Source organism: Mugil cephalus, chromosome 13, assembly GCF_022458985.1.
Source record: "Mugil cephalus isolate CIBA_MC_2020 chromosome 13, CIBA_Mcephalus_1.1, whole genome shotgun sequence".
NCBI lineage: Eukaryota > Metazoa > Chordata > Actinopteri > Mugiliformes > Mugilidae > Mugil > Mugil cephalus.
In genome coordinates this window covers 8,212,928-8,417,006 of record NC_061782.1, presented here as the reverse complement: position 1 = coordinate 8,417,006, position 204,079 = coordinate 8,212,928, and the positions used below count along the sequence as shown (strand labels likewise).

The 204,079-nt window shown below is 44.3% G+C and overlaps 6 protein-coding genes and 1 long non-coding RNA gene across 16 annotated transcripts; 4 read left to right on the top strand and 3 right to left on the bottom strand.

Moving 5' to 3' along the window:
• Window positions 1–430: 430 nt before the first annotated feature.
• On the bottom strand, window positions 431–79,713 carry LOC125018713 (signal-induced proliferation-associated 1-like protein 2). Of its 5 annotated transcripts, none has more exons than XM_047602898.1 (22): window positions 79,411–79,713; window positions 49,301–51,086; window positions 46,042–46,175; window positions 44,769–44,957; window positions 39,947–40,121; window positions 39,598–39,701; window positions 37,626–37,783; window positions 36,478–37,054; window positions 29,045–29,319; window positions 23,179–23,433; window positions 20,083–20,229; window positions 18,476–18,579; window positions 18,265–18,353; window positions 16,696–17,069; window positions 14,183–14,458; window positions 13,007–13,060; window positions 11,445–11,583; window positions 7,748–7,967; window positions 6,173–6,304; window positions 3,804–3,921; window positions 2,756–2,834; window positions 431–2,319 (listed from the first exon to the last, which is right to left on the bottom strand). In XM_047602898.1, the coding sequence occupies exons 2-22, from the start codon at window positions 50,814–50,816 to the stop codon at window positions 2,173–2,175; spliced, it is 5,262 nt and encodes a 1,753-aa protein (XP_047458854.1). In that variant the 5' UTR covers window positions 50,817–51,086; window positions 79,411–79,713; the 3' UTR covers window positions 431–2,172. The 5 variants fall into 5 exon arrangements, with proteins under 5 accessions (XP_047458854.1, XP_047458855.1, XP_047458857.1 ...); XM_047602899.1 differs by lacking the exon at window positions 79,411–79,713 and adding an exon at window positions 62,837–63,118; XM_047602901.1 differs by lacking the exon at window positions 6,173–6,304.
• A 1,188-nt stretch (window positions 79,714–80,901) lies between these two features.
• On the top strand, window positions 80,902–83,629 carry map10 (microtubule associated protein 10). Its single transcript, XM_047603416.1, has one exon. The coding sequence runs from the start codon at window positions 80,997–80,999 to the stop codon at window positions 83,475–83,477; it is 2,481 nt and encodes an 826-aa protein (XP_047459372.1). The 5' UTR covers window positions 80,902–80,996; the 3' UTR covers window positions 83,478–83,629.
• Window positions 83,630–84,430: 801 nt separating this feature from the next.
• ntpcr (nucleoside-triphosphatase, cancer-related) lies at window positions 84,431–89,295 on the top strand. The gene is made up of 5 exons (XM_047603240.1): window positions 84,431–84,517; window positions 84,914–85,076; window positions 85,169–85,271; window positions 86,043–86,252; window positions 88,543–89,295. The coding sequence occupies exons 1-5, from the start codon at window positions 84,484–84,486 to the stop codon at window positions 88,618–88,620; spliced, it is 588 nt and encodes a 195-aa protein (XP_047459196.1). The 5' UTR covers window positions 84,431–84,483; the 3' UTR covers window positions 88,621–89,295.
• A 7,572-nt stretch (window positions 89,296–96,867) lies between these two features.
• On the bottom strand, window positions 96,868–126,243 carry LOC125018769. Of its 4 annotated transcripts, none has more exons than XM_047603043.1 (34): window positions 125,580–126,243; window positions 125,149–125,238; window positions 123,753–123,896; window positions 120,629–120,775; window positions 118,717–118,908; window positions 117,880–117,966; window positions 117,534–117,652; window positions 117,314–117,428; window positions 117,165–117,242; window positions 116,949–117,064; window positions 115,601–115,763; window positions 111,939–112,084; window positions 111,741–111,837; window positions 110,477–110,626; window positions 110,065–110,214; window positions 108,987–109,243; window positions 107,829–107,964; window positions 107,528–107,722; window positions 106,358–106,510; window positions 105,172–105,389; window positions 104,663–104,846; window positions 104,429–104,584; window positions 103,975–104,334; window positions 103,627–103,746; window positions 100,085–101,995; window positions 99,532–99,666; window positions 99,346–99,420; window positions 99,178–99,264; window positions 98,986–99,077; window positions 98,813–98,898; window positions 98,675–98,732; window positions 98,342–98,562; window positions 97,758–97,898; window positions 96,868–97,650 (listed from the first exon to the last, which is right to left on the bottom strand). In XM_047603043.1, exons 1-34 carry the CDS (start codon window positions 126,081–126,083, stop codon window positions 97,397–97,399), a joined length of 7,137 nt encoding a protein of 2,378 aa, XP_047458999.1. In that variant the 5' UTR covers window positions 126,084–126,243; the 3' UTR covers window positions 96,868–97,396. The 4 variants fall into 4 exon arrangements, with proteins under 4 accessions (XP_047458999.1, XP_047459002.1, XP_047459001.1 ...); XM_047603046.1 differs by having other exon boundaries at window positions 111,741–111,834; XM_047603045.1 differs by having other exon boundaries at window positions 117,880–117,963.
• Window positions 126,244–139,329: 13,086 nt separating this feature from the next.
• klhdc3 (kelch domain containing 3) lies at window positions 139,330–166,789 on the top strand. Its single transcript, XM_047603193.1, has 11 exons — window positions 139,330–139,444; window positions 141,243–141,484; window positions 143,004–143,180; window positions 143,382–143,497; window positions 143,581–143,652; window positions 145,142–145,355; window positions 145,479–145,565; window positions 147,741–147,849; window positions 159,552–159,625; window positions 160,768–160,846; window positions 164,015–166,789. Exons 2-11 carry the CDS (start codon window positions 141,331–141,333, stop codon window positions 164,079–164,081), a joined length of 1,149 nt encoding a protein of 382 aa, XP_047459149.1. The 5' UTR covers window positions 139,330–139,444; window positions 141,243–141,330; the 3' UTR covers window positions 164,082–166,789.
• On the top strand, window positions 165,033–177,294 carry npas4l (neuronal PAS domain protein 4 like). 3 transcript variants are annotated; one of them, XM_047603192.1, is made up of 10 exons: window positions 165,033–165,124; window positions 172,196–172,297; window positions 173,133–173,296; window positions 173,471–173,616; window positions 173,700–173,799; window positions 173,998–174,259; window positions 174,359–174,468; window positions 174,657–174,792; window positions 174,898–176,177; window positions 176,296–177,294. In XM_047603192.1, the coding sequence occupies exons 2-10, from the start codon at window positions 172,221–172,223 to the stop codon at window positions 176,322–176,324; spliced, it is 2,304 nt and encodes a 767-aa protein (XP_047459148.1). In that variant the 5' UTR covers window positions 165,033–165,124; window positions 172,196–172,220; the 3' UTR covers window positions 176,325–177,294. The 3 variants fall into 3 exon arrangements, with proteins under 3 accessions (XP_047459148.1, XP_047459146.1, XP_047459147.1); XM_047603190.1 differs by lacking the exon at window positions 165,033–165,124 and adding an exon at window positions 171,696–172,081; XM_047603191.1 differs by lacking the exons at window positions 165,033–165,124; window positions 172,196–172,297 and having other exon boundaries at window positions 172,317–173,296.
• A 2,921-nt stretch (window positions 177,295–180,215) lies between these two features.
• On the bottom strand, window positions 180,216–181,271 carry LOC125019130. The gene is made up of 2 exons (XR_007114026.1): window positions 180,933–181,271; window positions 180,216–180,702 (listed from the first exon to the last, which is right to left on the bottom strand). It is a non-coding gene; the product is annotated as an uncharacterized LOC125019130 (long non-coding RNA).
• Between the last annotated feature and the right edge of the window lie 22,808 nt (window positions 181,272–204,079).

The window sequence follows — 204,079 nt, the reverse complement described above, 5'->3', positions numbered from 1 at the left end:
TCCTCCTGACCGTGCTGACGGTGAATTCATATAACCCAGGTTACATTTGTAACCATTACTCCTGCTCCATAGGCTCAATCATACTGTGGATGCTTCGCTCTTCAGCTCTGGGAAACATTTTCATTGGCAATATAAATCATATATCGTCAAATACAGAGAGATTCACCTGGTGCCGATTAACGTAATCAGCATTGTGTAAACTTGTCTGCCCGTCCGCCTTGCACGTAACGGACATTCATTTATATGCTCCTCGTGCTATAGCTTTGCCAGATGTGAAAGTGGAAATGTATCGTGTCATGTAGCTCCGTGAGTAAGTGATTGTTATATATTTATAGTAATCCTCTGAGGGAAAACTTAAAGCTCAACCCCCCTAAAGTTTTAAATCACCTATGCTGGGGGAAAGAAAGGGATAAAAAAAAGAGAAATAGCATTTAATTTTACAACTACATTTATTTAAAAAAACAAACAAAACAAAACAAAAAAAGCGACCAATGTCCCACCGGGGATGAGACAAGTTTATGGAGAGAGACATTTTTTAAAAGCATACAAACCAGCAAAATGTTAATCTAGCAGCATCCAAATGTTGGAATCTCCAAAATCCTCATTTATATATTTAAATATATAGGTTTTTTTATTTTGTATTTTTTTTGCCCTGGCAAGCTACACACTTTACAACATACACAGAGCTTTATCTGTCCTTAGTGCAGAAAAAAAAACAAATGCCCTTAATAAAATAAACAACTTTAGGTTAAATAAGCTTAAATAATAGTGTTAAATACAAGACACTTCTGTGGCAGATATGTACAGAAATAAACACATTTGGCATTGTAAGTGTGGTTCACTGGCGCCTGCTCTACTGCTCTAGAAACCACTGCATAAGAACACATTTTTTTTGATGTGATAAACTACACGCACGCACACATTCACACACATGATTTCATATCAGTGAGCCACAGACAAGGCATGTGTTTATAAAAGAGACCTAAAAGCAAAGAGAAACAATCCATTTACAACCAAAGAGTTTTAGGCACAGTCTCTTCCTGTTTTTATAAATACGTGTCAAATAACAACTGCTTCTCCACAGGAACTCTTCACGTTTTGTGCTAACGTCTATTTTTTATTTCCTTTTTTTTTATTTATTTTTTTTGAAGTTTTATTTTCACTTTTAACACAGTTTTGTAACTACCACTTTGTTATTGCTAGGACATTGTGACAGTGAATGGAAACTACTGACAAACGTGTGTAGGGAAAAGCACCTTTAAACATCAAAATTACTGCCATGTGACCCTACGTTACAGCACGGAGGAAAAGGAAAAGAAGGTGGAATTGATTCAAAGAAAAAGCTCCAAACATCAAAACCTCAAAATGACTTGCGACTTTGGGAACCAGAAAATCCAGAGAAACAAAAAAAAAACAAAACAAAAAAAGAGGGTCTCAGTTGAGCTACATTCATCCTCCCCCCCTCCGTTCGTTTCAAGACTTCCACATGTGGATTCCTCTTGGTGCAAGCAGACAGTAAGTACCACTTCATTTTGTCCAGTACATTCCTCCTCCTCCTCCTCCTCCTCCTCCTCCTCCTCCTCCATCCTTCTCGCCTCGCCCTCTCTACTTTCCTGTGTCCGTGACGGTCGGCACAGAAACAGCTGTGACAGTGTGTGCAGTATGATACAGTACAGCTGAGCATACAGTACAGTAGACTGACGCGACATAGGTAGGTAGGTAGATTATATGTTGACTACAGTAAATGAGCTTTACATTCCACTACTGTAAGAAGATCCCGGGGACTCGGGCGGGGGGGCCCCCGGGGTTGCCTTTCTTAATTCCTCTCCAGCGCCGGAGATGAGGAGGTTTCCCAAGAGTCTCGTTTGCCATGATGGAGAAAGCATTAATGTCAGGAACAGCCCTGCACTTCAAACTGAGGAGGATCCCAAAGCTAAGGTCCACATCAGGGTTTCAGGTCTCACACACACACGCACACACACACACACACACACACACACACACACACACAGGGCTGCATGACGGTCTCCTAAGCATGGGGCTTTGATTACTCTTGGGGGCCAGTAATGGTTTGTTTTATACTTTGTTTGCCTGTGGATCATTTCGGGAGTCTTAAGTAGGAGTTGAGTGTGTGCCCAGGAGGAGTGAAGGCCGTCCAGCTTTTCCTCACTCTCAGGGCTTCTTGTCGATGGTGTGAAAGAACCACTCTGTGAACTTCCTGAGCTGAGCTGCCGCCGTCTGGCTCTCCTCCTGCAGCCGCATGTTGTCCTGCCTCAGGTGCTGCACCTCCTCCTGCAGCATCGCCTTATCCTCTTTCTCCTGGACGCACAAGAACACACGCACACAGACACAATCAACAAACGGAGGCAAAAAATAAGATGGACACAAAAGAGGCTGATAAAAGCCCTGCTATTACAAGAACATCCGTCACTCGTCAGCGCGGTGTAAATGGGAGGCATTAACATGGCAAAGCAGCCTTTCCTCCCGCCGTTCCGATAAAAGTGCATTTCCTCTCTCCATTTTAAGCACATTAGCGGAGGTGGGGAAACGTTGGGCTGGGACACAATGAGGAAAGGAAGCAGGATATTGAATTAAGTGGATGAGTTTGTATTACACAGACCTCGGGGCAGCCATTACTCAATGTCTGTTCTTCAGAGCTGCGTGACACAGACATGCACCGTTTGCTAATGTGAAAAATGAAAGCGCACAGGTGACAAAAACGTAATTGAGACATCAGAGATGGATGTAAACTTACCTTTCTGAGGTCGTGCTGCAGCTGCCTGAGGATCACCTCCAACTGGTTGACTTTGCCGGTTAGCGTGGAGGGAGAGCTGCTGTGGGGCGACATTAGAGAGGACGCGTGTTTAGGATTCAAGAAAGACAGAGAAATAGAACTAAATGATGATTTAGACTTAAAATGTGGTCAGACCTGCACACTTTAGTTTCTGTTGCTTCAGACTTTATAATGTTACACGGTAAAACGACAGCAGAGGAGATTCCACTTAACATTTCAGTGTCTCCTACCGAGCTAGTTAGCTGCTCCTTTAGATGCTCACTATAGCGTCAACTTTTCTAAACTACATCAGCTTCCAGTTTTATCCTACACCAAGCTGCCACCTCTGGGGCCTGAGCCAACACCACCTGCCAGTTCCTCAAACCAGGGCCACTTGAGGCCCGTTTCAAGGGTGAACGCAAATCACACAGAGCTCCGCGTTAAAATGCTCAACTTTACACAAATAAACGTATTTACAGCCTTTTACTGAAATGTTTTCATCTGAGGCTACTTACTGTATGGTTGCCAGTTATTATCGTATTCAGGCTTAGTCAAACTGTGCGTAGTTAAAGAAAGAAATGCTGCTTAGAGCTCAGAGTTAGTAGGGTCTGGGTGGGTGTGTCTAAACTGTAATGGGTCACGGAGGATGCATATTTATATACAGCCATATGTTCTATACTCAATATTTAGCCTCTAATACAGAAGATGCTCCAGTCTGCTCAGGTTTAGCCTTTCATTAGCACCATCTCTGCATATTATTCAGAAAAAGACAAAGAAATTAAACTGCAGCTTGATTTAAACCTCATAAACACACAGTTTAGACCATTTCTTACACCCTTGCTGATGTTTTCGAGTTTCTTAAAGGCTCTGGAGTTACAGAGCACTGATCCTTTTAGAGTTGCATGCGCATTTCTTCATCAGGTGGAGAAAAGCACCGCCTGACAGGCCGAGCAACGGCAGCTGAGATGTGACTGGACAATCCTATATTTTCTGCTCGAGTGTTGGTGTTGTGTTCGTGTTTGTTGCCTACTCTGCTTCCAGCGCCGCTCCCTCCGCCTCCACCACCCGTCTGGTTAGCTCCCTGGAGATCTGCAGAGCCTCGGCCCGCTGCATGTCCGTCATGGTGCAGAAAGACGCCACGCGCTGGTCTGGAGACAGAACAGATGACGTAACGGGTCATAATCTGCCTCTGACATCAGAGCGGGGAACGAGTTCAGCGGCGCATTTCTTCTGTTAGCATGCCACTAAAGTAGAGCAGGACAAACGGCGCACTCTCATGCATGCATTCCTGACAGGATGGGGTGATTCATTCATGGTTTGTGTGAATGGACGGTTCCGGTTCAAGCCGCGCGAAGCAGTCCTCCCACGCTGAAAGATCTATAGCCAGACAATAAGGAACAAGGTGGAAAACAGGGGCATTTCTACAACATCACAGATAAGTCAGTCCCCTGGTTGTTGCTCCGGTGCCCTCACCCCACTGCGTTTCCTTTGACAGCTGTTTGGCTCATAATGGGCTGGATCCCAGGGAGCTGTAAGACACCAGTCATGCTTGTTTTTCCATATCAGGCCCTTAAGCTTTGTCAAAAGCCCCGTGGAAAACCCAAACTTGGCATGTTACGCTTGGGGACTGCTCAGTTTTAAGGCGTAATGCTCTTTTCTTTAGAAACCACTCTTTCTCAAGCCCTTGGTCTGAGACTAAAGATAGGAGGATCTGCATATTCATAGGAAAGATTAAGAAACCCCTTCCATTAATTTAGTCCCCCAAATGAAAGCTAATCCACTCGGAGACAAAAGCTGATCGAGCCGGGAGTTGGTTGTTGAGACGAGGCGGGGAAAGGGAGCCCAGGCCTTCATTTACATATGAATGAATATTTCTCCTCATATTTGGTGGCTGCATCAGAAAGATTAAAGACTTCTAGCAAAGCAGAGATGGGCTCAGAAAAGCTGATTGTCATTTTTTTTTTTTCCTTAACGTGACCTGATGTCCAGATTTACTGGACAATTCAAAGAAGAACAGATTACAGTGCAGCAATCTGTGTAAGTGAACATATTTTGTTTATCTCCGAGGGAATATTAAAACACAACCAATGTCGGGCGAAAGGAGCACTCAGCGACTCCACCAAAAGCCGTCGGTTGCTGCAATTTACCAAAGCCCTGTTTTCAAAAGTCAAGAGAGCGCTGCGCTTTTCTTTTTTTTTTTTGTGTGAGTGTGTGTGCGGATGCTGCAAGCCAATCCAAACTGTCTTTTCACATCATGAAAATGAGCAGTCTCTCAAGATCCACATGACCAAGGTTATGAATGCTATAAATGCTTTCCACGGCAGCCAACCTCTTTGTCCCCCGGCTCTAAACAGAGCTGGTTAAACATACACGGCACAATGGCAGCCCGGAGCCACTTTCTGCTCGGGAACGAGGATCCCGTTCACACGGCGCTTTTCCGGGCCGGTCGGGCTGCCGTGACGACTGCCTTTTTGCTGCCAGTCAGACTCTGCATCATCTCCACTTATTCCACTCTTGCTCAATGATAGGCTGCAGGCTATGAAGCCGGAAACGTATCAAAGAGGAAACAGAAAACTCATTAATTGTGACAAATGAATGGTCACATGCTATGTTGCCTACTCGCTGGTCCTGGGTCAGATGGAGTTCAAGTGAAAACACCTCACGGCGTGTTAGCGTTTCTGTGACAGATGGAGAATACACTGGCACGATAAATTATCATAATTAAAAAAAAAACACAAACAAATGATGATGCTAACATGGAGTGCCTGAGATGTGTAAATGTGAATTAAGTGAAAACACAGCGCGACTGAGATTTGACTCGTCCTATTTGTAGAATACAACACGCCTGAAGTCTGCACAAAAGTACACGGATAAACACCGAAACCCATGAATATTCTCTGCATCTCTAAGTGGACCGTACTCAAGAGTTAATGAACGAGACAAAAGTCCAAGAGAGGAGCCTAAATTACCCCGAGGTTACAATCCGAGAACTTAATGATAAATGGCGTCGCTATAAGAATCCTCCCTGGGTGGTGACTCTCCGGGTTTTATGGTGTGAAAATTGGCCTCACGTCTGCGCCGAGAAATGATCGCTCATTTTTTTTTTTTTTCCAGATAACAGCGCTTGATGGGAATCTCAATGGGGCTCAGAGCAGAGGTGCAAAAAGCAGAACGATTCCCAAAAGCGACCCCCTGCAGCACTTAAAAGGCACTAAGAGAAACAGAAACACACAACTCACGCAAACCTACACATGCAAGCGAGCGAGCACTTGCAGATTGCAGACAGACAAACACACGCGCGCGCACGCACACACACAAACAAACGCGCACGCTAAGCAGCCAGGAGGGAGAGTAAGGGGTGTCACACGAGGTGCCAGCAGCTTCAGCATCGCTGGTTACCTTCGAAGGCTCGTGCTGCATCGACCAGGTGAGACCAGTCCAGGCCTGAGGCAGTGTCTGGGAGGGGCATGAGGCCCGGGTCGCTGAACTTGGACCTGTCCGCCAAGGAGCCGTCAGAGAACCAAAACTCATCTGCAGAGACAGGCAGGCACTCCGATCAGTGTCTGGGCCTGGCCTGAGACTTGAGTCACCCATCAGTTTGTATCAGACAAGGAGGGGGGTTGGTGGAGGAATGGGGGGGGGGGGGGGGGGGGGGGGGGGGCTCAGAAGGAGACGACAGGGAGGAAGTTCATTTAAACTAATCATTGCAGCTGGAAAGAATAACATTTATCTAACCTACATACAGCCGTGCACGTCAACACACCAAGCTTTATTGGTCTATGCGCAGTAAACACTTATCTGGACGCCCTCAAACTAACAAATCCTCCCGCCGCTTGCAAACTGTTACACGTAAAAAAGAAAAGTTTTGCATCTACGTGACAGCAGGATAAGCGCCATATAGCACCTTCTCTGCGCAAAAACAAGCAAGGCACAGACTGAGGAGCAATAAATGACTTGTCTAAGTGAATATCTTCATGTTTCAATCAATATCTCCTTTACCTCTCCTCTCCCGTCCCTCCCACACTTCCCCCCCACCCCCTCGCTCAGCCCTGGAAGACAGGGGAATGCAATAAACAAGCCCCCATTCTGCAGAGAGGCATTTAGAAAAGCATGAGTGGAGAAGCAGAGAAGAGACAGAGAGAGCTTGAGGTGACGCTGACACTCTCCTTTCAATTTACCCGGGCGTCTTGGAGCTTGAGTGATTCACTGTTTACCAAATTGGGCTGTTTCAGTAAGGGAAAGAGAGAGCCTGCGTTCTCAACTACCCTTCAAAACAATCAGGGATCCGTCAGGTTGACAGCCAGAAGAGGCTAAAGAGAGAAACATATTTTCCAAAAGCCATTTTCTATCCAGCGGCGGCGGCGGGAGACAGGTGAGGCGCGGTATGGAAATGAGACAGAGGGGGGACAGAGAGGGGAGGCAGGCAAGGACTGATGAGTGAATGAAACATTATGTATGACAGACACTGTGACACTCCTGATGGACAAATAGGCATGTTCATGTCAGAGATCTTGAAGACCTGCAGCAGTGCAAGCAGGACACATCGCACCTCTCATCACTAATACATATTCAGCGGATGCAGGGGAGAACAGTAGAGGAGGGAATACTAGCCGGCTGTGACAGGTGTCTGCTTAATGCAGACGGAGTAGCAGGTTCCTTGCAAGTAGCACGCAGCCTCACCCATTTTCAATTAGTTGGCTATATCGAGGAGTGTTGCTGAAGTGTGTACCAGTCGTGCTAATGATATCGGTAGGACACAAGTGCCTCTTCAAACAAGTATCTATATCCTGGCTCTTATCTGGTGCCAGCGAGGAGGAATGATAATCCGGGATCAACATGCAGAGAAAGTGTATATTAGCCTTCCTGTCTCTAGGAGCTCTGTTTGTTTTCAGTAGAGCAGCTTCCCTGCAGCCGAGTCAGCTATTCGTTATTTCTTTCCCCCTGAAACGTGACAGCTTCATCGCATATACTTACTCCGTAGGTTGGATGCTCCCTGGTTGTGGATCATGCGAGGAGGCAACGTGCTGTGGTAAGGTGGGGTGGTGCTGAACAGTATGTCGTTGGGCATGGCTTGGTCCAGCATGGAGCTGTGCGAGCTGGCGTACGACGAGCCTTTGCGGTTGCTGCACACGCTCTCGTCCGACAGCGTTCGGTACAGGGAGCGCCTCGGTGACAAGCTGTCCATTGCTGATACCTGAGAGAAGGAGAACAACTTTTGTCAAGAGACTGTCCCAAAAGTAAAAAAAAAAAAAAAATAGATGTTTGAGGTCCAAGTTTCCACCAATGCCCTCTGTTTGCCCCTTCCCAGCGCTTTATCTTTCCTCAGCACAGCAGGTTTACATGAGCGGGCAGTTGGGTGGGTAAGGAAGGAACATCAGGGAGCAATGTCAGGAATCAATTACAGTCTGTGCTCTCTGGAAAATGCAGATGGATTGAACACAGCTGGAGGACGTCTGACAGAGTGGGAAAAAAACAAGGGACAGGCGGAGGTGTTGACAGAGGTCACTGTGCTGTGGCAGCCAGTAGTCAGTGAGCCTAGTGTGAGAAACTATGGAGGAGACACACTGTGTATGTGCCGCGAAACCAGAGAGACAGACAGAGAATATGAGGTGAAAGGAGAGCAAGTGATGCATGTGTGTTTGATGTTACAAACACCACACATCTGTCATTTCAGCTTTATAGAACCTCAGCGGAAATGCCGGTGTCAAAGAAACTGCACATTTTTCTTCCGTTGGAACAGCCATTACGGTTAATTGGTGCAGCGCAACACTTTTACTTAGCAGATTGTCTTGTGGACTGTTATGTGGATGATTGTGGGTCCTTTCACTTAGATGGCCAACTGTCTTTAGACAGATCAGAAGGAAGGAAGGAAGGAAGGAAGGAAGGAAGGAAGGAAGGAGGGAAGGAAGGAGAATGTATCTGCAAACAACAAGACCTTGCATTTCTTGGCCCAAAATGAAAATATGAAAATGAAAATAAACAGTTTTATAATATTTATAATGTATGTAATGAAGTAATCCCAGTATCCACATAAGAGGACATCATTTTTTAAAATTTTTTTGTTCAGAGATGATGCTTTGTTTTTATACTTCTTAGGTCCTACTAATCCCAAATGTGACCGAATAAAAGCTCGGGTCTTAGGAGGTTAAGCACATTGCAGCCGTTTACTGTTAGTGTTAACACAGCATTTCAATGGTGAACTCATTGTGGTCACCAGCGTGTTCATATAACCATCCGAAGCAAAGTAAGGCAGAGGTCAAAAGGAAACACAAGGTCAGGACGCACACAAACACAAAAGCTGCAAAGGCGGCAGAGGCAGCGCAGCCCCGAAGGGACGTCCTTTGAACGCAGAGAATTATCCGGAACACCGCTGCAGCGATGCTGGTGTTTCACCGCTGTCAGAATTTTGACAGAGGATCTCCTGTTTAAACACACACGGCCACAAAGACCGATACCATCCATCATTTGTCCCGTTCAGCTTACATAAATACAGCGGGAGTGACATCAAAAGCAGCCACAAATGATACGCGGGGTAGTTGCCCAGATGGGTAAATGTTCAGCTTCGGCTTCCCAGCTGTAACCAACACTAGACTGGTATCCCCCGCAAGCCAACACCCAGCCATCTCATTTCAAAGACAGATCTCCCACAAATCCCACGGTGAGAATTTAACAAACATCAAGTCTGTCTTTAAAGCTGAGATACAGTACGCACTGGAATTGAAAGCGGCACACAAACGGCCTCTAAGGAGCGTCTCAGAGGCTTTCACCTAACAAAGTTGTCTGTTATTGCAAGTCTTCCCACCCAGCTTTACAAGATTATAACCCATTTGGTTCTTGTTCATCAAAACAACTTTAAACAGGATTTGCTGCTCTCTTATATAAAGCAAAAATAGCACACGTTTCGCGCGCCCATAAATGGAGTCATGACAAATGAAACCATTTCCAGTAGGGCTTAATGGTTTTTTTTTAAGAGAGTCATCTATTTATTGCATCTACAGCAGCAAATCCAGCTTTTGGAACAGACTCTGGCTCCGGTTAACAGAAGCTGCTGTGCACATTATATATATATATATATGTGAAAAAATGGCGTTAATAAAATTTGCAAGATTATTGTCGAGAATCCACCCCAGCAGGCAACCGTCTCAGCACGAATCGAGCTGTAAGGTCTCTGAATTCTTTTATACATCAGAATCGGTCTTATCAGGGGAGGCAGCAGTGACACATCCACCTAGATTTTTCCCTGATTTGCCCGACTTCTTTCCTCGCTGCCCACAACGAACAAAGAGAGCGAACGGCACTGGAACCCTTTGACGTGCCACTTGGGAGGATGTATTGGACAACCACCTATTCAGAAGCCCTTTTCTTTCCCACAGGAGGTTGAAACGAGGAACGCTGTGGGCGAAAAAGCTGTGAGCGGCCTTTCCTTTACGTCAGCTACACAATGGTGTGTCTGTCTGTGGAAGGGCGTCCCAGCGGACGCCGCGGCTGGCAAGGAAAATCTCTCTGCACCTGCTCACCCCTCACAAAAGAATGGGCATCGGGTGACTACAGCCGGAAGTGACACACGCATTGACCTTTACTGTATACTCTATTTAATCAGTTAGAAGATTAAATCAGGTCGTATTATGTGAATAAGAAATAACTCAATGACATTTCCAACACTGGTATTACCGATTCCGTTGTGTGCCAGCTGATGATTGACAACGTGCAGCCCTGGTAAAGCTGCTCCCAGAAAAGAACAGTATGCGTTCATTGGGATCATATGTGCATATGAATACATGCAAGTCTGGCTCGCTGCCCTCCCTGATAAATCACTATCCCAGATTGCTTGTCCACACATTTTATTATCATGCTGAATCAGACAGGAGAGTGTGATTAAAGCAGAGGTCTTACAGCTCTTTAATGTCATAAACCGGCACTGGTTGCCTTTGTGCCTTTGTTGCTGCACGCTTTTTCTCTGTGAGAGACGAAATACAATCAAATAAGGGTGTATCAGCCTGAATCCCAGTGAACAACAGACAAACTAATCAGTGCACTGAACTGCTTCATGTGAGGGACGAGGCCCGGGCTGCGCCAGAGGACATGTGCCTGTCTTCTCTGGGGAAGTGAAGTGCATTTGTATTAGAATTGAGCGGCATCCAAAAATAACCCATTTGTACGTCTCCAGGGTCCCTTCATGGTAGATAATGGACGGGGGATGGTGAGGGGAACTTGAGACGCAATTAATTGAGTCTGCAGTGAACACCAAACATCAGTGCACTCCGTACAACTTCCTGCCTTTCATCCATGACATCCCGACTGAGCAAACTCAGGCCGCATTATAAATTAAATTAACCAAACACTGTGCCAGTCAATGGGGACTGAAAGGTTCTCATGTCCGGAGAGCGGAGCCGTATCAGCTGCGGTGCCAGCTGATAGGCAGCAGATGTTTGTCCTGCTCTTACTTGCTTCCCAGCAAGACGGTTATCTGTTCTGGTCCTGGCCCTGTATGCACTTTTTTTTTCCCGTTAGTCAGCCTGAGCAATAAAAAATTTAGATTCTGAAGTAGAACCTTGAAATGTCATGTAATATTGACGTCCGTCATTACAAGACGGTTAATTTCTCTCCGCACACAGACCATCACAAGTCTTGTGTAATCTGTCAGTCAGTCAGTCAATCACGTTGACCTCACCTTCCGATTCCTGTCTTCTCCTGGCGGGCTGTCGGGCAGCATCATTTTTAGATATTCTTCTTTCGAAAGTCTCTGCAGTGATTTTCCATCCAGATCGACGGCCTGGAGTCGGCAGGCGGCCTCTTGTGCGTACAGCTGCCTGTAGACAAAACAGAGGGCACAGAAGAGCACCGGTCATCAACAAGGGTCACGTGAACCCCATCCCGTGAGGGAGGTTGAGCTCGGATTCGGCGGTAGCCCCGGTTACTTTGCGAATATCGACTGTGTGACACAGAGGATTCAGGCGGAGGATCCGTGTTAGCATGCCAACATCAGGTGCCCCTTTGCTCCGTGTTAGTCAGGTTAACGTGAGGGATACGGGGACACAAACGGAGCTAGGTTACGAGTTTATTTATCCCACCCTGTCCCACTTCATTTTGCCCTGAAAAACACTATTAAAGACCCAGCACAGAGCTTAGCCAAGCACTGCGAGCAGCAGAAACAAAGGAAAAACAAGGGTTTGGGCATCCGGAGACATTCTGAAGGAGCGTTCACACAACAACAGAGGAAGACAAGAGAGCTCTCAGACAAGGCAGGAGAAGGACCCACAAGAGGTGATATGTTCTGTCGCCCGTGTTTGCGTGTCAGCAGGGGTTTCGCCTGAGAACATTTAAATGATTCTGAGGGCGTTTGAGTGTTTATGGAGGAGGGTACAGGGCACGGAGGACGCGACCGACCTGGCTGGTGAAGTCGTGCGACTGTGAGACCTCTGCTTTAAGTGAGCAGCCTGAGTACGAGACGCTGTTGTGCGCTGTTGGCAGGGTGTTACATGGCCGCGAGGGGATTCGCTAGATGGTTAGATGATGGGACAGCCTGACTGTTGCGGTTACCTGGATACGCTACCGCTGAGAGTTGAACTGATTTAAGCTTTCGGCACACCATGGCAACCGAGCCCTAAATACACAGATATTGCACATGTTAATGTTTGATTGCAGTATACCAGTCTGACTGGGGGCATGAAATATCTCAAAAGCAAACCCTCTATTCTGAATTTTTTTTAAAAAAAAAGCTCTGTAAATCTGAACCTCATTCTAAAAATGTAGGGAACATTTCTTCTTTGTTCACTCCATCCTGTCTTAGTTTAATTAATTAATTAATTAATTAATTAATTAATTAAATGTTTCTAGACTAGCTTCTAGAAAGAGATTTCAAAAGTTGATTTAAAGGAATGTTTTTCACCTGGTTCTGCTCATCCTCTTCACTTTAGGCAGAGATATGTGTGTGTGTGTGTTTAATTGTCATAGAAGTTTAACACAAGATACTGAGAGAGGGCGTTGTGTGCTCATATCACAGCAGTAGGAGATACAGCAGAAATGTCACAGCTACCGATGCACAGCTGGTCGCCCTCCCACTTTCAGCACGTGCCACATTCAACAACATGACAGAGGACTGGGTGAGGGGGGTGGGAGGTGTGGGGGGGTGGTGGTGTGGTGGTGGAGGTCTGGGACAAAAGGAGTGAGGAGGTGTGTGGGGAAGCAGGCTGGGTCAGATCAGAGCCACAGGGTTGGGTTTAATTTTTATACCTTGAACGCTCAGACAGCATTGTGAGAAGGAAGGCTAACAAGCTCTCTGCTCCTCTGGAACAAGAAGCAAAAGCAATAGAGAAACAGCCCAAGGTTAGAAGCACTGTTACACATCTTGCATTACATACAGTGTTAGAGCAAATGAGAAAACTTTTTTAGAAAAGGGGGCGGGGGGGGGGAGAAACTTCATTACATTAGAACAATATCTGCGAGTAATATTAGCCCATTTATCATGAGGGGCCGTTATGTAAGACGAAATAAAACGGTAGGAATATATAAACAAACAATGGGGAGGGTAACTGAATTACGGAGCTTTTTCATAAGTCGGCAGAAGATGACTTCAGTGCACGCGATCAATCACACAGTCGTAAGTAGCAAATTTCACAGCCTAAATGGAATTACTTTGGAGCCGGAGCAGGGTTTTTTTTTTCTTCCAGGGCAAATCCGACATTCTGTCCTTCAAAACATGCCCAGAGCTCACTCGCAATCACCTTCAAGCGGACGCATACACGCACACACATCTGCTCCCACATCATCAGTGGCTCTTTGTTCTCCGCAGCATTTAGTCGGCAGACAGATACAGCCGGTCGTCAATGCTCATATAAAGTCTGAGGAGAGTCGACATTCCCAGCGTGGCCGAACATACATTCCTCTTCCTGTGCGATATTTCTAGAAACTACTTTGCGGACGGGATGGTGTCCTTGGGCCGCATGTGTGGCGGCAGTGTTTCGCTGTGTGTGGATCATCGCTCGGCTCCCAGCAGAGATGCTGATCTGGCAGAGGTTCAGCCTGGCAGTCCACGGGGACCCGGCTTCACAGGAGCGATCAATAACCGCAAGTGACATGTGCCAAGTGTATTATGTCCGCGGCTTCATTGAGCTTATTTATTTTGTGGCTGTCTGCTCCAATCAAGGCCAGTTTACGCACTCTGGGTGGGCTGACGGAGGAGGGGGGGGGGTGGTAACAGTAAGTCTGAGAGGTAACAGCTCTACGGGAACAGAAACAGTGCTGACAAGAGCATAATTAAAAAGCGTGTCATCCAACTTTGCATGATAGCTAGCGCTACACTTAATGTGAACCACGTGAACTGGAACCAAACTGCACTAACTTGTTTTTGCAGTGCTGTTGATGTTCTCATGCCGTCTCGGTCTCACTTCCTCACACACACACACTCACCCACACTCTGAAATGCTGGGAGGTCCCTCAGTGCTGTGGGCATCATCATCACCTTCACCACCATCACCATCGGCCGTCTTCATGCCCACTGGGAGTTTGCAATCGGACTGTGTGCGTGTCTGTCCGCAGGCCTCCGAGCTGGGCCCGGGCTCGGGTCCCAGCTCTGGCCCCGGGCTTGAGCTGCTGGCCTGGGGGATGGTGTACACCTTGGAGGAGTCAGCGGACATACAGTATCGGGCACCACGGGCCAGTGGGCTGCCAGAGTGGTGTGAGCCACTGATCAAACAGCAAAAGAATAAAAAAAAAAAGCATAATGTAACACAAATGAATGAGAAACAAAAAAATAGAGAAAATCATAATGTAAGCATAAGCAAGCATTAACAAAAGATGAAAAACATGAGAACAGCTGCTGCTAACACAGCTGGGCTTAGACGTATAGGAAGAGCCTAATAGGATCATTTCTTTTAAGCTCCGGTTCATGGATGGTCAGCCCTGATGTTCTGCTGGCTTACACAGGATAAAACAACGCTCAATGCATAGCAAGTGTATTCAGGCTAGTTCCCCTTTAGCCTACAATGGGAGATGACTCAGTTCCAGTCAATCGTGCAAGTGTTCCTGCTGAACTTTGTTCTTTCTGTATTTAGTCAAATATCAACTGACAAACCACATTAAAGAGTCCGCGCATCCAAATCACAAAGAAGAAGTTTCCTCACTGACGCTCTGTGCTTTGCAGCACTTTATTTTGAGATATCTGCCGCCCTGACTTACACTGATTTGTGTTTCTCCAAGCATAAGAAGTAAAATGTCTGCATGTGAGGTATCTGGGAAACTGTTTCTAATTTTTCTATTTAATAAAATACTCATTATAGTGTGTATTCTTTGAAAACCAGCAGCAACTTTGATATATATTCACAGCAAAATGAATTTTATTGAAATGTGACACTATCTTGTTTTCGATCGTTGCAGCTTAGTGAGAATGTTATGAATGACTGCGTCCAAATAATGGGCAAGATGAAAGTAGCGCCTTTGACAGTGACATGAAAATGAGCCATGCATTAGACAAAGAACACCACTCGCCTGTACTTGCTCTTGTCACACTTAAAACAACCATTTTCAGTTTTAAGACGATTCCCACATCTGCCATTGTTTGTTTTATTCATCGTTTCTCTCGTGCGACTTGATTCGTACGTTAGCAGATCCAGTGGATGAACAGCACACGTCCACGGAGATGGTGGGTTTTGTTACTGGTGTCTAGTGGTTTTCCTAAAAAACTTTTTTTTTTTTTTTTTTTTAAGAAAATGTAAAACATCCTCTTAAAACACCCTCAGACATCAGAGGTGGTTTTACCTAGAGGTGCTACACACTCTGTTTCCATATTCATGACCATCTGGGCCACACCCTGCAAGATGTGCCCCTGCTGCTTCACTGTTTGCTCAGGTGACATCCTGGTGTCAAAGTCCATTACATAAAAGGTGGGAGGCGTCAGACCAGTCAAGGTGACGGCGCGGGCTATTTCCTCATTTCTGAACGACGTTCCTGAAGTGGACAGTTCTGACGCCTCAGAAACAGGTCAATGATCTGAACAGATTGTGGGAGCATAATCCTGTGCGCCATAAACAAATAGATACCCATTCTATTTCACTGAATGCCAGTGGCTGCAGGGCCAACCCTCTCTGACACCCGTTATCCTTTCCCAGATGGCCGCCAGTCTGGCGAGGAGACGGCGTGATGAAACCCACCCCCCCAACCCATGTCGCTCGAGTCTGACAGCGGCCCCACCCACCGGCCTCAGCGCAGCTGGATGAGGCAGGCTGCAGGTCAGCAGCGAGGGAGCACGGCTGGGTGAAAAGGTCAGTTAACAGCCAGCAACCTTTCTTTTCTGTATGCCCTCATCTCTGTGTGTGTGTGTGTGTGTGTGTGTGTGTGTGTGTTTGACGGCACAGAAAGAGTCTGGAGTTTGTGTTTGTGAACGCACATCTACGGGTTCAAAGTGGGTTTTGCTCCGAGCCATGTATGCACTGTGGAAAAGGATCCCAGCAAGATAGAATTAAAGCAGAACAGAGCAAAGTATTTGACCGTAGCTTAGAAATAAACATCAGAGTCACCAGTGAAATTGGTGAAAATGAAAGGCACATTTACTTCTCCTGTGAAGGACCGGCTTCAATGCTCCTCGGCCTGGACTCTTCACAACCCTGACATTCCTCTACGAGATATTTACTCATTTGATGTTTTCATGGTTTAGAAAAGGGCTTTCGAGATACATCCATTCAAAATCTCCCATAAGTTTTAAATTTGGTTAAGATCTTGTGACTTTGCCCACTTGGCCCTGGATGTAAGTAAGTAAGTAAGTAAGTAACTCCACTCATTCAGGTTTTTCCTCCATCTTGTCACACATCTGTTTCTGTTATCCCGCGCACAATGTACAGAAACACATCAGGAAGTTACAAATACAGCGGATTACCTGAGTAGAATAAATAAATAAATAAAACACACAAGTCGTGTCAGTGCTGTACCTCGAATGGGACGAGATCTCGCTCAGGTCTCCAATACTGCCCTCCGTCACGTGACTTGACATGATGGCAGAAGCGTAGCCCTGCGGCAAGTACATTTTCCCGTGATCCTCCTCCGACGCCCCGTCCTCGTGGTGCTCCGACGCCCAGGGGTGCCCCTGCTCCCCCACCCTGCTCTGCAGCAGCACCCGGGCCCCGGGGGCCACGCAGGGATTAGTGTCTATGCCGCTGTCTGTGGACGCCCCTTTGATGTAAGTCAGGCCCAGCATCTCCGGGTCCATCAGGTCCCCGGAGCCAAAGTGCTTATCGTCGCTGTTGCTGGAGGCGTTGCTTGAAAGAGTGTTGCTACTTGAGTGACTTGAGTTTTTATCACCCGCCTGGTACAGGGATAGAGAGAGAGAGAGAGCAAGAGGGGTGAAGGAGAAAGAAAGAAAAAATAAAACAGTGAATCAAACGGGGTCAAGTATCAGCTGCAAATAATTCTTACGGCTGCTTTAACATGCATGGTGCACTAGACGGGGGTAGGGGGTGGATGGTGGAGGGTGGGGGTTTACCCATTAGGACACATAGCGTGTTCATGTGTCCCTGACTGAGGCAACAGCTTGTTTTCTTGAGGCCTATTATACTGTTGGCAAGCTGACAGTAATAAGTAGGAAGGAATACAAACAGAATTTGCCGAATGTCACCCACTTTGTGTTTGACCTCTTAAATTTTGGTACTTTATTTGAGGAATCCTTATAATCTGGGCCTTGAATCGGTTCAACAGGGACGCGTAACTGTTTTCTTCTAGTCATGAGTCAGGGCCAGTGTTGTTCATTGTCAAGCTGAAAAAATAAACTACAGTCTTACAACAATTTACTGAGGTCTGTAGTGACGTGGGTTGGCGGAAATGTTTTATTCGAGATAAAACTTTACTTAAAACCACGAATTACGAAGGACTGACCTGTCATGCTGTCTTTTTATAGTACGCTAAAAATTGCATGGGCAAAACCGAAATTAAAACAGCTCTGCGCATGAGGGACGCGCGGAGCCAAGAGGACCCTTTAAAGTTTTATTCATTTACTTGGAATAATGCAACACTGGCTGAAAGTACTGAAAGAAGCCGTTAGGTGTATTTGCCAGCAACCATCATCGAAGGAGAGAAAAAAAAAAGTCAGTACTGGGCAAAAAAAAAAAAAAAAAAAAAAAAAAAAAAAAAAAAAAAGATAAATGAGAGAAGGGAAAAGAGAGGCTAAAGCATGTAATATATTCAACCTTCTAGGAAAATGTGTCCTACAAAAGTGTGCGACGTGACCAGAAGCGGTGACGAGCGGCGAGCATGCTGATGAAGGCAAAAGTGATAACGGCAAAGAGTGTCTTGAGGGGACGACGTGAACATCCCGGCTCGACACCCCGATTGCTCTGCTGATTGCTGCGGAGCCCATAATAAACAAGGGCAATCTAAGCTCACCTCAGTTCAAACACCGATGCACGGCAACACTCCACTATAGTCACAGCACACGTTAAAGCTGCATCGAGCTCCTTTAAATGTTGATCTCTTCACAAAATGAAATGATTTTGCGTGACACTCACCCTGGACAGCTTGTTGGGCGAGTCTTTTCCTCCTTCTCTTTGCTTCAGCGGGTTCAGGATCTTGGTGGAAGGGATGTGCCATTTGGCCTCTGTGAAGTAAAAAATTAAAGCAAAGGGTAGAGAAGCAGCTGGTGTGAGTAGACGACATGAAACCACGAAAGGTCTCGAGTCCCTCGTGTCTTGAAACGTCTCTTTGCATCACGCGACTCACCTGCAGACCTCGTCCTCTCCAGAGTTGGCTCCCTCTCCCTGTGGATCTCTCCGTCCCCTCCCTGGATGTCCCCTGCACGCTCGTGGAGGATCGGGGATGGACACCTGGAGGGAGAAAGAGGAGTAAAATGAGCTGTGAATTATTCCCTGTCTATAGAGAGAGCTCTGTGTTCCAGTCAGAGAAAGGCTTCAATAGACGTACCACAGATGTACCGCAATTAGCTCGAGATAATTTAAGGTCAAATCACTTGAGCTCATAATAGAATAAAGAAGCGGCCAGACAATGCCGACAAGAAACCTCTTTTCATGCATCTCGGCACGGCAGGCGCTCTTTTGCTCTCGACAAAAGAGAAAGAGCGGCAAATTTTTTCCGTGCAGGTCTTAATTAAACCTCCAGCTAATAGACGCTACAGCAGACGATCGAAAGCCGCGGCGCCTCGTGATCCTCGGCAAAAGGCCGTGACTGGAGATCAGTCGGCTCGTCAACATGTCTGTTGTTCTGCATGGGGTCACCTCTGACGGGGCACACCGGTCCTCTAGAGTTCAGTGCACTTTTGAGGCCTCTGACAGAAAGGCAGCGGTGGGAAGCTAAGCCTCTTGTCATGGTCTGCAAACGCTTACAGGCAGATGGTGATCTGTGATGGATTCAAGCCAGATAGACGGGCCCGCACTGTCTGCAGGCTTTTAACGCCGCTAACCATTATATAACTCAGAGTAAGGTAAAGAGAAACGTGTTGAGAGGAGATCTACACTGTAATAAGTGATCCAGAAAATGTGCTAACAAAACAGAAATTATGGTAAGAGTGATCATGTTGACGGATGCTACGAAGCCTCGTGTTCTTGGATTCTCCAGAACTTCGGTCTCTGAACGAAAAAAACAAAACAAAAAACAAGAATCTTTTCTTTTTGATTTCTTTTGGCTTCGTCCTAAACTGCTGCAGAGATGTTTTCTTAAGTGGTGCCTTCATCGCAGTAGGAGATACTAAAGTAGAAGATAGATTTCCTTATAATTACTTATTATTATACTTTTAAGTCATCTGAACAGACAGAGTTACAACAAGGATAAATACTAGATTTGGTTTGGATTGGCAATTGCTTTAAACTGAACGCTTCATTTTCACAAAGTGCCCATTTATGCCCGGAGAAACCTTCAAGTTTCTCCGGATGAAATCATGAAAGGAGACTGAATGGAAATTATAATAATGGGTGTTAAATGAAAAAAATCTCATTCACGAAACAGGTCACCTTAAATTTTCCTCCCTCTTTTTTTTTTTTAATGTTCTGGTGCGGTATTATAAACTTCGTCAGGGATACTTTTATTATTTTGTTAGATCACTTCCTGTAAAATAAAATAAAAAAAACAAAAAAAAAAAAAAAAAAAAAAACTGCACCGACTGGCCAAAGGCACACCGATGATTTGGTCATTTCATGCGGAAAAATTGCTGTCATTTTGCAAAATTGCAAGTTCTCCGAAATAGTGCCGGGGCTGATTGTAGCTGCATTCATTACTGTAAAACCGCATAATCCTGCAGGGACTACTTAGAGGCTATTTCAAAAAAAGTAACACTGCTGCTGCTGCTGCTGCTTGCTGCTGCTGTGTTCCTGTACCCGTCATATCCAGGCTGCTGGGACCAGGTGCCGCTGCCACAGGGTCCTGGATCACTGGAGGAGGACTGGTTGCTGGGGGAGCTGCGGTAGTGTTGGTCTCCCTTGTTACACGAGGTGACCTGCGGATTCTCCATGTCCTGCATTGTCCTGCGGAGACAGAAAAGCAAACCGCACACGTCATATTTTCTGCTGCAACTAATTCCCCCCGCGAGCACAATTTCCAAACAGCTTGTTTTGTTTAATCAACAGAAAACAAACCAGGTAATGCTCACATTTTTTTCTTTCTTATTAATTGGCTTAAAAGATTAGTAACTTAGCACCAATCCTTTTGTTATTTGCACCTTGTCTAAACCAGATATTGGTAGCAGGAATTTTTGAAAACGTGTTTCCGGCTCACATTAATGACATTGTTACTGGATGTCAGACTGGGGAAAGGTCGCTCGCATGTGAGCACCGCGAATAATCTTTAAGAAAACGATAGCACTGTCAGTGAGGGAGAAGGTGTCTTGTTCTCCAAAGACAAACAAGAAGAAGAGATTAGTTATGGTAATACGCCTTAGTGAGTAATCCAGATGGCGACGCCCTGAGCCTAAGAGGAAGCTTTTTGAAATTTTTTGCTCTTGAACCGTCATCACACACATGTCCTGTTTGCGAAGAAGAGCCATTTATCTAGTTAAACAGGTCTGACCACCATCTGAGCTCGGCCTATTCAAAGATCACTCACTGCCCTGGTCTGATTTAATGTCTTCAGACAAGAGCTTTCTTTGCTTACTTTCCTCTGGCCAGGAAAAACTTGCGGACGTTGGTCTGGAGTGAAAAATAAACACAAGATGCGAGTTGCGTCTGTTGCCTCGAGGCCTTCCCTACCAAAGTAGGTTAGATGACCGGACGGAAATAAGACTGCAATAACATAGACAGGATGGCTTTTACATTAGGTCTCCAGCCAAGTCCAGTTGGACATTCTACACTTTTTCATAATGGCTTATATTTGCTTATATATTTGTTTATCTCAAATGTTTGGGATTTAGTCGGTATTAACTTGATTTCCCAGCCGATAAAAAAAAACATTATTTTGGTTTAAATCCAAACAACACTTTGCTACAAAGCAGCAGGGACCCTGATGAAAGCCTTGATCCGAAATGTGTTGGTTCTCGTATTTACTAAACTGAAGTGCCGCTGTAGTCTTGACCTTTCTACAGTAAACTAACACTGCTTACTACTTACTCACATCCAAAGAGGATGCGGATGTAAATATAACTAATATAATCCAGAAGACCGTATTAATTATAAAAATGTGTTCAGGAGGCGACACAGTCTCAGCATCCACACCTCCCGTCCTGTCTTCAGGTTTCCTTCAGACCTCCATGGGAAGCTGAACTGTCAGTAACTCAATCGTAGCACACGTCATCAAATACACTGGCTGGGACGCGGCGTTTCCTCTCTGGCTGAAGAGTTCGTCTCCTCAGCCGGGTCCAGGCGCTTCTTAGGTCTAATAGCAGCTGCTGTTTTTTTTTTTTTTTTTTCATACCCCTCTCCTCTTCCCATAACATGAAAAGGTCTAGGGGGGAGTGCAATTTTTCTCTCTGCGCTGCAACAGCGTTTGAAGGCACAGAGAGCAGGGCTTGGTGGTCTCATTTTGGCTGCATGGTAGGAGTCATGTTTTATGATGCCAGGTCTGGATCCAGCAATATGTGTTGGATGCTTTATCTAAGCTATAAAGACGCAAAGCCCCAGTCTTATATTGTATGTTTCAGTCATTTATTTATAACTGTGACCATCTATTAAACATTTATCCATTAGAAAACAGCCATCTATTTAACATATTATACATATATACATAGTTCTCTAGTTATGGAGATTAGAAATCTATTATTCTAAAATTAGTCAAGCTCCTGAAACAAATGCCAAATCTTTTATGTAGTTTTATTCCTGTAGGATATGTGACGGTATAACACTCCCCTGCTGTCTCCCTCTTAAATCTGTGACTCCTTCACCGCGCCCCCCCCCCCACTCCTCGACTCCCACTCCCTCCGGGGTGCTACATATCGCGGTCCAGAGAAGAGCACTCTCTTTGTTTCTGCCGTAATTGGATGAGATGAGCTGAGCCGTGTGAGTGTCCCCATCACCTCCTCCTCGGTGGGGTGCAGGAAGAGGGAGGGAGCGGAGAATAAGAGGGATGTGGAGAGAGGAAGAATTGAGGGCTCCCACTGCCAGGGACTCTGATTAGGCAGAGAAGGCAACCATTATCCCAGTATAGTCAGAACAGGCAACACCAGGGGGGGTCGGCGTGACACACTGGAAAGGTTATCAGGGCTGTAGGGGTTTCATTAGAATGAACAAATCGCTGCTTTACACGGCTCGATGGAGATGTCCAAAAAAGACACGGCGCAGGACAGGAACAAAGTCTGAATGCGGCCTTATCATCTAAAAGGAGATGAAAGCGAAGCTGTGAATTCATTTGACTAAAATGCTCCATTTATGTCTATGCAAATAGCTGAACACAATAACAGCCCCTCAAAGTGTTACCGCCGCACTTTTTTTTTTCCAAACGAGAAAGGCCGAGAGTTCAAAGATTTCGTCTCAAAGGATTCGGGTCTTTTGAGCGTCGTGATGTTTGATCCTGAGTCTTGCTGTGATGAGCCGTTTGAAAAAACCCAGACGAGGAAGCTTGACTTTCAAAAATTGTCTTAAAAGCACAATTGTGCTCCGTTGTTTTGTTGCATCCACTGTAAACAATGTTCTTCTGATTTTATCCCAGCGAGGAATGATTACATTATCATTTTCACATAATATTTTACGGACAACGCTGCACCGCTTCCATTATGGTCCAGTCTACACTGCAAAAACAGCGTTATTAGAAAGAAGAGAAATATTCTTACATTCAACCAAATCATCTTGTATTAAGAAAAAAAAATCTCCCAATGGGTTAAGCTTGTTTTGCTTGACAAAAATTCTTAAAATAAGCACAAAGTTCTTGTCTCTGAGCAAAATATAAGATGGATTTTTCTTTTTTGCAGTGTAACTTCTTGCTGGCCTACAAGATCGAACCCCTACCAACTGTTAGTCTCAACAAACAAAATAAACGTGAGAGCTTACCTGGACCCATCTGGCAACTTCCTATCAAAGGAGGTGCTTCGCGGGATAGCTGCTTGGTGCTGTTGGAGGATCTGCTGGCACTGCAGGCGGTCGGGGCCCTGAGTGGGCGAGCCCCGGGATAGAGGTTGTCCCGCAGCTGTGGGCACCCGATGCCAGGTGGTGTTTCTCCTGAAGGGCGTCTTGTACTCACAGGGTGTACCCTCGCTGTCGACCTTGTACTCCACCATCGGTATGCGGTAGAGCTCGGAGCAGCCCCTGAAATGAGGGGGATAGGGAAGGAAACAAAGGTTAAAGGCCGTGTATGAGCCTTGGATGAAGGGCTTACGAGAGTATCAGGTTTTATGGGATGTGTCCTTAATGATACCGGCATTTAAAACGCATCTGACCTCTAAAACTGAAGAAGATCATAAATATCCTTTTGAAAAATGCCGGTAATTGCGATGAGGAACGCTACTTTCACCAAAGCATTTAGGCGATGCCCATAAATCAAGTTAACTGCAGGTAACGTCAAAAACACGAACAATGGATTCATTATTAATAGAGCTGAAAAATATCATAAATTTTAATTATAAATTAGACTGACAACATAGTTACAATATTGTGTTGGTATCTATTAGGTAACCCTGATGAAACTATAAAAAATGAAGAGGGGGGGTGATAACGTCTTTGGTGTTACCGTGGCTACACAAAAACACAAACAAATACAGTCAGAAATATTTAGCCCGAGGCAGACGTCTGGGTATCGTATGTACACTAACGGCAAACACATGCCTTGTACACTGACTACAGTATACACAGGCAAATGTTTACAGTGCTAATAAAAAGTGTAAAACACTTTAACTAGTTCAGTGGAGCTGAAAATCTCTTGCCACTCAACCAGATAGTGCGCTGGTCTCCCCGTGAGTCGCTCCGTGCGGGAGGCTTTTTGTCCCTCCATCTCCACCCATAACTGCTAACAACACTGAGGATCTCTGGGATGGAGAGGGCCTATGATGCCATTTCATGCAACATTAATCTTTGGGACTCGGCAGAGGCTTGGTGTGTATATTTGGAAGGACAGGGGGGGGGTTTACTGGGTGGTGGGTCAGGGTTAAACAGCCCTGGTGCTCTGCTAGCTCTCCGAAAGCATCTCAAGCATGACTCTAATGATTACAATGCCCTCCCCCTCCAAAGTCCGTTTTCCCGGATCCACTGGAAAGCTCTGTATACTTTACTGTGGTCATACATGTACACATCGTAGGGTTTGCGGAGGATGCACAGGATGATTGCAAAGGCTGTGGTGAAGGGGGCGAGTAATCCCTCTCGGAGAGGCCCTGTCGTCAAACTGGGCCATGGGTGGCTGGGCTGTTTACAACTGGAACTGTGGGTGTTAGGAGATGTAACTAGCAGATCATCCCGGGCTCCCTCCTCCTCCTCCTCCTCCTCCTCCTCCTCCACCCACGTCTCTCACATCTGGTCCATGTCGCCATTAAACCTCGTCCACGATGAACTCTACATCTTCCACATACGTCATTTTACGTGATTTATTTGTTGCATGCATCGATGGTTTGATATGTGGGACAGTGAACGTAATGAGTGGCGTTACGGCTTTAAAAGATCAAAGATGTCCGTAAGTTAAAAAAGAAAAAAAGGAACGTATCTTATTGAGCCCGGCTGCTGCTGTATGTGAACAAGAGCTTAGGGGCTGGCGATTCAACATTATCTCATTACTTCTATTGTGTAACCCAAGGTCTTTCAATCACTTTTCTGTTCGGGATGCTAACAGGAGTGTTAAATCCTCCAGACCGCTGGTCAATTGTTTTTTAACAGGGCTGCTAATCCACTCATTACCTTGATTAACTGAGAGGGTGTGTGGTCGTGCTAGGTTGCCACACATCATTACTCTCCGCGTAGGCTAAACCTAGCTAACAGCTTGTCAACAGCAAAGGTCTCGGCCATTCTCTCTTGCTGTGCTTTTTGCACCAGAAGGACCAAGAACTGACAAGGTGAATTCCCCCTATGATCCTAATATTCTCCCTCAGCGCCGCCGCGACGTCGTGGAAGCGGGGCTCCACGTCGGGCTCGCTCCACGCGGAATGTGCTTCTCGTTTGTGATGTATAGGGGCGCACTCGAGACTCTCAGTTTATAAATCAGGGAGAAACGGCAGGAAGCGGGTGTTTGGTCAACACTTAAACCTTAGCTGGAGGCTAGTGTTGGAGGACAGGCTGCTAGACGTACCCAGACAGCCACGAGGGGAGAAGGAAGCAGGAGAATGGTGAGAAATAATACTGTCTGTTTCCTCTTGATTCCAAGAAGTGAATGTGAAAGGCTTTAAATTATGCCACATAGAAAAAAAAAAGTGAACATCAACAACTTAAAAAAATAAACATCTATATTTGTTATAACATAACAGCTGCAACTTGATATAAATATATATATATATATAGAAGTAGTGAGTTAAGAGTTGAGTTAGCAGAGAGTCTGAGGTGAACAATCGGCTCCTCCAGCCATTGGCTCTTAACGAATGACAATGGATCAGTGTGACAACAGGACCTTAGACCTCAGTTAGGGAGCTGTCACTCCAATGACAGGCCCAGCGAGTGAGGGACATGCTAATCCATTCCCACAGTCAGAGTCCATGTCACAGCAAAGAGTCAGAGAGGTTGTGACCTCCACCAGCCCTTTACAGACCATTGTCAAACGGTTCATTAAATAAGGCGTGCTGAATGGAAAGAAGAAAAACTTTTTTAATGATTTCTTTGCAAACTTATCCGAAAGAAAAAAAAAAGAAGGTGAGGGGGTTGAAGGGAATGATTTGCGGTGTATGTTCACTGGGTTTTTTTTTTTTTTTTTTTTTGGCGGTGCACCCTTTTGCAGGCTGTTGGCATTAGAAGTGAGAAATCTGGCTCCACTTCCAGATGAAAATCCGCAATGACAAGTCTGACGACACTTCAAAGAAAAGGTCACAAGTGCCCATCTGAATGTCATAGGCAATCCTCATTATCAGCGGGTATTCTGGTGCACGTTGAACCCGCTTAAAAATTTAGGTTATCCACAATTTCCAGCGTAAAAAACCCAGAATGTGCAACATATATAACGGACAACAAAAGGCAGCCAGCGAGCAGGGTAGAAACCTCTGTTGCATATTATTGTTATGTTTGTACGTCTTGTAATAGTCATTCGTTTTACTCCACAAATCCTTCTATTTATTTTCACATCCATAATGACAACATACCAAAACACGCAATCACCGCCATGTTCTGTACGTCGCATTCCTGTTTCAAAGGGCTAATCTTTCTCATCTTTTTCTCATTAGTTTGATCCAAGGCTAACATGTTGAACTTGTTTAAAGCTTTTCAGAGTGATGATGGAAAAGGCTCTGGTATTGCACTGAGTTAAAACCACATCCTGCCCCCGGTGTAAATAAATACAGTACTGGCTAAGGCTAATATTAGAGGCATATCTCCTCTGGCTTCAGGCTCAGGAGGTTAAAACCGTTTAGGGCATAAACAGCTTTAGGAGGTTTGCCACAACACAGAGCTGGAGTGGTCTTAATGTGCCTTTATTCTTTCCAAAAAAAAAATCCACATAATCTTAGTAACAAGATGACAGCATCGGCCCTGAATGAATGTGGAGTAATCATAAAATTAGGAAGTCTGACGATATAAAAAACAGTAGAGAGGAAGCACACTACTTCTGGCCCCTGCAGGCGCTTATGAAAACATTTTTCCTCATCGTGGCAGCGTCGTGGAGCCAGGGCACATTGTCTCTAGGTCATGAGACTGTTGTCCATTGTTGCTAGACTAACCCCCATCTCGCTCTGGCCCACGGGGGACTGACTGGGGCCTTCGAGCCCCTGCTGAATTCCTTTCCTTTGAGATAATAGCGGAGAAACTGGAGCACTTATTGTTGACTGCAACACTTCAGCAACTCAAAGAAGCAGCGGCGAAAATAGTTGAGGGCTCTCGAGATTCTTCACCTGACCTCTCTCCCTCCCCTCTTGATTTGTCGGGAGACGTGGGAGGAAATTCACAGGACCCAGGATGAAGTCTTCTGATTCTCATGGGACCACCGTGAGAAAGAACTGGGACGATGTGGGAATCTTGTAGTGAGGCAACTCGACAGCGCCGGCATGATGTTTTGCTACACCTACTAATCTGCTAGGTGCCTCTGTTTGTAAATGCATCATATTACTCATCGGGGACATATGACACGATAAAAATACTCACTCAATACATATTTTTTGACTACAATGTTAGGTAACGTGTGTTTTTTTTTTTTTAAACCCATGTCTTATTGGCTGCCTGGAGTATCTTCACAGCTGTCAGCGGTTTCAATCAAACCAAGCCACTGGCACAGACGCCATGTCAAAAGCTTCCCTTTACCAAATCCTCCAGATTGTAAGCACAACTACGGGGAGCTGGACAAGCATTTGTCGACACACAGAACCAGTTTTGGAAGATGTTTGTTATGTCTGCTTTCTCCTTCCCTGAACTGCGATTATGATTGTATCATCATGTATCATCGGCGATCGCGGTAAGAGGATTAGACGTCAGTTCTGCCAGAGAGGCTGCCGCGTTGGATTCACAGACGAGGCACGTTAGCCCACCATCTGGGGGAGCAAATATGTCGCTCCTCCGTTGCCAGACAAGGACGCAAAGTTGAAGCACAGTTAAACGCGTGCCTACTATGCAGACTTTGACATCGTGACATCGGCGTACACACAGCTGTCCGAGCTCACGTTTATTCATAATATTTAACGTGGCCACCATTAAAACGATTCACCAAAAATATACATTAGACTCGGTCTTGTATACAGAGATCTACTCTAAAATCCCTCTCCCATCAGGGATTTATCTACAGCCTCCACTGATCAACACGCACACAAAGAGTGGAAGCGCGCCGCGATTCGTTATTAGCTGCGTCCACATGTTTTTAATTGTGATGATTTAACTTACAACATTAGCCTTATCTGCGAGATCATAAACAGAAAACGGGATTACGTTACAGTATTCTTTTTTTCTTTTTTTTTTTTTTGCACACTGTCAAGCCGCTCTGCTGTGGTTGCCTGTGACAAAGTGGAAACAGCATTTGCTGGTACACAAATCTGTCAGCCTGAAGCAGAAGCAAAACAAAGATGTCGAAAATGTGAGTGTGAAAGGCTGACGGATGTGATTTCACAGGACTGTCTGTCTCTCACAGACAAAACAAGCAGATGTGCTTTCAGAACGAGCATTTTACACAGACCTTCATCTCTTCCCATCACAAAGGACCGTCTGAAATATGCTGCTGCCTTTTTTTATTACAAGAGCGATGGACTCTCCCTATGGGTGTGTGTCTCTAAAAAGGCAAACACTCCCATCCTAATTGCTGAATAGGACATTGTGCAAGGTTAGAAAAAGCAATCTACAAATGTGTGCTGTCAAACAATGGCAGCCGGAGTTGAGTCATTAATCAAAAGGCTCCTCTCATTATCATTAGTGACAAACACTGACTGTCCATGACTCTGACTCTACAGGCGTTTTCCTCTCACGACAAAGAGTCTCCTCTCCAGAGAAATCAGTGGAGAGCTACATCCACCCTGGTACAGCACTAACAGTATGTAAGCATTTCTTTATGCTAATCATCTCAAACATGAGCACAAATGTCAAGCTAATTTGTCCCAGCTGCCTGGGAAGATGAGAAAAACAAGCTACTCTTCTGTTGCGGCTTCATACGTTTTTCGAGGAGCACCTGCTTCCGTCTCATTTATGACAGCAGGAAGTCTGCATACTTTCTTCTTTTGCGTTATTTTTTTGACCTTCAGCGGGTAGTTGTCGGTGGGGACAGACGGGAAGTGTTTTGAAATGATAAAAAAAAAAAAAAAAACACAACAGTGAGATCTACCTTCGGGGAGTGCCATCTTCGTGAGGCTGGATTATAACCACTTTGACAGTAACAGATGTCCGCAGTAGGTCAATCATCTGCTCGTGAGTGAGCGTGGCAACGGCCACCTTGCAGATCTCCACAAGTCGGCTGCCCTGCCTCAGTCCTGCTTTCCAGGCAAAGCCGAAGGGCTCCACGTCTGCCACGATGCCCTCGAAGTTGACGTGGAAACCGAGCTGGCCGAGGCCGTTCCGTCGCAGAGTCATCTCTGACGTCTCACAGCCTCTGGTGGTGATCTGGAATCGGAATCAAACAGGATTTTGTTCATTATATACAATAACAATGCGTCATTTTTGTCGTACTTGCACTGATCCGTGGACATAATGACAGAAGTAAGAACGAATAATGACACATAATCGCATTGGAGAAAAAAAACAAACAAAAAACAGAAGGCCTGCATACGACGGCCAGAGTATTACTGGAAGATAAGTAATCTTAAGTGCTTTCTAGGCTAATACATAAACATGTGTGGGTTTTATTTCACCAGACACACATGCACACGCGAGATATGAAGCAGAGCAAAAAAATTATGTCCCGAGGCATAAGTGTGGAAGCGTGTTTGTTTTGCTAATTCGTAGAGCCTTTCAAAATTGAAGTTAATAAGAGGGTACATCACAGAGCTAACTGATTTAGTGAAAGAGCTGCACGGAGCCCGGCTAAAATATTCAGCGCATACAAATACACACCTGTCTCTGTGGACAGTAGCTACAGTAACGCAGTGCATGCTGTGTGGATGCTGCATGGGGAATGAGGATCTAATTAGCTCCTGAGATTTAGACTGAGCAGCGTCTATTAGCCAGAGGTAATGTCTGGGAAAGAACTTTAATGCACAAACACATAATCTGCATCGACTTGCAGTTAATGAACACATTTTGCTCATATCCAGTGTGACGCAATATTTTTGGAGTCTTGACATGTCGCTCATACATTCTTGGTGGACAGACTTAATTGCATGTTTGGGTCAGTCCTTCCTGTCCAGTCATGTCCTTGCATACAAATGAAGTGGGTGACTTTGCTCAGTGGCAGCCTGGCATAACCCTTCACTTTGTTTATAGGCTCAAGAACTTTTAGAGCACTGCAGGACAGAGGCGGCGTAACTTAACCGGCGTGAGTCATTCATACTTGTGCGCTCATCAGTCTGGCTCACTTTGTAAAAACACCACACAAATGGTAGTCGTTGCTGTGACTTCTTTTTAGCCAGTCGGGTTCATTTTTTGTTTCTACTTTGTGCTTCACTTTCAACAATGGCGAGTGAAACTTTCGCCGAAATTACGTCAACATTTTACCAAAGACGAGTCATGCAGATACAGATGTTTGTGTCTCCTCAGCTAACCTTTGCTCGAAGTGTTCCTTCTTTATTGATCCAAAACAATCAGTCGGAAAATTGTGGAAATGTAGCAGCCGAAATACTAAAGCAGAAACATGGTGCTGGGGTCTGCGCTGTCCCTGTAGCTACAGTGTCAAATTGACACACAAGTCCTATTACTCCTATGACTTTAGTTTGTCTGTGTACACCTTGTTGACTTAAAGTGACCAGACTTAGGAGGATACACTGCCGGGCAAATGCATAGTCACATGTAATTTATCACATGACTACAACTGTGGGAAAAACAAAACACATCAGACTACCTACAATGAGCTATAATCATCCATCAGATTAGTCTTGGTTCAGTTGTGGGTGACTGCCTCCATTTACTCAGAGTGGCAGCTGGCTTCAGGAGCACATTAACACAGACTATGGATTGTCAACACTCCAGATTCTCACACTGTCAGAAATTCTGCCCCACTCTGTGAGACGGGGGAACCGAGACGACCGCGACCGGGGCGTCTCGGTGCAATGACTGAGGTCTCCTGCGAAGTCATGAGGCCGAAAGTGTTTCTTAAAACTGAGAAAACGACACAAAGTTTAGTATTTAATCCAAACCGTGAGATCACATACTTTCACAGGTATCCTGTTTACACCTGGCACATAAGTGAAAAGTTCTCGGTGCGTTGGTTCACACCTGGTGTCAGAATGCATCTCGCATGACCACTTGTGATAGGATTTCAATTCCACTCTCTATATGCAAATAAACACGGACATCGTGTGAGAAGTGTTCACGAGCACAGTAATGTCACAGCTGTAAACAGAGCGCTACGACACTGTGGAACGGAAAAATCCATGTAATAAAAAGCTTGACGCAGTGTTGCTGTCAGATTCTGATCAATCATATTTTCCATGCCGGGGATCATTTATAACTTGTAAATAGGCCAATTCCTAAATTACAGTTACAAAAAAGTTCTCTCATACATATGCATTGTGTGATAATGCAATCAACTACAGTCATCCAGAAGAAAAACTAAACTTCGCAGTGGTAATCGCATTCACTATTGGTTGTTCATCTGACCTGTTGCAGCTGCACTTTTGATTTTGTTGTCAATTCAATCTGTACTAAAGGTGAATTTGTTGAGCCAAGTCAATGAGGCAAACTTAGAGGAATGTCAGTTTAGTTGGTCCTTCAATACGTCCCATTCATCCACACTTCTAAAAGAAATGCGGCCTGATCAAAGTCAATGCGTCTCGCACCCATTCACGTTTGTGTCAGATCACCCAGGATCTAAGTGTAATGCCAGATTTGCACTAGATCTGAGCGGAAAGACATGTTTCACACAGAATTAAACACCCATTCTGTTTAAAATGTTAGAAAAGTTAGAGTGAAGTCCGTGAGTAAATGGCCTGTGTATGAGGAAGACGTTGGCTGGTGTGTTAGGGACCATGAATCAAACTGCCCTTTGTCACAAATCCATTAGGGCTGAATAATAGCTTTCTAAATGCTTTCATTAGGGGCTTTTGTTCAGGCCAACTACAAAATTAATGTTCCTCAGGTTTTCCTCCAAATGGCCTAAATGTAAAACTACTGGATCTAACGCGACAATCATTATCTAAAAGGAGGGACTCGTGGCCTGTAAAGTTATTCCGATAAAAACGGTGACACGGCGTCAGGCAGTGTGGATGCGTCTGTCTGCGTGTGTCCTTCTGTCCACAGTGTTTCCATGCAGAAACAAATAACTCTCTAATAACCGGCGACATAAAACACTGCCCCAGAGAAACAAACATCATCAGCCTCAAATCTGTCAAGTAAACTTGATGGCCCTGATCAGTTAGATGTTTGACGTGGGTTTGACATTGATGACACCATCTGTGGAGGCGCGTTTCACAGACATGACAAACCCGTGGACATCAAAAAAAGAAAACAGAAACAGGATTGCGAAACCGACAGCCAGTCGTTTCCTATTGGGTGAATAGGAATCATGATTTAAATCTAAGACAGCGGCATTTGATGTCAATAACAAATTAAATAGTGCAGATTAATAGTGATTAACTGGTCCACCAATTAACAGAAACTTAAATATAATAATAGAATAGTTAACATAATTGCTGGTTGAGTAAAACAATGGACAGACTGAATAATGCATAATAACATAATAGTCGTGTAGACTATTCCAGCCCCAGTACTAATCCATTAATAATTTTATAGTCAAGTCCTTGTTTTTCCCCACCCAGCTGTTAAACATCTAAAGATATTCAGTTTACTATGATACACGACAAAGAAAAGCATCAAGCCGTTACAGATGAATTACTGTTTCAGTTCTACCATAAAGTCCACAATAATAAATAAACTATAGGAAAACAGTTTTAGCTTTTTCTCAATTAATATTTCTGCTTTGACTCTTCAAATTTATGAGGTACGATAGTGAAAACCAACATGAAAAAAAATATGAGTTCACAAAAGTTAGGATATTCAGCAATTGTTTCAGCTGTGTTTTCATTTTGGAGGCTGTTGTTTGTAGTGCTATTGAATTGTAATGAGTTGTGTTGTGCCGTGGGGCAGCAGGTAGGCAGAGCGGTCGTCCAATAACCTAAAAGGTTGGCGCTGGTTCGATTCCGCCCCGTCCCTAGTCCGTCCGTTTTATTCTTGGGCGAGACACTGAACCCACCTTGCTCCCAGTTTGAGCTCCACTGGTGTATGACTGCATGTGAGTGATGTTTGGTGGTGGTTGGAGAGGCCGTAGGGGTGGATTGGCAGCCATGTTTCTGTCAGCCTGCCCCGGGGCAGCTGTGACTACTGAGGTAGTTTACTACCACCAGAGTGTGACTGTGTGTGAGCGAATGAATAATGCATTCAATTGTAAGGCACTTTGAGCATCTAATGGAAAAGTGCTATATAAAACCAATGCATTATTATTATTATTGTACTGACATGCGTTTGTATTATTTTGACAACCCCATGGGCTAAATAATGGAAAGACTTTAGGGTTTAATTGAATTCACTTTAACAGCAACACAAATTACATCCTCCACTATGATCATACAGATGGACAAAGACAACAAAGTAGATGCTATGACCATTGTAAAGGGTGATTTCATGCATTTGTTTTTACTAGCGTGCCTAATAAACTGTCTTGTCAGTGTCCATTCTCTCTATTTCTTGACCCACTGCTGCGTACAGCACATGCATTGTCTGTAATTTCCCCCAAGAAACAACACAAACAAACTGCATCTAAGGCACCAAGGCCAAGATGACTTGTCCCATAAAAGCTGAACATGTGGCCACCCAGCTCAGCAACACCCTGGAGAGCAGGACCCCATCACAAAGCTTTTAGTTGTCCTCTCCCGCCGGGCTCCTTTGTCTGTTACGGCGGGGCAATCTGTTCACTCTAGTTCGCATTACATCACAGGTCCGGCAGCCTGCAAATCCTTCCAATGAAACATGACTCGAGTCAACCTCTGGGACATTTAGGAAAACACAGACACCTTTGGGAGTATGCACGGTCAGCTCATATCCAAACGTGCCTACTGCTGCTGCTGCTGCTGCTGCTCCTCCTCCTCCTCCACTGTCTGGATGAGTAACACAAACAGCCACTCACTTTTTAATACTTCTCCCGAGCTTCTCCCGAGACACTTTCCTCACAAATCCCGTGGATAAGTGGACAGTAAATGTGACGGGAGATTAGCATAGTAAATGAGGATGTGATGCCCTTTGGCTAATCACAAATGCTAATATATCCTGCTACGTCCTTTTGTATGACGAGTGGATCAGCCACTGAATGACACCTGTGTCCTTCAAAGGTTAATTATGTTAAACGCTTCTTCAAGTTTGTGTGGTTTCGGGATAAGCGGAATGCCACGTGCTCGTGTGCATATTCACTTTCGCTCATTCAACTTCGTAAGCTCTTCTGAGCAACTGCGTCCTCTGCGAAACATGATAATAAAAGCAATCTGCTCCTGCCGCAGCCCTCAGAGGAATCCTGTTCAGGTTGTAAGCAGGAAAAAATTTCTTACTCCCATGTTGAAAGCCGAAACACTGATTTGTTGGCTGCAGCTTATTTGAAGACTTCAAGACCGTTGATGAGGCTGCCAAAAAGGGACTGTGAGGGATAAGTGCAAGGGGAGCCAGCGCGAATAAGGTCAGGCACGGCTCAGGTTCGGATTTTAGGATTCAAGCTCAATGTTATTAAAGGGAAACAAAAGGTCGTCTGATTAGAGGTGTGGTAAAAAGCAGCGTGGAAAATGGAACAGGAAAAACAAGCGCATGCAGTGACATGAGGAGCATATTACAGCATCCAGGCTGAGGAGCATGGCAAGATAGATTTTTTTTTTCTTTTTTTTTTTTCCGTGACTTCAAGACACCTATACCCACTTGGCCCCAAAATCACAGAGTGTAACCGTGGATTCGTACAGATGGCCGAGGCTGAAATACAAAATGGGGATGAGAGGACTAAGTGGGAAGCTCTCTATAGGAGTGGAGTAGTATGAGGCCAAGTGTCCTCTATTCTTAGTTTGTCAGACCCAAAAAAAATGTGTCTGTGTTTCTTTTCCTCCCCTTTAAAATCTAGGTTGGTGTCCTGATTAAACTGCCTCCTCCATTACCTGCACACAGACATCCCTCCAATACAAGAGTGGGCCAAAATCCTATCATCTGTAATCTCTCACTCCATTAAATGAACTGACCGGTGCAGGCAGTGGCTTTGGCTTCATTTATTTATTTTTATTATTAAAAGGCTGCGAATTTTCATAATGGTTTACCCTGATCTGGAACAGGACAACATCTGCAAACGTGCGGCCCAAACAGTTGACCGTACACCTCTGCTGAATCTGTGCAGCGAGCCAAAGAAAGCTATCAACAGGAGGTCCATAATCCCCTTTGGACTCCGAGTGTGCGTTACAGTTTCTCACTCGAGTGACACCCCCGTCGATGCACAATCCAAACAAGTGGGTTTTGGGTTAATCCAGTGAGCCACATTCGCACTTCACTCAGCTGAGGAAGGGAAACGCAGGGGAAAGAGAAAACTGCGGCGGCGGAAACTCCGCGTAGGGTTGCGACGCATGAGACTTGACAGGGCAGATATATAGGTTAAGTAAACAACAGTTTTGCTGACATAAAGATGAAAATAAAATGACAAGGATTGCGGTGAGCTGTAAAGCTAATGTGGCAAGAGCAATATTTGCAGAATGCCTTGTTTCACCACAGAGAGACCACAACCATCCAAAGCGGAACGATTTCAAGTAACGGCAGTCATTTTCCTTCATAAGCCATCTATGTAGAGGGCAATAACTGTTTAATAGATTTACTAGGCCATTCAGATGACGGATTACTTCTCCATGTGTTATGAGAACTGCCCCCTGTGCGTTTGTTGTATAGAAATACAACAGGAGTAAAATTACAACAAGGAGTTTTTGATCCTTAAGAAAAGTCCATATAATCAATATTCAGCATGGCTGTAATCAAAAAGAAATTATCCAGTAATAGGCCAAGAACAACCCCCTTTCACATTCCACACATTTCTTACAAAGAAATTGATGGATGGGAGTGAGCAGACAGGAAAGGACACTGAAATCCTATCCGAAGGTGCACCAAATGCAAAGGGAGATTAGTCTACTTTATGTGGATGCAGTAGACTTGTTTTTTGAAAGTGTGAAGCTGTCCTACATCACAAAGACGCCCTTTGATCATTAGTTTTGCTGAACCTCATCATCTTCAGTCATTTTTTTTTTCTTTTTGTGTATTAATGCCAACGCGGAGAGAGCACCTCTCCAGTGTCTGACACACCAGTTATAGATGGCTTAATGGTTTTCACAGTAATGTGCTCATCATATCAAAAAACCCTCAATTAGCCACTGACAGCGCAAACTGGCTGGATGAATGGGTCCCTCTGTGAGAGGGTTCAATCTAATGCCATGTGCTCACTAAAATGTATGTATGGTAGGGGTCTGATAGTGGTGCTGAAGGGGGGCACGAAATATGAGGACACAAAAAAGAATCAGCAAGTCGGCTCTAAGATTTAATCCAGCCGACGTTAAGACCTCTTAGATGACAAAGAGATTATTACAGTTGAGCCTTTAAGGGTCTTACCTCTAGTCTTTGCACCATTTCCCTGATGTCTTCCCCGCAGTTGTCGTGGGCGGATAGCATAATACACTCCCCGCGCTCGTAGAAGATCTTAATGCTCATAATCCCTGAGGTCCATCCGATGACGTCGCGACACGAGCAGTTGAAGACCACATTCTTTGACTCCTCCTCAATGAGGACGATGAACTCGTTGGATATACCGAGCAAGCAGTCCACGTCCATCGACTGGCCGAAGTCCCGGGCACGGACGCTCCAGGTGATGGCCCCCACGCTGAGGAGATGCGCATCCTTCCTGGGTTTCACCTTCTCCTTCTTCTTGGCTCCGAGGGTGATGAAGCTGAATTTGACGGCAGAGTCTATAGTAGCCGTGCTGACAAAGTTCTCGGCTAAGTCCTTCAGGTACTCCTGCCGCGTACGGGTCGCCATGGCGCGGAACTTCTCCGACTTGTGCGCAGCGTTTTCTCCATTGATGACCTTTGCAAGCAGGAAGTCCCTGAAAACTGCTGACTTTGGGAAAGTTACAGACTTGGGAATAGGGGGGCCAAAGGGAGGCACGTCTTTAGATCTGGACACAGCCACGCTGGAAAAGAAGAATGGAGCCGTAAATCAAAGGCGGTGTCGGGAGAAAATTACGAGAAGTGAAAAAAATGTATTGAACTGTACGTATAATGAGGAGTTCGAGGAGTGTTAAAATTACATGGCCTTTCGGGAAATTATCTCTAGTGAGACTTAGAGGAGCTCAGACTAATCGCACGCTGTTCAACAACTGCTATGTTATTAGCAAGCATCATCTTGACTTTAGAAACACTCGAGGACAGAGCCATAAGTCATAATTTCAAGGTGTCTCTAAAGATAATTAACCGTATCATCACTGAACGGATCAAAAGAGTCTTGTGATTTTTTCCACACATTACTATGAAGTCATGACAAAAACCGCAGAAAGCGCTCTGCAAGCTATCATTATTATTCTTTCAAATTAAGTTCTCTTAAAAGCGGATCCATTTGGCATGAAAACGTTTATGCAAAGCACACTGAAAGATTAACCCATTCACCAAAATGGTCTTGAGCATAATCATTTTAAACTCTTTACCCACCAGAGTGTAATATTTCTGAAGAGCTTTGCAGGCGAGGTGCATTGTGGTTTTATTTACCTGTAGCAAACGTTATCAGTGCAGGGGTTGTGGACCTTGACGATGACAAACACATGTTGGAAATGAGAGCGGATGTTTTTTGGAGTGAAAGGAAGGGCCCCGGGCTCCTGGAATACTATGGTAACGATATCATTGCCAATGTGCCTCTTCCTTAACAACTGTAAAAATATCACAAAACAAAAAAAAAAAGGGCATCAGACAGAGGATGAATACAGCACAATTCAAGAGTGAAAGAGCTTAAAAACACATTTACTTTTTGAAGATCGATGTTAGAATATGACTGTGCATTTTTTTTCTAGAGATAAGAGCGAGATAAGACAACTAACCCAGAGAATATCTATCTTTACTTGGCAAACATTTGCTATCTTGAGCCTTGATAAGTCTCAAGTCTGGTATATTGGTCAATACCAGACTGGGTAAGGCATACCTTTATAATAAACACACACTGACTTTTAGTTTTACTTACTGTGATTAAACGATTTGTGACATAATGTGATTTTAGGTGTTTCCAAGTCATTTTTGGATCAAACCCTTAAACAACATCATAAGAATCACAATAATGAAACAAATCCTATGATTTAACTTGCACTTTTAGTTTTTGACAGAATTACCACTATATTTCCATACTGAAAATGATTTTTTTTTTTGGTAGAAGAGACATATTCAGCTAATTTAATGAAGGATGTTTGGATGTAGGGATGCATTCGACCAAACTCAATTTCTACAACTTGTGTTGCTGAATTGTGCAGGTAGTTAACCTCATTCTCTGTTTGGTATTAGGCTGTCAGCGAGGGTCAGGAGGGTCCTGAAACAAGCGGGATTAGGAGGAACAGAGGTGAATTGGAAAGGATAAAAGAGATGAGTGGTGCAGGCTCCGCTTGGAAATGCTGGAAGATTACCGTTAGGGATTACATTAAACTATGCTACTCTGCAAAATACAATTGGAAGACGAGAAAAAAAAAAAAACCCACACACACATCAAAATAAAGACAAGGGCCAACCAACATAAAACTACTACTATCAAAGACTGCAGCCAGTTGGCACGTGTGTTCTTTGTCTGTGCCAGAGGAAATAGCTCTTCTTAATGTGTGTTCAGCTTTCAAACGGAAACAAGGAGAGCTACTATTAGCTGTGAAGCTCAGAAGAGCGAAAATCCTTCCGCAGAGCTGGTCTCTGCTGCATCACGCTAGTCGGCTGGTCTACGGTTTCCATGCTGTCGTGAAAACATTTCTGTATTTTAATGTTCAGATTAGATAAAGAGTTAAAAGAAGAGGCGCGTACCCTCTTGACTATTTTGACATGTTCAATCGGCTGAAGAAGGAGGCATCATGGGGTCTGACTAGCGCCAATGGTGCGGGACGCGCTGCCAAAACCGGGGCCATAGACACAGAAGACACGACACCAGCCAACGTCTGACAGTCGGCTCGGTGAGTCACAGCCTTCAGAGACACTTGATGTCTTTGCTGCAGCTCTTGCCTCATTCCGCTCCCTCACTCACTGCCTCCTTCAGTAAACAGGATTGTACCCTAAGGTTTTATTATGGGCTCAAAAAGTACTTTCATACAAGTAGGGCAGTGGCTAATAAGGTGAACCTCCGTAATCTTCGTTTTATCGGCCCATCGCTCACAAGTCCACCGCTACATCCACTTAATTCCACTTGTTAGCGCAGACGGACACGGGGGCCCATCTAATACCACGCCAGGCCCAGCCCCTGGGGACGCATTGATTAAAATCCTACTATGGTGGGGGGGGTACCGTCGCCGTGGCAACGCTCGTGCTTTCAACTGATAGATCATTACCGTGGCAAATTGAGTCTCTGGGGAAGATTGGCAGGAGTTGGGATTGGAGGGAGGAAGCTTCTCGGGGACTTTTACAGCCATTAGGCACCGGCTCAACATCCACAGGAGCAAACTTGGTGGTCTGCTGTAGGGAGGGGGGGGGGGACTGAGCGTGAAGTCGATAGTTTACTGACCTGCTGTCTGTTGTTCGGTGTGTAGGGGAGCATGGTGGACACGTGAAACATCAGCTCATAGTCCTTATAGGTAGTGTAAAGAGAGTGCGTGCCCGTGGAGTCAGCTGCAAGAGACGACAGGGTAGTCAAGGGCATAGGCTTCATTAGATAACCTGATGATGCAACTGAGCAGAAATCAAGATTAAAAATATACAGGCTTAAAAAAAAAATAAATAAAAAAAATATTACTTATGCCCCGAAAAGTAATATGAAACATAGCAGCGCATCTGCACTCAGCAAGATTAGAAGTGTGTGGGCTTGGACTTTGTGAATGTTTATCTTGGTGTGTGTGATGTGTGTTTTAGCTTACTCTTGTTATCCAGCTGAGCTCTGTACTTAGTGAAGCCTTTGAGGCGCACCCTCTGGCCGAGCAGATCCAAGAACTCCTCCAGCGCTGGTCCAGCACTCTCGTTGTTGTACATCTCCTCTTCTGTACTCTGGCCGGCCTTGCAGTAAAGCACTCCCACTTTGTGCTGGAAGCTTAGCTGAAATAAGGAACGTACACAGACACTCGGTGAGTAAGCATTGCTTCCTGTCGCTGATGCGTATCACACACCACACTCGTACTGTGTGTGGCGCACACTGTACATTAGGTGCTCAAACCGTGCGAGTACCCACTTTCCATCATGTCACAGCTAAGGCAGAAGGTCTTCATAACCTTTCTAGGAGAGAGCTGAAATCCCCCTTTCGCAAAGCCAAGCCCTGAACTCTCAGGAGCTCTGAGAGGAGCATAAATCAAGCCAAGCTATTAGCTGCTACTTAAGAGCAGCTGTGGAGAAACGAGGGAGTGAATTACAGACATATCGTAGAATAGCTCTGGTTTATGGAAGAACACTGCATAAACTGCCAGTAATAGCATTAAATCCTTTCTGAAAGACCTCCTTCGTAGAAAGGAAAACGTGTTTGGTAAATCCTCTGTGTCGCAGTGTATTGTATTAAGAAGTGTGTGTATTAAGAAGCAGCGCCCCAATGATAGACCCCAAATAATACATTTGATTAAGTCACTGCACAGGCAGCGCGTCACGGTACAGATAAACTGTATGCCCCATTCACAAAGAGGAATATCTAGTCACAGAACAGCCAAATCTCACAGGTTTTTCTCTGCGAGCATTAATATTATCTGGAAATGACAGATGTGATATGAACTTGTCTCCTGAAGAGACAGGAAGAAATAAAACACCCAGAGTGATTCTTCTTGTGGCGAGAGGCAAGCCCTCTCCACCAACATGAATCTTTTATGTCTTAAAGCACTCTAATGCCGGCCAAGAATAAGAGTCAAAAGAGGGGAAAAAAAAATAAAATATATAATATATATATATATATATATGTATATGAAAAAATAGCTCCCCGTGGCTGGCACCTGTTGTCCAGTGTTCACAGCTGCACCTTCATTCAGGCCCACGGTCAATGCATCATGTTGAAAAGTTTTCCCTGAGCCTGAAAGACAATGAAGGGTCTATATACCGAAACAAATTGGTATTGTCCTTTTCCTCTGTTACAGGTTATCATTTCCCAGTGCGCTCCTGACACTGTTGTCATGGTGACTTCCTCTATCAGGCAGTCTGCTCTGCACTAAAGCTCCCGCGGTGAGGGAAAGCTATTATACCATCAAGCCCAGTGGAAATGGTATGATGCGCAATGATGAGGTCTTCTATTTTTCATCCCGTATTATATGGACTCACTTAACCCCTTGACAGACCGGCCAGTGGCGAGGACAATCGCATTGCCCTTTGGTGCGAATGTGTCGCTGCTTGAAAAGTGCAAACACGCCAGGACACATAACACATATACAGATTAGTGGAGCTAAGGTGAAGTTTATAGTGTGACTGCCTTTGATGTCTCTTTTTTTATTTTTTTTTTGTCTGGGTAAGGTGGCGCAGCTAATTTAACAGCTTTATCCCATTTAACGCACCTTGCCAAAAAAATCTGAGTTATGTGAAGCAGTAATTTTGTTTCTCTGTGTTTGTCTCTTTTTTTCAATCCAGATGGTGGCCCTGATCGTTTTTATTTTCTTTTTAAAAATAAATGAGTCACACACACACAAACACAGATAGAGGGAAAAATTGGGGGAGAATTTAGGCCGATGTTCTCCCTTGACAGCAATGAGATGCACCTGAGGGATAAAGCAGTGTCCTAACACACCATTCAGCACCGCTGTAGCATCTGTCTCTGCAGTGCAGTGTCCTGATGCAGGAGAAAACCGAAACATAGCTCATAAAAAAAACTGTCTACAATCGTCATGCACCATTTCACAAAATGTTTGTGGGGTTTTTGAGCTGACGTGTTTAGGGCCTGCGGCAAAAAAACATCTACAAAGGGGGAATATACCGGTCGGTAGTAGAATTCCTCAACTTTCAATATCATGACAGGGTGTTGATTTACATATAGGAGCCGTGTTTTTTGTTATGGCGCAATAACAGCCTCCGTAGGTGGTAGATTAGGCTCTTGAACGCGTGGAACAAATTGCACTTAAGCTTGAACTATACTTCAGAGTTGAGCTGCGTCGCTTTGGGCATTGGGATTGATTTATGGACCTGCAAAGACTTTCCTTTTTGACCGCTTTTGAGAGCGTTGAACGAATCGAAAAGCGCCGCGGCCGAGATTAGCTCTCCAGGTTAAGAAGAAGGTAATTTGTTCAACGGCAATTGAGACAGCAAAGATTAGTAGCCTTTCTCTGACCTCCTTGATGTTGTCTTTGCCGTCATCAAACACCATTACATGTTTCATTTTCTAACGGTGCACGCGGACGCCTGCAGGCAAGCCTCTATCTGGTTTACATCCCTTCTTTTATTCTCAAGAATTATGAATTAAAGTGGAATATGACATCTTAATTTTAAAGCTGATTAACTGTCATTAGGAGATTTTAGCATTTAGATGGAAACCAGAGATACACTTTAAATATCAACCGCTTTCTTTTAAAAACATTTATCCTGTGTGATTTCTATCACCTAAAACCTCCAAATCTGATTGACCGCCTAATGGCTTTTCCAGTCCATCTGCACGCAGCCTGTGATCTACAATGTCATCTAAAATGCATTCGCGTATGCTTTGTTCTCTTCTTACATCCAGGGCCATTACAGCCTACAGACTTGCAGCCCAGCTTTCAGGGGCATTCTTTCTGTGGAGCCGATCATTGGGATATTATGAAGGCCGCCCAGCTCCAGGATACTCTCACTCACCCTGCGTGCTTTCTGTTCACGGCGAAAGAAGCCATTTAACACACTCAAGACACTCGAGAACAAAAAAAGGGCAACATCTCCGAATCAGCTTGTGTATGTACACACACACACACACACACACAAAACATCTAAGCTCTTTACGGGTGGTAGAAGCAAATTATACACTGAAACATACAAAAAAAAGCTTCTGCACAGATCTCCATGCTACAGTTCTTCTTATCCATTAGGGGGTGGGGGGGGGGGGGCATCTAAGTCCAGCTTGGTTAAAAGGCAGATTAAGGGGCACTTCACATATCAAACATTTGCACTGCAAGCAGGACATTAATGAATAAAACAGGGGTGTACAAAACTACTGATGTCCAAATATAAAACTGGCCTCCACTGGGCGTTTAGTTTGAGGTCTATGAGGAGGAGTGCCAGTTGGAAGAGCATTAAGCCCCACTCAAGCTGGGCTCTCCTCCTCTCAAAGTAGTTTCTTATATTATTTCATTGCCTTTTTTTTCTTTTTTCTTTTTTTACCTCAAGTGTCAGTTTCGTTCTCATATCAAAGTCTGTATCTGCAGACAGTCTCTCATACCAAAGGCATTGCGAGTTTTATGGCAGGTGAACACATCCTGTGTCATTCCTCTCAAATATGTCAGGGAGAACTTACTAAGCCGTCCAGAGTGCATTTAACTTGTTTCAGAGAGGACATTACGCCGCCCTTGTTTATGTCGATAATGGATCCTGATAAACAAGAGCTGATGCTTTCTTTCAAGAGCCTTTCCCCCCCATCAACAGAAAGAATGGTTACATGCTAACAAATTAAACTGCACTAATGAGAAGTGCAGCGCCGGCTAAATCTACCGCCGTCCTTTCCGTCTTGCGGCTTCATCAGATGAGAAATTAAAGGTCTTAAGATCACACAATGAATCTCTCTGACACCTGTGAATATAGAGAGCCCATAATAATATTAGTAATTTTACTCAAATGGAGATAATACGAGATGACACCCTCCGCCATCTAGGTAGAATACTAAATCACCTGCTCTCAGATGAAGTAAGTTGTCAAAAGTGTGTTGCTTCAGGTTGTGCCTGAGCGTCCCATCAGGGGAACGAGTGTGTCAGAGAGCTGCAGAGAGCGTGGGATTTACATTGACGCTATTTAAGTGTGAGACTGTCTGCCTTATGCCTCCACCCGGGAGCCTGTGTTAATCTATCTAAAATAAGCAGCCCACGTATGGGACAAAGGTTCCTGCTATCTGAAGTTAATCCGTTCCCAGTTGTGCAAATGTCAAAGACGCCGGATAAATATACAGCAATATAAGCGCAGACAGTCATTTTTATTCAGCCGTAACATTATTTCTAATACAGATATGTGGAACTAATGGCTTCCAAATGAGACATCTAAAAATGCTCGTGGAGTGAATGAGCTATGACTGCGCCTTCCTCACAGGAGCAGCCTGACATTTTAGGTGGCGTGTATTTTGTGGAGTTAAATGAGGAGGTACCGCGCTCGTATCTGCAGATTGAATAAAAGGCAAAACCAGCAGCTGTTTGTTATGCTCAGCCTAGCATAAGGAGCGCCACTCTGCTTCCCAATTAATGCGCTAAATGTTATTTGCTTCATCTGTGCAAAATTCTAGTAAAAAACAAAGAACAATAAAGTGGTTTTACGAGGACGGTACGGGATGAACCATTTCTTGAAAGGAGGGCAGTGACTTCCTGGAGTGTTGGGCGGCAGCCCTAATAGCGCTGACTCTATAGCGAGTCACTGTGTCCGGCACGGAAACTTTCCACAAAAAGCCACAAATGGTAGATTTTACAGAAAACAAAACAGCCATATATCCCGAGCTGCTCCTACTGTAAACATCGAGGTATCTGACCGCAGATTTGCTCCGGTGCTGTTAACTCAACTATGGTAGCATTCGAAAACATTGAGCGCGACAGGACAGGACATCTCAAGTGTACTGACCCCTTGCTCGTCCAGCTTGAGAAGCTGCTCCGGGACCTTGGGAGAGTTGAGGGCCAGCCTCAGACACTGGATGTTCAGCTCGGGGATGACGTATTCGAGCACTTCTTTGAGCGGCAGCCCGCGGGCCGTACCGTGTCTTGCCGTGGAGGGAATGGCATCTTCCAGGATGGCTCCGCGGAGGGTGGTCAGCTAACGGGAAAGACAGATGATTTAAATGGTTAAATGTCTGTGGTGCGACACGTCCAGCTCTACTTGCACAAAGTAAGGGTACACTCTACTGTGTTATGACTCCACTGGTCAGCATCAGCGTTTAGAGCTCACATCCTAAATAATTAAGACAGGCTAACTGAGCACTTGATGTTAAGTGTTTTTCTTTTCACTATTAAGACCATTAATGCACCACAGTTCCTGTAAAATAAACAGCTTTGAAATCACCCACTCTGTAAACCGGGGTTGCTGTTGTGGTACGTAGCGGACACATTTACACTCGTAAATCTCATTTCCATCAGCACACCCCGTGGACGTGAGTGTCAGCAGTCAATGGCTGTCCGACAGAGAGTTAAGAAGATTACTTAACTGACTTAGAGAGGAAGGGAGAGTGGGTGTGGGATGGACAAGCGGAGAGAGGGCTGGCGCTAAATGATAGGAATACATGCAAATAGACGGACCAATGGTATGGGAGTCGAAACGCAGGACTACAGTGACCCAGATACTTTGCTTTATCGTGGGAGTGGTACTTTAAACCGAGGACGGTACTGGATATCAGTGACATTTTCCTTCCTGACGCATCTGTTGCACCTGAATTATTCAGTGAATGAGACCACCCAGCATCAATCAAGGAGAGCATTCGGTGCCACCAGAGACACCGAGACTGTGCATCCAAGTTGGTGGATTAATCACGGCGTGTGTGCATATGTGTGTGTGTGAGCGCGCGCGAGTGGGGAGTGTGAACTCTGGTGGACTGTTTCCTTGTTTGCTTGACTGGCCAACTGAGTCACAACTGGCACAGAATCACTGGACACATTAGGGTGCTTGGAGCAGATTTAAGTTCAGGGAGCTGAGAGAAGTCTCCTTGTTTTCGGGGCTACTGAAGCATTCCCAGACCCGTGTGCTGCTTGACTGAGCCTTAAGCTGAGTGACCTTAACGTGTCTCTGTGAATGCGATGTATGAGAAATAAGAAGCGTTCATGTTCTAGCCGGTAAACAATTCTTTATAGAGTGACAAGCCATGCAGGTTTCTCCCACCATGCATACAATAATAGGTTACATTTACCTGACTGGTTCTGAAGGTGACTCGATGGTTGTACTGCATTCCCTCTTTCTCCTTTCCATCATCCAGCTTCTCCCTGCGGATGCTGACTGCAACCGGTCCCAGATTTTCATCTACCCCAAAATAGTTTTGATGCTCTAGAGGTGGGAACAAAAAAAAATTCAAATTACACACACGTTAAGGAATGCATTAATTATTCATTATGTAAAAAAAAAAAAAAAACATTATGTCTAAGAAATCTTCCAGTTGTGAAAACTATTGCATTTTAACATTCATAATTTATAACCTTGTTCACATCTAAATCAGATCGGTGCTTTTGCTTCAGCAGAATATCAACAGCCCTGTTTATGTAGCTATTTAATTACATAAAAATGCTTTGAGGATCGACTACGGCCGAGCTGTGACACCGATTACCTAGAGACAAAAGTGTCTAGTGCTGATTTGAAATGGATTCACTTTGGATTAGAACCTTGGAGCTCTGGCTTGTGGTGCTGGGATCTAAAAAGGTAAAAATAAATTCAGGCCAGTAACTTTTGACACACTCTGACCCATCGCTGACCCAGATACCGCAACACAGCCTCAAATTTCTCCCAGTGCAAACACACAGTGAGTCATTACAGACCTGAACGGTGCTTTGTTTTAATATTTAGCATTAATGATGAATTTGTTGCACACTGGGTCACAATATATGTAAATTAAAGAGGAATTTTACCCTCACATCTACCAAATACTATGGGAAACCATTAGAGTGTGTTCATCAGTACATCCATTAGTCCCACACAAGAGATCATATAAAATGTTACAGGGCGTTATTATAATTACTAATGTATCCCCTGGCACGTTATCACAAATATTGATTGTCAGATTTTATAGAAATATCCTGGGGATGTTCATAGCACTCCTAATCTTTTCATAACCCTGCATAACCCCTCTCCAGCAAAAATTTCCAACGTGACAGGCAGATGATTTTCATGTCTTTTCGTTATCGCCTTCATGCTCTTGAAGGATGAACTCTTTTTTCATGCACGCACTCAATAACATGTTCCTCTTTAAACATCCTCAGGTGTAGATGTTAATTTTCACAGTAAATTTATAATAATCTAAGAGGCAGACTGCCATGAAATTTACTGATAATACTAAAGCTCCCAAGATGCTGAATATTTTTATCACATTTCTTATAAGACAGTTTTTTTTCCCCAGCTGTTTATTTTGTGCGATTTAACGAAACGTTCAGTAAACACTAGAGGGGTTACTTTAGCCTTGCAAGTTGTAAGCATTCTAAGAGCCAGCGCTAATTTCTGTATTGACCTCATTATTGTTATTATAGCTGTGCGCATGTGTGTTTAGGAAACGGACAGGAGCAGAGCTTTGCGCACACACATAGCTGTGCCTTGAGCAAACACTCTCTAATCCGGGCAAAAGCCGAGAAAAAGACCTCGATCCAACAGCCAACAAAAGAAAAATCTCGATGGGGACACCAAGTGCTAACGCTCGTAAAGAGATTTACGCTGCAATTTAGATCTTGCACACCCATGCCGCGCATAAACGGTGGAAATGTGCCGGTTCTTGTCACTGTGGCATCAACGCTCTCGTGAGCATGAATATGAAATTAACTGAACGGGGGCAAAGCAGGGTTAACTGTCTGAGGAATGCATGGCTTGTTAGGGACATTGGACTGAGGCGAAATGCTCTGTGAGGCATAAGGTCAAATGGTGGTACGGGGGTTGTCTTGCGTAGCAGGCCACTGGGCATCCAGAGTGAGTGAGACAGTGTTGACTATGGAGGAAAGCTTTTTGTCAACACATTTTTTTTAACATGTCATTGGCGCACATCACATGGTGTTGACAATTTGCCAAAGGTTTCACAGTGGATGACTTTGATTGTCATGTCATGTCAGTAATGCCCCTTCCTTGACTATCCTGTCACTCCACATTGTAGAAGTGCCTTTAAAATTTTTGGAAAAGTTCTGCACTGTATGCCCTTTTGCATTTGGCGCTCTGAACTTTACGGTCATATAGAATATGTAACCGTGCCCTGTATAGAGCTGGGGTTGGCGCTTTTGGCGTGGACGAAACGTTGTGCCCATTAGGACAGCTTGTTGCTATGGGAAGAAGGGCTTCAGGCTTTAGGCAATCAATAGGATCAATGTTTGGGCCCAGGTTGATAAAAGCTCGGCCCTAAAGTGGTGACACATGGTCATGTCTGCGTGAGAGTGTGCATGCAGCGAAGCACAGGTGATGACAGACTTGTCTATCCAATAAAACGCCTCATGAAAAAAAGGGCAAAAGCTACATCCACACACTGTGAAAAAGACAACTTCCATTAAATGCCATAACATCAAAATGGAAACTGACAGTATGGCAGGGCATGTCAGCTATAAATTGTCCTGTGTCGCTACAAAAAAAAAAAAGGTTAAACACACAGAAACGCACCAGTTTTAGGATGAGTGATGAATGAGGAAACATTTCAGGGTAAATGATTATCAGGCTAAGCTCGAAGGTCCATTCAGCCTGACTGTAAGCAGAGCCTTGAGAGATGTTACACAGTCACACCCGGGAATATTTTTTTAGTATCTTTTTGAAGAAGGTCAGGAATTTCAGGGTGTGAAAGGTGAAGCAGCTGTTTTCTGGGGGAGGGCTTAAGGAGGGGTAATTCAATCTGCTGAGAGCTGCAAGCACAGAGCCACAGACAGTGGGAAAAACAGATATGTATAGTGTGGTGATGGGTCGGGGTCGGCGTGGTATTTCCAGCGTCAGTCACATAGGTGTTTTAATGAGAGGAGCTGGGACCTTGGCGCAGCTTTGTTGACCCTTAAGTTTCATAGGAGGGGTCCTCATAACCCCGCAGTCCCCATTGGGAACAGCTGCAGCACACTCTCCCGCTCACCTCTCTCTCCTCACATGACTAATCACAGTCTCTCCACAGGGACCGGCGTAATATCACAGGGAGGACATGACCGCTCCTCTGCCGAGGAAGTGAAACACACACCCTCGCACCCAACACAAGCCTGCTATTGTTCTGGACCTTATTTCATGCGGCCTTACAAAAATAACTGGGCCGTCAAGATATCTGACCCAATGAGGGGAGGCTGTTTCGTTTGGGTACTCACACTCACAGGATTGTGTGCACAGTATTGTTTCAAGGAAATGAACTGGCCAGGAGAATTTAATAATCCTCAACACTGAGTCACACTAATCCTCCTGCATCGTCACATCAAACCTGTTAACTCTGAAATCACACGTTTATTTTTAGCCGTCCTTACCTCTCCCATAGAAGTATTTGTGGTAGTAGTATGCTCCGAGATCGATGTGCTCAATGATGTAGCGTTTGACCTTCTCCCTGTGGATCGGCTGGTTTTCTCGTGGCACCTCCAGCACGGAGACCCCGGCGTTGGTGCAGTGGGAACTTAGAGATGATTCAAACGAGCAGCTCTCTGACATACCACTGTAGTTGGCACTGTTGGCTCTGGAGAGGGAGATCTTCCTCTCGCCCTCTCCACCGATCTCATTGCGAAAGTGTGGGCAGCTTAGCACTAAACTGTTGCTCTTCCCATCGCCTTCGTCCACATCCAGGTTCTCTTTGGGGTTTAAGTCCTCCCTGCTGCCCAGAGGAGACTCAAACATAGGCGGGTTTCCACTGCTACATCCTGGTGCTCCACCATCTGCCCCGACGACAGGTCCCGTCACGGGTCCACCTCCGGACACTCCACAAGCCCCAGCCCCTAGTCCAGCTGAGGCTGCCGAAGCCCCGGTTGTAGTGTTCTTCCTCTGGCTCAGGTTAGCTCTGCTAGCCACCGCCTCGCTGATGTTAAAAAGCACGCTCTGAACATCGTAATGGGCAAAGCACTTCTGAAAGCTCAGTGGTCGCCGGTCGTCCTCTATCGAGAGCCGCAAGGCATCACTCTCACTCTTAATGGTCCGCAATTTCCTGAACAGAGATGTTTCAGATGACTCTGATTTAAGACGCCTCATGAAAGACTTCTCCGGTTCACGGCTGTAGAGGAAAGAGTTATCTATGTAGTCGTAGCCTGGAATGTGGACTATCTCCCCCCTTGCGATTTGTGCTGCTGTTTGCAAGCTGGGGGAGAGGGATGCGTCACAACGCAACAACTCTGGGAAACCCAGGGGCGGTATGCTACGGTGGTCCAGGGTTTCCACTCGATAGCCCCTAAGCATGGTGAAAAAGCCATCCCCACTCAGGCCTTGGCGGTCGATGGAAGATGTGCTCCCGTACTCGCGGTGCAGCGAGGCTCCAGTGTTTGGGTTGACAGCATGCTGGTCCATTATGTCCTCAGAGTCGATGTCACTTATGGTGACATCGCTGTTGCTACGCTGACGGATAGGGTGGAGACCTTTCAGCGGGGAGTGGCTGAGAAGGTCACTCAGTGTGTATTTATCTGTGTAGTCCACTTCCAGACAGACGGCCTCACCTTGTTCTAATATTTCCACCGCATGTTCCTGCTGGCCGTTCTGAAACACTGGTATAACACTCTGATAGTTAGGTGAAGGCCGCCCATCCCATCCATCTTTCCTCGGTGGCCATTCTGTCACCCTGGCCCTGACGCCCATTTTAGGCATTGCTGGAGTTCCATTTGTTTTGCCTGCACCGTCAGGTTTCCCCTGCATGCTGGAGGCTGGTGGTCCCATGCCACCATTCAGGGCTTTGAGTTTCCTGCTGAATAGCTCCTCTGACTGCATGACTCTGGAGTATTCTTCTGGGCTTCCCACAATTCCCACAAGGTTTGATTTGTTATCTGTCAAAGGGCTCAAAATACTCATATCCTGCTGGCAGACTCCTTGAAGAGTAGACTTTCAAGACCCTTCTTCATTACATCATGTGATTTGCGCACTGGTGAGTGGAGGAGGAGCCTCGTTCCTGAGTCAGGGAGGCAGCCGTCGTCATAACTCATAGAGGACGGGCGGCATGGCAATCGACACACAACATTTGGATGTCAAGGACAAGCGTCTGAGGAGCACTGAGGCACAGCGGAGCGTAGTCTTTTCTCACAGCGTGCCGTCGATGCAGAACGACAGCTGGAAGAGTTGGATCTACGGCACAGAAACAAAAACACAGAAGAAAATGTTTAGATCACAGCAAGTGGGTTGGAACACTGTAACTGGGGCACTTTTGTTTGAAACATAAGAAAAGTAATGTGTATTCCTGAAAATGAAGCATGGGATGTTGGGTTCAGCTGCAAAAACCATCATACTTCTGACCTAAATTGTCTGTACCCTGTTATCTTGTAATAAAGTCTCACCATGGGGTACACTGGGGTATATTAGTTTTGGAACTATGTCAAGCATATCACTGAATACAGCTAATTAGTGTATTTGGGAGGATAGGGTGCCATTATGGGTTTATAACAAGTTAGATGTATATCTTTGTTGGTGCTTCCAGCCAATGCCTAACAGATGGTGGCGAAGCAAATTGCAGCAACAAGAGGCAGATGTTCAGCTAAATGTTCGCATGTACCAATATCTGATCCAACCGCTTGCAGCATCATCAAGTCTGCAAATCGTACAGGAGGGATAGGTTTGCATATTCAACGTCAATTTGTCTTCTTATCTGATGCAGTTGATTAGGAGGAAAATTAACAAGGACCTGAAGAGACAAATAAAAACCAGAAATGTAAGACTCACTGACGTATAAGGCTGAATCTATTCCACTCCTGTAACTTCAGAAGACAAAAGTTGCCCTGTCCCACTTGTTCTAATAAACTGACAAACAGCTGATGTCAGCATATGTATTCATTAACTGGTGGGCAGTGAGGAGAAGGGAAAACATCGGTGTGATTGTCCTTAAAAAACAAACTTACTTCCTCTTGGGAATTAAAGATACAGACACACTGCACACTCTCATGGTTTTTAACTCTTAGTGGTATCCCTGCACAATGCCAGCTTGGTCATTTAGCCTCTTCCAACAGTGGATTGACAATTTGACACAGTCAATAAAATACAAACAAACAAAGTAGAAATGAGCATTTCCAGGAAAACACGAATGTCCCTTTCCTCGATCTCAATAATAGTGTGGGTTTAGAGGCAGCAAAGGACTGTTAGACTGGATTCCTCTATCAAACACTGAGGTCGGCATGGGAGATGACACAAAACCACTCTGCAGCACAGACTCTGAGACTGCCGACATTGACCTAAATGTCTTTTTCTTGTTCTTTGGGACTAGTGGTGTGCTTCATTTCTTCTAGCTCTGCAGGCATGTGAAAACCCCACGAGTTACCAAGTAAACCCTCCACATCATTCAGAACATGGCACAGAATCACTAGCGCCTCGGGGAAGACGATAAGCTTTGTTAAAGACACCCTTTTAGTAAGATTTGAACGTGATAGATGACGGTGGGACCACACTCTCAGTCTTTTGCTTCAGCTCCATCTGCAGACCTTTCATATGATGGCTTCTACAGTCAAGCAACTGTTTACATTTCTCTGTCATTTGCTGTTAAGGATAAACTATTTTGGGAAGAAAATGTGGGCCACATCAAGATTAGCTGCAAGCCAGACTAGACCAAATACACTAGGGGGGAGTTGGAAACATTTTAATAATAAAGTATTCACTTCTGCATGGGCCAAATACAGGTTAATGCATGCATGACCTAAATGCATAGGAATAGGCTGGTAAGGATATCCTCTGAGCTATGCCAAAATATTCAAGTTGCCCTGTTATGGACTGACGTGGTTACGAACAGAGCGTCGTTAACAAGCAGGAAAATGTAGTGACACTGTATTTAACACAGGGCTAAGATCGGACAGCAAGACAATGTGTTGTGTGATGTGAATGTATAATGTAATAATGAGAACCGCTCTGGGAAATGTTTGTCTGTTCCAAACAGCAAATGATGAATAATGTAGTATCTGACTGGCTGCAGTGCAGTGAACAATACCGCAGGCACTTCTTTTAATTACAGGCAGTGCCTGTGTTTGAAAAGCCAAAGTGGTAGATCTGGGTATGAAGATTGGTTTTATTATTTCTAAATAAAGCCAAGCTGAGTTACCAAAGTTAATTCTCCCTTTTTAAAATGTGGCACACCCACAACTCATTACACGAAACACATATATACACTGATCAGCCACAACATTAAAGCCACTGACAGGAGAGGTAAATAACATTGATCATCCTGTGACAATACAGTGTGTTCTGCTGGGAAACCTTTGGGCCTGGCATTCATGTGGATGTTATTTAGACACGTACCACCCACCTAGACAAGACCAGACACACCACAGACACACACACACAAAAACAGTGTAGGAACAAGTCCAAAAACATGGGGAACAGCACAAGGTGTTGACCTGGCCTCCAAATTCACTACATCCCAAACTGATAAAGTATCTGTGGGATGCATTGCAGGAAAAACCCTGATCCACAAAGACCCTGTTGTCAACCCACAGGATCCAAAGACCCCCACTAACAGCATTTTGCTGCAAGACACCACAGGACACCCTCAGAAGACCTATGTCCATTCTCCGATGAGCCACAACTGTTTTGGAGACAAATGGGAGAGGAAGGTGGCCATACTGTTAAGCCTGATTGGTGTACAAATGCATCACTGATTTCACTCTGTAAACGTCCATCTCACGGGGTTTAATTAATGCATAGATCTGGCGTAGAGTGAATTTGGTAATTACTTTAAAAGAATGACTCTAAATCTGATTAAAGTATGACTGAAAGAAAAGTGACCTCAGCTGAATCTATCGCCGACTTTGAAAAAAAAGAAAAGTGACGCTCCAAATCAAATTAAGCTTCATTTGAAAGCTCTGAAATCAATTCACAAAATCCCTGAATCGATTCTTTCTACGCATGCCATTTCCTGCATCCTGTCATGAGATATCTCTTGAGACTGGTTTCGTATGACTGGTCCAGCGAGACGGCGCAACGAGATTAGTCCCCATGTGACGGGGATCCAAAACACGTCAGAAGCTCCGACTCTTAGGGCTCAGCAAGGCCTGAAAGCTGATGTGTGGCAGCATTTTGGATTTAAAAAGTATGACGGCAGAGAAAGGACGGATAAAAGGAAAGCTGCAAGATGTGCCAACCAGTGGGAAAATGTTGTGGAAATACCACAAATCTGCGGTACCAAGATATAAAACTAGTTTTGTTTGAATCTCTTTTCATAACTACGCTAAATTGTTCTGAAATGGAAATCTCAAATCAGATCCCGTAGCTGAATCCACTGTTCCAACCACTAAATGTTCAACACCTCAAGGCAACATGTGATTGATGTGAAGGTCTAAAACAAACAAACAAACAAACAAAAAAAAAATGGGAAAATCCCCAAGCAGCTGATCACATGTTTGACTTCTCACTGACGGATATTTGGTTTAGATTTATCTGATCAATCAAAACTCATTTCAGCCCTCTCACCCAGGCGTGACGGAGAGATGCGACGATAGCGCCCGAATGTTGAACTGTTGACTGAACGCTGCCCTTTCACACTCACAATTAAAGCAAGTGACATCAAAATGTGCCACCTGCACAAACAGCTTCATCAGTGGTGACACTCCAACGGAGGCTTTTTACGGATGACTGGGAACAAGAGGAACAAAGAAACTGACATACTGTAATCTCAGTGCATAACAACAAAACAGCATGAATGACTTCAAACTGTTGCGTGAAAAAAAAGCGCAGCTGAATAACACAGAGGGGAGTAATGCTGTCAACACTGATGAAACCGTTTCGGAGATCAGAGCTCAGTGTTTGTCGTTAACCGTTTTGGAAAAAATACAGCATTATGTCACCGCTTAATATTAAAAATGGGACTAAGTGCAAGTCCGCGATAAAAAAAAACATCCGTACATCTGTAGTAGTCTAGCCTAGTCTGTTTATGTACAGCACACATTCCAGTCTCTGTGTTTTTCCTGCTACATGGGGTCAACAAAGGGCGAGCTGGTGTTCATTTTTAATGTCGAGGACGGGGCAGGAAAAGTCTGTGAACATGGCGGTTTGTGTTTCTCTTTCCCCTCTTATATTGGCTGCTTTCCCTGTGACAGTGATTAATGCACACAGTTGTACCAAGTCTCATTCCACATCCCACCCCCCCCAACTCACTCAACCAACAGAGAGTGCCACAAGCTACTTGGTCAGCAGAATCTTTGCTTCAGTGTGACCCCGAAGGAGGCTGTTTTCTGTCCTTTCCTTTGTGTCTGTCTGTAGAAGGCAGGCGGCAGATGGAGGGGGTGGGCGGTCTCCTTTACGAACAGCTCCTCGCTAACCGGAGTAATGCATTGCCATTATGGGTGTTTAAGATGCACGGCCTGGGTGAACTGGGGGAAGGGACGGAGATGGCGAGATGGGAGAGAAATAGAGGCCTAATTACAGTAATGAACTCATTTTCTGTCTCTGATGTTGTATAGTCTGTCTTTCATCTTGGTTCATCCAGAGAGGCGCCCCAGTGCTTCTACCAGGTCTTAAAATAATCCTCTGACATTGTGGCCTGATTAAAGGCCCTGGAGATATTAATACGCTGTCAGAAAAGCTAACACGTTCTGTCCACCGCGCTGAGATTAATGCTCTTCTTTTACTAATAGGCTTTTTTCACCAAAGCAGGACACTAGACCGGCCGAATTCTGTTCTCTCGCATCTACAACTTCTGCGCTCTGTGTCAGTGATATCATGAGGATCACACCCCACTGACCAAATCTAGTTTTGTTAGATTTTTCATCTCTGCAAACAATTCTAATGTTTATATTTTGGGATTCATCTGTGTGACACCCCACTCTTCAGCTACTTGAGCTATTAGTGGAAAAAAAAGTTGAAATTTTGCAAATTAGATTTATGGAAATGAAGTCATAATGCAAGGATGTTCTACAAAACAGCCCTGCATACATTAGCACTGTAGCGCTATTCCATGCCAATGTGCGCCACATTATTAAGACTAATCCACTCAGAGATGACAGCACTTGGGGAAAATTAGGCAGGTAGCGTACTCTCAGGAAGCGGGACCGCGTCATTAGGCCTCTGAAAATGTATTCTTAGGAGGAATGTTGGCAACGAGCTATGGCTTCAGGTAGCAGTGCTTCGCTGAAAAGCTAAACATGTCATGTGATGACACGGCCTATGGTTACCTTTTCAAAATATCTCGCACTGAATAACACAGTGAAGCTAATCTTGCACAGACCTGGTTGTTGCCAATGCAGGAAGTCACCAAGAAGTCACGATAATTTCAGCAAAATATCACCATTTGCATATGTCTGGCCATCATAGGCACAATTTAACTACATCTTTCAGCCAGCACGACCACTGTGCATGATTATAATAATATTATAACAGCACATAAAACTTTTATATACATCTTCAAAGCTGAAGCAACAACACGTTGTGGCCTCCAAAATGGTCAATTACCTTGAAACTATGGTTCTCACTTCCTTGAATTTTCTTCTAAAATGTGGGATCCTCCACAGTGTCCAGCCGGTTGCACTTCAGGTCAAAGTCAAACATGTTTATTTAGCCCCAAACAAGCGGCAGGGCCACTCCGAGACCCCCGGGTGAACACAGGGCTGCAATTACGTCCAATTATGTTTAATAAAGCCTTGTGTAATTGAGCCATAATAATGCTCCTCTGTCCTCCGCAGTGAGGAAGCAGTAGCTGGCCCTGTCCCCAAGATGCCTCGACCTCAGGAGCCGAGGCCAAGCCATGATGCAGTCCTCCACCCCTCCCGCAGTCAAATTAGGGTGCAGCGTAGGTTGGAGGCCAAGATGATTACACCAATTTTCCAGCTCATGGACTTCATCATATAATGAGTGAGGCAGTGTTACTATGTGGAGTAAATTTACAAATCCTTCCCAGCGCATTTACAAGCCCATTTATTTAAGTTACCCGTTACCTGCCTGCTTATGTTTAATGCGGAGGAGCTGCAGCCCTTTAGACATTTGGATGTGTCACACTGTGTTCATCATCAACACAGCGGAAGGAAAAAATCCAGACAGAAAGCAAACAAACCTGAAGGCAGGTTTTTAATGCTCCACTGCCCATCACTTGATTCCTCTGTAAACTTACAATGCAAACAACGGAACACATTCAGTGTCACTCCCCACTCAAATGTGATCAAATCACATTTTGGCCTCTAAGGAGCCGATTTAAAACAACGTGGGAGCTCCGCTTTCAATCCTCCATTGTGAGCAGCTGTTCAGGGCTTGTGGCAGGAACGGGAGGGGTGCGTGCAACGGTTTTTTGGCCGGGAAAGATATTAAATTCATCACCCTTTGCAGTAGGAGAATGAGGGGTTGCATGTGTGGAACCAGACACAGGCATCTCCGACCTGATGAAAACATTTGTGTTTCCGCTTCGCTGGAGCGATTCTTTACCTTAACTGGGTTATTGCAAAGAAGAATGCGAGGTTAAGGAGAGAAGTGGAAGTGGTGAAGCAGGCGAAGAGAGAGAGAAAAAAAAAACAGAACGGGAGTTTTGCCAAACTCGTGCTCAAAGAGATTCGTGCAATTAAACCACAGATCCAATTAATTGGGCAATATTATCCTTGAGAGTTCATTACTAGGGCCTGGGAAACTAGGCATGCCACCTTCCCCAAGTGCCTCCATAACCAGAAAGGACACTTGTAAAGGGGTGTAAAGACTGTGTGTGTGCGCCACCGCTCGCGCTAACTGGGGCCATGAAAGTAGGGACCAAAGAAACCCCAAAAGCACTATTCAATGTCTTCCCCTTTCATCTACTGCTTCCACAATTCAACCTCACAACAGGGAAGAATCTCCCACCAGCTGACACTCAAATTAGCACTGATGCTAAAGCCCTGCCATTAAAGAGCGAACCCTCCCCTTCGCATACACCGCGATAACTCAAGTCTATCTGGGCCGGTAAGAACCCAATCATCTAACACCACCCTCCCTCATTGTGCTCAGACCACCAACTGCACACCCTGACGCGCCAATATTGCCGGCAGGGAGTAATGCTGAGATTTTAATGGCCAGTGTGAATGGAGGGTCACACCCTCAGTAGGAGGTAAGGAAACCAATGAAATGAGTTCCAGCCAGCTGCCTTATCAAGTCTGATATGTGGAAACGGACATAAAACCACATCAAGGCGAGCGATCCATCAAAAAAGAATTAAACAACCGCAAATGCTCAATGTTTATTTAGGTTAAGTGGGGTTGCGTAAGTAATAAGCTACAGAATTAAAAATAATACTTCACTAGTGAGCAATTTCACTGCATCATGCATTAGAGAGGATCTAGGGATCTAACTAACCAGTCGTCAGCCCACCACTCCCCCTCTGTAGCCCACCCTTCTTTTTCTCCTGACTATCTGCCTGTCATTCCGAGCTCAGCTTGATTTGAAATAAAAATTGGCAGGTCCTCAAAGGCTCGGGAAGTAACTGTGATTTGCGAGTGGCAAGGACACAGAAACAGATACCCCAGACTGTGTAGCTTTATTAGAACAATAAAGTTTTCGGAGAAGATGATTTAGAACTGGTCTGCGTACTCCTTTGCGACAACAAAAAAAGCGAGTAAGTTTTTCTTTTGTTTCACCAGGTGGCGCACGCATGGTTGCACACTCCTCCTCGGGCTGCGCTCGCTACTGTGAGTGCGAATGGATGGCTTGAATGACAAAAACGATTTTTTCCCCAGGAGGGATTAACAAAGGTTTGTTCCTTAAACTTAATAAGGAAACAGACCTGACAGATTACTCTTTTCGGCAACAAAGAAGGGAACACATGCCAGCTACTTTGATGATGTGCCAAAACAAGTGACCCCTTTTATTAAGAAGCTTCCCCCATTTACTGTGTTATAACAGACAATCCATCACACTCGGGTAACACTCCAACGCTCCCACTGAGCAAACCTGGACAAAGAAATGCAATATCTTGGTGTTTTTTGGGGATTTTATGGTGTATTTGGACCATGATACGTGCTGCTTCATCCAGTATGTATGCTGTGTAAATACACAACGGGATCCAAACACAACAATGCCATTGTTAACTAATTAAAAACCCAGTGAACCAGATTGTGATAACACATCAACAAGTTTTGACCTGACTTTTGCCGCTGTGGAAATGCACAGCGTGCTTTGCTGGAAACCTGACCTGCCACCTGTTGGAACACTTCTGTGTTTGACTGTTCTACGAGTCTAGGTCGCTCAATCTTTTATTGCTCAACTGCAATCTTATCTTTTTCTCCGACGGTTTGCATGTGTGCGCCGTGCGCCGTGTCCCTCCGAGCTGAAATCTTCCACTGAAGGCAGAGTGACTAAACTGACATGATCCAATTTACCTGGCGCTGGCCACAATCTCACAAACACATGTGGAAGGCACATGCCAACAGAATGATGGGCATGACAGAAGCAGGGGGAGATTGAGAGAACGTACAAAATGCGACAAAAGGGGCTGGGATGTGTGCACATGTGCGTGCGCGCTTGCACAGGGATCTCAATGGAAACAGCTTCTGGAGAAAGACAATTAGAGGTTTTTTTGTTTACATCTCAGTGCACACAGACCTGAGTTGACCCAGCAGCAGAAGAACAATCAGTGGAAGAGATAAAAAAGGAGGCCAGACAGCAAAGAGTAAACATATACCCTCAGCAGACTCATCGCTGCCCTAACGCAGGGCCTCAAAATGCACCATGGGAAATGCCTGTATTCACTAATGCCCAGCCAATGCCCCAGGTGCATGGACCTGAGGAACAATGCAGCTCTCAAATAAAAGAAGAAGAAGAAAAACACTTCATCCACTGCAGGAGTCTAACCTCTGGCCTAAGTGCAGCTTCAAAAGGAGTCTCTCCGTACTCCGTCTGCATTTTGATCTATATAAAATCAAGTAAATATTCTTCCACCTGTTTCACTTCTGGATCAAGAAGACTAGACAGGAATCTCTGCAAAAAAACGAGAACAATCTCTGGCACTTCATACCAGAAAGATTTCTATACTTCCCAGGCAGCTTAACAGCTTTCCACAGATAAAAGAGAGATAGATGCAGCAATACAAGAGACCGTAGCGTATCCAGAACATAAATCTGAAACAAAGGCAAGTGGACACGTTGGGTTTCTCGTAGATGTCGAGTTTGCTTTGCGTCACGACGTGAGACAAAGTCATGACTGAGAAAAAACCTTCACAGACAAGAGGCTATAGAGATATTTTCAGAGCTGTGCAGTGAGATATCTGCTCGTGCGGCTGCAGCACTAACCCGAGGTCACTGCCCTCCCAACAGTCATCTCACCACACCTCATCTGTCAACAGCTAGCCTCTCACGCATAAAATTTAAACAAAAGATAGCCGTTTGCTTTGCCACAGACAGTGGCGTTTATTTCCAGCCTTAAGTCTTATCACGGAGGCGGCTTAACGCGAACACGTGTCTGTTTTCCTACACCACCGCGCCCTGAGTCTGCTGCGCTTTGTGCTGCTAGCCGTAGCTCCGTCTGGAATGTGCTGGCTACAGCTGGGCGTGAAGCGCAGGGGTCATCCATGACCTGACTCCATTTCACTCGGTTCGGTGAACTGTAAGTATGTGCCCGACAGAAAACTGCAACACGGTGAATTCTTTTCACTTCCTCCGCACATTTAAATCTCATAATATCTACCATATGCTCCGCTAGAGATGAAGACGGAGGCTCAGCCAGGAGAAAGGGTTTCAAAACACTGCCATTGTGTCCACAAGCCGGTGAACTCAAAAATAGGGGGAGTCAAGGTAAATCCAATTATGTGTATACTGATCCTCTCAACATGACTGCACATAACTTTCATCCGTTTCTCTGGAAACTTCACTTGGGTCTTTCAGAGTTATTGATCATATGTGGTGTGGTAATTTATGTTCAGGTAGATGGTTCAAATGCTTTAAAATGAACGAGATCGTAAAATTGCTCAAAAGATCTGACACCAGGCTGCGACTTCATTCAGTAACTAATTTATAACAATAGTTCGAGAGCAAACACACAAAGCACCTTGTGAACTCGCTCTACTGTTCCTAAATTCCAGTGCCAGATAATGCATTAGGATGACAGCCACTGATAAAATAAAATTACAGCTGCGGCTCAGGAATGATGACCTTTGCTTGCCAAGATTAACATAATTACTAACAGCAATCCATCAAGTGGAAGCCTAACCACAGTCACTGCGCTGATGGTAGTGTCAAATAATCATACTGACAAGGTGTGGAGCTGAGCTATGCATCTAAGTTATGTTCTGAAAATAAAAGAGCCCCTGTTCTTTAGTTGGAGCGAAATATAAAAGAGCACAATGGCGGCGGTGCTGGCTACACGCGGTTCAGGAGACGAGCAGGCCTCCTCCTGCTTCCAATGAAAATGGGAGTCTCCTACCCTGTTGCCCTGCCAACTGGCTATCTGCCCAGCGCCTGCCAGGCAGCACACTGCTATTGTCCTTTAGTTGTTTCAGGGTGATCTGAGAATTAAAATAGACAGGACAACAGATTCTCCCTGTTCAATCGCATGGGGACAAAGAGACGGTGCCGCGGCGAACGTGCGTGCGCAAAGCACCCGGTTAAAAGATTTAAGTGACGATGTAAACTTGGCTAATGACAAAGCGGAGAGTCCCCGCACGGATACAACATTAATGAATACTGGAGTCATTAGAGGGTGACTAGCACTGCTACCACGAAGCACTTAGTTAAATGTCCATTAACATTAGGTAACAACTAGCACGAGTCTCACACCCCCAGACACACTTAGTGTGCATAGTTTTAGACGTCGCTCCATAAGTCTATTCAGGTCTCGCAGACTGAGGCTCCTGAATGTTCCCAACAGAAGGAGACCGTGTTTGTTCTTGGCTGCTCCAGCGGAGCCCCGCGAACAGAGAGCACTGCGCCGTGGCCCTTTTCCAAAAGGGACCATCTGTCCCCCAAACTGGGCCTAACCACGGCGGCCCTCGCTGCTATATGGAGACGGAAAGGGACGAGCGGGGTTGATGTGGCCCAGCAGGCCTCCAGAATAAACCACCACCTATTTCCATCAGCGCACATCCCCCCTCTGTCACTTCCCAGCAGCACGCTGCTTTTCCCAGCTACCTCCACACCGAAGACAGCCTGTCGGCACGGACCGGCCTCTCGGGGAGAGGTTGAGACAAATGGTGAGAAGAGGGCTCACATCATGCAAAAGGAAAACTGTTAAGAGAGTGAGGAGTTCAGATCGAAAGCCCCGAGAACATCTCCGCCTCTGCTGCTCCGCCGAGGTCAGTCAGGGTCCAAATTGTCACATTATCGCTGAGGAGCAGCGCGGCAAAAGGCGGAAGTAGGTAAGCTGTGCGACACCGATTGAGAATCGACACAGCGACACGAGCACGTTCACACACATCTGGGGAGCAGCTCTCATTCTTTCTTACCCGCAGACCGACTTCAACATGTGTCAATGCCGTGGACCTTCTCTCCCTCCTCATACTCACTTCAGCAGTTCTTTTTTTTTTTTTCTTTTCAAAGTTTGTTTTTCTTGCTCTGCCTGGTGTTGCTGACAGAAATCTGGAGTAAGTGAGATAGTTTGGACTTCTGGGCAGCAGCTGAACGCGCCACAGCTGACACAGGATAGAGTTTAGCCAACTGGAGGATGCAAGTGTAAGATAACTATAGGGAGGATGGGAGACAGCACAGACCCAGAGATGAATCACTCAATTCACTCTGCAAGAACTCTCTGTGCCACCGCTCCCCAGAAACACACACTAAAAATTCCCTACTACTATAGGCAAGACCACTCATACCAGTGTCAAAAAGACTTTAGTCACTTTATATGATGCTGCTGCTGCTTCTGCATATAAATGCAACTAAAATTAAGGCCATCTTTGCAGTTTTTTTTTATGAGAGCATGACATGGGAAAAACATCAGATATCAGCAGTTGCCGCGCTTACCCGATTAAAATAGTCCATTTTCATCAGAGCCATACATCAGAAGACACAACGTCCCGTGAGTCACTGCGGTAATGAACCCACTGTGGAGATGCTATCCAAATGCATTAAATCCATCAGCCACTTGTTGAGCACCAGCCAGCCCGAAACACGCAAAGAAAGGAGAAATACACCACACGTCACAGCAGAAAGCCTCTAAAATAAACAAGAAAACCGCAACTCTTCCTTCTGCTTCTTCATCCAGTGACTAGTTTGGGAGGAAAACGGGAAAGCGCAATGCGAAAGGAGGGAAGAGAAAAGTAAAGACGAGTCTGGCAGCCATTGGGGAGTCAATTTGGTGAAATGCATACAGCTGCCCCTTAATGCACACAACCCCCACACCCCACCCTCGTGACAAAGACACCAACAGCTGAATGAGACTGCATTATTAGCATATGTAAGGGAAAGTAGGTGGCTATGCTGGATGCTTTTGGGGTGGGGGCCTTGCTGAGTGTTAGCAGTTGGGGGGGGGGGGGGGGGGGGGCGGTGGACCATGACATTCAAGGCTTCTCGGGCTGACAGGAAGGAAAAGAAAAAAAGAGGGGGAAAAGCTATTGTTCCCGAGAAAAGATCCCCAGGTCAAGCCCGTGACCTTCCAAGTTTCTTACGAAGGCTGACATTTGGAGCAGTGGGAGATGGAAGAAGCCACTTATCTATTCCCTGTCCTGTGAACTACAGCGCGGCGCAAGGTTTGTCTGACGAACCCGGCCTGCAACCATGACCACCTTAAACACGCCGAGACAACAGGAGGAATATAACCCTTCTTTCCACTGATAATCCATCTATCCGTATACCATATGCTAAGCATATTTTTTTTTACCTGCAACAAAGGCTGGAGCAACAGACATGAGGCATGAATGGGAGAGCTTGTTACGGTCCTAAGAGCAAGGAAGAAGAAGAATGAAAAGGGACTCTGCAAAGCTTTTCAATCTAGTGATTTGTTAAAAAAAAAGAAAAACAGTAACAGGTTTAAGGGTCTACACACACCGGGCCAAAGAAGTAGGACCAACAAAGTCCCGTCTGATGTACTGCCTCACATCTCCTGATAAAAGCTGCACTTAAACGCACTGTGAAGCCGACAGCAGGCTGACCGCTGTGTTTTCTGAGCCTGCCTGGCAGGAGATAAGTCGGCGGTCTATCTGCAAGCTACATGTGCTGGTGTAAAATTCAACTTTTGACAGAAGACTTCAGGTAACATCAGGCATCTACTGCAAAGTGTTTGCAAGAAACTCTCACAGACAAACAGCTACCGATCAGTCGGCTTGGCTCTAACTTGGAGTTAGTTACTGAGAGACACTTTTATGGTTGAAATCTGTGAGGCAGCAGGTGAAATGTGAACGTTTTTCAAAAATATCTCAGGCATCTCTGAGTAAAATACATTTAACTGCCGCCTTTTAATCAAACAGTCTTTATTTATTTATTTTAAAATGCTCTTTTGCAATGCAGCACGTGTAAGATGCTTATGTAAAGCTAGTCATTTCAGAGGAAGTCTGTCTTCCTTGGACACATAAAGGTTAAATAAAGAACAGCTCAGTGAAGTAACTCACTTTTGATTATACATTTCTCCTCTTGTATAATGCGACATAATTGAGTTTTGGGGAACTTAATTGGAAGAACCCAAAAACAGTGTCATTCCAGCCACTTCCTGATGACTGCTTTGCTCTGTCTGCTTCTGGCTGGAGGAAGAAATGTGCTAATAGCAGGAAATGACAGACTTTAATCAAGCTGAATGAACTGCAGCGAGCGCAGGTCTTTTGTGCCACGGCCTGCTTTGATCCGGCCTCTGCAGGCAGGTTCTCGGCTTTGATACGAGTCGAGGGGAAGGAGCGACTTTTATTTGCAGAGTGGGAAGCCCCAGGAGGTAACACTTAAGGAGTTCTTGTCACTGCGTCCCAGCAAACAGACAAACTATTCATCAGCCTACACATGTGTGCAGCAGGGCCTGCGGAGAAACACACAAACCCACAAGCGCTGCTCGTTTGCACATGGACGTCCGGGCCCGATGGGTAATTTACATACCGAGGCAAGTCATTACACAAACGGATACACATGCAGAGCGATCTACATTCACACAACCCTAAAACAACATCTTTCACAGCTCGTGTTTCAGATGTTGCACAAAGGAGAATTCTGTTTTAAAAAAAAAGAGACCTGGCTTTCAGAGAAAGTGTTGTTTTTATCTTGCGAGCTATTTGTTTTATTCCCACACAGATTAACAAAACGACTATTTGTACATACATCTCTAATGAAAATTTATGAAGCTTTGGACTTTGCAAATTAGGAATGGTAGTACTTTTGAGAGAGACACTCACACAGCAGCACAGCAGCACAGCAGTGCAAGGGCAGCTGCTCTATTAATGCAAAACTGACACCAGCTCATTTTTAATGCATTCATTCGAGGGTGGTATCTTCTCTCCTAACTCTTCCCAAAAAGCAAATACGTGTATTTCCTAAAATATAACCACGCTGGTGAAAGGAGAGAAACCAGTCAGCAGCTCAATGGGACATTTTCTCCTGTTTTATCAAAACAAACGAACGTTTAACACGGAGCTCGCCGCTCTTGTGTTATAACACAAACTCACAGTTTGTCATACGTAGGTGGAGTTCAGTCTATTCTTAAGGGTGACTCTTGTCATTATGCGGACAACCTGAAAAGCCAACTAAACTCAGCACGGCGGTGTGGAAGCCATTGAGCCCTGCTACAGTACGTAATTACAGTAAACAAGCTAAAACAGCATAATGTGGAAAGGAACAAAGACATTTGCTTGATTGTTTCCACCGGGGGACATTGATTAATCCTTGAGGAGAAATGCACCTGTATCTGCTTAAATTCCACTCTTTATTTTTCTTTTTTTTTTTTTGAGAGAGTGCGACACGATTGCCAGGCATGTGATGCATTTGCTGTCCAGTATTTTTAGACCTGCTGATAACGGCATGTCGTGGTGAGACAAGTTTCTCTTTTGCAGAGAGGGACAGGAGCCGTTAAGGGAAATGGCCAGTTCCTCCTGCAGAGAGGGAGGCAGGAATAGCAGCTGGCAGGCAACAGGCAGACACAGCATCTCTGAATGTCACTTCTCCCCTCCCCTCAACGCCCGCCTCCCCTGCTCCTCTCCCTCTCTCCACGGCCTCTCATCCTCTCAGTTTTGTCCTGTATCCGTTGTCTGAATTCACCAGAGAGCGGGAGGCCGTGCTGCCTCCGCCATCCGTCCCCGCCGCTCCATCTCCGCGACAGAGGACGAGCGTGAAAGAGAAGGGGGTAGTGGGCGCACGGGGCGAGGGGGTGGAGAGTAAACAGCGGCTTCGCATCCTTCCGCGTTGTTGCTAGGCAACTTTTTCTGCGTATGACAGCCCTGAGTGACAGCAGACCTCCCCTGTGAACAAAGATGGAAAGTTGAGGGAGAGAGAACAGGGGGAGAGGAGCAGGGAGCAGCGCAGAGATGAGTGGCGATCTGGCGCATTCGGGGGAAAGCGCATTGTTGTTTGAGACAACACAAACACGACACGCAGAAAGGACGAAATCAATAGCCTATGAAGATAAAGGGGAAGCAAGATGATATCAGACGTGCGAGAAAACATCACACATGTATGGACCTGGAACAGGAAGGGAGATAAATCTGGGCAGATGTGGGGTAATTAACAGAATCAATACACACAAAAGCGCTGCTAAAATGTTTTCTTCCATTTAAATAACAACACGCTACAATTTTAAGTTCCCTTGTTTTAGCCGGTCAGTGCTCAAAGCCAGACACAATGGGTGAAACAAATATGTGCCATTTGAAGGTTTTATCAGGCCAGAAAGGAAGAAACTATTCTTTAACACGCCCACAGTAGCTTTGAAATTATTCTGCAATTACTCTAAGCAACTGTGTTTATACCAGATAAAGTAAACGTAATTTCTGCTGCTGTAATCACACTGCAGAGCAGACTAATAGATTAACGTTTGAACGTCACACTGTTGCCACTGGCAGGCTGACGATGTCTTATCTAAGCCCAGTTTATATTTTTTTGCAGTTTTGAACACGCTCTCTCATTACCTGCGAACATATGATTAGGATCAGTGAGAACCCCCTGAGGCAGAGCGCTGGTGTTACCGCAAACTATACTTTGCAGAAAGTTGCCAGGCAGTTCCGGCCGTGCACTTTTGGTGTGGAAGCACGGATGACGTGTTTCATCCGAAAGGGGACAAAATAAGTGTTTCTGATGATTGCAGGGGCTAAAATTAGCACGTGAATAATAATCACTGTCCGGAGAGCTGCTTTTCTCTGGGAGTTTGGCAGGAGAGGGTGCGCTGGAAAGCAAATCAGGGGTGCTGCAGCGCTACGGATTTGCGCTAAGGGAGCAGGCGTTCATGCAAAGGAAAGTTGACACTGGAAACCATATCGCTAATAATAGAAAATTGGCAAAGTTGCCAGTGTTTTTAGACGGCCGCAGATGATGCCAGGTGTTTGCAGCTCAGCTGGCTCGAGGACTGGAAAGCAATGTTACAAACAAACAAACAAGCAGTTAAATGAGGCTACAAATCCACAAACCTGTTGATGGGTTGTAGGTATTCGCAGGGAAAGATTGTAAGATTGGAAAAAAAAATAAACATCTAAGACAATCAAAGAAAGATGAATTTTTTTTGTGAAGTGAAATCTGGCCATCTGGAGCATATGTTCCAGTGAAGCAACTTCCTTCTGTAATTAATGACGTTCTCCAAAGGGAACAGTCTGATTAAGTGAAAACTATTCTTATTCTCTACAGGCAATGCTTCCAGAGCTCCTAGAGAAATAGCTCTGATAGAATTCCTGAGAACTCGCCGGCCCCCGGTTTGTCATACAGCTGGCATCTCTTTCGTGGAGTCACTTTCAAAGCTATTCCCCTACAAGTGGCATCAAAAACATCTGTTTCCAGGGCAGCCACCCACATGAGAGATTGCCCAGCGTTGGCAGGATGGCCTGCAGATGTAGGCAACAACGTGTACATGCAAAACCCCAGACAGCCGCAGTGTCACAGTTAAGGGAGAAATATGCCAAGAGTCACAAAATGGGAAGGAGAGCGAGAGAGAGAAAATAGCGGCGCAAGATTATACTGAAAAATTACAAAATAGCTCTAAAAAGAATGAGGAGAACCTGAACAACAACAACAATGATGGGTTATAGTTGGGTTATAGTGAGCGTGAGCAGAATAACTAGTAGTTCCAAGGCCGTACTGATGGAGGTGCAGTGGAAACAGATCTGACCTCCACCCCGTTGAAAGTGGAGGGGCCTGGTAATGTCTGATGAAGTAACAAGAGCACAGCTATATTAAGGCTGCCATGTCCAGGTCGTAAGAGATGCACTCTGCTCAGAGCAGTGTAAAACAGTGTGCATCATTAAGGGAAGTGTGTTTAAGTACTATCCATAGCCCAGTAAAGAGACTGCCAGTGGGGGGAAGAGTGCATGGAGGGAGGCAATGGTCTGAGTTATTTCCATTCCCTCAACCCGTTTATGGAAATATTATGGGAGTATGGTTCAGTTCTCACGGAGGAGGAAAAGATTTGGGGAGTGAGTGAGTGAGCAAGAGTGAGAGACATGAGAAAGTGAAGGAGCGAGTTAAAGAAAGAGAGGAGGAGGGGACTGCAGAAACGCTGCTTTTAGCTGTTTTCTCTGGAAAAGACCTTCCTCTGTGTGTGTCCTTCATTGTGCGGCTCTCCCTCTGGCAAAGGCCACAAAAGCCCCCATTTATCTATCCTGAGCATCTAGCCTTATTGAGAAAAGACCCTGAAAGGCGGGCGGCCATCACATGTGCCAGGGTGACATGGCTTTTCCCTTGTTAACACTTTAGTCTTGCACCCAGAGTGCACCCAACTCAATCTCCTTCATAGTGAGGGATTACTCCTGTCGACAAACGGGGGAAAAAAGAAGTAGTACATCTGTTCTATATATTTGCATTTCTTTGGTTGGGATCACAATGCAGCACTTGACTCGATGGAAAGCGAACATTCTCAGTCAGGCATGAGAAACCCACCCCATCAATGAGGCCTTTTTTTTTCCACCCTTCGGTTTCTTTAACCGGGGTAACAGCACATCAAAAGGGGCAGCCTGCACAAAACACAATCTGTCAGCTCGGAGGCCCGACGGTTTAGCCGGTTTATTCATGATTCGCTCTCATCAGTTTCTATTTACTCAGTGTTCTCGGGAGCAGAAAGGGGGACCAAGTGCAATTTTAGGACATCGCAATGTGTGCCATTCAGCGATCTGCGGCTCTAATTGCAGAGTGAGAGGAATTTTCTACATCTCTAGCATTGAGGCACAACAGCTGCAGCTGGCATGGCATGCGGTGGGCGTGTTCGAGGGAGGTGTGGCAGCAAAAGAGTGTCAAAGACTAACCTCCCACTGAGAGCCACCCACGCGAGCACACCTTTGCATAAACACGAGCGAATGCGCGTACGTGGCGCAATCGCGTTTTTATGCTTTTACGGCCATTTACAGCTTAACAGTGTTAATGGGCGCGTCAAAGCGTCGGGGGAAACACTGTGCTCTAAAATTTGCCTCCCCTCTCTACATCCACTCATCAACACATCCTTGATCTCACTGATTTAGAGAGGAGTCAGCTGCCATGAACAAAAAAAGCCGCACTCAAACGCATGCAACTGTCCCGTTCATCCAGTCAACGGGACGTCGTTAACCGTAAAAAAGTACCGACGGGAGGAAAGGATATGAATGCCTTCACTCCTTCTTACTTCCACGTCTTGTCCCCATTCTTGTTCCCACCTCGATGCGCCGTCATCTCACCATCCCCCCCTTTCTGAATGCGAAATTACCAAAAAGCGTCCAGGGAGATGAGCGCAAATGAATCTGTCTCTTCCACCAGGAGCCAAGTGCACCCATCCAACCTGACACCAGGGCCTCCAGTGATCGAGTGACCCCTGCCCTCTAGAACCGATCGAGGCCAACGATCTGACGAGGTGCTCTTATGAAAGGGGGGAGGTGGGCGAAAAGCGTAAATCCGAACAGTCATAAGGGGACGTGGCTCCACCGCGCGCTGAGGTCTTTCCTGGTGAATGCACTCAAACATCCTTTGGCGTTAATATTTATGTAATTCAGGATGACATAAAAGGACCAGGAGTGAGATCCTTTAATGTACTTTGACCTCATTTGAGCGGAGATCAGACGCGAGATGAAAAATGTGCACAAGAGGGTGTCTGACCTTAATCACAGCGCTTCGCTTGACTTTACAACGGCATCCCAAATAAGCACACATTTCCTTATTCCTTATCTCGAAACTGCAGCAGGGCTCCGAAGAATGCAACCAAGACGGCAGCGTTTGGAGAAAGCACCTGGTGCTGGAAGCGGTATAACTTACGGCCGCTCGGTGGAAAAGGGGGAAAGTGGCGCTTTCATTTCTGCGGCTTGCTAACATTATATCCTGCGGGGATCGGTGAGGTGAATGACACCCACAGGTCGTTACTGTAAACAACATATTTGTCAACATGCCTGGTTAATAGGAGATACAAATAGACTATGTATCTATCTGACCTCGAAGTATGTGAATTCACAGCATACTGTCATCCCCGGGAAACCACACACAGGAACAGTATTTAATATTAAATCAATAGCAGGCTACTTCTGACAAGAAACTCCCGAGGCGAAATCCTGTCAAGCAGAGCGCCACCGCCCATGCATGCCTTTTTCAGCAGATTTGACGGGAAACTTTTTCATTAAATCCATCATGCTCTACAATAAGTAACCATAGGTGTGTGTGCTGTTGATTGTGCAGAGGAAAAAGTGTGGCGATCAATCAATAGCATGTCTGCATGGACTAACCATGGGACCAGATTTATTTGAGCAGAGGGAAATGCAAAATGTCTCCACTGGGACCTGAACTGCCTTTTAGTCAAAATTAAACTAAATGCATTGACAGAGACGCTCATTTTTCTCTTTGCGCTCCCTTTGAAAATGTTACACATCGGCACGTCAGAGACTGCATTTCTGTTTGTGACCTCGCGATAGCCAGTGTGTGAATTTAACTTTTAACTTTGTGTTAGGCGTATTAAATATGCTCCACCGTGAATCGTCTGTCAGTGTGTTAAGAGCCCGCCTTGACCTCTGAACTTTGTGTGTTTGCGTGTTGCTACTAAACACAGATTATCTTGACGGATGAGAAAAGTGTAATTATACAGCTGCTCCTGTGGTCAGATACACAGCACCTGGCTGTGTATCCAGCACTTGTGTGTTCGTTTTGTTTCATCCCAGGCAAATGCAGCTCGGCGCTGAACTGTATGTGGCCCTACTGTCCTGTTTACATTTCAGAGAGGTCCTGAGGGCTTCCAGTAAACATAGCCCAGGGAAGGTAAGCACTGAATGAACCCAGTGTAGCTGCTGGGCATTGTAAGGATCCCATCCAGAGAAATCTGCCTGGGACACTGTTTGCCCCGATTGTTGTTATGTAATCTTTTCCTTTAGCTCCTTCTTCTTGTAAGGCAGCAAACCCATATAAAGGCTTCAACACTGCCCCTCGAGCTCTGGCTCCCACAAACCATCCCACCCCCCGTGGCTAACCTCCAAAACATCCATAGCAGCTTTCAATACACTTGGCCGAAGTGGAGGAGGGGAGCAGTTGATCTTCCACATTGACGGACGGGGAGATTACGGAAGCAAGAGAAAAGAAGAAAACAGAAAAAATTCAGGCCACTGTCGCTACACATCATTATCCTCCGTCAACAGCCTTTACAAATCGCATAAAAGGAAGGCTAGTCAAAATGATGTCGCAATGAAAAGATGAAACAACAACAAAAAAAAAAAAAAATGAGTAAGATGGAGGATACTGCTCTAGCTTCAAATTAGCTCTGCTTGGCTGGGCCAATGCTCCTCAAACAAATCACAGCGCTGCTGCATCCCCGAGTACAGGGAAAGGCCAGCACGACTGGCAGCCGTGCACCGTTCAGATCCTCGCTGCTTCCGCTCTACTTTGCGCAAAAGGGCTCTCGAACTGTAGGATCTCAAGACTACAATGTCTTTGCTAATAGAAAGTTACAAGCACAGCCCAAAGGCAAGACCGTGTACAGGCATCTTAGCGTTTGGTAAGTGGATATATAAAAAAAAAGAAAAAAAAGAAAAGAAAGCTACATAGTAATGTCCTGGTTTAATGGTGTGCATAATTCAAAAGCATAATCTCAACCGAACGAAATCAAAATATTTATATATTAGGTATATCCAAGCAAGTGCACTGTTCATTTAAGTCAAATTAAGCCCTGAAAAACAGGCTTCCTGGAAGAGTTTCTATAAGGTCTCTGAGAAGCCAACCGTTAAACGACTTTGACAGTTTCCCCGCTGTTGTCAAACAACAGTTAAAATAATATGTTGTATCACACCACATGTCTCTGCGGAAAGAAAAATGCAAATGGCCAAAGTTGGGGGGGGAGTCCCTGGATACGCGAACTCATTATCATCTGATTTATGGACCAGTGGAAACACAAACAAGAATAACATCCTCCTCCCTGAACGTCTCATCAGCACATAAGAAAAAAAAAAAAAAAAAGAACAACAACACAATGACAGATTACAGACCTTGAACAGACTTTCTAATTTTTCTCATGTCAGTGGGCTGGCAACATGAAAGGAACTCACAATAATACAGACACTTTCTCATAATTGATAAAGGGCTGTTCAGGAAGAAAAAAAAAGCTCCCTTCCTGTAAAAAGGCTGATATCAAGAAAAACACTGCACATTCACTGTGGGAACAAAAGCATAACATCTCCACACAATCTCAAACAATGAGCACAAAGGAGTAATACTCCGCTATGAAACATAGATTGTATGTTACTTCAGCTAGTCGCCACTCCTCAGGCACCACAGTGTCATGTCCATTGAAGCAATCCTCCTACTAATGTGGATTAAACTGAATTCTGTCATAACCTTGTAGTGGAGGCACTGCAGTGCGCTGGTGAGGTTAAGTGAAGGATACCGGCCCCAGCAGCGACGCCTCAGCGGCTCAGACGCACACATGCAAACACACTAAAAAGCAGAGCTCTTTAGGGCACATCTGTCACGGCTTTGCTCCATTTGAGTTGTTAATTACAATTATCCTCTATCAGAAACACGCCGGTGTACTTTTTTACGCTTTAAAACAACCCGTCCGCCGGATGTTTGCTCCTTGGCTCACCTTAGGTCGATTTGACAGTCAAGGGCACAGATGTTTGCACGGGGAGGGAGGAGGGGGGGAGGTTGTGCAGTATTGGCCTACATTTTAAGATTATACGGAACCAGTTTATTGTACCTTCGAGGCACGGCGTGACTAACGCTACATAAATGTACAATATGAAACAGAAAATCCTATGTATGCTGGAAAAAAAACCATGAAGATAGCATTGTGACATGAAGTCACTATTTCATCTTTTTATCTCTGAGTATGTTTGCCGATAACCATAAATATACTCACTTGCCAGTTCATTAGATTTAGACAGACTTTAATGATCCACAGGGGAAATGAATTGGTCATAGTAGCTTAATTGTTACCAAAAGATCAGCTGTTAAACAGCTGGATGGAGTAAGGACTACAAGAAGTTCTGTATTATAAGGTATTATAAAATAACAGTCGTGAACCAAAATCCATTTTTATGACATGAAAAAAAAAAAGTTGTCTCGGCCCCTTTGCCTGTTTTTTGTTATCCATCCTCCAGCTGTTTCCATGTACATAGTTCTCTCATGGGTCAACAAACAAAAGCAAATGACGGTATATGCACTGACCAGACGGTTTATTAGGTACACTAGTGTAAACAAACGCACAATCCTGCACTAAACCCCCATTTATGACTCTTTAAAATCTTCAGTTTATTATGAAACAGCATAAAGACGTGGTAATTCAACTGATCCTAATGGAAGATGCAGTTTGCGGTGCTGTTAACTGGATTGAATTAAACACTAAAGTGTTTCTGTTACTTAGCCTAGCCCACTGACTAAAATTGGGTTGTTAAAGTAATAGAAACATGTGTCTGCAAAACACAATACAGTTCAACAGTACTACAAACCGCAGGCTCCAAAATGAAAACGCGGTTGAACCAACAGCCTTTTCGCAGTCATTTTAAACAAATTCTTCACAAAGTGACACATATCCTAAGGTTTTAATGAATAGACAAGAGACACACAGAGAGGGAAAGTCTACAGAGTCTGTAATGGCATGCAGTCTGGACTCGGGCTTTATCATCTACGCCCAGCCCCGTCCATCCATTCAGACAGACCCTTTCTTTTTCGCTACAGTAGGGAGGAGGTATGCACAGCGGCACTAAACCAAATCCCTTCTTATCTCCCACTGGAGGCTGGATGTGACTGCAGAGGTCAGTCGTTCCCGATTGTCTGGGCCTGCTGAGGGGAACACAGGCCGAGTTAACCCCATGGGTCACTGCTGGTCCTTGGACCTCGTTGGCCATCGGGTTAATGACTGGCCGGCACTCATTCTCCCCATTGTGGCCCAGTGAGAGACATGTAGACAAAACATGTAAGGAGGGTCAGCAACTTTCGGTGGCCTTTTCCCCAACATTCCTGATATAGACACTAATGAGTCCCTAAGGGAACAAGGGGGTGCAGACATAATTCATCCTGGCAAGACACATTTTCCTATATATTTCACTACGTCGAATCCATAATGCATGACTGTGATGTCTTTTGGAGTGATGTTGTTAAATTATTTGCTTGGTGAAACAAAGAATGATCCTCCCCTGCTCACAGCTCTGACGAGTGGTATTTGTTCTGCTGCCCACTGGAGAGAAATTCTTACAAAAAAAAGATAAGAAAACAAGTATTTGAGCAACTAGTGGAGTGAGATGTGCAAATGGCAAAAAACTAATGAACACACGGCTTCTTCACTAAACTAGACATTTTACTATTGTGGCTAGAGGATTAGGGATTTTTCCTTTTAGAGGAAACTGTACTGTTATATTGTAATACAATGTTCTGCTGGGAAACTTTTGGACCTGACATTCGTGTGGATGTTACTTAGACATGGACCACCCACCTACACCAGACAAGACACACACAGAAAAACGTCTAGTAACAAGTCAAAAACATGAAAAACAGCACAAGCTGTTGACCTGGCCTCCAAACTCACCAGATCCCAGACTGATCGAGTATCTGTGGGATGCACTGGAAAACATCTCGATTCACAGTGGCCCCTCCTCTCAACACAAAGGCCCCCATTAACAACATCCTGTTTTCCAGACACCACAGGCCACCCTCATAAGACCCATATCCATTCTCTGACGGAGAATGTTAGTGATAAACAAACGGGAATCGATGTTACTGTTTTGGAGGCACAAGGGAGAATGTGGTCATAATGTTATGCCTGATTCGTGCATATGCATGGTGACTGTCAGAGCCGCAGTGTAAACCACTGTTGCACTATATATAATCACATATGGCTCCGTCTATGTAGGATTGAGCTTAGTCCAGAAAATGATGTGGGATTTCAAAAGGTCATGTTAAACAGTATTATCGGTTTAAGCAGGTCGCGTAGACTCAGCAGTAATAATGTAACACGTGGAAATAATACAATATGCCACTTCCTACTCACCGTCTGCTCCAAGACAAAAGCTTCAAAATGCCTTTCATAATAAGGACAAAAAGAGGGATATGCAGTCTGTCGCTCTGGATGAAGTTATCAGACGCATAATGTGTTCGTTTTGGTGGTCTGTGAGTGATGTGTGAGCGAGCGGTGATGGCAAAGCTGGTCATCGGAGGGTTCAAACCTCCAACCGCCCACTCCCCCACGACTAAGCCCTCACATCCCCACCTCCTTATCTCCAGTCATTCGGAAACATGGCTGCGTGTCGCCAGAGGTTGACAGAGTCCTCACGAGCAATTTCTGCGATCAGCATTTGACTCCTGTCATTATACCATCTGCTCCATCCAAGAGCTTCCCCTCCAGCCACGGCGTCGCTTTTTCACTCAAATGTGCCTGGCACGACGGGAAGCCAGTCCACTGGATGAGCAGCACAAGGGTGGGAAAACGAAGATACAAATACAAAGATGTAGAGGATGACATGATGTGGCAGCCATTTCATTCACTTTCACTGAAATGGCACTAACCAGTGCCGTTGTCATCGACTTCACATAACCACGGAGATGTTTAAAACCCTCCCATCCGTCTTCGAAAAGCACGCAAACTATGATGAAGAGGTTCAGACGTTCGTCCATCTGTGTCTAATCTAATGTATCTACCACAGCGCAAAAAACACATCAGTAAAGTCCGATAAGCCAATAATACACCAACAAACAAACCAGATAAGTGGCACTCGAGGCCATCAATCCATATACGTGACCAAGAAATGCACCGCAGGCCATAACGTCTCGTTTGCGCGTATCACATGAAAAGTGGAACTGTGGTCCTAGGAAGGACCGCCGGCTTCCTCCTGTGGTTCTGGGAGATGAAGGCTGACATAATGCCAGCGCTTCAGCAAGCTGTTAAACATGGCATCTTAATACCATTACACTGATTACACATGGGAAGATGCACAGCATTATGTGAAACCCAGGAAGAAGAAAAAAAAAAAATATGATGAATGGCCCCAAGAGAAGCCAACACGCAGAACAACACGCCGATCTAGAAGCAAGATCCTTTAATAGCTTTGTCTCAACATGAAAGGTTTAATGTTTAATGTTAATGGATGATTTCGCTGCCATTGAGGGCTGAGGGAGCAGATGGATCTGGTCCTCATCAATGTTACAAACATGAGAACCCAAATTAAAACATGCATCTATTTCCATTCTTTGTCTACTCTGGGCGAACTATGAGCATCGCTCCAAAAATCACCCACATCCATCACAAACAGACCCCCAGCGGAACAAGGGATACTTTCATTAAAAAAAACAAACAAAAAAACATCATCCTAATGACTTTTTCTCTGCTTTCGCTGACAATGACGAGTGGGCTTAAAACCTTCCATAAATCCAGACTGCAATCAAAACAAAGACTGGCCCAAAAAAAAAAGACGAGGAGAAAGGCTGGCTCTCACAACAGGAGCAGGCAGCATGTGATCCCCTGTCTGCTGGTTGGTTGGTTTTGAGGCAACAGGATTTGGTTGGGGAGGCCCTATTGTGGCTCCGGGCTAGCCAGTCAGCCAGTCAGCCAGTCAGCCAGTCAGTCAGCCGGTCAGCCGGTCAGCTGGCACACACCAGACCAGGTTCCTTGATCCCCGTCACATGCATGGGATGTGGGACCTTTGCTTCCAACGTGGTTTGGCATGTTTCTCTGGTACAATAAGGAGAAATACATCATCACAAAAAAAAAAAGAAGTGGTCTGAACTTAAGACCTTTAGCAGATTTTTTTCTCCTACTGTTTTCCAAATCATGATTAGTCAGCACAGCGGTGACAACGCAGCGTGGGAACAGAGACAAACAAGGGAAGGATCACAAGACCTGGCGGTGATGTAAGCGCCGCTGACTGAAATCAACCGCTGGTGTTAGCTTTTGTGTAATATCTTTACAGGCGGCGTCACAAACCGAGGATAACGGGCGTAATTCGAGTTGGGCGTCTCCGGGCACGCTAGGCCAGGAGACATCCTAAACAGCTCTGCAATGATAACAACTGGATTTGGCCCATGGGCATGTCACAGGAAGCCGTTTCTCCTCCAAACCTGACAGGTGCCTTATTGTTCAGCTGAGCACACATTGTGCGCATAACTTTATTTTGAAAGACATATCTATCCAGCTCAATTACCCATTGTCTGGTTAGTCATGCAGAAGGAGCTCGCAGAAATAGATGAGAGCATATTTCATCCTCAGGACTCTCACTGCACTCTACTGATGGCAGGACACCACAGGTCTCCATTCAAACTAAGATTGAAAGTCTTACCCTGACACTGTCATTATCGTGACTGCTAAGCAGGTTTCTCTTTAAGAGTGAGTGGCTGGCAGTGGATGAAATGGGGGCACCTCAAGATCCTGGCTCTAATCTTTCATCTGTGGTGAAAATGCCTACATTTACTTTTGAAAGTCCAGCAAGTCAGTGATCAATTTAAACACTTATAATCAAAGATCATGTTGTAGGTCAAGTATTTGATGATAGGAAACGCACTCTATCCAAACTCAATTAGAAAACAGGCTTGCTGATACAAATGTGTCCACCGTGACAAGGGAAATGAGCAGATTAATAGGGTTGTTTTTCGCTTTTGTGCACAATAATAGCCCATTTTTCACACATCACTACTAATGTCTCCTTGCCCATTCAGATTAGTGGCCAGCTGAAAGACTTCCTCACTGATGTGCAGACCTACGACAGCTGGAAGTCAGCAAAGCATTTTTTTTGTGTGTGTGTGTTAAAGGGGGGAAAAACGTTAAATATTACAACAGATCACACTTTAGTCATCCTAAAACGCTCCTGTGCCTACTAAGTTCAGCACAGCCTCATGGAAAACTAATCTTTCCCTTTCCCAGACATAAAAACCCTGTGAAAAATAATGATGCCTTATTGATTTTAGGAGAAGTCTGCATGCTTGATCTGTTCAGATGGGGGCTGTAAAGCCAACAGGAAATAAGTGAGGAGAGGTGAAAATTAAGCAATGGAAACTTAAACTGCACCTAGTTGTGTTTGCAGCCTGACGGCCTATTTATTTCCCTTTATAGTGAATGGGGGGCTAAACTTCCTGCAGGAAGACAGCAAAGGATATGGTGCTGGAAGACAAACAATATTTGACTTAGTCTCACGGTGGAGTAAACAGTACGCTGTAGTTTGAATAGGCCCCAGAAGCAGCCAGCAGTAAAGCAGGAGTGTGTACACTGTGTACAAGCATACTGCCAGATATTATTTATGAAGAATCCAAACAACTACGATGTTAGGGGAAGCTGTTCTTTGTCTGGACATACTAACAAGCTCATGCGGCTCCAATGTAAAAAGCAAAGGTAAGCCAAAGCGCAACAACAAATTGCTTAGATAAATGAAAGCATATTCTGTTCGGGCTGCACAGAAAGATAAAATAAAATACAATAAACATGGCTTATGAGAGAGTACAGCTGTGAGATTTTTTTGAGGGCTTTATTACCCACGACAATGATGGCTTGACAATGATGCTTTTATCGCCCCCTACTGTCTCCTGCAGGTACTACACCCAACACATCCATTCAAAAATATTTCTGAGCAAGTCTCTCCGCACACGCACACATATTGCAACCACAAATAAACACCTAGAGCATAAGATTAAAAAAAGGAAGAAATTAAGGAAACGAATATGACATTAAGTTGAATTTATCCTGCTTTGAATTATTTTACCATTTGCCTTGTAAATAAACAAACAGGAATCAAGTTTAAAGCTCGTACCACACAGTTCATGAATAGACACAAATACAGGCTAAAGATAGACAGCCGCTGAAACATCACACCCTCCTCGCTAAAAAACTACACCGGCTTCTGCGCCTGAAAACAACTTTATCCTTTGTGTTCAGTGTTACCCACGATAATGCCAATGAGTTTGGGAGCCGTTCTCGCTGCTCTCACTGCGCGTAGCGCTCCCCACTTTCAGCCACAGTCCCACTTTTCACTTTCTTCGCCGCTCCGGAGGTGATAAAAAAACATCACGGGGTTTACCTTAAAGCGTGGGCGCCGTGCCGTCCGGGTTGTTAGCGGCGTTAGTTATCCTTTAATGTTTAAAAAACGAGCTGAAGCTGCGGTAGTCGGTCTCCCTCTTTCGGGCTCAGCCTCCAGACTGGGGCACGGTACATAGCAGCGTTTACCATCCAGCACCTATCTCTATGACGACAACACGCCGAGAGACAGGCTCCGCCCACTCGACGCTCGGAGGCGATCGCTCCGGTGTCCGCTGCTAAATTACCTCACACAGGTTTTTTAAGGCTGATATTGAAGAGACGCGGACAGACCAACGTCCTCTGCAGACTTGTGCACGAAGACTGAGCGTGCCGTGTTAACTCAGTCTGGTGACCTTATTGCTGCCAGACACTGCGAGACAGTTTTAGTCCACGAGCCCAGCCAAGCCCCACAGTGGCACCATCTGGTGAACTGCTGCAAAGTTGCGCTCCCAAAATTACCTGGATAAATTGTCATCCTTGTAATTATTGGGCTTTTCTTCTTCTTTCTTCTTCTCATTTTCTTCGTTTATTTGGTTAACCATGAGATGTAATAATGTTGTCTTTCTCTCCTTGATCCTGAAGTTGAACAGTCTTGTAATGGGCTTCACATTTCTTATACAAAGCTACTGGGAAGTATAGACTTAGACTTTAATCATCCGCAAGAGAGATTCATTGGTCACAGTAGCTTAGGTTCACATAAAAACACCCTTAAGATCCACAAGTAAAAAGAAAGATAAAATAAAAATAAAATACAAGTATCATCTAGTAAAATAAAATTAGAAAATGGTGTAAAAAGTATGTATATGTATGAACCAATTTACAAAAGCAGTGTCCAAAGTTGTCCTGTTATTTGGACTGTTGCATTAGGTATACTACTGAAAACGATTGCATTTTACAGTAATATAACAGTCCTGCATTACTGTAAATCTTAGCTTCGTGAAGGTTAATACTAACATTAATAAGAATCTTCATTTCTACATCTATGTTTTTCAAATCAACATTACGAGGTGGTCTGCAAAAACACACACAAGTTAGTGACAGTGTCAGAGAGTTATATTAGAGGAGCATTTACTTTCAGTACTGTAAGATCAGTGTACATTAAACTATTTTCATTTGCTGTTTTAATTTATGAATTTAGTTTTGTGTTTTGTATTTTAAGTCACACCGGTTAGACAATATGAATATGAACAACAAAAGACAAAGTAAATAAAATGTGTAAATAAATTAATTAATTGTAATGAAAAACACTGTGTGTGACAGTCTTTTTTGGACATTGGTGACTAATGAAGTAGCTAATTAATTATTTCTGACAAAATAAATCTTTTATTTATTTATTCATGGGCTCAAAAATACATCTGTTATGAAAAAAAATATGATTAAAAATAACTTTAAACATGGATTCGACCCACAGACTGTATGATCTGACTAATTTTAATAAACATATGTCGCGTCACCGTATGACGTATAATACTCGCGACGGCTCTTTGTTACCATGGAGCCGGTGGAAGCTAAAAGCTCTAGTTTTCGGATTAGCTGACAGCTTGCTAGTTGGCCGCTCGGTCCTTTTGTGGTCAAACAACTCTCAGGATGTCAGCACAACAAAGCACCGATAATCCAGAGACTTTGTTTTCATTAGAGCTCTTGGTGGAATATATTCGGATCGAGAAAAGCTGTAACGCTACAGTTTCCGACGATCTGGCTCTTGGTGTGCGGCTACTGGATTTTCCAACTCTGCTAATTTATCAGCCCGAACAGAATGAAATGCGCAGGCCGGGAGAATACGCCTTTAACAGAGGCAAGTGTTGTTTCTTCAAAATGAACCTGAACTCACTGCACGTCCATCTATCCAACACTCCTCTCTACGCTATGGTGCTGGATGTGAAGGAGGAGACCCCCAAATTAGTTGGCTCCTCTCTGATATCACTGGCTAAAGCGATGGACACAATCAGACAGGAAGTGTCTGAGCGTGGTGTCTCTAGTCCCTCTTCTCACAGAGAAAAGGGGGCTGTTGGTGTTTGCAACCTCAAGGGGGAGAAAATTGGAACAATATCCCTGAGTTATAAGCTGCTGTGTCTGGGAGCAAGTTTACTGCCACACATCACGGAGAGGAGAGGCCTTGAAAGCACAAGTGTGTCTGGAGGACCACAAGAACTAGACTGCGTGAAGGAGAAAAACAAATCTACAGAGTCATTGCCTCGTGGGGGTGTTTCGGGAGATGTCTATTTACCAACAACGGACAAGTCAGATTTAAGCAGAGACATCGAAAACAACAGACCGGCAAATGCAGAAATCTTGTCAAGTGAGGATAAGCTGGATGATGATGCGGAGTGTGTTGCAGCTGAACACGGACCGACAAGCCAAACTGAAAACTGTTTTCAGGAGGATTTATCCGCATTCTGTCCCCCACATCTTTACTACAGCAATTCTGCAGAAGAAAAAAGCAAAGCCGGTGAAGGGGATTACAAATTATCGAATTTTGACTCGGACGTTTTCACGTTTGAAGAATCGTGTTCAGAGGACGAGGCGGATGGAAAGGAAGCGGGAGGTCAGAGGTCTACAGTGGTGCACCAGAAAGAGACGCACAATGCGGAGATGTCAAACGGCCAGGAGACGAGAGGAGTGACTCAAAATGTCCTTGGGGAAGCTTTACAACAGATGCCTCTACTAAATGCTCTTCTTGTTGAACTGTCACAGTTGAGTGGCCAGAACCCACACCAGTCCTTGACTGTTCATCCCAGTTTAGCTTGGATTTACAGACCTGCTTCCACAGAGCCTTCAACCAGGAGTGGAAACAAGGCACAAAATAAATCCCAAAACAGACAGGGGACTAGTCCCCATTTAAAACACTTACACCCACCTAGAAACTGTTCTACACCTATAGTACGGCCTCCATCTGTAAAAGAGAAAGACCAGCACAAGGTAGCTTTAATCAGGAGTAAAAGCTCTTGTAAATCTCCCAGGAAGGAGCTCGTATATGGAACAACGAAAACATTTAATCTAAGGCTGAAGCACATTTCTTCTCTCAAACTGGTAAAGCATCGTGAATGCATGGATTTGATACAGAAGGAAACGGAGTTAAATATGGGCAAAGGGAAGACGCAGTTAGGTAATAAAACTCTGAAGTCTAGCAAAAGAAAATCGACATACAGTCAGAGCTCTAACCTCAATGAAAATATTGAGACAGCCATGCAAAGGGTGACAGGGGAATCTGTGTTACAACAAACGGTCACACAGAAACAGCAGCGTGGGAAAGTTCGTGGCAAACATAACAGAGAGATCTCAGAAAACCGTTCCGTTTCTGAAGGAGACTTGAAATTTATTCACATCCCCAGCGTGGATAGTGAAAGTTTTCCCCAAAGCAAAGACGAGAACAAGCTTCGCACCGAATCAGATCAATCACAGTCTGGGTCTGACAGGGTGAGAGAGAAAATTGAAACTTGGGGAAGCAGCAGACGCAGCAGCCCAAAGTCTTCGTTTTCAGACTCCAGTGGGGAAGGAAATGAGGAAGTAGACTACGCTGATGACTTTACCAGCCTTGAGCCCAGTGATGCCTACTCTCCTGACCCTGTGAGTAGCCCCGAGCCCTCTAGAGCCAAGACTCCAAAGTCCCCCGTCGTTTTCGACTTCTGCACCTCCGACTCGGCATCTGAAGGCGTCCAGAGGAGAGCGGCCGTCCTCCCCGTGCCCGTCAAAGCCTCCAGTTCTCCACAGCGCGCCCTGAGGGGTACGCACATCATCCGACCTCGCACTCACAACTCGGCCCTCAGCTTTTCCTCCGACGACGCCGACAGGGACCGGTCGGCTTCTTTACAAACGGTGTGCTCCAGAAAGCAGACGAGGGTGGAACAGAGCTCCGGTGCTGAGAGTTTCATATCATCGAGAAGTAAAAGGAGTGAGCCAGGCAGGAACGGCGTAGCTGTTCGAGGATTCTCTACAGAGTCGGTGTCCTCCTTCGAACCTCAGGAGGCAGAGGAACTGGAGGATGAGCTTGGATCTTTGGATTTCAAAAAGGAGTATCAGCACATCTCTGAGCTAGTAGCCAACAAACTCCCCGGGTACACTATGTAAAGACATAATTCACATTATTGCATTACCACATTTCTATAATCAAGTGACACAGATGAGCTTTAACTATACACTTTTAAGCAGTTGGGACAACTTCTAATTAGGTAACTTGTTTTGCTTATGTATTCTTTTAATAAAGAGCATTTTTAAGGACATGTTGTGACTATTTTCTGTCTCAGTCTCTCTTTTCTTTTTTGCCAGTCTACTAGATAAAATCTCCCTATGCGCAGTCTATGCAAATCATTTAACTTGTAAGCCCCCATTTCCAGTAAGTATGTTATTGAAAATCTCTGGAGCTTTTAGAGGCGCTCCAGGCTATTTTCTTTAAAGGCCACCTGTTACTTTGCATTTGTTACTGAATATTATTTGATTAGCAAAACACAGACAGCTATGTGGTCCCCCTTATACAGGGTGTGGTGCATTTTGCATAATACAACTACACAACGGCACATAACCGCTTGGCAATATTTCACTTTAACTCCAGCTTTACACTTGGTCAGCTTTATTTAGTTGTTCCTTTTCAGATTAGGATTTTAAATCCAATTTTAAATGCTGAGTAATATTATTATACAATGACAAGGCAGGGATGTGAGGAAGAATACACATACAAATGAAACTAAATACAGTTAAAAGTTTAATGTCATATTTAGTGTCGTGTTTTCTAAATTAGTGCAATAATCGAATCTTTCCATTCAGCATGGTGAGATTTTCACTCCTGATGCATAACATACATACTAATCTCAATGCCACTTATTCTTATACCAGGTCTTGTTTCCCATATTAAAACGACATAAGCAATTTAATAGGTGATTTTCTAAAAAGGAAAATATCAATTAATAGATTAAAATATACCTAATTTGTATTTTACAGTGTCCGAACAAACAGAATCAGGTGACAAATTCCCGAAAACATAAAGTTTTCCACAATAACGTCTATTACTTTACTGCGCATGCGTCATCTCGCTGTGTACGGAAGCGCTGCTGCAGCATGGTGCACGGTCTGGACGGCAATGTTCAAACACGTTTTTCTGACAGGACCTCCAGGTAACAGTTAACTCTGAGTGCCCATGAAGGTATCGTGTCTGTAAAGGCAGACATCTGAACCCAGAGTCCCAAGAAAGAGTGTTGAAACGTTGACGTTATATAATTTAATGAAAGTTAGCTCGTTTAGCTAAGCTATGTGTTTTGATAATTTAGTAACAGTCCCGTATGAGTCATTCAGAAAATTAAAAGGGTTTTGCACGTTTCCTAGTCACTCATTCCTGTCCACATACTGTCTATTAGTTAGTGTAGCAGGCTGTCAGAGAGCATCAGTAAAGAAATAAAGACAGTCTTATCACCAAATGCATGTGCAAGCACGTCATCACAGTAAGCTGATGTACTCTGGTGTAAAACTGTGACACTGCAGTTGTCTGAAACTCTCGGTTGTTTTGTTTACAGGTGTGGGGAAAACCACTCTGGTCCAGAAAGCCTGTGAGGCCTTAGTGTCATCGGGAGTGGGAGTGGAAGGGTTTTACACAGAGGAGGTCAGGGAGGGAGGTCGGAGAGTGGGCTTTGATGTCGTCACAGTGACAGGAGAGCGAGGCCACCTGTCCAGAATCAGGTAGCAGGGTTGTCACCCTGTCCAAATCTACACTACCTGCTCTGTTTTATCACTTCATTTTGACTCACCCACACTTCATTTTGAACTCGAAGGGACGGCGCTGGCGTGTCTCAGGGCAGGAGGGAGTACACGGTCGGACAGTATGTGGTTGACTTGCCCTCGTTTGAAAATCTGGCTCTCCCCCTCTTCAGAAACGTAAGACGGCAGCCGCTGAAACCTCATCAATGGATCACAGAAGCATAAAACTACCCCTCCTTCCCCACCACTTACAAATCATCAAACCTTTGATTCTCTCAGAATTGATGGAATAATTGGAAGCTTGCGAACACATAAATTCCACAGTGACGTTTTTAGTGTTCACGGTGCCGTCTGGCTGTCGCTGACCGTGATTAATCCGGCATGTAAAGTGGGCCTGGAGTGACGCCTACACATGTAAAGGAAGGTGTCTGCGCCTTGGCGGCACATGTCCCACTTTCATCTCACTTAAAAGGTTCTTAGCGATCACAGCAGGTCAGCTTTTGAATGTAATCTTCTGTCATGCCGCGTGCTCCGCTTTTATGAGACATTAACAGAATGAGCTTAACCCCTGTGTTTACCTGTAACATATCATTGAAAGTAGATTTTAGTGTTGTATCAGTCTGACGATCAACCAGTTGATTGGGAGAATCAGTACTGTTGGTTATGGCTTTTAACATGTGAGGATTCACTCATGTTCTCTAGTTTTTATCACCGAAAACTTTTTGTTTATATTTTGTTTTGCTGAATCACTGAATACATTACCTCATTATCTTGTCCTTTAAAAACTACAGTGCACATTTGTTTTGGGTTTCCACCATTAAAATGATATTATCAGAGTAACCAATAGCAAAATCGTTTCACTTATCAGCTTTTACGTCTATTTCTTGACAACATCGAGCCTGCATCAGTGCATTACACGAGCCTAATGCCCATGTATTACATCTCCAGGTCGGGTCAGCAAATGGGAGCGGCAGGAAGGTGTTCGTCATTGACGAGATCGGGAAAATGGAGCTGTTCAGCCAGTCGTTCATCAGGGCAGTGAGACAGACTTTAGATACCTCTACCTGCACGATCCTGGGCACCATCCCCATCCCCAAGGGGAAACCGCTGGCTCTGGTCGAAGAGGTACGGAGCCGGAGGGACGTCAAGGTCTTCACTGTGAGTATAAGCGCTAACACGCTCTTGGGGTGGGAGTGGGGGAGAGAGAGAGAAAGATTTAGGTCAGTTTAAGGGCTTTTAAGTCACACAATAGCTATCGGACACTGTTTACTCTTAGGAGGGTCTGTGAGTCTGCTCTCCAGCGTAGAGGGGGTACACCCTACATTATCCCTCTCCTACAGCCGGATTAACTGTAAATCATGCGTGACTGATTCAACAACAAAGGGTGGTCTCAAATGTCAAAGTGATTCATCACGGAAGACTCAGTTATGGACATTGTCATGCAAAATACTCCCCATGCTGGGGTAGTTTGTTATATCTGAAAAGGTCATGAAGTGGTACGAGCAGTTTTTGAAAACATCTGTTCGGTGATTTTACTTATAAACCAGTAGGTCAGAGATTTGGTGTCGCAAACATGTGGTTCGATAATCTCAAAATGGACACTGTACTCAGAGAAGCTTAGATGATGCGGGACTAGACTTTTGTCATGGGTCTCATGTTATTTATCGTTGTAGCGATAAATAACAATTTATGAGAACACAGGGTAACAGCAAAGAGCCAGTGAAGTTCAAAAGATGTTATGAAAGATCAGAAGGTAAAGATGAAAAAAACATATATAAAGATAGCAAATATAGTGTATAGAATAATATATAAAATCAATAAAGGGGAAGCACTGAGAAGGATATAATAAAGAGTCTATATAGATGGGTTTTAATAAGTCAGTGCTTCTGCAACACTTATCTACTGGGAAGGTCATTCCAAAGCCGAGGGGCACCGATGACAACAGCACTGTCACATTTGGATTCAATCCTCTACTGTGTAACAGCCATAAGGCATCGGTCTGAATGTCTCGGTCTGACTGTGGACTGGCTCATACGGGGTCAACCTTTTTGTCACGTAGCTCGGAGCCGGACACAGATATGCTTCATAAGTGAAACCAAGTTCTTAAAATCAGTTCTAAGTTGAAGAGAGAGACGGCGTAGAGTGGGCAGCCGCGTCAGCAAGCGACTTTGTTAAAACCAAGCAGGCACTGAAAAATGGAATCAGCACGGAAGTGTGATGAGAAGTTCCCCCAGTGTCCACTTTATAGACTTCCATGTTAACGTGTCCAAATTTACAACAGAAATAAACACTTTTTTAAGTTAAATCGAGGCTTAAAGTGTCAGGAGATAAGCTGTGTTCACACTATAGCGGCAAAAGAGCAACGTCAAACTGCTACATGTTAAAGCTGAGCTGGCTTCAACTCTTTTCCCGAAGCCTCAGTGACGTGTGCCAGTGATGAATACAATCAGTATTTAAAACCAATTAGCTGAAGGTGGGAGAGGCTGGAGACTGGACTCTGAGCTTTTTCTCATATGTGACATAAAATCATCAAGCATAACATTATGACCCCTGACAGGAGAAGTGAATAACGTTGACAATCTTGTGACAGTCCAGTGTTCGTCTGGGAAATGTTTGGACCTGGCATTCGAGTGGATGTTACTTAGACATGTAGAACCCACCTAGACCAGACCAGGCCTCTCCACCCTATAGTGATGGCAGCAGTCATCCCTGGCAGGATGCAGCCTGACACAGATACATACAAAAAACACACAGTGTTGACCTGGCCTCTGAATTCCCTAGATCCCAAACTGATCAAGTGTCTGTGGGATGATCCACTGAGGCCTCACCCCTCAACCCATGGGAGACAAAAAACCAGATCTGCTCACCCCACCAGATGGGCTTGCCCTGAGTATCTGGCGCTTCCAGATGACGTCACGACGTAGGGATGTTGACGTCGCATCTTATAATTGGTCGAACAACAGGACGAAGTGGAAGAGAAATTAGCGATTGTTATCGAGGCAACTTATCAGTTTTGTTTTGTCCTTTTATTCTTTGGATAAATTCATAGAAGCTGTATTTTTATTTAATCTTTTTCAGGATAAAACTTCTTACATCCTTTTGCACCTAATACACAAGTGAATGATTGAACTCAAATGAGTTTGACATTTTTCACTTTATTTTTTTATGAGTAATGTGCTGTCATCGTATTTTTTCTGTTTTGTGCAAAATTAAAAGTTATAAATAAAAAACTTTATCGAGCTATCTCTTCCAAACACATAAGTGCCGGATACTTGGGGCGAACAGATCTGGTACCTACACCCCCACTGACAACATCATGTTTCCAGACACCGTTCGAAAGCCCAAGAGAAACCTACACGATATTAGCAAGGTGGTCATAATGTTATGCCTGATCTGTACATCATAGCCTATTTAATTGTTTAACTGTGCTATTTATTTTCCCACGTAGGTGTCTAAGGAGAACAGAAATGTCATCCTGCAGGAGATTTTAGCGACGCTACAAGACTGTTTAAAACCTTCAACCTAGTGCTGAAAAGGAAAACTTTTCCCGCAGCCTTTTGTGTTTTTTTATTTTTGCTGACGACGTAGTTTTATGCACGTCACCTCGTGTGCAGTTTACGCAGCCCGGGCTGTTAAGTGGATCTACACACGCCTCGCGGTCGACCTAAGCTGAGGTGCATCCCGGGCTGCTGCGAGGGTTAGTGTGTCACATGCATGCATTTATGCCCACAATTCATTTTTCTTTCTTACTCACACGGCCTCAAAATGGATTGCACGCTGAATAATTGATTGTGAGATGGAACGCAGCGGGAGAATTGTTCGGTAAAGACTCCCCGAGTTAAAGAACGCCCGGTCCTCAAAGCAGCTCTCTTTATTTAACTGTGTCTTAGAGAGACACCAGCAGGCGTTCCTCATGTATGAGTACATTTTATATTAATTCGTTCCTGAGGACAAGTGCTGCTGCATTTTTTCTTTTAATTAAGGTGCAAACAAAGCCAAAGCCCCTGTTGATTCCTTCATTTTTTCGCCATGTGAGCCTCCCTCGCGTTTGTCTTGTCAAATTGAGGCTGTTCTCATTGAAAAATCAATCAATATTTAACAGCATAACTATGTTCAATCCTTTCATGTTTTATTCATCCATCCACATGAAGCATGAACACACCAAAAAAAAAAATGAAAATAAACAGCCTTTCAAGGATGACATTGGTTTCGTTTGTCGTTCGTTTCTAATATTTAAAAAGCTTTCATTCCTTCACTGTTATTTTCACAGCGAGGATAAGCCTCCATGTTATTTTCATATTTAGGAGCCCCAAGAAATATGCTTCAGTCCTGTTTCGGGGATTATACGCTTTGTGTTGCCGAGATGATGGCGCTCTATCTGCGTGTAGTCAGATTACAGTAAAGGATAAATTGCATCAGTGGATTTTTGAGAGTGCATTTATTTTATCCTGAGTGGTGTTACTCTGGTTTTAGTGCTATAGGAGAAGATGTGTTCAAACTGGAAGGAAAGGTGAAGCCCTCCATGGCTGTCGGTAAAATAAATCTGGCATTTGTTTTAGACAGTTTATTAATGCTCATTAATAAATATGTATTAGGAAGAAGTGAAGGAGGGCTTCAAAGGCCAAAGTTGCTGAAGTACATTGAAAGTTCATAAGTTTGTTGACAGATCAGGAGGGGATGTATTATAGACTCGCGCTGTGTGAGCTCCAAACTCTGGCAGTCGATTCAAGGCTTTTAATAGAAATCCTCTGGCAAAGATGCGTGTTTTCAACTCCAAAGCATCTCCAGGTCATTTCAAAGTGAAAATACACGGAAGGCTTGTTTTTATTTCTGCTTGTACAACTGATGTAACCTGTCAGGCTGGCTGCAGAAAGAGCTGCCAGCTGCGATCTGCGTCAGACGTGCTGCTGCGCCAGCATCTGCTCTGCGGCCTCCGCTGCCGTGCGGCTGGATCATCTGGCAGCAGCAGCCACCAAATTGGCCTCAAAGTCAATATTAGCAAGGGTTCGTATTTAGGGACTAACGTGGAAATTTGACGTTCGCGTAGTTGTTGTAGGCACAGACTTAACGGGCAATTAGAGCTGATGGTACGGTTTGCGGTGGTGCAAGCCAAGCATTACTGCTGAGGGAGCTGGCAGTCCCGATTGGAAGGTGATTCTCAGCACCCTGCAGCAGGGCAGCAGATGGGTTATGTAACAGTGACGAAGGTCTTGCCAGCTTCGACGAGCACAGGGCGTGTGTGTGCGGTTGCATTTGATGTGTTGTGATGTAATTAGCTGCCATATTGTCCATATTGTCACGTTATGGGAATATCATTGACAGGAGTGATGATTCCCAGCCAGGGGTATTTCTGCTCCTGCCAGGGATCACAGGGAGAGAGGCTGGGAAGTGGCTCATATGAGCTCAGCTCTAACACCTGAACACCACGTGTGGAGGGAGCACGATGATTAGCAGAGAAGTTGGTAGCGGTAGAAATAAATATTTAACTAAAAAGTTATGAATGCATGGAAATCATTAGCTAAAAGTTAAGATGGTAACACACATAAAAAGTGAGTCCAAACCATAAGCAGTATAAAGATGGAAGGCAGAACGTCTAAAAAGTGAAGGCAAAACAAGTAGAGCTCCTGGTGGCTGACTGCAGTATAGGTCACAAGCTCCACCTCCCCTCTATGTTAGTGGATGGAACTTGGGCCAAACTAGAACCTAAAATAGAAGTCAAATATTCTTTCTGTCATTTTATATAGTTAATATAATACCAGTGTTTATTCAAGTGTCAATTATTTGCAGAAGTTTCATTTTAATTAGTTATTTGATGCTTTAGATACAGTAAGGGATATAATAGCTACCAGTCGCCATGCCAACCACTCCGTAAAATGTCAGTTTGGCCAATGCGAGGAAGTGGTGACACATTTTCCATATTTATACGCTCTATGGTCCAAACTAGCAACAGGGTTAATATAAAGGGGCCCCTAAGAGACTATTTTAGACGCTGTAGGGCCTCCATAGATTTAAAAGAGTTAATGGTTGCCATTGACGAATATCCCAAAAGGTCGCCATCTTGGGTGACAGTGCACCCACAGTTAACGGTGATAACAGCCGTCAAGTAGAGGATAAATGGTTAAAGAGAGGGGTTTTAATAATTAAATGGAAGAAATAGAAGTGACCTATAAATAGTTGGAGTAGATATCTGAAGTAGTACATAGTACATACAAATGGTTCTTTCTTCCCACAAAAAACAAAAACAAGTATCTGTGGATTATCACACACAGATACTTGATCAGTTTGGGATCTAGTTAGTTTGTAAGCCAAACACAAACACACACACAAAAAAAGGGCTTTTTAAATATAATAGTACATAATACCGCTTATGTGCACACGTAACATACTCTATAATGGATGTTATGGTTGTAGCTGTGGCCATACTTTAACTACGAGGAGAATGGTTGTTAATGGTAGTATGTTGAAGTCTAGATATCAATAAGTACTAAAACAAACAAAGAAATAGCATAGTGATGAAACCCTAATGGTTTCTTGGCTGGAGTTTGTGTCTGATGCTTGAGACCCAAGAATTTATACTATATGAGAGATGAGAAAAAAATCTTAGCACACATAAATGATGAAGCTAAGATGATGAACAGTGTCTGATTTGCCTTTTTCCTTTTATTTAATATGTATTAATGGATGGAGACATGAAATAATGGGGTGATGGAGACATGCAGCAATGTTTGCGTGCCTGAATTAAACATGTGCCACTGCAGAGAGGACTATAGCTTTAACCACATGAGCTAACCTTTTATATACTTGTCCAACCTTTGCTGAAGATCCATTTAGTTCAGTCTATTTTATCCTGATCAGGGGCTGCTCGCGTTCATCTGACAGGACCGTGGGGATACACTGGGAGCCACTGATTTACTGAATAAGGTTGATATAAAATGTTTCATAAGCAAATAATCCAAAGCCGTGAAGGATTTTCGTTCTCCACCAGAAGAGAAGCCATTTCCATATTCAAACGAGCATCTATATTTTATTACTTTATCTTATGCTAATGCCATGCAGACATGTGCTTATCGAGCCGGCTATTTTGCATTGTAAACCCCACGCTTATGTTCATATTCAGTTCATTGTGCGACTGGAACAAATGGATGTACTGTCAGGGGACGAGGAAGGCCATATAGAATGTGTTACAATGAACATAAAGTGAGTTAATATCCATATCGCTGAGATGCATTCGCACCCTATCTGGGGGACAGATGTCTGCACCCTGTACCCTTTATCCCATTCTCACATGGAGGACGCAGAAATGCAAGGAGCTTACCAACAATCCAGGACAAAGGGGAGTTTTCTGGCTGGAGAGTGGGAGGGAGGGAGGGAGGGATGGTGGGGGGTGTGGGGTGGCGTGGAGCTGGTGCTTAGATGAGGAAATTTCTCTCCAGTTATTGCACACTGTGGTACCAGCCCAGGAGGCACGCTGACAGCTGTAGTGGTGGCGACGGGTGATATATTGTCCGAGAAGTCGCCGGCCAAAAGGCCAAACACAGCTGCTAAAAAAAAAAACAAATAAATAAATCTGAAATATTGTTCAAAGACCAAGCGGGAGATCCACAACAGCCTTCCCCCTGAATCCAGACCTCAAATTTTTATTTCCCAAGACGACTATATGATTTATTGGAAGATGTGGAGCTAAAGCTTCTTAGCATCTGCGTTGTCAGATTTCTCTGTGCCAAAGAGCTTGCGCCTGGTAAGTACTTTGCAACGCTCCCTCGAAAATCAAGGTCACTTCTCAGCTCAGACCGAGTATGCGAGCGTTCGCTTGTTTTGCCACGAGGCTTTCCTCAGCCCCCAGAGTATGACGGCCAGACGGCGCAATTTCAGATACTGTAAATTCCCCGAAATGCTATTTTTGAGCTTTAGTTCATAGGGAAGCCTCTGGCTGTGCGTTCGCTAGCTCCAGACAGTCTGGGCCATGAGGTGGACAGTTTCTCTCCTACACTGTGAAGGGACCGAATACAGATTAACATTAAATATTGTGCAGGGACTGTTTGGTCAACGGTTAGGGAGATAGTTGTGTTCAGTTCCCCTTCGCCTGCTTTTTTCTGCTTGGTGTCTACATACACTGACCAGGTATAACATTATGACCACTTTCCTAATATTGTGTAGATCTCCATCAGAGAATGGACATGGGTCTTCTGAGGATGTCCTGTGGTGTCATTGGCTACTCCACATTAAGTGAATTTGGAGGCTGGGTCAACACCTTGTTCCTAAACTGTTTTTGTGCCTGGTCTGGTGTAGGTGGGTGGTACATAACATCCACATAAAAGCCAGGTCCACAAGTTTCCCAGCAGAACATTGAATTGTCACAAGATGGCCAATGTTATTCACTTCTCCTGTCGGTGGACATGATGTTATCCCCGATGCTTGGCGCTTTAAGCCCTTCGGTAAAGTCCAGCGGTGAAGAAATCCTTGGTCAACCTACGCTTCACTGTGCTAATAAACATAAGGTCTTTATCTGATCTTGAGAGGTGGGCAGTTGATGTGTGATGCTGTAAAAATGAAGCCATCTGATCCTGGTTCTTAACCACATCCCCCCCTTCCCATTACATCACCTTCTTGGAGCACCCCGGGGCTGCTGGAGGCAGGACGTGTTGGGTTTCAAAGCGATGCATCCGAGGCCACTAGCTAAGGTTTGAGCCTGCACACTGGAAGACATATCGAAATTAAAGGAGTCATGTAGTTACACCGCTATAAGTACTATACATTCATTTAGTGCAATGGCTCCTCTGAGATGTTCTGGAAAAAGGCCTAACTTATCCCCTGTGGAAATGTGTGTCATCTAAAGAGTGATGCATCTTTCTAGAGGCACGGGGACCCATCAACAGCAGGGGAGGGGTCAGGGCCCGAGGACATCTTTCTCCTGTTACACCGACACTGATGGCTCCTGGTGACCTCCGGATCTCTTTGAGTGACTGCGGCAACCTCTGTGAGTCACTCGGCTGCTAAGCACATCGTGGACTTTTACTCACCTTTGGGAGGACATGTCATGTGGTCTGAAAATGGAACAAACAACGAGCGGTCGGAAGCGAGCTTCCACCACCGCCTCGCCTCGTGTGATCCCACGCTCGGAGAGAAAGCCTCCCGAGTGTGGTGACACACGAGCAGAATGAGTGCATTGCCGTCTCTGCAGGGGAAGGCCGAATCCCCCCAGCGCTGCGAAGGCAGCAGCAGGAGCTGTCAGCAGATGATCTGGAAGTCAGAGGTCACGGAGGACGGCGCAAAGATCGGGGCAGCGGTGATCAATTGATTGGCTGGTGCTGCGTCCCCCGGGGCCACGAAGGATGTGGCTGTCATTCCAAAACTTGACGGAGAGGAAAAACACACAAAAATGTCTTCATTACAGATGGGGAAAACCCCAAAGTTTGTAGTCCACGCATATCAAGAAAATGGATGCCACATGTGAGCGCGGCAGCCCCGTGAATGAATCTCATGTTCAGAAAGTCGCCGTGCAACGTGAACTTGCACAGAGCACATTAATAACACGTAGAGGACGGGAGCGCTGCATAAATATGACTCGTATGGAGGATTTTGTTTAGGAGCCGGACACATGTGTTGGTGTATTTACAGTTTAAAGCGAGTGGTTGAGTCATGCAGCATTCGGCCCCAGAACGTCCCGGTAATGATTCGCAGATTGCCGTGATTAATGCCTCCGCTGGACGCTTTTGACAAATTTCCACTGCAAACGCGAAAACCTTCGGAGCTTTTTTCCCACTCCGCACGCTACTGTAGCTGCCTTGTGCATGCGCATATGCGTGTGTGCGTGCCAAGACCGCACCGTGGCGTTTGGCAGTCACCGTATGAATAACATCCATGGCGGCGCTTACTCCACGCGTGCGATTATGGAGGTTGCCCACGCTGTTACAGGTGTAAAGGGTATATGGTTTGAAAGGTGTGTTTAACAAATCTTTTTACTGTTTTCGCTTGAGATTTTCAGGCTGAACGCATCCTTCGCTTATTTACTTGCATTCCACATGATTCAACAACAACAACAAAAAGAATAGCTGCTCTCCTCTGTGCTGTTACTAATCTCTGTCCAGCGTCCTGTAGGGATTCGTTGAACATTTAGTAATGCAAAACAGTAGCGTTTCACAAATGCTCCGTACATAGGATTCATTATGCGACCATGTCTGCTATGAGTGTTCCTGGTTCCTTGCCGTAAATGCAGCATTCAATATGCATTAGCTGAAGGGTGTCGGGTTTAAATATGCAGAAATCCACCGTTCAGCCACAACATTTTGACCGTTATGACAGGAGAGGTGAATAACATTGACCATCTTGTGACAATTCAGTGTTATGCTGGGAAATGTTTGGGCATTGCATTCGTGTTGATGTTACTTAGACATGTATCATCCAACTAGACCAGACCAGACCAGACCAGACCAGACACCTCCACCCCATAACAATCCGCGCGTTTACATGCACAGCTTAACTGAGCTATGTTCGAAATTCGACTTTCTAAATGTGGCCCTTGTCCCAGTTAACATGGAGAAAATTGAATAACTGGCAGGATCATGTCCTCCTCCTCCACACTAGGTGGCGATATGTGTCTTTTCAGCAGGTTACTACGGGCCAATTTCCGGTTGACCTATTATGTCATATAATAAACAAGACTCATTCATGCTGCAGACCGGTATTTGAAACAACAAGATGGATAATAGTACAACTTTAATAATGTGCGTGCTGCTTATGGTGCAGGTAAGATGGTCCTATCCTTCAGGTGGTTCTTCTACCAGCTCCGTTCACCTTCTTCTTCTGCAACAAGCTTTCTAGCATGTTTTTGTGTCTTGGTCCAACATAGCGATTGTTGTGTATGCGCACACAAGTTGTCCAGTTAAAGTCGGATTAAGGCAATAATTCAGTTTTTTTCACGTGCATGACACTCCTTGATGGCAGCAGCCATCTTCAGCAGGATGCAGCCTGACACAGGCCACGCACACAAAAATGGTTTAGGAACAACTGTGGACCTGCCCTCCAAATTCCCTCGACTGCCCTCGGCCAATTGGGACCCCAAGTCCCCCACTAACGGCGTCCTGTTGCCAGGCACCATGGGACACCCTCAGAAGGCCCATGTCCTTTCTCTGATGAGTCACAACTGTTTTGGAGGCGCAAGGAAGACCTACACAATATTAGGAAGGTGGTCATAATGTTATGCCTGATCGTTGTAAGACTAATGATGTGAAGTTGTAGCTTGCATATTACATGGTATCTACACCTCAGCTGGTTTCACTGCTTCCACTTCAGTGCTTTCGGTGCTTAAGCTTGAACCACATGGAAATAATTTAACATTTTAATGTTTGTTTTCACCTGCAGTAAAGATCCATTTATGTCTTCTTCATCATTTCACATCTTTCCAAACATTTGCCGTGTCCCTCTGCTCCATCACCGATCTCTGTCAGAAATGTTGTGGAGACCCACTGAATATTTTGCGATGCTAACGAGTAGCATTTTTCACAAGCACTTTATACATATGACTCATTATGCGCTCACGTCTGCGGAGCGTGTCTGGTCCCTTCGAGTAAATTCAATGCTGATTATGCACTGGCTTGAAACGTGTCTCCGGTTGGTGTCAGGTTTTAATATGCAGAAATAAGACTAATGATGTGAAGACGTTCTTAGCCCGGCTGAGCCTTTAATCTCTCTGTTCATCTAATCCCCCCCTCTTTCTCTTCAAAGCCTCCAGCTTTCTCAAGAAAACTTGAATAACAGACATTTTCACCACAACTGTCTTAAAAAATAAATCTTTAATCACAGCCAAAGCAAACTGTTTTTTTTTTTCCTCATGTTTTATTATGTATAGTCTTTTTCTACAATTAGTATTTAAAAAGTATTTATATCAAACAAGCTGGAGCAGTATCAAACTGCTGGTTTGTGGTTAAGTAAAAATATTTGAGTGCACCACACACGGGAAGCAAAGTGATGGTAATGCAAGCGTCATGAGCTCAGGGTATCGTTAATGCTTGGTCATAACACAATAACTGGAAGGAAAGTAAAGAAGAAATCCAATAAGACTGGGATCAATCAATCAAATCTGCAGCTACACAGTGCACACGCATACAGTAAAGAAGTAAACACTCAACGTACTATGAGGACCTTTCAGCCCACGAAGTGACACATCAAAAATAAAACTGTGGTAGGTCTTTGGATCATAAATATGGTCAGTAGTAGTCTTTTTTTTTTTTTTTTTTGCTTAATATGTGCACTGCACGTTAGAAACTATGTGTAAAACCCTCTAGCACGATCATCCTTTACGCTCAGAGGTCCTTTCTCCCAAAGAACTTCTTGAAGACGGACTTGTTGCGTGGACGCGGCAGGCTGGCGTAGCTCCTCAGAGCGGCGTCCTGATACGTGTCCTGCTGCCATCCAGCTGAGGCCAGCAGTGGAGGCTCAGAGCTTCTGTCCGTCGACTTGTCCCCCACCACCAGAGTTACACTGTAGTTGGAGCCTCTTTCCAGACATTTCCCTCCTGCGGTGGTGTGCGACATGGGCTTGATCTTCTGGTACGTTGCTGGGAAACCAGAGAAAGAAGAATTGAACGACCCCCCAGATGTTAAGGACGTTAAGGATTACGGTTAGAGATTACACATCGCCCGAATTTAGGTTAACACAACCGACCTGATGTAAAAGAGTGGGAGCGGCGCTTGCTGCTGAGCCAGTCCTGACCGCTGAATACAGGGGAGTGAGGGGAGGAAGAGGTGTCGTCTCTGAGTCCTCCGGAGAGTCTGTGAGTCATTGCCTGCTTTGAACAGTCATCGTCTACGGGAGATGCATGAGCAGAAATGAAGAACAGAAGAGCTGAGCAACAAAAAGCCGCCGAACATATTCAGCAGCAAATCATGCCTCCGCGCCGCCATGTGATACTCCAGTCGCTCACGTTTACAGTAAAACAATGCCTTAGCTCCCCCTCATGGTGGCCACCGCAACTGCAACAACCCCTTTTTTATTATTTCATGATTTATCAAATCAGTCTGAAACACTGTGACGCTAAATGAAATCCTGAAAACCAGATTGGCCTGATGAAATCATTGTTGAGGAAAATCAATATCCGACACAGAGCGTGTCCTCTAACCAGCGGCGGCCCAGTGGGACTATTCAGTGGCCTGCAGCCTGGAGCACCGCGTCGCTGGTATTGCTTCCGTCGTGTGTGAATGTGGAACAGAGGCACTTATAGCTTTTGTCCACACAGCAGAAAGCCTTACCACAGCGGGCTGCGTCTGAGGAAGAGATGGCCGAATGCTCGTCCAAACTTTTTAAGTGACTCTGCGGCAGCTGACTGAACTCGCGGGTGAGGACAACGATTTCTTTGGTTTGGGCGGAGACCGGCGGTTTGCTCCTGCTGGGGAACGTGCGAGTGACATCATGTGGAGAGGAGCAGCGGCAACTGGCTGCATTGTGACATCCGAAGCAGAAGGAGGGCTTTCTGAAGAGGATAAAAAAAAAAAGGGGTTGTCAAGCTAAAATTATTGGAAGTATTTTTATTTTTACTTTATTTTTAGGATTCCTCTGTACAAGAAGTTGTTTGACCATCTTACAAGGAAATGGGGACGTCTGCATCAAAAGGGACACTCGACACCGAGGACTCAATCTGACCTTTAAAAAACAAATGAACCACATGAGCGGAACGTTCATTCAACGCTGTATTACGTGAGCTGTGGGTTTGTTCAGCTTACCTGTGTTTGATTGGATTTTCATCATCCACTTCCTCATCATGAAGCGCGAGGAAGCATTGAGTAGATATTCAGATCCATCACGGAGCCTGAAGATCAGAAAACACGGATTAATTTTTACATGGCTGTCTAAGCGTTAGGCTCCCATTTTGATTTAGTGTTTACTGCAGGCTCACTGTAATCGAAGGCAGTTGGGTTTTTTGGTGTAGTCTGGGGCAGGTGAGCACTCCGCTCCTGTGAGGTTCAGTGGCAGCCCACATGCAGAACTCTGCAGCAGAGCACAGACCGATCGTCACTGACCACGTACTATCGACTTCAATTATTATTCTGTTCTCCGAGGTTCTTTTTACTAGAATTTTTCTGCTTACCCTCAGTGTATCCTTTCTATCCTGGTAGAAGCACAGGGTCTGTCTATATAGGACTGCGTGGTAGGAGTTCCAGCCTCTGGAGGCCGCCTGTGAAAATAAGATAAGAGTGTGTGCTGCTGACTGTGGGCTTTACATTTGCTGACCGTGCGGGGCTTGAACATTTCTTACTTTCTTTCCTCCCAGCTGCAGCTTGTGCTTCCTCTCCAGCGTTCCCTCCATAGACTGCAGCTCAGGCTTTCCGCTCTAAATGGGTTTGAATAAATGAGAAAGTTCAAGAAAGGAGAACAGATCACGGGACAACACATATTTCTAATAGGTCCAAGAGATTGGTGCAGATTGCAGTCAAGGGCTCACCAGGGTGAAACAGCGCCCTCCTGTGGCCACCGGCCCTTCTGGCTTCTTTGAGTCCTCCAGGGTTTGTGAGGCTGATCTTTGCTGACAGACTCCATCTAAACCCATGTGGACTGACAGCAGACTCATCGACTGGTCCTGTTCGAGGTGAAAAGAGTCCACAGTCATCACTGACGACCAAAACAGTAGCTGACAACAAACCAAACCAACTATATTCTTCAATATCCACAAATTCAAACTGATATTGGCATAAATACCTCGGCTGATTATAATGGCTCTGAGATACAGCCACCAGAAATGTATTAACCGTTGCCATGGGGACTCTTTCTAGAGGATTTCCACTTCTACACCCTTGCTTTATTTTGTTTGTACGCGCATTTTCACATTTCAATGAACTACCAGACAGTTAGTTGTATCCTTTTACACCTTGTGATGCTTTAATATATATATATTTTTAAAGTCAGTGAGACTTTTTCCTGATTAAATAAAAGGTTATAACAGTAACACTACAGTCTCACACGTGGCCACATCACAGTACATCAAACGCTGACCTCACCTTCAAGCAACCCGTGAGCTCGTCCGCCTCCTCCCCCACCTTCGCCTCCTCCGCCTCCTCCTCCTCCTCATCCTCTCTGTACTGATAAATGTATCTCTGATTGTCCCCTACGTCCGGCAGCGTCACGGGATCAGACGCCGTCTCGTTCACTGCCACCGAAGTCTTGCCGGCTGGTTCCCGGTGAGGAAAAGCCGCCCAGGACCTCCTGTCTCCCGTAGCCAGTGGAGGAAGGTGATCTTTGGGACTCTGCTCTTTCTCGTAACCCAGCAAACTCTGGATGTGGGAAGGCAGTTTGAACTCAGCCACGAGGAGGTTGGGTGCCGAGGCCGTGACCAGGTTCCTGTACAACACAGTCGGGGCCGTGGCTGGAGGCGAGCTGCAAACCGACTCTACTGCTTGCTCCGAGGGTGCAGAGTCGTCCTGACTGGGCTGGTACATGATGTCTGAGCAGATGCTCTGCCTGTATTTGCTAGTCCGGTTCCAGATGTCCTCCAGCTCTTCCTCGTCCTCCTCAAACTGCTGGTGGTCGAGGTGAACCGGCTCTGCTTCTGCCCCTGCCGAGTCTGGAGATGGACCCGAGGAGGCCGCGTCGTTTTCCCTCGTCTTGGTGCAGTCGAGTCCTCCCACTTCAAGAGATATGAGCCTCCCCACCACCCCCTTAGGCCGCAGGTTGTCCGGACACGGAGCATCGGTGCAGAGCTTGATGCTGCTGGAGGTGGAGATGCCGGAGTCCACCGAGTCCTGTCGAACGCTCACGCTTACGGTCGACTTGAGGTTCACTCTCATGTGAGTGGCTTGGCTTGCGTGAAGTCCGGCACACTCTTCATGCACACTCTGGGGCCTTGTGTGTCTGTGGTACCGGTGTCCTTTAAGGTCTTTAATGAGTGTGTGGACACTAGGGCACTGGTGTTTATGCACAGCTGTGGTGGAAGTAGAGACTTGGTTCACATAAATGGGTAGCTTTGAAGGCTCTGATACCTTCTTGTCGCACTCCTGCTCTGCATCTTCACACACAATCGACTGGGTTTTGGATAAGTCGGCACATGTTACAGTCTGATCCTCATCGTCGTCTTCCAAGGAGGAAGGGGGTGGAGTTTGAAAACTCTTGTCCGCATCAGGGAGATCTTTGACTACGGCCGTTGACGGTTGTGTTTCAGTGTGTGCGATGGCGGGACCGGGTCGAGTTTGTCTGAAAGAGCTCAAAACGGTCAGTCTCTGGGAGTGGGGGTCCGGATCAGCTGAGCCTCCCTTTTTGGACTCCGGAGGGGCGATGGTGATGATGTCCTGAATGCTGGGGATCAGGTTCATGTCCTTAGGTAGATCAAAGCTCAGCACGGAGCCCAGCGAGAGGAATCTGCAGTGACTTCTCACCTGACCTGCTGAGGGCGAAGTGGTTGGCCCTGCTGACACAGCATACGGGTTAATGCTGTATTCTCCTGCGCACTCTGTGTCGATGTCCCTCAGCAGGGGGTTCTTCATGTAAGCCATAGCTTCCAGCCCGTCGTCGCTCTTTGCCGAACTCTTCTTCTTCCTCCGACCCTCCTTCAGTGGCCAAGTGCGCGTGTCATACGCGATCGCCTCACAGTCATAATGGGGCGACCCATCCGTGTGCTCCTCCACTCCCATGATCTTCTGGATGGTGTGCCGGCGAGCGTCTCTCTTCCTCTTCCTCTTCTTGCCCATCCTCTTGAGGCTGCTGAAGATGGAGCCGCCGCCGCTCGCCGTCGAAGGGTGGAAGGTCACGTTGGTCGCCAGCGGCACGGGCGACGAGGAAGACGGCAGGGAGGAGGACGGCAGGAAAGTAGGGGAGGCTGAGGCTGCAGAGCGACTTTTGAGGCGAGGCAGGGTGATACTCTCATACACAGGGGACACAGCCAGGTTGTTATCCTTGACGTGTAAGTAGGTACTTACCTGCGAAAGAGAGAAAAGAATGTTAGGCACGTGCGCCGAGCTCTCGTTCTCGGAAGCTGCGCAGTATATGCTAACGCGCAAATGGTTAACCCCAGAGAGACTCATGCGTGCTGCAGGCTGAGGTCTTGCAGCCCTCTATGAGGAGAAAAGCTGTTTTATGTGTTACAGATGGATGACGACATGAGACGAAATTGACAGTCACTTTACACATCCAAGAAAACAATGGATTACTGGCGCGTATGATTATCACAGAATAATGCAAATGTATAAAGAAAATAATGAAAGACAAAACAATTAGATGAGAGGACAAACGAACACGGACATGACCGCGAATGCACACTAGCAGGACTTAATCAGAATCATATGCGGCTGCACATGTCGTCATCTGCAGCTGTAACGTCCTGACCTTTCAACTCTGTGACTAATCTCTCGTTTCTGTGGAAGCCACAGACTATAAATCACTGTGTGCAGTCTGGGGGCCTTTCTTGAAAGTTCAGCACCAGTTCTCGGTTCCTAATGACTGCACCTCCACGGACGTTTGGGACGCGCTCCTGCTGGGAGCCACTTTCGTGGGAAGTGAGGTCACTCATTTCACACAACCGCGGCGCGGCCACGGAGGGCCAGACACGACCGGGTTTGCGTCGGTGCTCGTGGTGAACTGACAGAAGGAGAATGAGAGAGCTTCTGTCAACATTCACAGCCGGGAGAGGGCTCCTTGCGCTTCTCTTCATCGTCCTCATTCTGTCTCTATCGTCGGCGCTTTACGGTTTTAAGCCCTGCCTCATTTCAGAAGTCGAGGAAAAAAAAGTTGGGGGTGATTCACTGTCTGGTGGGAATTTAGCCGTTCATCTGAGTTTGTACAAGACAAGCTGAGAAGACAAAATGACCGCTGACAGATTATTGTAAAGATGTATTTACATTCACTCTGGCAAAATATACACATTTGTTTTCAGTGCTTCAGGCTTATTTACATAGTTTCTGACTTTTTTTTTAAGGCAGGAATGTGTGACTGGTCACACTCGGTGGGCCATACTGCATTTTAAAATAATATCCCTTAAAAGGCGATTTTTAACATTTTTAAATTTGCATATGAAAAATATTTAAAAGCTAGTTTTGACATAACCGTATATTTTTGGTCTAAATTCTCCTTCAGAAAACAGGAGACGTTTGTATTGGAGTTCCGATCTGTGATGACATACGTATATTTTACAAATGGACAGTAAACGTGCCACCTTTCCTTTCACATCCCATTAAATATGATGACAGAACGTAATTGGCTAAAATAAGGATTTATTTGGTTTTGCGTTTCCTTTTAATGCAGCTAAGAAGGAAACTGTGAGTGTTAACAGTAAAACGGTTTGTTGTCTTTTCTCACTTTTCTCATGTTGGCAGTAAATTATCCAACCGCATGGATTAAGGACGTGGTGTCTATGCAAGTGTGATAGCTCTTTGGAGTAACTTGTTTCTCTTCATGCCCGACCTACAGAGGAGGCAACAAGCTGCGGGCTCGCTCTACCTTGTAAAGGGTTAGTGGAGCATGCTGCCCCCAGAAAACCGCTTACACACAGCATGCAGTCCCAGCACACTTTTGAGATGCAGCATGCAAGTCCAGTTCACACAGCGCAATTTACCTCATTTGCACTCTGCCGATAAATCTTTCTCTTTCGCTTTAAACTACCCAAAGTATTTTCCAAAAGCCCCTGGCAGCGCCTCCAGAAGTTTTTACAAGCAGAAGATTGAGGCATAGCGGGCTGAGGGAGAAAAAATGGGGAAAAGGAAGACGTGAAGGCCAAAGGAGAGAAGGGGAATGAACAGAGGGAGATCCCATGCAGTGTCATTACAGGGAGTGAACGCTACTGCGCCGACTTTCAGCAACAGTAACGCACAAAAAAAATAATAGTGTCAACGATTTGAGGGAGAAATGTGGTCTATTATAGTGGCATTCCTTAAAGGTGTGAAGTGCTTGGTGTGATTCTCACCCTGTGGACGGGCTCAGAGGTCTCCTCCACTACCTCATCTGTCTGAGGAGGAAGGTCCACCACCTCAACCTGGCTGTCCCCTGTGTTTCCGAAGCTAAGGATGAGGTTGACTGTGCCCCCTACAGGAGGGCTGTTGCCCTCTTTGAGCACCACGATGTTGGCCTTGGGAGAATCGTCCTGGGGTCCGACGCTTTTCATAATCTCATATCCGTCATCTGACTGCATCTCTTCGTGCTCCTCGGCATGTCTGGGCAGCACGCGTGAGGGCTGGCTATCTCTTCCTGCCTTTGTTGTGTCTTCGCCGGGGCTGACGACCTGGGGCTGCTGGGGCTGGAGGGCCTCCGGCTCAGGAGCCAAACCCTGTGTGGGAGGAGAGGAAAAAAATGAGCAAATACTCACAGGAAAGCACTCCAAGCAGCGCACCTAAGAGCAAATATAAAAACATCCGTTTCACCTCTGTTACTGGAAGGCACATTGTCGCTTCAGAGTAAATGTTGTCCTGTGAAGTCTCCTCTCTGCTCTTCTTGTGAAGCCACTGTTGTTTCTGAGCCCTCCAGTGCACCAGGATCCACCCGAGCATACTCCTCAGCTCCTCCATGCGCTCTTTTACCTAGAACGTGAAAAAAAGGTTTAATACACAACCAACAATACATCCACAGATGAGTCAGAAGTGTGTCACCGCGCTCACCATCTGCGTGAGGTGGTGCTCTTTGTCCAAAATGTTCTTCCCCGTGGCCGCCAGCTTATCGAACTCCTCAAACTTCTGCTCGATTTGCATGTCGAGCTCTGCGGCCAGCGGCCTCTGCCCGTCTCTCCCGAGGTGCAAGGCGGTATCTGAGAAAATGCTTGACCTGGTGTCTTCTGTCCATGAGCTATTCGGAGATGGATTAAGAGGAGTTAGAGAAAAGAGGAACAGGGTCCGTGAGCTGACGCATAGATTCGCAAGCATGAGAAAGACCAGACTCTGCCTAACAGGACGCACATTCATCGGCCTGTCACACTCGGCCCAGGAAACTTGCTCTGACCTCCTCAGCACATCTTAAATTATACATTTCACCAGGGATCAGCGCTCGACAATGAGAACATCCTGTTCTTTCCTTGAATGATATTGTAATGAGCAGATGTTTTCGCAAAGCGGATTATGAAAGAGCCCCGGGCCCCCGAAAGGGGGTCACAGCGTCCCCACGCCCCGCTTACATCATGCCAAGGTAGCTCCTGAAGAAGTCCTGGAGCTGCACGAACTCTCGCAGACGGGATTTGTTCTCTGTCACGCTCTTTCCCAGCTCGCTCCAGGCCTGCAGCGTGTTCTGGATCTTTGCCCCGAGAGCGTGCACCCTCTCCGGGCACAGCTCCTTCAAGCGAGAAGCCTGGTTCGCCATCTCCTTTACCTCCTCCCTGATGACTTCACAGTCAATCTGTGGAGAATCACGGTGAAAAAAAAAATAAAAAATCCATCATCTCCCATCAGCCCCGGTATCACTCAAACAGCCTGCACCAATTGTGTCTCTGACTATGACCTCATCTCCATAGTGTTATGCATATTATTCAGTTAGAGCCCCATATGGTCTACATATGGGGCTGCCACACTATAGCAAGCTTGCAGTCTTGACCACCTTTTTTTTCCTGCTTTTGACGAGTCGATAATTAATAGCGCTCAGGGTTCTCTGGGAGCAATACTTCATAATGTTTCTCAGCTACAGTAAGTCTCAAGAACACTGAGTTGTGGATGCCTGTCTGCTGACGGCACAGTTATTTCAGTTTGGGAGATTAGGTCATTTCTGCTCTTCAATGGTATCAAGTCCAGACAGCTGTGTGTGTATATGTGTGTGTTTGAGTGTGTGTGCGTGATAAACACAACACTGCCCAAAAAATGACTCACACCAAACTTTACCATCCCCAGCTTCACATCTCCAACCCTGTGACCCCCGGACGCTCACACACACACACACCCTACCAGATATACTCATAAACACACACACGCACACACACACACACACACATTTTGAGAGCTAACAGAACAGTGACTCACTCAAGCATAAATAAATATCCTGTGTGAATAATAAACTTTTGCACGCTCTATGTGTGCATGTGTGTGATTGCACAGCGCAGTTTATATAATAAATTAAACACGGCACAAAGCGGGGTGGGCTGGCCCCTTTTTCTGTGTTGTTAAAAAATCTGGCACAACAGGAAACAGACTGTGGAACAATGTGTTGGAGTCGAGTGCGACGCAGACAGGGGGGCTTCCCCTCTTTCATCACACCGGGCAAAAAGTCTCTCAATCCAGAGTCGAAGGAACGGAATAATTGGTTGTATTAACATCGGTGAATCATGTCAGATGTTTACACCATAATCACATCATGGGCCGGCATCTTGCTCTCACCTCCAGGTGGTCCTGCTTCTCCTGCAGAGCCTCGAGACCACAGCGGTCTGGCTCACACTGGATGGCCATGTCTGTCTCCTTCTCCAGGATGTCCAAGCACAGCTCCTTGCTGCAGCACAGGCACTCCTCCACACGGACCGCCAGGCTGGCATGCTGGGGAGAGGCACGGAGTCGTCATGAGCACTCATCGGATGTCATTAAGTCATTATATTACCCCGTGAATTATTTGTTTTCCAGTGAGAGCCGCATTTCAAATTAGTGTTTGAAATGGTGTCGCGGAGTCCCCCCCCCGTAGCCATCTGCGTATGTGGTGTTTTTGACATGTGTGCAGCTTTCTGTGACCAAAAATAAATCGAATTAACACAAAAACGCTCATGCGAGGGGGAGTGCAAGCTTGTTTGGGGCCCATTAAAGTCACAGAAAAAAGGAAACCAGATGTGGCTATTGTGGGAGCGGACGGACTTAACCATCCAGAATCATCTAAGACAGGACCCCAAGGACCCCAGAACTGATGGAGAGAATTAGTAGGGACCCCCTACCTACTATATATGCTCTATATTAAACTAGTGCTATATATAATTACACATCATTACGTGCAACAGTAGGTTGGCCATGCAACTGCTGTAAACATAAACATACCTGATATTGACATACCTAACTGGTGTGTTCGTGCGTAATTGACAGATAAAAAAAAAAGTTTCAACTTTAAACATACCTGAGCTATGTTATGATATGTTACCTGAGATAGTGTGATGTCTGACCCTGATGAGAAGCGCACAACTTATCTAACCTCGGATGAATGGATGTTGATGGGAGCGTGTTAGCTAACAGTTGTGCTAACAGTGCAGCGTGCTTCTGGATTCCACCTGGGGACTGAATAGGAATCTCGGCCAATTGCGGGGGAAACCTGACAGAGTCGGCGTGTAATATGCTGCCTCGTGATTGGATCAGCAGCGACAGGGGCGGGGCCTAACGTGTACAGGAAGTGTTGACTGAAAAGATAATGTCTCCTGCCTCCATTTATCCCTTCACTAAAAATATGCTGGATTCATGTTGCAATGTGCATTTAAAGAAATTTATACTTGTGGGGGAAAATTGTCGAAGACCTATGATCTAAGATGACTATAACTTAATGTGATGGACCTAATTAACTGGAACCCATCTCTTTACCTTACTCAGGAGCTCTTGGATGGCCTGGTCGTGGCTCTGTGATCGGCCTCGTTCCCTCACCGTGTCGTTCAGCATCTCCACAGCCTCTCGCAGTTCTTCCACGGGATCCCCCATGGTCTCTATCAGGGGCTCGCCACTTCCACTGCTGTTGAGTCCCAGCAAAGTAGTTGCTGAGGCAATCTCACTGTGGAGATGCTGTTAGGTACGCGGAGAGAAGGGGACAAGTCGATTGGCTCAATATTACAAAAAGGGTACACTCATGATACATGAAAAGCCGATCCTCAGGTGAGATGTTTCTCACCTGGCCTAGGTCGTATTGGCTGCCACTCAGCTCCTGGCTCTCCTCTAGCTCCACGCGCTCCAGGAACTCAGTCAGCATGCGCGTGTCCTGCAGTTCCGAGCTCTGCTGGTTCAGGGCACTTTGGACACGGTGGTACCTGCGAAAGCACAAACACCAGCAGGACCCGTGTCAACCAGAAGCTACACCTAAACTGTCACCCACATCCACACGTACGACCCGGCATCCTCCAGCCGAACCACATTACAGCGACCGCAGAAGGCCTGTTACCATGCTAGAGCCCTGTTTATGTTATCATATATCATGTGTCACGTAAACATATCCTGCACTTCAGGGCATGAAGGTACCTCATCTGTGCAGAGTTTATATATGCGATGGTGAAGGGATCAAATTGAAAGGGTATTTTTTTTCCAGAATAAATGAGCCTTAAGTTGCTTCTAGCTAGTGTTAAATAATGACATCATCCCCAAGTGTCTTACAGCTGCTGAGTGAGAGCTTATACCTGCAAGTGGCCATCTCTGCCCCCCCCACCCTTCCACCACCACCACCACCACCACCCTGGAAACACTTAAACTAAGACCTTTCCATGTGTTTATTTTCTTTGGTCAGCTCGGTGTTCCTGAACTTCTGTTTATAGACATAGGTATATTCAGCCAGTCCGTGGCAGCAACCTGCCTTTCGGGGGCCAACCAAAGAGAGAGCCGTCATCTCGCAAACATGGAACGGGTGACTCTGACAAACGCTGACAAACTGTGGGTGAAGTGTGTGTCGGAATCGCAGGGTAGACCTCATTAAGTGTTGCATGAATCACAAATGAATAAACTTGAGCCGCGCAATTAATGAGCACATGGAGAGTGCGTTTTGCCAACTTGGAGGAAAAGGCAACTTGCGAGATGTATGTTTACACGTGTACGGTATATATTTGTGGTTTATGGAGTGAAATTGTTTGTCTGAAGTGAAAACTGGGGCCTTTATGAATAAACTATTCCATGTTGGATTACAAACATGGCAAGCCCAGAGTTGTGACCTCTTGGAAACATTGACTTACTTTATTTCCTGACCACAGTGACGAGCAAAATCCCCCGAGTGAGATTGTTCTGATATATAACATAAATCTTCCATGATGGCGAAGACTGGAGGCTGCCCCCCCCCCGCGCTTACTTTTTCTCCACCTCCTCCATGCGTGCTGCCAGCCCCCGTGTGTGTGGGTGACTGTGGCCGTGGAGGCAGTCCACCTCCTGCCTCAGAGCGCTGAGCTCCAGGCTGCGCGCCGCCACCTCTCTCTCCAGCAGACAGCTCTCCCTCTCGGCCACGCTCATCGTTTCGGGGTCACCGGCCAACGCGGATTCCTTCATGGAAAGCTCCACTGACTCCAGCCAGGCTTCCAGGCTGCCCAGGGCCTGGAGCACTTTCACAACCTACGCAGGACCAGAAATCGGAGAGGTTGTGGAAGTGCACGGTATGACTCGAGCATATCTTCGAGAGGGGGGTCCGTGACCCCTCTGTAGTACCTCCGCAGCCCCTCTAGAGGTCAGAGACCCCCTGTTGAAAACCTACAATCTAAGATAACCATAACTTAATTAAAAACCAACATATCATAACATATCTCAGGTCTGTTTAAAGGGGAAACTTGAATTTGTCAATTACACACACACAGACCAGTTACGTATGTTTATGTTTATGGCGGTTGCATGGCCACCCTACTGCTGCACGTTTGAAAATTTGAATATTTGACCCTGTGTACTATTTGAATTGCTTAATACTGAATGCAAAATGATAATAATAATGTATATTTATAAATAGCACAAGGCCAAGTTTAACATAGAACACACGTCTGGTCTAGAGATCTTCCTGCTCTGGTTTTAAAATGATTTAGTGCAAAATAAAAAACAACCAGAGGAAAGATGAATACAATAGTTATACTCGATTGAAGCAGCCCCTGTTTGACCTACACAGTTTGTAATAAAAGACTCACTGTAACTCATTAGTCTGGATTTACAGCCTCTTTCAAATTTCTAACCAAATCATACTGGAAGCAAAAAAATTATATTCCATCAACTGACCTTGAATGCTCGGCCAGTTGACGTGGTAATCCTTAAGTAAATGAGTATCTAACCCAGAATGCATAACCAAAAAACTGACCCGGGATAAGGCTTCTCAACAGTGGGAGAACTGATCAAGAACAATCTGTCACGACCATAAATTTCTCCTCGACAGAAAGGCATTTTACAAATCTCACCCTATAACCCAGTTCCTCTGAGGCCTGCAGGAACACGGCATTCCTCTGGTGCCTCCTCCTCAGTTCTTCCCACAGGACTTCCAGCTGGCCGAGAAACTCCTCAATCCTGGTGCTGCCTGGGTGCTGCGCACGGACCAGCCCGTGGCCCTCCTGAGAAAGGGGCGTTAAACTGATGAGAGTGTGTGATGACTAAGGACTGGAATTTATATTGTGAAATACAGATCTAATCTGAAGCTTTGGGTGAGTAAAGCATTCCCAGATGAAGTGTCAGCTCATTATTTGATTAATACACAAACCAGATCTGCCAAGCCGCCCGGTCTGTGAAATGCGGAGGATATTTTCACTCGAGGCATTTGTCCCAGTGCTTATGTTTTAAGAGAAACTGCGAATGTGACGGTGTGTCTCCGCTTACCCTTTTGACCACCTCTATCCTGGCTCTGTTTTTGAGGATTTCTTGTTCGAGAGTGTGTTGACATCTCCTGGCTGCCTCCAGCCCCTCAAAGCTGGCTATTGAACACACCTGCGTAGCCATGGAGACGTTGTCTTTGAGCCAGGACAAAGTCTGAGAAAAGAGGAAAAAATTGCATGCGTTAGTTAGTTTAAAAGGCAAACATCTGATTGTAGAACATGCGATAGATGTATTTTTTTTGTTGCCAAAGCTACAAGAAACACGGCGGTAAGGATCCAAGCGGTGTTTCTTATCCTGACGTTTAAACATGACGAACAGCTAAGTTAGGGATGTGCCAATAAAGAACTTAAGAACATTTTAATTTGTTTAGCAGAATTCTGAACTTTTGATTTAGAGACAAGTCTGGGAATTGCCGTAGCTCTGTCATGAAGGCTATTTCAATTAGCTACTATTGAGTACATGCCACAAAACTTTTATATTTAGGCCAACTCAAATACTTCAGTACAAGCAACACAATTTGCCTCGTCCTCCACAAGCTGATTTAAAATAATAGTACATAGTGCTTTATATTAAGTGCGCTATGTATTATTATTTTAACACAATTAAAAGTGGGTTTTGTTCAAACCCTCACAGCTGCCCTGGGTCAGACTGACGGCAACATGGCTGCCAATCCACCGACCACCGGACAGAGCAGAATCGAACCACCGACCTTTCGGTTACTGGAGAACTGCTGCCAGGCTATTCCTCCCTAGTATACGCGTAACAAAAGTGGGTTTTTTTTTCTGCAGAAAAAGCTCTTGATTTTGAGCCACGCTTACTAAGCCATGAATCATGTTTTGGAGTGCGTCACGCAAACCGAAAGAAGGCAACAGAATCTAACGCGAAGATTGAAGATATCACGTACAGTAGCAGTCTGGGCTGCTATCGGCGGAGCTAAGGCGCGACTCCGCCGGCAATTCCGTTATTCTGACACACTGCATTCTACCTCAGAGCGTATCGACTGGAAATGAGGAGTAGTCACACTTGAAAAACTCTTTAAGAACATGACATAATCCAAGAAAATGGGTGTAACAACTGATGAGTGTGAATGCGGCGCTGACATGGCGATTTACAGCAACGGCTTCTGAGGCTGAGGTCACAAGATTTAACGCGAGACCGACCGTTCCGTCAACATTCTGCCCGCAAACGCCGCGCGGAGAATGCGGGTGTGTTTTCGAAATCGATCGTGGTAAAAAAATGCGGGCACGTCTGCGAGGGGTCGGGTCACCTTGTCAGCAGACACGGTGAACTTCTGAAGCTGCATGTGAAGCTGTGGGTGGCCTCGCGGGGCGGTGGCAAGCTTGGGCTCAGCTCTGGGCTTACTGCTGCAATGAAAACACACACATGTGATTCCACTTATTACTTACATAAAGGCCTTTCATTATGTAAGTCGCAGACTGAGAGAGAAGCCAGGCTAAAATGTCACCTTTCCCCTCTGAGCTGATGCCGGACCGCGGCGTTGTTTGCAAAGACGGGGCCGTCTCCCGTCGGTGAAGAGGAGTGGTTCGCCGATTTTTGCTCCTGGCTTTGGCTGCTGTGTGCTCGCCTACCACTCCCACAGTCAACAGTGCTCTGTGGACAAAAGAGTAAAAGTCCAAAAGATCAGCAACATGACAAGTGAGTAATGCTTTGCTTTTCCCGCCAGCCATCCACCAAATAAATGTTGACTCGACGCATAAACATGGAAGAAAGGAGGATTTTATGTCGTGAGCAGCCAGTAGACAATGAGGCGTTGCTCTCGCTCACTGCTAATGTTACAAAGTGGCAGGAAGCTGGAAAATATGGACAGCTGCCCAGAGTCTCCTGTAAATGACACAAAGAATATTTACAAAGGTTGGCTCTTTTCGGTGAAACAACCCAGACCACTCTGCAGATAGCTGCTATTTTGGGTTTGACAGCGTTTGTAATAAACGGCAGAAAAAAAGTTAAAATTACTTTATGAATGAAGCATAAAGTCTAACAATCTTGGCAAAATGTGCTTTAACACTCAGATGATGTAAAAGGGCCATTGTAGTTGGAAATATAACCAATACTAAATCCCCTGTCCTTTCATTAAACTACTTTTTCAGCGTTAGAAGGTGATTTCCACGCCCTTGTACCCCGACTCTGTTTAGAACTATGCAGCAGAGTTTTTATTTATTTTATTTTTTTTAATTTTTTTTTTAGCGAGGTCAATGTCACAGCTGTAGACCCTGTCTATGTGCAGAAATGTATTAAAGACGTCAACAGCCACTAAGCCACTTTTACAACCATGTGAGTACTTTAAAGGTTGGCCAAAGGACTCTGCAGAAGGGTTTCCAATGAGAGCTACATGTATCTGGACTATTACAGAGAGCACAGTGGGGTGTTTCTGCTTGTTTTCCAAGACAATCGCTGCAAGAACACACATGTATATTGGGTTATTTTCACTGGCTATTTTCTGATAAGTGCTTGTTATTGCAATTGGTCTTGTTTCTTACTGTGCATAATTTAATAACACGTTACAGCGAGGCTTAAAAGGTGCAATACATTTGAGGATTAACTTCTTTTTTTTTTTTTTTGCGTAACCAAACTGCTCGGAAAATTGAATCTGATCTATTAAGACAACATAAATCACTGGCTTATGTTGTCTAATTTCACATATACTACGGAGGTAATGTAAACTGCTATTAATAATAGCATTTTATGGAGTAGTTTTAATTTGGCCGTGTTATTTTCTGACTGGGCTTGGAGAAAAAGTGAGTCAGAGAGGGGAAAGTGTCGCCTCCCAAATCATGAGAGAGATGCAGTAAATTGAAGGGGTCTAACATCATTTACTAACATGCCAGTCATTTTATAGGCCAGTCCTGAGTTTCACAGAGGCACATTATCGGCCCATTTATGTGCTAAAGCTGCTGAACTAACAAACTGGTGTGATTCATTTGACAGGGTTGATAACCATCGCTGACGTGTCCTCCCTAGATATTTGCTCCTGTCCTTCATCCGTCACAGTGGCTTCCACTATAAACAACCGCCGAGGCGCCCTCAACATCCCTTTCTGCCGTATGAGAACGAATAATGTCAGCAAACACGTAGATGTCCACTGATTGATCGTGTCATATTCAAGGGTGCGTTATGCTTTCAGCTCCAGTCGCCAGTCGCCTCCCATTTTTGCAAACTTTTCCCTTTCTGGGTGCAGCTCATTCTTATCTGTTTTCTACCGATCCTCTCTTCCCTCGTGTGTCTTTTCTGCAGTGTGCGCTATGAGATGATGTCAGCCAAGAACTATCACTTAGCACCGAGCCCATCTGGTCTCCAGCCCCAGCATCTGGCTACAATTAGCCAAAGAAACAGACGATAGCCATGTTTACCTCCAGAAACAAGAGGGCTTACTCCCGCTAACACAAAGACATGGATGCTTAGATTATAATGCATGTATTCATACGCGTACAGACAATACAACCTTTACTGTTATCTGTAATCGACTGGGTCAAATTGCACCGGGGGGAGAGACCGCAACAATGAAAGCGTGCATGTGCACCCAGCGGACGCACCACACGCCTACCAGCACATTTGCAAAAGTCTCAGAGCAACTATCAGCCCACAGACCTGTGCAGCTGTGTCTTATACACTTAAAACTAACTGAATCAATTCCGCACACTCGGGAGCTGGAGTTAAAGTGCTGAGAAAGTATGTGACAAATTACTTTTACTGTTCAACTGGTGCTCGCGCTTGGCACCGGTATCGGCCTTTGGGCTCCAGGGTTTTGTTTGGAGTGTCTTATTAACCCTTCCATAAATAGTAACAAGCATGGCTCCCACAGGCAGTGCACCCAGGCAACTCCCAGCTCCCACTGCAATAAAGACTTACTAACTGCGTTGAACTGAAAGGACTCAGGGCGGAGGGGACGGCGAGCTCAGCTCCTGCAGTGATAAAGAACCGAATGCATCTGTTGTTGTGCTTTCATGAAGGCCACGGGGGCAGAAAGAGACAAAAAATAAAATAATAAGGGAAAAGAAATAAAATGAACCAGAAACAGAATGAAGGACAAGCAAAAAAAAAAAAAAAAAAGAGGCCAGGGGCTTCAGCGGAGCTCAAGGTCAACAAGAGGAGAGGAGGAGAAGGACTGGTACAGCACAAACAGCCACTGTGCATTCACTTACGTATTACGAAGAGATTTAATGTGCAAAGTTAAAAAACTAAATATACACATAATTACTGTTTTTAACATACCACACACTTCAATTTCAGGATACTCCGTCTTCCAAAACACGCTGCGAGTGTTTCTTTGTAGATTTATGAGCAGTGGAGTTGCTATATGGGAGCACCCACATGTTCAATAAAGATCCGGTAGGCCTCCGAAATGAGGAACGTCCTGTCTGAGGAATCCTGCACGCTCTGTAGATTATTCATTCACCCCCAACTCAACCGCAGGTCGTGTTTTTAATCGAGTATTAATACAATGACTGTACTTCTGTTGAAGGATGACTGAAAGCCAAGATATTTTTCTGCCATAAAGTGAGATTTTGGTTTCGGAGGGAAGGGCTTATTTGCTCTGGCGCGCGGTTCGGCCGTGTTGTAGAGTCACGACTTGACATGTTTCATGGAAACTTATGTCATTTATGTGCCAGGATAAATAACACCTATAAAAGCTCTTCCCGTGACTCCTACAGGTCACTATTCGTCAGACTGGGGTGCTTGTTCTGTGATAGAGGAGACCCGGCGAGTTACACACTGCACTGTTTTCTAGAGCCCTGGTCTCTTACTTTTAGAAGCAAGCTGGTATCTATCTCAATCTTGTCATTAGGGGTTTCCTCACATCCTCAGATTATGTTATTGAGTACGACTAATTAGCTGGTAGGATGGAAAACTAAGAGAATGTTGGGTGCCAAATCCAGAAGCCACCGCTCTAAAGTACATCTGTCAGACTCTATTTTGGAAAAACCTGCTTAAGTTGTAAATCAGGCATTTTCCAAACCAAAGGACAAAGTGCGTCACTTTCTGCGGCCGCAGATTTCGTAGGACTGGAAGGGGCCGGTCTCATCTTTTGCCAGCACTGATGGAGTTGTTCTCTCCTCGAGCCACAGTGTGGTTTCTCCAGTATAAGAATGAAATACCAAAGCTACTAACCACACATCCTTTCAGACGGTTCTGCTCCTCCTTCACCTCCTTTCCCATGATCCCATGTGTCTCCGCTCCCATGCTGCACTGGGCTTCGCGAGCCCGTGTCATGAGGTCAGCATCTTCCCTGGTGAAAGCGGAGCCAGAGGGAGAGAGTGTGGTCCTGTCACTCCTGCAGGGCGAACAGAGCGGGAGGTTACCGCGGTGTTGACAGCGGGCCTTCAGAGGCACACTATAACTCCAATTATGGCTCTGAAGTCTCAGACCAGTGTTTGTGTTATTTGATTTAAATAGTTACAAATGCAGCTGATAAGGCTGAATAGATGATGTAATACTTGGATCTAAAGATAGGCCACCGACATGAGAGGTTCTCAGCCTAAGACATTTTTGGACGGCGAAAGATGTTGGGGATGGATGTCAGAGCTGTGGACTTGAGTTACTCCCAGCGGCATTTATTATTACGAGCAACGTTTTTCTTTTTTTTGGCGGAGGAATAATAGGAGAATGTCCACCACTTTGGCCAACCTACCTACCTACTGTACCTACCTACCTACCTACCTAGGTGATGGACCAATGTGATATTTGCCATGAAAGCTCACAGTTGGCAGATTATGGATAATATTAAACTAAATTCACTAATAAGCTTGTACACCAATTTTTATAAATGGATCAACGGAGTTAATGCTTGGGGAATTTCTTCCAGTTTGGTCCTATTTTATCGCACCACGTAAACGCGGCTTTACACATTATGAACATACAGCTTCTCATGGCCTAAAACGTCCAATGTTGTAAAAGTCTGGGTACTTACCGCTGGGCTATTACAGTAACAATAAATTTGTTTTACAAATTCCATAAAAATGGCAAAAATATTCTTGTAAACATGTTGTATCTCAGATTCAGCAGACTGTTTCACATGACGTCAGGATTTTTAACAGTGAGAAGAAAACAAACTGCGTTGCCAGCTTGTCACGTTGCCAAGACATTATTCACCTACTGCTCCAGTCCAAATTGCAAGGCAGAGCAGAAAACAGAATATTATAAACCGAAACGTGGCCGGTGAATGATGCTACGGGTGGTAACTGGTCTCCAAACATCCAGACTCACCTTCTGCTTGCTTATAATTTTTCACGGATTCAAAAAACAGTTTAAACAAGTTTTATCAAGAGGGAGAGAAACTCTTCATAAAAGCATATTTTCATTTGGAAAACGTCTCCTGTATGCACTCCTCCCAGCACATACTTTAAACGTTGTGTGCTAGAAGAGTAAAAACAACAAAAAAAATAATAGTCCAGCTCCGTGGAAATCCTGGAGTGGTCCACGTATTCAGGGCCACCAAAGTTGCTGGTAGCTGACGTACCTGAAAACCTTCTGAAGAAGCGCCCAGCAGTCCTTCACCTCGCTCTGCTTCTGGGAGACGCTGGCGGCCAGCGCGGGATGGAGATTAGACAGCTGGGACACACTCACATCTAGCATCTACCACACACAGGCCTGTAGGTTAGGTAGAGAAGGCTTCTGCAACACACTCTGCAACACGATCCGACCGAGCAGTGCTGAGGCAAGTGAAGATTCTTACCATGATTTGACTGGCAATGTCACGTATTTCTCTGTCGCCAAAGCCGTCGAGCTCTTTGGATGCAGATATGCTTTTCCTCTGAAAGAATACACACAGTGAGGGGAAGGACTAATAAAACAGTTAAAAATTAGACTTTCGGGGAGTTTTACCATGTTGTTAATAGCAAACAGTGTATTATCCGCCTGCTGGTAAAATGAGGACACTTCCAGTGCCAGGTGAAGGTTTTCATGGTAGTTTTTTAGGTGAGATTGGACCTTCAGCCACCTACACAGACAACACGCAAGAACACAAAGTAGCAGTCTTTAGTTTATCTATAGATAAAAGATGTTTCTTGCTGGATTGTAGTTCAATGCAGGGGCTTATACGTACATTTTATTGATGTGCTTCCTCCTGGTGGAGATGTTTTTGCCATCTGTCTTCCCTTGTTTCTCCAGTTTTAGGGCCAAGTTGTTAATCTCCTCGTGGAGGTTTCTGTGTAGCTGCTCATCCTGTAGGGAAACAGGAGAGCACAATCCAACTATGACCTCAGCTATCTTTACCATACGTACCCTGGGAGACAAATTACAGTCAGCTATAGATAAACGACTTGGGAAAACTCTAAGAAGCAGTAACTTAAACCATTAACATATATACACATATACATATATATATCCCAAGGATGCTGTACAGCAGGTATGATGCTTTTATCTGTTGATTCTTCTTTTACAGTGCTCACCTGTTTCAGATCTAAAATTCTCCTGGTCAACTGCATTTTGTCAACATTTTCCCCCAGGACATTCACCAGAGACTGCTCCTCTTCCTGCTGGCACACATACAAGTCGGTGTTTATAGCCCCTCATTTGTTACGAACCCAGGATTAAGCCACACGGGCCCTTCTACTATTCAGGACACTAACCAGAAAAACCTTCAGCATGAGGAGAGAAACTTTGAACTTGATACTAATGCACAGGGGAAAGGATGAGTGGAACTAAATGGAGAATACATCTCCCCCAAACATGGATGTTTTATGGTCATCATAAGCAACATCCTCCATTACATTCCCACAGGTCTATTATCAATCATCAGCTCCCTTGTGCCAGACACGGAGCAGGGATAAACACAGGCCTAAGATGCACTAGATGATTGCTTTTTGATAATGACAGGCAGATGTTTTACGCCGAACGTACACAAACAAGAGATGTTTTCAGGATGCTGAGATAATTTCCTGTATTAGCAAGTGCTGTTTTTTTTTGTGCCAATTATCTTGACAATTGTTGATCAGAGCTGTCTGCGCATCCAGATTGATGTCCGGGACAACTATTCTTAGCAGAACTGTTATCATTGGAGAGCTTTATTGATGCGTTTTAAGTTTAGATGGGAAGGGGATACAAAGAAATTGATGGCGATAGAAAAGTGTAAAGTGAATAAGGTTTGAAATATGAAACGGGGAGATTGTGAAATTTAAATAGAGGAGCAAGAAAATAAGCTGCAAAGAAAAATTATAAAAGTAACAATTTATGTTTCATATTTCACCCTGTGTTAGGTCTTGTTTGTTAGGAGAAGTGTTTCCTACCTTCTCTTTGATCCACGCCTCCAACTTATCCACTTTTTTGTTGAATTCCTGCAGGTTCTTGGCTCCACCGAGGGCCCTCGTCTGATTCGCAGCCATCTGCTTCAGGGTCTGCCACTGCTCCCTGAGCTGGCTGAGCTGCTTCTTCACCAGATCGGACGTGGGGTTCAGCTTGCAGATCAACTGCTCACCCATCTTTCGAAACACAAAGAGACGTTGGAGTTTTTAGCACAGACGGGGCCGGAAGGATGACAGAACTGTGTATGAACACGCCTGACACTTCAAAGTCCACATTCATGTCTGGATGTGACCTTGAAAAAGCTCCCAGTTCTGCTTCTACACTTCCCGAGTGTCGAGGGAGGTTAATTATGACCAATGTACAATTCCCAAACATTTCTCCCGAGAGAGTATAAACTCTCTTGACAAAACTGTCTGGAGCACTGATGGTCTCCTTCCCTCTCGTCTGGAAGTGGCTGAAGGACCATTATGTTATGTGTTACGTGATCCGACATACTCTTTTAGCACCAATGACAGTGATTAACGTTTGCATTTGACCTCCCGTTTTGTGTTAAAAAAGTTAAAATAAACATTTCGTTTTGTACGTGGTTGGCTCGGATGTGTTTGGCCGAATCCAGTGGAGCCCTATGCGGGCGAAAAGTTAATGACATGGGCTCCAAAAGATAGGTAAAAAAATATATATATATCGGACCATCATCATAAAAAATATTATTTTGTAATATAATAATGAAATATAGTAGTACAATAAATGATCTTTATGCCAGGAAAAGTTACATATCCCCTAATCAAATAGTGAACAGTATTGACCAACCACCCCCGTGATTCTGCATGAAATGGTTTGTTCCTGCCTTAGCTTAACGGTTGCGCAGGTAGCGGTCCGTAGTTGCTAGATTCATAGACATAATAACTTATTACTACAGCTACATCAGTCACAGTGCTGCCAAGTAAGTAAAAACAGGTTTTTAAAAAAAGGAAAGAGGGGAAGGAGAGAGAGGAGTGAGCCAGTTCTTCTGCAAAAAAGGTGTGTACCTTCTATAGTTTGTGAGTGGCAGAAATTAACCTGTTGTTCGTAGTAAAATAATTAGCTAGCTACAGGCTAGAGTCAGTTCAGACCAGAAAATCAATATAATGGAAAAACAGTTATTTCATTATCCGTGTTTCAATGTCAAACAAAAAACTTAGATCTCTATTTCTAATATTCAACTGACTACAACCCTTTACTGTACTGTGAAATGGTCATCCTCATTTATATGGAAATAACTCAGCTTCCAGCTTGAAAGGCACTGGGCCATAGAGACCAGGGTCTAAGTTTTTAACCTGGTGTCATCTGAGAGGTTCAGGCAACATTATCAGGTCAAATGCGATCTGCAGTGTGTGAAGGGTCCACCTCCAAGTGAACGTTGAGCATAACTGCTTCATTCAGTACCACAAGCAGTGGCCTAGCATCTATATTTGGACATGTGTAAACAATGTGGTTATAATGTGCATGTTTACAAGTGTTCTAAATTCAAAACGTTAAGTTTTAATTGTATAAAATACCAATTACTTTCACCTTCTATGTGTTTTCCTTTTATTTTTTATACATAAAATTCTTGGTTTTACGATCAATTCTTAGTTATACCACATAAGGGCAAGTTACCATATATGGTCCCTTCATTGGCCTTGATTTTCTACATTAAAATGAACATTTTAGAAAAAAAATCACAACAGTAAAAAAAAGTCTTGATATGTCCATTTTATTGATTTCCTGTCTCTGTCGACCTTTCAGCCATTACAAGAAGGGGTCGGGGCCCAAAGTGTTTTTTTTTTTTTTTTTTTTTTTTTAGTTTTTTTTTATGCGGCCCAGAATTCTTGGTGGCGCCCCTGGCCGTATCATCACGTCAGACCGTTTTGTTACCTGGTTTAGTTGAATAAGGGTGTTCTCAAAGTCTTTCAGGTCTCTCTGAAGCGTCTGTGAGGCTTCCTCCCAGTCCTGCAGGGGGCAGCACTGAATATTACATCCATCCTTTAAGTCTTGCAGCTTGCCCTTGATCCATGCCTCTGCCTACATGAAAATGAGACAGAGAGATTTAAGATACACTTCTAAGACGCTGTGTGTAGTCAATTACTTGTTCTAGTTTATAGACCTCATTGATTTAATACTGTATCCACTTCAGACACAGGATGAGATATAAAGGAACAGTCACTCTTTACGTACTAATGTCATATCCACGGATTTTTCCATATTTTAGTTTGTACTGAAAGAGTGGTGACATTTGCAATAAAACTTAAATTCAGGAGTCTCATACCCAGAGCTTGTCTACAGCATAGGTCTTCAACAGGGAGTCCGTGACCCCTAGGTGGACCGATATTTTGTTATTATATATATATATATATATATATATATATATATATATATATATATATATATATATATATATATATATAATTTTCCCCCACAAACTTAAATTTCTCTAAATACACATTAACACGAACCCAACATATTTTAGTAAAGGGATAATTGGAGGCAGGGAATAAAAATAAAAAAATAAACCTGTATATTATTTAAATGGCTTAATATTGAATGCATACAATAATGTATATTTATAAATAGCACTAGGTTTAATAATAAATATAGTAGATAGGGGGTCCCTACTTAGTCTCTCCATCAGTTTGGGGGTCCTCTACCTGAAAATTGTTGAAGACTGCTGATCTACAGCCTTTGGGTAGCGTGGTGTCTGATATATGATGGTGCACTCAACAGAGTGGTCGTCACCGTCTTATTTTACATATCTAGCGAATGGTCTAAATTTCATCCCTGCCTCAGGGCCATACAGAGCTAAAGGCAACACATCGAGAACAGCTCTTTGTTCTCCAGTGTCATGTTATGCAGAGCAGAAGTTTCTCTTGGCAAGTGTCTGGACTTCATTGCATAAGTCTTTGTCTTGCAGAGCTGCCTTTTCTGGCAATCTCCAGTATGGGGAAGAGAAGGCCAAACCAGGTGGCCAAAATCAGAAAGTGTTGGAAAGAACATGTTTGTTTTCTGCAAATACCTCAGCATGGGAGTCAGTGAACCTCCTAATTCACAAAAATTGAATGGATAAATAAATCAACTCGTTTTTTTCCCCCCGCTCGTCAGAGTGATCCTAAATGAGTCATACAGCCGATAAAATCAGCTGAACTTTATTTGTCGCCGTGTTCATCTTGTGTACAGAAAGTCAAATAACAGTTAAACACACAAACGAGTGATTGTAACGTTGCATAAAACGACCGTTTCCCAAGGCTTTTAGTGTGACTGACGTTAAACAACACTGACTCGATAGGTTGGAATCGGTAAAACTTCAAGACCGCACATGACACAACCGCCAAACAAGTTTTTGTTCTGGATTAAAATGTGATGTCACTTCTCAACAGAGCGGCAGGTCATTAACTTTACAAGTCCCCCGGGGCAGTCGAGGTATTTCTGGGTTGAGCAGAAGGAAAAGAGCTTGACAAAAAAGGCCTGCCCCTATCTCCTCTCGCTGGCTCCCATGGCATTATAATGACCTCATACAGGAAGTCTAGATTCCCTTGTTTCTTCCTGTTCACCCTCCACAACAATGGCCTGTTTATCAAAACGTACAGTCGAGCCTTAGTCTAGGCGAAGAGAATGGACGGCTTATGCAGCTTTGGATTTTTTTGTAGCCGTCATTGCAGACTACACAAAGCTCTTTTTATTTTTTTTGCAAGTTTCACAATTTTGGCATTTTCGGTAAAAATTAGAGTGTTTCTCAACACTTTAAAAATGTCTATCAACATGCCATTTTTTTTTTTTTTTTTTTTTTAAAGCTCTCCAGTAATGCAACTTGGCGTGCAAACGTAGTGGGAGTCAAAGTTTCTCTACTTTCTCTATCGCGGAAATGAAACGGTGAAAGGCGAGATATTTCGCAGAGCAGCCTCGGAGACAGATGGCTGAGGACGAAGACGACGCCGCCGCCGCCGCGCTCCTCCATGTGGCGACCTGCTTTGCTCTCCTAGCTCGAACCATTAGAGGCCTTTTAAAGTCTCTCCGTGGAAAGCTCACTTCCACTTTCGCGGCAATGTAATACTGTAATAATACAATTTCATCAGCGATAGCAGTCAACCAAGACGCTGTAAAACAAGCCGGTCCCCAGGTCCTAAATCTTCTAGCTATTTAAACCCATTTTTTTTAATATAAAAAAGAGTCAATACAAAAGGCGGTTTCCTCAAAGAGCAACAGAAACTCAGGCTCTACTTTACAGGGCTGCTAAACTTGTTAATGTTAATAACACGCTGCAGAGCTGTTTTCAACAAATACTTGTAGGTACATCACATTTTTTCCTTTGGCTGATACATCCGAAATTAAATTCTGACTTCTGGAAGTAAACTATCACTTGAATGGTTACACAACAGAGGTCTGATGACAAAGCCAACCGCTGGACAAAATGTCCCCCAGCCGAACTCGCTGAAATATGTCCTGGTGCTGGGGTGGACGCGGCGATGAGATAACACAAGCAGTTGTGCTGCTTGGCTGAGTCTCTCTGGGCCATAGGCGTGAAGCGATGGAGCCAAACAATGATCTCATCCCTAAATAATTGCTTGTGGCGGTTTCCCCTCCCTCTCTTCCCTCAGCCGAACACAGCTCACACAGTTTGTTGGGACAAAATAAGAACCAGTACATATTTTGTTCTCCTCGAAGGGTCATGCGACAGACGGCTTCCTTTCTGATCTCATCACCGGCATAACTCGTTGCTTTTCGGCTGAACCCTCTCCAGCTTCTCTTGATTATCACAGGAGAGATGAGTGATTCGGATAAGATGGTGACTGAGGTTTCAATTTAAAATAATTTAAAACAGCTCCATCTTAAGTATCCATAATCTGGAAATGTGGAAAAAGTACTCCTCAAACATGTTATTCATTGATATGATGAAATACAGAAAGCAGGAAAGGGCAGCTTTTCATGAGATCAAACAGAGGCTGCGTCAGACTCCCAGGAACGCCATGAGAAACTGTTGATGTTGATATTGTGAGCAACATTTTACCTGCAGTACTTCCTTGTTGAAAAGCGAGGTGCGCTGAGTGAAGCAGTCGCTCTGGGACGCGGCGGCTGCCAACGCCTCATTGTGTGTGCGCGGATGACTTTCTTTCCTCTGAGGCTCTTTCTTCTGCGAGTCAGGCACTGAAAGCTGTGTGAGCAAACAGCACAGACAAAGTGTTGAAAGCATGACGGCAATTTGGCTGCAACACTGACCTTTGTAATAAGAACACCAGATGATGCTAAAAAACCTACAGGAACACCAGCTCGCCAGCTATAATCACCCCCGCGCAACGAGGGGGGGCGCCTAAGTGTTGTTTCGTGTCAATTATAGCTTTTTTTTGTTTGCCGTCCAAGCCCCCGAGGTCCCTCCCAACGAAAAAAGAAATCTGCTGTCAGCACTACGTGAGATGAAATGAGCGCGACTGGCACAATTTCACTAATAGACGGGCATTCCTGCCGCTCGCCAATCAGGAAACATCTGGGCACAAGAAGGAAGCGGGAACAGACAGATCTGTGAATCTCTTTTTTTTCGGCCTTACGTGTAAACGCATCGCCTTCAAAGGGTGGATCCCGTTCGCAATTTCCTACCTGCGTAGGTAAGTTCACTGCCGCTTTCTCAGGAATAATGAGCCATTTTGTGTCATGAATAAAATATGAGTGGGAGAAATACAAAGTATTTGTCGTGGTTACAGAAACGAAATATTGGTGTGGTAGATTTTTTTTTTTTTGTTGTTGTTCTAAAAGGGGAAATGAGGCCACCACCGACTGCTGTGTCAGTGTGTTATTGTAACTGGCCTCCAGTCCAGGAGGACTTCAGCGAGCCTTTTCTTTTGTTAACATCCTCCCTGACTTCATGTTTTCCAGTGAGCCCTGCCTCTCTGCAAGGTCTGCTGTAACACAGCACTTCATCCGCAGCGCACACGCTGATGACTTCAACGAGAAACAAGGCCAACTCCAACAGACTTTAAACCATATCCTACGATATACTTTTACTGTTTATGCTCTGTATACGGTTTCTTTAATAAACCAGAGGAAGCAACAGGGGCGTTTCGGGTGACTGTGAGGTACTGAAACAAAGACATGTTGCTGCCTTAACTCTTTTTCCAGCCGTGAACGAGTTTTGGTCCAAAAGTATAATATAGTAACTGTTTAATTTTTGGCGAACATAGTCATGACTTCACTTCCTTAAACTCCAAGAGATTAATGAACACACAGCTGCTGTTAAAGACATCTCACAACAAGACAACAGGAGCAAAGTTAAAAAAAAAGAAGAAAAAAAAGTTGGAAAAAGTTATTATCAACAACCCCAAAAAATAACTAGAATAAAAAGCTATTTTAGGCTTAAACTTCCAGTGCTAACCTTATGTAATCTCTAATTTAGCATTTAGCTAACGTCTTACCTGTTGGATGCATTTCTCTCCATTCAGTTTGGGTCTGCTTGATTCCTGCGTGGGCTGAGTTTCCTCTGTGCTCTCTTTTCTGAGTAAAACCTAAAAATATTACAGATAAAATAAGCAGCGGGAAATAACTTATAAATTGTTTAAACCATCTGCACAGGGAGAGAAAAGGGGGGAGACAGGAAGGCTACAAATTGCAGTTTGTACTGAGTGTGCACGTGTCTGTGACTAATTCAAATCATCTAAGGTTCAATAATAAAAGTAGAAACATGTTTCATTAAGAATTACAGTCGATTAGATAGATTTTCGTCAAATATTATTTTACAGATTTTTACTCAAACAGAAAAATGCCTGAACTCTCTATTTTAAGAATTTAAAAATAAAAGATTTCTTAAATCTACTTTCACCATTGCATCTTTGCAGGTGTCTCGTACCTTAAACTGAGATTTGGGTTTATTCTCACAGCTCACTCCCACAATCCTGGGCAGATGTGGATCAGACGTGCCGGTGATGTTGTTGTTGTTGTTGTTGTTTTCAGACGTGGACCCTGTGATCGAAAGCTGTGCCGGCGGCCCCGCCGCTGTCTCGTTCTCCGACCTGTCTTTACTCCCAGAGATTGTGATCTTCTTTATGGATCTGGACACAGCCGAGGGAGAGGCGACGTTCTCGTTCAGGTGGTCCTCCGCGGCCATGTGCTCCTGGTCCTGTTTCACGGGGGCTACCTGCTTGACGATCGGCGGCACGAGACGGGGCCCATGTGCGCAGACCTGGGACCGGCTGAGGTAGAGCGAGTTCAGGTTGTGCTGTAACACGCAGTTATCCAGAGTCTCGTCGGGCAGATAACTCTGAGGAAAGTCCTGGCATTTTGGCACAGCGGGGACTGACAGCCTTGTCCCGATGGTGAAAGGCTGCACCTTCCTCACAATACTTTCAGACATGGCCAGTGTCCCAAGGAAGAAAAACAAAATTAAAGAAGTCCGAATAATCTCTGAGAAGACAAAAAAAAAAAAACAAGTCTGTCACATCCCTTTGTGCACAATCCTCACTAAACAGTGGTCCGGTCTCTGTGAAGTGGAGGGTTGAACAGCAAGTGGAGGGAGAGATCAGTTCTCCACCTTCTTGTGCATGTTGAGAATGCAGAGCACACAGCCCAGGATGGCTTCCTTGGACTCCTGGGATCGAACGCGGTCCCAGATGTGGCGCAGCGCCGTGCCAAGGTGGGCAGCGCCCGTCGAGAGGGTTCTCCTGAGGAACTGAGCCACCGAGCCTGCCAGTCTGCTACTGAGGAGCCTGATAACCAGGGACCGCAGCAAGATGAAAACTGCTGGCATGCTGCCTCACTGAGCTGCGCTGAAGTTTCGAAAAAAAAACCGAAGCTCAGAAAAAGGAGGGGGGAAAGAGGAGGGTTGGTTAAAGAGAGGGATGAAGTCACCACCTCGTCTCTCTCTCCCTCTGTCTCTCTCTCTCTCGTCTCTCTGTCAGGAGCGACAGAGCGGAGAGGGGGCTGTAAAGCCTGGCTGTCAAAACTTCCCCCCTGAACCCCGAACAGAAAATCTGTCCAGATAAGAGGTCGGGAGTAATGGAGTCGGGGGTGGGGGGGGGGAGAGACCTCTGTCAGACTTCTCCAACCACAGCTTATCCTCAATGAGGTAATATCCTCAGCTGAATCACACTCGCACACTCACCCACACTGCCTCTCCCTTACCTCCACTTTGAAGCGTGGAGGAGCAGATCCAGCCCTAAGGTGTCAGGCTTTGTTCCAGCGCAAGAATTTCCAAGACAAAAAAAAAAGAAGTTTGGAGAGGAGCGGCGGCGTCAGCGGCTCATGTCGGAGCGCTGTCTGTCCGGGAGTGAGAGTGCCTCTCTTTAGCTCCGAGCCTCTTCTATCCTCATCAGCGAGGAGCAGTTGCCACTTTACAGGTTACAGCTGAATGGAACAGAGCAGCCCTGTTGCTCTGCTCCTTAAACCTCAGAGCTGCTGGCATCACAAGTGTGTCGTGAGAGGAGGGGGGTGGGTCGGGGGGGGCAAATAGCAGTCATGTCAGCAGATGATGACCCCTACCACTCCTTGATGGTGGCCAAGGTTCAACAGAGCAAATGTTGGGCTGACTGATGGGAATGGCCCGGGTGGCGTGCTTGTGTCGGTGCAGGGAGGATTATTGAGGAGTGCAAACAGCAGAGAAAATATTGGCAGGGAGCAGAGGGAAGAATCTGCTTCCACTGGTGAAAGCCTTTCCCAAAAAAGGAACTCTCACTCTTCGCTACGCTGCCCTCTCGACTTGACCCCAGCACCTGGTGCGGGCCACTTACAAGAAAACCCCAACGCAAACGAAAACTCGGCCGATGCCTTTTGTAACACGCGGCTTTTTTGGAATTGCAACAGAGTGACACAAGCGGTTAAGTTATATAACATTTTAAAATAGAAACATTACAGGAAAAAACATCACATCCTGTAATGTCCACTGTACTGTTTGAGGAAGGCAAAAAAAACGGGGGCCCGGCGGCAGGACGAGAGCCTCCCAGCAGGGCTCCATCACAGCAGGGCTCCACATGACAGACGCAGGGCTGGAGTCGGCATGGTTAATGATGCTTTTAAAAAGAGCTCTGGTTTCACGATGAAGTCATCTAAGGAAGAGTTTTAATGCGTTGCAGCTTGAAATCAGAGATAAATTCTGCGCAGGCTGGGCGGTGCTCGCGGAAAGGCCGGATGGGTGAAGTTCAAGGGGTTTGGCTAAGTTGAAAATGACATTTCCTCATATTGCCGGGTGAGCTGCCCTTGAAGTGGTCGATTTATGTGTGCAGCGGTTGCCCTGTGGGGCTGTAACACCACCTTAAGATGAACTGTTGATCGCGTTGAGTTAAAGTCTAGGTTTTTTTTGCAGGCGAGGTTTGCAGAGACAAAATAGTCCACCGAGAGCTGTAATTGAGTGTTACGATTTCACAACTTAGCTGAAGAAAGTAATCAACGTTACATAATGCACATATTTGCCTCTTTTTTATGACACTCTGAAGATTTACACCAAAACATTAAGTCACACAGGGTATGTATGGAGGACCAGTTCTGCCACAATAAAAAAATAAATGAATAAATAAATAAATGGATAAATAAATAATTAAATAAATAGCATTTAATTATTTGTGGTATTTATCTGTAGGTATTTATTTATTTACTTATTTTTGTCTTTTATATGCAGCTAAAAAATGTGTAGAAAATGTGTTTTAGCTCCACTAAAAATTGCAGGAACTACACAATAGTCATACGTCAGGTCTAAATAAACGAAACATGTTTAAGTGTATTTTTAAATGTAATGAACCCAGCAGGATCTTTAAAGGACACTAACTAATATAATCGATGAGCTTTACTGGTGTGTGATCAGTCTTTCTGTTAAGCTAAGCTGAGCTAAGCTGAGCTAAGCTAAGCTAAGCTAAGCTAAGTTTCCTTCTGGCTCAAGCTCATGTAACTCTCTGCACAAACAGAATTACTTTTGACTTTTCCTATAAAGAACGACACAGGAATGCGCGGAAAAATGCGTAGCTGAGGATACTTTTAACATTTTCAGTTTGAAGGCTGTGTGCCACACACGTTTAGCATTATTGTCTGAGTTGCTAAAAGTTGCCATGCATGTTATTTTTATTAACCTGTATTTAATTTATTTCATTTTATAAAAAAAAAAAAAAAACTGTACCTCTGCTGTCTTCTTCGACCGTAAACATTTAAAAAGGATGGAAAGTCGTCGTGCTGAGAGTTAGTGGCTGATTAGATTTGAACCAGGTGTCCCACCTCTGCCAACCAAGTTAGATTAGGCTACTGTAACACCTTCCGTATGTTGTTTACCCTGGAAGTGCTCCCTCCCTTCCTCCCCACAGCTCTCATTCACATCTTGTGTTAACTGTGCTGCCCACATCCGCTGCAAATAACCGAAACCTCAGCCTTGATCTGATTGCACTTTAAATGTGCCACCGTCCTTTGTGTGCACCTTGGAGGGTGGATGTTAAAGACAGGCTGGCTCTGGTCTGATGGCTGATATCACTGCCTCCCAAGAGGATAATAAAAACCTGATGCTTTCTTACCACAAACCCTGGTTAGTGATCGCCCTTGTTAGATATCTTCCATTTTACTAGAGTCAGTAAATAGGACTTGGAAGACTCATTCAAGGGGTGATGTCAGCGAGGCTGCCCGCATGAAAGGAGAGTGATAGCTGCGGCGGAGGAGAGAATATGCATGGGAGCAAGAGGGGGGTCTGTACTTTTCCACTTGGTGTATGTCATCACAAAGGCATGATCAGCCTCCTGGTCAAGTTTCAGTACAGATAAGGTTGAATTTTTGCTCTGGATCGCGATCAGAAAAGAAAAGAGAGATTTAAAAATGCCTGATATGAAAGGAAAGTGAAGAAAATGTCCTGCGAGGCCTGAGAGACAGCACTGGACTGAAGTTTAAGACAAAAGTTGAACAGTTTATTTTATCTAAAACCTACATCTTTAGGCATTAGTATCTCTAAAGTGGAATTTTTTTAAGAGTTAGGCCGTCACCATAAAACCTATCATCAAGTCCTTGGCGGTTCAAGTTTTAAATCAACACAGCCTCATTTTGTTTAAATGGAAGCAACAACAAACTATAGATGGCTCATTTCTCTGCTAAGCCTGTGAATGAAAATGAAACGCAAAATCTAAATGATAGCGTGGCAGAGCGCCAGTGAAATTGTGAACTCATATATTTGCACTGATGCTTATCTGCCGATCCAAACAGCCTTAAATTCATTCGCTGTGAGCTCACAACTTTGAAGCCACATCTTGACAATGACCTAGCTTGTCTCAGCTGGGTCGCCCGGGGGCTTTTGCGCGTCGGCCGCTAAATGAAAGTGAAATGATTTGTGCTTGAACAGAACAATATGACATCTGCAGTTTATGGACGAGGCTTAATATAAACACATTACAAAAGACACATTTTCAGCATTTGCTACATGGCGTCCACATGGGCTTTGCCCACCCCAGATCCCTTGGAAAGGGGCTGCAGCATAGTTCATGACGCATCAAATCCTATTAAAAACATAAAAGCTTGAAGTCTGTCAGCTGACGTACCGAACCTTTTAGTCATCGATTTAACACATAGATGATTGTGGGGTTCACCTGAGGCTATGTTTGACCTGATGAGACCGCGTTCTTATAACCTGACGCTCGCACACACCTGCGGTACATTGTCTCAGGAGTCCTGTTTCACACGTTGCTTTTGAACATGTCCACTCTTATCACACACACAAAGAGCCCGAGCAGGTTGGAGTGTTGGATGACATCACTTGCAATAAAATGCCATTTTCGTCAGTCATTGTTTAGGGAGAGTCGGTGCCAAGTTTGTCACTCAGAGTAAGAAGGCAAGCAGAGACAGTGAAACCTAACCGTCTGTTGTGACATGTATGTTGTTTTTTTTTCCTAATTAACTGAAGCAGCTTTGTTCCAGGAGACTGTATCTTTATTTCCAACTTTTTCCCATATGGGTTGTTTCTCATTCAAACTGCTGTACCGACGTGAATAAAACCAGGATCTCTGGCCTCCTCTTCCTCCATACAAACATGTAATATTAGTTCCATTTAGCCACCAACTTTGGCAGCAGTGTGGCAACATGAGTAAAAACAGTGTCTATGAGCCTGTAAGTAAAACTGTATGTAAAACTATAAAGCCAGACCTGGCTTTAAAACAAGAGGGCCTTTGTTTTTACTCAACCCTCCTAAATGGGCTTCTTGTCCTACCATAACAATTGACCATGACATTAGAAAAATACATCATGCAACGGAGTCTGGAAGTGGCGGCTCTGGAGAAGTTATATAAAGTCCGAGATCTAAAGAGGCTTTCGCTGGCTCTTCAGAAAAACTGATCGTTCAAAGTCAACATTCAGGTTTGTTCACCAAGTGAATTAACAGATTTGCAGGGAAGTTTGCAGATGATCAGAAGTATCCTCTTCTCGGTCAGTTTGCATTTCTGCTTTTGGACTGGAGCCCAACTGACGACTGACGATCGGTATCCGCCGTACCACTCGCCCCCGTTGAGTAAGTGTAAGGGTCACGGGTAATGAACGCACTTTTCTTGGCTGCGCGAGAAAGGTTTTGGAATTCGTTGAATATGTTAAATTTTATCCGTGCTGCTAGCGTGCCTTCAGGGACGGCTGTGTTGCTCTGTTTAGTCAGTTGGTTCACTGCTTTGGTCCAAAATGAACAGCTGCTGGATTGATGGCCATGCAAACAAATTCCTGTAGTAACTTATCAACTCCTTAACTTTAGCACGGTCCTCAGGTCAAAAATGTTCTTTCCAAGTAGCTGCAAAACTAGCAACTTTGATTTTGTTGCTAATTTGCAAATAACAGCATCGAAACACTAAATAGAATGAATGAATATTATCATTGCGAGCGTGTTAGCATGCTGAGATTAGCATTTACCTTTCATTTTAACCATGCAATGGAGCTTAAAACTGAGCTCTAGAGAAAGCCGTTGTCCATGCTACCAAAGTGTGAGGAACACAACACTCGGGGCCCCACTGCGTTATAGAGCCTGTTATTGTACTTTTCTCCCAGTGCAATTTGAAGCCACCCTCAGGTGGCAGTCGGGCTGAGTGTCGAGATGAGGTCACTCCATTACGTGACATCATAAGTTCACATGGCTATGGTGCTCCGGCAGCAGGAAGCAATTTTCCCATATCAAAGGTTGAATAACAGAAAAAAGCTGTACCTTTTTTTTTTTTTTTGCCCTCTCCAAAAGTATCAATCACCTTGAGAGGAAGGCTTAACATCTGACCTCTGATGTCATTCCAGCAGCTAGTTGGGTGCCGTCAAGCTTTTATTTGGAAACTCTGTTGACCTGCCTGTGTGATTTATTAATCACATACAGGAACTTTAATCATGTGCCGCGGCCTGCCTGCGGTACATTGCTAGCCTGGGTGCCTGACATCTGAAAAGGCAAGTGCAGCCAAGTGGACAGCCTTGTTAAACATTTTCAGTCCAGAGACGATGAATCAAGGAAGAGATAAACCTATATATTTACATTGATCCATTTACATGTGTGGCCTTTTGATGGATCTGCTCTTTAAACACGATCAACTTCAAAACCTAGCATGACGAACAGAAGAGGAAAGAGAAAACTGTTTCATCTGAGCGCTTCGGGCAAATGGAAAAATACTGGCTAGCCAAAGTACATCTTGAGTCATTTTTTGACCACCGCCATTGTGCTTCAGATCAGTTTAATGTTTTGGTTGAGGTAATTTTATTCTCTGCCTTTATTATCTGTATCTTTCTAATAGAAGGTAAATAAAAAGGTACCAATAAATACACAGACAACTTGGGAAAACTTTTAACAGATGTTTTTGGCACTCATTACACTTACAATGAAGGCATCGTTATGCTTATTACCTCAAAGAGTCTGGATTCAATACAGGAAGGGCAAACGCGATCCGCTCCTGCTCTGACATATGACGTGGCCTTGAGGCCTTTACATAACAAGCTGGACCTACCTGAAAGCTCTGCATTATTGTTTGCCTCGCTCATGTCACCTCCTGTTAGTGGAATGAATGAGCTCATTGCTGACACCGGTCTGAGCGGTGCGTGGTTTGCTGACGCCAAAAATCAGCTGACATACTGACAAGGCAACACTATGGTGTGGCATGCTTTTACACGGAAAGCATTATCTGTCTCCAGATTTGACCGACAATCTGCAGCACGGGAAAAGTCAAACTGAATTTCAAGAGAATTTGTGACTGGTGCCGTAATGGGACCACCAAAAGACAAGAGTTTGGGGGCGTCTTTTTGTGGTTTCATGAAGTACTTGCAGAGTTACCAGAGGCTGGCTGGTGGTGTTTACGAAAATAACCCAGACTGTTGTCTCTTTTGGCAGTGATTTTGGTATGCGTGGCAGGATTGTGAAAGGCGCATACTGTACATTTTTTTGGCCACTTAGTCCATCTGTATTTTTTCAAATTGCATAAAAGAAAAGGGCATCCAACTTTATTAGCTCATCTTAAGGGAATGCCAGGAGGTTCTTCAGATAGGGTGTGGGATAACAATTGTGCTGCTCCGTGACAGACAGCAGGCATTGCCTCCGTCAGGCCTCCGTGGATGAAAACAATCGGGTTTAAAACAGGTGGCGTGTAGTCTTTGAAACAACTGTCCCAAATGTATGAAAAGGAGGAGGGGGTGAGGAGGTTGGGTTGGGGGGCGGGGGGGCTGCCTGAGGGTAAAAATAGAAAGTGATAATTAAAGAGCAGATGAATACTCCTCGAGCTGCCACTTGTCTTTCTCTCGTCTGTTGCAGTCAATCTGAGAGACCCCCGTGGAATGATAATTATTATATCCCTCTGCACGTGATAATAAATAACTTTTCAGATATTACAGGGGCTAAGTTGCACTTTAAAGCCTGCACTTTCCACACCTGCCCTGCCTTGTGCAGTTGCACCGAAACCAGGAACATTTCCTCGCATTTAATTTGGTTTATAGTTTTGGGAGTGGGAGAGCCGCAAACACTTAAAAACGTCTCCCCTGCCCGTCTAATGGGAACACTCTAACTCTAACCAACCTCCCAAGACAAGCCGCAGAGCTCCGGTTTTTATGAAGCTTAGCGAACACTTCATGTTGAAGTATATCCTTTACCGAACTGAACTCACTGTAATTCTCAGGAGATGGTGTGCAGTGCAGGCTGTGGGGATAATAAATCACAGGCAGAAAATTAGATTACTTTCAAAGGTGAGGTAAGGAACAGTCGAAAAGGGGTTTGCGCTTCAATCCTGACATCTGCCGAAGCATTTTCGTGTGTCTCATGACGAGAGTGGAAATGATAATACTCCATTAAACCATTCATCTGTTTAGGATTTTAAGCTTTGTCCAATAACCCGCCTCCCCACGCCACCACATGACTTTGCTTATAAAATACAGCTTGTTGGTTAATTGGTAATTGGAAACATAGCCTGACCAATAAAAGCCGCTACAAAGTACTAATTTTACTCCTAATTCAGAGCGAATCAAATGAACCATAAGCGAGAAAATGAGCTAAGGCGCATACCAATCATCTTCTTTAGCAACTCACAGAGAGGAGCTCTGTTCGTTTAATAACCCCCCAAATTAAAGGAAAATGTATGATTCAGTCTCCTGGCCACAGAGTTAGATCACGCTCTATGACATCATTCTGGACTGCTTAATGCAGCTGACCTAATCCAGCTATGGCGGAAGTCAAATCCGTACCTTAAACATCCGGGGAATATCTCTGCACAGTGTGGAGAGGCGCTGGCTTTAGCTTGTTTATGTGTGCGTTTGTGGCAGAATTCGACGTTAACAGGACCGCAATTGTGCCTCCGCGGTGAGAATGTTACTTTAGGGCGCAAGCAATAATGAACACACGTAGTGGAAACTGAAAGAACCTCAGGAGGATAATGTAAACCGAAATAACAACATTTTCGGGGCAATTTCCATGCAGTAATTATAGACAATAGAGACGCAGGCGGAAATAACGCTATAAAAGTGTACTAAGCTATTGAGGTGCTTGTTTTTCATGTCGGCATTAACAAACGCTCCTTTCCTTTTCCTTTTATATATCGGGTTTATTTTGCACGGAGTTGGTTTTACTGTTCATAGTAACAGCACTCTTAAGGGTTTTATGTGGCATGGTAAAGAAATAGGTTAACCAAACGAGCCATTTCTAAGCGGAGGCTGTGTTTTTCTCTGCCACAACGCATTGCAAAGCTCTTCCATCACCGGGGGCCTGCCCAAGAATACCGAACAACAGTTGGTTTTAGCAGTTGTTGTTGACTCGAGCGGAGCTATGCTGCAGTTGGGCAACTCCTGTTCTCCATGTCAAAGCAGGCGCCACATGTGTTGGCTATAAAGTTTGTAAAACACACCACCAAGCAAATGTGTCAAAGAGTGCCTCGGCGGGGCAGATGGGTGACGCAATCTGCGCAAATGCCGACAGGTGGGACGGCAGGCATGAGTTTTTCAGGGAGAACAGGTTGTAACTGCAAGAGATTACAGAGACTTTCGCTGGGATGGGCTGAACTCACTGTTCCAGAAACTCTGGAGAAACTAATTTCACGTATCAGGAGTAAATTTACAACACACTGTACTGGGGCCAGGCTCGGAATCTAATAAAAGAGATAGGAAAGGTATGGATGCCTGAATATTATACCGGTGTGTTACATCCCACAACATGCAGAACGGGGTTTGAATGTGCGAGAAGAAGAAGTGCAAAAAGAAAAATACCATAAATAACATCCTGCGCTGCAGACATGTGATCATTTAAATAAACTTATGCAAGCCAGCTCCAGAAATTCCTGGGTCTGCTTCCAGACAATAACATCATCCGACTGCAACTGTGTCATGTCACTGCTGTACGAGAGTAAACTGCAGAGTAGACAGCTTTCGCAATCTACAGATCAGCCTGTCAGAGCTCATTTAAAGTTTTATTTTATTTTTCTTTTTTTTTTTTCATTTTCACATATCTGCATCTAAAAAGGTCAAGATAAAGAACGTCTGAGAACATCTGCTGATAAGGATTATTGTGAACTGCTGAACTTACAGTGCGGCGCACTCTATTATCCAGCGAGCGTCCGTCTAATCACCTATCAGAGCTGCAAGGGGCGGCCACGGCCAGCTGTCGTTTGGGCAGCCACAAGCACAATCTCACCATTGTGCGTGACGTGCAGCTGGCGTGGTGCTGGAATGCCGACACACAATGAATCAATCAGGGCCCCTCCTGAGCGGACCAGACCTGGGCAGTGATACAGGCAGATCCATAGCAGCTGTAATATGGATCCTCGGTGCCATAATCCTTTTACGAGGCTTTGCTCTCACTTCAGCCTGAATATTCGTTACCGGGCTTATCAGGCTGAAACCCACCCCTGTAATTCCATCCGTCTAAAAAATTAGGCTGTGTAATAAAGCCGCACGGTGCGTCACATTTACAGTCTAGACGTGTGAAACGGGCTGTTTTTAGGGGGGTTCCAGTAAAATTCGCTCATATGTGGAGTAGGTTTCGCATGCCGACCAAATAGAAAGCTCCACCAGAGTCGTTGGCATTAATCTGCGGCCCCATCCCCTGGACCTCAGCTACGAAAGGATTAGGTCAGCCGTGTCCATATGAGCCTCAGACGAAAGGCAATGTTGTCCTCCGGCCCAGGCACGCTGCCCAAGAGAGAGCACATTCTTATTTATTGACGGCAGTGAGCTGGATGCAGTGCAGCTCGTAACACTAAAGCCTTTTCTTTATGTTGAATACAAACGCATACCCAAGAACGTACCCTTTTGACCACAATGTTACTCCGAAATAAGCTGAGGTTGTTAAGCTTGTTTAGTGGGGAAACACGCTGGCCCAGCACCAGACGAGCCTGGTTCCAGCCTGCGTCAGTATCCATCTACCGTGATGATGTGTGCGTCTTCTGTAGTATAATGTAACACAGACATTTAAACAGATTCTGCTCCGTAACTAATCATGCAAGTGTTTATGGATGCAAGCAGCCAACATGGATTATTGCTGGTCTTAATATAGGACCAGTGATAAAGGGGTGCAGATGATGCACTGTGCTGAGAAACAAACAAGGCAAGAGGCTTCAGTGTGTTTTTGGGGGTGCAAGCAGTGCAAGAGCGCCATCTATTGCCGTCAGTGTGCATCAGGCACAAACAGCCACCTGGATCGGACATAATCATCAGGGATGGATCAGCTTCATTAGTGGTTTCAAATCTTCTTGATGCCTCAAAATACAGTATAAACTTGTAATCCCTCATCACATTGTATTTTCATTTGAAGGACAGTTAGAGGATGTGAGAGGAAGGAGTGTTAGCTTAGCATTTAGCATTTAGGAAAGAGTAGTATTATGCTGACTGACAGTAACCTTCGATTACCATATTGTAAAGGAAACTGTAGAAACTTAATGTAAGTAACAGACGATTTGTTTAAAAGTGAAAACATATATCATTAAATAGGTACAGCCATAACATTATAAACACCTTCCTAATAGTGTGTAGGCTTCCCTTGTGCGTCCAAGACAGTTGTGACTCTTTAGAGAATGGACATGTGTCCTCTGAGGGTGTCCTTTGGTGTCAGACAGTAGAACGTTGTTAGTGGGGGCCTTTGGGTCCTATTGCTTGAGGGAAGGGGCTTGTTCCAGTGCAGCCCACAGATACTTGATCAGTTTGGGATCTAGTGAATCCGGAGGCCAGTTTTTGTGTGTGTGTGTGTGTGTGTGTGTGTCAGGTTGCATCATGCTGGGGAGTGTCACTGCGTTAATGCCAGGTCCAACGGTTTCCCAGCAGAATATTGCATTGAGATAAGATGGTCAATACAGTGGCTACTTGTCTCAAGCTAACTAAAAGCTTAATGAAAAAAAATACTTCAACAACAAACTAAATTCAGATAAAATGTTTGGTGTGGTTTATTTCCATTGGCAAAGAGCAAACAAACAAAAAAGTTTCTGCTGCCTTTCTCACCCTTGTAAGAAATCATAACCCTTCCCAGTGCCTAGCTCACTTTTCCCTTACTTCCTCTGTGCATAAACTCACCTGGTGTGACGACGTTACCTGATACCTTCAAAATAAAAGCGCTAACAAATAAACAAAATAAACAGAAATGCTAATGCAAGTCTAAACTTGGACCTAAACAAATGAAAATAACTAACTAACTACTATTTAAACAGTGTTGCAAATGAATAACAAATACCTCCAGCAGTCAGTCTCATTCAGTTCTCCTTCTCTTTTTTCAGTTTTTTTTTGTTTGTTTGTTTTGAAAAATGTGCCTGAAAGAGTTGCGGCATGTCAACAGTAGCTATGTGATGTTAACCTTTTTAGTTTATTCTTAGTGTGTTTTTTTTTTTCTGTTCTGACTTGTACTTGATTTTCTGTGCCAAAAAACAATCGTCATGGTTTGTTGCCGTTTTTTGTATTTTGGTGCTGCTTTTATTTTATTTATTTATTTTTTCTGGACTTTTCCGCGTGTTTAACTTTTCCCAGACCACAGTCTGTCTGTGCCCGGCTTTCTGTGGGTGGATGGAGACATGCTCCTGAGTGCTGCAGTTTGCATCCCTCCCTCAGCGGACTGGGCAACAGCGGTAGACGAGATCCACGCCACCGTTGCCATGCAACCGCCCAAACACCCGGATCACTTTGGACACTGTTTTTTCCCACTATCAAAAGATACTTCTGCACATGTTTTGCTGACACTATTTTATTTTACTGGATAATACTTAATTTTATTTTTTATTTTACTTTAATCTTATTTTATTTTATCTTTCGTTTCACTTGTGACTTTTAATGTGTATGTAAGTTTTATATAGGCATGCAATATGTCATGTTTTTCTTTAGTCTACTTTGTATATACAGGATATATTTTTTATATTTTATATATTCTCAATGTTTAGGCATTTTGTTTACATTTTTTGTTTAGCTGCTGGACCATAGGCCTTTGAGGAAGGTAATTTCAATCCTGTATTGTGTCGCTCATGTCAAAATTGACAATAAAGTTCACTTGACTTAACAGTATTTTATTTTAGACTTAGACTTAGACAGAGTTTAATGAAATGGGAAATGGACGAAATGGATCCAGGGAAGGGAAATTGCTTGGTCACAGTAGCTTAGTTGTTACAAAAAAAGATGAGCACACATTGAATGACCTGAGCTTCCTCGGGAAGCAGAGTCTACTCGGGTCCATTGTCCCTCCAGTTCAGCCTGTTGTTGTTCATATAGACTCACCAGGTACTTGCGCAACTTGCGTAAAGGTTTGTCTATGATAAGATGACAAAAGGAAATTAGCACAACAATAGAAAGTATGTGGTTTAAACACAATATTTTAACAAGGACAGATTTGCCTAGAAGGTGAGGCGGCATAGATTAGATTAACTCTTCCAAAGTAGAACAAGAGAATTGGGGGGTGATGGCTGTTAAGAGTCTGTTCAGTCCAAAAGGAAAGAATGATTTTGTCTCTTAGGCAGTGCTGTCTATCTTTATTAACCTTCACATCTTTAAGTTATTATTCCTGCCTCATCTCATTTAAATGCAATCTCTTCTTTATGTTTTTTTTAAACCAGGTGATAGCGTTGTGACACTTGACATTGAAGCATCGTTAAACCTCTGAACCTAGAACCGCCCCTGGTCTCGATCCAAAGTCTAAATTTTAATTTTTTGTAGCTGATCGGTGTGTGCGTTCACAACAGCCGACAGGGGGCGCACGCGGCCGCCTAGTCTCGTCCCATCACGTGAAGTCTCGCTGGAGTCTCTCAGTGGATACTAGCCCTGCCTCTCTAAACACCAGTCAGCCAGCCACACAACCGACTCGACTCAAAGGTAGCTAACTTATACACCTGCTCATATCATTGTCTGTTCGCTAACCCCTCGTGTGACTTTAACTGTCAGCTTGGAAATGACCTTCGCTCTGTTCGCTTGTTTCCGGTCGTCGTTTCTGTGCTTTTCACGTTAGCTACTTAGCAGCTAAATTAGACAGGCTACACTGATTAGCTTTAGCCCAGTTAGCTTCCGCTGTTGGCTATTAAACAGCTGGACATGTCAGTGCTACATTGCTCACGATGAAAGTTGACATTGGAAGCGACAGTGGTTGTTTTTCCTCTACATACCCGGGTTATCTGTGTCTGATAACGTTAGCTACCAACGGCTAACTGCCTGTGTGTGTGTCTATGTGTGTGTCTATGTGTGTGTGTGTGTGTGTGTGAGTGTGTGAGAGGCGTTAACTGGTCTATAGTGTAGCCCTCGCTGTGTTAAAAGCTCAATGTCACCGGGTCTGGATCAGCTTTATCAATCAGCGATTTGTTCGACGCGGCCATGAGATGAGATGTGTTTCAGCAGCGAGCATCGATTTCCCCTTCATTTCTGCTAAACCGATGTGTGCCATGGCTAGTCATCTGATATCAACAATATCCTGTTCAGTCTGCTGTCAGGAGGCGAGGTGCCACCCAGATCTCTCTCTCTCACACACACACACAAAAAATAGATAAATAAATATAAATGTCCCTGTGGGTAAAAAGAAACAGTACGACAAGTGCGAAACTTAAGCCACGGAGGGAAACCTTTGTAAACCTGGAAAGCTGCAAACAAAAGCAGAAACAGTCTCAGTCATTCATCTATACATATATATATATATTATCTTGTATGTTGTATTACTCTTTCTACTGGAGTACTTTTTACTACGGGCTGCATGTACAGCACATGTATAACAGTGCATGCCTCCTTTCTTCTTATTTAAAGTATTGTGTTCAGGTTGTAGCCCTAGTGTAGTTTCAAGTTACTCCGCAGTTTGCACAGCATGCACCAAAACAATTACAAGGATGCGTATTTGTATTGATTTTAAGGCTCGGGATCCGCCTGTTGCCTTGACCGGCCCGGGCTGTTTTGCTCCACAGAGATACGCTATCTTAAAATAGAAAGGCCTATGTTTAATGCTCTTGTGGGGGGCTTTTATTTTTAAGAGCAAAACAAAGGTTGGAGGTCAGTGAGAAAGTGAGTCATTGGGACGGAATAAGCCAGCAGGGGCACGGGGGGGTTAGCGAGAGGAAGGAGCACTTGTGTTTCAGACTTTTTTTTTTAAATTTTAATGATTTTTATTGATCTGAATTTTCAAACCGTGTCTGTATGATTATTGTTGAACACGTTCCTCTTAGGCCTTCTTAGTTTTCTTTCATCATCTGACACCCGACTACTTACTTACTTTCTCTTTTTTTTTTGTTGTTGTTGTTGAAGAAATACCCTCATAATACATACGATCTATAAAACTGCCTTAACAAGCTAAATTGCAAAGACCCTGACATGGTACTGCCCAGAAGACATGCATATTTATTTATTTATCTTATTCTGCATTTAAAAGCTTTGTAATGCAGCGGGAGGGTGTAGGGATTGGGTGAATAGAAAGGAGGAGGAGGAGGAGTAGTAGGTGTTGATCTAACCACCTCTCAAAATACTCTCCCAGCTCAGATACAGAGGCTTGTGAGCCTGTCAGCACCAACAGGGCGGAGGAAGCCCCAGAGAACAAACAGTTACCCTTTGGGTTCTCCGCTGTTGCCCCTTTGCAGTTTGCCTCGCTGTTCTCCCGTAGAAGTCTACTTCTTACTCTTCTCGTGCGTTGTGACCACAGGTTTCAATGGTATTGAGTTGATGGGGTCCAAGCGGGCGCCACAGTGATGGTCTAAGGACTCGAAGTCACAGAGGTGCTTGCGCGGGGAATGTTGCGCTGGTCGGTGCACCTAGAAGGAGGGCCGCGGAGAGTCAACCATGCTGCTGTGGCAGTGGGACACAAGGTGTACTCCTTCGGAGGCTACTGCTCCGGGGAGGACTACGAGACGCTCCGTCAGATCGACGTGCACGTATTCAACACAGGTAGGTGCCGGATACACGTACTGCATAGTTAAGAATGTCACTGTTTGCAGCAGACTTTGTAATACGAGTGTATGAGGTCTTGAATGGTTTTTGACAGAGAGCACAGCTGTTGTGGTTTTATCAGTGAATGAAAAGCGCACAATGTCTAGGTCTCGATGTCACTCTGATATACTTTCGCTTCACACTTCAATAGGTTCACACGTAGTAAAAACGAAAGCTTTCTAATAGATTACGTATATATCAAACCCACAGTCTGCTACTGTAGGCGATATCGTTTGTAGCCTAAGTAGGTGAAAAGGTAGCCTCCTTTCATTCCCCACATTTTATCTGTAAATAAACAGATCCACATGTCACAATCATTAACAGAATTATTTGATCTGACCATGGTCCTTACTTCCATGACCTTTAGCATTGTTTACATTCACCTGTTTAAGAACCTCTGGAGCAAATGAACAGAAATGTCATATTCACACATTGTTAGGCGCAATTTGGACCGAGACTTGGTCTCGTTTCTGCTCGGGCTTAACGGCACCTGAGAGAAGATTTAGTTCCACAAGCTGTTTATCTGGATTGCCCAACTTCTGTTATTTGACCGAGCACTGCTGATTTAGCTCCATATCTGCACCCCGCAGCACCACTGTGGGCACATCAGCACGAGGTTATTTGTTGGATTTGTAACTGAAAAGCAAGCATTCAAAGACTGCAAAAAAAAAGTTGGTGCAATTATTTTTATGACAATCACTCGTGAATTTAAGTTTCCTAATTTTGGCAGCCATCGGACCACAGCGATATTTGTAATTCAAATTAGGAAGTTGTTTTTTTTTTTCCATTTTTTGTTCAGCCTGCACCACTTTAACGGTAACTCCTTACAGCTGGCAATTACAACCCAACCTTTCCACTGCGGTTTGTGAAATTTTCTCCGTTAGATGCTTTTCAGCTGCTGTCTCACAAACACAGGTGTTTTCCTTGAGTGTGCTTTTATAAAACTGCTCTCTTTTCCTTTCCTGAACCCGTTTTACGTTGTGTTGTCGGCCACCTGCTTTAGACTTTTTACAACTTCCCAAAGTATCTTGAGCCTACCTGCTACTGCTGCTATCATCTAAAGATCTGTGGAACCAAACCTGTGGCTGATTGTAATGGAAACGCGACCACCTTAACTATTGTCTCTCAGAGTTTTGCTTTGTGCTCCTTTTTCTTTGATGTCTGCTTTACAGTGAAGCCCTTTGATTTCTTTTTCTTTTTTTTATTTCTCACATTCTGGTTTGACTCTTATGAAATGAGCGAGCAAAGTAGATTTAAGTTAAGATGTTTCATGCTACTTCAGGTCCCACCAAACAGAGGGTTAAAAGAAACACTAATATGTCAAACAGCTGTAAGATCAAGGTGAAGATTTATATTTAATTAAAGTGTGTTGATTTTTGCTTTCTCAGTTCTTGTGATTAACACAAATGAAACATGCACGGACATGAAATAGAATCCCTTTTCACGCTTTCCTTTTCTTGACTGTTTGGTGTTTCAGTGTCGTTGCGCTGGATGAAGCTGCCCCCAGTGAGGATGGGAGGACACGAACGCGTCCGTGAAGTGCCATATATGCGTTATGGCCACACAGCTGTGCTGTTGGATGATACTATCTACCTCTGGGGCGGGCGTAACGACACAGAGGGGGCCTGCAATGTGCTTTACGCCTTTGATGTCAGTAAGTAGACCCTCATCTGACTCATGCTGTTAAGTTTCAGGCTGTGTTTCCTTTCAGATGCACCTGTTTGATGTTCGGAGTGTGGCAGCGAAAGGGAGGGAAAACTGTTTTTTAAGTAACACCTGCATGCATGTGAAAGTGTTCCGCTGCACCTGACTCAAATGTTATGTCAGTGCCACAGCGACTGCTCCTGTTTTATAGATACCCACAGATGGTTCACGCCCAAGATTTCAGGGACTGTTCCGGGGGCACGAGACGGCCACTCGGCCTGTGTGCTCGGGAAGGCGATGTATATATTTGGAGGATATGAGCAGCTGGTGAGTCTCCATCGCTCTCTGTGATGCAGCCCACTCTAAACATTCAAATTGTGCTTTAATTCGTCTCCTCTGCTGGTTTTAAGGCCGACTGCTTCTCCAACGACATCCACAAGCTGGACACCACCACAATGGTTTGGTCATTAATTAATGCCAGAGTGAGTCACCAGTTCTTACTTCTTCAAAATGTACCTGTTTGTTTGATGTGTTCTTCGTCAGAGAACGTCCTGCGTTCGAAATGAGCGTTCCTCCTAAATATAAGCTCAGCTGGACTGGAGATGTGTCCGGTGGCTTTCAAATCACCTTTGGAAGTCAACAAACTGTCGGTTACTAGTAGGGGCGGCGTTGCTACTGCACAAGCAATGCCAACGATTGGCTGGTTACAACGACACTGCAATGTAATGCAGCTCCCTGGGAGGTGGCCAAGTTACGAAAAGCCTCATAGAGGATTATACACAGTCCCCTTTTGGAAAACGCCAGCTGTGTGTGTGTATGCAGTCAACCTGCTCATGTGATAAGCTATTGTAAACTGTGTTTTAGACACAGACAGTAGGCGATATAACGGTGTGAGGAAAGCCTTCCTCTTAGGTTCAGTTTGCTTAATGTTTGAGAAACGATAACATTTTGTCATCGAGGCGATTACACCCTCGTGCTCACCGGATTTAGCCCCGTGCATGTGACTGAATAATACTTCCTGCGTGTTGTCAGACTTCATTCCTTTTGGAAAGCACAACTCGAAAGCCATGTGATGTTTTTGTTAATGCTCCAAAATACACAAACATGATGCAATGCAACCTTGTTTGTCAAATATGAACACGCTTTCCAGCTTATAAGGTTCACTGGTGAAATAAAACACATTCTAACTCGTTTCTAACAGGTCTGCACTAAAACAGTGTTGGAACAGTGAAGCAAAGGCGTTAATTCAGCTGTGTAATCATTAAGGAGGATGTAGTTTGTGGTGCTTTTAAACACCGCAGTGTTTCTGTAATTGAGCCTAAGACTAAAATGGGATTGTCAAAATAATACAAACATGTGTCTGTACAACACAATAATACCACAAACACCATAACATTCATGAAGATTTAGTGCAGGACTGTTTGTTTGTTTGTCTGAATGCATTCATTTTCAGTACTGGGCCTAATGAACTGGCAAGTCAGCACTTAAAACCAGTTTTTCCAAAGTATTTCAAATCTTTCCCGTTATTCTAGTTAAAGAGCCCACATAGCTGCATAGAACTGATATAAGACAATGGCAGCATATTCTGGAAAAGAAGGTGTGTGTGAAAGCCTTCGGCGTGTCCGCAGGCCGTCTAAATGCAGAGGGGTTGGAAGCTTCATTGAGTGGAAGCAGATTCCATTTCCTGATTGTTCCTGATTCTTTTGAAACCACAGACAGCTCAGTTATAATTCTGACGCTGGCTTCTGTAAACGTCCTTATAATATTCCTGTTAGTGTAGTTAAAAGGGTTTGGAATTGCGGTGCCTATGTACGACTGCGTCCACTAGATGGTGCTGTATACCTGATGTTTGATGATGATGACACTAGGCTAAAATTGGTGAGGTTCATAACATTCACTTACAAAAAAAGAAAAAGAAAATCTGTAAGTTTTAGCTCATGTTATATCCATGTGCTGGTCTTCTCGTCTCAGGGCACCCCCGCTCGCTGGAGAGACTTCCACTCAGCCACCATCATCGGGACAAAGATGTTTGTGTTCGGAGGACGGGCAGACCGCTTCGGTCCCTTCCACTCCAACAACGAGATCTACTGCAACAAGATCAGAGTGTTTGACACAGAGACCAACTGCTGGCTGAGTGTCCCTTCAACACAGCCGCTGCCAGAGGGACGCAGGAGTCATTCAGCCTGTAAGTCAACCCGAACAAATCTAGTTCCCCAAACTAGTTTAACTGGATCACATTGTTCCACTCTCTACACGGTGGATGTCATTAATCTTTGTGAGGCACCATTGTGATGTTTTCCTTTTCTAGTTTCCTACAATGGGGAGCTGTACATATTTGGAGGGTACAATGCCCGTCTGGACCGACACTTCAACGACCTCTGGAAATTTAATCCAGGTGAGTCAGGTTTGGAGAACATGTTACATTCCCGGTCGCATTTCTTTCTTAATTTTAAATTACGAAATTCCTCCTTGATGAAGGTTTATACCCCTGTAGAGGAAATGCAGATCTGGGCTGCTTGTGTTGACCCAGTTTTCCTCCTCGTTCTTCTGTAGAGAACCATGCAGACAATCCCGTCCTCTCTTACCGCATCATTTGCTGCGTTTTACCCCTAGAAATGCGTAAAACCTAAATATCTCAATAAAGAACTGCAGAATAATTAAAAAAAAAAAAACTCTCATTCAGTTCAATTCAAGTCCAAAACAACTTTATTAATTCCTTAAAGGGCAATTCCATTTGGCAGCTCAGATATTACCACATACTCATAACACAAAACAGAGAAGATAAGAAAAGAAAGAGCTAGCAGCTGTGTGCAATCTGCTTTCTCTCATAATAGTTTACAAGTAAAAATTTGAATAAATGTCTTCATTAAAAGTAGGATTAAAATTAAAAAAGGATTAAAAGCATAAAAAGTACACAGCACACAATATAAATACCATACAGATTCAAATCAGTCTGGTTTAAGGGTTGGACAGCAGAGTGGATAAAAGACTTAGACAAACGGTTGCTCTTAGAAGCAGGCTGGACGTAGTGACGGCCTGAAGGAAACAATGAGAATTCATTTGCTAAAAATGTGCCCAGAACTGTTCAAAATACTGTGTGACTTCCTCACATCCCCACAGAGAACTTAACTCTCTCTGCCTAAGTCCGATAATCTTGGAGCAAATGTTCACAACACTGTTTAGCCTGTTTTTATCCCTGAGTGACAGGTTGTTAAACCAGCAGATCAATGAAAGACGACGCGATAAAAACGACACAGAATCACGGGGCTGACAGAAAAAGAACTTGGCGTCCAAAGGAGATGAATCCCCTGCTGCCCACGTTTAACCGAGGCTTCTGTGTTTACGCCCCATATAAGTTGGTGGTCAAACACAGTGCCTAGATATTTGAGGGAGCTCACAATTTCAGTTTCCTCTCCTCTCCTTCCTCTCAAATATCGCTAAAACGTGATGTGGTTTTTGACAGACGAATCGATATAAAAGTGTATTGTAAAAGTGCAATGGAAACACCCATCATCCTCTAAGTGAAGTCTCGCGTGAAGAGAATTTAAGAGAATTGTGGGATATTGCGAGACAAGACTTTAGGAGAGTTACAGCTCATTCTCAAAACACCTTTCAAAAGAAAGAAATATCGCCTTTATTTTGGAAGTGCAGCTACTGTAGATGCAGTACAGATGCCGTCTCATTTTGCCAAAAACAGAGAAAAACTGACAGTAATTCGGCCTTTTGAATGTCGGTACATGTGGCTACATTGAAAACCCAAACAAAAGATTACAAATGATGATTTTGCACATGAGAGGAAATGACTGTTTTCAATACAGCACCTGACACTAGCTTGAAGCCCCGTGTATTGTTCCTCCGGTGTATTTTTATCAGAGTCACTGCTGGAGAAAGCTGCCGTGCCCTTTTTCTTCAGGGGTCAGGGTTTGGTATTTGTGGAAGTAGCAGGCCTGATCTTTTGTGCATGAAGTGGTTTGTACTGAGTGAACCCCGACATCTGCTCTCCACCATCCAGAGCTGGGCTCTGCCGTCCACTAGGTGGCAGCACCTCAGCTATAATGGTAATTATCCAACAGGCTCTGAATGGCCCGTTGCTATAGCGATGCGGTGATGCTGAGAGTGTGAGTCTGCACAGTTCGTCCTTATATGGAGCAAGTGAGAGAAATTCAACAACACCGTCACTCGTGCTGCTCTTTAGAGCCAAAGACGGGATTGGTCTCTATTTTTGAAATGTAAAGTTTTGTGTTCGAGTGAATGTTTTGTTTCCTTTTCGTTCTCGTATCCTTGGGCCCCGTGTTTGAATATAGTGGAAAGCTGAATGAACTGCAGGCATTACAGAAAGCACTGTTAGGTTTATGCAATCTGAAGTGGTGGAGAGTTTTTTAAGCGGTTAAGCCGTAGCCCACTCAAATCAACTTTTCACAACGATCACTCTGTGGAGCTGTTTAAAGCAGCAGGGATGTTTTCTGAACTTTTGCTGAAAGAACTGTTTTGTGTTTATTTATTTTTTTCCAGCACTGTGTCTAAACATTACCTCAACCCTATTCTTGTTTTGTGCGTACACACACTACAGAAGCCTTCTCTTGGGAGAAAGTAGAACCGAAGGGGAAGGGCCCGTGTCCACGGAGGCGGCAGTGCTGCTGTATGGTTGGAGATCGAATCTTCCTCTTTGGAGGAACCAGGTGAGTCACAAAAATCCAATTTTCATAGATTAGCACTTAAACCTCTCGTCAGTTTATCTATTTGCTTTTCTGTGTATACTTGCCAGTTCGGTAGGTACGCTACTGAAAACAAATGCATTTTAATATAACAGTCCTGCACTAAATAACCGAGAGAGCTGTTGATTATGTTTTCAATTTGCAAACTGTGGTTTGTAGTATTATTGAATTGTATGGCGACGACCCCATTTTAGTTAGAGGCTAAACAATATAAACATTTAGGGGTTTTTTTAGTGCAGTTCAACAACACCACAAACTATGTCCTCCAGTATGAATATACACCAGCTTTCTGATGCTGTTTCCACATAGACTGAACATTATAACAGTCATGAAGCTAACATTTAGAGCACTATTGTTATATTATAATGCATTTGCTATCACTAGTGTACCTAATGAACCGGCAAATGAGTGGAGATATGGTTTGAAACCAGTTCATATGAGGGTTACTGTGTTTTTTGAAGATAAGTCATTGCTAAACTGGGGTGTTGACTCTATAATTACCCCTCTACACACACATACAAACACAAAAGGTAAAGTAAGTCCCCTCTGTCTGCACATACAGGGTATACAGACACAAATACTACCAAAGTATTTAATGTGAATGTTCACATCCATGTGAGGCTCTCGGTATATATCCATATATGCACAAATACATGTATTTAGATGCTACATTTCCACTATAATCACTTTGAGGGAAAACAACAATTACTTGCATTAGCACTTCTAGAGGCCCGTATGGTTTAGTTATCTATTTTTTAAGTTCTTCAGAGGAGTGTGATTAAAGCTTCCTCTGACGACATGACTGCTGGGCCTTTGTTTTCTCACACGGGGAGCGGTGCCAAGAAGCTGAATGTTGAATAAATATGGGCACCACTCAGGTGTCGTCGGCTTTCAGCCTCTCGGATGCACAAGTTTGTTCTAGAAAATAACCAGAATATAAAGTGGTATAGGTAAGCTTTTATTGTGGGCAAAACACGCTGTGTGAACATTTCTTACGTAATTAATCCGCGATATGTGTTTTTGTCGAGACGTTGTTGCGCGCTATCGCAGTCAGTAACGCTATTAAAACCTGCTTTACGCTGTAGAAAGACGCACATAAAGATGTAGGTGGGAAATAACCCTGCTTTCCACAGACAAGCGTGACAGATCAAGAAAGCAGCGAGGAGGCATTCAGTGCTTCCCCAAATATTTCAAAGAATGATCTCAGCTTGCCTCTGTGTAAACAGCAATTTCAGCGATGTGCATCCAAGCTGCACATTTGGAAACACTTGAAGTATCTCCAAACATGTTTGACAACATACTCTTTCTCACCTCAGGTTATTGTAATAATTTTGCACCGAGGACGCAACACTATGAATTCTTACTTTAAAATGCTGAATAATACGCAGCCACCTCATCAAATTACATGTTGCCAGTTTTACAAAGAGGCAGCACTGAAATTAAGCTAAAAAAAAAGTGGTACGTTGCTGTAAGTCTAATTTCAAAGGAGTGGACCACACAAACAGCACAGTTCAGTTTAAAAAATTTAACTTCAGATGTAAAGACACAGTCACAACACCGCACCTCCCTTGGACATTATAACAAGCTGACAAACAAGAACACTCCCACACAAACGCTGCTGTTGGCACAGCGAGGGCCACTGCAGTCACTGTTTTCAGTATTACTATGAATACTACTGCTATTTATACAACTGCTATTCTTTGTACTACTGTAAAAAATATTCCTAAAACAGTGTGACAAAGCTTGTAGACAAGTATTTTAATTGAAAGCATGTAGCTTGAGCTAATTGGTGATCACATTATTGGTGATTATTGAAACGTGGCAACTCTAGTCCTGGATGTTTTGTTCTACCAGTGATTTCTGAAAATCAGAAAAGGATACCCATTCTCAATTTAAACCTATTTTTGCTGCTTTTTCCATCTGCCAGCCCCCCCCCCCCCCCCATAATCAACCCTCCCACCCCCCACCCCCCCAAGTCCTCTGCTGGGACAGATCAGATGGTCTGTCAGTAATCGCTGGCATTGACAAGAAGAAACATAATCCGTGCTGTTCACTTTTCATCGTGCGTAGTCATAAATGTGAGGCTAGAGTCAATGTCTTTCTAAGAGAAAGATAATAGTTATAATCGTTTGATTGGTTCTAGTTGATTGTGGATCAGTATCATCACCATTATAGCTACTTAAATGCTCATATATATATGTCCAAATATGAGCTTCTTCATTGCCATCGTAATCATTTTTAAAGCACAAACTCAACCAGCACAATTCTGTTCGTCGGAGATGTTAATGGAGAAAGATGTGGTCTCTTTTCTCAGTATGCCAAATGGAGGCTCTGGCTGGTGCAGACAGCAGTCTGTGATGATTCCCTAGTTGGCTGTAAGACAGTAGTGATAACGGGGGCTTCGTAGCTGGTTAGGTGCCGCTGGGCTGGTGACGGAGTTGTGATAGGCCAGTAGCCAGCGGAGTAATGAGGTAGCTAAGAGAGTTAGCATGGTCCAGAGTAGTCCAGGGTATTGGGCCACTGTTATCAGCGAGGCTTTGTTATCAGGCGGACCCCACTGGGACAACCTGATGGTGGGGATCGGTAGAGCTGTGGATAAGAGTCCTCTCAGCTCCTCTGCGTCTACAGGCCCTTAAGTCCTCCAGGCCTCTGGTTGCAGCTGGTTTCGTTTTCCAAAGCTTCACGAGATGCCACCGAGCGCCGGGCTACGCTCCAACGCACACGAACATATAGATCCTCCACCGCGTTACTCATCACCGCTACATTTTATATCTTAAAATGCATGTTGTAAATATTATGCGAAACCTAAAATTGGGCATGTGTAAACATTCACACTCGGGCAAATGAGAAGAACTGCTTATTTTTGGAGACGTTGTCCGTTGTTTGGTTTCTCACTGGGATTAGTCCAGGATGGATTTTAAGGAGTCATGATTTCCTGTTGTGAGCAGATAGCACTGGGGCTAGAAAAAGGGAGTGTCGCCGGGCTGGTGGAGGTCGCAGAGGAAGGAATCAAACAAAACGTAATATCTCCAACATCCTGTTTAAAATCATGAGGGACGTTTTCTTTTTTTTCTTTTTTTCTTTCTTCAAGAAACCAGGGTTATCACACAGTTTATTCCTGAATATACACCATCTTTATCTTCACCTTTACAGGAGAAAACCTCTGTTTCGTCTTGCGCACTTACATTTTGGTGTTAAAAGCTGTTGCTTTGTTGTTTTTAGGTCTGAGAAGACGATGTTTTGTGTTACTGTACAAATTGGAGCATAATCCTTAGAGGCTCTCAGGAAGTTGACCACACAGGTTCTCATGACCAGCACTGCACGTTCGTTGTTTTCGTGAGCGCCCTTAAGCCTCTTACACACAGGAACTCCTATAAGCACGTGCACACAAACGTAGACACACAAACACACTCCAAGCAACTTCTTATCGCACACATTTGTTTACTTTCGTCTCCTTGCTCACACCTATTACGTTTCTGTAATGATTTGCACCGATAAAACTAGTGCTTTTTCTCTACTAATTCAGAGTGAACATTGCCTTTAAAGCCGGCCATCGTTGTGGTTCTCTTGTTTATTTTTGCGTGACCTAACAACACGAGGGGCAGTTAACAGGGCTAGAAAGTTATTGGTGCCTGTCTCGGCGCAGGTGACAAACGCCCGCACAGGCCGCCATGAATTATTTGGCCGGACACCTTGCTTGTGTTTGTTTTGTGGGGCTCCTCATTTTAGGTTGGTCTTCCAAGGAAATTGTGTTGAAATTTATAGTTCGCGTCTTGTTTTCCCGACTTGGTCGTCCCTTCACGTTGAGCCGAAACAGAGCCCCGCTGTCGATATTTATTCCCGGTTTATGATATTTGCTTTAACTGCAGGAATGTGTTCAGGAATAATTTATTACTTTAGTGAAGGACAATAATACCATGAAGTAAAGCAGCAGCCATCTGCTTTTAAAGGGGGAACATTTATAAAACATGTATTTATTTATGGAGATAAATAAAAACTCATGATTCTTTTTGATTCAGATTGGAAGAGTCTTGTTTGCATTAGATTACTCTGGTTTCAGCTAAACAGGTTTTAGTGCAGGGTAGCTTTTGTTTGATACGCACTTTCACTTCTTTGAAGGTAAATTGTCTGCCTGTGTGCGAGTAAATGACAGGCTGGGCATTAGTGGCAGTCTGTTGAGAGCCACTTTCGTCGGTGTAAACAGGCCTGCTGAGCTGCAGAAAGGCGCGAAATTCTGCCCCATCTCTGATTTATGACCTTAGGGAGCATTCTTTCTCACGGAGTGCAATTTGATATACCCTCAGTGCCTCTGCTACACTCATTTAGTGAGACCTGCTCACTGCCCCACGAAGGACGACCCATGCATGACCAACTCCACCTGCACTGACCTTCAACTACACACACACACACACACACACACACAAACACACACAAGCAAGCAGCTAAACCCAATACGTTTCCATCTTATTTTTCACCTTCCGAGGAATTGAGCACTTCTAAAGTTGAGCTGCGCACAAAGGCTCATAGATTACGGATCTCCCGCTGCGCCTATGTTGTCATTGTTGGCATTCGTCGCACTCTTGTGTATAATTGCTTACGACAAACCCAGGTTGGGCTAAATCGGGAAGCGTTTTAAGCTTGGGAACAGGGCATCCTATGAGGGGCAGGATGTGAACAAGGACGTGACAGATTGGCGTGCTGGGAGCAGACAGCTCGGAATCTGCGAAGGGGAATCTGGCTCTGGCCCCTTGAACTACTTGGACATGGCGACGTGTATTCATTCCATCACTGTACATAGTTAATATATTTTTAACATTCATGCGTCTCTGAAGCCTCTAATGAGGACTGCTCTAAATCTCTGTGTTCAGACGTTAGTCTGGGATTTAAGGCTTGCATTTTTTTTTTTTTTTTTTTTTTTTTGTCTTTGCTAAATGTCAAGTTTTAAATGATCCCAGGAGAATAAAGATAGTGTGTCTTTTTTAATCCTTGTGCTCATTTATGTGGACTTGACAATGAGTGCTCTTCTAATGGCCTTTAATTGCCTTTCACTTTAAGCAAGAGGAACCAGTACTTGTATTTTTGGTCTCTCAATGCCAAAGTGGCCTTTGGAGATGAATGAATCTTTGATGTCATCACTCACAGCCCGGTTATGGTTGCCTGACCCTTATGTAGCCCAGTGACGTGGGAAAGACTGTTATTATCTGCATGCGTATGAGCTCTGATAATTTATGGTAAGAGTACAGTGTGACTGATTTCTGGTCTTAATCACGAAAGGGGGTATTTTATACTGTTTGCCACTTAGTAGAAAGAAAGGCAGAGCTAGCAGTGCCTCAGACATTTTGATGCCACCACCTACAAGCATTGAAAGCAATTTTTCACACCACAAATGAAAGCAACTTGTGTAGTTTTTTCCCTCTGACAGTGGCTGTTTTCTTTCTCTGGGCACCGCAGGTTAGTTTGACTACAGCAAACATTCATTTATATTAAATGTTTGCACAGAAACGTAGCCGCATTACACTGATTTTATTAAGTTACTTTTGTTTAAGCTGCTGATCGATAAAGTGGAGCGTTTTCTAATGGAAATCTATGGGAGGTCTTTTGGAGCCAGCCTCCGTGGTGCATTTGTATAACTGCAGTTTTTGGCCCTCTTTCGTTGGCTTTCGTTTCAGCCCTTGTGGTTGCTGTTTAATCATCAGTGACACTTACGTCGTGGTTTCTTTTCGGTCCAGTCCCTACTAGGTCAGTGTCTAAACGACTACTTTCCCTTGTGCGTCTGCCCGTGCTGCTGTGTTTCGGTGCTTTTGCAATTGACTGTTTTGAAGGTATTAAAATATAACGTTTCCCATAATTCAGTTCACGTCCCGCTGCTCGTCATCCTGAGCTTCAGTCGGTTGCAGTGCTTAGATTTTCCACTGGCCTCTGCTCTGCACGGACAGAAGCCAGGAGTACACTCAGTTCCAGTTTATCATTCTCTCTTTTTCTGGCGAAGTGTGTCATTAGTGCGGCTTTGTGTTTGTATGGACGTATTCATGTAACTTAATGACTCACAGTCTTCGTCTTGTCAAGCTGACGTCAGCAGAGTGCACACACACAAACACACGCTTGCTTTGCCGTGCCAGCCTTAAACACACTTGTTCCATTTGGTAATGTGTGGTCACTTGGTGCGTTTGGTGAAGCTGGAAAAGCATTCTGGCGGTGTTTCTAACATTAGATCGATAAACAATTACAGTTAGTGTCTTTCCTAATGTTTCTGTCAGTCTTTACGTCAATTTCGCCAGGGGTTGAGAGGTAAGCTCCTCTGCTCTCCAAGAGCAACAGGGAGACCACATAGTAGGTAATCTCACTGGTAGCCAAAACATCCCTACCCAAAACCTCGAGTTTAATCCACCAGAATCTCACCGTGATATTTAATCCGCTTGGAATTTAAGTGGTCATTTCAAAACGGCAAGTTGTTGAAAAGTCCTGCAGAGGTCCAGTGATTTTGTTTAGCAGTTCAGGAAGGTCAGAAGCCCTGGTGCCTCGATATCTCCCAACAAAGCTATATTGCGCCTTATCAATAGCTGAGAGGGCTGCTGTTATGGTAGTCCAGCTGGTTAAAGTGGGGTTTGTTATCACCGTAGAACCTGACAGTCAAATTCTTAGTCTAAACAGAGTATAGCACTGATGGAGAACACGCGTTTCTTGGCAGACATTGTGGCAAAAAGCCAACCTTTCTTTTAAGGTTGAATAATTGCGGTTGCTCTAATTTTAGCCCAAGAGATGTAAAAGAAGTCTGCCACAGTGGATCTAGACTCCATGGAAACGCTGCTGTCAACACGCACGTAGATTTTAATACCACACATGTTGTCATTTGGCCTCCGGTGTCAGAGGGTAGCCTGCAGAAGTTTCCTTTATTAATTGTCTGTGCGCGCGTGTGTGTGTGTGTGCGGGTGTTTAGTGTGCCCGAGATAAAACCTGTCAAACAGTGAAGGTGACCCCAACAGGATACGGGGCATCCCGCACGTGGCGGGACAGGACCTCGGGGCAGCTCGGCAACACTGTGATTTACTCTTCAAAGACAAGCTCGCGATAGTATTTCATCTGCATCTTAACCCTCCTTAACCCACTAACGGGCTGTATACCTTATGGTGTCATAGGGTTGAGTGTTGCACGGCAGCTCAAATAAACAGCCTGCACAGGCGAACGCTTTGTGATGCTGTTGACCGTGTAAATTGACATTTCTAAATAGTGGTAGTTTAGCTCTTGATTTAAGGCTGTCATTACAACCAAACACCTGATTTCAAGCCCCTCTGCGGAACAATGTCGTACTCTGTAGGCAAGTAAAAATTACAAGCAAAGCGTACACATTAACTGACTGAACAGATTAATGGCTGCTCAGCCAAACTCAGTCATCATGTCCTGTTTAAACAACGCTTGCTTGCCAGTGAAAAAGAAAACTGCGAGGCTTTGTTAGCTCGGGAGAATTATTTAACACGACGGGAAACACAATGGTAAAAAGAGCAGAATCACCTGGCGGGCAAAAAAAATAGTCGGCTCACTGTAATAATCATAAATATGCTAAATATACGGTCTATGACAGCAAAAAGTACTTTCATTAGTTTTCCATTTTATTTCCTGTTAGTTGGTTGACCTTGCAAAGATTGGAACTATAGAGGAAGTAACTACTCTTTGGCTAAATTAATCTGCCAGCCATAGAGGAACATTTCTCAACCTCTGCTGTACATTAACCAGCTGTGTTCAAGGCCATAAAACGGTGTTTAATCTCTTCCTACACTCAGCTGGATTGATAACAACAGGTCCTGTGAAAAGCCGTGCAACTTGTCCCAATAAAAGTGACTAAACGTCTATTCGCTTGTGATTTGTAGCGCCCCCTTTCCCATTTCAGTTTCATCCCCAAGTCCAACTACGTTTTGTCCACAGAAGTTGAAACTCGAGACGCCTGCTTCATTAGGGACTTGCATCTCCCCTGTCTAATCTGAATTCAGGCGTCTCTCGCGGGGAGCCAGCTGTAGCTTGGTCTCACCTTCTGCCTGGGGTTTAGGTCTGGGCAGCTGCGGGACTTAATCCACTGTCCAGCCACTGCCCAGGAGGAGGCACAGATAGCTGGGTAAGACGAGGTGAGACGGCACAGATTAAGACAACAGAAGTGGACGGGAATCTATCGATCTGTGATAACGAGGCCTATTGGATTTGCTTTAGAAAGTTTAACTCTGAAAGCGTTGCCAAACCCCAGCATTCCTCTAAAGCTCTACTATCAGATCTTCTCTCTATAGACTTTTGATGCTATTTGATGAAAGCTGTTTTGCTTTACAGGGAACTGTAGTAACTACTGAACTACATATCAACTTGGATACAACTAAAAATAAAAATTTGACTGGAGGTACATTTCACGCGTGCCGAAACCTCAGTTTAGAAGTAATTTGCAGATGTCTGTCTGGCCCAGTATCTCAGCCTGTGCCCAGCACTTTCATGTGCTTTTAATCAATATCAAAGTGCTGCTTAAATAATTTGATGCAGGGTCTGGCTCTCCTGATAAGGTGCTCGGCAGGAAGTTGTAGTGCGTGATGAGTTCCTGAGTCTGATGGTTCTGAAGGACCAAAGTTCAATAGGAAGTTGAGAAAGGAAAAAGGATGCAGATCGTATCATCCCAAGAATGAGGATATGGCCAATGAAACCACAGAAATCAGGCCAATGACAGGACGGGATCCAGCTATGTGTTAACTCCCAATCTCTTCTTTGTCTCTTCGTGATTCTGAGAGTCGCCGGCAGTCGACTTCCAGGACAGTTTGTGTTCCCAGGCTCTTTGGTGTTTCCCCCATTAGTTCAACCTTGTCTTCTGCATGTTTGAGACCTTGGTTTGGAAGATAATGAGGTGGAGCAGGCAGTGCATTGCTAGAAAAGGGCCGGCAATTAGGTGATTAGACGCCCTCATTGAGTGTTGTTTGAAATAGCGACCAGTGTTGTTTTTGTGGGGGAGCGGCATCAGTCAGACCTCATTCAGACTGGGAACCACTACTGCAGCGGGGGGGGGGGAGCACTTTCACACATAGTGATACTTTCCTGATCAAGTAACAAAGTGGCCCATCAAACACCAGGACGCCACATAAAGTCGCACACTGTGACTTTCCCGCTTCTAAATACCGGCCAGTCTAATAGGCGCCTCGTACCGTCGCCTATACGATCTGCATCGCCCTCTTCCTTTTTTTGTGATGACCAATAAAGCATTAACCTTCTCTAACGTTCTGCTGAATTTCACACCCAGCCCGACATTATCCATGAGCATGCGAGAAAGCTTTACCCCAGAGGACGCAATCTGCAGCTCTCTTCGTTGCTCTTGTTAAGGCGTCCTCTTATCTGCTCCCTTTCACACGTCAGCGTCCGAAGCCTTTTACCTTCCCTCCAAGTAAGTGCACTTGCACAGTAGTTCGCAGCTACTGCCGTGTGCTCTTTTATGTAGAGATGATATGTTTTGCATGTACAGTACAAAAAAAGGAAAACGTAATTGTTTTCGTTTTTCCATAATTAAAGACGCTGACTAAACCTGCAGGTGATTGTTGGCCTCAGTAATCACCCGGTAGCATCCAGCAGCCTACTGTTGATGTAACGGTGAACTATCTTTGTAACCACTGTATTGTCACTCACCATCATTTTAGCCTTATGAGATGTTTTGCTGTGACTCCTGTAATATAATGCTATTCACACTTTAACATTATGGCTGCACAGCTTTAAATGTATTTTCCAAAGTGCCTTTGAATTCCCATTTTCTTGATTTGAAACGAACCAGAATTGAAAATGACTCGTTACGTTACAGCCAGATTTGGTGGGTGAAGGTATTCCCGACGGTATTCCATCTATAAGCCCGGACGGGTCACCTCCTGGGGGCTGGGGGGGGGCGTAATGACTTCCCCAGCTGGCCCCCCTGGGACGACGGCGCTCGTGCTCTGCGCCCCTCTCGGCCGCTTTAAGCCAGCGCCGTGTTTGTTTAGGGAAGATTAGCAACGTAAAACCCTTACAACATCCTGAACACGCAGCGAAAGGGAGATGCGATGGAGAGGACAGCAGGAAGGAGGGATAGAGATGGATGGGGTGGAGAGACGGCGGAGGAGACAGTGTAGTGTATCACAGTGTGGGGCGAGAGTGAGAAATGGAAAGACGCCGGAGGAGCAAATGTAATTCCAGTCGGTTCGAAAACAGTGTTTTTTTTTGTTGTGGTGTTTTTGATGGGACACTTGCCAGTCGCTGATTATATTCAAAAGAAATCCTCCTGTGAATCTTCTCCTCAAACTTGGCTGCCACATCCCTTATTTTCTCCCCATTATTATTTTTTTTTTATTATGGATTCATAGACACACATAACCGCATAGTGGATGCACCTGTCTGGCTCAAACCATCCCCCGGGGTAGTGTAAAACTTTAAAGAGAATTTTTATCTTTTAATCTAGAGTGTTGTTTTGACGCGCTGCTGTTATGATTAAAAAGCAGTTATGTGCACTGAGTACACTGAGAGGACAAACTGCCTCGCGGTAATAAATCTTACTAAAAAAGGTCCCAGTCTTTCCTTCCTTTATGCAGTTATTTATCCATGCATCCAGGTTTTGCATATCTATTTTCTCTGGTTTATAAGTTGCGATGAACCAGGTGTGTCACAGGTGTGTGTGCTTGGCCGGGGCAGGAAACAGATGTGCAGTGATATCGATGGCTGCGCAGGTCTGGGGGACTATCAGCACGGGCCAGGCTGCAGTGCTCTACTTCCTGTGGGCTTAAATCATGGCCTCCCATGATAAGGAGAGCAGAGCGCGCTGCTTTTATTGAGACCAATCTGCGACTCCTTCATTACGGAGCCTGGTGACGACGTTGGGCGATAGATGACACTGAAATTACTGATGGTAACTGAATTCCATGGTAATTATGTGTAAGAAGGGAAAACGGTAACGTTGCCACTCTAAGAAGTTGGACTACAAATACAACTGAAGTATGCTGCGTGGATCGTGCTCATTAGTACAGGAAGTTTGAAGGGATAGTTTGGTTTCTTTGAAGTGGGGTTGAATGAGGTACTTACCTATAATCAGTAGGTAGATAGAGTACTTTCAAAAAAAGCCCAGCAATGAACTGCTGTGCAAAAGGTTTACAGTAACATGTATTTTCGTCACCATATAAAAAAAAACAAAGCTGTATGATTTAAAGATACTAAGTGCGTTAAGTGCACAGCCTTATTTTCTTGTCAGCCTTTTCCAACGGGGAACTGAAGCTGTTATCTTACCGGTGCCAGAGTTCATTAACAAAAGCAGTGAGTTTTACCGCAGCAGCGGTTGCTGTTCTACCGCTGTGTGACTGTTTAAAATATTAATTTGGATACAAACAAAACAACTGATCAAGGGAGAGGAAGATTAGCGCCTCCCGTAGAGTTTAGCAGAAAGAAACACAGCCTGCTCCTGATCTCGCTTTGTTTCAGGTGTTTTAAAATACATTTCGCTGGGTTCCTCGCTTTGCTTTCATGCCAGTGCTCCTGGCTGCTGCTTAAAAGCTGGAGCGCTGGATGGTGCTGATCACCATCCGCTGTAGATAATACACTAACTAAAGATAAATACCTCTTACAGAGACAGAGGAACACGGTCCCTTTCAGGAGTCGCGTTAATCTTAATCTAATTGCTTCTCTTCTCTTTGCAGCCCCTGTCCAGAGCAAGGAATGGGGGATGAATTTAACCTCATGGATCATTCAGACCTGTATATCTTAGACTTCAGTGAGTATCCCTGATGTTCTCTGTGCTGACGTTGTCATCCACAGTCAAAACATATGTAATGATTAATTATGACAATGTGAAAACTGTGATTAACTTAAGCTCAGTGTTGTCAGGTCTGTGCATATATTCCAATCTTATTTTATTGTATCTTTCTTTTTGCTTGTGTTTCTTTTAAGAGTGTTACTTTTATGTGCAACTAAGCTACTGTGACCAAGTAATTTCCCTTGTGGATCATTAAAGTCTGGGTCTAATTGCTACCTGCACCAGAACCCACTGGTTTTGGGAGCGTAGTCTTCAACGATATAACCAACTAGTTGGTAAATGTATTAGAGCGTTTAGCAGCTAAAAGGCCAGAAATGTCACACAGGAGAAACAGAACAGAGCTAAAGGGGAATGAATATAATAGTTATGTGTGGCAGGCGGCCAGAGACATACCCTCAAATTAAAGCTAATTTAGCCACATAAACGTAAAGGGTTAAATTTTAAATAAGCTATCCCGTCATCTCCTCAGCAAACGCGTATCCTCCTCACAGCTCTGCTTCATGTCGTCCGGGGCCGAGCGCGCCTGGCCTTGGCCCTGCCTCGCGCTATCACATGGGGCACTTCCGTCTCGCGGACCTCCAAATATAGTCAATATCCTGTCTGCGCCGGGGTAGCCTGTAATGCGGTCAGGGCACAGTTTGGATTTTGTGTAGGTGGGCTTACAAAAGGACACAAGGGCCGTATGGGACTGGCAGTACCCAGTGGCATCCCCTGTGGCATACGCCTCCACGTGCCAGTCACGTGTGTCCTCACACTGTTTCTCACCGAACATATGGTGGAACAGACATGACGACGATAGTAAGCGAGAGGAAGTTGTAATTATTATTAGAAAGCAGGCTCGCAATAAGACGGATTGTGTGCGAAGGTTATTTAATACTAGCACCGAATGTTCTCTTACGCGAAACGCTGTTGTTAGTTTCCGCTGTTTTGATGATTTTCACACCATAAAAAGCAAATCTAACCCTTTCATTTGCAGATTCTTAGATCTGACCTGCCTGGCTCCGTTTTGAATTCCCACAGCTGAGATGGATATTCTTAGTCGGAGTGTGATTAGTGCCTATGATCAGCCTGTGACTCATTACCCTTTCTCTTCTTTTCAGGCCCTAATTTGAAGACGTTATGCAAAATAGCTGTTATTCAGTACAGTCTGGAGCAGTCAGGACTCCCACATGATATCAGGTCAGACGAGCACCCTCCTCTCAGACATTAACACCGCTCTGTCGCAGAGCCGACATATTGCTGCTCATGCTGTTTGTATTACGCTCGTCATTGTTGTCTCTCTCCATAATGAGGATGTTTTTCAATGAAGCAAATTATGACTCATTATCCTTCATTTAACTAGTGGCAAGTTTTACTCCCGACTTTTGTCCGACTCTACTTTAAGTCTGTACGTGTACAATTTGGACGTAATTATATCTGAGCTACTGGCATAAAGGTTTGTGTATAGAAAAATGAGACAATCATGAGGAAACATTAGCGTCGTCTGTGCGATGCTTTTAGTTGCTTCATTGTCCCTGTACCCAATTTGCACAATCTCCGTTGTGATGGAGAAGGAAAAACAACTAGGAAGACTGTTTTCTCAGTCTATTCATTCTAATCACAGAAGAGTTATAGTTTTTATGAGCTCCCGAAACTTAACAGAATGTGAGCTAGTTTACAGAGAAGAATAAGAACCAGAATAGTTCATCTCTTTTATGCGATTTCAAATGAATCTTTCTTCTTTGACCTTTGAAACTCCCAGGTTTTAGTTTAGACTGATTCGTTTTTGTCTTTTATCGACAAAAACAGAACTAAACTCAACTGGTTTTGTCAGAGTTCTGTTTTTCCAAACAAATGAAATATTTCTTTAATATGTCTACAATACTAATCCAGAGTCAACCTCTCACTCCTCTGTGCTTTGTTGATCATTATAAAAGAATTACTGGTAATGAGGGGCTCCATCCTAACACAGCTCCAGCCTCTATGAATTACAATCTATAGCTCATTATGTATAAGAATAGGCTGTAAATGCACAAATAAAAACCTGCTGAGATTCGTCACGTCCCACCACCATATGCAGGAGACTGTGATGTCGTCACGCCCGTCTCCTTCCCTGTAATTCATGTGAACACACATAATAAACAATAATTACTCCACAGTCGGTGGTTTGATAAAATTTTTTAAAAAGCCTCATATTAATGAAGTGAAGTAACATTTTTATAAACTTCAAAAGCCGCCGTACTCTAAGTGTCCTGTTGCCATGGCGATCTCACGAGGCAATCCACGCACCTTCCTCTCTTGTTCATGACACCGCACAAAAGTGTGAGGCGGCCACGTTGCTTTAATTACCAAGTGCGATGAAATTGAATTAATAACACGTAATTTCCCTCTTCTCACCGACCGGCTCGAAAAACTGTTTTGACATGTAACTCGCAAGAGAGACTCGGTCGGGACTGATTTGTTGTGATGTCGTAATTAGTGAGTGGAGAAGTTGTGAGAGCTTTGTTAAAGCCCGACTTTCAAAACGTGTACATGCACAACACTAAAAGGTGTGTGTTTTCATGGGTTACCGTTGTCCAGTTTATTCTATGAAGCTGCACATCGATTTTCAAGTGGATTTATTTATTTTTTTTAATTGTACTGTTGTACCGCTGAACCATTTCTCCTAAAACCTCCATGGACGGACTTTGTCAAGCTGATGCAGCTCATTAGGGCAAGTGTGTCTCTAGTTTGAGGGGATTCTTTTTCACGCTGGACCACATGGAACCCGATACTAATTACTCCCCTCAGCCGCTCATTTCTCTCGCACCGTCACTGCCACCTTGCAGGCTCCCCTGCTTTTTTTCGCCGTTCGCATTTGTGTTTCTAACCCTTAAAGAGGGTTTTCAGTGGGGTCACAGGACCCTGGTTAACTCCCTTTTTGCCCCTCGGTGGCATCCCCAGCTCCAGTGCCGATCTTCTCCCTCTCTTAAACGCACACGCGCGCAACGGACAAACGAACAAAGCGGCTGAGAAGGAGCGAGCGTGAAACCGGAGCCAGTGATAACAAACTGGAGCTCAACCTCTGACCTGTCATCAGGTCAACACTAGACCCCGTCGTCAGCTCCTGCTCCTGGAGCTCGAGTTACACATGTCACGCAACCGCTTGATTGTCGGCGCAGTAGGATGGATCATGATGCTTATTTTTTTCAGCTCTCGGTTAATAATAGCGTAAACTTATCCGAGCTAAATAAAATTGATGCAAGCACTGATGCGTATAATTTGGTACAACAGTGTAAAACAGTTTATCGCTAATTGCTAATTCTTCCTCCTACCTACTCGTACAGTAGCTTACTTACTCCCACTGTTTTGGTGCTGTGTGTTCATTGTGCATTCATTCAACCAAGTGCAATATTCAATTTTCCCGATTGATTTGTACATTTTATTTATTTATTTTTATTATTTTACTACAATCCAAGTGCATTATATGTATTTATTCATTCTGGAAGTGTTCTTGTTTTTGCACTAAAGGGGAGATGTTCTCTCCAATAGAGGGTAAGCACTGATGTCACTGCTGAACATGCCCCCCTTTAGTGGCAAAACCATGGTGACATATATCAGTAAATACAGCGAGACCGAGGAAAATGTGGATTAATTAGATCAAATTAAGGACAATTGGACTCGACAATGATCCATACGAACTAGTGTGGATTTGGAAAAGTGGATAAGCCTCAGTTTCAGTTTTAGGTCATTTCAGTTATGATAAATGGAGCTAAATTAAAGATGCTAATGCTACTGAGAAGTAACATCATATACATACAATACTGTTGCGTCCAACAGGACGTTAAAAGGGTGACGAGGAGTCATCACAAATATTCCATTTATCGATTTATTATTATTTCTTGTTGGGACTGAAATAGTTACTGTCGCCCGTAACTACGCCAAAACAACAACCGTTTATCTGACAGCCCTCCAGAACTTATGACTTCATTCAAAAATACAGCATAAATTAATATTACCTGACACTAAATGTGAACCACAACACCAGGTTTCTGTGCCTGGATTGCAAACGTTTTCTTCGTAATGCAGAGAATCCATTTACTTACTTCAGCAGATGTTTTTCAAATCTGTTGGTTCAGTCAATCGCACAACAGCTCTTCACCTTTTTTTTTAAATTAATTTTACAATTTAGACGCTGTTAAAGCCTGTGATTCAAACTAATGCTGCTAATCTCCATCATGTTCAACTGTCACTCTTTGCCACTCAGTCGCCGTAACCACGGAGACTTCGCTTACTGTGATGTCACGTGCACGTTCATACTGTCTATTTCGTTGTATGCTGAGATACGATGACAATGAAACTCAGTTCTATTGTGTGTTTTCTCCTCAGGTGGGAACTGGCGGCCATGACGACCAACAGCAACATCAGCAGGCCCATCTTCTCCTCCCATGGCTGACGCAGCTGAATGTGAAGCAGAACCAGAACTCTGTTTCCGAACACACGGGCTCTTATCTTTCTAATCAACCGAGCCCCGCAGGACCTTTTTTTTGTATAGCCTGGATCTGCATCCGGTTTGTTCTCCACATTCTACAGCGACTTCACTACCGACCAAAACACCCTACGTTAAGACTTCTTCGGACGCCGTGTCCTGGGGGACGCTTTAACCCTCGAGACACCGGTCGCCTCTTCACCTTCTACTCTTCTTCTTTCTAGCCTCTCTAGAAATCCAATCAGCCTATGATAATCATAGACTTCTAATCTTAAGCACAGGAAGAAACGAGAACTTCAGCCAAAGGTCTTGAGAGCTAACGTGGACGTTGAGGACATCGTACGGATGTCGGACTCAATGGACCTCCCCTGAGGGACGAATATGAATCTTCTGTTGCTGATATGAAGAGACTGGGACGTTGCCGCTCTAAGTTAACCATAAAAACCACGTAGAGCTACCGTGACGTGACCGTGTGCAGACTAAGGCTAATTTATTACACTGGTGTTTAAATTGCTATTGCTATTTTACCTTACTACATTATCACTTAAACGGCACCCGCTGCTCTCCAGTGTCTCTAAAGGTAACTCGCAAGGTAAGTGAAGAAAACCTTGTACAACGCGTCCGTCTACCTCCCTCAACTCAATAGCATGTGTCATCGGTTCTTTTACACATTAGACGCTGATTTTTTTTTTTTTTGCCCCCCTCAGAAAGAAAGGCCTTGTCACAGGGAAGCTGGTATTTGTGATGTCTCACCTGCCACACCGCTCTCCTGAACGCCTCACGTTTTTTTTTTTTTTTGTTGTCAGTGCCAAATAATTAAGGGATGCAAATATATACTGTGTCCGCGTAAGCACGTGCTCCCGTCCACGCAAAGCTCCAGGCCACACGCTTCAGTTTACTCATTGTCGTGTCTTTTTTCTTTTATATAGACAATCCTACAGAGACGGGCTTAGGAAAGAGCGCACGCAGTACGAGCAAAGATGAACCCGAGCAGACGATGTTACAAGCGCGTAAGGGCTCTTCCCTTTTCGAAAGAAAAAACTGCTGGGACTTGTTCAGTTTGGGGGGTTTGTTTATTCGGGAGAGGGGGAGGGGGTTGTTTTATTCGAATAATTACACATTTTTAGAACAAAAATATTGAAAGCGGTGGTGGTGGTTTTTAAAATTGTAGCGACATTTATATTAGTTAAAGGTCATATTCTACATTTTTGCTGTTGTCAACAAATCCCATTAAAAACAAAAGAAGCGAGCTGCGTCTTCTCCGTCACGCTCCTCCCCTTCTTGTAGCTGTCGGCGCCAAAATATTTGTTCCAGTAACGACCAGTTAAACGGGAGTAAATTGTTGGGGAGGGGGGGGTTGATTTTTAATGGATTTGGTGCTCGGTGTGTGTACTTACAGCAGGAAGAGGGTGTGCTTCTGATCATGTATGTGTTTATATTCCAGTTGACTGAGAGATACATCAGGCTGGATACACAGACAATCCTTGTTAGTTGAATTGTTGTTTGGTTGTGGTCTTTGTTGACAATAAAAATATGGAATAAAAAAATATTTAAAAAAAAGCGATAATCTCTGAATCATAAAGTAATCCAGCGAGACTTGCTGAAGACTTGTTTCAATTTTATATGTATCTTTTCCCAGGCAGTACAAAAAACCCTAAACTCAGCAAAAGTTAGATGAAAATACAAACTTTGTTACCAAAAGCCCATGAGCAGTATTAATGATTTCCTTTCTATCCTGCCAGACTGACAAAAAATAAATAAACAAATAAATAAAAAAACGGGGGCTCTTGGTCCCAGACGTCAAGATTTAATAACCTACATAATAAATGTTTACAAATCTGTCATGCAAAACGGTGTAAAACAATCTTAAAGTCAGCAGCTAATCGTGAGAGGAGACACGTTTTTGTCTAGACTCCGGAGGTGATGTGTGTTTTTTTTCTTCCCCAGCCGACTGTATTCCCAGACCAGCGGTGACAAAAGTGACGAGTCTTATGCCCTCTGCATCGCACGGTCACATGTTATTCACTTCGCTACCTGGGCGATACCACGGCTAATACAGCGAAACCACGGCTAATTCCCCGAAACAAAAAAACAAAGGTGAACAAATCAAATTCTGTCTGTTCACTTCTTTTTCTTTTGTCTCTCTTTGTTACGTGTGAACACGACACTACGATGTTGGAATAAAAAGACCTCCCTCAGCGACAGTCGCTCACTTACCTCCAGTAAATCGATGCTAAAGACGTGTGTCCTCGATATTCTTGGGTTCCGCTTTTTTTTAACGGCGGTGATGTAAAGGACGCGGCTCCTCCTGTCCTCTAGCGGGAAGTAGTTTAACCACTTCGCTCTGTTGCCCGAAGAAGCAACCGAGGAAAATCTGACGTCCGCGTTTAAGATTTGTGGCTCCCGCTCACGGCGGACGTGCTCGGTGTGAGCGGGAGTTTTGTTTTTCATGCCATTAAGTGTTCTTGATCTTTTAGGGCTTAAATAAATTGTTTTTAATTCATAAATAAAGAATGCTCAGAAGAAAAAAAAACAACAGAACAAAGTGCGGAGTATAAACCGAGTCCTCCTGGTGCATACTGATTGTATTCAACTGACATATTTTCTTCGAGATCAGGACTTCCTGTGTAATATGCTTTACAACTGTATCAATAATAAACCTGAGACACTTTTGAGTTGTATCCATTTGTGATTTCTAAAGCTTTTTAACGTCTATTGAATCCACTCTTCCCCCATTTCCCCAGTGAAATGTACAAATCTGCAACACAGGATCCACCCCTGTGCTTGGCAGTATCCAGAGATCACCTCATCATACAGCCACAACATTAAAACCACCCAACATCTTCTGACAATTCAATGTCCTGCTGGAAAAACCTTGGATCTGGCATTAGTGTGGAGGTTACTTAGATATGTACCACCCACCCCATAGCAATGACACTCCTTGATGAAGGAGTAGGATCCAGCCCGACACTTCTAAAAATGGTTTAGGAACAAGTCAAAAAAAAAAAAACATAACAAAAAAACTCAAACTTGAAGAACAGCACAAGGTGTTGACCTGGCCTCCAAATTCACTAGATCCCAAACTGATCATGTATCTGTGGGATGATCCACAGAGGACCCTCCCCTCAACCCACAGGACCCAAAGCGGGGGTCATAATGTTATGCCTGATGGAAAGAAACACATAAGGTTTGCTTAGATGGTCTTTTGTAAACCTCTGAATGTTCTGGGTTTTGTGGTGAGGATGCATGAGGACGTTTCTTCATGTTGCTGTTGTGTTACTTTGAAAAATCTCCCTAAAAGTCAAACAGCAGTTCTTAGGTCTGTCTCAGTTTTTTTGTTGTTCTTGACCTAGACTTTTCCCGTTAACTGCTACTTCTTCATTACGTTACAAACATATAAACTACCTGGAAACTCTTTGTTGTCCGCTTAACACCAAGCTTTCCTTAGTAGGTGTCAATTATTTCAAAGTGTCAGGCAACTGATCAGGTGAAGCCGTCGCTGCTGATGACTAGAACAAGGTTTAAGTGTTTGTAAAGTTTTTTTTTTTTTTTTTAATCTCTTGACCTTTCCTGGGGATTACGGCGAAACAAGCTACAACTCTTAACAGGCTAAATAAGGTGTGAAGCCCTATTAAGAGTTACTATCTGAGAGCTCTGCGTGGTGCTCTTTTCATTTTCACACTCAAAAATATATCCTTAAGAATTTGAAAAGAGCGTTTCATTTTTTTGATGTGAAGACTTGTAGATATCAGTTCATGTAATCTGGCTTTAGAATGAATTTGAAAGTGCAAAAATGATATTGAAGACTTAAACTGCGATTTTTCCTATAAAAGTAACAGCTATTCGGAGATTTCACGCAGTTTTAGTGAGAGTTGTGGACATAACACGACACTTAGACCTAGAACTACTACTAAACTTCATTACATGTAAACATTTCCTTAACGTACTTGTACTTTCTTGCACTAAACCAAAGGGAAACATTTTGGAGTTGTTGTTATTTGCAGGTTGACACAGTGTTGTGTTGCTAGTCCGACCCCCTTGAGATCAAACTACTGGGCTGAATGAGTCCGACACTCCCTGATATAAAAGAACAAACTAAAACTAGACTTGTAGAGTTTCTTGAAGGTGTTTCACTGAGAACCTTCACCTTCTACTTTATTGACTATTTGCAGAGTCAGTTTCCCAAACGTTTGCATGCCTTTTGTTGCCGTTCTGCAGCTTGATCTGTTAAAATGACGTCGTGGATCCTAAAAGCATTTGAGCCTCTTCATGTTTAGATGAAGAATCTGGAATCGTGGGTGAAATATATATTATTTATTCAGTGCGTCCAACATGAAACCTCGCTCTCAGACGCTCTGAACTGACACCTTCACAAACCTAAAACAAAGGTGGATTCAGAACACTGCTGCATTTTTTTTTTTTTTATTATATATTTGTGCGTTTCCCCCGTCTCCTCTGTAAGTAAAAGCTTTCTCTTCTCCCCGGACTGAAATTGCCACTAACATGCAAAGCAGTGCGGAGGAGAGGAGATCAAAAGATGAATAGCTCGAGGCTTCAAGTGAACCCCATGTGCCGCAAAATTGTGCGCTTTTAAGTAAATTAAAATGACAAAATAGAACACTAATGACGGGTGTCGGTGATCCCCGATTGTTGTGCGCGTGAATTTCTAATGGCTGGAGTTATTTTTGTTATTAACTACATGTTTCGACTACTTTAGATGTGAAAAGCCCCCCCTCACCCACCCACCCACCCAACCCCCCTCTTATTCTATGAAGTCTCTTTGAGCTACTGTACTGTATACGGCGCTTATTAGTTCCCTTTGAACCCCGCACTTTTCTGCTTCCTGCTGTTAAAAAACAAAAAAAAGAAGAAGGCACATCTATCCCAGTCGGCCTGTCCGTCTGATAGCCCTCACGTCTACTCCACTTGATATGTCGGGGAGTCATGGTGCCACCTCCCCTCCCTTAGTGGGGCTCAGACTTCCTAATGGGTCGCGTGTGGCTGCTTTAGGGGGTGTGGGGGGGGGTCCCCATCAGCAGTGAGCGTCTCGCCCCGAACCCCAGCTCCAGGATTTCGAACCCCGTCCACGCGGCGGTGGCCTGGCAGTTTGCTCCTGTCTGTCACCAGCCCCGCGCTATAAAGCCAGCGTTATCTGCAGTGTTAAGTGCAGGCCACAGACGGAGGGTCAGCTTAAAGCGAGGCAGCAGAGACACCCTGTCCCGCCTGGTCGCGCCGCACACAGGAAGCAGGGCCATAGTGTCTGGCCCCCGGAGCCTCTCCTCGCAGGCGCTAATGCTGGTTGGGAGTCGTGGTAGGTGGAGAGGGGGCTCAGCCAAATTACGCTCTAATTTCCCTTCAGCACTCAGAGGATCCCAGCGGCCCTTGAGAATCAGACTGAGGATTTGTCCAGAGTGATTTGTTTTGTCTTGTCCTGCCCCGTATCGCCGTTCAGGTCCCTCACTCAAGTTCTAGTTCTGTGCTCCCGGCCTCGTTGAGGTCGCTAAATTGGGGGATTTAGGGAGAAGAGGCACTGAACGAGCACGAGCCCTCAGAAGATAGACGGCAACAATGAGCTGCAGGCTTCCACTAAGATGACTTTCAGTTTATAAAATGCTTTAGTCATGTTTTGCTGTAATCTTTTCGTCTGCTAAAGCGGCTAATTTTGTGCGGGCGACCGAGCGGCCCGCTGTCAGTGCGTCACGTTCGCAGACCTGTAGCTTAATTCACTTCCAGCAGGGGTTTAATTTAGTGACTAATACGCACGCAGTCAAAGCCCTTTGAAGACAAACCGCTCACCGCCTCAGAGGTCTGCTCAGAAATGAAACAATGATGCACCAAGCTGGGTTGTTTTTTTGTTTTTCTTTTGTTTTTCTGACGACGACCGAACAGTGACGACACAAAAGTTCAAACTCTGTGCTCGAGCCTGTTTCAAAGCGCAGAAAGAGAAATTTTGAAACACAATAACAACTTGAAGGATGCATTCAAGAGTTGGGGAAGTCTGGGAGATTATTTTATGTGCCTCATTTGTTCTTTAAACAACACCATGTTTGTTGGAGTAGTTAAAAACCGTTGCATTGTTTTGTTGTGAACGCAGCTCTGTTATCAGACAAGAAGTAGGTACAGAAAGTTTGTAGTAAATCTAGTAAAGATTTTTTCTAATGTTAGCTTTTAAGTATTTAAGTTGCAGTAGATGAAATCACTGAAGCGGAGGAGACAGCACACAGCAGATATAAGATATATATCATGATGTGGAAAACCTAGAATCTTCAGGGACTTATTGTTTCACTATTCAGCTCCAATACTGGGACCTAAATCTTCCATTTGGCTGCATGTCTGAGACATATTTAACATATAAATTGATTAGAACCTAATTTTCACTTATGAGTGTGACACTTATTGCTCTATAAGATGGTAAAGTACCAATGTTTGGTCATATGCTTTTACTCCATGTCATTTTTATGCACCGCTACCCATTCAAAAATCCAAATAATGAGTCTAATTGTATTTCAGATGAACAGTTTATTCATAAACCATCTAACAACGCCTTCTCTATAGAGCCTATAGAACATGTAGTGTTTCCTTACTTGGTGTGAACTCAGATCTTTGTGTTCAGATTCATCGTGTGTCAGTTTTATGCTACCTAGACCTCATTTACTTCACATTTTTAATATATTGTTAAAGATTGAACCACTGGCTTCCAGTCTTTTTTTTTTTAAGTCTTGTTAACTGATGCCTGTGAGCTGTAGACCCACAACAAGCAACAAAACACACACTAAACAAAGATCACAGAAAAGTCAGAATAATGCAATTTAATACTCTTTTTAAATTGTTGCTTACTTGTATATTATTTCCTTCCCCATTAATCATGTCGGGACCCCTCAGATTTATCTTGTGACCCTCGGGAGGGGCCGACCCCCGAGGCAGCAGACCGCTGGAGTAAACTAACTGTAAATAAAGTGGTTAAAGTGAGCTGCACCCCATTATATCTACTCATTTATTTTATTTATGTGTTCATATCCCACTGTACCTTTAGTAGTAGTGTTTGATTTGATTTTCATGAATGAATGCAGCAGTGTTGAAACCAGCTTTAAAGTGATTCCAATGTGTGGATGAAATTCATAGTTTATTTATTTGGCTCAGGTCAAGTCTTCGATGAGAGGGCTGTTTCAGGGTGAATGAAGACAGCCAGAGACTTGATGCTTCCTCTTCGGGTGCATTTGTAGAGTTTGCCTGGGGCTCTTCACATGGATCTAATCACTGCACTTACAGCAAGTCCACATCTAGTGCACTTATATTTTACTTGAGCACTTTTACCACGTCCACTCTATCTGACACCAGCGAAAATAAAGCCGATTAGGATTTTAAAAATCCTTCATACCATGAGTGATATAAAATATAATGAACTGCGACATAATAAAGTGACAATATGTTGATATATCAGCTCAGTCAGGGACAAAATTGACAATTTGATACTGATTTTTCTTTTTCCTTTTTTAATGCTCCTGTTATAAGTTCATGCTAAAGTTTCATCACTGACCAACTCTCCCATGTGGTGTTTGCTGAGTTTTTTTTTTTTTTTTTCTTATTTAACACCGTGTGCTCGCATTACCGGTCACTCACTACCTGCAAATGACCGAAGTGTCTCCACATCTACGCATGCGAAACATCACAGCCTCCTCAGCTCTCTCCGTCTATTTTAACGACATCTCGCATCATCTCCGCTTTAATTCGCCGAGGCGGACCCGTGCGTCCAGTCTCTCGGGTTATTTTTAGGGCTCCGTCCACTAAATATAACTCGGCCGTTTGTCACCGCGTCACAACAGCTAACAGTCTCCCGTTCAGCTTCTGTCTCCTCTCCACCGGCTGAGTTGGATGAGAGGTGTCGTTTTTTTTTTTTTTTTTATGCTATATAAAAGGAGGAACGCGCACAAAAGGCGCTCGACACTCACCATCCCGAGTGCGCAGAGGTAGGAGAAGGACACATGAGGATAACTTTCAGTTTGCATAACCAGCTTTTACTGATACAGGAACTTTGGATGTTTACTTTGAAAAGGCTGCTAAACGTTAATTATATCTTTCAGGTATTGCAGCAACATCTGCTCAAAAATGACTTCCTGGTGCAGCTCCTGCGCCTCTCTCCATCTGCCCGAGGATCCCCGCGGCTCGGTCTGCAGGAGGTTCAGGTCAGTGCAGCTCCTCTTCTCCTCCTCCTCCTCCTCCCCACGTCCTCTAGTGGCTGAGGCAGCACATGGCTGCCGAGGAGAACGTTCAAGCCCAACTCTGCACGCTCAACAGGGAGCAACTAATCCAGTTTTCTCCAGTGTGCAGTCTACTAACTGTATATGTGATACATACTGATCCGAGCACAATGGACGCTGCCAGCCCAGTTTATTAAAAAGAATCAAGCTGTTTAAAAGCTTCTAGCAGCGTCGACCCTGAAAATCACTGATGAATGCGGAGTCGTTTTTACTATTATTTGTCATTCAAAGCGCTCGGTTTAACATTTGCACTGTGTCCTTAAAAAAAATGCACGATTGACAGACTGGGATGATTCTCCTTTTGTGGCACTCTGTGTGTCCTTGTGACGTGGGGCGCCCCACTCAGAGGACACCCACTTTATAAGGCAATGAAGGGAGCATCAGAAGCCCAGCCTCCTCTTTGTGTGTGACGCCCACGCTGAAGCCCTGGCGGCTATAAAAGCCCCGGCTCTCAGCGGATGGGCCCACACTGATACCGATCACACAGGCTACCGAGAGCCCTCGTTTCTGTTGCTGGCACGGCAGCCTCCTCGTATCAGCCGTTTCCATAGGAACCCTCGATATTCAAAGTCGGCTTTAGCTCGCCGTGGAAAGAGAGGCCGGATCAATTCATCGGTTTATTGGATTATTATGGAGGAGAGCGACCTGAGATCGTTGTTATGAACCACGAGTGCGGCAGCAGAGAAAAGTTTTCCTCCCCGAATTTTCTTTCTCGAGTTTTTCCCCGACCTCTGACTCCGGCGAACATGGTCTCTCACAGATCCACCAAGGGAGCATCCAAAGCCCGGCGGGACCACATCAATCATGAGATCAGGAATATGCGGGCTCTCTTGCCCGTCACCCAGGAGGACCAGGAGCGCCTCTCCTACCTTCACTCCATGGCCGCCATCTGCACCTACATCAGGAAGTCTGTTCTCTTCCAGGGTAAGTTCTTCAGCTTGCACTTCTTTGATACCGCAGAACTTTTGATCAGCATTCAGGCTGCGTCACCCTCAAACAAAAGCGGGATCAAGTTCACAGCATCGTAGGAACAAAGGATAAGAGATGAGACGACCTGCAGAGATGCATAACCGGTTGACTCCCTCTCTCCTCTCTAAGGGCTTCCAGCTGGGGACGCTCCGCTCTGCTCTCTGCCGTACGAGGCCTTTCTTCAGGCTCTGCACGGCTTCATCCTCGTCACAACGGCGCAGGGCAGGCTCGTCTACGTGTCGGAGAATGTGTCTGAGTATCTCGGCATTTCCATGGTGAGCGTTTTGGTCGAACACTGAGGCAAATTCGGTCTTTGTCGTGGCGTGTTTTAACCCTCAGATTAATGTCGCTTTTCCAGATAGACGTGCTTCAGGGAGACACAGTATACGACATGGTGGAGCGCTCTGATGCTGATATTGTTAAGTCAAACCTGGACATCGAGAAGAACATGACGTCAGGTAACCTGGGTGCTTTATTGTGTGTAACTGATCTCAAATGTAAACCTCCTCAGGTGGCCTCTTGTTGACTGTGTGGTTAGGTTTCTATTCTGAACCAATTTCCCATAAAATCTAAGCTGCAGAAGTTGAAAATCTACCGAAAATGTTAAGAGCACTCCTTTTAAACTATCTAACTCGAGCTCTGGTTCCTTCCTGCAGAGAGGAGCTTTATATGTTGCATGCAAACCTCAAAGGCCTTCAAGATGCAGCACGGCGGCTGCTGCTCCATGCTGGTCAGGGGGAGCTTCCGGTTCACCCCTCAGCCCTGTCCGTCCTCGTCCTCCTCCTCCTCCGCTGAGCCTCTGTTCGTGGCCATCTGCACCCCCACGGTGAACCGCCTGAGAAGCGCGGACTCCCACTGGTGTCACAGCTTCTGCAGCACCCACAGGCTGGACATGAGCTTCACTCAGCTCTCAGACAGGTACATTCACACACCCTCCTTCGAACGGATGAAATAAAAGAAAAGAAAAAATGCTCTCGTACCAGTTACTGACTATTTTTTCATGATTTTCCTCTTCAGCGTTTCGTGTCTGTTGGGGTACTCGGCTGAGGAAATGAGCGGTCGATCGTGGTACAGTCTCGTCCACCCTGAGGATCTATCGCTGAGTGCAGATTCCCATCGAAGTTTGGGTAAGTGTTCTAATCCAGCGCAGGCTCGCGCAGCTCGCACATCTAAAACTCGGATGAAGTATTTTTAGCTCATTCAGTAACTATCATCATCATTTATTCATAGCGCACCCAGGAGCTTTCAGTTAGGGATGCTGGTGGAAATGTAATTAAATTGTGCTTTTATTACAACCGTGAGTGTTTTCTTCCAGTGCAGGCAGATGAAGGCTTCCAGGTGGAGATGGTGCTGAGGCTCCAGCGCACGGATCTGTCGTGGACTTGGCTCTACATTCGGGCTAACAAGGACTCCGAGCGTCACGCCATCAGCTGCACTAACTTCATCATCAGGTGTGTTGAACCTCTACAGTGAGCTGACAGTGTAAGAGAGAGTTTTTCGGTGTTAAAAAAAAAAAGAAAAAAAGATTGACTTGTAACACGTTCTCTTCTTTGCAGCGAAACCGAGGCCAAATTTCTGCAGAAGAAAATCAGCAGCGAAGCCTTCAGGCCGTCGTCTCTGACAAATTCTTCTCACCAGGCGCCCCAGACTCCCAGCTACAGCGCTAAAGGTTTTAAAAGGCTGAGGACGTCTAACAGCCAAAGTGAGGAGTCGTGTTCCAGAGCTCGGAGAGAGTCTGTTCAAGATGTGTGCTACGTGGCCTCCTCCCAAGGCAACAGCTCACCTGTTCCCATGGGTGACAGCCCATCTCTGCTCATCCCTCCTTACAGTCCCTCCTCCTCCTCCTCCTCCTCCTCCTCCTACTCCTCCTACTCACCTCTGCAGCCAGAGGAGCTCAGCCATGACCTCCTGATGGATGTGTGTGAATGCACAGATCGGCTGCTGTCCTCCCCCGAGGGCTCTCCCTCCTATTACTCCTTCCCGGAGGCAGGGCTCTGTCACCAGTCGCCCTCCGACTCCGTCCCTGCAGCCGCCGAACCCACCTTCGACCAGGGGGCCTTCGGCGCGCTCAGTACCCACTCCCCTTTCTCCTCCTCGTCCCCATCCTACGACTTCCAGCCTTGCGCGTCCAACGCCCGATTAGTTCCGGACTGCCAGTCTGCGTCTGACGCGTGCGAGAGCTCGGCGGACTGTGCCCTGCACCCAGACGATTTCGGCCTTCTCGAGCAGCCACAAGGAGGCGCCCTCGTCCAGCTGCATCACGTCGTTCCCCATGAGTTGCCCATGCATTCCAATCTCCTCACCCCCGGCCAGTCGCCCGCATCCACGGAGCCTAACCCGTACAACGAGAGGGAGCAGGCTGAGATCAGCATTCTGGCTCAGCAGATCTCCTCCCTGGCCAGCAGCTTCGACCTGCACCACACCCTGAATCCCCTGCAAAATGCGGTGCAGCCTGCGGCCACCGACGTCCTCCCCTCGGCTTGCGACTGGCCCCGTAGCCCTCCTCTCCCTGCGAGCCTTCTTCCCAAGCGTCAAGTGATCCTCGATTACGGCGTGTTTGACAGCATCCTGAAGGACCTGAACATACTCCAGTGGAAAAGCAGCACATCCCACCCCGGACGTATTTGCTGCAACTACCAGCAAGGGTTGGTGTGCAGCAGGAACGGGTCCCATCATCTGCATGAAGAGACCCTCAGGCTCATCGCAGAGGACCCTCTGCCTGTAGAGCACTTCACCACAGGCAGTATGGATCCCTTCAGTTTGCAGTTGGGACACCATGACCAAAACACTGGGTTGCATCAACTCAACCACTACATACAGAGCAGTCTTCAGCAAGGTAATGTCCCCCCAAACACCTCAGCAACTGAACCAGCGACTTCCTGCTTTTTCATATTGAATGTTTACATATATCAAACATTAACTTTTCATTAATTTCATTTCCTGTCTCCCTCCAGATGGATTTGCTGAAGAAAACCTGTACTGACATAAGTCTGTGACTTACTGTGCTACACCTTGTATGACATATTGTCAATGGGCAATCTTCCGCCGCTGGATTCAAAGAAGAATGCAGGCAAAGACATTCAAAGGACTTCTTTGCTAAGACACTGTTTCCCCCAAAATGACTTATCTCTGAATGTAAAAAAAAAATACTAAAGTGGATTCTGTGTTGTCCCAGCAATGCAGCTTTGTCTTAATTTCTAAACGGGACTGTCAGGCTTGTTCTAGCTGGTTCTGCTGATGTCTTACATTTTATGAAAGGAGAGAAGGTACTTTTTAAAAAAACACGTACACGCTGAAATGGAGGTATATATTTTTCTTCTATTACTGAGTGACCACAGTTTACTATTGAGCACTTTATCAATGTCACGTTGCCACAAGAATTTTATAAACGAGAAGATGTGCCGATTTAAAGGAATATTACCTAGAAGTCAGAGCTACCTGGATGAGCTTTAACACATAGATCATTCCTTATAATGACGAAGCATTTGTAAATACTTCTTTTTTTTGTTTGTTTGTTTGTTTTTGTGCCTTAAGACGTGGAGGGAAGAACCGTACTGGTTTGCTAAAGATAATAATGTTTCTATTCCTGATTTCTTCTTAGTGTCTTATTAGTTTTCGTGCTATGCCATTAACGATAACCTCGGAAACAAGGATATAGTGAAGACGATTGTAAACTGAGAACCTACCTCACCGGCGCAGCTAAAAACATTCCAAGTCTGAGTTATGTTCATGAATTGTATTTATTTGGTTTTGAACACACTGAACTTTACTTTAACCTCACTTACTCGTGTTAAAAATGTTTTATTTAACTGTTGTATGAGTCTTAAACTTAATTCATTCCATATTTGATTTTTTTTTCATGGTACTTCAAACTCTAAATGTTTAAATGTGTTATTGTGTCCTTCTTGTTTAAAATGCCTGAAATGTGAATAAATCCAATGAAACCACATAAAGTCTTGTCTTGTAATACATCAACATTTTCTCCCACAAAACGTAGTTGCAGATGGATAGTATATTTTACCATTCACTTCCTGGAAGTTATAGAGAATTGGAGCCTTCGAACACAATCAAAGATTGAATATTTTGCAGCATTATTGCCAGATATCTGCCAAAATTTAACCCAGCAGTGAAATAGTATCTGCTTATAAAGTTGCTTTGGCTAAAACATTAACAAAGCATTGCCCACAGACCCAGCCAAAGTAGAGCATTTATTAACATTCATTTGGCACCGTCCCTGTCCCGGCTAATTCCTGAGAGAAATATCCATCTTTCTAGTTTCTAGCTGTAGTGATGAGCCAGACCAGCACTGGATCCTGTGGGGTAACATGAGGCGTAAGAACTGACTCAGGAAATAAAGAACAAGAGCGAACTGTAATAAAACCGTGGGCTGTAAAACCTAAACAACGACCCCAAAAAGTAGTGAAACGCTGCAGAGGCGGAGGCAGATTTGTAGGGTTGGTTTTAAGAGTGACGTCCTCCCCGACACGTTTAATAACTTGAGTTGTCAAAGAAAAGAGAGATTTGCGCGGCTTTTAAACTGCACCTTCACGTGCCACGCTATCAATCGTCAAAGCGTTTACTGTACGTTTCTTTATGTGCACCTTCTCCGTAGGTGACCGGGCTGCAGCGCGCAGCACAGCATCCACCAGGCTCTTCAGCGTCCCATTGATTTTCACATATTGCAGCGGCTCAAACTAATGAGAGCACGTAAACTGTACGCCGGGGCGTCAATTATTTGTTTGGACAGATGTGCAGAATCGATGCCTAATTGACTGTTAAGATAAGTGAGCTGAGTAAACGCCGAAGGAGGCTGGTGGTGGAAAAAAAAGAGCTGCGAAGAGACGGTTTTGTGTGCATGAAGCATGGATGTGGAACAAAAAGTGCACAGGGGGCAGTGCAGCCATGCTGCTGGTGCAGAGTGTGTGCATTGCAGAGCCCTCATGTTAATCCCATGCAAGTCGGAACTGCCACTAGATGGAGTGATAGCTCCAACGGCCTCCCGGCAACGCACATATCCTGGATGCTATTAGTGTAATTCTCCTTAAACAAGCTCTGCGTGCGCATGAGAACACAAAAGGACAGCGTTCAGGCCGCTCACGAGAGTCCAGATGCCTGGCGTTATCCATGGAGGCCTAATTAAGAGCGATGCCTGTTGAAGGGTGCGACGGTAAATAAAGTTCCTAACAAGTCCCACACATCTGCCGCGCTCCAGGTCTCCCTGCTCATCGCTCAGTGTTACCTGGAACAATGACGGTTTCCCAGGGGAGCGCTGACACCGTGTCAGCGGAGCAGACGCTTTCGTCTGCAGTAAGAGGACGTGGAAAAATAAAATCACCTGTTTTTTTGTTTTTTTTTACTTCACCGACAACTCAGCAAACACTCGGGGCACATGTCACGACAGAAACGTGGGTTTCACACTTTTCTGTAGGTGTGATTGTAATTTTACCAGCCGCGGCTGTGAGTCAAAACGGATTTTTTAATTCGGAAATCAATGAATATCTTATATGGATCAGTGGCTGCTGAAGATGTAAAGGCAAAGGTGAGGCAGACATGCAAATGAATAATCATACAAACATCTCTTTAGCCTTGACGTGTCATGTGTTATTTAGTAACACAGGCAGCCCTGCTATATATCCGTCATTAAATTAAGATGATGTGAGATTAAATGAACTGCATCTGTGCCTCAGAGGAGCGGTGAGGCACTGTAGGAGTCTGCCAGAGGAAGCACGAGATGAAACGCGTTCGGATGACGCCGTGATTCATATCCAGGATCTGAGAGTTGCACTGGGGCTGAAGGTACCGCACAGTTGAACTGACAAAAGAGAAACACAGGCAAAAAAAAAAAAAAAAAACTGTCATCTGCCCTACTTCACTAGCTCCTAAAGTGCTTTCTCAGGTGGATGGCTGGAGGGCGGCTGCTGAGGGAAAAGCGCATCGGCGCGGGTTAAACAGAGCGGCTCACGGATGTGATTCTTCTCAAAGCCGCGCCTCCCACCGGCAGACAGGTTTTCATATCCCGCCTCGCCGGTGGCTCCTCACGAGTGATTACCTTATTTGCTTGCGAGGAAAGAACTCTCCAAATTGAAACTTTCACTGATTTTCAGACGACGGGGCCTCAGGTGGGGCCCCCGCGTCGTGGTTTATTCATCTGCTTTGTGCTCTTATTGTTGCAGCCGTTGAAAGCTTATCTTTGGGTTTACATTTATTTTGAAATAGATGAAGGCGTGGGGAGGCTTTTTTTTTTTTTTTGCTTGGGGTTTGTTCGACAGATGAAAGTGGTGACACAAACGATAACCGCCAAGGTCACAGGAAGGTGCCGCGCGCTGTCGTGAGGGAGACCTGAGCCGTTACCGCATGTTAACACAAGCCTGTCGTCTCTCCGCACGCCGCGAGGTGATCCCCCGCCCGCCCGTGTCATTCATTTCCCCCACCGCCGCCGCCTCGCCGTATAAAACAGCCCGCCGTTGTTTTCGCGCGGATTGCGTTCTCAACGTCTGTAACAGTGTTGCCCCACTTTTCAAAAGGAGGCACGTCACCTGACTGGAGTCGGTTCAGTCAGCCCACACCGGCACCGTAATTGGGTTAAACAAAAAGACCCAAAATAGACTGCAGCCTGCTCCTCCTGTTGCCATGCCTGAAACCACGGGTCTGATTCAACAGTCGTGAAGACTCAACACATCCTGCTGATATTCACGGGGAGAAAGGCCAGCCAACGCGCGAGCAGAACACAAACTACAGCCTACATGCGTGTTAATGTTTGATTTATTTCGTTCCAGCTCTCTCAGGGAATTGTTTGTAGCTTAAGGCATGAAGCACCTGTCCTCAGAGGAGACACGAGCATCCTGCTGAGGCAACATTTGATAAACATGTGATCCTATACGGATGGGAAAACATTTATTTTCTTTATATATGAATGATTAGGGACTTAAGAACATGTGCCAGCGTGCAGCCGCGTGCTTTGCAGCAACCACGAACAGATTTCCACAGGTTTACAGGAGAAATACTACTGGCTTTAAGGAGGGAAAGTCTCTCAATATATTGTGCATTTATCTCCGTAGGCGCAACCTCCAGCATCGAGAGAAATCGATGCCCCGTGCAGGAATTCCAATGCGCAGCGGCTCATCTGCGGATCTCTGCGAGGTACAGTTTGATTCTTCAGGCGCTGTTGCTCTCGGAGCCGATGTGGTTAAAAAGCGGGGGCCGGAAATGGCCGCAATTTTCTGCACGCGCGCCGCGTGTGCTAGTTCGCGTATAGAGGGCATGCATCGTAAATATGTTTATCTCTCCTCCTCTGCTGCACAACCCCAGGGGTCAGCGCAAACAAACATGAAGGAGCATGTCTTATGGAGGGCTCGCAGGGGCTGGAAAATGATAAGAAAAGCAATTAAGGGAGAGGCAATTAAAGCTTTAAAATAAAAAATGATGAATTAATAATTCAGAAAAATAAAACAATCGATAGAAAATGGAAAAAAAGAATGTGTCAATAATTAACTGATGCGATGACCCAGATTTAAACAGCTAAAAGCACGTAAAACGTTCATCAGAAAAGAAAAAAAAAGAGAGAGTTTTTAGCTATCACATACAATCAGACCTTGCTCACTGCAGCAGCAACGATGGCTGCCTTCCATTCAGGCGAGAACCTTTCCAGGCTCCTGGTATTGTGCTCGCTGGCTGACTGACACGGGTTAATGAGACGCTTAATGGAACTCAGCCATTGTTGAGGTTTATTAATTACACCTGCTCTTTTTTTCCCCCTGCACTGACGAGTCAAAATGTCGACTGTGAAAGGGGTCCGTCCCTGCGAGCATCAACTGTGGTTGATAGACACGACAGAAGAAAAAAAAAGACAGGTATAAAAAAAAAAAAGTAGTTAATGCACTTGATGTGTAAATGTGTCCTTGGCTGAGGTAATGGTGGTATGAAATAAGACGGGACACGTAGTTACATGCTCCCTCCCCAGGGGGTCAAAAGTCATGAGTATTTAATGTCGGTTTTTGGCCTTGCTGCTTAGCTGCAGAGCTTTTTTTGATGATATTATGAACCTCCAAACTAGGGTAGGGATTTTGCAGTCAATATTAAGCTATTCCTTATACCTTTGTAAAATGTGTTGGATTCATGTTAGTATGTATTTAAAGAAATCTAAATTTGTGGGGGAAAATTTAAAAAATATATACAAATGTCTAATCAACCAAAGATTTTGAGAGACCCCCCCATGAGACCTATGATATTTCTTGAAGTTTCTTGAAATTGTACACTGAGAAACGTTGTTCTTAATCTGTCGCAGTTGTTCACAGTAGTGATGTTCGATACCACCAGTTTCCTTTCCGGTCCGATACTGAGTAAATTTCAGACTGGTATCGACGATACCGATCTGATACTCTGCGTAAATACACCTTAATATGTCTGGTAAACCTAAATTTTTTTTTTAAAAAAAAGCAGTGTATTTCAGTTCATAGCCTTATAAAGAATACAAGACATCAGAGTAATTTATTTATTTATTTTAAACCTGGGCGTATATTGAGGTACTGGTCTCATTTAATTAATAAATTATTGTTTAACTATTAAGAACTACTATAAAATAAAAACTTGCATCTTAATTCTGACACTGGTTTGTTGTGTTGCCACAACTCAACAGTTTAGTAACTTTCCACTGTGTTCCTATATTACCTCGAATGAAGTATCGTAAGTATCGATATTTTTTATTTGAGAATCGATTTTAGAGCATAAAGAGCTGGTATCTGAGGTATCGATATTTCAGCGGTGAACCCTGCTTCATCCTGGCTTGTAAAGGACAGGGCCTTTTCAGAGAGGACTCCTTCAATGTCCGCTCATGATACTCACCTGTTTCCAATTAACCCGTTTCACCTGTGTTAATATTCAACAGATTTAAACACCTCAGACAGAATAGAGAATTCTGCATATCGGCACCTCAGTCAGAAAAAAGAGGCCCAATATATTATATTCTGTTCAGCTGCTCCGCCTTAAATGCACAGGGACAGACGTTTGTCAGGTGGGGTGAGTTTTTGAACATCGCTGGACACCTGGACCTCGAGAAGGAAGGTAAGAAATAAGCGGCTCGTGTTGGGATGTCTGGCCATAGAGGAAATGAATGCATTATGTATGCTTCACTTTTGAACAGCGCTCACAGCTGTTCCAATTAAACGTGCTAGCGTGCGCGAACGCCAGACCTTGTACCGTACTGTAAACTGAACTTGTTAAGATACGAGAGCGCTGCTGGTAGGTAACTGTTGTGCAGAAGCCACCGAAGCGTGCGGTTTAGCTCGCTAACGATGGCGTAAATTGAAGTAGGAAATGCAACGGAGTAACGAGGCGGCTGTTGGGGTGTCAGCACCCCAGGCACATTTTACATTTCCACACAAAACTCAAACTGCATGATGACTAAGTTCTGAAACCCTCACCAAAAGTTTCCACTTTCACGGTTGCTGTTGTGAGTACAAGTGTGGGAGTGGGAGTGGGAGTGGGGGCGTTCATCTGGACTTTAATCAAATTATTTCACTCAATCAGAAAGAAAAAACATGTGCACCTTGAAAAAAACATTGGAAAAGCCTAAATAACACAGCTCCATAAACTATAAGTTATATTTTTATGAATAAAAATACCTAAATCTAGTCATTTGGTGAAGACAGAAATAACTTGTAACGATTTGAATTGACTACCTCAAAGCACAATTTAGACAGAAACGTGCAAACATTTATTTTCTTTCATTTTTTTATGTGTAAAAAGATTGAAACCAAATATTCTGCACGAACCTGCTCTGCACCGAATAGAGCCGCGACACCGTCGGCAGCTAGTTGGGGAATGTAAAGAATGAATAATATTCATAAAATAAGGAATATTTGGTAATTTTGGAGTCGGTGGAGACCAGAAAGTAGTTTTCTGAAAGGATTGGCATCTCAAATTTGAATATCAGTGTTTTAGATGTCAAGTTGGTTCCACTCCAGAGTCTAGAAGGAGGTGGTGAAGTAGATGAAGTTGGCAGGCGGTTGACGGAGACCTCTGATGAAGACTTTTTGGGGTGATTGTGGAGATGATGACGAGGAGGAGGAGGAGTGCAAAGGAGACGTTTGATCAGCGTGGGAAAAATGGAAGTGATAAGAAAAATGGTGTGTCGGCCCACATAGACGGGAGGAGAACACATCTCCAGGACACAGATCCTCCTTACGCAACTTTTGCCTAAGCCTCCTTAAAAGATGGTAGTGTTGCAGGATTAAATGCTCTCACCATTTCAACAGGCAGATTAATTTGTTTAGTGTCCTTTTTGTTTCCGCGTCAGCCTGAAACTTTTTATTCATGTCATTGGAAAAAGAAAAGTGGATGAGGGTTTTGTGCATCAGCGTCGCCTGCTCTGTTTGGCGCCGAGTCACATTTCTTTACAGTATTTAAGTTTGTGTTGTGACATTTGAAACGACTGCCGTGTTTGTGTTTTGCTCTCTGTTTCATGCTTGGCATTTTTGACTCATTGTTCCTGGACTTAATCCGACTAAACGGGCAGGGGGATGATATCACGCTGCCTTTCTTCTGTCTGACAGCGTGTGGGTGAGTGGATGGTGCTTTAAAATTCATCACAAACCATGACACACTTTCAGTGCTCAGTGTGCCCGGGTTCGGCCCTCATTAATATTTCTGACGGTGGATCTCGCTCAGAAGGGCACGGGGGCCTCGGCTCATGAATAACAGACGCGATGTTCAAGTCGAAATGTTTCGCGCCATCCTTCTTATTCTAAAAGGAATTTTTGAGAGTAATCGCTCCAGCCTTCATTAGCAAAGATTCAAAACTATTTTCTCTCATGGAAGACGTTTGATCCGCACATTTAAATTTCCAATGCCGTTGTAAGGTCTTTGTCTTTCACAACCGTCAAGAGTGAAGTTTTGTTATTGCCGAATTCAAGCGAAGGACGTTTCAGTGTCCTTTCCGAGTAGGACTTTTTCCACAGGCTGTTTGGGCGTTCTCAGTGTTGATGCGTGTTGTGTAGACTTTCGTATTTCTGAATAATTTCACACTGTGCTCACGAAGTGTAACGACGGATAACGCAGCGGGAGCAGAAGTCTTTGCACTCCATAGGAGACTATTCCCTCTCTGATACTGATGTGCAGATCAATGCAGAAATATTGATACTTCCGATACCAGGTCATTATGCTCTAATATCGATTTTCTAATCAAAATATCGATACTTTTGATACTTCAGTCATTAGAGGTAATGTAGGAATTGTAATTTATTCTTAATCGTCTTATTTTCATATTTTGTGACTTTTTCTGTTGCTGCCCCCCCCCCCCCCCCCCCCAACAAATTTTAATTTCTCTAAATACACATTAATATGAATCCAACCACTGGGGCCTTTCTGGGTGGAGTTTGCACGTTCTCCCTGTCTGTGTGGGGGTTTTCTCGGCATAATCTGGTTTCCTCCCACCTCCAAAGACATGCTTGTTAGGTTAATTGGTGATTCTATATCGAGTACAGACGTGAGTGTGAATGGTTGTTTGTCTCTGTGTTAGCTCTGCAACAGACTGGTGACCTGTCCAGGCTGTACATGTTGCTAGTAAAAGGTTGCACATTCTTTTGCCTTCAAAACTGCCTTAATTCTTTGTGGCATTCGTTCAACAAGGTGTTGGAAACATTCCTCAGAGATTTCGGTCCATATTGACATGACACCATCACACAGTTGCTGAAGATTTGTCGGCTGCACACCAATGATACCAATCTCCCGTTCCATCACATCCCAACGGTTCCTCTATCTATTGGATTGAGATCTGGCGACTGTGGAGGCCACTGGAGTACAGTGAACTTATTGTCATGTTCAGAAAACCAGTTTGAGATGATATGAGCTTTGTGACATGGTGCATTATCCTGCTGGAAGTAGCCGTCAGAAGATGGTCCACTGTAGTCATAAAGGGATGGACATGGTCAGCAACAATACTCAGGTAGGCTGTGGCATTTAAACCATCCTCAGTTTGTACCAGGGAGCCCAAAGTGTGGCAAGAAAATATCCACCACATCATTACACCACCACCAGCAGCCTGAACTGTTGGTACAAGGCAGGATGGATCCATGCTTTCATGTTGTTTACAACAAATTCTGACCCTGTCATCTGAATGTTGCAGCTGAAATCGAGACTCGTCAGACCAGGCAATGTTTTTCCAGTCTTCTATTGTCTAATTTTAGTGAGTCTGTGTGAACTGTAGTCTCAGTTTCCTGTTCTTAGCTGACAGGAGTGACATCCAATGTGGTCTTCTGCTGCTGTAGCCCATCTTCTTAGAGGTCTGACATGTTGTGCGTTCAGAGATGGTATTCTACATTCTTTGGTTGTAACAAGTGGTTATTTGAGTTACTGTTGCCTTTCTATCATCTCCAACCAGTCTGCCCATTCTCCTCTGACCTCTCACATCAACAAGGCATTTTCATCCACACAACCGCCGCTCACTGGATATTTTCTCTTTTTCAGACCATTCTCTGTAAACCCTAGAGATGGTTGTGTGTGTGAAAATCCCAGTAGATCAGCAGTTTCTGAAATACTCAGACCAGCCCGTCTGGCACCAACAACCATATCACGTTCAAAGTCACTTAAATCCCCTTTCTTCCTCATTCTGATGCTCGATTTGAACTTCAGCAAGTTGTCTTGATCACTTCTACATGACTAAATGCATTGAATTGCAGCCATGTGATTGGCTGATTAGCTATTTGTGTTAACAAGCAATTGAACAGGTGTACCTAAATAAAGTGGCAAGTGAGTGTATAGTAGGTAAGAGGTCCCTATTTATTTTTTCTCCATCAGTTTGAGGGTCCTCAGCTTGAAAAACATTGAAGAGTGTATTTACACAAAGTATCAGTATCGCTGATACCAGCCTATGTTTTACTCGGTATCTGCTCAAAAAGGAAATCGGTTTTATCGAACGTCACTGCTCTCTGAGATGCCTCAGATCGACCATGAGAAGAAAAGTTAAGGTAACGCCAGGGACAAGAGAAAACTCTTGTGGTTACACAGCTCTGCAAAATAAACTGTGCCTGGTGGGGGCCAGTGTGTGGGCGGTCAGAAATGCAGAGGAAAAACTAAAACGAACGTTGCGGAGAAGATGAGCAGCAGGAAAGCCTTCCCTCATCTCAGTGCCTTTCATTTTTGTGTCACCATATACCAGGACCATGTAAAACTACTACTCTCCACCGCTGCTATTTCTTATGTCAACAGAATATATATATTTTTTCTTTGTTTGTGGAAGAGGCTCTGGCAGAGTATGAAAAGTGCATTTGTAAATTCAAAAAAGTTCCAGATTAAAAAAAGATTATTGCATGAGATTTATTCATGATCAGGTATTTCATCCTTATATTGCAATCACAAATGTTCCTGCTATCAAGCCCAAAGAACATTGAAGAATATTACCATGGAAACAGTGCAGTGCACAGACCACTGTAGGTGAAGGTAAACAGACAGGATCTCAGCATCCGGGGATAATACCATCATAGATTATCCTGGGTGTGACAAACAAGATCAGGTTTTATTAAAGAAACTATCAAATAATATCAAATTCTAGAGTTGTGCTCATGGGGCAACGCTTATTATATCCTGCATAATACAATGGGGGGACTGGCAGGAAACCTTGCAACGGAACAATCAAGGTCAGAGCTGAACTTTTCATTTGCACTGAATAGGCATGAATTACAGTGAATGACGCCAATAAAACGGCGAGCACTGAGAGGTTTGTAGTAAAATATCCTTGATATCCGCACATTTCCTCCGATTTGTTCACCCTTCCTTGCCACATTTTATTCATCTTCTGTTTCTCCCTATCACCGTAGACCACACATGGCATGGAAAGTTATCTGTTTATCAGCTTACCCAGCCCTCGCTAATGATGATAATTGAAGGCAGTTCTGTCTAGGTGACAATTTGGCATCGCCCCCTCATCGATTTATTCGTCCAACGCTTGGATTAATGTGTTGACTGTGAACCTGGAGACCTCTGGTCTGCAGGGAGCCCTGTCACACGCTCACCTCTTCCTACCGGCTGCACTCCTAGAACAATACCCTACAATAATAATAAAAAACAAAAAAAAAATGAATGACTGATAATGTAGCTTGGGCCGTGTGCCCAATGGAAAATAAAAACATAATTAGAAATTCAAATGAACATAGATTTGCTCCGGTACACATATTTTATTTGTGCAGTCCCAGAGCGCAGCTGCATGTACAGTCGTCGCACACGTCCAAATGGATTTGTGCTCTAACAAACAAAAATCAATAACGATTTCACACACCTAATCAAACATGATCTCTTTGGATTTTTGGACGGGAAGGAGGTTGGATCCAATTTTGATAAACCTCTGTTAAAGCAGTCGCATTGCTGAGTAGGTCTGAGCTCCTTGAGGGTACTTTAAAACACTACTACAAAAAAAAATCCACCATAAAGTCTTTTCCTTCTGCTGTCTTCACTTCCTGACGTCTCTGTGAGTCACTGTGTGCACACGCCGCTGCTTTTACGCTCGTCCGTGTTCCCTCGCTAATCCGGGGTTTATGACTTGGGCTGAAAGGTCCGGGCGTCTAATGGGACTTCTGATGATGAACGCTGAGGCATTGACACAAGGATGATTTATGGTACAGTCGTCACTGGAGGTGTGCTCCGCTTTGTGGCACCCGGGGAGATGCCTTCCATCACGTCTCATTTGCATTCACTCGATTCCTTCGCAGACAATGACTCACACCACTAATGAGGCACCCACAGGACAGGAGAGCACTCAGCCAACAGTTACACTATTGTTGTATCCTTCCCTGCAAACATGTACAGAGCTCCTCGCCGCAGTCTGATCTGTGGGGATGGAGGGGCAAAAAAAAAAAAAAGCAGTTTAGTCCAATACCTCTGACTGTGACTTTGCTAATGAAATTATAAACCTCTTCAAATGTCACATTTTGATGATTCATTTCACCACAATGTACATTTTTAATGTCACCACAGCCCACACTGCTCCGTTTTCTGTTTGCGTCAAGTACAAGTGCTGCAGTTTTCACTCAGGCAATTTATAACAATTTAACCCTTCCACCTTTCAGGCAAAATACATTAGAGCACAAATGAGGGAAGGCTAATGTGTAACAATCAGCGTGCGACACACGGACACATTTTTCTTGTGCAAGGTATCAAAAACGGTTAAAAAAAAAAAAAAAATCAATGAGTATCATATGTGATGACTCACAAAATTAAAAATTAAAATTTAATTAAATTAAAAATTAAACCTTAAATAATTAAAAAAAAGTTTTTGTTTTCTACTTTCCAGTTTTCACCAACAGTGTGGTTTTACAGTTTCCATTAACTTTCAACAATCTTTCAACATGGAATGGTGAGATTTTAAAGTAATTTAAATTGTGTTTGTGTAATTGTGTTTGAAGGTTTATTTTCAAACTACCAAATTTTCCTGCATGCATCAACTGACATGTATGGTTCTGGTTGATATTAATCATTTGTTTGATCGTTGTGTTCACCTGTTAGACGACTGTCAGATTGAAATACGGGTTGGTGGAACTTTTTGGCAATTTTATTTTGTTTTTTTTTCAGTACATGCCTCGGATAATGAAAACACTGCATACTGTTTGGGTTAAATTTAGCAGAGTCAGTGAGGCGTGAAACATGACAGACTGAGAGGTAAAGATGTTAAAAACAATATTGTTCCCACACGAGTGGTAGAAAAATCTCTCCTCGGCATTTTTTTAGACAAGTTGACTTTTTTTTCTAAGTAAATGTAGATATTCTAGTCTGATTTTGCATTTTATTCACTCAGTAAGACATAAAAATACATGCACTTACTACTGTTGCATATAAATGCAACAAATTCAACGGTTTAAAAGCAACAGTCGCATGCATTTTAGTTTCAGCTTTATACTTTAATGCAATATAGTTCATGTGCATGTACATGAGTAGGTCACCAGTCGGTACGGTGGCCCTGAAGGTCAAAACACAACGTCATTTCAGGGTAGGGACAACACTTGTTGTGTTTTCCGTAATGTTGTGCTTTCACAAATGTTGTGTTTTCTGTTTCTGGAAATGTCCTTGTGTTTTCTGAAATGTCATGTTTTCTAAAATGTAGTTGTGTTTTATGTTTTCAGAAAACACAACATTTCAGAAAACGGGTCATTTCAGAAAACAATGACATTTCAGGGTAGGGACAACACTGTCGTGTTTTCTGAAATGACATGTTTTCTGAAATGTTTTCTGTGATGTTGTTGTTGTGCTTTGTGAAATGTTGTTTTCTGTAATGTCGTATTTTCTGAAATGTCGTTGTGCTTTCTGAAATGTTGTTTTGTAAAATGTCATTGTGTTTTGCGTTTTTGGAAATGTTGTCATTGTGTTTTCTGAAGTTTCAGAAAACGCAACATTTCACAAAACACTGTGACTGTTGTTGTGTTTTCTATGATTTTCAGAAATGTTTTCTGTATTGATGTTGCGGTTTTTGAAATGTTGTGTTTTGACCTTCAGGGCCACCGTAAGCCAGGCATCACCTCGATAGCTTTATAAATGGTAGGAGACAGAAGCAGTACTCGGTCAAGATTCCTGCATTTTTCTACAACTAATTTCCTCTTTTCCTTTTCTTCCTTTTCCATTTAAACTTGCACTTACAATAAACCAGCACGCTGGTTTCTCCAAATGAGTGTGTAAATTGAAATTTATGAGTCTAATAACAATACACAGTGTCCTTTGAATCATTTCCCTCTCACTCCTTCCCTCCGTGTGATCCTCGGGTTATTCTTCGCAGGGGAAATAATTGTTCTCGCAAACACCAAAGGCAGGAAGTCAATTTAAACTTTCACTATGCACACTGGCATTTAGTATATATTTGGCCAGAATGTAATAAATTAGTAGCTATTTAGTCTTGGGAACAGACGCTGCAGCTGTAATAGAAGATGCCTCCATCAACATCGTTTTCTACAATATCAGATAAAATCCAGCATTGTTTCGCTGTGCTGTAATTTTAGTTCGAGCCGCGATCCTAATTTAGACATCACATACTGTATCTAAAGAGACCCATGTTCTCCTGTGGCGTGTGGCCTTTCAGTCACAGCGCCATTACTGGAGGAAAGCGGGCTGTGACTGACAGGTTTAGTGGGTGGTAAAGATGTGTGTGTTCCCCTGAGCAAGAAGTGCAGCGGTCGCCATCGCTCTGTGTGTGAGTGTGTGTGTTTTTTTTTTTTTTCCATCGATCAGAGGCAGTTAGGCCATGTCTGTCCACATAAAAGGTCACAGTCTCTTTCTACGTCTACCCGTGTCACCGTGGACGGAGAGTAGTAGTCGCACATGAAAAGCCCGCTGGGATGGTGTGTAATGCTCTGGATGTTCAACCGCAGCACTTTATAGGCCAACCTTGGGGAATGAATGGGAGGTCTTTCAATCGCTTCACATGTCCCCACCGCCGGTGGCTTGTAAAAAGGGAATAGCTTCATTTAGGAAGGAAATACAGAGTTCATTTTACCCCTGCCCTGGTCTTAAAGTGAAAGAAATTACTCGGTCCCCTTCACTTGGCAGCAAGAATCAAGTATTAATTACAGTTAATCAAACTTTGCAGATTATAGAGGAATGAAGAAAAGGGTCAGAAACCGGACGAGTGCTCGCTGGCTTCATTCAAGTCATGTTGGTGCATTTAAAGGGCCGAGCGGCCTTTTGCTGAGCTTGAAATTTCGGAGTATTAGCAAGTTATTAACTTCTCCTTAATAGGAAAATCCTGCTCCTGGAATGCAAATGAGGTGAGAGAGCAGTTAGGTGGCAATGAGAGCGTTGCTCGGTCGCTCATGGGATAATAATGATGTGTTCATTCATGCACAGGGCTCCGCGTCCTTAAGTGTTGTGTGTCTGACGCAGTCTTGTCAAAAGTCCATCACGAGTGTCAAGTCATGAAATCGAATGTCATGGGTCATAACCAGTTGTTATTTATCGGAAAACCCATTAGCATCTGTGGATGTAGGCCTAGTGGGAGGTTCTCTCGATGATCATTGCTGGCTCATCAGGGTCCGGTCATCTTTATTCATGTTTTTATTGATTTCGCAAGGATGATTTTGTAATTGTGAAAACTTGCAGCGTCAGGTGCATAAATCACTTTCCTTTACATAAAGATGCCCACTTAGCCGTCATTTAATTTGTCTACTAAGTAGAGAATTTAGATAAATCCCGCTATCTTCATGGTCCCCATTGTGACACTTCCTATGAAAGGTCATACCAGGAGGAATTTTAGAATATTATTTCTCTACATCCTTTAGTCTGTTCAAGCTCTTCTGTACCCTCCAGGGTGTGTATTAAGCAGCAGACCGCCGTCGGGTGTGATCACAGCGCTGTGGTTGCTCAGCAGCAAGTCTTTTTCATTGCAGAACAGATAAGAGTTAGGTTAACTAACTCTGCTCTGTGGTGGTGTGAGGCTTGAACTGGCTGTCGAGGCCTCTCCAGGCTAATCGAGGGGCCGCGTGAATTACGGGGCGGCGAAGCTGTGACGGTACAGCCACGGCTCTTCTTCACTTATTACAATAACGTCCATGACACATTATGATGGATGCAACCTTCACAAAATGAAGGGATTATGTGCAGTTTACCGTATCTAAGCCTCCAGTACGGATACCGCAGCTATATTCACAGCGTCATCGATTCATAGATTCAAGCACAAAACGGAGCGATATTCAACCACAGCTCCAGCCAACACCGCCAGGCAGAGCAGAGCAGAGCAGAGCAGCTGCAGCCCCGCTCGCGACTAGTGACTGTGTGCTGCCACAGCTTGGTTTATTTAAAGGGATAATGAGCAATAAATACATTATCAAATGTGTCACATTAAGTCTCCTTCCTGTCGCATTTTCCTGCACTGGCAGCAATTATAACCAGACTGAGCCAAAGCATGACTGAAGACATATATATATATATATCTATATATATATATATATATATATATATATATATATATCTATATATATATCCTTAAGGGAGCAGGAAGAAACGTGTGCTTATTTAATCCCACCCCTTCTCCTTTCTCAGTAATTAACGATCAGTTGATTTCAATTCATGATTTAAAATGTGTGCACCAACACTTCGTCACCATGCATATTTACATATTTACGTTTTTACAGACAAAAGAAAGTGAAGTAAATAAGTGAATAAATGATCTGGAAAACACCTGGGGATCCTCCGGATGATTTTAAATTGTATTCACAGCTGTCCTCAGGTTAAAATGTGAACTTGATAAGAAGGTGAATATGATGAATATAAATGTCGGCATATTTACATGTATGATTAGATCATGATTAGATTAATGCAATTTAATCAGAAGTGCAGAAGCTGAAACTGCAGCATGTGTACATAGACTTTAGAGGTAATATAGTCGCAAATAATTTATTTTTAAAGTTTTTATTGTGCTTTTCAAAGGTTTGATACATGGCAAGCTTAGCAAGTTTAGGAACAGATGATATGCAGTTAACTAACCCTAACCCTTACGAACATGCACAAGATAAGGCAGCAGATGCAAAAAACAAACAAGAAAAAAAAAATCCTAGTGGGGGTCATCATCTACCTTTATGTAATCCCCAAACCTGTCCCAATGAGTCACCCCCTTCCCCCCGTCATCACTTAATCTACTAAACATACATTCATAAGATGCTGTTCTGTGGAATTTCGGATGCCTTCCAGTGTCTCAACATGGCTCGACAAGCTGTGGTCGTACCCACCGAGTTTACTGAAAAGTTACTTTTAATTACAGAGCTGGATAAATGCCATATTTAAATACAGATTGATTGATAAAGTGTTTCTGTCTGGTGTGAAGTGTACAGCAGTAACACGTGGTCAATATTCTCCCCAAACCTATGACCTGGTTATAATGAAACCAATCTGAGGATTCATGACTGAAAATTAAATCAATTAAAACCACAAACTTCAATCTCACCAAATTTGGCGCCAGTGCAGAGACAATCAGAGACGGTAATTAACTGCAGTAAAACACTGTTCAGACCAGATGATGTGTCAGTAAGTGTCTCTTTTACATTCTGAGTCACATGTTTAGGAAATGAGGTGTGAGACAAGAATAAAGTGGGTGAGGCACCAGAGAAACACACACACAAACACAATACAGATGGAAACTGGGGCGGCACCAATTAGTAGACATGTTCCACTCTGTGTGCCGCTGTGTTTTTGTAGCGTGCTCGCCATGCATGAGTTGGCCCCATTACAAACCCTCTCAGAAATGTCATTAGAATCAGTGACCTTTCAAACAACAGCCTGCATGCTCAAACACAATACTTTAAAGGCTCGCAAACTCAATTTGCAAAACATTGGCTTTGTTGTACACTGTTTTTTTTTTTCTTTCTTCTTTTTCATATTGTAAATCTTTTCTTCTGATTTAATGGAGCACAGTTCATTCAGAATATATTCGCATCCTTTCGATTTTTGCGTGAATAAAATTGACATTTTCTCGTTAGTCTGCAATCAGAAGTGAATATGTTATGAGGAAGTTTTGCTGATTTTGTTTTGCTATAAAATCAAAAGATTGAACGATCTCATTTGGAAAAGTATTCAGACCCGTGGCTGTTACACTTTGATCAAGTGCATCCTGTTTGCATTAATAATACATGAGATGTGTCGAGGAACTCATTTCAAGTCCACTTGTGGCGAACTAACTCGATTGGACAACATTTATAAAGTCACACAGTTCACACTGAACGTCAGGACAGAAACCAAGGCCCGAAGTCTGAGGAACTCTTTGTGGAGCCACACAATTAAACCGTGGCAGGGCATCGGTCAGGGTGAGGGTATAAAACAATTCAAAGTGTCCCCCAAGCACAGCGGCCCTGGAAGAAGTATTGTACCACCAGGACTCGTCGTAGCCCGGACTAAGTAATTGAGGAAAATGTTCCTGGTACCACTGAAGTCCTCCACAGAGATGGAAGAGACGACCATCACTCCTTCAGTCTGGCCTCCGGAGGAGCTTCCACTGGCTGGATTCAGTAATCAAATATAGAGGGAGAGGACAAAGGACAAGGAAGGAAACCCACTTTAAGTTTGATCTCCTGATCTGAGAACTCTTGGGTGGAGAATTAATGTCACTAACCAAGAAATTGGTACATACCTCCATATAAATACAGTATACAGTGTGGGTTGGGTACGATGACGTGTTTTCTGGCGTATTATTAAACCAGAAAGTCACAAGACATGAATGGTAAAGATAAGATATATAAACACAATAAAAAATACACAATGCTAAAGTACAAGTATGCAAAAGAGTTTAAAATTGTAAAGAATCTAATAAATGTGTATAAAAAGACATAAACTATGTGATATAAATACAGGGAGAGATAAAAGTCTAAAACACTATAAAACCATCTAGAAAAAGTCGTGACTCATTCCCCCTGGAAATATGCTTTTAAAAGAGAACATCCAAAATGCTTTTCTCTCTCTCTCTCTTTCTTTTTTTTTCTACTAAATTGACATTACCACCTCCTTGGCTGGGCTTAATAGTCTCTATGCTTATTTTATAAAATAAAGAAGAGATGTTGTAAATCATTAAAATAGATAATTTCTCTACCGTTACTAAGGTGAAACATGGCGGTGGCAGCATCACGCTGAGTGCTTCTGAGTGGACAGGGAGACTGGTCACTGAACAAAGACTCTGAATACTTTTGGAAGAGAGGTGAGTCACTGAATATATTAGATTTATTATTATAATTAATATTAATTATTAAAAATATCAATGTTTTATGTGTTCATTTAAAGTTATTATAGAGTAGAAGAATGTGTGAAAAAAGTGAATATTTTCAGAAATACTACATGTCCTCTGTCCGTTTTCTCTTAGTTTCATCACATTACTGAGACTGCAAGCAGTTCCAGCAGAGTTAGCTCAGACTCGGTCATTAATTTCCACTGGACCAGCTGACAGTCTCAGTCAAACCTCAGCCAGCATGATAATGAACTGTACGTTCGCTTTCTTCCTCGTCGCTGTCACATTGACTCCTTCTCGCGTAAGAGCAATAATAACATGATTTCAAACTAGCCACGAAAAGCACTTATCAAAGGTACTTCAGAGGAACCTGGGAGCAAACTGTATAAGAGATTAGCAGATTTCTTGAGTCTTTATAGTTTCGACATGCTCAAACTTGCAGAAAACGGTATGTTCTGTACATCTTGTTATATTCCAGTGAGTTGTGAGTTGTGTCAAGCTTACACTGAGAGAAACATTAAAAATTCCAAGATATAAGCATTTTATCATTAACTAAATGAAAACATTTAAGAGTCTCATCATTTGAGTCACAATTTTTTTCTATGTTTCTAAATCAAGTTATGCAAGAACGTGTACAACTTTAGGTCTAGCCTAATGGTGCGTTAACAAAACAAAAAGCTACAAGCACTGAATGTATAAACAACAATACATTCTCAATGGAAGTCTGTGATACGATGCCGCTCACAGATGTCTGATCCCTCTGTGGTGGATAATATTTGTGACACGTTTAGTCGTACAGGCTGCAGTCTTTTCTCCTCTGATGCACTGCCGGGTCAACCAATCACATGCATTAGTTTCCCTTGTCGCCATTTTATATTTACAGTCAACGCCTATTCCCAGGGACGACTGGTATAAATGGGCTTCTTTCATTTTCTTTTTTTTCTGTTTTCCATGCCTGCTTTTTGGATGATATACGACATGGACTCAACAAGGAATTGTGAATTTGAAACATTTGTTGGACAAAACTAGAAAGCATGACGTGCAGCATGAGTCACATCGGAAATATGCGCTGCATTTCAGTCGTCAGTGGCACTTCCTTCAATTGCACGGGACACTGTTTGTTGTCATACATTCAGTGAGTATTTTCAGCATAATTTGAGGATTTTCTTTATATTTCTCAGTAGTTGCACATTTTTTTTATTTCATGTATTTTGCATGAAAACATCAACTGTGTGTTAATTCAATTATTGCCTTTAATAAATTAATTTGAGAAGTTAAACATTTTCTTACATTTGGATCTTGACCAGTTGAGAACCATGGATGTAGAGCACTTCAAACGTATAGTGTACCTGTAACTGATGTAACATTTGATGCATTTGTTAGCCCACCCACCAAATTTCACCAACCGTCACTGCCCATTCGAACCTCCCCCTCCCCCCGATGACGTCTCCAAGCTCTTGACACAATGTGTTGTACTTTGTGTTACTGCTAAATATGAAAAGATGATAAACATGCAAGAAACTCTGCATGCTAGCATTACCTCAAAGCACCAATGTGACCAGCGTGATCTGCTACGTTTCTCTGCAAATACTCTCCTCAACAGTAGGAACAGATGTCAATGACTGAAGGCTTTAAAAACTAGCTCACCAACATAGTCAATATTTACCCGACAACTATGATTTTTCATTGCAGCTGCACAGGGATAAGTTCTAAAAATCATCTTGTTCGTCCAGCATCCACCCCGACCACCTCTCACTGCTTTTCTTGTGAATGGTATGACTGTATCATATAATTATAATGTGGCCATAAGCTCCTGGGATGAGCAACATCTGCCCATCTTAGCGTAGCTTAAGCACAACACGGCTGGACGTAAATTGAACAAGATTGTTTTCTCTTCAGGGCTCAGTGGGTTCCAGTATTTTGCACACACTGCACATGTATTTGGATTTCATCATACTGTAAATCCTCTTCCAGATAACTGCGCACAAATGTGATGCAAGCAGAAACGGTCTCTGACTTTTTGTGTCCATATCATTCATCTCGTTCGTCTCATCTGTCACTTATCCCCTCAGAGGTTTTATCCCACGGCAAAAAACGACTCCTTCCTTTGCACCAATACACGTCCAGTTACTTCCAGTAAAAAGAAAACTGTCCCTGTGCAGCTCAGTGTTTCATTCTGTCTCCTTACTATGGCACTTTTCTTTCACTGAATATGGCTAAAGTAGATAAAGAGATAATGATAGTCTGTCCTTGTGTTAACAGCACAATTCACCCATGGATCAATTGATAGATTGGCTTGTAATTTCCCCTCTTAGCATGAGAAAGAAAGTGTGGAACAGAGGGGAGGGCATACTAATTTGCTCCGACTGGCTCCCTCCGGTGGCTCAGACAGTGCTGATGTGTCTCTAATTGATTTCCATGGCATCCTCAGATGAGCTTCAAAGGAAGGGAAGGGAAAGCACACTGTGGGTTGCACATGTGCAGGTTTCCCACCAATAAAGGGCGTGATGATTAGGGATCGTGCTAAAGTCGTCTGCTGCTCTCCTTCACGTCTAATCGATTGTACCAATGAAGGAAAAGAAATGTCAAATAATGGAGCTCCAGTGGGCGCTAAAAAGAATAGTGCGAGGGAATATAACCTTGTAATTTGCATGCCTTCACTCTTTAAAACACGTTGAGGCTGCCTGATTGCACTTGGAAGCTGAAAAATCTCGCTACCATCCTCCCCAATAACAGATTAGATAAAAGTTACAACTGACAGATTGGGAAGTTTGTTAAGGGACCGTTTCACTGCTCAGGATAAAACAGTCCTGCTTGACAGGGCACTTAACCATCCTACGCTTTTCTTCGGCCAGAGGGCTGAAAAAACAAACCCCTGGGTGAATCGGAGTTGTCTTATCCTGTTTAACTCTTAACAGTGTCATGAACACGGGCATTTATCTTCATGTGGGGAACAGGATGGCAAAAAGGATTTAGGAGGGCTACCCTCAATTCATCAAAGTGCCAGACACTCTGTTTGAATATTAAAAAGGCCATCTCCTTGATCAAATAGCTTCGGCTTTGAAGCACTGCCAGCATAAAGGCACCGCATGGACATGGTGATATGCATTATACGCTGAAGGAAATGCATAAAAACCAAATATATGATCACGTCTTAGCTTGAAACATGGCTGTTTGCAGTTTAGGAAGAAAAGGGGAAGGGGCACTTTTTTTTGTTGGTAATAAAAAGAAAAGGTGAGAATTAATTGCTGACTTCTATTTTATCACCTAGTTATACAATCTTTATTCCTGCTTTGGCGCGTCAATAAACACATTAGTATGTTGATGCCAATCGATGGGCTCAGACAGACAAACCTTTTGGCAGCGACGGCCGAAGCAGCAGGGGCCCGACAGGCGGCTGCAAATTAAACCTCTGAACTCTTCACCTTGCATTCAGCACAGACTCAACATTTATCAAACATTCATAGCCGCAAACGCTATTTGCATCAGCACAAGACCTACAATCAATTCCAGGCTCCAAGAGGGGTTTAACCAACCAGAGGGCTGTCAATAAGTGTTTATGATTCACTGTAGACTTCCCGTGCTCAAATCCAACTCCTGCATCCCAAGGGCTGTGGTGGGATTCACTGGTGGTGTTAGCCGATGATGTATTCTTACGTTTGGCGGGAATGCATCATCATCATTAGATGTTTGTGGTTTATCTCAGGCTTATCTCAGTATCCTACCCACAGCCACTCCTTCATACTGTATATGTATATACATATTTATCACCTTGGCACATTCTTTCTCTTTTTCTTTCAACTGATTTTACTGCCACTCTTTTATCTCCAACTGAGAACCAGTCGATTTATATCCTTATTGTGTTTTCACAGGCCTTTGCCCCATTTATTTGATCGTCTATAAATACACATGGCAGTATGACACGCTGAGACACCGTTCCATTACCTCTCAGCAGCTATTACAGATAAATGCAGCAAACTGGACACAAACCACTTCAGCACAAATAGGGTCGTCGCATGTGTCCAAACGGCTTTTATTACACCTTAAGTCAGCACTGCATCGGCTTTGGCGGTTGTCGTATCGCTCAGAAAGGACGATGCATTCTGAGCGCTGCACTGGAAGATGGAAAACCTCACAGCAAAACGTAAAAAAAGCAAAAAAATGTGGGACATGCCCAAAAGGGGCATCAGCTGCTATGTCAAAGCAATTAATATGAAACTGTTTGGACAACAGTAATACAATAATAACACTAATGATCACAATGAGATCTTGATCACTCTTGAGGAGCTTGGGAAGATAGAGCACAAGTCAACACAAAAGAGGCAGAATGAAAATAAACTAATGTCCCCAAAACCATTAAAGGAGTCAGGTTTATTTTATTGTTCATACCTTGTGTACGTTCCTGTGGTAATTCCATAAACCTGTTATTGATGCACAACAGCTGAGCTCCTGACAATACATATACAGTGTTTGTGAATGTCTCTGCTCTCATCATTGCGCTCAGCAGGAAGACACTCGCAGCAGCTGTGAATCTGTACTCAGACACAGCCCTGCCCTTTAGATAAATGCTACAACAAGCTCGACAGCGGCACCGACCGCGACAGGCCGACGCACAGAATATAATTTCTGTCCCTAGTTCCCTATTTTTAGTTGACGTGATGTTCGCATGCTAAATAATTTTAGAATCGGCACAAAATAGACTTGACAGTTGAAAATGTCAGGTTATTCAGAGAGAGGTTTAAGTTTTCGTCTAATGATAGCGCCACGCAAATAGTCAGAGGATGAAAAAAATGAGCAAACCTCATTGTCTGCTATGGATCTGTGCAAATTTCGGTGCCAGTCTGGTCAGCGGACCAGCAGTGATTGGAGGGATTTAGTCAAAGGATTATTGACCGCTGCACCAAAAGTTCGTGCAAATCAATTCAATAGTTGCTGAGAGACATCAAATAACTTTAAAGTCATCAGAATGCCCACAAATAAGACAAGAGTTTGCATTTCATTCAGAGAAGTAAAAAATATGGAACAGCAAGTGTGAAGAATTAAAGCAATGTCCACATTTAAAACAGTTCAAAGTAAAGTATGAAGAGAATGTTTTTATAAGGTACAGGGAGAAAATGGGGCGGAGCTTAACTGGAGGCAAAACATCTCAAACTTGTAAACGGTGGTTAGCATATTTCAACTAACTGTTTTGGCAAGAATGGATGAGGGAAACACATATTTTAAAGAATACACTAATACACTCACTCCCCGAGACTTAGTGTTATTTTAAAAAGTTGACTCTGACTGTGTTAGCTTGCGGTTAGCATTAGCATTAACGTGTAACAAGAATCACCCAAATAATTAACTTAATATCAGGTATGATTTATTCTAATCCGTAATGTTATCCAGGCTGAAACTGATCATGCATTACTTATTAATCTGACCTGATATAAAGCGTTGTTCACTGTCTCATCCGATCTTTCAGTCGTCAAACCAAAGCTGTCTACAGCTGGCAGTGGCTGGTATGTGATAAAAGTTCAAGTTCGTGTTTTTTATTTTTCAGTTTTGGCACCAAAAAATACAGCAAAAAGACATTTTCATGGTTCAAAGTAACACTTCACCTTAAGCTTCCCTCTGTTTTGCCTCCAGCTCACGCCGTGATGTCACAGTGACGTAGGCCATGAAGGGGTGTATAATTTATCATAGTATATATTGTTTTAACATAGGGAGAAGGGGTGGGATTTAATAAGCGTTGGCTTCTTCCTACTCCTTTTCAACATAAAATGCGTTAAGTCATTGTTTTATTTTATTCTGTGTTCAAATAAACTTTCCTTCATTTTGGTTGGATGAGTGTGACGGACACAGAGGCCAGTGGCTAGCATGCTGATTTGTTCTGCACTGCTCTTTGGAGGTTAAGATGCTTCCTGAAGGCACCTCAGCCGTGGACGTGGCAGGAATTTCAACCAGTGGCCATAAGGTCCAAAATTAGCTTCTCTAACAGCAGTTCAGGTGAATTGCTGCAGGAAACAAAATCACTCAGACAGTGCATCCTTACCAGTGTCAGAAATTAAAACACACACTTTGAGATTGAAGTGACAGTGGAGAGGCAGACATGTGTATGTGTGTACACCTGTCAGCCACATTAAAACCACTTGTAGGAGAAGTAACAACAGTTTTGGAGGCACAAGGCACAAGACCTACACAATATGAGAAAGGTGGTCATAATGTTGGTGTGTAATTGGTGTAATATGGATCTCTGATAATACTCAGCACTCATGTCACAGTCTCGTACTCCTACAGCTCAGCTCGAGTTGGTGCTTTAAGAAAAACCAACGGTTGACGTCTCGTTCCTCAAGCAGGCGACTTTTTTAAATTTCGTGTAATGCGTTTCAAAGCCAGGAGTGAAAAGCGGTGAGACACTTCGGTTCAGCTCTGATGGGGGGAATTTCAGTACAGAAGAACGAACAGAGACATGTCACAGAATTAAGAATTTGTTGAGTTCTGAATGTGCTGTAATGTCAAATACCCGCCGGCTGTTTGGAAGGGTTCCTCCTCCTCCTCCTCCTCCTCCTTCTTCTTCTTCTTCTTCTAGCCTGATTTATAGTGATCCCGGTGAAAGATTTGTTGCCAGTAAAACGCGCCATAAAACATCTTCGTGTTCTTGTCGAGCAGGTCACAGCTCTGAAAAGAAAATCTCTCAAGGATTGCTTCCCTTCTTCCCTTGAAGTTCAAGCCTATTCTTTGGAGCTCAACTTTTAATTAGAGGAGAGGGTCGACCCGGCTGTCGAAGGTAACTCCCCATGATAAGACTCCAACCAAGGCTCTATCATTACCCTTCAGTGAACTTCCCAACTTCCTGGCTGGAGTGCTGCCAGAAAAAAAAATGGACAGGCCGCAGACTTTTATTATTGGTATTATTATTATTGTTTTATGGCAGACCTATCTACTCTCTGGAGACGTGCTGCAGTTTACATACACTGCAGATCCTATTTGTTTCCTTCTTCCAAAAGGACACGACGCCTTCGAGGTTATGTCTGCATGTGTTAAAGAAAAGGTGGCTGAGCCGGAGAGTGGAGAGGGATTTAGATGAAAGAGACGCGGGCTAGTCATCACCTTTTGCGGCACGGTGAATATTTCCGCCCCGTGCTGTCTATTAATTTTACTCCGCCTGTATTTGAGAAGCTCTATCAATATGCAGAGCAGCCGGATGATAGAATTCCTATTGCAAGGTAAGAGGAACTATTGAGTCCTACTGGGATGAAGACGAATCCTGATGGCTCCTCTAATTGACCACAGGAGAGCTGCTGGGAATCACCTCTAGCGTTTTAGCTGCAGCCAAAGGGAAAGAACTGGGGCTCTTAGCTTAATATTGTTTGTATAATAGCAGATACCATGGAAAGCTTTAATGCCACATCCATCCATCATAGTATATGTCTGCTGTGTTTAAGGTAGGTGCGACATGCATCGTACAAATCTCTTCCAATATTGAGAGTATAACATCATCTTTGAGAACAGCACTTAGACAGATGTGTGGCCATCTCTTTAAGGTTCCACAAGGAGGAATATAACCTTTACATGACCTGCCTTTTCCTCTATGAAGAGAAGAATATTCTTGTAGCAGCTCGTGCAAATGTTCATGTGAATACTGTCCAAAGTGGAGAATAAATGAACTCACTCATCTCTGATTTAAATGTTTTATTCATGCACTTCCAGAATATAGAACCACCTTTCCTCGTGCCTGGTGAAGTCACTCTTGAGGTTGCGCTTCCAGGTTTCTTTGGTCGCATAAATTAATTAAGGGTGACGCTAATTTCGGCAGCATTGCAGCACATCCTCCTAAGGCGGGCGCCTCTCTTTCCAGCTAGTCAGCGGGAAAGCACATCAGAGTCGCTTCCTGGACCCGACTTCCGCCGTAGCTTTAACTTCAGGAAACAAGGGGCCCACGTGTTCAAATTGAGAAGGACTCACGTGGAAAAACTAACTTTTCTGTCTCTGAATCCCAAAACCCACGGCAGTCGTGACGCTTCTCATGTCGTCCACGCTCCTCTCCTCCACATCCTCTGCATGCCACTCTGTGTTTGCCGCAGGGATTAATGTGGTGATTTCAGGAGGGAATTAATACAAAGTCTGCTCCATAAGCTTCCTAATACAAAGTGCAGGTGTGCTAATCTCTGGGGATATGCCGTGGCATGAAGCTCAGTGCTCTCCGCTTTGAATCGGGCTGTGTGAGTCATCATGGCCCCCATGGAAACGTGGTTTGCGGGTTGTGTAACATCCCTGCAGAGAGTGTGTTTATAACCACAGTGTTGTCTGAGTGCACCTGGATAGTTATTAGCTGAGGAATTATTTTAATTATAATTATCCTTCTACTTTAAATCTAATTTACCAGCACATCCGGGCTTAACTTTACAAGCTCTGCAGCGAGCTTTTGTTACAGTGACAAAGAGCGCAAACTCTTCTGAATCTTAATTACTCTCTCTAAAACCTCCCCCACCCCCACCCTTCTTCAATTGCTTCAGTCACAACATTTTTAATGAAACTGCATAATGCAGGAATTTCAAGTTAACAGAGCGCAATAAACGGTTCAGAAGTCCCACTTATAATTTTCCCAGAAACACAGAGGGCACAGTGTAACCCAGAAAACTCCTCAGTCTTTTCTGCCTATTAGAAAAAACACGCTGAGCTTTTGTTTTCAGTGTCACGCAGAGGATATGCATGACAGAAAAGCAACAAAGAAAGCGTCTATTAAAAATTGAATTCATGAACATTTAATTCGCTGTTTCCCTCAAATGCAAATCTGCTTTAAAATGGAGACGAGTGAGATGTTTCTACCATCAGTCACGTTCTGGGGTCAGGAACCCCAACAGCAACAAGGAACTGTCGTATCTTTTTGATCTTAACATGTATTTATAGTGAAATTGGAGAGATCTAATCGTGTTTATTTGCCAATAGTTGGTTCTTCATTTGACCTCATCCACATGTTTTCCTGTAACTGCTCATCAGGACGAGGCTTCACTCGCATCCTTTCACAGAACGGTCCATCACATAGAGCCTGAAGTGACGGCTTCCTGGATTTAATAGCT

What these genes read in the sequence shown, in the direction of transcription:
- LOC125018713 (XM_047602898.1), bottom strand. Translation starts at nt 50,816, where the DNA reads ATGAGTATTTTGAGCCCTTTGACAGATAACAAATCAAACCTTGTGGGA. An exon ending in CCCAGCATTTCAGAGTGTGG is followed by an intron (nt 13,061 to 14,182) that starts GTGAGTGTGTGT and finishes TTCTTGTTCCAG; the next exon opens with AGGAGCAGAGAGCTTGTTAG. An exon ending in GAGAAGACAGGAATCGGAAG is followed by an intron (nt 7,968 to 11,444) that starts GTGAGGTCAACG and finishes TCCTTCTCTCAG; the next exon opens with GTATCAGCAATGGACAGCTT.
- map10 (XM_047603416.1), top strand. Translation starts at nt 80,997, where the DNA reads ATGTCAGCACAACAAAGCACCGATAATCCAGAGACTTTGTTTTCATTA.
- ntpcr (XM_047603240.1), top strand. Translation starts at nt 84,484, where the DNA reads ATGTTCAAACACGTTTTTCTGACAGGACCTCCAG. An exon ending in GGCCACCTGTCCAGAATCAG is followed by an intron (nt 85,077 to 85,168) that starts GTAGCAGGGTTG and finishes TTGAACTCGAAG; the next exon opens with GGACGGCGCTGGCGTGTCTC. An exon ending in GGGACGTCAAGGTCTTCACT is followed by an intron (nt 86,253 to 88,542) that starts GTGAGTATAAGC and finishes TTTCCCACGTAG; the next exon opens with GTGTCTAAGGAGAACAGAAA.
- LOC125018769 (XM_047603043.1), bottom strand. Translation starts at nt 126,083, where the DNA reads ATGTCTGAAAGTATTGTGAGGAAGGTGCAGCCTTTCACCATCGGGACA. An exon ending in CTTCTTCAGAAGGTTTTCAG is followed by an intron (nt 115,764 to 116,948) that starts GTACGTCAGCTA and finishes TTCGCCCTGCAG; the next exon opens with GAGTGACAGGACCACACTCT. An exon ending in TCCAAGAGCTCCTGAGTAAG is followed by an intron (nt 106,511 to 107,527) that starts GTAAAGAGATGG and finishes GCCTCTCCCCAG; the next exon opens with CATGCCAGCCTGGCGGTCCG.
- klhdc3 (XM_047603193.1), top strand. Translation starts at nt 141,331, where the DNA reads ATGTTGCGCTGGTCGGTGCACCTAGAAGGAGGGCCGCGGAGAGTCAAC. An exon ending in CGTGCACGTATTCAACACAG is followed by an intron (nt 141,485 to 143,003) that starts GTAGGTGCCGGA and finishes TTGGTGTTTCAG; the next exon opens with TGTCGTTGCGCTGGATGAAG. An exon ending in GGACTCCCACATGATATCAG is followed by an intron (nt 160,847 to 164,014) that starts GTCAGACGAGCA and finishes TTTTCTCCTCAG; the next exon opens with GTGGGAACTGGCGGCCATGA.
- npas4l (XM_047603190.1), top strand. Translation starts at nt 171,987, where the DNA reads ATGAGAGGTGTCGTTTTTTTTTTTTTTTTTATGCTATATAAAAGGAGG. An exon ending in ACCATCCCGAGTGCGCAGAG is followed by an intron (nt 172,082 to 172,195) that starts GTAGGAGAAGGA and finishes TATATCTTTCAG; the next exon opens with GTATTGCAGCAACATCTGCT. An exon ending in AGTATCTCGGCATTTCCATG is followed by an intron (nt 173,617 to 173,699) that starts GTGAGCGTTTTG and finishes TCGCTTTTCCAG; the next exon opens with ATAGACGTGCTTCAGGGAGA.